Source organism: Cibotium barometz, chromosome 1 (assembly GCF_041138505.1).
Source record: "Cibotium barometz isolate CiBa-2024 chromosome 1, ASM4113850v1, whole genome shotgun sequence".
Classification (NCBI taxonomy): Eukaryota; Viridiplantae; Streptophyta; class Polypodiopsida; order Cyatheales; family Cibotiaceae; genus Cibotium; species Cibotium barometz.
The window spans coordinates 18,554,847-18,835,142 of record NC_141046.1 but is presented as its reverse complement, the minus strand read 5'-3'; the positions used below and the strand labels follow the sequence as shown (position 1 = coordinate 18,835,142).

Genomic DNA, 280,296 nt, shown 5'->3' with positions numbered 1-280,296 from the left:
TGTGCTATCTGGGTCTTGGTTTTCTATATTGCAACCACCATGGGTGCGTGTGGTATATTTTTAGCACAGATGTGTTGTTTGATAATGCAAATTTCACATTGTGAAGTTTTCGGTCCAAGTTGCACCCAGTTGATATTATGTTAATTCTTTCTATCTTTAGTGGTGCATATGCCCTACCAACTATCTTTTTGTTGTAATAATTCTTTCTATTTGTTATGATCCTTGGTGCTAGTCTGCCCTGTATCTCCAAAGCTTTGACAGAAACTCAATACATAGACCTTTGTATGAATATATGCTGTGCGTGCGTGGGGGTGTGTGTGTGTGGGAGCATATATCGATACCAAGTTCTATACCCACTATTGGGCACCGATGACGTTAGTGGGGATGCCATAGTATCTAGTACATACTATGCATGATGGAGTTGATGGTTTATTGACTTTTGGATGACTATCATGAGGTTATAAATTGCACTTTCTTATAAGGTGAATTTGGGCATGTTCTTAGATAGATAGATATATATATATATATATATATATATATATATATATATATATATATATATATATATATATATATATATATATATATATATAGACTGGAGTGATAGACCAATTAGTAAGCTTTTGTATTGAGCTTTTTGTTCTTGGTTTAGTGATTCTTTTGGATATGCAATGGTCTAAGAAGCTGTTCTAATGAAGTGCTAGCATTACAAAAAGCCTCTTACATATGAGCAACTTGAAACTTCAAAGGCTCGTAACTTGCTAGCAATGAGGAAAACCATGAACACAGATGAAACAGGGGTGAGTTATGTCACTCCATAGAGGATTCAAAAGTTGCCTAAGGCTAAGAGGAGATAGCTTTCCAAACATATTTAGAAGAATAGATAGGACAAGAAGTAGTAGTGTCTTAGCATCACGTAGTGCGTACTACATCTGGGATGAAGAGTCGGTTCCACATGTCTTGAATTCAACTTGCTTTTAATGAAGAGTTTTTGAGAGAAGGGAAGGCCCTTAGAAAAGGGACTTTGTTTTGCTAGTTCTGATCTTTTTGTCTGGTTGCCATTTTCAATCTTGGAGGAAAGCCTAGGCTCCACAGTTTGAAATGGACAAGGTTCCTTTAAGGTTGAAGGTACACAGGTAAACTAATTCTGTATTTGATGTCCCTCCACGTTAGTAAAACACCTTAATTAGCACACTCCTTATTTAGATAGATCAAACATTTTGGTGCATAGAAAGAGCTAGTTTGCCAATAACCTTATCCAAGGGAGTATCAAGGACCCTTGTCCAAAAAATAAGTTCCCCCCCCAAAGAGTTTCATCTATATCCTAACTTGCCTTGCCACTTAATGCCTTGTAAAGAAATCTTCCGATTAATCAAGAGATTCTGAGCAAAAGGGCATCCCTTGATTTTTAAGGGAGTGTAAGACAGTCTTATCCCACCAAGGGATGCCATACCAGAGCTCCTTGAATTGAAGAAGAGAATCCTCAACCAAATTTCGTTGTTTAGAATGCAAGACCGTTGATGTGTAAAGATATTTCATTAGCAAGTAAGCCTTCCTAGCCACCACATCATTCTTGAAGTCTAGCAAGCATAGACACCCAACTTGCTAGGCAAAGTAATCCAATCCCTGTGATCATAGGAAAGGGTTTTTGATTAGCTTTACTCTTTCACATAAATTTTCTCACCAAATTCATCAAAACTTAAATTTCCCACCAAAACATCGAATTTATGCGGTCTATTATTATCCCAATAGGGTGATGGGTTATGTTGGTTCCAAATAGACTCAATGCAGGACTGTAGTGGACATGTACTGACATATCATACGACTGTCCCTATATTCAAATTATTAATTGGAGATCTACCTTCACTACTCTCAGTGCCCTTCTTTCAAAGTGCATAAAACCTCCGTCTTAGTGTCTTTCCAGATCGTCATCTAAGCTCCCTCATAGGTATGTACTGTAAGAAATGGCAACTTGTGCATCAACACAAATAGAACAAACTTTACAGAGATCAAGATCTAGCAAGAGAGATGGAAAATAAATTTGAATTATCATTGCAAACCAAGATTTTAACTAAGGGTAATCCCCTTCCACTTGTATACAAATCACCATGCCCAAGTATACCACTAATTTTTCTAACAAAGGCCACACATAGGGTGACATGTTCAAGTCAAGAGCTTAGCTTAGCCTCACTGAAGCTTGTGTCGTTGGGTCTTGCCTTTGAGCTGCAAATGCGACTTTCTATTGTGGTTGCGCTAGCTCGTTCATCATGTCCTCACTTTGTTGTTAGATAGGAATGTTCCTTGCCAAAGGGTGAAGGGAGAGCTCTCAATGCTTAGATGGAGGCAAGAAGAGATGGTCCTTCGCGATGGTTCTCTCTTACATAGGCAAGGGAAGAAGAAGAAGCTCTAGTGAGAAGAAAACCTACAGTCAAACCTATCTAGCATGTATCCATTAAGTAATCAAGATTCAAAAGCATACAAGCAAGCTAAGTAAGAAGAGGGAAGAGGGAGAGCTCATAAGTAAAGTATTGCAAGGGAATGATTGTGTCTTGATTATTGTAAAAAATGGCTTATATACTATTGACTAATTTTCAAACTAGGCCAACCAAACTTAAAAATGCTCTGGTCTCTATTACTAGTCTTAAGTAAGTATGTACACTAAGGCCGTAGACTTTCTTTATTTGACATTAATGCTTTATATGTTCTAGTGTTGTCTTACAAAAGTTAAGTACCTGTTCTCGTGTGGGTGAGATGACAAAGCGACTTACAGTAGGTCAGGTGGGCGAAACTATGTCGACATACAGAGTGGTTGACATACTCTCCTTCCTAATGGTGACTACGTCCTCGCATCACCCAAGTCGATGGTGAAGTTGTTGCTGGAAAGTGGATGGTGTAGATGGTCCAAGATACATAAAAACGGAGTAGTTGGCCGAGGTTAAGTGGTTAATTCAAGACCGATCCATAGCCAGATGTAGGGCAAAGTGATGGGGAGCTTTGGGCAGCCTTGATGTGGCAGGTCGCTTGTCGAGGTGCGGCATAGAAAGGGACATGTGATGTAGAGGTGTTGCATGTCAGACCTCTGTTGGTTGTGAATGCGGTGTGGACCCTTCAACATGAGGCACTTGGTAGAAGTAGTTCGACCTTGTGAGACTGGTGGAATGAGTGTCAAGATACCATGGAATGATTGGCATGGATGGATCGAGAGGCAGGATGTCTTGGCGCCACACGATATTATGCTAGGATCTCATAGCATGATGCTTAGAGATTTGGCTTCTTTGTGACAAATATGTCGGTCAAGGCGAGATGTAGTTGGTGTGAATTGGAGCCGAAGCAAATGTTATATACATTGAAGCGCGAAGGAGGTATGCAAAGTCGAGGGTTCTCTAGACAATGGGTTGTACCATGGGCCAGGCTTGCACTCACCATGGTCCCTCTATCCTAAGATTTACCTAGAGGGTTGTCATTGACGATGTTAGTTGCAAGTGCAAGTGTATGTGCATGCCATGAGATACGAGAAGTGAAAAAACAATGATGCCCATAGTGAAATATGTAAGAGATGAATAGGCAATGGGTGGAAGGTGTGCCCATGTGGGTGTACTCCTCCAACACAAAGAATTCTCTAGCACAACTTCATTCTTTCACTCTTTTTGCTGCTTTCTTTGACATTTACTTGACAGTCCTTTTCTGAGGAAGTTAAAATGTTTGAGACATGGTAGCGGATTTACGCATGGCTATGTCCACAATTGCAAGGGGCCTGGGCAGCCTTTGTGGCTCAAAGGATTTGGCATTGTTGAGCACTTGGAATAGAGGTGGTGTGGGTCAAATGAGTGGTGTGGTTGAAGACGAGGCGATGATAGGTTCATGTTGATTACGTGTAGAGTTCATGGATATTACAGGTGACGTGCATGGGCATTGGACAAAAGTTGGGCTTGTGTAGAAGCTTCTTCTTGTAAAAACTCCACCAACACTTCTTTCTTCGACACTTATTGACATGCTTTCTTTGACACTTACACATGGTTTGATATAGGAAACTGGTAGTTGATGTGTAATGAGATTGGCCAATAAGGCGGGTGAGAATGAGTTTGGGGTTTTCATGAGAATCAAAGGACAACTAGGATAGTTGGAACATTGATAAACCACACACTATGGGTGGATTTCGGGACCTGGGTGGATTTCGGGACCTAGTCGAATGCATCCACACACTTTTTGAGCCTATTTTTGAAGTGTTGGTGGCTCTTCGGAGTGCTTACACGAAGCTTAATGATAACAGGGGAAAGAAGTGAAGCATTACAGAGCTATCGCGGCTTGGGGGTGAAATGCCGGGAAACGGTGACCTATAGCATGCAATGTTGCTTTGACCTTTTGGGTATCTTGGCTTCGTTTGATTCGCATGGATGTAGGCTAGTTTTGTGCCTTGGGAAGAGATGCAGAGCATGGGTAATTGAAGCACCACGTTGTGTGAAGAACTCTATTTGGGTGCAAGGATCTGACGGCTCCATAGGGCATGATTGGGATGCCCATTGAATTAGGTGAGATGGAGGATTCTCCAGTGACTGTGTCTTTGCAAAGTCCAGGTATGCCACGCATGGATGGAAGGCTAGTAGCCCTTTGTGAGGGTGTAGATGCCATAATGGTGAGTCATGGATGGGAGGGCTGGATTAAGCAAGAACGAGACTCAATGCAAAAGTCAAGACAACAAGATCAAAGAAGGCAACCATGCAAAGTGTTGGCATGGATGTTGCATGCAAGAATGTGATTCATGTTACCATATTATAGTAGTGATGTGTGTGAACACACTTAGGATCGCCGGGGCACTTTTTCCCTCACTAGGAGGTTTTTTCCCCCGTGCATTGTATATACGCCCATTATCTTCTAGGGCTTGTTATCTTTCATTTTTGGCACTCATAATACACAACTGTGTTGTGCTCAAGCTTCCTCATCTTCTTGAAGTTGTGTGTGCATTCCTGCAACCCTAATTCCAACAATTGGTATCAGAGCAGGCTTCCACCTCCCGGGCAGCATCACCGGCACCTGCCGCTTCATCTCCTCCGATTGCGACGAGATTTCACGAGCGTCTGCAGGTTAGTATATGCCGTTTTGATCTGAAGTCATTTCGCCCTCCGATTTTGCATTCCAAGTACTGCGCAGGCAAAATCGTCCTACTGTGCAGATTTTCTGTCAAGATTAAAATCTGCAGGACAGGTGCCCATTCGTCTGTTTTGGGCTGTGCTACATAGCACAGGTCGATTTTATACAGGTTTACCTCTTACAGACAGCATTTACATCTAGTAGTTCAGTCATTGGCCATGGCTGACAACAATGATGTATTCCGCATGTTGGCTGCTGAGGATAAGTTGGATGGCACCAACTATCCATTGTGGGCATATATGATGCGACATGTATTGGTAGCAAAGGGGTTATGGAACATTGTGCAGGGTATTGATGCACGTCCTATTGTGGCTGGGAATGCTGCAAACACATCAGAAACAGGTACTGTTGATGATGGTGCAGGCACAAATGCTGTAGCAGCTGTTCGAGAACCACCACTTTCAGCAGAGCAGATTCGTTGGGATGGTAGAGATGCGCAGGCTCATGCCTTGATTGCGCTGTCTGTCAAACGTACCATTATCCCACATATTCGCTCCTGCAGGACTTCTAAGGATGCTTGGGATGTACTTGCCACATTGTATCAGGCAAGAAATGAGGCTCGTGTTGCTTATCTCCGAAAACAGTTGGAGAGTGAGCATATGAACGAAGGTGATTCTATGGATAGCTTTTTGACAAAGATCAAGGATTTCAAAGAGCAGCTCATTTCTGCAGATGAAATCCTGTCAGACAGTTCACTTGTGCAGACTGTTTTGAATGGTCTACCAGATTCTTATCAGGGTTTTGCTTCCACTCTTCGCTTGATGATGAAAGGCAATCCCAATGCCTTATCATTTGAGGAGTTAGTTTCTGTTTTGCTGCAAGAAGACCAGTCAAGGCAAAACAGGAATATTATGCGTGTCGCAGATCAAGCTTTCGTTGCTAGTCAGAGAAGCGGGAAAGGTAAAGCTGGCTTTTCTTCTAGTAAGCAGAAATCTGCAAATGCTGCGCAACCAAAGAAGGAAGACAAAGATGAGAAGAAGGGTGACAAACAGAAGACATTTTGCAAGTACTGTAAGGGAAATGATCATGTCATCAAAGCGTGTCCTAAGCTGGCTGCGAAAGAGGCTAAGAAGAAAGAGGCTGGTATGGCTGTTGCAGATGCCTCTCCTTCTAACAATGAATCTGCTAATGTTGTGCTAGATACAGAATGGGCATTCAATGCGCAGTGCAGTTATGACCCATCTTTGCATGACACATGTATGTCTGCAGTAGATTCAGATGTATGGTACTTTGACAGTGGTGCCACTAAGCATATCACCTCGCAGCGCAGTTTATTCACTTTCCTTGAGTCTGCTCCCACAGGGAATACTGTCACTTGTGCCAATAACTCCTCTTATCCCGTTGAAGGAGTTGGACAGATTGTGCTGAATGTTGCAAATGGCAACACCTTTACACTTTTTGATGCATTGTATGTGCCAGGGATCAAAAAGAATCTGCTGTCAGTCTCCGCATTTGCCAAAACAGGTTTGGTTGTAAAATTTGTGGATGACAGATGTACTGTTCATGATCTCTCTTGTGGTGACATCATTGTAGCATCTGGTTCACTATGTCGAGGGCTGTATAAGCTCAATATGGATGGCAAATGTGTAGAGGATTCAACATGTGCTATTATGGATACGCAGGCTATTTCAGATGCAAAACTGTGGCATGCACGTTTTGGTCATCTGAATTTTGCAAGTTTGCTGCGCCTGCAGAAATCTGAAATGGTGTCTTCTTTGCCTAAGCTTGAGGCACCTGTCAAGCATGTTTGTGAGGGCTGCATATTGGGTAAAATGCAGCGTGCTTCCTTTCCCAAAGATGGATCAGTGAGAGCTGAACGCAGATTGCAGCTTGTTCACAGTGATGTTTGTGGTCCCATGCAAACTCCATCATTTGGAAACTACCTTTACTTCGTGACTTTCATTGATGATTTTACCAGGCATGCATGGGTATATCCTTTGAAGGCAAAGTCCGAAGTGTTTTTGTGCTTCAAACAGTTTTTGGTTATGGCTGAAAATGTGTCAGAAAGTAAGATGGGCACCCTCCGTTCAGATCGAGGGGGGGAGTATATGTCTTCAGAATTTAATGCATTTCTGGCTGAGCGTGGGATAAAACACCAATGTACAGTGCCGTATACACCACAGCAAAATGGTGTGGCTGAGAGAAAAAACAGGTCTCTCATGGAAATGGCAAGATGTATGGTTAAGAGTCAAAGTCTACCACATGGTTTTTGGCTTGAGGCTGTCATGTGTGCCACTTATGTACTAAACAGGTGTCCCACCAAAGCATTACAGGTTGTCACTCCATATGAGGCTTGGCATAACCGCAAGCCATCTGTTGGCCATTTACGTGTTTTTGGTTGCCTGGCATATGCATTAGTGCCTGTGCAACATCGCAGAAAATTGGATGACAAAGCTGTCAAATGTATTTTTGTTGGATATAGTGCTGAGAGCAAAGGCTATCGTTTGTATCATCCACAGACAAAGCGCATTTTGGTTAGCCGTGATGTTGTATTTGTGGAAGATGCAGTTCAGCCCTTGGTTTCATGTACTAAGGAGACAGATATCAGCTCACGTGATGTCTATGATACATTGTTGCCTCTTTTCAGTGGTGCACAGTCAAGTGCAATACCTCATGAGGCAGTTTTTCAGCCTATGCAGGTTTTAAATGATGGCACAGATCAGCCTATATCTGATGCAGATGTGCATGATGCACTTGAGGATGAGAGACAAGAGATTGAGGGCTCTAGGAATATGCCTAGATGGCTGGTGCAGACTTTGCGTGACAGCAAGTTGGATGCCCCTTTGTCTAGTCGCACTCGTTCTGGCTCTCATGGTGCCTCTTATGCATCAGATTGTTATGCATTGGCTGTTTCTAGTATGTGCGATGAAAGTGAGCCTGTTTCATTTGATGAGGCACAAAGTTCAGAAAATTGGATGGCTGCTATGCAAGCAGAATACGATGCTATTATGAAGAATGGTACATGGTCTTTATGTGACTTGCCCCCTGGCAAGAAGGCCATTGGCACTAAGTGGGTATACAAATTGAAGCGTAAGCCTGATGGCACAGTGGATCGCCATAAGGCTAGGCTTGTTGCAAAAGGTTATGCTCAAGAGAAGGGCATTGATTTTGATGAGACCTTTGCTCCCACTTGTCGTATGACTACCATTCGTAGCATTTGTGCATTGGCAGCTCATAATGGTTGGAATGTACATCAGTTGGACATAAAGACTGCGTTCTTAAATGGAGATTTGCATGAGGAGGTGTATGTATCGCAGCCTCGTGGTTTTGTTCAAAGAGGGCAGGAAAACAAAGTGTGCAGGTTGAAAAAGGCTTTATATGGTTTAAAGCAAGCTCCACGAGCTTGGTATGAAAAGATACATGCATATTTGACTGCACATGGGTTTCAGAATAGTCCAACAGAAAGCACTTTGTATGTTAAACGTGTGGATGGTGTACATCTAATCATTGCTCTCTATGTCGATGACATGCTGCTCACAGGACCAAATGAGAGTCATATTGCTGATTTTAAGGCTGATTTGAATGCCTCTTTTGAGATGTCAGATTTGGGGCATTTGCATCATTATTTGGGAATACAATTTAAGCAGTGTGATGGAGGTATTGCTTTGTGTCAGACAAAGTATATTGAGACATTGTTGCGGAGATTTGGCCTTGAAGACTGCAAACCTATTGCTACTCCAATGGAGACAGGTTTGAAGTTGAGTCTTCATGATGCTGGAGATCACTTTGATGTCACACTCTATCAGACAGCTGTTGGTTGCCTCATTTATGTATGCATTACGAGGCCAGACATTCAGTTTGCAGTCTCACAGGTGAGCAGATTTATGCATAGCCCAGGCATTAAGCATTGGCAGGCAGTGAAGCGTATCTTTCGCTATTTGAGTGGTACTCGGCATCTTGGGTTGTTTTATCCCAAGGGGGGATCATTGCCGCCAGATTTACATGCTTTTTCAGATTCTGACTGGGCTGGTTGTTATGACACACGCGTGTCCACGAGTGGTTTTTGCTTCATGCTTGGAAGCTCATGCATATCATGGTTGAGCAAGAAGCAGCCTACTGTGGCCACTTCTAGTTGTGAAGCTGAGTACAGGGCAGCTTTCACAGCTACGGTTGAGTGTGTGTGGCTCAGACGCCTTATGGCTGATTTGGGTGTTGGGCAGCCATCTGCCACCACCATCTTCACTGACAGTCAGAGCGCATTGGCAGTTGCGCGGAACCCAGTGTTCCATGCTCGTACGAAGCACATTGAGGTGCACTACCATTATGTCAGGGAGAGACTCTCTGCAGGAGAGATCAGTTTGGCTTATGTGCCAACACAGGATAACCTTGCAGACCTTTTCACAAAGGCTCTGCCTCGTGAGAAGTTCGAAGCTTTTCGCAAAGCTTTGGGCTTACTCCCTTTTGTGGATTCGTCCACATAGCTAGACACTTCCCTATACATGAGTGCTAGCTCTTGTTCACCGCATCACTCCAGGGGGGATTTGTTACCATATTATAGTAGTGATGTGTGTGAACACACTTAGGATCGCCGGGGCACTTTTTCCCTCACTAGGAGGTTTTTTCCCCCGTGCATTGTATATACGCCCATTATCTTCTAGGGCTTGTTATCTTTCATTTTTGGCACTCATAATACACAACTGTGTTGTGCTCAAGCTTTCTCATCTTCTTGAAGTTGTGTGTGCATTCCTGCAACCCTAATTCCAACAATTCAGTGTGGGAGGGCATTGATAAGGTCTAGTTAAGACCATTGGGTGTGTGTGATCATCGGTGAAAAGCATGAGTGCATGGATGGACGAAAGGACGGTCTGGTTCTATGTGCCAAAGTGCCAATGGCAAACATATGTGAGTGAAGAGGATTGATTGCACACTGAAAACTTGCAAGGGTCTAGCTGTAAGTATAAGCTGATTTGGGTTTGGTCTTAGCGAGATTTTATGTTAGACTTGTGGGTTATTTGGTAATTGGGAAATCCGAGCAATGTACTTGTAAGCAGTTTTAGTTATACCAACTCTACCATCCATGAGGAGCATTGTACCCACTCAGTGGTGGGAAGCCAAAGCAAGCAGTAAAAGGAGGCTGAAGAGTGTACCCACTCAGTGGTGGGAAGCCAAAGCAAGCATTGTACCCACTCAGTGGTGGGAAGCCAAAGCAAGCAAGCAGTAAAAGGAGGCTGAAGAGTGTACCCGCACTTACCGATTTGTTGGGAAAGAAGGAGAGGTCGGTGTTGCATTGATTGTTGCTTTTGTTGGATTGCTAGTTGTGGCCCGATGAAGTCTTCTTCTCTCGTTGGTTGCTTCTTTTGCCGACGACAGTTTTACCTTATTGTCGATGTTGATGTGGGTGTGCTCATCTGTAGTGGTTGCACGGTTGCAGCTTCAAGGTTGGCTTGTTGGCATTGTGGTCTTCTTACCGGGGGCATGTAGCTTTGCCGATGGCCTTGGTGGTTGTGTTGATCGTGGGTGTATTGGTGCCTTGAACATGAAGGGGTTGGGGTTTATGTTGGTGAAGAGTCCAAGGTGGTCAGCATCTTTCTGGTCCTGCAAAAAGCTTGAGCCCTCCCTACTACACAATGACTATTATATCATGAATGTGGCTTCATTAAACATGATTGTTACATAGCGTTAGGTACGGTGCACACAGTCTCTCTCCCTCTCTTTGACTCTCATGCTCACAATGCCTATCTCTTACATCACATCATTCGTATATGTGCATGTGCATGTACATAAAATAAGATAAGCATGCAAACCACACTAGGGATGCCATTTAATGGGTTAATGCATTAGAAGGACGCTCTCTCTTGACACACATACCCTGCATTGGGGGGTGTGCCTTGGTACACATGGGTATGTGTGCAGTAGTGTAAATGGGAGCGCGCGTCACGTGTAGGGTCTAGGGCATGGAAATGGATGGGGTGCACGCGGGGACATGAAGTGTGTGTGTGACTGGGTGTGTACACACGAGTGGGTGTATGTGCGCGTGTGGGTCTAAGCGCATATGTAAAGGTGTGCATGATGTGTGTGCACATGCTTGTGTAAAGGTGTGATGCGTGGGTGCGTGGGTGAATGTGTGCGTGTAAGGGTGTGTGCACACATGCACAACATGTGTGCACGTGGTGCTGTGCAAGGGTGCGTATACACACATGCAAATGGGCTTATGGGGTGAAAATGTGTGCACCTATGTGTGCAAAAGTTTGTGGAATGCACATGTAGGTTCAAGGCTATGTGCAAACATGCGTGTAAAGGTGTGTAGATGTGCAAATGGGTGTGGGGTGCACGTGTAGGTGTAAGTGTGGTGGCCTGCACGGGGTGTGTGTGCATGTAAATATGTGAATATGTGTGCAGTGGGTGCGTGTGCATTTTTTTAGTTGTTATTTTTTATGTTTTTAGGTTTTTGTGTTTTTTTTATCATTCTCGCGAAGGTCGTGACTTTACACTTGGGGGTATAGGGGGAAAGTGTTTTGTTACATATGTACACATGAGCTAGGTTTTGAAGCTTACCATTTGCGTGCTTAAGCGCGGGCGAGGGTGGAGAATCGTTTGCCCATCCACGTTTAAGTTGCCACTGTGGCTAGCTTTGTTGGTGTGCTTGATTGAGCTGTGTCTTTCTAGTTCTAGCTTACGAGTTGGTATTGTGGTGTGGAGCACATAGGTGTTGTGGGGTCCTAGAGTGATCTTTTTGAGCCTTGGGGTTGCTTGGAAGTGCCACTAAAGTGTGTGCACTATTCTCTTTGGGATTTGGCACCATGGGTGGCTCTTCTTTGATGAGAATAAGGAGGACCAGTGCACATGGGCAATGTGTTGCCTCTTGCTACTTTTGGAGTCCATGGGCTCTTCCAACTTTTGAAGGTGGTGTCGGCACACAAGAGTTGAGGTGGAAGTCACTACTCCCTATTCTTGTTTAATCTTTGGAGTTGGCATCGCGGGAGGCATGGCTTTGGGTCTCCATGTCCAACCACTTGGATTTGACATTTGAGAGTGAGTTTGTGAGGGTCCGAGATACATGTTTTTTTAATTTTTACACCCAGATGTGGGGGTTTCCTTCGTAGAATCCTTGTGCTTCTAGCCATTTTATCAAGATCTAACAAAGTGTAGATTTTTGGAATGGTTTTGGGTACTAAGGTTGTCGGCAAATTCCAAATGAGATCTTAGTGGGATCATCAATCCTTTCTATGGCCTCGCAAATTTGATTGAACTTCTCTAGGTAGTGAATGGGATTTCCAGTTCCATTAAACTTGGTCATCATCCTTGAGATCTAGATTGGCTTGGTCTTGCCTAACTCTGAGCTGCTAGGTGCTATGTTATTTACAATCCCTTTGGTTCATGGTTTGGGATTCCTTGCCCTATGGGGTTAGTCTATGCAGTTTCAAATGGCACTTATTCTCCATTAGCCTGGCCATGAGGCTATAGGCTTGTTGTGGAAAGCAACAACCGAGGACACTCTTTGGCCTTGAGGTTATAGGCTTGCTATGGGAAGCGACAACTGAGGACACATTTTGTGAATGCCCTTATGGATCCCTTTGTGATGAGGTAGTCCCTGACATTAGTTCCATACCCCTCCCTGTGTTCCCTCTTCCTTGTCCAAATGGAGAAGAATTGGAACTGGGTTCTATTAGTAAAGGCACTTCTAGAATGGGATTTTGTAAAGAGCGGGACTCCTACTTGCGTTGTGTGTGCTTGCTATTGAGTGTATTGTGGAATACTTATTCTTGGTGCTACAACAAAAGAGAAATGTCCCATTTGCCATAAATTACGATTATTGGTGGTTGTTTGATGGTCATGGTCTGATTGGGATAAAGCCAGCTTAGGATCGACACCAAATGTTTGAAACATTATGGCCGACATGGTTTGACCACGTGAACTTTGAGGTTCCTCGCCCTGCTCCTTTTCTCCTTCACTGGAACTACGCCCAAAAATAGGACGGTTGAATGCCTTCTTCATAAAATTTTGAGGTTTTGTTTATAGATCTAATTAGTGAATCTATAGTTCGAAGGATTATGATGGCTCTTGTTTCTAGGTGTTCCATTGTTCCTTCACTTATATCTATCTTTCGTTCTCCTCGCTTCCTCCCAAAGCTCCTCGCTCTTCTTGAGGTGGATCAGAAGGAGTACTCTGTAGAGTGCTAATCATTTTCTAGGAGATGGAAGACTTTGGTGGGTTTTAGAAGGTGTGGTTTGATGCCCTACAATTGACTATATTGTCATTTCCAAAATAATTAGTCCAACTTGTGTTCATCTCTGGTGTTTCTAGATCAGGTATGAGAATGGTTTCAAATAGTTTTTTCAAAAAGTTTTTTTTTAGAGCTACTAGGTTCATGCCTCTATGCTCACGTTTGTAGGTTCACGTATTTAGGCTCACATATCCAAGTTCATGTCTCTAGGCTCACGTATACAAGTTCACATGTCCAGGTTCCACGTCTCTAGGCTCATGTATTAGTCTCACATTTTTAGGTGCACATGTCTGGGCTCATGTCTTAGCTCGCATATGTAGGTTTATGTATGTAGGCTTACACCTGTTTTTATATGAACTCCACTCACGTTCTTGTATAAAAGATTCCTATTACAAATCTAGAAACTGGGCCTATGATAAGGTTGATGTACAATTATTAGAAGTGTATTTGGATCGCTAATAATTGTGGAGGAAAATAGTTTTTCTTAGAAGTTATGGCTAGAATAGATTGTATGATAAGAAAATCTTCTAATTAAGGACATGGGTAGGTGTGCCCATACGGGTCTTTATAGTTTTAATAATTGATCCGTACTATATTAGGAATAACTATCTCCAAGCTTATACCTGTTTGTAGGTTTATGTGTTTAGGCTCACGGCTCACATCTACAAGCTCATGTTTGCAGGCTCACGTGTCCATATTCACATCTTTTTTGTGTGGTTCTATGAGCTCACATCCCCTATCCACCACAAAGCTAATTTGGCCTAGTTTTTGGTGATTTTTATTATTTTTTAGACTTGATGGTGGTGTGATTCATGTTTCTAATCCTAATTAATGATTGTACTATAGCTAATTATATATTTTTTGATGATATAGTATGCTTCTACTCTATTAATTTCATAATGCATGACTAAATTATTAAAATTAAATAAAATGCATAAATAAAAATTGATAATAATTTCACTCTAATTCAATCTGATGGAGCTTAATGCTCATGTTTTCAGAGTGGCGTCCTAGGGTTTTCTAGAGATAAAAAGAAGAGTGCAGCGAAATCACACATATAGCACTCATAAGAGTCCTAAACTATTGCTTTGTATTATGTACAAGAAAGAAGGAATACAATTATATTTCAAGGGGAAAGAAGAGCTGATTCTTCAAGATGTTTCTCTCTCACATAGGTGGGGGAAGAAGAAGAAGCTATTGTAAGAATGTACACTATGTCCATAGAATTTCCCTATTAAGCTCATGGTAAAGCTTCTTTATACGTTCGAGTACCATTTTACAAAAGTTAAGTTCCCGTTTTCATGCGGGTAGGATGACAAATTTCCTTATGGTAGGTTCGACATGCAAAACACGGAGTGGTTAAGACATGTCCACCACTTCTTCCCACATATTATCTTAAAGAAATTCCTAAAGAAATATCAAGTGCTTTTAATACACACACACACACACACACACACACACACACACACACACACACACACACACATTTATATAGTCCTTCATGGTTATCATTTAGGCATTTTAAATATAGGTACACACGCACACGCACACGCACATGCACATGCACACGCACATGCACACGCACACGTACACGTACACGCACACGCACACACATATACGGAGAGAGACATGAACTAAAATAACTTTTTTATACACATTCCTAAAGATAAGATTTTTATGTTTTTAAAGTAAATAAGGACTGTACATTTACATGTTTTTGATTTTAGGTAGATACATGCTAACAAAAAATTCTCAAGAGTTTCATGGAGTTCTAACTTGATTTGCCTTATCATTCTTTAAAATTTTAAAAATCATCTTATGCAACTTTGGTGGCTCAATTGTAGGACTAATGATACATAAATGGACCTAAAAGGAAAAGAGACCTAGAGCCCTCTCCTTAGACCAATGTGCCTGAGAGAAAACCCAATTGATTGCTAGGGATGTAGAGCATCATGGGGATACTCTTTAACGAAAATACAACATAGGGAAACTCTTTAGCATCCTGGGAGACTATTTAGTGAAAATATAATAGTTAATCTTCATAAGCTTCTTCTTACACCAAGAGACATTGATACATTTAACCCTATGGACCAAAGTGTCACCAAAAAAGCTTGCCTTAAGTCTTTTGACCTAGTTTTTTGGTAGGTCGTGTGAGTCTAAAGATATCCTCCTTTGTTTTTTCATATTTGAACACAAGTCAAAGTTTTTTTAATCTCTCTTATGAAAACCAACTCGTTCCTTTCATGTCATTTGACATTTCCCTAGAGCTCATTGCTAACACATGTGCTACATGCAAGAGGGGTATCCAAGAATCCAAGAACACACACATCCTTATATATAGTAAAATTTTTTATTTAACCCACATTCCTATATATAGTAAAGATTCTTATTTGACTCATGTTGTTATAAAAAGAGAAGTAAAGCCTAAAAAAGTAAAGATTTTAAAAAAAATAGGATTTAATATATTTTTCATGGTGTATCTATAAGATTTTCTCAGTGCACTATTCTTGAAGAGTGCAATGTTAGAAAAAAAGAAGTGAAGCCAAAAAATTAAAGATTTCGTTTTTGGTTTTCATGATATAAATAGAGGTCTGACAAGTGTATCTTTTTTTATTTATACTAGGGTTTTGCATCTAGGGTTGATGATATAAATATAGGTATGACAAATGTATCTATTTCTATTCATACTAGGGTTTTGCATCCACACTTCAACTCATGAGAAAAGTTAACCCCAATGCCCTTTACGCTTTGATGAGTTGGCTACAATGCCCTTGCAAGAACAGTAATCTTGGCAAAACCAGACCGTCATGAGTGTGGGAGATCAAGAATGCATTCCTAGTCAAAAAGGTAAAGGCAAAGCCTTCTCTTAAGGTGACTACAAACCAAAGGCAAAATCAGCATAGTCTTCTGGGTAAAACTAAGAACAAAGGCAAATGCAACTATTTTTGAAAGACAAACCATTATATCAATATGAATGTAGAAAAAGGAGAAGAAGAAAGAGTTAGGCATGGTTGTGATGCATTAGCTACACCAAGTGTTGAAAAGAAGTAGTTAACAAACTATACATATGATCATTAGGCATCCATTGTTTATTACAGTTATGACCCTTCTATCCATGATGTGTGCCAGTCAATATATCTGGTATTTTGATAGTGGTGCTAGCAAGCACATTACTTCTTGGAATTTTTCTCCCTTAAGTATACTCCTCAAGGAGGCACAGTCGTATGTGCAAACAACTCCTTATATTTAGTGAAAAGAGTTGGTAAGGTTGTGCTCACATTAACTGCTGTGTAAATGGTAGGAAAATCACTCTCTTAGAAGTCTTATTTATGCTAAGCATTAAAATTACTTGTTGTTAGTCTTTGCTAGTCTTTGCCATTCCTAGGTTAGGCATACTATTCAAATTTATTGATGACACGTGTACAGTTCATGATTGGAGTGATGGAGACATCACTGTGGTATTTAATACTCTAAGCCATGGGATTTATAAGTTGGACATGTATGAGGGATTGGCACATAATGCTTGTTCAGTAACCACACGTGCTATGAGTGACATGAAGCTATGGCATGCCTGCTTTGGTCACTTGAATTTTGACAATTTGCTACGCCTTAAAAGGAAAGAGAGTTACCATAGCATGAGGTCATTATTAAACATGTAAGTGAGCATGAAAGAGAAAATTGAAGTGTTTATTCACTTTTAGAATTTCAAAATGTTGGCTGGAAAGCAAACAGGTTTGTAAGTTAAGTGCCTAAGGTCAGATTGAGTACTTCCCTAATGAGGTACACTCTATAGTAAACTGGTGTTGCTGAGAGGAAGAATAGGCATATTGTAAATATTTCTCGTGCATTGATGGGATGACAAGAGCATGCCTCACCACTATTGGGTTGAAGTAATTGCAACGACAATTTATATTATAAACAAGACCCCATAGTGGCAGTGCATGGTGTGACTCCAGAGGAGAAATATACTGGCAAAAAAAATAGATTTATCACACTTGAAAGTGTTTGGATGTATTACATATGTCCACATTCCTAATGAGCTACGTAGTAAGTTGGATCCAAAGGCTGAAAAATGTGTTCATTGGTTACTCCCTTGAGCAAAAGGGGTACATATTTTATAATCTTATCACATGTGGTATGAGGGTGAGTAGTAGGGATGTTTTCTTTCATGAGATTAGCTGGTATGCTGCTGTAAAAGGAGTAGATGTTTGCATAGAATACAAGTCAGCAATCATAGTTATTGAGTGGATAGAGAGGGTCCTCTAGTAATGGGTTTGTTAACAAACCATGGAGTGGTAGGCTGCGTTAGAAAATGAGTCATGTAGGTTCAGCAAGTGTATCACATAAAATTAAAGAGAAGGTTGATAAGTCTCTTGATATGGCTAACATTTCAGTAGGACATTCATATGTTGATGGAGAGTCTAGTGGCTCAGAGCAGAGCCTTGATGAGGAGTTTGGGATTCCATGTATCAGGACACTTGGTGCAAGGAAGGCTAAGGTAGTTGCAAGGACACCGATAATAGATCTAAGACCAAGTAGGTCGAGTAGGGTCAAAAACCTTGTTATGCATACATGGCAAAGGTTGTGTAGGAGGTTGAACCCACATGTTTTGAGGATGTTGTTGGGCATGAACATTGGGAGAAAGCCATGGATAAAGAAATGGTTGCATTAGAATAAGACATGCAAATTAGTGCTTTTGCTTGAGGGTAAAAAGGCTATTGGATGTAAGTGGGTCCACAAAGTGAAGCACAAATCAAATAGCACAAATCAAATGGAAGCATTAGTAGGTACAATGCAAGATTGGTTACCAAAGGTTACCTACTACAACATTGATTATGAGAAGACATTCAGCCTCGTTTCCACAAGACGACAAACTGTCAGAGCTCTTATTACAGTGGGCTACATCAAAAGATTGGGTTTTGAATCAGATGGATATAAAGAATGTATTCTTGCATGGTGAGTTACAAGAATAAGTATATTTGGAACAACTCGCTGGTTATGAGGATTTGAGTCACCTAGCTTATGTGTCCAGGCTACGTAAAGCCTTGAATGGCTTGAAGCACACACATCCAGAGGATGCCATGATAAGGTCACATAGTATCTTATCACCGTTGGCTTTCATATGGCATATGCTAATCATTCACTATAAAGAGTGATAAGGGGTTTATGGTCATCACCATCTATGTCGATGACTTGATTGTTGGGGGTGACAATGAAGAGGAAGTTGAGAATGCAAAGGGTATTCTCTCAAGAAGAAGTTTGACATGAAGGATTTGGGTGAGTTGCTGAGATACTTTCTTGGCATTGAGGTCATTAGGACACCTGAGGACATATAGCTATCATAGAGATAATATGCATTAGACATCTTGTTTAAATATAGTATGGTTATGAACCCATTTCTATAATACCGTTGAATTAGAATGACAAGATGAGTGTAAACATAGCTTGATCTACATGACGATCACGAGGCTAAACATAATGATCACTAGGCCAAACATGAACTACATAGTTGGTGGGAGAGCCAATTTATGTAAGTTCCTCGGAAGTCGTATTTAGATAGTGTGAGGTGCACACTACGCTACGTGAGTTCCACAGTGGATTATGGACTCTTCTATGAGGCTAGTATATAGTTACATGTGTATGGATATATTGATATAGATTAGGTTGGTAGCATCTTAGACAGAAGGTCTACTAGTAGTAGGTTTATGTTTTCCTTCAGGAGCGGTGGTGTTACATGGAGAAATAAGAAGTAGCCTACATTTGCATTATCGAGTTTAGAGGTAGAGTATAGGGGTGCTACTATAGCATGTGAGGTAGCTTGCTTATGCAAGCTACTTGGAGATTTGGGGCTACATTTGGACAAGCAGGTTGTCATCCATTTACAACAACCTTAGTAGCATATAGTTGGCCCAGGAACCTAGTGTTTCATACACATACCAAACACATAGAGGTCTATTATCACTTCATTAAAGAGAAGGTCTTAGAAAGAGATGTTAATCTCATGTACGTCAACACAGAAGAGGAGTAGGTAGTTGACATTTCACCAAGGCATTGGAAGCAGAGAAGCTTCACAGATTTTACACTATGCTTGGAGTCTTGAATATGGATTTAAGCTTACATGGGAGTGTTAAGATATAAATCTCAATACCAACTGACACTCATGACATGCTTGGGTGATCGTTCCACCTTTATACCACAAGCGCATTTTGGTAATTGATATGATGAATCTTTACCAGTGATTCTACAACTGGACTATACCTACCTAGTCTTCTATGGCATACTTATCTTGCCAGCTCATCACCAACTTAGTGTGTTCACATTATGGACTGCTTGTACATAGTACTCTAGTACTTATGTTGGCTTTCACTTATCTTTTATAGACCTCTTTTAAGAGCAACAAGAAGAACAAGATTTCAACCTTCCATCTCTAGGTGTGTCTTATCCATTGTTTTGAGAGTGTGTGTGTGCTTGTAAGAGCTCAAGCTCTCTCTCCTCCCCCAATCTTTTCATAGGAGTAGAGGTAGAAGCCATCACTCCTAGTATTCTGTATAAAGAAAGATTACACTTTATGTGCTATTTCTGCTAAAAGAATCTAAGCTTTGATACCATATAACAATATAGCACAACAGAAAGATAAATAGAAAAATAAAGTGCAATAGACAATGTGATAAATAGAGAATATAAAATTTTGAGATAGGTATTACAAAGTGATGGTGCTTTCCACTTGTATGCTCTCAAGTAGAGCTTAGATGTTGATCTAGACAGAATATGGATGGAAGATGTAATAAGTGATGGTGCTTTCCACTTGTGTGTGCTCTCAATTAGAGCTTAGATGTTGATCTAGACAGAATTTGGATGGAAGATGTACTAAGTGTAGAGGGTGTGGATACTTATAAAAGCATTGGATACCTTAGCATATGTGATAACTATGTCCATATATAGTGCTATAAGTGGTGTGGTAGACATGTATACAATGCAGATGGTTACGCAATAGCAGACACGATTACACTACCCTTAAAACGTGGCCAACCGACCATCGCCCGCCCACTAATAATAAACCCATATGATTGGTCAAGGACTCTTGCCCCTGGGATCCCAAAGCAAGGATGAAGGTCATTCTTCAACTAAATCTTCCGTGACTTGGTGTTAGTTTCATACAACTTTACCAAGGTGTCTTGAGCTTGCCTCTTTGGGTGACTTAGCATCCTGTAATGCCCAATCATAGTGTCCTGTATGCTAATAGAAAGCCAATACATGACTTTCCTTGCTCCTTGATTCCAATCCTTGTATTCTTTTACATTTGCAGCAGTTGTATTAATCTTTGGTATATTTGGTGCCTCCTTATGTTCACCTTCAATGTAGTCCTAATAGCCCTTTTCCATTAGAAAGTTTGTCAATCTAGACCTCCAAGCATGGAAGTTGTTCTTGTCAAGTTTCTCTACAACAATCTGGTTAATTCCATCATTTGACATCTTGTCTGCAACACAAACTCACCAAAAACAACACTCTTATTTGACCTGCATAAACTATTGTATTCTTTGCAGTATTACTATGCTACACCCAAGCTGTCACAACAACCAGTGACCTCAACTTGCATACATACACCCAATAGGACATGTAAGACCTCTTTACTGTACACACAGTGTCTACACAACCAATCGCCCTTCCTGTAGCGTTAAAAATAGAATTTTGCAGAGAATCAAAACTTACCCCACAGTGCCCATGAACTTACCCCACAGTGCCCGTGATGCCCGTGAACTGAAAAATAGAGGTCCAGACGTGCCCGAAATGCATTTTAGGCCGTAAAATTATGTCCAAAGGATTTTATAGTTTCCCTATAGCTCCACTCCCACGAAGACAGCTCCTCAATTGAAGTTTGTTTGCCGGTGCCTCCCAAGAGCTCTTGACAAGGGTGTAGTAGTAGCCAATACATAGCGGGAAGAGTAGGTGAAGCTCTTACCCTCGTACCGCTTCCTTACACAACACTGAACACTTTTACCAATTTGGTTTAGCACCAAAGTGACAAGGTTAGGGTTTTATCTAGAATAACAAGAACCTAAGGTTTGTGACTTTCCATAAAATTTTAGCTCGTTTTGGAAGTCAACATCTATATTGGTTATATGAATCTATCACTTTCTTTTGATAAATTTATCACCCCCATTTGACACAAGGTCAAGTGGGCATGAAGGGTCCACCCCTGAGTGCTCCGTCTAAGTACATAACCCAAGAGATTCGTCTGATCTCTCTGGATCAGTGCTCACTCTTCATCTCATAGAAACCTCGACTAATCACTCTAGATTAGTACACCTTTCTAAAACGAGGAAGGCGATGATTGCTGGAAAGTGTGTGCGTATACAACAATACCATGCCAAAGTGCATGCGCATACAGCAACGAGGAAGGCGATGATTGTGCTGGAAAGTGCATGTGCATACAACAAACGAGGAAGGCAATAATTGTTGGAAAGTACACGTGCATACAATAATACCATGCCAAAGTATAAAAAATGATCAAGGTAACTACTGGGCATTCCATACTAGCATCAAGATCAAGATTTGTGTAATCACTCCGGATTAATGTCAAATCTACACTCCAAGATTAATGTCAAATCTAGTGTGGTTTACCTCTAATCTCTCCAGATTAGTTTCAAACCTTGAGTTTACTTCTGAACCGCTAGAATTATTTCTAACAAACACAATCATGGTTTATAAAACTATGTTGGATCCAATGACTAAATAACCATGCTTGTCTAGAGTGAAGTACTTCTCACTTTAACCTAGTAGTAACCCCATCACATACTCGCAATGATCCACTCATTTCTCAATGCCTTGCAATTGGTCGGTTCTACAAGGACATGAACTTTGCAATGCTAAATAGCCCAAGTAAACTAAGAATTTACTTTTTTTTATTTATGAAAGTCTGACTTCCATACTTCCATAATTTGTATGATAGCTGCCAAACATGATAGAGCTACCAAACATGATAGCTGCCAAACATGTGCTAAAAAATGAACATTGGTGTTGGATATAGAAAGATTACATTCCCTAAATATTGTAGGTTGTCCCCCACATATTAAATCCATCCAACAATACTAATCTCCCTCCTTAATAATGGTTCTATAGCACTCACAAACTAGAAACCGCTCTGTTCCAGCACTAGTATTTAATCATGGCTATGCTACACAGGTTCTCCGAACTCTGTCTCATTGGATTTCTTCCCAACAAAAGGCTATAAGTGAGTCTCAAACTCAATCTTGTCCAATTACTTGATCACTATGGAGCAAGCGTATAAGCAACCAAAGGGTCAACCTATGTGTATAAGCCTTGGTATCCCATACCACCATGACCTTCATGAACATTTGATGTCCCATACCATCAAATGAGCATGAAGCTCACCATGACACACAAGCAGACTCTTTTCCTCTCCTTGAGAAACAAAATCTCAAGCATATGGATGATTATGCACCCATGAGTGTTTGCACTAGACGAACCATGCACAAGCTGTTCCAAAGTTCATCAACATGGCTATAATTTTAAGGAGTTATAAAGAAGCTCCATAGCCTCCAATACTCAATCTAGAGTATTTTTAAAAGTAATCTCTTAAGACATTAAAGAATAGCCAAACAAGCTAGCTTTACAACAAGGCCTATTAGGGATACTCTCATTTCAAACAAAAGGAGGAATGACATGCTTCACCATAAGTAGGTTAAGTAGCTTCGTACTTTCTAGAAGTCATGTTGAACCACAGTTCAAGTCATCAACACCCAGGTTTCTCTATGTTGGGTAAACTCCAAACTCAAGGATCACTATGGACCTCACTCTAAGATTACTACGAATCTTAGAATCAGTTGATCTCTACAGACCTTATTCTAAGATTATCCAAACCTTAGAAAGGACATGAAAGAGGATCTTCAAGAAATGAAACTAATTGCTTTCCTCTCTTGTAAAACCTAAAGCAATTCAATGAATTAAAATCGGACTAGTACATCTTGTCTCTACGGACAAGACTAGCCCCAGTCAATCAAACAACACTATGTGTTGGTCAATCACAATCTTTAATTGTGATAATGTAGGTCTCTATCTTCTCATTTTATTAATTCATAATAGTGAACAATAAACACTCGCAATCCCATGCGAGTTGGACTAGAGTTTGGGTCAAAATCCATGTGAAGAACCCACTTAATTAAGGCACCACATACCCAACCAAATAGGCACTTCCAATAGCCAACTTGAAAAAGAAAAAAAAAGTTTAAAATTCAAAAAACAAGAATTAGAAACCTACGTGCTATGAGTTGAACATGACCACGCCACTCGCAGGGAACCATTGTGTGTGCAATCAGGGAGATTTCACCCCCTATTAGAATACTACATCTCCAAGAAAAAAATAAGATAACCTGCAAAAACAAGGAACAATCCAACCTGGTAGCTCCTGGTTTGCTTTTGGAGTATACTTGCCCATCATTGAGCCACAATAACTCCGCATTGTGCTACTTCACCCACGTATCCATGTTACAATGTCATCCATCTCTTCCTTTCGTGTCAAGTGGTGTAGTAGATAGCTCATCATATAACCTCCACGAGTGAGATCCTGATTGGATTGTCCAAGAATGCCATATGTGGAAGTAACTAAGTAGATGATCACCTCCTTACATGCTCATGTGAACACATGTTTGCAATCTGGAACTTGGGGGGGAAGGTGGCTTTGTTGTGGACTGATTGCAACCCTCTTTGTAGTATGGCTACAGACCCCCAAAGCGCACACAAGGGAGGCAGCAAAACATAAATATTGCCGACCCCAAGTAGGTGGGTTGAGTTGACATGGTAGGCGAGCAAATTACCATATTAGATTTGGACATCACACACGCTAGCTTGGGTAGCATAGGGAAAGAGGAGGGAAGCGTTACAGGCATCCACTTCTTGTCCATTGCCACCACGACAGCCAAGATTTGTGATGATAGCTCACTATCCCACCACTTACAAAAGCAACCATGGCATGAGGAAGCCGAGTAGCACTTCCCCTCACCACTACTCTTGTGTATGGTCTATACTACCCCCATTATCATCCAGTGCTGCGGTGAGGATGAGCTCGAAGAAAGATGCACCATACTTACAAAGGGGCCCTCTTGCATCACCGCACGTGCACCTCTAGGCACACATACTGCGTTCTTGCTGCTTCTACATGTCTCGGGGTCCACCTAAAAATATGTAAGTATACCACGTGAGTTCAAATGAAGGGGTTTTATAATTCAAAATTTTTAAGGTAAATTTACCAAAATACATTTATAGAAAGATATTTTTAAATTGATTTTAGAAAAAATCATGTAAATCTATAAGAAAAAGGAATCAATTTATTCTTGAAAAATTCAGAGGTAAGGGGTTTTTTAAATATCCCTTGACCGCACGTGATACATAGGGTTTTTTAGTAGTGCACCCCCTGAGCTACATATAGGGAAGGTTGCACGTGAGAAAGGTGTGTTGATCCACAGACCCCCAATGTCTACAAAAAAAACCGGGAAGAAGGAGAGATGTATTTTCAACCCTTCAAAATAAAAATAAAAAAATCTTATCTCTTCAAGGACCGTTTCACGTGTGATAGAGAGAGAGGCAGCGTCCGATCCGGAATTGGGCTTTGATACGAATGTTACATGGCGATAGTTTCTCTACCATATCAAGGAGGGCTCCAAGCTCTTGTCACCACCCAACCATAGAGGAATGTGGATAAGTATCCACATTGTTGGGCTTATATAGTGGCTTGCCTGCCCACACTAGTGCAGTTGCCCACGGTCCTCCAACTCGGGTGCCTCACCCTTGAATCTTGGAAACTCTTGCCACATGCGCTCTGACATGTGGACTCTGAAAGAACACACAAAGTGAGAGGCTGAAAATTCTTCTTCTTCTTCACACACAACAAAAGAGGTCTACAAAAGAAGATAAAGTGACTAACACACATAATAGAGTATAAACAAGTGGTCCATAATGTGAACACGCTAAGAGGAGTGGGTAGATGTGGACTAGTCAGTGTAGTCCCAGCTGTCGAATCTCTGGCAAAGATATGTTGGTTCCAGCTACCAAACCCGCCAGTGATGTAAATGTCGAATGGTCATGCAGGCGCCTCATGAATGTCAGCTCATGTTGAGCTTGACATCTCAACAATCCCTCTCAAGCTCAACTCCAGCTCATGAACTCCAAGCATATCTCAAAATCTGTGGAGCTTCTTAGCTCCCAAGGCCTTCGTGAGAAGATGTCCGCGACCTGATCCTGTGTGCTGACGTAGGCCAGTTGATGTCGCCTGCCAAGACTCTCTCCCCTGATGAAGTGGTTATGTACCTCAATGTGTTTCATCCGCGCATGGAAAACTGGGTTCTTGGGGCCAATTGTATACTGCTAAGATTGTCACAATATATGACAACCTTTCTCTCCACATGTAACCCCAAATTAGCAAGTAGCTTGTGTAACCAAGCTACCTCACATGCTGCCACTGTAGCTCCTCTATACTCTGAATCTGTACTCGATAAGGCAACTATGGACCGCTTCTTGCTACTCCATGTCACAGCAACACTCTCTGATCAAAACATAAATCCAATGGTAGATCTCCTATATCGGAGATGCTACTTGCCCAATCTGCATCTGTGTACCCATATAGCTCCAATGGTACACTTGCTACATAAAACAATGCATAATCAATAGTGACCCTCAAATACTAAAGTGTGCATTGCACACTATCAAGATGTGGTTTGCACGGAACCTGCATAAACTAGCTCTCTAAGCTAACACTGTAACGCAAATCTGGCATGCTGATTTTGTGACATAGATCAAACTCCCCACAATCTCCTTGTACATAGTGGGATCCTCTAACACATACCTGCACCCGCACTAAGCTTGCCATTTTGATCTAATGGTACGAAGATTGGCTTACAATCAGCCATCCCATACTTGGACAACATGTCCAATACATACTGTCTCTGTGACAACCAAATACCCTCAGGTGTGGGAATGACCTCAACTCCCAAAAACTAGTGTAGATCTCTTAAATCCTTCATCTCAAACTTCCTTTTGAGAAGACATTTCACATGATCAATCTCATCCAAGTTGTCACCCCCAACAATAAGATCATCTACATATATGGTGATGATCACAATACCCTTATCACTCTTGCGCACATACAAAAGTGATATGATACTTAGAAATCTTATCATGCTATACTCGTGGAGCTTTCTTCAACCCATACAAGGCCTCACGAAGCTTACATACATACTTTGGGTGACCTGTATCCTCAAAACCTGGTGTGGCTGATCCATATACACCTCTTCTTGCAAGTCACCATGCAAGAACATATTTTTTACATCCATCTGATCTAAAAACTAGCCTTTAGTTGCAGCTCTCGCAATCATAGCTCTCATAGTTGCCATCTTTGCAACCAGGGAAAATGTCTCCTCATAATCAATCCCATGTGTCTACGCATATCCTTTGGCTACCAATCTAGCCTTGTACCTACTTATGCTGCCATCACTGTTATGTTTTACCTTATACACCCACTTACAGCCAATACCTTTCTTGCCTTCAGGTAATGGCACCAAATCCCAAGTCTCATTTCCATACAATGCATCCATCTCCTCATCCATAGCTTTCTCCCAACACACATTTCCAATAGCCTCATCAAAACATGTGGGTTCTACAACTTGCACAACTTTTGTCATATAAGCATAGTGATGTGCCACATAACCATCATAAGTCAACCTTTGCAGAGAGGGTTTTTTACTCTTCCAAATCTTCGTAGTTTTGCATTCATGGCTTCCATAGCCTTCTTCACACCAGGTGTCCTCATTGTTGGAATCCCAAGCTCCTCATCAAGGCTCATCTTCGAGCCACTAGAAACTCCATCAAACAAGAGAATGCCCTGCAAAAATATTAGGCATACTAAGGGGCTCAACCACTTTCTCTTTGCCTTTAGGTGATGTACCAACTACATTTCTAGGACTGGTATTATGATATAGCATGCCACTCCATGGTTTATCAACAGAATCGTTGGATGAGGACTCTCCTGGTCCACTCAATGACTGTGATTGATGACTTGCATTCTATGCAAGTGACATTTCCACTTACATGAGCCCCAACAACATCTTTTTCAGCAGCATCCTAGCTACTCATCTTATCAAATACAACATCCTTGCTTACCCTCAATTCATGTGTAGCAAGATTATAACATCTATATTCCTTTTGCTCAAGGGAATACCCAATAAACACATATTTTCTGCTTTTGGATCCAGTTTAGTATGCAACTCATCTAGCACATACACATACTGTTTAGTACGCAACTCATCTCGCACATGCACATACCTGTTTAGTACGTAACTCATCTGGCACATGCAAATATGCAATACATCCAAAAACTTTGAAGTGAGACAAATTAAGTTTCTTGCTAGTAAACTTCTCCTCTGGTGTTACATCATGTATGGTTGTAGTAGGGATCCTATTCATGATATAAACTGATGTAGACATAGCCTTAGCCCAATAGTAATGCAGCATATTCTTCTCTCCCATCAATGCTCGCGCTATCTCTGCTGAGCAATGTGCGTGTTTTTCCGCTCAGCAACTCCATTTTGTTGCAGAGTGTATCTATCTACATGTAAGAATTCAGAGAACTCATTGGATTTAAATGCCATTCTTTTGCAAGAATTCAGAGAACTCACTGGATAAGTATTCTCTCCCTCCATTTGACCTTAGGTACTTCACATGCTTTCATGTCTATTTTTCAGCCATCACTCTGAAATTCTAAAAATGTGTGAACACTTAACACTTCTCCTTCATGAAGCACACCCACACTTTCCTCATGTGGTCATCAGTGAATGTTACGTAGTACCTACAACCACCCATAAAAAAAGTCTTCGCAGGACCCCATAGACATAGTCTTTAATCACATGACCCCATACATCTGAAAGCACAACATCTAGTACATTCTGCTCACATTTCTATCATATGGAAATACTTGTTTTGTTTGCTTTCCAAATTGACATGCTTCACAAAATTTTTGCATACCTTCAACTTTAAACTTAGGCAACCCTATCACAATTTCTTTAGTCTGCATAGACTTCATCCTTTGCACATTTACATGCCCAATTCTCTTATTCCAAATGTATGTATCTGTAACAACTTCTAAACCATTTGCAAACATTACAACACTCACTTCAGGCATATTTACATTCAATGTAAACATTCTACCCACCCTGTTGCCTTTTGCAACCAACCTGCACTTATCTTTAAAGTCTTTTACATAACATGCATCAAGGTTAAACCGGACTTGCAAACCTTGCTCAACCGGACCTACAAACTCTGCTCAATCATCTGGCCACCAACAGAAACCGGATTCTTTGTAATGTTTGGAACATGAAGTACATTTGCAAGGTACTTCACCTTACCATCCTGCATAGACAATGGCACATCTCTAACATGGGCAATCGGATGAGCAGTGTCATCCCTTGTTTCAACAAAACTTGGTCTTTCAAGACTCTTCATTTCCTTGAACCACCACCATGACTTGTCATGTGGTTTGAAGCACCTGAATCAACATATCATACATCATCTTTACATGCTGCTATATCATTTCCAGATGCAGCACTAACCACATGTTGCATAACAAACAACCTCTCATTATCCTCATTATTTCTGCTAGAGGATGCATAGTTGTTTTGTTGCACTTTTCCATTTCGCATGTCACTCTGCTTCTTATAGTAATCTGCCCACACATGTCTAGGTTTACCACAATAAAAATAGTCTCATGTATCATTATGCTACCTTTGCTAAGCTCCAAACATATAAACTGGTTGTCAGTAGACTCAAACCAATAGTCCAAAACCCTTTCAAGTGTCCCTTCTCTTTTAAACTTGTCTTCAACCAGTTGCCATTTGACATACTCTCAATCTATAAACCGGTTGTTAACCAGTGGTGGTTATAAGCCCTTCCAGTGGTGGTTATAAGCCCTTCCAACCCATAAACCGTTTCAAAGGGTTTGGAAAACAAGGCTTAAAAACCATTATAGCCCAATTTATAATTTGGTTTTAAACCAGTTTTTAAGTTAACTACCGATGTCTATATACTTGCACAATTTCATATGGTAGATTGTGATGCAAGTGACCAAGAGATAGTGCCATGGTGACGTTATAAGTATGTGACACACCAGCTCCAGAGTGGGGCAATCCAGGAAGTTGCAACTCGTGGACAAAAATACACCACGTTGCCACTTCATAGCCACATTTAGGGAGTAGATCTACCCCTATATACGGCACAGTCATTGTGCCAAGTGGCAAGATCGTCAGTTCTGAGCATGCCTGGCAGAGTTTCCTATTTGTGTGGTCGTCTTTGTGGTTGATTTTGCAAAGAACTACACCTTCATACCTTTTCATTGTTGACCATAATTCTGATTACTTGTTCAGCCCACCACCACCTTGGCCATGTCCACGACCTCTACCTCTTTCTCTACCTGGACTTTTGTAGAAGGCCTATTGCTCTGAACTATTTTTATTTTGTGAAGACTTTTGATCTTCACCCAAGTTCTTCTCAGCATTGACACCAAATCTGTGAAGTTGAGAATGTTCTTCTGAGTCTGAATAGACGTCTTGAATGCCTTGTATTGTGGCTCGAGACCACGTAGACACACTTCCACCTTATCATCACATCAATAGAAACACCAATTGATGCAAGGGATTCCACAATGCCCTTGATCTTCAAGGCATAATCATTCACATACATATTTTTCTTCTCCACAGTATGAAGCTCATTCTTCAACTGAATATTTCGTGCCTTGGTGTTGGTTTCATATAGCTTCACTAAGGTGTCCCATGCCTCCTTAGGTGACTTGGCATTTTGTATATTCCCAATCATGGTGTCCTGTTGTATACTAATAGAAAGCCAATACATGAATTTCCTTGCTCCTTGATTCCAATCCTTGAATTATTTGACATCTGTAGAAGTTGGATTAATCTCCGGCATCTCTGGTGCCTCCTCATGTTCACCTTCAATGTAGTCCTAGTATCCTTTTTCCATCAGGAATTTTATCAATCTAAACCTCTAATCATGGAATTTGTTCTTGTCAAGCTTCTCTGCAACAATCTGGTTTATTCCATCATTTGACATCTTTTCTGCAACACAAATTTACCAAAAACAGCACTCTTGTTTGACTTGCATAAACTGTTGTATTCTCTGCAACAATACTATACTGCACCCAAATTGTAATAACTAGTGACCCTACTTTGCGTACATACACCCAATGGCAACTTTAAGACCTCTTTGTAGCACACATAGTGTCTGCACAACCAATCACCCTTCCTCGAGTTCCAAAAATAGAGTTTTGCAGAGAATCGAAACTTACCCGCAGTGCCTGTGAAACTGAAAAACGGAGGTCCAGACATGCTAGAAATGCGTTTTTGGCCCGAAAAATATTGTCCAATAGACCAACGGACATAGTTTCCCTATAGCTCTCCTCCCGTGAAGAAAGCTCCTCAATCATAGTTCGTTTACCGGTGCCTCCCAAAGAGCTCTCGACAAGGGTGTAGTAGCCAACACAAAGGGGGAAGAGTAGATGAAGCTCTTACCCTCATACCACTTCATGTGCTTCTCTTGCTTATCGCTCAGCCCTTAGCATGAACCAAGCTCTGATACCATGAAAAGATGCAGGGGAGAAGAGAGCTTGAGCTCTTGCAAGCACACACACACTCACATAAACCCTAGAAGAGAACACACAAAGTGAGAGGCTGAAAATTCTTCTTCTTCTTCACACAATAAAAGAGGTCTACAAAGAAGATAAAGTGACTAACACACATAATAGAGTATATACAAGTGGTCCATAATGTGAACATGCTAAGAGGAGTGGGTAGATGTGGACTAGTCGGTGTAGTCCAGCTGTAGAATCTCTAGTGAAGATATGTCGGTTCTAGTTACCAAACCCGCCAGTGATGTAAATGTCGAACAGTCATGCAGGCACCTCGTGAGTGTTATCTCATGTTGAGCTTAACATCTCAACAGTCTCCATGTTCGGTCGAGCTCCATCGTCGCTACTACGGGTGACTCACGCATACCATTACAAGCTACGTAACAAGTAATGTGCTTGCTAATGCAACTATCAAAGTACCAAACATGTTGATCTATCACTAACATGCATACATCATGGATAGAAGGATCATAACAACAGTGCACAATGAATGCACAATTATCTTGTGCATAGGGTTACTGAGAGAAGCTATGGGAAAATTGAAACTTATGACCTTTGTTTATGATCCTCAGGGAGAGGGAGGCTCTATTGAGTTGCACAGTTTTTCATACCATCAGGATTTGTCTTGTTGATGCTTGGTGCATGTTTTTGTTTTGTTTGTAAAAAAAATGTTTCTTTTATTTATAGTGTTAGCCTGTACAATAGTATACCGCACAGGTGTAGGTGTAATGCCATGTGATTGTCTCACTAGGGACTTTACATGAAGTCATTCCTTCGATACCCAGATTTCTCTCGAGTTGAATGTGGATTGTTCCAATGTGAGTAGATCCCTTGATATTTTTTATAGTAGCGGGATTGAGTAAATCTCTCGTTGGTATTGTAAAGTGGGGTGAGTAGACCCTCCATCGTGGCGGTGATAGGATTAAGTAGATCTCTCAGGTGTCATTGATTTTGGCCCAATCTAAGGGCTCATAGTCCCATATGTCATGGAGACTGGGACCTATGAGAACTTAGTGGAAGATGATTATATCTTTTGTAAAGGTCTACTTTTTACGAATGATTATGATTTTTCCAGTGTAAAATTGAATTGTGTAAAGCATATTGAGCGAAAGCTAAAAGGAAAATTCCAATTATGGGTATGTGCATCAATCATCAAATCCAGAGAATAAGTGGTTGGGTGGAGGCTAACCCATTGGGTCAGATGAGGTTAGGTTTGGCCCCAACAGATTTAATAAGTGTTGAACGAATAAACACTGGAAAGTGGATGGCAGGGTGGCCTACAAAATATGGGTACTTTACAAACGTCAAGACCAAAAGTTATTTTTAAATAAGAAAATGGAAAAAATGGAATATACTTTAAATTGTAGAATCCAAAGGTGATTTTTAAACAAGAAAATGGAAAAAAATCTAGGAATCCACTTTAAATTGTAGAATCTTCTAAGGAATTAAGGTAGAATTGTTCCCTTCATAATCGAGGAGTAAGACATTATGCTGAGCGCATTGGAGCCATCAATGCCCCTTATTTGTGAGAATTATGAAGAGGGCACTTTTTACTTGGAGGAATCATACTCAAATCCTACTGTAAGGTCTATTCTAGTCTAGTTGTGTTGAGAAATCTGTTGGATTATTGAACGGTAAGATATTAATGTATGGAGGCAAGTGAGTTCACTTTACCCTTAGTTTAGTTTTCCGTTATGGTTTCTCTTTTAGTACAAGATAGAGGTATCATAGGAGGGTTGAAAAAACTCTCCAGTGGGGGGTAAAGTGTGTGGGAGAGTGGATAGAGAGAGGTATGTACATGTGTGTGTGTGTGTGTGTGTGTGTGTGTGTGGGTGTGTGTATGCAAATGCACATGTATGTGTGTTTGCATGTGTGCATGTATGCAAATGTGTGTAGAGAGTGTGCATATGCTTGTGTGTGTGTTTTGCTCACGTGTGGGTAGCAGGTACACATGTGCGGGTTTTTATATTTTTAAGGAGTGTGCACATGTGGGACTATGTTTTGTGTGTGCACATGCATGCAAATGTGTGTATAGAGTGTGCATGTACACATGTGTGTGTTGTGTGCACTTTGTGGGCAGAGGGTGCACATGTGTGAGTTTTTATATTTTAGGGAGTGTGCATGTGCATTTTATAGAGAGTGTGCATGTGCACATGTACTTGTGGGTAGGGGGTGTGCATGTATGGGTTTTTTAATCTTAAGGAGTGTGCACATGTGTTTTGTGTGTGTACACATGCATGTTGTGTGTGTTTATACAAACATGTGTGTAGATAAAGGAGAGTGTGTACACATGCACATGGTTTTATGTGTATTGTGTGTGTGCGCATGTGATTAATTTATTAATTTATTGTTTTATTTTATTCTTTGAGTTTTTAGCCCTTTTTAAGGATATATGTGTCTTTACAATTGATAGGGGTGCTACATTACGTATGTACAATGATGATTTTAAGATTTTCAGCTTACCATGTGGGCTTAGTAAGTGAAGGTAGAGAATCCCTTGCCCATCCATGACAAAAGCTTTGACACCACTACCATTGGCTTCACTAATGCATTTTGTTGATCTTTGTCCTTCCAATTTCAAGTGGCAAGTTGATGTTTTTTATGGTGTGGCGCACTCAATTGTTGTGGGACCACAGTGATCCCTTTGAGCCTTGGGGGCACTAGGCAGTGCCACAGTGCATCTCTCTTTGGGATTTGGCACTTCTTAGAACTAGGTAAGACTACTGTACATGGGCTTGGTATGGCCTCTTTCTTATTCATATCCACAAACTCTTCTAACTCCTTTGAAGGTAGTGTCCGCACGTGAAATAATGTGGTAGCCATTGCTCTCCATTCATGCTTAAGCATTGTGGTTGGCGTCAAATTTTTTTTGGATTACTTTGGTTAACTCATATGATCTTGTTTACCTTGGTACTTTGTTAACTCATCTGACCTTGTTTGCCTTTAAACTTAAACGTTTCCTTTCCTTTAACAGTGTTCACCATTGGATAGGGCAGCATGCATGTGCATGCACGCATACACACAAACACACACATAGGATATTAAAGTGAGGACTATTTTTGGACAGACTAGACCATTTTGTAGCTTTTATTTTCCTTAGAAAAGTGAAAAAAGTGTGCATGCACACGTGTGTGTGTGTGTGTGTGTGTGTGTGTGTGTGTGTGTGTGTGTGTTGTTTCTATGGAACCGCCTTATGATATACCAATCACAATGAGTTGTGAACGAATGTTTTAAATCTCTCCAACTCCTATGTCTCCTTATCATAATTATCACGACTATCTATAGTAGCCTATATGCTCTTTACTAGTTTATAAAAGGATATAAGAATATCCTTGTTTGGTTACACTACTATATCATAAAGCAACTATGCTACTATCTTGTGTTAACTACATAAATGGTGCATTACCAATTTTTAATGGAAATTGGCTACTTTCGATGACAAATGGGTACTTTGGATGGTAAATGGCTACTCAAATCTAGCAGCAAAGCATAGTAAGCACTCTTTCAAAGTCTAGTTACCTCTAAATACTAAACATAAACCAAGCTCACTTTTTTTCTTTTAGCAATGGTTTGCCAAGTGCTTCGTGCCTTCATACAACCATAGAATTAGCATAATCATGCTTGGGGTTATAAGGTAATTTTGTATTATTTTACTCATCTTGTAATAGTATAAAACCCATATGTATACTGGGTTGAGTTATTTGTATGGCTCATATGGTGGCTTAAAGGTATCATGAATCTTATGTTTTTACCTTAAAGGGTATTTAACCTTAAAGACAATCCTAGGAAAGATTTGAATGCACTAACATCCTTAAGGATTGTTAACCTAATATTACTACTATTTTCTTTGGATCTATCTTTACTATTTGCCCCTAGTTCTCTCCTCTCAACCTCTATCTCTACCTAAATCTCTCTCTCTCTCTCTCTCTCTCTCTCTCTCTCTCACACACACACACACACACACACACACACACACATGTATGTGCACACAAAAACACAAACAAATACACACTTCGTTATATTTAAGATTTATTGTTTTGATCCATTTTAAACTCAAAACCTTACCTACCTCCTCTAACCTTGTTATATGGGATTTGATGATTTAAGCATTAACCTAGTTGTTCATGTATCTTGTGTTAGAAATCCTCACATATGATCCTTTGGAACTGGCAATGAGGGAACAAATTACACATGGAAATGTTGAATTCATTTGACCTAGTTTGACTACATTTAGTAAGTCCCCTTTTTTGTTTTCTCCTTATTTGGTCGTCTAGTAAGTCCCCTTTTTATCTTTTTACATTTAGTAAGTCCCCTTTTTTGTTTTCTCCTTATTTGGTCGTCTAGTAAGTCCCCTTTTTATCTTTTTACATTTAGTAAATCCCCTTTTTACCTTTCTTCTGAGTTATATGACTGGTTTTTTCCTTACTCCTTGTGCTTCTTGCCCTATTACCATGCCGTCACTGATACGCATATTCCCTTTCATTGATGCCAAGTCACTGATACGCATATTCCCTTTCACTTTACATTAATGTCAAGTGATGGCATAAGAGCAGTAATAGACAGTGTGTCAAATGCATGTGTCTATTGTTGCTAGCATAAGAGCAACAATAGACATAGTGTCAAATATAGGTGGTGTGGGCTACGTTGCAAGCCTCCTCAAGTTTGTAATGGACCTATTCAAGTCTATAAGATAGTTTCAAGCTTTCTACCTTTGGCCTACACTATAAAAGCATAGCCCTCGAACATCTCAATCACATTTAATAATGAGTGGGTATGAAATCTCTTTCCCTTTGTAAACCATTAAGTTATAAATCAAGTTAGAACTAATTTTGCTTACTCATCCTATACTCGGCATGTATGCTATTGCATGCTTATATAGGCTGGTCTTCAAGTACATTCAAGTACATAATGGTTTTTTCTTGACGCATCATGTTTACCTAAAACTGGATCCTTATTTATAGATGTTGCCTTAAGTTTTTATGTGTTTAATACTACGTGGTCTCAATTTGAAATATAGAAGCATCGAGAAGATCATCTTCCACTTTTAGAGGGGTTTCTCTATTTGGAATTCTTGAGAGGTGATCGGTGTGAACATGCATGGATCCCTTTCTCAGTGTGGTGTTAAAGTTGAATTTTAAAAAAGAATAAGCAACCAAGTTGCACCCTATGGTGGTGCAAGGCTTAGTAAAGCAAGGCTTGATAGTCGATAAACAAAACACATTTTGTATAGCGAAGAGATAATGTATCTAATTCCAAGATCACGTATATCTTATTTTCATATTTAGAGATCATACCAGTCTCGGAAGTAATGTGCCCAAAGATGACTTTGCATATTTCACCCAAAAAATGGCACTTTAGAGTGGGTTTAATGAGATGTAGAGTTTGTCTCTCTTAAAAATGACCTTAGATAAGGAAGATGATCTATCACTTCAGGTGCCCTCAGTGTATGAGGGGATATGTATGAGGGGATAGTGATCATGGACTATAGTAGTAGCATTAACCTTTTTAAGGTTAGCACACACTCTAAGATTTATGTTCTTTTTGGGAATGGTCACTATTGGTGGTGACCTCGATGTGGTTAATTTCATATGTAAGCCTCTATTATTACAACAACTCTCTCCTACATATAGTTAGTGTATGAGTGGATAGTGATCGTGGATTGTAGTAGTGGCATTAACCTTTTTGAGGTTAGCACACACACTAAGCTTTATGTTAATTTTTGGAATGATCACTATTGATGACCTCAGTGTGGTCAATCTCATGCATAAATCCCACATCAATAAGTTTCTCTAGCTCTTCTTTGGCCATTTATCTGTACATGGGATTCATATGGTAGGCTCTCTGCTTTAATGGTTTTGTACCTTCATCTCAATGAGAGACATGGTGTGTTTCGTCACTTCCAAAGGAATTCACTTCATGTCAGTGTACATTTCCATGCAAAAACATCTTGGAAGTGTTTCACCACTTCTTAAGGAATTCCCTTCATGTTAGTGTACATCCATGCAAAAATATCTTGGAACTCTTTGAGCAAGGCTCTTTGGTAGTGAATACTATCTTAGGTTCTTTAGCTTAGCTTCTTTAGCTAAGGTTCTTCACTTGGGCTAGTAAAGTTGTTTCTCACTAATTTCCCTATCAGTGGAATGGAAAGACAACAATCTGGTGTGACAGACTAGTCATGCAATGTTGTGGGAGACTTGAAGACTCTTGCCAAGAGGTTCTGGGTTCAAACACCAACTCTCAAGTGGTTGTGGGGGAAAGTATCGAACTTCTCTCTTGTGGGAAAGCTTAAGCATAGTGTATCCACCTCACTCTCTTCCTTACTCACCTCTTACATAGAATGTACACATGAGCAGAAACACATGTACATTCACTACAAAGTAACATATGACACAGAAGGGAAGAGTAAGAGCAAGTAGTGTGCCTTTTGATCCATTCCAGAAGCATTACAAAGTAACACAGAAGAGACACCCAATACAATTACCAGTTTCTAGACTCTGACATATTAACAAAGCTCCATGACATGCTAGTCGATTAACATTGTGAGCTTACAAGACTACATTGCAGTACACAGACCGCATGTTATCACACACACCCCCCAACACTCTCTCCTTATCCATCTCTCTCTTTTGTAGCAATTAAGTGCTCTTTTAAGTTATTCCTTCTTGATCTTGGCAAACGGCTCATGGTAGTTGTAGATTGCCGCCTTTACTACACGTGTGAAACCGAGGTGGTGCTCACATCATGCGTTGTGGGTTGACTACTCCGCCAATTGCCACTGACCCTTCCGCTACCATTGCTTCGATAGGTGCAACACTTGGCATGCCGCCCAGTGATAGAGCTTCTGCTTTTGGACCAGTTCCCTTGAATTTAAAGAACATCTCTGAGGGAGCATGATCCGGAATGTAAACTTCGTCGGAGTAGGTGGCACTTGACAAATCTTTGCTTCTTGAATTTAAAGAACATCTCTGGGAAGAGCATGATCCGAAATGTAAACTTCGTCAGAGTAGGTGGCACTTTTTGTATTTTCTTCATCCTTTCTGCACGTTCTTCTAAACAACCTAGAGCCATGTTGGCTGCATGTGATCTCTTTTGATCAAAGAGTCTCACCCCACTGGTCTGAGTGGAGTTTTCCCCATAATCTTTTTTTCTGCCGTTGGTATGGGTCTCCATTTAACCTGGGTGGCCTCCTCATACTCTTCTAGGTTATCTAATGATGGGATTTTTACCTTTTATGCAAAATTGCTTCTCCGGTGCCCCATTCCCATGTGTTGATATTTACGGGTGGTTGCATTCTGGGTGGAAGCATTCTCTTTCCCTCTGGTGTCTAACGAGAACAAAAATTGAGAGTACGGGTGTTCTAGGGGAAGAGGTTTCTAGGTGAGTGTAGACTTTATTCTTTCTAGGAGAGTACGGGTGTTCTAGGGGAAGAAGTTTCTAGGTGAGTGTAGACTTTATTCTTTCTGCATTTCTAAAGTACTGCCACAATTCCATATTCGCCTTTATCAATTCAAAAAACATTACATGACATGCTTCAAAGAATGGGTTATCTATACTGACCCATGGAGCTGAAGAACTGTTGACCAGACGGTTCTTTAGGCATTCATTTTCTTTGAGCAAAGCTTGGTTGGCATCCTGCAGCTTCCGAACCTCAACCAACAGTTCACCTCTTTCCTTTCTGGGTACACCGGATGATAACCTCTGTGTATTTTCAGTGCTCTCAGCTCTGCATTTGCTTTTACTTTTGCAATCTCTGCTTGGAGTTTGGAGATTTCTTCCTTCGCTTTACTCATCTATAATTTCCATTGTAATCTTGTTTTTTTGGGTCTACTGCACCCTTTTAGCTACTTGCCATGCTTCTTCTATTTGTACCTCAAGGGCAGCTTTGTAATTCTCCCAGTCTCTGGGTCCTTCCTTTTTGAGCTGGCTTTCATCCTCCATGCACTGCTGCAATTCTAGTTTTAGTGCATTCAGCTCCTTTGATGGCATCCATTTCAAATTTTGTACTTCTTTCAAACTTTTTCTTGTACTCCTCTACTTGGTCTTTTGCCATGTCCCTTTCATGAAGTGCATCTCTTAATATGTCTGCATATTCCTTGTAGGAGTGGCTTCCTACAACTATTTTGCAATAACTTGTTCTTTTCCACCAACTTCTTTGCTTTCTTCTCCCAATGTTCCGCCTTCCACATGTGGTGGCCTTCAGTACTTGCATTAGACTCAGATCTTCATCTTCTTTTTGTTTTTCTTTTCCAGAGGTACCAGTGCTAGAATACTCATGGCCTACTGGCTGTTGTTGTTGTTGTTGTTGTTGACGTTGGTGGTGTTGCTGATGTTGTTGTTGTTGTTGTTGTTGATGTTGGTGGTGTTGTTGACGTTGGTGGTGTTGCTGATGTTGTTGATGTGGCTGTTGTTGCTCCCCATCATTATCCTTGTCGCATGACATTTTCTCATGGATCTCCACCAAAGCTTGCAGCGCTTGATCCCATACCTTGCTTAGTCTGACCTTCGCTGTGCTAATCATGACTACTTTGGTGTTCAGTGGAAGACACAAAAATTCTTCTTCTTTCTCCAGGTTCTTTAGGGCTTGTGCTTTTGACTGTGCTACGGCCAACACTGTCTAGCACTTCATTCTTCAGACCTTGAATTGTGTTGGCGCCCAGACTTTGGCTGGAGTCCTGGCGTCTTCTTCCAACTCCACTTTCAACCTTCTTATCTGTGCTTTGAGTAATTGTATGTCACTAATGAGGGATTTGATTTTTCCTTCACTTAGCTCCTTTTGGTCTACCAGTGACCTTTCCACCATGGCTATCTTCTTTTGCAGCTCCTGATTTTGTTGCGTCATTGACTATAACTTGTGCTCTAGCTCCTTGGTTCTGCTTGTGGCACTCATTAACGTACCATGCTACTTTTGTGATTAAGTGCACTCAGCTAGGTGATTGTACTTCAGGCCTTTGTTTCATATTCCTTTACTGTAGAGAGAGTGTGTGAGAGAATCTTATGGGCCATGGATAGTAGCCCTTTGTCCATGTGAAGTTGTTGGCTAGGGAGTTCTGCCTCCGAATTTTTGGGCAATTTGCCCTAGTGACTCGGCCCTTCTTGTGCCTTCTGTGCTAGTGCTACTACCCACGGTTGCAGTTGCATTGGTATAATGAGCTCTTTCCTGGCAGGCATCTTCTCATTTTGGGCTGCTTCTTTCCTCTTTTTCTAATGTTCCTCTTGTCTCCTCTTCTTCTCTACTTCCTCCTTCCTTTTTATTTCTTCTTCCTCCTGTCTTTTCTCTGCTTCTTCAACTTTTCTTTTGGCTTCAGCAGCAGCTTCCTATTTCTTCTTCTCCTCTAGTTCCTTTTTCATTTCTTCTTCTTCTGCCTTCTGTTTCTTGACCTCTTCCGGGTCAAGCAGCAGTTCTTCATCAACTCTATTCTTCCTCTTTTTGCTCACTTTTTGGGAAATCTTTTGCCACTCCTCCTCATCGTCCACATCGTGTCCTCGAACAAGCTAAAAGTTACCTTGGGGGATTTTGAAGATCTTGCGGCTTCTTTGTGCTTCTGCTTGTCGGAGACGTCCTCCCGTCCGGCGGTCTACAGATCTCGCCTCTTGGGCGATTGCCCTTAGGTGTACATGCACTATAGTGGTTGTTTCTCCTTTGCCCAGGTGGCTGCTCTCTTCGCCAGATTCTCCTTATAAATTGTCACCTAATTTATCTTTTTTCCCGCTTCCGCTTCTCTGAGCAATCTGTAATTCTTGTTGGACATGTCCTCTAGCTTCCCCATAAACATGATGTTTTGTAAGAAGAAGATAAACTTATCCCGCTGGGTCTCGTTTGCTACATCCTTCACCTGGTGCATGTTACCTATCTTAGGAATATCTTCTTCTACCCTTGGCTTCATGCTGGTGTCTAGAGCGCAATCCATAGGTAGACCCAACGCATGGTGCACTACATTTTCTGATATTTTTATTGGCTCCTTCCCCTCCACATGCACAATGTTTTTTTCCAGAAATTGATTAATGAGTTTTCCTCCATCTTCTAGGTTATGCAGCTCCTCCCATTGTCGATCTAGAAGTTTTTCGAATCTGCACCTTTTTGCCCATTCTTGATGCTCCTACTTCCTCATGTCTAGTATGAACATGGGCATGCATAGGCCCTTCTTTGGTTTTTTGTCGGACCTGAGCATCTTGTTGATTTTTGGCATGGTGCTATTGTCTAAAAGAATGTTGCAGATGGGTGAGATTGTTTCAAGCGAGAGCGCAGAATGAGAACGCAAGTGTTTGTGCTCTTTTTGCCGATGTTTCCTCTTCTTGGCTTGCTTTTTTGGGGTGTTGTTGTTTTTGGCTTCCCTATTTTTGATGTGATGTGACCTTTGATTTACATCATGGCTACCACCTTGGTTTAATGGAATTAAGGCGTTTTCGCCATTTTCCCACCTTACTTTGTGAGTGGAGATTTAATGATGCTATGACACTTGTTCTTCATGCAATTATCCATGTGGCTCGGGCTGGCGCATGTTTGGTCACTTGCTCTTTTGTCGTTTAGGTTGTGATTTGCTGGCCACTCTTTTGCAGTCTTGCAATTTGTGGGATCTTCCACATTGACCTCTACAAGTGAAATCATGCTGCAATATATGCTCCTGATTGTCTCTTGATCTTCCGCTTCTTCTTTTCCGGTAGAATCTCCATCAGATGGCCTTTGTATTTTCTCATTCTTCTGAAGCCATTGACCATTTTTGGGAAGGGTGAACCATCCAAGTTCTCTAGGGAAAAAGCATTTTGGCTAACCATGTCTTTTACTATGAATGGTCCTAACCACGTGATCTTGAATTTCCTTGGATGGGGTCCTAGTTTGGCATTGTAAACTAACACATGGTCAACTTTTTCAAAAATTATATGCTTGAGATGTCTTTATGTCCAAGCCTTCCTTCTTCGTTGCACTATTTCTGCTTTCATAGAGATGATTTGTCTTTCTTCTTCTAAGGCTAGAAGTTCTTGTATTCTATGCTCCTAGGATTCTTCCATCGGAAGCTTCTCTTGGATGGCTACTCTTAGACTCGGCACCACATACTCCATTGGCATGACTGCTTCCAAACCATAAACCAGTTTGAATGGTGTTTTCCCAGTCGCAACCTTAAATGATGTCCGGAATGCCCATAGGGAAGCAGCTAACTTCTAGTCTCAATCATTTTTGTTTACATTTATGATTTTATTCAAAATCTTGGTAAGCACCTTGTTGGTAGACTCTGCCTAGCCGTTAACCTGTGGATAGTAAGGTGAGGACTTCTTGTGCTTGATCAAGTATTTCTCCATTAATCCCTTCATTACCTTGTTCATGAAATGAAACCATTGATTATTGACTATTTCTACTGGCAACCCGTGCCTTGTAATAATGTCTTTGAAAAGGAACTTCATCACCACTTCTATAGAATTGCTTTTCACAGCCTTGGCTTTTGGCTACTTGGTGAAGTACTCTGTTGTTACAATGTTGTACTCACATCTTCTTCCTTTTGTGGGTGGTTTGAAAGGTCCAACAAAATCCATTCCCCACTTCATGAATGGTGCTAGCGGTAGTATGGGTGTGATGGGCAATCTATCATAATTATTTACTTCCATGTTGGCATCTCTCATGACAGTTGGCCACCACCATAAGCCTGCTTGTAAAATTTTCTCGGCTGTTATTTCACCACCCATGTGTCCTTCGATAATGCCATGGTGTGCTTCCCTTTTAGCACCGATGGTCTGGAACACATCTTCAAAGAATCTAATCTATGCTTCTTTTGTAGAGTTTCTCGGCAATCATGGTGAAATTTTAGCTTCTCATGGTGATTTTCTTCTTCTTGTCAGCAGTATACCCCTTCGGAAAAGACCCATCTTCCAAAAACTGCATCATGTCATAATTCCAGTGTTCTTCTACTTTGGATGCTGCAACTATGAACAAGTTGGCATCTGAAAGTTGATCTTCTGCACCCTCCAAAGCAAGTTCTCCAGAATCTAGCCTGGACAAAAAGTGTGCCACTGCATTTTCTTTTACAGGTGTGTGTTGAATGGTGAACTCAAATTAATAAAGGCCTTTGTTCACTAGATAGATGAGAGCTTGATGATCCACATGGAAAATGAATTTGTTTCCCAAAAGGTAGTGCCGGAACTTGTTCACAGCGAAGATCATGGAGAGGGCTTATCGCTCTGTTACACTGTAGTTTCTTTTCACTCTTGTGAGAGCCTTGCTAGCGTAATGTATAGGTTGCATGTACCCTTTCTATTTCTCCTGCATGAGTGCACTGCTTACTGCTTTATCTGAAGCATCTACATAAATATGAAATATCAGATTCCATTCAGAATTGATCATTACCGGTGTAGATGACACCATGCACTTTAGCCAGTGGAATGCCTTTTGACATTCCAGGCTCCATTCATATTTAGCATCCTTTTTTGTAAGCGCATATGGATATGCTACATGGGCCAAATATTTCAGAAACCTTGTATGCCACTTCACTTTGCCAAGAAATCTTTGAAGTTGCTTTATGTTTTGGGGAGCGAACATTTTGGATATGGCCTTTGCCTTAGCCGGATCTATGGCCAATCCTTGGGCTGACACAATGTGTCCTAATAGTGTTCCAGATTTTACTGCAAATGCACATTTGGCCGGATTCAACTTCATCCTTGTATCTCTACATCTCTGCCAACATAACCTTAAGTGATAGATGTGTTTAGCCTTATCCCCAGACACACTGAAATCATCCACAAAAGCTTTCATGAAATCTATCAGATAGTCATAGAAGATTTCCTGCACCATTCTCTGGAAAGTTGTTGGTGCATTCTTCAAGCAAACATCATGATAGTTGCCACAAAGACCCCCCATTCGATGATGAAATCAGTCTTTTCCCAATCTTCCGAAGCTATATTCACTTTGTTTTCCACTGAAACCATCTAAGAAGGAATACATCTCTTTTCCAGCTACCTCATCTAGCAAGGAATCTGTGAAAGGGAGCGGAAAAGGATCTGAATTGGTTATTGCATTCATTTTGTGATAATCCACACATATTTTGATCTTCGTGTTCTTTTTGGGAACTCCTACAATAGGAGATATTCATGCAGCTTTTTCTACTGGTACAATGAAACCTACCCTCAATGATCTATCAATTTCTTCTTTTACTTATTGTTTGGCATAATTTGGATTCATTCTGTAACTCCGTTGCCTGACAGCTCCTTTTAAATTGATGCTATGCTGGAAGAACTTAGGGTCAATGCCCTCCATGTCTTCATATGACCAAGCAAAGACATCTTGGTATTCCTTTAGCAGTGATACTAGGTCCTATTTGAATTCATCTTCCAGTTCTAGGCTAATCTTTACATTTCTTTCTTCTTTTCTATCCCCTAGATTTACTTCTTGTAGATTTAGCTGCATTGTTTTCCTAGTTCTCTTTTTGCTTTTTCACCCAATCTCGGATCTCTCGGATCTCTTCTTCTTGCTCCAAATTCCAAGCCCACTTAATTTCTTCCATTGCTTTCTCTTGCAAGGCTTTGCTTAGCTTTGAGCATTCTGCTTTCCCAAAATGTGCTTCTGATTTCTTTGATTGATCATTAACTACCTCTGCGTTTCGGACTTTGTTTTTGTGTGTTGCCTTATTGCCTCATCCACATTTACCATGTACAACGGTATCAAGTTTGGGTGCTCGCAGATTATTTTAGTTTCTTCATCATCATCAAAACCTTCTGACATGTTGTGTGTAATAAAAGAGGACCCTCGCACTACCTTTCTGCCACCCACAAGTGGGGCAGATTGGCTAGTGCAAAGGCCCTTATAAAGGCCATGATCCACCCGAGTTCAAGTCCCACCGTTGGTCGTATATGCCCTCGTGTTGCATTCTACTGATGTTAATACCTCCTCTCTCCCATGGTGTGTGTGTGTGTGTGTGTGTGTAATAAAAGAGGACCCTTGCACTACCTTTCTGCCACCCACAAGTGGGGCAGATTGGCTAGTGCGAAGGCCCTTATAAAGGCCATGATCCACCCGAGTTCAAGTCCCACCGTTGGTCGTATATGCCCTCGTGTTGCATTCTACCAACATTAATACCTCCTCTCTCCCATAGTATGTGTGTGTGTAATAAAAGAGGACCCTCGCACTACCTTTCTGCCACCCACAAGTGAGGCAGATTGGCTAGTGCGAAGGCCCTTATAAAGGCCATGATCAACCCGAGTTCAAGTCCCACCGTTGGTCATATATGCCCTCGTGTTGCATTCTACCGACATTAATGCCTCCTCTCTCCCATAGTGTGTGTGTGTGTGTGTAATAAAAGAGGACCCTCGCACTACCTTTCTGCCACCCACAAGTGGGGCAGATTGGCTAGTGTGAAGGCCCTTATAAAGGCCATGATCCACCCGAGTTCAAGTCCTACTGTTGGTTGTATATGCCCTCGTGTTGCATTCTACCGACGTTAATACCTCCTCTCTCCCATAGTGTGTGTGTGTGTGTGTGTGTGTGTGTGTGTGTAATAAAAGAGGACCCTCGCACTACCTTTGCCACCCACAAGTGGAGCAGATTGGCTAGTGCGAAGGCCCTTATAAAGGCCATGATCCACCTGAGTTCACGTTGGTCGTATATACCCTCGTGTTGCATTCTACCGACGTTAATACCTCCTCTCTCTCTCTCTCTCTCTCTCTCTCTCTCTCTCTCTCTCTCTCTTCGTAATAGAAGATATATTACCAAAAAATACTTTAAAAATGGCCACATGGCCACCATGTGATGTCTTTCACTCTCACTAATTACTTCGGAGACCACAGTTGTAGCTCGGAGTACCCTCATCCAATATAAAGCCGTGTCATTCTCCACCAAAAGAGCTGACCGCAAGGAAGAGACTTGCCAATAGTAGCCCTTTTATATGACCTATGTGAGCTGTAATACCAGCTTTTATATCAAATATGAATGCATTCCTAGTTAACGAGATATGCAACAAACCTGTCCACCTAAAAAAATGAAAGAAAACTAAATGTTCTAGGTTATTCAGCCCATTCAGAATCTTCCCAAAAGTCTTTAACCTTTATGGACCTATCTATCAACATTGGAATCCATACGCGAGAAAGGAAATCCAACACCTTCTTTGCCATCGGACATGAAATGAAAAGATGCAAGCATGTTTCCAAGCATGTAGTACAAAACACATAATTACCATAAGCAATCCGTTGCTTTTGCAACTCTCTCTCTCTCTCTCTCTCAAGAAGATAAGAGCAAGTAGACATACATAAATCAATTGGCACAAAGGAGGATTGTGTCTTTTTCATTATGAGAAATTCACTTATATACAACTAGCCCTTATTCACACTTGGTTGCCCAAACTTAACCCTAATCTACTAAGCTTGGTCATTTACCAACTTTTCTCGTGATATATATAACTTTTTGAGTGCCGTTTATATAACACTTATTGGGCTACTCCCATGTGTAGTAGGGAGGGTCTTTGTTAAGCCTAAAATGAGGTTAGCATCCCCCTACGTAATGTTTGTTCCATCCTCAAAACATTCAAGGCCTAACTCCCAACTTAAATCTATAATGATTTCTCCTTGACCGCATCTTACAGAGAGTTCTGGTGTCTAGAAAGATGTATCTATCATGTCTTCAAAAGTGACATACATGTATCTCAGCACAATAGAGACGATAATAGTAATACATAATGTCGTGTTCTTTAAGTCCCCTATTCATGTCAAAGCATAGTACTTCTTTATCAAAATTTTCTTTTGTCTCATGCTTTTGATCTAACAAACCAGGTATGAGGATGATACGCCTCCATGCTCTAATCCAAAACAATAGCCCTTTTCTCTATCTCTCTATGCTATCAAAAGTGGCCAAGTCCAAGGATGATCTTTGATCACAATAGCCCTTTCTTTGTCTCTCTGTCAAAGTGGTAGGCTCAAAAATTATAACAAACATGAGAATCCCTTTTCTATTTTGCTACAAAGGTAGATGGGGGGCGAACAACCTCTTGATTGGCATGTACAGTGGTGGGTGCATCGAATGCTTTCATACTCAGGAATGAGGATTTATTTCCTCCATTCTAGTTGGATCCCAAAATCTTCTATCTTTGGCTTAGCTTCATCTATATCTATCCTTGAGTATCCACTATTACATGTATCTACTAGGTGCTCCTTCTTCCACCTATGATAATTGTAAACGATAATTATACACTATCATGTAGAGAAAATCTTACAATTGTGGGCTAGCAAGCTTGGTGGAGACTACCAAATTCTCCCATAGAGTACCCTCCTAGAGTACCCTCCCGTGCCCATTGGCATTAATTCTTCTCATTATGGTATGGGTGCTCTAATTGGAAAGGGAGCATATGGCAGGCTATTAGAAGCAGTACTATAGGCCTTTAAAAAAATCCTTGTTGTTGGGTTGAATGGAGTCACCTATATGAGCACCTTTAAGAACAGCTTTGTGTCCTGAGTATTAGGTTTCCAACTCTGATCAATTCTTCATAATTTGTATTTAACAGCTGCACCAAAACATCTTCATTAGGATACTTAGCATGCAACAATATAGATCTATCAAGAGCACTGTAATGGCTTCTTCTCTCATGGCCCATGCCTATAAAACAACTTGTCATACTTGGTTGCAGCTTCTTGAGATGTTTGTACATGTGCTTCCAACTGTATTAATTCCTAGTGCAAGTTCCTCCTCCTCGGTTTGTGATTTTACCTTTGAGTCTTGGAGAGAGGTGTGATGAGGTGTGCTACCACTTGTTAGTGGTTTATCAATTACTGACAAGCTACTCTTTGCTCTCTTTTAGTTTCGTGTTGTGGGCTTTGCAAGTGCAAGTTGCATATTCAACTCCTCCCACTCCTTCTCAAGATACTCAATCCTCTGCTTTTTTACCTCTTCATCTTTGTGTAATTCCAAGATCCTTTCCTCTATCGGCTTCTTGCTTGTGCCTTGAAGTCCCTTTGTATTTATTGTAGCTTTTCTTAAAACTCTCCAGTCTTGATTATCTCCTGGCTCACATTTTGTTCTCACTTTGTACTTGTTGTAGCTTGTCTTGAAACTCTTAGGTCTTGATTTACTGGGTGATGATATAGCTGGTCTCATCATGTGGCAAATCAGACACCATCTTCATAAATATCGAACATTGGATGTCCTCCTTCGGTGTTATCACCATAGCCAACTCCGCTAGGAACCACAAGATATAAGCAAGATGTAAGGGAGAGTAAAACAAAAGGCGCATGGTTGGAGGAGATTAACATAAAGCACGGCCAAGGTTGTGTATGTTAAATGTGGGAACACACATCATAAAACATGGCAAAGATTGCAAACTCTTTATCAAGATGAGGAGATGACCCCTACCTTGACCTGTGGAGGAGGAGCTATGATGTAGGCGACAGACAACCAAGGTGAGAGCAACAGCCATGGAGGACAGTGATGGAGGAGCAATCTAGAGCAAGAAGAGAATCAAGAAAATTTGAAAACGATAGCCAAAAAGAGAGGACAAGTAGTTTTAAATACAAAAAGAGAGGACAAGTAGTTTTAAATACAAACCATGATTGCCAAGTATGGGCAATTGAGTCATTACTAGGGCCCAGTGACACCTGTAAGTGTACGAGTGTCAAGCTTTCCCACATGAAAAATGTTTTTCACGATCATGAAAAACTAGGTTTCTCATAAATGTAAAAAAGTGAGATTTTCACCCTTTAAAAATCATCTTATTTTATTTTTGAAGTGATGCAAAGCTTCCCTACACCCTCTAAAATACTTTTGTCACCTTAGATCAATATTTTAATGTATTTTTTTGGGCGTGGAAAACTCAAGTACTCACACCTAAGTATCTACTAATTTTTCACGTCAAAAAATCTTTTTGTTTTTTTCAAGCTGAATGAGCTTTTGCCTTCTCGTGTAACTTTTTGTGCAATTTTTGTTGCTTGTAAACCAATTTGTTTGGGCATGAAAAACTCAATTACTCATGGTTGTGAGTATCTTACTAGTTTTTCAGGTTGAAAATCTTCTAAGCTTTTGTTTTTTGAAGTGATTCCCTATGTCTTGGGATCCTGCTGACTAGTTGGGTATGTTTTGCTTGCTTAGCTAATGTATTTTTGGGTGTGAAAAACTCGAGTTACTCACGGCTGTAAGTATATCTCGGTTTTTCATGTCAACTATTTTCATGATTTTATACCCAAGACTTCATAGATTGATCACCTTGACCTAGTTACATTTAGCATGAGTTTGCTCCACCTTAAAAACTACCTTATGCTTGGCACAACTTGACTTAATCAATCTTCCTCCTTTTTTAGTAATTATCTTTAGTTCTGAGTTCCTCCCCCCTCAGTCTACTATGGCAGCCTTTCCTTACCTAGTTGGGAAAGGATATTGTTGTTAAAGATCGTCCAGTTCCCTTTTTGAGTTACACATTTCCTTATCTAGTTGGGAAAGGATATTGTTGCTAGAGAGCTTCCGGTTCCCTTTTTGAGTTGCACATTTCCTCTTCCAACCACTAAATATTATTGCTGGAGATCTTCCAGTTCCCTTTTTGAGTTGCACATTTCCTCTCCAACCACATTAGATAAAACTGATTGTTGGATTAGTGTAGCTTCCTCCTCAACTTTGCACTTGTCCTTGTCATTGATGTTACTTCCCTTTACTAGTTCTGATTCAGCACTGGTTCTTTCAGCTTGCTCATCAATGGGATGTGGTCGTACTTGTAGTTTTCATTTCCACACCATTGCTTATTTGCCTTTAGTGGTGGCTTCTCTCCCTTTATTACCAATGACGTGTGCATTCCATTGTTGCTTGAATACTGGTGCTTCAGTGGTGCCTTAACCTTATGAACCCTTTTTGGTATCCAAATTTTTGTGGCACCTTGGTAGTACCTTTGCAAGGTTAGCATTATCGTTGGCACCCAATAGATTTACTTGGTTTAGCCTTCTTATGTTCTTTCTCTGAAGCTGTTTGGTGGCATCGCTCTTTCTAATTTTGTGGTAGAGGCTTGTCTACCTTCTGCTTCTTCGGTATCCAAACCTATTTATTTCCTTCATAGTAATCTTGCGCCTTCATAAGGTTGACCAAAACCCAGTCCTCTGTTTTGTGCTGATGTGAAAATATGTTGTTTTGGGAACTATCAAAATTCTTGCCTTAACTTGTCTTTCCCTGGTGTCGATCTCTTGGCTCATCAGATCATCCTTGGAGCTTGAACTACCCTGAGGTATTGTTAAGTCAGATCATGTTTTGGAATTAGGGATCAAAAGGGTACCTTCTTTCTGTTGGCCCAGGTCTTGTCATAGATTAGGGTCAGGGTTTCACAAAGACACACACAAAATCAGCAGACAGGCAACAAGCAAGTACACATAGGATAGTGATTGATGCTCACACAATAGATTGCATTGGAATTTGTGGAGTTGGAGAGTCAACTCTATAATATCAAAATACAATAAAAGTGGCAGTTTCCTTTCACACCAGATATCCAAGGGGAAAAACCCATGGGATAAAAGTGTCCTTGGTTAGCCCATGTTCACATGTGATACTACTCATAGCATATATGATGCCAATAAATCCCCCCTATAGTGACAATGTGAACCTATACAAGGTCGGAAACATATCATTCTCTGTAGAAGAGTAAGCCTAAAGCTTTGCAGAAAGCTATAAACTTCTCTCGAGGCAACGCCTTCTTGAAGAGATCTGCAACATTGTCCTATGTAGAGCAGTAAGATAATGAGATCATCCTTGCATGTATCCTCTCCCTGACATAATGATAATGAATCTCTATGTGCTTAGTACGTGCATGAAGCACTCGGTTTCATGCCATGGCTATAGCACTCTGGCCTATCAGTGAGAGTATGGTGGTGGATATCTGTTGACACTCACGAAAATCAGCCCCATCAATCTCCTAAGCCATACACAATCTACTATGTTGTAAGGGCTACCCTGTACTCAGCCTCACAAGTAGCAACAATGGGTTTCTTTTTTCTCAACCACGATATGCATGAATGCCCCAAAAAGAAACAATTCCCACTGGTGGATTGCCATATATCGTAGTCACCCACCACCTAGTTCGAATCACTGTAAGCATGTAATTGCAAGTTGTCACCCCTGGGATATACCAAAGCAAGATCTAGGGAGCCCTGAAGATAGCGAAAGATCCGCTTTACTACTTGCCAATGCTTTGTACCTAGGTTGTGCATAAATTTGCAACACTGGGAAACCCCAAATTGAATATCCGGGCATATGTTGCATAAGTATATGAGGCAGCCCATTTCTTGGTTGTAAACACTCATATTGAAAGGCTCTCCAACATCATACATGCTCAATTTGAGCCCTGGCTCCATCGGAGTTTAGATATGCTTACAATCTTGAAACCCAAATTTGTGCAACAGCTTTTGAATGTACTTTGATTGATGTACATAAATCCCAACATCTGTCTACACAAACTGTATGCGCAAATAATAATGCAAAAATCCCAAATCTATCATCTCAAATGACGTTTGCAATTCAGCTTTGAATGCTGAAAATTTTCCATATCATTCCCAGTTAGCAACATGTCATCCACATAAAGAATGAACATAATCAAAGTTCCATGATCCTCTTTCACATAGAGGGTGCTCTTTGTTGGACTATTGTGAAAACCTTGCCTGGTCAAATAAGTATGTATCTTCTCATACCAAGCTCGGGGAGCTTGCTGCAGACCATAAAGTGCTTTTCGAAGCTTGCATACTTTGTTTTCATGACCATGCATCACAAAGCCAATGGGATGATTTACATAAACTTCTTCCTGCAAATCCCCATTGAGAAAAGCTGATTTTATGTCCAACTGATGCACTTTCCACCCATGATGGGCAACCAATGCAACAACACATCTAATTGTGGCCATACGAGAAGCAGGTGTGAAAGTCTCATCATAATCAATGCCTTTTTTCTCGGCATATCCTTTGGCCACTAGCCTGGCCTTGTACCAATGCAACAACACATCTAATTGTGGCCATACGAGAAGCAGGTGTGAAAGTCTCATCATAATCAATGCCTTTTTTCTCGGCATATCCTTTGGCCACTAGCCTGGCCTTGTACCTATCAATGGTACCATCAAACTTTATTTTCAACTTGTATACCTACTTTGTGGCAATAGGCATCCTACCACCAGCAGACAAGTCTACCAAATCCCATGTGTGGTTTTTATGGATAGAATCCATCTCATTTTGCATGGCTTTTACCCAATGCTCATCCTTATGAGCCTCTTCAAATGAATCTGCCTCATATGCATCACAAAGTGTACTAATGCAAGCAACATCTACATGTTCTCTTGCATTACGTGAATCAGCCCATGTCCTGCTACCAAGTGGAGCTAAAAGTTTGCTCTCTTGTAAAGCATGAATCAGCCAACACATCAGGTGAAGATGTACACCCTATTGACATAGCATCTAACACACCTGGTCATGGTGCTCAACAAGCTGCAGTACCATGACTAGGTGTGTTAGATGCTATGTCAGTAGGGTGTACATCTTCACCTGATACATAACCCTATAAGCCTTTGGCCACAAGAAGATTTCGGACCATGAAACTCTAGAAGGAGTAGTTACTACCATCTAATTTGTCCTCTTGGGATAAATCCTTGAATATATCGATTGTATTTCCAGCCATAATGCTGAAATCTCTTTACCACGAGATATGCAAACACGTGCAACCAAATATGATGTAAAAAGAGATATGCAAACACATGCAACCAAATATGATGTAAAAAGCACCTGCAAGCAACCAAATATGCAAACACATGCAACCAAATATGCTATAAAAAGCACCTGCAAGCAAAACCCAATGCACCGGAGTGCTATGCCAGGCAATGGACAAATCCTTGAGCAATCTTTTTGCCTCAATACATTAAGGTTGCAATAATTGTTTGGAGTGTCGTCACAACACAAGTAATGCAAATCTCTACACAATCAATGCATAAATATCCAATCAAGGCATGTAAAATGGAAATATTCAAATTTTTGTGTGCTAGAGAGCTGAATGATGTGCCAATTGCACACAAATGCGAAAAGGTCCAAATTTTAATGCATTGTTGGGCTCAATTTTGTGCCAATTGCACATACATTGCAAAAGCCCCCAATCTCTGTGTAACCTGTAGCTGCAATTGTGCAATTAAGCACAAATTTTTTAAAAATCCCATATTTTTTGAACCCTACACCAAATCTTGCCCTATTTTTTTTTGCAATGAAGCAAGTAATTCACAAAAGCCCCATGAAATGAACCCAAAATTATGGCTGGAACCAGATCTGCGTTTGCAGAGGTGTTGAGAGGGGCTATAGGCAGGCTGCCACTGTCGGTCCTGGGGTGGCCGGTCACCTGGTCACAAACGGACGAGGGACTCACCTGGTCACGAACGAGCGGGCAGGAGAATGGAGGCGCGGCGGCGTGGAACTACAATGTCGGGCAGGCAGGCGACTGGAGGCTGCAGCGTTGTGACGGCGGCGTGGAACTGTAACGTGGGGTGAGCAGGCGACTACAGCATTGACGGCGGCGGCGGCGTGGAACTGCAACGTCGAACTACAACGACGTCGACGACAACAGGGAGCTCTGTCAGACCGCCTGGACGGAGGTCTGCCACCGGCGGACGGGACTGTGCCGGAGCATCGAAGTCTATCAGACAGCTTGGAAATTCACATAAGGCACAAAGTTGGCGGAGGGCTGCCCACTATTCTGCGAGCACCTGCCGGCTATGCTGGGCCCACTATGTTTTACTAGCACCGCTGCTTGTGGAGGCGAAAACGGGCGGGAGCAACCATGATGCGCCAAGGATGGCGGCGGACATGAGGTGCAAAAATCATCGGCAAAGCAGAGCAGAACCGTCAGACGGAACGTCGTGCCTGATAGTCACCGGACACAACCTGACAGTCGTTGGACGGAACCCAACAGTCGTCGTCGGACGGACAGTGGTGGCGTGCGTGGTAGGGAGAAGTGGCTCTGATACCACTGTTGGCCCAGGGCTTGTTGCACATATTAGGGTTAGGGTTTCAAATAGACACACACACACATAGAATCAGCAGTAGCAAAAGCAAATACACCGAGGATAGTGATTGATTCTCACGCAGTGGAATTGGAGTCATCTATTGCATTGGAATGAGTGGAATTGGAGAGTCAACTCCATAATATCAAAACACAATAAAAGTGGCAGAGGATAGTGATTGATTCTCACACAATAGATTGCATTGGAATGAGTGGAATTGGAGAGTCCACTCCATAATATCAAAAAACACAATAAAAGTGGTAGTGTAAGTGGCAGAGGATAGTGATTGATTCTCACACAATAGATTGCATTGGAATGAGTGGAATTGGAGAGTCCACTCCATAATATCAAAAAACACAATAAAAGTGGTAGTGTCTTTTCACACCAGATATCCAAGAGGAAAACCCAAAGGGAGAAAAGTGCCCTTGGTTAGCCCGTGTTCACTACTCATAGCATAGCATATATGCCAATACTTTCTGCCATCTTTTGTTTGCACTTGGATGGTCCATTCTCTCCATTCTATGGAACAATCCAATGTAGCAATACATGCTCTTCCTAGCAATACCTACTCTTCCATCACACTTTAGGCCCGACATATGCCTTTCTGACCCACAAGCTTATTGCTAGCAAGAATTTGTACATTTAGACATCCTTCAACCTTAGATATGCTATCATAGAAACTTTGGGTCTTAACATTGGTCATTTTAACTTAGGTTTTCCCAAGGATTCCCATGTTTCATATGACATCAAGTTGTGACTAGCTCGTGTTAAGTAGAGCTATTCTTTTTTTAGTGTTTCCAGCCACCACAGACACTCGAATACTAACCCTTGCAGGATTGATATCAAGGTCATCATTTTCCATGGATGATAGTGTAGCCATGTTTATTGATAAGGTTTTACGCATTCTCTATTTTGCTTTATTTATCTTGGCTATGGCCTCCTCCTTGGGCAAGTCTTTTCATTGTGCCTTGTTCCTTCTCTTCCTCCCTCTTTTATGTATTTGGGCCAACATATCTTGTGTCAAGGGTCCATACCATCCAAGGTCTTAATTCTGACCGATCCTTATGGAGTAATCTCAATAACCCGGAACAGTCCCAATCCCCTGAGTTTTAACTTTTTTTAAAATTACTTCAATAGTGCTAGGTTACTCTCCTTAAGTTCCTTGTCCTTGACATTTTGGTCAAACCATTTTTTATATTGGAGCTTTTCTACCATCAACCCATGTATCGTGATAAGTCTAGTTTATTTCAACTTTTCTACATCACTGAGCCATTCAGCCATTGCATTCTCCATCAATCTCTCACTGATAGCGAATCTCAAATTGGAAACTCGGGGCATCACTATGTCAAACCTATAAGTTAACCAAAATGGGGTGCTACCTTGTATGAAGTTCGATAAGCCCATAGAGCAATGGTAAGCTTGTTCTCCCAATCCATCCCACTTACCTGAACAATTTTTGTTAAATTTCCACATACTATCTTGTTTAAGTCCTGGCCATTAGCTTGTGGAGGGTGAAGACTTCATGTGTGCACTATCATAGAGCCTTTCATGAGGTGATCGATCACTTGGTTTTTGATGAAGTGTGATCCTTGGTCACTTACAATCTCCAAAGGGCATCTAAATCTAGAAATGACTTGCTCATAGTGCAAGCCTTCCTAATAGCCCTAGCTTCTACCCGCTTTGTGCAGTAGTCTGTGGCTACTATGATGTAACGAGCTTGGGTCCTTTATGTAGTAGGACTAATGAGTCCTAAAAAATCGATTTCATATTTTTCAAGGGCTGCTTGACTATTACTAGGGTAAGGGGCATTTTGTCCCTCTACTATGGTACAATGAACCCATCGCAACCTTTGACAAAGTTGCCTCATCACCAAACAACGTTGGGGAGCACCATAAGCTTTCTTGGAGAACCTTTTGTCACTTCCCCAGTGAAATGTCCTCCCGTAATTCTAGAGTTGCACAAATTCATCTTCTCGCACACACCTCCATAGAAAATCATCCTTACCCATCTTATATAGTTGTCTAGCTATTAGTTTAATATGATGCAACTATTATATAGTTGTCTAGCCATTGTATCTTATCTTCATTCAACGCTCAATCATGTGGAAAACCATTAGCAAGGTATTTTATTACTCCACTCAAGTACCATGTTGATCTTAAATAAGCAAGTATCTGAGAGATCGTCTCATCGACCCCTGTGCCGGTTCACCATTAGGAATCTGTGATAAATGATCAGCTATAGTACATGTTATGTACTCTCGGGGGGTTCACTCTATGAAAATTTACTATATCACGTGCGTTCAAGACCTATTTTTAAAATCCCTAATCTATGAATTTTTGAATGAATATAATGTATCCTTTTCTATTCAAATCTGTAAAAAACAAATCAAAATATAATAAATAAATCCCCTCTTTAAATAAATTTCTGTAAGTTTCAAGTATTTAAAATTTCCTTCTGTTGAACTCTCGTGATAGGCACATTTTTTGTAAGTGACCCCCCCGAGTATGTACTCTTTCCAGTGGCAATGACTGTAAGGTCAAACTCCAAGAGTAAGAGCAATTGTCTTGTAATCCTTCTGGTAGTGTAGGGCTTATTATTAAGATATAACAAGGCGTGATGATCCCCGAAGGATACAAAATTTTTAGCCAAAAGATAATGTATGTACTTTTTCATGGCATAAACCATGGCAAACCCTTCTTTAGTCTGTGGTAGTGTAATTTATTTCCACCTCATTGAGTTGCCTACTAGTGAAACAAATAGGGTAGTTTAATTTGTGCTCCCCTGGTTGGCACCATGATCCTTCATCGATGCCCTACATTGACTAATGAGCTCGTTGAATAGCACCAAAAATTTTATGAAAAGGACATTGAACCATCCCATCTTTGGCTGAAGCTCTTGTAAGAAAGGGGAGACCAAGACGAGGACTATCAAGGTTCGCTCCAACCAAAAGAGCTTAAACCATGTCAAATGCCACACTTTTTCCAACTGGTAAACCCCAAGTTGGGAATGCCCCTAATAGCCCCATCATTCCTCTTGTAATTGGGACACATGCTTTTATAACACCATCAGGGTAGGAAGCCCATAGGGAAATCCAAAAAATGATCTACAAGCACACATAGTGCAAGCAAGAGTACTACTTGCTAAAGAAGCCCACTTTAAAAGCTTTTTCACCAGGAAACCAAGTTCCATCAGTTCCTCTTTGTTTGTATAAGGAATCGAGAATACAAATAAAGATAAAGGACTAGATTATAAGGACTACTCCTAACCTAGCATTAGGGCAATCTCTTAATTTGTCCTCATCCACCATCGTAAGTTTGCAAGCTCATCAGAGCCATGTAAGCATAGGACCAGTGTTATTAGAAACCACAGAGCCCAATCCCATGGGGTATGAAAATTCAAACCTAGAGACATAGGGTTTTACATAACCTTTGGTTTATAATGGAAATACGGTCTCACCACAAACTTAAGACGATGGTGGTGGTGCTAACATAATAACCATAAACTTGGAAATACGATCTCACCACAAACTTGGACAGTGGTATTAGTATTAACATAATCACCAATAATTGTTTGGAGGTGTGGAGAAGCCCATCACTCCTAGGCACAAGCCTTGCCAAAGCATGTGTCATTGAGCCTTGCCTTAGAATTGTAACATCTCGATGTAGTTTCACTAGCTCATCCGTCGTGTGCTCACTCTGTTGTCACATCGAAAATGCTCCTTGCCAATGGGATTCAATAACATAAGCGTAGAGAAGAACGAGAGCGAACAAGCAACAAGATTCAATAGCATATAAAAGCAAGCAAGAGTAGAGAAGTAGAGCTCACAAGTATTCTATTGTTGCAAGGGAATGATTGTATATTGCTTCAAATGATTAGTTTTCACACACTAAGCCAACCAAACTTAAAAATGGTATGGCCTCTATTACTAGGCTTAAGCAAGTATATATACGAAATTCTTAAACTTTATGTATTTGACATTAAGCTCAAGGTAAGATCATTTTATATGTTCCAACTCCGTCTTACAAAAGATATGTGCTTGTCCGAATGAGTAAGGTGACAAAGCACCTTATGATAGGTTGGGCAGATAAAACCATGTTAACTTATGGAGTGGTTAACATTGAGACAAAATGCTCACACTAGATTGAAACTACAAAAAAAATAGAAGTGTAACACAAAGTCTAGAATGACCACATTACCTCATATGGGGGCGATACAAATTTAAAAAATACCTTAAGCTAGAGTGTCTACACTAAAGCCAGAGAGAGAAAATTTCCATAAAATAGAAGCACTAGAAGATCATCTCTCTCTTATGTATCACTTTTGTGGTGTGTTGTATTTCTGCAGTTATATTTTTTACTTCCTAGGATCAGCAATTGAACCCAATAGAAAGAGGAAAATAAGTTAGATATCATCACTCCTCAACTGTTCATGATCTAAAAAGATCAAAGTGAAGTAGCCTCAACTGGTCATGATTTAAAAAGAGCAAAGTGAAGTAGCTATCTCATGTAAAAACTGTTCTTCAGCAACTATGCCGGAAGTATTCTAATGATGGACCCTACACCTTTGCTTCCGCACAAACTTGGTGGCGACTAACAACGAAAATACCTCCCGATTCAAAACATGTTAGGTGAACGGACGGACAAGGGAGAAGAATTCACCACAGGCAATTTGAAAGCCGAATCACGTGTTCACAATCAGCCTGACAAAATTTTCATTAGACGAACTTCCGGCCCGGCCCGCCCCTTTCCTTTTGATCTGCTGGGAAATAAAGGCACCTATAGCTGTCAACTGGAAGAAATGAAGCACAAATCCAATTAAAAAAGCTGAATGAAAAGTCTGCAATCTTCTAGCTTGTTATGTACAATGAAAATGTACATCACCACCATCATTTATTGGGTTGTTTTAAGACAAAAGGCAGGTAGGTGCCTGATAAAAATTGTGCAGATATTTCTTTTCGCCTTCTGCAACTAGTGCACTGCCGCAGAGATGCAGACAATACACAATTAGGTGCTATTTGATATTCACCACATTATATGTTTATGTACAACCTTTTGTTGCCAGATTGGGCAATGCGTACAGTTGGTAAATTCGAATCTCCTGTACCCAGACTTTAGGGGCGAGAGCACTACCGTTTGGTGGTCTAGGGACCGCTGGCAGTTCATGTACCACTACAACTTAAATTATTATTCGGTGTAGCTTAAGAACGCGCTTTTGACATAATCTCTCTCCACTGTGAAACTTTAACAGTTCAAGCCTTTGTCCTCCTCCATTGGAGAGTCCAAATCTGCCTGGACCCCCTAATTTGCATTTCATTTGAGCAGCTCTATCTTGCAAAGGGCATAGCTCTATCTTGCAGAGGGCATTGATGCCAGGTTTGATGTTTGGAAACGCACTTGGTATTAAAACGGAAGAGACACTTCTGCCAAAGCATTCCCCTTATATAAGCCTTCTGTCACACGCTCTGCTGGTCTATTTTAGATGACTCTATAAGAAACTTCTAGTTAGTAGTCATCCCAACTATGAGAATTAGATATGTGGTCTATGTTGCAACCAAAAGAAAGATGAAGACACTGTCAGAGAGGATTTTTTGAACCAAAGCAGCGGAGCAATGCATTTGTATGCTTGTAGGAGGGCCTCCGTAATATACTCCTGTTTCGTTCCAGATGGTTTGATTCCTGTATTGCTTCTAGCACTTCCACCACTTTTGAAAATTCTGGTCTCTTGTCTGGCTCAGTAGACCAGCACTGATGCATCAAATTTCCCAGGGCATTTGGGCAGGTCAGTGGAAGGGGAGGGCGTGCATGCTGCACAAATGAAAATAAGTTTAATGACTCCATCCGCACACACAAACCATTTATGATAACCCAGAGTGCCTTCATTATTCTTTGCAAACGTTAAGCAATCCATACCTTGTGTACAACAGCGAAGGCGGCCTGGACAGGTGATAAATCCTCGAAAGGAACATGCCCAGTCAGAAGTTCCCATAACACAATCCCAAAACTATAAACGTCTGCTTTTCTAGAAAAGTGCTTGCTGCTGATCATCTCGGGTGCCATCCATCGGTAAGTCCCAACATCATCAGTCATGACAGACGCTTCTGACTCAAAACAGGCAACACCAAAGTCTGTAACTTTGACACAAAAGTCATCTGCTATGACCAGATTTTCTGACTTGAGGTCCCGATGTATCACACCTTGAGAATGCAGATATTCCATGCCTCGTGCAATGTCAAGGGCCATGTCAATCACTAACTTCAAGGACAAAGGAAATGGTTGCTGATTGTGCAGATAACTTCTCACAGAACCAAGCACAAGATACTCTGTGATTATACAAAATACTGGTGGTTTTTTGCATGCCCCAACAAACTGCAGAGACAGAAGAATGACATCAAAATCATACACTGCAGCATTTGCAACAAAATCAAAGAGATTGAATGATTGGACAACGTAAATGGTGACCACTTTAACTGCACCAAAAATCATAGATTTTATATGAAACTCCACTTCTGATCCTAGCAATAATCTCGCTAGAAAAAGGTGACTTTAAGCTGTGACAACATGACAATTCTTCCTTGCCAAATAAGTCCACTGCCTTCACTATAAGATATCATGAGTCATCCAAGGAAAGTGTTACATGCGGAAGCTTAGACAAACCTTTTACTTGATAATACAGAGATCTTCAAAACTGAATTTGCAAGAAGGGAGATAGAGGTGGAGAAGAGAAAAAAAGAAAGGTTTACAAAACACGTGAAGGGCCTATGAGACCATGAATAGTACAATGATACCATTGGTATACAGTGCCATGGAAAAACTAAAGAATGTGAAAACTTAATACTCAAAACATGACTCAATGAGCCTCCTGATGGGAGATGTGGCTATGATGAGGGCATGTCATGTCGTCAGAGAATGTCGTGGGTTTGTCTCTGTGTGGTAGAGATCCTCGATGCTTTGGGTCGAGGGTGCACCTACTAGCAAGTAGGATGGAGTAAGCTTGTGTTATGTTTAGGAGAGGTGCACACTAGCGCGGGGTCAAGCTGGAGGCCAGACATGGTGCTGAATATTTGCAGTTTTTCTCTAAGAGTTGGAAGGCTTGGTCATTGGGGAAGATTAGTACCCCTTGACAAGTATATATTGGCTTCTACATACATCCTTTATATGTTCATGGATTCTTGGGCATGAGACAGATAGCCCTATTGTCACATTTGTTTATGGTTATGTACATGGATAATCCGGCAAGAACCCCTGTTATGGGTGAGCCCTCAAAGCTTGTACAGATTTCAAATACTTCTTGGTAATAAAAATATCCAAAAGGGGGGTCGGCCCATTCTGGCTCGAGTGCAGCGCCATATGTGCAAACATCTATATCTATTTTCACCTTTCCAGTTTCTATGTTTTATGCAAAATGACTGGAAATATGTCAAGGCTGTGGCCATTTTTCATGTTTAAATGTGCATTTGATGGTATCTAAAAGTGTGCCAAAGTCAGTCCCTCTCGGGCAAGTGAGCTACATTGGTATCAGAGCATAGGCTTTCTCGGAAGCAGAGGCTTTCTTTCATCAATGAGGAAGAGAGAAAAGATCTCAAGTGAGGACCACATTTACCATCATTCCTATTAGCCATGGCCAACCTATTCACTTATGGAAGCAATCATATGTCAAGAGCATAAGTAGTAGACAGCTTCGTCTAAGGCATAGTTGTCACGGTACGAAAATATGATACCATACGGAAATTTTTGGTACGATATGAAATTTTTGGATCCCGTACGATAAATTACGGTTTTTTTTTAACATTTACAAACTATGGAGCTTCAAGCTTGAATGTGAGGGAAGGTTGGGGGGGGGAGGGGGAGGGGGAAGTCTACAGTGCTTGAGGAACCAAAACATGGAGATGTGTCTCTTCAAGTTGGATCTCCCAAATGTGTCTCGAGATGTGTCTCTCCAAGTTGGATCTCTCAAGATGTGTCTCTCCAAGTTGGATCTCCCAATTGTCTCCAAAAAAGAACCTGCATGGGTAATGCAATACCAAACGTCTCCCAGTGTAGCGTTTATGACTAAGGGACCGTCCTCGCACAAATATGGGCAGTGCAACTAGGGTGATAGGTTTAGGGACTCCTCTCTAGATCAAAATGGCCATGTACAAATCTTCTCCCTCGTACATAACTTGAGGATCTAACGATCTAGCCTACCTATACTAGGGATCTCCAAGTGATGTAGCAAGATTCTCTCATCCTACCAATCAAATGTACACTACGAGTCTACCTTGCCAGATTTTTTAGTCTACCTTGCTAGATTCTTTTGGTCTCTTAGCAACCCCATATGAAATACTAAGTGGACACGAAAGTTGCGGAGTATTGTGGGCATTTGGGATCTTTGTTAAGTAGGATTTCTATAATTTTTTTTAGCATTTGGAATTTTTCTCCAAAAAAAAAAAAACTCGTACAATACGATATCGTGCGATACCGTACAAACCGTATGGTACGAATGGGTTCGTACCGGTACTACGAGAAAGAGAAACAACTATGGTCCAAGGATTTATGGATTCACAAAATTTATCTTGTAAGTAGGAAGTTGACTTTATGTGCCCATACTCTTTCCATATGGATACTATGGATTATATAATCAAGCTTACAAGCAAGCTATATGGAGACGTATCTCGGGATATCTAATGGATGTCCTGCAACAAGAATGGAACTCATGTTGTCACTATATATAGGTATTGGATCTTTCAACATTGCCTCCAAATCTACTAAGACCATGCATCTTCACATGCTGCTTGTGCTGAAGATCTATATTTTGTTTTTGTAGTACTCAAGGCTATTATAGTTTTGGCTTCATGACGAACCTGGCAAAGAAAAGCTAAGTATACTTTGAGCTTTTCAAAGGTGGTGCTTTTTGCAATTTATTGTAAGTGTTTTTGGACACTTAACCCTTGTACGCCCACACAAGGAGAATTGTGTGTTGTTTGGCTTGAATTGTTTCAGGTAAACACTGTCAGTGGTAGCTGAAAAGCTTGGTTTATATGGTTTTCATAGGGATATGTCCAAGGACTATGGACTATATTTATGGCACATCCTTTGCTCGAGGATTTATACATATATGATGGTTTGGCGCATCTATATGGTTATCATTGGCCAAGTGCTTCTCAGGCTTTATGCTTTAATGGGCATATATATTACCAATTCTATGGCTCCTTTTATTGAGATATGATGGATTTATGAAACATATATTTTATGGATCAAAGATTTTCTCTAGAGTTATCTCACTAGCCAAAATGCCTATAAACTGTGTGGCAAAAATGCTTATGTAGCACGAGGCTATCTATGCCTCCGATGATTGTTTTATCTTATTACTTGAGCCCACCTCTCCTCCAATGTGTGTGGTCAAAGTACCAACACGGGGTGCATGTGGTAGCGTGCCATGGCCAGATTACCAACACGCGGTGCATGTGGTAGAGTGGACATGGCACTCTGTTAGCAGGGGACTTTGGTCCATGCTGAGGGTCATGAGGATTGGCACCTGTTTGTGTGCCTTGAGCATGTTTGTGCTCGTAGTTGTTCGTGTGCCTTGAGCCTTTTGGCTCCGGGGATTGGCACCTATTTGTGTGCCTTGAGCTTTCTGGCTCTGGACTGGCACCTGTCTGTGTCCCTCTTGAGAGAGCCAGGCGCTAGTATGGGAGCGCCAGTGTTGTGTGTGGTCCTAGAATGCTCCCATCGAGAGAAAATTTTGGATATTTGTATTATGGAACTGTTTTTTCTCGCCCATTTATTTGGGATATGATTATGACATCTAGACTTATCGGACTATTTTGTCTCGCCCATTTATTTGGAACATGGTTATGATATCTGGACTTATGGGAGTGATTTGTCTTGCCCATTTATTTGGGACATACCGGCTGTACCGGCTGCAGTGAAGATTGCATCGATTGTATCCACCCATATGATTCTATTGTGGTAGAGACAGAGAGTTATTTATGGTGCTGAATATCTGTAGTTTTTCTCTAAGAGTTGGAAGGCTTGGTCATTGGGGAAGATTAGTATAAGTACCCCTTGATAGGTATATTGGCTTCTACATACATACTTCATATGTTCATGGATTCTTAGGCATGAGAGTCCCAGCCCTATTGTAAATTTGTTTATGGTTATGTACATGGATAATCTAGCAAGAACCCCTATTATGGGTGAGCCATAAAAGCTTGTACAGATTTCAAATACTCGGTAATAAAATTATCCAAGGGGGGGTTAGCCCATTCCGGCCCCAATGCAACATCATATGTGTAAGCGCCTATTTTCAGCTTTCAATGGATGTTTCCAATTTCTCTGTCTTATGCAAAGTGATTATGGAACTATGTCAAGGTTGTGGCCATGTTTCATGTTTAAATGTTAAGTAAGCACTTGATGGTATCTAAAAGAGTGTCAAAGTCCTTCGTGCCCCACGCAAGCGAGCTACAAGTGCAAGTCTCAACTTGGGGATGAGTTGCATTAAAAAGATTAACGGGGAGGTGTGGAGTTTAAAAAACAAAAAAGCATGGCTAGCTTTTTCTTCTGCTAAAAGTTGGGGGGAGGGGGGGTGGTTATTTTAAGCCTTAGTTTTTTTGGGAAAGCACAAAACTACATCAAGCAAGCTTTTTAGATCTCTTCCCCTAAAAATTCAGCCTTACCCTTACTTATATAGTGATAACTACGCCATAAATACCTAACTTGCTACAAAAGGCCATTAATCTTGTTTTATCAATCCAGGAACCCTACCAAGTATCAACCTATTAATCCCTAATCTTGCCCCCCTCCCCCAACCCCACCGGATCAGTCCCTAATCCATAGATTAGTGTCTAGGTACATAACACTCTCCGCCCATTACTATCTCATATAGTGACATCACAGCCCAAATTGCATCATGTGGTAGCTGGAGCTCCTGCAAGCATCCAATGAGCCACGATCGAGGGACCGAATCAAAAGCTTTGTGGAAATCCACAAAGCAACAATACACATGCTTCTGTCTCGTGATCGTTCTTCCTCTATGTGAGCCCGTAGAGTGAATACATGGTCCAATGTGAAGAAATTTCTCTTGAAACCTGCATGACCAAGAGCCTTGTAACCCATATACTCGACCTGCGTGACCAACTACCACAGAGCTGATTATGCCCTCAAGCACCACCCCATAGATCTTGGCCAACTATGACCGATCACAATAGTCTTGTAGTTATCTGTGGGAGCCTTCACATATTGCTCTGTTAAATAAGGTTGGCAAGAATGGGGGCTAAAACATGGTTCCATGTGCAAATTGCTCCACTCGTAAATCCTCGTGGTCTCTTAGGGGCCCTGGTGACATTCGTAGTTCAAAAGATGGGATGATGTGGGCCTAAGGATGTGTACGATTCTATGCCTATCACCACTATAAATTTCTCTTCATCCTTGTCCCACTGATGACCCCACATGAATAGGAATTGATAAGGTTGCCTGAAGTAATATTCTCTACAAGTGAGATAAAATATGGCAATCATTACTTTATCATTAGCCAAATGCTCAAATGCAACTTAGATGGCTTGTCGTTCCAAGGTAAAAGACAAGTTTTGGGGGATATTGCAACGTCATTACTCAAAAGGATAAGATTTTTGCAAACAAGAGACAAAACAATATATTTTATTCCATAAGTTTTATTTGAGTACAATAAAAGAGGCTATCTGGTTATCGATGATCAAATCTCACTCTCATGGAGCGGTGATACATACGAATCAACATGCCATAATAAACACGATCACAGGCTCAGCAGCAGTCAAGATCCAATGCAAGGAATATAGTTCCCAAGAGTTCTATACATCAAATGATGGACTCTGAAATCATGCCAAAGTAGTCTATAGAGACCTATCCCTCTCATGATGTCTAGCAGAATGAGAATCATCGTGAGGGAAATGTTCTGTGTCATCCTCTCATCCAGGCTGATCCAGCACATCATATAGCTGCCTCAGATATGCCTCCCACGTGACAGGGTTTGTGATGGGGTGGGGGTTTTCTTCTCATCCAAAATGTGCCAAGCCTACGAATTGTCTTCACTCAGGAAGAGTTGATACAATTCCGTTCCCGTATGACAAGGAAAGCCTTCTTGCATCAGGTGAATCAGCCAAAGCTCGGTTGCATCTCTCGTATTGTGGTATGTCCAAGTTTCCTCTCATGTCAGAGGTGCAATCTGGTGCTCCGCCGACACTCATCATGTCCCCCTGGGCCCCTGCATATGGGAAGGATGTAAATCTGCCTGCTGACTATGGCCATCTTGTCATCCCGTTGTATATAACCAGTTCTTGCATCCCCCTATCTCTAGGAAGTGCCTACCCTAAGCTGTGACACCCCTTCATCTTTGTTCTCGGACTTCAAGGAGCCTTGGAGCAAGTGTGTGCATGGCATTGCTTCAGAGTACACCACTCGGGATCGATGGTTGTACTATAAGGATCGAATTTGTGTCGTCAAGGGCACTGATTTCCGCCGAGTGCTTTTGTATGAAGCACATGATGTTCCCGTTTCAAGACACTATACTGAGGGCCTAACACTGGAGAAGTTATCTCGTCTTTTCTTTTGGCCTTGCCTGAAGAAAAATGTGCGTCACTATGTACGTTCTGCCAGGTTTGTCAAAAGTCAAAGCTCGACACCAGGAAAGTTGCCAGCAAGCTTCACCCATTGCACGTTCCAGAGTTACCATGGGACTCGGGAGGACATTCTATGGACTCTATGGTTGGATTGCTAAAGAGTCGAAGGTTCCAAAATGATTGTATCCTTACCGTAGTTGATCGATTGAGTAAGCAGACCCACGTTATTCCTTTTTGGAGGGCCTTGTTCTATGGTTTATGGATGAAGTTACAATTCAATACGGCGTGCCATCTCCAAACGGGCGGCCAAACCGAGAGCATGAACAAGACTATGATCACAATGCTACGGTGTTATTGTCAAGAGCATCAGACTCTTTGGGAGGCATTTTTACACATTGGTGGTGTTATGTGTAAGACATGCACTAGCATATCTCACAGCTGGTCCTGAAGAGGCAACAAGATAAAGAACCAGATAGGAGCAGATTTTGGAGCATGAATTGCTAGATTTGGCAAGCGATTGACTAGTGGTGGACAAGGGACTCCTGTTGGCTGCAGCAAGACTTTGGCTTTTGTCTAGGAGCTGGCCAACTGCTGGTCGGCCAGTTCACTACGTCACTCCCAAGGCCTATAAAAAGGCACAAGTGCTCATCGTTTAGACTATTCAGTCCTCCATGGGCTGGATGATAGATTAGGCTTCTAAAATAGGGTTTATACCTTTTCAAGGGGGCAGCCTATGGGTGCAAGAACAGTTGTACCTTTTTGTATCCTCTGCTCTCCTCTTTTATTATCAAAACCCTAGCACATAGGCACAAGAGCTCTACAAAAAGTGTGACTTGCAACTCCCCCTTTGTTCAAATTCCTGAGCTCCCATTCTGGTAGCAGCATTGACAGCCGTCTTGTATTACTTGGGCTTGAACACTTACTCCATGAAAATCTTTAGTACCTCAATACATCAAACAACTTATTGACCTGTCTAACTCATTGCACAGCTGCATGTCAATCTCTGCCTTGCTGCTCGTAATGATTAAGCTCATTCTTAATCTTTTGTTGCAATCTGAGCATTGGCAAAAAAGATTAAGCTCATTCATATCATAGAAGGCCATTACAATGTGGCATAAACGTTCTGCCCTTGCATAATCATAAACCATCTCAAAAAATCAACACCAAGATCCAACCTTGGACCTTTGTGATGCCGTTGAAAGAGAGAAGCTGCTAGGCCCCTGCCTTGCTTTACAGATCCCCATTTTCTACTAGGGCACTACACCATATATATAGACAAGGCATAATGGTGCAGTATTAGTTTTTAAAAAAGGCCTCCTACTGCCCCCACCCAGCCGTGTAGCCGAGTGGGTAAGGAATTGGAGTCCCAAGCATGAGGTTCCCCATTCAATTCCTGCTCGCTGCAGCTGGTGGATTTGCTTGATGTAACATGAAATTAGAAACTTATATACGTATGTCTATATATATATACATATATATGTGTACATATATACATATATATGTGTATATGTATATGTAGATATATATCTGTAGATATATACATATATATATCTCTACATATATATGTATATATAATGTATATATATCTACATATATATGTCTATATACATATATAGAAAGCCTTGTAGTATGCTCACAAGGATCAACGGTGCACCTTTTGAATAATCCATTTCTGCTACCAAACCTATATTTAAAAAGAAACGAAGACCTGTGCATATTAAAGAAGAGAGAGAACAACAATTTGAACAAAACTAGAGAAGACCCTGTATAAATTGGAGTGATAAAATGCAGAAAAATGAGCACCTTTACAACATTCCGGTGATGAACGCGAGAGAGTGTGTTAACTTCACATCTGAACTGCCGCTCCAGCCTTCTTGAAATTTCGTCATTATCATCAGGTTTTCTCAGGATTTTGACTGCCACAGCAGAGTCCTTGTACTTGCCAAGGTAAAGTCGACTGTGAGCTCCAGAAGCAAACTTTTGCCCCAAAAACAGCTCAGACAAGTCCACCATCCACCCTTCCACTTCCTCAACTGCAGACTCATTCCCCGATGTCACAAAGTACTCAGACCATGAGGCAGCCCTTGCCACATCTGACTGGCCACCACCATCACAACTGTCTTTAGAATACTTATCACTAGAGTAGTGATCCTTTTCATCGTCGGAATCATGCTCACTGCGCTTGGATGGGAGCGAGAGGAAGCGGTGGAGATGGCAGCTTGCTTTGTGCCAGATTTTTTCTGGTGAGGCTTCTGCAGAGTTGGAAGCATAGAGGGGCTGGGTATTTTCTGTAGAGGCGGAGGCAAACATGGCTTCGCTACTTTGCCCTGAAAAATTTGACCTTCCGAGGGTTCCATCTGAGATTGATTCTTGTGAGGAGGACTGGCTGTTGGGGAATCCTTGCATTTTCACAAAACCCTTTGGGCCGGAGTCTTTCAGAGGGGGCAAAGACAGGTTGAGAAGAACGCTGCTGTTGAGGGGGTTGGAGTCTTTCAGAGTGGGCAAAGACAGGTTGGGAAGAACACTGTTGTTGATGCGGTAGCAGATGGACCTTGAAAAGTGTGTGCGGCCGACCCAAGTTAATTCACCGCTACTGCAGCCGCTGCTCTCTCTGCTCTGATTCTCCAATGAAGGTGCCATGGCACTTTGCCTGCTTTGGCTTTTCTTGCTTTCGAAGCAAATTTCAGCTTCTGAAACAGAAAATCGGACTTGAGTGCTTCCTCCCAGTTCAGGGAAGATGAAGAGGTGCGAAATGGAAAGCCTGCACTGGCGGTCCTCTCAATAAATGTATGAAAATTTTATGCTTTTTCTGCTAAGGCGTTCTGCAAGGGCAACCAGAAATAGCAGAAACTCATGCATTCAGATGCGGGCCCTGCCGTCTACAATAGCTAGGGTTCTGGAAGAGAGCAGATTTGTTTCAGAAATGATCATGCTAGGGATTTGAACACAGAAAATCTGCATATACTCAGCAATCCCTGCTTATGCTAGTGTTTTGAACACAGAGAAGCCTTCTTATGCTAGGGTTTTTAACTTAGAGAACCTGCTTATGCTAGGGTTTTAAGAAAAAGAACTGCTTATGCTGGGGTTTTTGGACACACAGAAACTGCTCCTGCTGAGTCTCTGAACAGAGAAAAGATTGGCAAAAAAAAACATGCTTCCGCTCAGACAGAAAACAGCATGCTTATGCTACGGTTTTGAACGGCGAAAGTCTTCGTAAGCGAGGGTTCAGGGCAGAGACAGGATACTGATCATGCCAGATTTTCAAAAAACAGATTATGCTAAAGAAGCGCTAACGCTAATGAGTCACAGAGATTATCTGCGCTGCAGTTCACCGACCAAGTTAGGGTTTCAAGCAGGGATTTCTCTGCAGAAAGCGAGCAATGGTTTTTTCCAGGATGCGAAGAAAACCAGTTCAGCAGGAATTCAAACAGAAAAGTGTGCAGATTCTTACGACAATTCAGAGGTGGTGCTGCATTAGGTTGCAGGCGTGTCGTGGTTTCCATTGGATCTGGTGAGGGCGAATTTGCGGAGGAGAGGAGACCCGAGCGCCATAGCCAGTAGCGAGCTGATGCAAGAGGTGCCCCAGCTGTGTTTTTTCAAAGTTTCCAATTAAGTTATTAATATTTTCTTTAAAACATGAACGTTGAAATTGGTTATTTAAATAATTAATGGAGAATATTCGAGCTTTGAAAATCGATTTGGTACATACGTGCCCTTCTGCTCTATTTTTTTATCCCTCATGCAAAAAAAAAAAAAACATTGTATATATGTGCAACACAAAAAATGTCACTCGCTATGATATTAAGGTCAAAAGGGGCACACATACACATGTATCATTGTATGTGTGTGCATATATATATAATGAATACATACACACGTATGCATTATACATGTTTGACATATATAATGCATTATACATGTTTGTCTGCTCATCTTCTCACATCACTATCTATGATATTAAGGTCAAAAGGGGCTGATGTTCCCACGCACATACACATGTATGTGTGTGCATGTATGCATTATGCATGTTTGGTATATATATAATGCATACATACACACGTATGTGTGTATCTGTATGCATTATACATGTTTGACATATATAATGCATACATAAACGTGTATGTGTATGTGTATGCATTATACATGTATGAAGGAACATGCGTGTTATGTATGTATGTGTATATGTTTGTACTATGTGTGTGAGAGAAAATGGTTGTGACGCCAAATGTTTATTCATACAAAGAAAAGATTATGCACTCAACTTCATTAGTTGACGAATGCAATTTCATGTGGAATACACTTTGGTGTTAGAATTCAACTTCATTAGTCGACGAATGCAATTTCATGTGGAATACACTTTGGTGTTAGAATTCAATTTCATGTGGAATGATGTGCTTTGTTAACACCAGATTTCCATGTCCCTATGGAAAGAAATTGTTGGTGGCTAACCTTGAAAGTAATATGCAAGAGTGTGTTAGTAACCATAAAATTGGCAAACATTTCAACGAAAGGGTTCGTAAAGACTTCAACCATCCATTTTTTAATATGAGTTGCCTTGGACAACATTACAAAAACCGGGTGTGTGTAGGGTGTGGTGTTTGTAAAAGGGCGTGTGGGGCCCTGAGAGGAGTCCTCTCATCAACTAGGAATTAGTTGCGCAAATTTTAAAAAATAATATGAGTTGCCTTGTAAGTAATATGTAACAGTGTTAGTAGCCATCAAACTGGCAAACATTTCAAAGGAAAGGGTGTGAAGAGTAAAAACTTCAACCATCCATTTTTTAATACAATACGAGTGTTAATAGCCATAAATTTGGCAAACATTTCAAGGACAAGGTGTGAAGAAGTAAAGACTTCAACCATCCAATTTTTAATACAATTTGCCTGTAAGTAATATGTAATAGCCATAAAATGCATTTCAAGGAAAGGGGGTGTGAAGAAGTTGTCTTTCCTTAAAATGTTTTACGCTCATTAGACATAATCATAAACACATGCATAACCCACGCCATGCCACACACACACACACAAAGGTCTTTAAGGGGACGGGGTTTTAGCTTGTAAGTCCACGTGCATGGTGGTAGAGGGAGGGAGGTAATCACTTTCCGGGATCAGGTGGATCCCAATGGAGATGGATAGAAGTCATGTGGATGCCACATGGCTCCTAAGCCTCCCTTGGAAGCATAGCTTGCCAATGTCACCATCGTTAACAATTAGCTCAAAGCTTGGTAAATCAAGGGCGGCACCAAAGGCTACTTACCATTGTCTTTAAGAAAGAACATTTGGAGCCAAGGAGAGCATTGCAAAAGGAAATGCTAAAGAAGAGCACACCCCAAGGTCTAAAGTCAAGGATTCAAGCTCCTCACATTTGATGAGAATGATCACGGTGGTGGGTGAAGCAACTACACCTAAAGAGTAGGGATGCATTACATCTACCAAATTGTAAATATGCAACATGTGGCATGAGAAATCATATGTATATACGTGCACTAGAATTTCACATGCTTTGTTTGGTACCCAAACAAAGTGAAAAGCACAAAAAAATAGGGGAGAGAGAGAGAGAGAGAGAGAGAGAGAGAGAGAGAGAGAGAGAGAGAGAGAGATGATACTTGCAATGAGATAATAAGAATATGTAGTTCCACCTAGGACTTCCATCCATCATCTCATTTCATAAATATAAGAGAGGTGTTTATCCTTTGGACAAGTACTTTCATATGTTATTTCAATTTGTTGCCTCATCTTTTTGGGGCCCCCCTTTGAATAATGCAAATCTCTTCGTATAGATTTGAAATAATGGTGTGACACCCTTAGTGCTTCTCATCTTACATCATTGTCAAGATTATCATGGACAATTCGTAAAAAAGGGTGTGTACTTCTTATGTCACACAATTTCAACCTTTTTACTAGTCTTATTTCTTACACCCCAACTATATATAGTCTTACAACTAATTTGCACAAATCCGAAGATATTGTAGAGGCAAATTTATCCTTGCTTGCACATCATTGACTACAAAAGGGTCAGTATTTTCTAATGGGAGATTCAAGGCAGGTTACCCCACATGGTTCAAGGAAGTATCAGTTGAAAACCAAAGTAAAGAATCTTCAACTTCTCAAGTTTCCTACTTATTGAATCTAAAACCCTAGACCATGTTATGCCTAACAATTTGCTAGACCTCCCCACTTTTGAAGTACTATAAGGGAGCCTCTACTTGTTTTTCATGCACCCTTAGGCCTTCTCTTAAACCCTTATCCATTTTGTACAAAGGGCAAAACCTAGCTTTAAAAAACACTAGGTATGTACTCATCATAAGGGCATTGAGTCCCCCCTTTTTTCTACCTTCTCCACCAATTCCTCCCTTTCTGCATTATTACACCCACTTGTCTTTTTCCCGTCTAGTGAGGGATTCCTTATGTCTCTATCATTATTGTAATAATGAATCTTATGTTCCCCTATTGGTTTCCATGTGCGTGTCCCTTTCTTCTTTGCTTACAAGTTTGAGAAAGCAATCATCTAGTAACCTCATACATTTATGAGTGTTTAAGATACTCTAGAAAATTTTAAAAAGTTATATGTGATATGAAAACCAAATCATTGAAATGTTCCTCATTTTATATGTATGTAACTTTCATATCCCATCATAAACATGTGATGTCTTGATTTTCCTCCTCGTACTTTTCAATTTCCTCCACCCAAAAAACTCCCCAATCTTCACCTTCTTTGTCTTTACAAATTTTCACATACTCGTCCCTTCAATATTTTCTTTTAGTTTGAAAGGAAAAAGAAGCCAAAAGGGGTTACTTACACATGTCCATTGTGAGGATCCTATTAAAACTCTAGTATCATAAGAAAAGTTATGCTTTTTCACAAGAATATATAATACTTTTTTAAATTCTAAAATATAATCTCAAACGATAGGTCATGGGGAAAGTAGCATGATCTTTGCTGAAGTTGACTTTTGAAAGCCTTGTCAAACTTTAGAATAAATGCATTTGTAGAAGGTAGTAAATATAACATAAGAGTTGAGATCAACTATAGATATCAACAAAGTATAGTGTCTCCCATTCAAAGTTAAGGTAGCTTCAATAGCTCTTTAAGGACTAGTAAAATTTGAGAAGTAGAAAATTGTTCATGTGGCTATCATCTCTCTATTTTTCTTTAGGGGGGAAGGGGGGGGCATGTAGCTATCTCTAAAACATCTATGGAAGAGTTACTATTTAAAAAAATGGGTTGGAAAGTTATTTGTAAAAATAATAACATCATAATAATTTTGATATTGGGCAAGCCACTCAAAAGAAAGTGGTGGGTGATTAGTAAAAAAGAATTAAAACAAAATAGAATTAAGGACTTAAGAGAAGTCCTTATTTATGAGAAGTTAAGTAGCATAAGTCTTCCATGTAGTTGAAAAATCCAAAAATCAATATAGGTCCAAAGGTAATATCAAATGATCATTGTGAGTTCTCACTTTGATCCTCTCTATGTGTAGAGAAATTTTCCATAGCTTCTTGTATATTCTCTAGTCTATAAATTGAGCCTTTTGATTATGACCACATGAGCCCCTTCATTGATTTGCAATACCCACAACATTAGGAATTGCCATAGTGTGTGATAAATCTATTAGAGGACCAAGCTCCTGCCTTCATGAGGATTTGACTTGTGAGTTTGGATTTTCCTAATGACTTTTTCTCACAAAAGGCTAAACATCTTTGGTGTCGTTCAACTTTGCTAATTGTAGTTTTCATTTCTTTGTGTGTTGAGTCTCCCATAGCCATGCCTAACACACCAAAAGGCACCCGTAATTTGTGTATGATTGTGTTATGTCCTTGGTTGATTTTGTGTCTTTTTTTGTGTAACCATTCAAAGCAAAAGTCTTGGATGAGGGAAGCACAAGTACAAGGCTATAGCTTGAGGAAACAAAATTTAAGTATAGATTTTTACCCTCTTTTTGTTTTCTTTGTTTTTGATTTAGATTCCATTTCCTCAATTAATCTTAGATTCATGGGTAATTTTTGCAATAGTTAGATCATTAGATAGCTATGGGTAGATTTTTGCATTAACTAGATCATTAGATAGCTACAAGTGCTCAAAAATAGAATAAGGTTAGAAAACGCTCAAAGATTAGGAAAATAATTCCTAATTTAGGTCTAAAATTATAAAACTACAAAATTGTGGAACTACAAATCATGTAGTTCCATAGTTGGTGCATTGCCATCATGTGGACTTGTGTGTTGCCATGTGATAGCTGCATTGATGAATGGGTTGCACATAGCCCATGAATACCCAATAAGGTGTTGTATAGAGTATTATTTTGATTGGTAGTGTACCACATTTTTGGTTTTCATATTATTATTTCACCCATTTTAATTGGTTGGGGTTTCATATTATTATTTCACCCATTTTAATTGGTTGGGATGTTTAATTATAAGTTTACATGCTTAGTTATTTATCTTATGCAGAAACCCTATATGCGTGGACATATGATTATTTTTGTAAAGGGAAGCCCAATTTTAATAAGGAAAGCTACAATTTTTAATACCCACGTGAGATCCTCCTTCTCTCAATAAACTATTTGCAGCCTACGAGACCTTGATGTAAAGGGGGGGAAACTTTTTAGGCGAGGTTTTCGGCCATAAAATCTCCAAAAATCTCACCTAGATTTCTCCAAAGCTCACCTAAATGTTTGTAGACTTTCCAAAAAGTTCACCTAACATTTCTAGGAAGCTCTGTTGTTGGCGCTGGCCTCTCTCTCTCTCTCTCTCTCTCTCTCTCTCTCTCTCTCTCTCTCTCTCTCTCTCTCTCTCTTCGTGATAGAAGATATATTAACAAAATTACTTTACAAATGGCCACATGGCCAATTACTCTGAACCACAAGTGTAGCTTGGAATACCCTCATCCAATATATAGCCGTGCCATTCTCCACCAAATGAGCTAACCGCAAAGGAAGAGACTTGCCACAATAGTAGCCTTTTATACAACCTATGTGAGCTGTAATACCAACTTTTGTATCGAATATGATAGCATTCCTAGTTAACCAGATATGCCACAAACCTATCCACCTGAAAAAATGAAAGAAAATTGAATGTTCTGGGTTATCTGGCCCATTCAGAATCTTGCCAAAAATCTAGTCTTTAACCTTTACGGGCCTATCTGTACGAAGTCCATATGCGAGAAAGGAAATCCCACACCTTCTTTGCCATTAGACATGAAATGAAAAGATGTGGGCATGTTTCCAAGCATGTATTACAAAGCACACAATTACCAGAAGCAATCCGCCGCTTTCGCAAACTGGTCCCCCAATGGTAGGCCTCCAACTAGCATATGCCATAGGAACACCTTCCCTTGATATGGAATCTTAGACCACCATCCCTATAAGATTACTTCCTTCCACTAGGACCTACTCTTCCTGATGTTCCATACTCTATTAGCCTTCTCAGTGATCCAGCGCTTATCTTCTACCATCATATGGTGCACTTGATTTGTTGTACGCTGGACAATGTCCTGAGGATTTCTAACCCAATCTAACTAAGGGTGCTGAGAGGAATATCACCAAACGGTGTAAGTGCTGCCCTCACCTTCTCCCATAACTGTACATATCCACGTGGAACCCGAAAACATTGACGGATTTTTTGAAAAGATAATAAGTAGCCTCTACATGGTGGCAGCAAAGCATCCGAAATTCTCACTAGTCCCATCGAGCCATTCTATTGAATTTTGGCCGCTCAACAAGTTTTTCAGGTCACTCCAAAAGTTGTGAAGTAGCCAACACCTCACTTGCCATAGAATTCAACAATAATCATTAATCTGAAGGCTTCCATTTGGTGTGTGCCAACACCTCCTTCCATGAGATAATCAAATGAGAAAGGAGAGGTGAAGCCACCACTCGAACCTGTTGGGAACCATTCACTACATCCCACCATGTACCATCAATCCTAGTATTACCATGCACAAGTGCGACCTCCTCTATGAGGGCCTTAGCCATTAGCGCCCATGGCTTTTGATGAGATACACACATATCTTGCAATAAAGGCCAGCGAGCATATGTAATCTGATATCTAATAGGGCTGCCCCTCCACTTCTCTTCGGAGTAGTAACATGTTCCCAAGAAATCCACGTCTGCCATGGCTTACTTCCTGCTCTTTTCCATAGCATTAATCAAATTGGATGTTGTATCTGATGCAAAGCTTTGCCCATCCATGGCAATAAAGGCAAGAAAAAAGATATCATGCTAATCATAATGGATTATGCCACTTTGAGCTGAACATGCATAGGCCAACCCTGAGATTTCCAATACACAAACTTATCATTTATCCAAGCAGAAATCCATGCCAACAAAGCCTGTGAATCAACATCAACTCTAATCAGATAACTCAAGTGGCATGTGATTTATCCCCTTTGTAGTATGACCTACCCATTCCATCCTAAACCAACCAAATCGCTCTCAGTATAGCTTATTAGAGTAGATTTCTTCATATTAATGCATAACCTTGAAGCAAGACCAAAAGTATCCCAAACAACCACCATAGCCTTCTGAACATTATCTCTTTGAGCCTTAAGGAACATGAAAGAATCATCTACTAATGCATGGCTGACCATTTGCTCTCCACTTGGAAGTGTAAGCCCTACAACTTCACTGTCCTTCACTAGCTTATCCAGTAAAGATAAGATTGGATGTGTAACAATTGCAAACAAGAGAGGGCTAAGTGGGCATCCTTACCTGACCGATCTCGTCAAATGAATGGGCTTAGCCACCCCGCCATTAATCATAAGCCTAGCCACTGCATGTTGGCTAATAGTATAAATCAAAGAAGACATGCAAGGGCCAAATCCCATAGCCTACATAAGCTGTTATGAAAGAAAAGACCAACTAACGTGATTATAAGCCTTTTCAATATCTAGTTGAATCATAACCACCTCTTGCCTCAGAGCCCTTGCATAATTCCAATTTAGTATATTATGCAAAATATTTCGACCTTTAATAAATCCATATTGCCTTGGATGAATCAAAGTAGGAAGAAAATATTGCAACCTATTGGTCAAGACCTTTGCAAATATCTTATACATGGCCTCCATCAATGTGATTGGTCTCCATTGACGTAGATTAATTGGGGATGGAACTTTAGGCAGTAAACGTACAAGCCCAATCTTCCAACTCATAGGCATGATACTTGTATTCCACACCCCATGAAAAATAGAATCAAGAGGGGCCTTCAACTCATCAACATACTTCGTGAAAAGCTCATTCGGGAGCCCATCCCATCTTGGACTTTTCCCTTTAGGTAAATACTTCAACACAATTTCCACCTCGTTCTCAGAAATATCTCTTTCCAATTCATTTACAGAAACATCTAATACCTAGATGAACAAAGAACCACGCTGATGAGGCTAGTGGACATAAAATACTTTTCAGATGAACCTCCTAACATATCGAAAGTTTATGTTGACTATCTAAGCTCAATCCCTAGAAGTGAATATCATTTGGGACAACAAAGACCAATGATGTGGGACACATAATAATTGACTACTACCTTAATGTAAATAGCATTAGGAGCCTATAAAGACCATGGGTCATTAATGGCACGAGGAGAGGCCCTCTTGCTTGTTTTAGATGTCGAGGTCCCCCACACAGAGTGGCTAAATGCCCCATAAAGGCAAATCCAAAAGTAGTAACAAAAAATCCACCACCCTTAGATAGATGGTGCATTAGGTGTGGCATAGATCACTTAATCAGTGATTGCCCACATAAGCCTACAACTTTAAATCCATCTACCATCGCACGGAAACCTCCACCACCAGTAAGCTTTGGGATAATCAGTGCCATAAGCCGACCTTTTTCGGAGGAAGAACCGAAAGTACTAGATGAGGATTGTGATTAGGATTAGGCTCAACAAAAGAAAAGTCAAGCTTGTCCTCAGTCTACAATGGAAGCTTTGGGATAGTCAATGCCATAAGCTAACCTTTTTCATAGGAAGGACCGAAAGCACCAAGCGAGGATTGTGACTAGGATGTAGGCTCAACAAAAGCAAAATCAGGCTTGTCCTCAGTCTACAACGCAAGCTTTGGGATAGTTAGTGCTATAAGCCAACCTTTTTCAGAGGATGAACTGGAAGCACCCAGGTGAGGATTGTGACTATAGGATGTAGGCTCAACAAAAGCAAAATGAGGCTTATCCTTAGTCTACAATGCAAGCACCAAAAACTTCCAAAAGTAGGACCATAGCAAGGGAAAAGCTATGTCACCTTCCTTAGAGATAAATCAACCAAGGACCTCAAGCAGTCCTAATGGGATAAGGATACAAGGGTAAGAAACCTAAAGAACCATCCAAGAGATGAGATCGAAGATGCAAATAACCTTGGATGAAGAGAAGGGGTTAAATAATCATGACAGACCCGTGCTAATAGAGAGAACCCCAAAACTTTGAGAGAAAGCAGAAAGAGCTTTGCAAGCCCATAGATAAGAACAAACAACCCCGAATTGATGATCCTAGTTATCTAAAAATAGAAATCATCCCAAAATTGCCAATTTAAATCACACCAATAAGGAACATGGCAAAGAAAGTGAAGATGGCGATCATAATGGACCGAAAGATGAGCGTCTTAAAATGGCCGTAAGGGAAATACAAATTCAAAGGATTAAAAGTGTGAGAAAGAAGAGATGAGAGAAGAGACAATGTACTCATGAAGAAGTAGAAGACATAGCAACATATGCAGTCTTGGCGGTACCGTCTTCCGTCTTGTCGTCGTTTTTGTCGTGAGAAGATGTTGATGTAGAAGAACCCTTAGATTTGGATTCAAGTTCAACTTTTACCTTCTTGGATGCCGCCTTCTTAGCAAAACAACAAACTCCTTGGAAGAATCCTTTGATTTGTCCTTGTCGCCTTTGGTTGAAGAATCTTTAGCATTGGAATTAGAGCCTTTGTCTTTGCCTTTGCCCTTGCCTTGGCTTACAAAAGCCAAGTCCTTTTTGTTTTGCTTGCGAGTAAGGCACTTATCATGAAGAAGATCCATAGTCTCTTCAAAGGAAGGGAAAGGAACTCGAAGAAAGATGTTATCTTTGAACGATTCAAAAGAAGAAGGCAATTTACCAAGTAGCTTGTGGACTGGATTGCTTACCAATGTACCAAACTCTTCAAGTTGCTGCTTGATTCGATTGAATTCTCCAAGCTTCTCCACTATGTTGTCAGATTCGGAGATAGAAAGCTTATCCAAATCTTCTTCCAACTTAGCCATCTTAACCGTTGAAAGTCTTCCATATTGCATTTGTATAGCGTGCCATAATTGTTGAGCCGTACTCCTTGTAGAGAGAAATTGAGACAAGCAAACGTTGTCCTTGAAGACTTTTCACTTATGGCTATTTGTAGCTACAATCCTGACCAGGATTCATGTCTCAATGCAACTGTCGCACATTTGGTTTTGGATAGTGGTGCCTCTAAGCACATTACTTCTCAAAGAAGTTTGTGGAGTCTGTGCAAGTTGGTCACACAGTTAATAATGTCTCTTATCTTGTGAAATGTATTGGTGAGATTTGCCTTACTACTGCTAGTGGTGAGGATCTTTGCTTTCAAAATGTACTTTTTGTTCTTTTTATCTGACACTAAATGGAAGGATTCAATTAGCGTGGATGTATCAGAATATCTCACGGTGGATAACAATAAATCTTCGGAAGGACGAGGGTGCTTCTTGAAGCACAAAATTGACAAAGGCAACTATATATATATCCCTTCCCATACGAATTATTTTTAGAAATAGGTGCTACCTATTTTGAAGGTTGACCTTCGTACTTATGGAATAGTGTACCCATTTTGTAATACCCTTTGGGCTCTTAGCCTCCCAGAGCGTTGTCACACCGCCGTGTTGCACTACGTGTACTCATCCCTCCTCTAACCTCACTTCACTCACCCACACATTTTAGCATGGATTAGAGAGAAATTATCAAGAGGATTAGCAAGAGCAAGACTCTATTGCACAATGGGAGAGTTCTGTATATAATGAGAGATTTTCATCTATATACATGGCCATAAGTGTTTACACTCACTTAAATTGTGGCGGTCGGGCACTTTAGGCTCATAAGAGGCCTATTGCTATTACAATGACTACTCTCATAATATATCCGTGAAGTACATCACTTAGGACTTCATCCTAACTTTCTACCACACACTCTTGAAGCAGAAATCGCCATAATTATTTCGTCGGATCCTTATGGGTGCCTGTCCAAGTTGTAGATATAGACACCATTGCTTTAAATCTTGAATGTATAACCTTTTGGTGTGTCTATCTTGACTCCTTGGTGTATCTATCTTGACTCCTTGATGTAAGATAATGGCAGTAGCTCTTGTTAACCCTAAAAATGGGTTAACAGATGTAGAATTACCTTTGAGCCACATGCTACGGTTACCATAGTTGCCAACACCACTTCACACATGGAGCCTCGTGTGCCTAGCATATCCAAGTACTTGGCTAGGGTTATAATGGTTGGGGCTGAGAGGATTGCTCTTGAGGATCCCATTTGTCTTTTCAATACAAGCCTTAAAGATGGAAAGTTTGCAATTGTCATCAAATCCTTGTCCATACACATGCAAGAGAATACAATAGATAATGAGCTAGTTCGATTTGCATGCACCCATGCCCATTATTCTAAAGGTAGTCGCTTGGTGTATCCTCCCACCATTAGGGATTCTTCGAGGGCATATTGCCTCTCTTGGTTAAGGCTATTGCGAGTGATCTACAATAGTGGACCTTTTGTAACTCGTCTCCCCAATCGTCTAAAAACTTTCCATGTAAGTCAACCGCACCCATGTTCTGGAGCCATTGCCATGGTAGTGGTTCTTTCTTGCAACCTTTTATGATGATTCACTGCATAGCATTTGCATCTCCACCATCTTCGGAGATGCTCCTTTTGGCACCTTGATGAAATTCATCCCTTTCCTCAAATTGGGAATCCATATCAGATTTGGAGCTACTCCTTGAGGATGTTGTGAGCTTTATTTTTCTTGTGTGGTGACTGAGGAGTTGGTGTCGCTTTCAATCTCTGTTTCAGACCCCTTATCACTATTTGTGCTTGAGCTTAAGTCATCCCATGTGGACTCAAGTTCAATATAACCTATCCCCTCGATATCAGAAGATAGAGCACAAATCATTTGTAGAGGCACAACCTTAGGGAGCTCCTCACCACCATCACGTGTAACCCATGTAGATCCTCTAGCTCCCCAGCTCTATCAATTGTAGCCATCATATGTATACAGTTTAGATCATCTTCTTTGAGCTCAATAGCTTGTTTTTTAGCATCCTTGTGGGTTGGATCCTTTCTTGCCCCAGTCTCTTCTCTACACAAGTATAGCAATATTGCAATGGGGCTGAATCAGTGGTGGTGTCGGAACAATTTTCAAAAAGTCCTCCACTACCCATAGGATGTATGCGGACAGTCATCACACAAGATTAACCTTGATGATGGAATCATCAAAATGGAGGTAGACATGGTTCTTAGACTAGTCAAGTACCATCTTTACTTCTCTCATGAATGGGCATCCTAAGATCATTTCATATGATTCTTGTTATTTGGAAAAGTCCATAACAATGAAGGTATGTTTAACGCAATGTTTGAGAACCTTGATCTTTAAATCTCGTAGCATCCTAATAGGTCCTGTCAACCATCTTGACAATGATGTGTGAGACTTCTAGACGTGGTTTGGCCATATTCTCCCAGCATTCCTTATGCTCACTCCCGTGCCACCATCTAGGACTTCCATTATTGTGATGCCCTTAGATGTAATTGGTAGTACTGCGTTAGACTCATCACCTTCAAAATATTATCCCAGTTTGTTGAGTGGAATTTTAACCATAGATTTGGTATTTTCTTCTTCCACTGGGACTATTGATTCGGGTGCAATTCGAGTGTCCCCATTGTATATTGGGGACGTGTCTTATGCATAATCCAACATTGATTCTCCATTAAGGAGAGCTCTCATCGCTTCAAACAATTCAGGATCTCCACTCAATCGGGCTGTTATAGTTGTACTGGTTTTTTATGCCATAAAGTCTAACAATTTGGGGATATTTAGAGGTATGTTCATGACCTCCTTTCCATGAGTAGGTACCGATGAGACTGGAAAATCCATTTCCGAGATGGGCTTAGGGTTTTCGTATGGTAGTTGTCCCTTGAACCAATCAGGGATCAAACTATGAAAGGTGGTGGAGGCCTCAGTCTCTTCCATGATGACACTCGGCATATCTAGAGTTTTACAAATCTTAGTAGTAGGCATTAAGGTACTAGGGTGTACAGTATCTAAGACTCTCACTTGCTTGGGTTTTGGTTCAAGCTCCTCTTGGGTTTTTGTATAACACGTGGTACTACTTGAGGATGCATTAGTCTAAACCCCGGTGGGGGTAGATGTGCGACATACGGCATGTGTCCTACTGGCGTCCTAATAGGTCTCGTAGTAGCAGGAGTTGGTAGCACACTCACTCTAGGGAGAGGATGTTTCATGGGTGCACTAGAATAAGATGTGAACCCTCTAAAAATGGTAATACTAGATATACTAGGCCGCATGGGGCTCCATTTATATGAAGTGGTTTTGGCTACTATGGCATGTGGCTCAAAGGCAATTCTGCATCAATCATAGGTGCCATAGTTTATGCGATGCCATCCACTAAAGGAGGCAATGTACTAGTATTATCTTGAGCGAGGGAAGCCCTAGGATCTAAGAAAGTGAAGCTCATGCTAGTTTGCCCTTGAGTCCCTATAGAATGGCCTTGTGGGTAAGAGGATGTGAATTGGTCCATGGTATAGCTGGGTGATACTACAAAAGTAGGATCTGCTAGGCTCACAGGAGGTGTTACCATTTCGCTCATTCTAGGCATTCTTGCTTTGGATGTCCCAACTTGCGCCCATGGGTCTTTGGATCCTTTCATGTTCAATAACCCTATATATACAATCGCAGATAACCTGTAAAATCGTTCCTCCTCTGTTGTGGCCCCGGATATGAACTCTTCTATACTCCCCCCCCTTGGACCCTTTTCACGCCGTGAAAGTCAGGGAACTTTCACGTCGTGAAATGGATCCATGCGTAAAAAATTTTATTTTTTATTTTATTTTATTTTTACTTCACGGACCTATCTCACGCCATGAAACAGAGGGTATCTCATGCCGTGAAATGCATCTAACACATGAAAGGTATTTCACGATTGATTTTTTTTCACAGACCCATGAAACAACAGAGGGCATCTCATGTCATGAAATGCATCTCACATGTGAAAAGTATTTTATAAAAAAAATTTAGGCCACGGGAAACTTTCACAATGTGAGTGCACATTGTGAAAGTTGGTTCACGATGTGAAAGTGGGCATTTCACGAATTTTTTTATTTTATTTTTTATTTAATGAAGTCTAGAGGGAAATTCGAGTTTCCTTGTGTGGATGGAATATTTTTTGAATTTTCAATTGGGGAGATGGGCATTTTTCCAAAAAGGTAAGTGGAAATAAAAAAGTCAACACTTTTATGACACCCCCTTACATCCTTCACATAAATGACTTTGCACCCAGCACCCAAGCATTACAAGTTATACACCATAGGGGAATGCAAGTTAGTGTTTGATAATGCCAAATGTAACCCCACAAATGAAAGTGGAGGAGTCTATGATGACTGGCCTACAGAGGTCAAGGAAGTACACTTGGGTGAACCAGGGGAAGATCCTAAGCCTATCTACATAGCCAAGGACTTAAATAAGGTCGAAGAGACTGAACTTATAGCTCTCCTCAAGGAGTATAGGTATTGCTTTATGTTGACATACCATGATATGAAGGAAATTCTTTGAGAAGTGGTTCAACACACCATCCCCATGGTACCTAAAGTTAAACCAATCCAACATTGGCCCTATCCAATGAATCCCAAATATGCAAAAGCATTGTTTAAGGAAGAGATCGATAAACTCATTGAGTGTGGATTCATCTATGAGATTGAACACTCACAATGGGTCTCACCCATTGTGATTGTTCCCAAGAAGAATGGAAAACTTAGAGTGTGTGTTGATCTCAAGAAAGTGAATGCTGTCACAACACCTGCATATCAAAAGAACGAACATATTTGACAAGCTACAAAGTGGCAACCCAAATCTACCTGGAAATGGGTTCCAAAGATTTCTCAATCCATACCACCTCAACCAAGCAAGGAAGGATGACCTCAACACAAGAATCGACGCAGGAATTCCAAATTAAAAGTTACCCCAAAATGGATCCCCAAACGCTTATTAAAAGCTCAAGGTTACTAGGAGGGTAACCATTGTATTTGGATACCAAAACATAAAAGTATACCACTAGTCTCACTACTACTGCCACTTACCAATTCCCAAATCTCCTCATCAATGATGGATAAAGGATTGAAAACCTCAAATGCAAAGGAAAAGCTATTCCCCCTTTCCAGACCCACTCACGCAATTTTTATACACCACTAGGGAAGAGATGTTGTGGAGCCACCTTTGTGGACTTGTTCTACCTGCAATTCCATCCCCTTACACCATGCATTACTTGTAGGCATTGCATGTTGCATGCAACATCCTACTTATGTTGGCAGTGTAGAACTTATTTTAGGCGCCATGGGACAAGACTATTGTAGTCATGGTAGGAGAGACACCATAATGACATGATCACGAGAGTGTACATTACCCAATGGGAGAACCCTAGCAAGATAGAACTACATAGGAACAGCTTGTAGAGCAATGGAGGAAGGTGAGAACTTATGGACTTACACCATTAGTTATGGCATATATGTTTCCACTTCCTTGTTCCTTCTCTGGTATAGTGGGTGATTTCCTAGATACCTTAGCTCTCACAATAGCTACTTAGCTAACTTACCTATAGTACCCATGCCATATCACAGTGAGGATGCACTCAGACCATTACTAGTAGACCAAAGAATGGATATATATATGGAGCACACCCAAGTGAGAGGGGAAATCAACCTAATGAGATGAAGAATCGGAGCATGCTTTACAAACTATGGTTATCTAATGATGTGCTTGCTCTTTACTATGTGTTCAGTGCTTGTTTGCATTGTTAGGTATCTGGTCTATCAATTTTCAAGTTATTACATGGGTATTCAATCTTCATTGAGATCGACCTTAGAGTATGCCAAGTAATCCACCTTCCTTAGTATGCCCTCTTTAGTTAGAATAGAGCCTCCTAGGTGAATTTTGAAAGTGCAACTAGTTTATTAAATAAAAATAAAAATATTTTTAAAAAACCCCACAAGAAGATAACCATCGCCATGTGTGATCTAGGTAGTAGGACTTTTGGCTCTTAGTGATTGAGCCTTGGGACCGTAACCTTGATCTCCATGGGATGGAACCTTGTAGCTACAAATCTATCAATAAAGGGCTTTAAAAAAAAACATTGCTGTGGAGGTACTTAGCGATCCTTAGACTTGTATGAGGTCTCTAAACCATTGCTTGGGTCTCTATAGGGTGGTGCCCTACTTTTCTATTTTTAGAATCAAAACAAAACCTTATAATAATCACTTAGAAGTTCATTTAAGAAGCTAGATAATAGCTAGAGATGGTTTCACCAAAAGAAAATGTGTCAAGACTAAGGTCATAACCCGAGGCATGCTTTTTTCTCCTTCTTAGTTTAGCTCAAATTTGGGCCAATCTTAATATTACCCTTTGTCTTAATTAAAAAATTCGACCAATCATAAATTTCAATTCTCACTGCTTGATTGGTGTTTGCATTATTATACTTAAATGCACCTTACTCGTCGTGGTACCATGCTGCCTTTGCATACCTTCCAGAACCTCCGAGATTTCATGCATCCAACACCATCCTCAAAAAATCTTCATCGACATATTCCGAGGACATAATCTACATCAGGAAGGGGGGCATGTTAACCCTCATCGACCTCATTGGACATCTCTCTAGCATCATTGTATATTTTACGTGTGCGATTGTTTTTTTTCTATGAAAGGCGTGCCACGAGATTAATTATGGAGATTGTATTCTTAGATTAAGTGTTTGCATAAGCCTAGGCAGTTGTGGATAGCCATGGACCTATTTCTCAAGAATGACCATCCAAGGTGTGAAGGCTAGGGACCAAGTTAAGGATCATTGTGTATTCTCACCATTCATTCTTTTAGGCGAATTCAATAGAGTGCTCTTCTTCTCTACTCTCCTATGCTATTACTTTCTTGCCTGCCTCTTGTTTGTTTGAGATCTTGTGTGCTTGCTTGCATGTGTGTGAGAGAGTGAGTGTGTGATTGAGTGAGAGAGGAGGGTCGAGCTTCCATTGGAGTGCAAAGGCGGTGTTGGAGTGGAGCTTGAAGTGAGGCTGCACGGCAACATCATCTCCTATGAGAATCAGAGCACAAGCAATCAACAAGGTGTGTGACACATCTTATGTATGCAATTTTGGGCCAGGTTATGGTAGAATAACCTCTTGGTTTGAGCTGTTTTATGTTCTCGAGTGTAGTGAGGCAAAGCCCCAACGACATTGTCTAGTTCTTGCACTCTTTCTATAGTGCAAGGGCTTCCCACCTGGTTTAGGCTTCCTTGGTGTTTCCTCCTCTAGTTCCCTACTCATCAAGACACTTCCCTCAAATGGTTCTTCTTTAACAAGCTCTAACGACATTGTAAATGGGGGTTTCTTAGTGGGAACAAGGGAATTGGTCCTACAGGCCCTTCTATCTCAAGCTGGGCCTGCTGCACTAATTCTTATGTGTCATTCAACCTCAAGATATCCTCTCTTGGGTTAGGGTAAGCTTGTAACATCTTGGTGAGTGGTTCTTTTTGTTGGATAGGTGTCATCTCCAGATGGTGTCACACTAGTGGTACACTCTTTAGCCTCTAGGCATTTTTGGGATTTATAGCATTCATTTCTATTTTTTCCTATTTACACACATTTTTGGGTGGAGGATAGGGTGGAGGAACTTTCCTATATATATGAGGCATTGTAGTTCATTTCTAATCAAGTTGGCTAGTGGTTCATTGATGAGTTCTTGAGTACATTGTCTCTTCTCTCATCTCTCTTCTTTCTCACATGGTATCAAAGCAAGGTGGTGGCGCACATAGAGCCTCCTTATCCTTCTTCCTCTCTACCTCTAGTCCTCTTCAACAACCCCGCTTTCAATTGCGTTTTTTCATTCTTTGATTTTCTGCTAAACGAATGCGTTTTCGAGGATTGTGCTTGAGAGACCTACTGGAATCATCGTGGTTTACAACTTTGCAGAAGAAAGTTTTCGCAAATTCTTCACTGTTTTTGAGTTATTCTTCGCAGACTGCCTGCATGCAGAATTTTTGCTTGCATTTTTTGCAGAAGCCCTTACTCATCATCCTTGCACTCATTCAATGATGTAAGAGGATTCAAACCATCCCCTACAAGTGTGTTTTTAAAGCACTTCAATCCGAGTCCTACAACTCTACTTGCAGTGAAAACATTACCAACTAGTTTTCCCTACATGCGGTAGCGTTTTTTTGGAGGCTTCTTGTGGAGAGATTTCTTGGCTGCGTTTTCATCATCAACTTCAGCCCTCTTCATGGTATTTTGAGGTACATATTCATCCTCTTTTCTACACCTTTCTATCGGCTGAAAATTCCGCTTTGCTACACACTTTGTGTTTGCGTTTTTGTGGACAATCAACTCCTCCATACTCCTTCTACCTAAGGCTACATTCTCAGCCCTCTTTTGGTGGTTTCTACGGAGTCTATTGGTTCATATATCGGCTGCGTTTTGTGGCTGTGTTTTTGCACTATCTTTGTGCATATTTTGGAGATACTTCCTTGGTGGACAGCCCATCTATTGGCTGCGTTTTTGGAGGTACGACACTTCTTCCCTTGTGTTTTCCCACCCTCCTCTCCCTATGGGATCTCGGAAGTCCTCTACTCCAAAAGACAAAGGCAAACTTGAAGATACTATGGATCCTACATCTCCTACGACGGTTGGACCGACAACTACTACAATGGAAGTTGGTGCAATTCCTTCTTCGGTGGTAGGTGCTTCTACTTTCTCTTTTCCGTCATATCCATTACCTTCTACGGATCCTTTCTCTCTTTCTTCTTTGTCCTTTATGCCTTCCTATCCACATACTTCTATGCCCTCTATGGTATATCCCCCTACATCATCTATGCCTTTTATGGCAACTTCATCTACTATGATTCCTCCTTCTACTACTCCTCTCCCCACTCAATCATAGCAGCCCTTTAACCCATTCACTCAATCTTTAAGCCTTCCAAGTCTTTCCGATTCACAAAAGCTTACCCCAAACAACTACCACACTTGGTCCTTGTTTATGCAACTTCTTTTGGAAAGCGTCGGGATGTGGTCTATAATCACTTCTCCTCATATGGTGCCTTCTCAATATCAAACCTATATGGATGCACGGGCCAAAGCTTTACTTGTGCATGGCATGTCTACATCGGTGGTGGAATTGCTTCTCAAGGAGTTGTGGAGCTTGGAGACCTCAAGGGTTATGAGCTCGGCCAATGGAAAGATCCCTATGATAGTTGTGGTTTGCCAGGTAATCTTCTTGTTGGATGTGTTTCAACGAGGGTTTGGGTGAGTCATAACATTTTTGGTGCTGTTGGGGGGAGCTATCCCTTGGCTTTTTCCACTATTTGCTCTCTAATCTATGCATATCCATTGCCCATTGTATTGATTAGTGGTTTCCCATGAAAAGGATGTGGGTTTGATAGAGATTTATGTGTGTGATTTTGTGAGAAATAGCTCTCTTGTGAAAGAATGATTTTTTGGCTTAAATGTGTTGTTTTGTTAGTTTTAATCTAGTCTTTAGTGTTTGTTAAGTATGCACATAGAATGTGTTAGGTTTAGTTTGCATCCATTGATCCATTGCATCAAACAATGCAATGGATTGCAATTTTATGATTTTTTGCTCTCTTTAGATTAAACAAAGAGCTAAAATCATTAATTTTTGCTTGATTTGTGTGGTTTTTTGTTTGATTTGTATGCATTAGATTGTTAGAAAATATTAGGGGTAGCTTAATCATTTAAAAATTTTCTTAAAAACATTAAAAAACTCTTGAAATCGACTAATCTACCTTAATTGACTAGTTTTTATCATTAAGGGGTGATTAATCCAGTTCAAGAGGTTAAAAAAAACTAGAAAATATGTTTTTTGGGATCAAAATTAATCATGTAAGAGGTGAAATTAGTGTTTTGACTGTTTTGAGAGTATCTAGATGCATCAAAACACCTAATTACATCAATTTCTTCATCAATTGAGGAATTTTGCTCTCTTTTGCTTAATTTTGCATAAAGAGAAGAGAAATTAAGAGTTTAATTAATCTCTAATTATGAACTAATTTACACATTAGTTGATACACATAGCTTAGCAATTTCATCCCTATCCAATGATGTGCTCAATGGTATAAATTAATTAGTTATTAGTGGTTAATTAGGACTCCTAATTAGTCCAAAAGAGGGAGAAAGATTAGTGGAAGAATTAATCTTTGATTAATTCTTAAGTACTTTTTCCATAACTCATTAAGGCTGATGAGCATTAAATGAAAATGGCCACTCAGGCTCATTTTCCTTCCCTTCGTCAAGCTGCTTTAGCTGCAGCCTTAGCCTCTCATTCCTTCTATGCGAGTTCACGATTTTGTTTCCTTGTAGTGGAGAGACTTGGTTTTGGTTCATGAGAGGCTTCCACCTTAGCTATGTCAATTGGGGGTAGTTTATAATACTAAAACTTTTGTAACCCTTTTTCCCAATCGTCTATAAACTTTCGATGATGTAAGTCAACTGCACCCATGTATTGGAGCTATTAGGCGATATTGGTTCTTTCTTGCAGCCTTTCGTGATGATCCATTGCATAATGTTTACGTCTTTGCCATCTTTAGAAATGCTCCTTGGCATCTTGAGTGATGAACTTCATCCCTTTCCTCAAATTGGGAATCCATATCAAATTTGGAGTTACTCCTTGAAGTTTCTTTGGATGTTGTGGTCTCTGTTTTTCTCATGGTGATTGAGTTCGTGTCACTTTTAGTCTCTATTTCAGACCTCTATCACTATTGGTGCTTGATCTTGAGTCATCCCATATGGACTCAAGTTCACTATAACCTATCCCCTCGGTATCGGAAGGTAGAAAACATTCATTCGTAAGGGCATGACCTTAGGGATCTCCTCACCATCAGGTGTAACCATGTAGATCCTCTAGCTCCCCAGCTATCAATTGTAGCCATCATATGTATCCCATTAAGATCATCTCAGGCTTAATAGCTTGTTTGTCCGCATCCTTGTGGGCTAGATCCTTTCCTGCCTCAGTCTCTTCTCTACTACAAGTATAGCAATATTACAATGGGATTGAATGAGTGGTGGTGTCTAAAAGGTTTTCAAAAAGTCCTCCACTAACCATAGGATGTATGCGGCTAGTCACATCACAAGATCAACCTTGATGAATGGAATCATCGAATTGGAGGTACACATGGTTCTTAGACTAGTCATGTACCATCTTTGCTTCTCTCATGAACGAACGTCCTAAGATCATTTCATATGATTCTTGTTGTTTAGAAAAGTCCATAACAATGAAGGTATGTTTAACCCGATGTTTAAGAACCTTGATCTTTTAATCTCATTAGCATCCCAATAGGTTTGGTGATAGTCCCGTCAGCCATCTTGACAATGATGTTTGAGACTTCTAGACGTGGCTTAGCCATCTTCTCCTAGCATTTCTTGGTGATTATGCTCACTCCCACACCACCATCTAGGACTCCCATCACTGTGATGCCCTTGGCCATAATTGGTAGTAGTGCGTTAGACTCATCACCTTCAAAATATTGTCTCATTTTGTTACGTGGAATTTTACCATAGATTTGGCATTTTCTTCTTCCATTGGGACTATTGATTTGGGTACAACTCGAGGTGTCTCCATTGTATATTGCGGATGTGTCTTATGCATGTCAGCAAAATGGTGGTAATCCGACATTGAGTTTCCCATTAAGGAAAGCACTCATCGCTTCGAACAATCTAGGACCTCTACTCAATCGGACGGTTATAGTTGTACTCATTTGTGAGGCCATAAAGTCTAACAATTTGGGGATATTTAGTGGTGCATTCATGACATCCTTTCCATAATTAGGTGCCTGTGAGATTATAAAATCCATTTTCAAGATGGGCTCAGGGTTTCCATATGGTAGTTGTCCCTTGAACCAATAAGGGATCAAACTATGAGAGGTAGAGGCCTCAGTCTCTTCCATGATGATAGGCATTAAGGTACTAGGGTGTGCAGTATCTAAGACTCACTTGCTTGGATTTTGGTTCAAGCTCCTCTTGGATTTTCATATAACTAAATCACCAAATTATTGGAGTTCCTCAATTTCCTTCTGAGGGTTAGGATAAGAGCCAAGTTTTGTCATGTGTGATCTAGTTTCAGGAATCGCATGTTGTGGTGGAGTCTCCTTCCCTATGCTCTTGGTTTTGAAGGGTATTTCCCTACCCTATTCAGAATCAGCTCTTGTGTACAAGGATTTCGAGTCCTCATCTAGATCCCTAATGAAGACTGACACTTGAGGCGTCCCAAGATTTATATTTTTGGTTTCCTTTATTTTCCCATTCTTAACCGACTTTTTTCTTATGTTTTTCTTCTTCTTCTTGGATTCTGCTACCGAGGCCACATATCGTTGCTCAAGAACATGTTGGTTTTGGTCTTGTAGCCAAGTGATAGCATTCAATGGTGTGTGATCTAATTTTTAAGGATCTACCTTCGAGTTTGATTGCTTACCCCCCCAATCATGTTTAGGGGTGTGATGATGGGTCTTGTTTGTGGGCTTGTCACCACAACCTTGTTGGGAAAGTCCTTAATCCAATGATCTATGCCACAACATTACAATTAGCCGGTGGCACGTTTGAGGACACCGCTTGGTTGAGATGAGGAAACTTTAAAGGGCATTCTAAAACTCAATGGGGACCTTGACAGTGGTAGCATTGAAGAGGCATTCTTCTAGTTTTGGCATTAATGTCCCAGCCCTTGCCCATCACCAGCAAGTTGGTAAACTGGCTTTACTCTCCCTTTGCCATCCACTTCATGTTAGAATGAAGCTTTGTGGGGTCCTCAAAGAGGTGGGGGGTGGTTTCGACATGAACCTCATATTCTTGGTAATCAATAGGCTCCTCAAAGCTTCCTTGATTAAGAGGTGTGATCCTTGGGGGTGGAGGTTTAGGTCCTAAAATTGGTGGAAGTACTGACACATTTTGTGCATTGGAAATCCCCCTTGCAATGGGTTGTTGTGTCTTTTGATCTGCATTGGGTTGAGATGTTGCAGGCATTATGGCTCATGGCTGTGATGGGGCTAGTAAAGCCAACTCTTGAGGCCTAGAGACATTAGCAAGGGTTTGCAAATGCGTGCGGCACTGTGAAGCCTCATGACCATAACGTCCACAAAAAGTACAATTACCATTATAACGTGCCCTTAGGAGTGGACACTCAGTGGTTGAATATCCTTGCCACACGACAGATTGAGCAGCATTGAAGCTCTATCCTTGGGTACATATGTACATTTTGGGGGTCTTATTGGCCTTCGTTCCCTCTTGGAGTGCTTTCATGAAATCTGTGAAGTTCATCTCCACTAAAGTGTTGCCTTTAGCAAGGGGTTTAATTATAGAAGTGCTTTGTCCTATAACTTTGGAGGCAATAGATTTAGAATCTAATGCTTTTTCTCCTTTGACCATGAGATTATCCTCTAGTTGGATGGCATTCGTCCCATGTAGTGATTCCTCTAATAACTAAGCCATTATAGATTGCTTCATGGTTAAGCCCGAGGATGAATCTATCCAACAATTGATTGTTTGAATAGCATTCATGTGGAAGCTAACGAGAGTTCAAATGCTTGAGACGGCTTCAAGAACAGTCTCCTAAGAGCAGTGAAGTTCAAGTGTTCCTCAACCACCCTGAGAGTTCTATACCAATCCCCAACCTTACCGTCTAAAGTTAGACTAAAGGCATTAGTCTTGGAAACCTCATTTCTTTGTCTTAGGGCCTCACACACTTGATCAAATACTTCCAAATGTCTCTTAGGATCATCATCTCTAGTGAACTTATAAGTTAGCTTGGCTATCTGGGTAGCCTTTCCATGGCTCTGTCGACCACCATCTCTCACAACAGGTGCTATGCTTTTCACTAAGCTTGGGATGAAATCCATCAATGGATGAAAGAAAAGCTCAAATCAATTGGGAAAATTGAGGAGATAAACCAAGCTAAAATAGATAACCCATGACTGCTTTTACAAAGGGGGAGGCTTCTATTTATAGGAAAAAGTGAGCCTCTAACCAAGCAAACTGATTCTAGAATTTTCCAAATCAGTTTGGTCAATTTTTGACTATTTTTGGGTCAGTTAAGCTTACTTTTTGGATCTAGTTTTGAAACAAGAGAGAGGAGAGATGAAAATATCTCATTTTATTGATTAAAAATTGGGGTTAATGATGAGAAAAAGGCACCTACTTCATGAGGGGAGATCCCCACTCTGAGGTGTCAAAATTCAATTTTTTTAATTCTTTTCTTTGGTCCTTAGTCCACTCTTCATCTTATGTGAGCATTTGCTCATTTTTGGGGGGTTTTTCTTTTATTCTTCAATTTATCTCTTTCCTACATTTGGATTAATCTTATTCGTCCATAGGAACCTTAATTGGACCATAATCCAAAATTTTTAAAAAATCTTGACCCTTAGGCTAAGGTTTTTGTGCACATTATAATTTATTTCTAAAGCACCTTAGGAATTTCTTTTTAAACTTTTGTTTTGGGAGAATTTATTTTAATAAGAAGGGATATTTTTCCATCCAAAGATATCTAAAAACTGGAATACCTCTCTCTAGAACATTTTCTCTCTCTGGGATAGAAACAAGATCTTTTATTATTCTGAAAAGGGGATTGGTTATAGGGGAAGAAACTAGACATCTTGAGGGGCTGGGGAGGAATCTTACAGGCAACAAACACATCTTGGAATTCCTTTAAAAGATCTATAAGAGACCTCTCCTCCTCTTATGTTAGGTCAGTTTTTTGCAATGTATATTGGCTTAGGGTCTTCACCCCAGGTTTAGTAAGATTAACTTGTTTGACCTCCTTACCCACTGTAAACAATGTGTTAACCTATGTTATAGTTTCTAAAATACTTAGAGATTTTGGATACATCTTCCCTCGAGTTGTTCCTCTTCTTGAGTATTCTTTTTTGCTTCTTTCTCAACCTTTTTCAAAATCTTATTCTTGTTCTTTTTGGCACTTTGAGTCATGTTTTCAGAGGAAACCTCATCTAGAATTATATTTATTGGTCTAACTCAAGGGTTTGAATATGAGTGATTCGATTTAAATCTTCTCCTAGGGTTTGAACTAGCTTGTCATAGGATTGTACAGCTCCCACATATTGTAAGAAATGATTTTCACTTTCAAGATCTAGATAGGGGCTTGACCTAATCCTCAAAGGTTTGTTCTTGGTTTTATCCAACTTTTTTTTTGCTTTTCTTATTTTTTTTATAAAGGATATCATAGCAGTCGCTTCCACTTGAAGCATCATAAACTCAAAGAGCTCTCAAGCCTCAAGAGGAGGATCTAAGGTAAGTGCTTGAGTAATTTAAGTCCTACAACATTTGGGATAAAGTTACAAGAAGCCTAGATGGAGTGTCGCATGTCTCTCATGAAGCCCCATTAGGATCAGGGAAGAAAATCTTTGTTGCACCTGGTGTTGTAATAGAAGTGGAAAGGTCAGTGGCAGTTAACGGAGTAGTCACCACATCAGTGTCACACATGTAAAGGCAGCGGTCTGCAACCACCATGGAGCCGTTTCCAAGATCAAGAAGAAGGCACAACTTAAAAGAGCAATCAACTACTGCAGAGGAGAGAGATGGATAGGGAGAGAGTGCTGGGGTATGTGTGTGATAACCAGCAGTCCGTGTACTGCAACGTGACTCACAATGTTAATTTACTAGCATGTCATGGAGCTTGTTAATATGTCAGAGTCTGGCAACTGATAATTGTATTGGGTGTCTCTTCTGTGTCACTTTGTCATGCTTTTGGAATGGATCAAAAGGTATGCTTGTTGTTACTCGGCCCTTCTGTGTTATCTGTTTTTCTCTCTAGTGTGAATGAACATGTTGTGTTTCTACTCATGTGTACATTCTATGTGAGAGGTGAGTGAGGAAGTGAGTGAGGTGGATCCACTGTGCTTAAGCTTTCCCACAAGAGAGAATTCCAATACTTTCCCCACTACCACTTGAGAGTTGGTGTTTGAACTCAGAACCTCTGGCGGGAGTCTTCACGTCTCCGACAACATTGCCTGACTATTTGTCACACCAGACTACTGTCTTGCCATTCCGTTGATAGGAAAATTAACAAGAAACACCTGGCGATCCTGCTGGGGATTTACCGGAGAGTCTGGGGAGTACAACAATCATTTGGATCAAACACATGGTGAAAGTGCAATATGGAAGGATTTTTTTGGAAAACTTAATAGGAAGAGTTGCTCACCGCACAACCCAACCACATTCAAGCATACTGCTCTTATATGCAAGAAACTAGAAGAGGTGAAAAGTAATGCCTCCCAAGAGACCCTCTAAGAAGCTCGCACAGCTGGGAGTACTTCGAATCATCAAGAAGACAGTGTGAAAATATCTGCTAACCCACACGAGCAAGAGGAGGCTTCAGAACTTAAATACAAATCGGACCAAGAAAACGAGTGCCAAGAAAGAGAAGCAGCACACAATCCAGGTCTAGAAAATCTAGGAGGGGTGAAGCAGCCAAACCAAGAAGGACAACCACAAGTAAACCCTCGGAGAAGGTTCAAGGGAGCCATGGCATCACTGGCCAAAAGTTTCCCGGTGTTCTCAGGCAATAAAGGGGAAGATGCAGACCTGCATGTAAGGAGGTTTGAGCAATACTAGAAAGTGGCTAGACCTTGGGATTTAGAAGAACCATAGCTGAGTGAAATTTACAGAGATGCCTTCATGAATACCTTCAAGGACAAAGCAACAAAGTGGGTGTCAAGATATCATGACAACCACTTCCAAACCTATAAATAAGTCATGATCGCCTTTTTGGGAAGATTTCGCAAGATCAAATCTGTAACTTAACTCTGTGATCAAATGAGAGAGCTCTATCAAGAAGAGGACATGGATGTGGAAGCTTATGCAACAAAGCTATTAAGCTTATGTAACTTAACTCTGTGATCAAATAATGAGAGAGCTCTATCAAGAAGAGGACATGGATGTGGAAGCTTATGCAACAGAGCTATTAAGCTTGAGGCAGAGAGTGGCAAAGCAAACTCAACTCTCGATGTAAATTTTTGTTGACTAGTTTGTCCAAGGGCTTAAGCCGGGGACATTCATGCAATGGTCAGCACGAAGCAAGCAAAAACGGAAGAAGAGTTTGGAGAATTGGTGGAATTAGCCAAAAGGGCAGAGAAAAGAAGTCGAGAAAGGAGACAAAAGAGGAAGGCAAGGAAGAGTGTCACCACCAAAGAGGACAATTTAAGAGCGACACTCTGGTGGCAGTGGCAAAAAAAAGGAAAAAAAGAAGAAGTCCGAAAAGGTACAAGCAAGTTCCGGAGAATTGATGCAGCAGGTAAAGGAGCTAGTACAAGAAATGAAAAAGGAAAAAGGAGCAAATTTTTGAAAAAATGTGTTCTGCTCACAATGCAAACAAGAAGGCCACCTCAAAGAGGAACTTGTTCAATTTGTAACATGTACAACTACAATACATGGAATTGCAGGTACAACATGAAAAATAGAGCTCCTATGGTGAACAACATAGAGGGAGTGGAAAGAAGATCTAGATTGGGAATGTTACATATCCGTAACGCCGCCACGGGCGTCACCACGAGAGGGGACGGCCTCTGGCTCACCACCCAGCCATAGAGGAAGAATGAGGATTGCCCCTCATCCCCCAGGCTATATAGTGTGTGGCCTGCTGTCCACACTAGCCTGGCCGCCCATGACTCTGCATGGGTGTCCTCTCCCACTGAACCCCGGACATGGCCATCCGGTCTGCCCGTCGGTCACAAGCATTACAGCCTACGTGACATTACCCCCCCTTAAGAAGAGTTTTCGTCCTCGAAAACAAACTGGGGAAACCTTTTGGAAATTGCACTACGACGTTCCCAGGTAGCTACCTCCTCATCCCTATCTGTCCATTTAACAAGTACCTCCTGGTACACTTTATGTCGGGTTTGTCTGTCACGATACTATAGAATCTTTTCAAATTCATGTGGTATCTTTGGTGGCTCTATCAAGTCCACCAAAATCTCTGGAGAAACTGCGTTCTCTAACCCGTGAACTGATTTCTTTAGTTTACTAACATGGAAGACAGGATGAACTTGAGAACTCTCCGGTAACTCAAGTTTGTACGCTACGTCCCCAATATTCTTAAGGACCTTGAAAGGACCGCAATATCTAGGAGAAAGTTTATCACACTCTCCCGTTTTCATGGTTGCTGACTGCACAGGAACCTTTAAAAATACAAAGTCACCTTCTGCAAAGGTCACTTGTCTGCGTCCTTTATCGGCAAATGTTTTAGCGCGATCCTGTACGCTACGAATGCTCTCGCGTGCAGCTTTGAGCATATCATTCATATCTTCAAGGAAATCCTTGACAGATTGAATCTTCTCCTTTTCTAGGCCTACAGCTATCGGAGATCTCGGCTGGAATCCATACATTAACATGAATGGTGTAAATCCAGTCGTCTCGCTGAATGCTTGGAGTTGTTATAAGCAAACTCCAATATGGGCAAATATTCTTCCCAATTTGATTGCTTCTTACTTACATAAGAACGCAACATATCCTCGAGTATTTGGTTAACTTTTTCAGTTTGACCATCAGACTCCGCATGATCTACCATATTCATACTCAGAGTAGTATCCAACTTTTTGAAGACTTCCCTCCAAAAATGACTGTTAAACTTTCTATCTCTATCCGACACTATATCTGCGGCGGGCAGGCCATATAGCTTGTAGAGATGTTCAATAAAGAGTTTTGCCAACTTTGGCGTTTTAACAATTTTCTTCGTGGCAATAAACTTTGCCATTTTAGTTGTCCACTACTACCCACACCGAGTCATTCCCTCGACTCGTCTTGGGTAAACCGGTAATGAAATCCATGGAAATGCTTTCCCATTTCCCTTGAGGAATCTCCAGCGGATGGAGTAGTCCTCCAACCTTAAGACGTTCATGTTTATTGACCTGGCACTTATTGCATTTTAGCACATAAGTCTGGACGTTCTTAAACAAACTAGGCCAATAAAATCGTCTTTTTACTAGTGCATAGGTCTTCTGAATCCCAGGATGACCCGCACTTGGACTATCAAAACTATACCCCGAAGACTCGGCTAGCCTCTCCGGACTAACTCTCGCCTCGCTACCCGTCGCACCTACGGCCAGTCTCTCCGGACTAGCATTACGTACCGGCGAAGAAGGTGGGCGAGGCTATGACAAAGTGCATACGCGTACAGCGCGCCAGACCTCTGTAAAGACAGGATCATGCTCACAGAAGCCATGATCATGCTCACACAAGCCATGATTTGGTATTTCAACCAAAACCTTAAGGCAAATTTCATGCCTTGATTTTGCATCATGTCATTAGCACAGAAGCTAATGTACTAGAGAGCACTCTAGTAGCGCAAGTTCTTAGACCATGCTACTAGATATTTGTAGACTACGCTACCATGTTGCATCACCAACTTGTTAAAATTTCTCCTTGGAAAGCTCTACGGCCATAGGAGAAATAAACTAGAGCCAATCTAATCATGCATCACAAGGATTAGTTCCAAAGTTGAGAGATACTTCTCTCTCAGAGTAACATCTTTGCACAAGCATATGCTCTAGAATCTTGTTGAGTTTCTAACTACCATCAATCTACGGATGGTTAAACTCCACTCTAACTCAGAGTAAATGTAACTTTTGAAGATTTCCCTTCAAATATAACAATCAAACTTCTTATCTCTTATGCCATACTATATCTGCTGCTGTGCGGGCAGACCATATAGTATGTGGAGATGTTTGATAAAGATTCTTGCACCACTACGGGTGTCTGGAGTTACATCCAATCACTTACAACTCTTTGTTGCTATTACCAGACACATCTTTTCAAGTATTGTCTGGACTCACACAACTATTCCAGTTTATGTGATATTTGAGGATATTTCTCCTTTCCCTTAAGAAAGGTTTTTGTCCTCAAAAACTCTACTCTCAAGCGGACTACGCGCTAGTGTCATAGGTCCAAGAACAAATCTAGACCGTGTTTAATATCATATGTTATATTCTTGAGTCCTTCCAAGAAACTTTTAAACATCTTGCAACGAAGATGTGGTATAGTGTCTACGCACATATGGTGGTACTATTGATAAACTGCTTTGCAACAGATCAGTGGTTTCACACTTGTAACAAAGTGCTTCATCGTTGCATATTATTACCCTTCATAAGCGGGTACACACTTATGAATTATTTGGGTGGGTTGTACCATCTATCAAGAAAAATTCCAAACTACTAATAACCACATTATCAATCCACAGATAATGACTAAGCTTGCTGCGAAGCCATAGGTTACTAGATAATTGATGGTAATTACACAAGCCCAATGTCCCATTCCATCGTACATTCAATATAAATGCAAACATCACAGTACTTCGTGATGATGAACTTAGGAATTTCATCCTATCCCTGTTTGGTGTTGGTATGAAGTATAACTATGAGAACATTATTTGCTGCCTCCTCATTATAGCGGCAAAGCTACCTACCCATCATCACAGGTGGCAATCTCTACCAAGCTATAATCAATGACAAGCAAATAAACGAGTACTCTTGTAAGAACTTCATAACCATATCTCACACCAAACTCATAATCACTACGGATTAAATGCCACCAGGGCTTGCAAAATTGAATGTTATCTGATAGGTAGAGGGGATCATCAAACTACGGATGACCTTGACAACTCACTAGGACTAGTGATGTGTAACTTTTTAAGTTACTCCACTCTCCTTGATTATTCCATACCATCGAACAAATCGGTCCCTCGATTTGAGCAACGTCAACATATTTATGAGTACCTCGATACTCATGTATTGTGGTTCGGTAATTTAAAATGTTGATCTAGAGTATCTTTCACTCGAGGATTTAATTTTATTAGCAGCTATGTATTAGTAGTGAGTAACTACGTACCCACTATCATCACACTAGTGAGTAACTACGTACCCACTATCATCACACTAGTAGCTCCATACTAGTCTGTGAGTAACTCCGTACCCAATGGCGTACCTCCCCCGAGTGGGAGTACCATATACAGCCATCTATAACAAGATGCTTAAGTCACTTGCTGCTAAGAAGTGACTACACAAATTGACATACTAGTCTGTGAGTAACTCCGTACCCAATGGCGTACCTCCCCCAAGTGGGAGTACCATATACAACCATCTATAACAAGATGCTTAAGTCACTTGCTGCTAAGAAGTGACTACACAACTTGACCCCTCCATTGCACATTGCAGTACAATTTTTGGTATTACAACACGAATTTTTGGACGTCCTTATCATAGAGGTCAACTTAAAAACTAGTGCATAGGTCTTGTGGAGTCTCCGCTGACCTAACCACACCACTGGTGACTTCCTACAAAAAATGTGGCGCCGAAGTCACCACCCATGTACTTTAACTCCGTAAAGTACATGGTCTTCATCTATCATCTATGGAAAGTTGTAAAACATTCCTGCGATGGATTTTTATCACCCTAAAATTATTGTGCACTATTTTAGTGTGAAGAGCTTTTTTCCTGGGTACCATGGTTCACCCCAAGCTCATCTTTTGCTAAATTCTCCGATTTAACAAAAGATATGTCTGCCTCCGAACACTCCAGTTCAGCCCCAGACTTTGAGTTTACTTCTTAACACTCCGGTTAAGTCAAAACTCACCAGATACAGTAGGATTTACCACTAAGCTCTCCATCTTAGCCTTCTATCCTAACTCAGCCCGAGTTTATGTACACTTCATATGTCGGATCCGATTAACAACAACCAGGCTCATCTGGAGTGAGATACTACTCACTATTGCCACGTAAAACCTTATTAAATCCTAGAAATGCTCCACTCATTTCCCAGGGGTCATACGACTTATAGGGTTTACACGCACATGAACTTTGTAAGCAAAATAGCGGGTCATGCAATATTACAATTGCTTATGTAGGAAAGTAATATATTTCCCAAATTCATATGGTAGCAACTAAAATGTGCTCACAATCGCACACTTATGTTGAACATAGGCAAGACTACGCTTGCAAAATGCTATAGGGCATCCCCCATGCATGAAACTGTCCAACCAAACTAGTCTTACTGCTAACCTCTAGATTTAGATCACTCCGGAACTAAATCACTTTGTTAGCACTAGTACACCATCATGGTCTTGCTACCTAGAGCTTCTCCTAACTCTGTAAAACTGGGTTTTATCCCAACTTATGGCTATATTTGTAATTGTCAAAGTTAAAATTTTATCTTGCACATTTTATCACTACAGACAAGTGTACATACAACCTGCCAAAGAGTCAAGTTACATGCACAAGCCTTGGCGTCCCATTCCACCAAGACTACAATCGTCGATTCCGTGAGAATTTGATGTCCCATACCATCAAATTACTGCCAAACCAATTGATGTGACATATAAAAAGGCTCTTTCCCCCCTCGAAAGATCACCACAAACTCTCGAGCAGTGGGATGTCGACGCATGGCAATAAAAAGAAGAGAAAACCATGCTAGTAAGTTTAAGAACAGTTCTCTTCGTCGATCAACTTCTATATGGGCATTGAGCATTACATCTCAAGATTATACCCCTTCAGATTTATTCCTAAATCTGCTATTATTATCTAGGCGTCTGCTAATCCCTCAGATTAGTACTCCTAGATAAACCATTCAATTGAGTACTGCTAGCAGCACTACTAGCCCCTTTATCCCAAGGAATACACACCTTAGGGATTACTTTGACCAGGCAATCACGTGACTAAATCAAACTAGTCACTAATCTCTAGGCCCAAGTAGTGACACTATTTTGTTACTACCAACAAGGGCCAACTTGCCTTTATGGGCCAAAGCTCTCTTGTTGCTACAAACAGTAAGCAACTTGTTTGGACACAAGGCATAACCACATCAAGACTACGCTTGTACATGGTTCTCATTTGCCAAAGTTTATCACAATCTTCTAGCATCTGTTAAAAGATTGTGAAGGGTTATGAGCACTACGGCTCAATTAGGCTTATCTTGATTTTTCGTGATAAGCACTTCGTCTAATTTGGGCACAACTGACGCCATTACCGGTCCTCTTAGCCCAAGTAAAACACATTGTAGTTTTAGATTTACACTACAGCCAAACTACGTGACTTTTATGGTCAATACTAAATCTATGCTCAGCTTAAATTTAGTCTCTCTGAACCAAATGTGTGATCTCTACATGTGCTACTCTCGAGGCGTTATGGCCATAGAAGTGTTCACTAGGCACAACGGCCATAGAACGGCTCTCTCTCGAAGGACTCGGCACTACGGCCGTGGGATTTGTCTCTCTCTTAGCACGCGGCGCTAACGGCCGTGTGCAGTGGGTCTCTTTCGTGGAAAACGGGCACTACGGCCACACGGCACGAAGGCCGTGTTGGGTTTGTTTCGTGGGGTGTACCGTTGTTTTGTGTGTTTTGTTTTTTTTTTCAAAAAAATAAGTAAAAAAAATAACGGGCCGGGCCGGCCCTCGCTGCTTCGGGCGTGGCCGCCCGCCCGTGGTGGGGAGTGTCCTTAGGGCCGAGTCTGGCCGCCGTCTCGCTGGGGCTGGCCGCTTCTGCTGGGCTGGCCGCCCGCTTCATTTTTAATTAAAAATAAACAATTAAAATATATGTTTTTTTTCTTTTCGTGCGCTGGTCGGCTGCCTGATGGTCTGTTGGCCGCCTGGCCGCCTACCTGGCTGGCCGCCTGCCTAGCCGGCCGCCTGCCTGGCCGGCGCCTAAGGCTGGCCGCCCGCCTGCCTGGCCGACTGGCCGCCCGAGCTGGCCGCCTAGCTGGCCTGGCTGCAGCGCTTTCTCGTTTGCAAGGTTTCGCCCTCCTTAACGCAAGGGTCTTCGCCCTCTCAACGCACGCGGCCGCCTAAGGTTGGCCACGCAGCCATTGCATTCAACAGCCGCTTTGGAAAGGCAAGCCCATCCCCTTCGCACAACAACCCTCACCGTAGACAGTGAGTCCGTGGGCTGCTGTTCTCTTCGGCGACCGTGCCTCGGGTGTCATTGTGGGCGCTTTCTGCCGGACGACGCTGGACAACGCGCCCACCTTAAAACACAGTGTTTTCTGGCCATTGCCGTGGGGCTGGTGCCGCCCCCTTCAAACGTGGTCTTCGCCGCCTTCAGCAGCATTCGTTTAGCTTTCAGCTACTACGTTTTAGCATTTCGCGCCCACCTTAAAACACAGTGTTTTCTGGCCATTGCCGTGGGGCTGGTGTCGCCCCCTTCAAACGTGGTCTTCGCCGCCTTCAGCAGCATTCGTTTAGCTTTCAGCTACTACGTTTTAGCATTTCGCCCCCCACCCCCACACACAGTCGAGAGAAAGGCGACTTCTTTCTTTTAACAAATTCAACGATTCCTTCGCAACGCAGAGAAAAAAACAAAACAAAACGAAAATTGCTTTGCTTACCTGCGATGCTGCTTGCTGTGTGTGACGGGAAGAGAGAGAGAGAGAGAGAGAGAGAGAGAGAGAGTTCTTCCCTTCCATTCTTCCATGGCCGCCTCCTCCACACCCTCCATTCGAGATACTCGAATGGTCGAAAACCATTGAGTGGGCTTCGGTCCCCCGGTCACGCGCGGGCTCTGACAATCCCATCGAACCACGCTCTGATACCAGTGTTACATATCCGTAACGCCGCTCTACGGGCGTTACCACAAGAGGGGACGGCCTCTGGCTCACCACCCAGCCATAGAGGAAGAATGAGGATTGCCCCTCATCCCCCAGGCTATATAGTGTGTGGCCTGCCGTCCACACTAGCCTGGCCACCCATGACTCCGCACGGGCGTCCTCCCCACTGAACCCCGGACATGGCCATCCGGTCTGCCGCCGCCGTCGGTCACAGGCATTACAGCCTACGTGACAGGGAAGGTTTGGGAATAGAGGTCATGGAATTTTTTCTACAAGAAGAGGCCAAGGATGTTCCGGAGGAACCACTAACTTCACATGTTGTTATTGCAATAGCCCAGACATACCAAAGTGGAATGTGCCATGAAGAAAAAGCATGATGAAGAAAGGCAAGCAGAATTGATGCAGCTCAAGGAGAATCCACCAAGTGCCAACATGATGTAGACAAAAGACATGCAAATGGAGGTTCATGACATCCTAGCAGTTAACACGGGCTAAGGCAAGCAAATCTAAGGTAGAGATAACCCTAATTGGTGGTCAAGACTCACCCAAAAGCCACAAAAAGGCAGTTGTGGATTGGGAACAGCAGGAAAAGGTGAGAATCCAAACCGCAAAGGAAATAGAAAGAAGACAAGGCGAGCAAAAGGATGATGACTCAAGAGAAATCCCTGTGCAGATATTCCAAAAGCAAGTGGAAGGAAGCCTACGGAGCACTTCAACAAGGAATGCTTGGAAGAAAACCAAAAAGATGCTGGCTGGTTGCAATCAAATGTGATGTCATTTCTGCTAGTGGATAGATAGGTTTGGCTAAAACAAGTACTAGATTTATGCCCAAGGTTCAAGGCCAAAATCTTGTTATAGCAGGCATTAAAGGAATTAGCAAAGAATCAAAGCACACAGTGAAGGAAGAGACCCCAGAATGTAGCAATATGCAAGTAGAAGAACCACCAATATCCAGAGATGATGAAGTGGCTAAAGTCACGATTCAACTCAACAATTTTCTTATTAATGATGCAGTACTAGATGGAGGATCTGGAGTGAATGTGGTCACATAAGAAACCACATTAGATTTAGGACTCAAGTGGGAGCCCATTCAGTTCAACATAAGAATGGCTGACAAAAGAACACTGGTGCCAAAGGGAATTATCAAAAATGTCTCAAATGAGAATCAAACAGGTTGACTTCAAGGTCAATCTAGTGGTTATCACTACATAAAATCACACCGGGTCCTACCAAGCATTACTAAGAAGACCCCGGCGGGGCTGAGACATGGTAAAGTAAAATAGGAATGGGGTAGAGACATAATTACCATTAGAAAGGGTAAGCAGAAGGTGTATGTGGATCTCACGAATACTAAGAAACCACTAAAATCTGCTCAAAGGCCAGTCCATGCCGAAACATACTTATCCTAATCCTTACACTCTACTCCCAATGTAATCTATGAGGAAGGACATAAAAGGTCTTGGGTTAACTTATCCTAATCCTTATTTTATTATAATACTATGCAACAAAAGAATTCATAGAATTTAGTAAGGTATCCACAAGGTTATGCATATATTTTGATTTTCCTAAAGTTATAAGGTCAATTTTAGACCTTAGAGTACTCTATTCTTGAGGTTGTGTAGAAGTGAAAAATACATTAAATTTATTTAATCTAAAACTCAAATTATTATGGAATAGATAAATAAAATACAAGAAAATGAAAGAAATGATAATTTTCAATAAAGGTCTATTTGTACCTTGATAATTAGCTTGTATGGAGATGTAGTACCCTGTATTAAAGCTTCCTCCTCCACAAAAGCCCACGAGTTTTCTAGAGGATCCCAAGGGATTTGTACAATTCCTAACTATCACTGATTGAGTGCATCACTGAAATCTATGAAAAAAGTACTCTCCTCATTTAAGAGCGAAATTCATGGATTTCTCATGAGCAAGGATATAGTTGAAAATAACGGCTGGCTACTCAACATACCTCACCTAGTTAACTCAAAGTTGGTAGCACGCAATATCCCATGCAACTTAACCTTAGACTTCATGTATCCTCTTATTTTCATGCACTCAACCACTTCCGCATACATTTACTCATACATCAAGTTAACTCCTACATTTATGCATAGCTAGAGTTATATGTTAGTTTGCATGCTTACCTCCACATTTAATATTTATTTTACTCCCCAAAAGTCCCTAATAATTTATGCACATGGAAACATGACCATTGATCTTAAATTTTATTTTTTAATTTTTATTTTCTTTGACTCCTAAGTTTATCCCATTAAAATGCACAACTTTTTTAAAATTTCACATTCTCTGACTAGAAAGTGCAATTTAGATAAATATTATCTTAGTTAAAATTAAGACATAGGAAGAGGGATCTCTGAGATGTCCTCATCTCACAAATTCAAGTAGCATCCTTAGCCGGGCAAAACTTCCACTTGATTAAATAATATTTTAAGATCCTATTTTTAGGAGGCTTTTCTCTCACGTCTAAAACTGCTTCTAGTTCTAATATTTAATTATTTTATGAACAGTCTTAGGTTATAATTCCTAGAGAGAAAAATACGCCTAGGTGCACTAATATGCATAAATGAGGTGTATCCAATAATAAATATTGGATTAGTATTTGAAAGGTTGAATTTAATAGGAAGATTAAATACAAATTATGAATTAGGGAGGCACCATATGTAGAGAGAGAAGGAGAAATTAATGATGTACAGAGGGAAGTAGTAAAGAGATGGGCATCACCCAAACTTATTGGAATATTTCAATTGTTAGATTTGTAAATTTAGAACCTCTTAAGAAACTTTAAGGTGCAATTTACAGAGTGAGGTTAGAATTCTAGAGAGAGAATATTTTAAAAGTGTAATAGAGGGAGAGACTACGTGTCTTCATGCATTCGATGTGTATGAATGAATTAGAGGTAATGTTAATAAAAACACTAGGATTAAAATCAAAAGATTAAAAGTCAACATGTGGGGAGTAAGATAGAATTGGATAAATCTCTTCAAAGACAATATACTTTTAGAGATGAAAGTCCTAGTTACTCCGTAAAATTAAGGGTTTAGAAGCACATTATCTACCTAAATAAGTGCAAATCATATTTGGCATAGATTATAATATTAAGACCAAGTATAGATAAGAGTAAGGACTAGGAATGTAAGAGACATGATCCTTAAGCTTATGGAAGAATTGTCAGCTTAATGGATAGAAAGGAATGAATCCAATCAAGAGAGAGAACCCAAAGTTGGGATTGGTCGAGATACTCTTGACAATTCTAAGAAAAGAAGAAGACCCTAATTCTAAGAAAAGAAAAAGACCCTAATTCTATGTGCATAAGTATGCATTGAAGAATGATCATAAGACTCTTAAAGATTTTCAATATCAAGAAAGAAAAAAACCTAGATAAGAGACTTAAATAGATAACCTTAGAAAGATGCTCTTTATACGTGAAGGACTCTTTATACATGAAGGACTCTACTTGAAGTTGAGTTGAATGAATTAGGAGTTGTAATCTCCTAAAAGAACTTGGAAAGTGACCCCAAGGAAGTTAGGAAAGGAATGTCTTGAGAAGACCTCACTGGAATTTATGCAACTTAAAGAAATTCGACTTGCTCATATTTTAAATGTGGAGAACTGTGATGTCTCGTCAAGCTTGCGATGGTTTACTCTGCCTCGATTATGTGTATGATGATGTTTGCTAAAATCATGTCTTGAAACAATTGTTTAGATATTGTATTCATGGGACGCATATGTGCTGTTTGTTTATGCAAGCTTGTGAAGATACCACAAAAGTTTATGGATTGCCATGTTGGTGGTGTTCCAACCAACACTCCTCCTTATAAACCTCTGCCACCTTACCATGCATCCGTCTCTCTCTCTCTCTCTCTCTCACCTTTTTAAGGTCCCATGTCTATGTTTTTCAATCTTTAGCTTACATATGGAATATATGTAACACTTTTAGTCTCATAGACCCATTGAATCTTTAGTAGACATTACTAAAATCTCTCTCTCTCTCTCTCTCTCTCTTAGTGAATGAGACACCATCTTTAAGGCTACTCAAAAAAATGAATGAAAGTTTACATGATACAATTTCTATATATTTGAAATCCCTATCTCTAGCCTAATAACAACTCACATTATATATGACCATGATGTAACAAATGCCCAACCATTAGGCTTGTATGTATTAGTGGAGATAGGCTACGGGCACCCACTTGAATTGGGTAGATGAGCAAAGCCACTTGTATATATATAACTTTTGATAATGTGAGGGAGAGAACAACTATTTCTCTTGTGTAAATCTTTCTTTTTCTCTTGATCTCTTACCCTCTTGCTTGCGTCTGGTATGCATGCCTGTGTGAGTGCTTGTGGTGTGTTGAGTGTGCTTAATTAAACTAGAGTGGAGTGGAGTGGAGAATGGTTCAAGCTTTCTAGCTTAACCTTTGCCATTGAAAGTGTTGCCATGGAGGATTAAGAGTAGAGAAAGTTTTCTACTAAGACAGATTGACACTCCTTTTGGCCTCTTTTGCCTCTCCTATTAAGAGTGGAGAAAGTTTTCTACTAAGACAGATTGACACTCCTCTTGGCCTCTTTTGCCTCTCCTATTAAGACTTCCACGATCCAAGATGAGTAGTTTTTCACTATCCTATAATTCCTTGCATGAGGGCAAGAAGGTTCTTTGACATGAAGAAATAGTGCTACCGCCAAGGAAGGACTAATCTTGGATGAGAGAATGAACTAGAACCATCGTCTTCTAGAAAATCCTCAATGCAAATCCTTGGTTAATGTTGGGAAAATAATATGTTTGAAAGTAGGATATTAAGTGGATCAAAGTGTTAATGTGTGATTTAAAAAGGAACTAAACATAACCGTTTTGTTATTTTTTGTTGCTAACTTGATCCATTTTGTCTCAAGGGAGTGATGGAACAAAGAGCAAGCTCTCCCAAGAGCGATTGAGGTAGGTTAACACTCCATTTGGTTGCTTTCATCACAAGCATTGATCTTAGGTCAATTAGGTAATTAGTGTACATTTGTATTTTTTATATTTTTTTGGTCGAGCATAGCTTAATCTAGCTATTAATATTTATAGTTACTTTTTAAAGAAGCATTAAGTGTAAAGTCATGGCATTAAGGTGTTACTAAGCATTGCCACTATATTAGAAAACCCAAAAATATCCATAAAAACCTTGAAAAAGCCAAAATATTAAAAAAAACCATGTATTTTTGCTCTCTAGATTTTTTGTATTGTTGACTAAATTTTGGTTTGTCTAGCATTTGACTCATCGATCCGAGGTTTAGATCATTTGTGACTAGAATTGAAAGTTACTATTCTAGGACAATTAGTGGTAAATGACATTCATTTCCAATTTCCACACACATGAGCTAAAAGAAGGGGAAGGTTGAAGTTTATTTCCACACGTCTGAGCTTAAAAAAAGGGGACTATCAATGATACAAATCAAATATTCTCTTGTAAGAGAGGATAAAGTGGTGTAAAGATCCCTATTGTACTTGGTAAAGTACAATAGGAACCTTTAAACCTATTGTACTTGAAAAAGTACATTGAACATTGCAAATATGAATATAATATGTCTGTGTGTTTATGCTTTCTAAAAGTCCAATCGAATCAGCGATCTAGATCTGGGATTTTTAACGATCAACGATCCGGTACACAAACAATCTGGATCTCGAATCAACGATCCGGTACACAAACAATCTAAAATTTGGAACGATCCTAAACTTCCAAAATAATCATGGATTTACACACTTCCAAATTTGACAATCTGGTATTGGGATCGACAGTCAGAACTTGTGATGTGGGATCAATGATTAATACGAATAGAGATAGTAGTTGGTGCCATGCACATTTTTATTCATTTATCTGTTTGTTTACTGTGAAAAGATCTTGGAAAAAAATAATAATTTAAAACCATAAAAAACCCATAAAACTTTAAGGAAAAAAACTTAAAAAAGAGAGCCTCAATAAACGATTCAGGCGTTGGATTAGGTGCTTCTACATTTGCAGTTAGGCCGAGTCAATGTGCAGTTCTCATTGCTTAGTCTTATTCTAACCTGACCTTCAAATACAAGACTTCGTCTCACACTCCGGCTTTAGAGAGTGGTACTGAACAACACACAGAGTTAACCTCCCTGATTATGCCAGCCACGAACACTAGCTCAAAAGCAGACCAAGAGTCCTCCACAACAGAAGAGACTAGATCACTACTGCAGGTTATAAACTCTATAGAGCTTTTGTTAGTAGGAATGGACTCTAATGAGCACAATGAATTGTCAAGAAGGGCTGAAAGGGCTCAAGTAGCTCATGAAACTGGAGAGACACATGAGAACGAGGGGGAACAAGCACAAACTTGATCAGTTAGTGAAACCTATGTGCTACATGGTTATGTCAAGGCTACACAAGTTCCAATCTCTATTGACCATAATGGGGTGCTCTTGGAGAGCAATGGTCTCACTTCCGGCATTGCCAAGTCATCGTGAACCAGAGATCCTAGACAACCCAAAAGTCATCGTTGCTAAGCGTGATGGACACATTCTATGTAGATATGGAAGGAAACATGTATATCCCCACGCAAAACACCTCCAATATTAGGTCGTTTGGTGTGCCAACTGGAGCACAAGGACCTCATAGAGTCCACCAAACCTCAAGAGCCTCACACAGAGGAGCCTGTCAAGGCTCAGCCTCTAAATGTAGTGGATAGATTCTTTCTGAGGAGAGTTTGATCCAATCAAGGTGACATAGGCATATATGAGGATGCTCTTGGTAACCTCTACACCATCACCATAGTACAGAGGGATCTGGTTGGAAACCATAAGTTTCTAGATGCACCCTCAGTCAGCAGGTGTGTTATCATCCAACTAGTGATCAAACTACATACACGGATGAGGACGGTAACACGTACATCCCAAGAACAGTTGAAGAAGTAAGAGGCATGGAAAGGTCTCGGCAAGAGGGAGTCATCCCATCCAATACAAATATAGAGCATAGAACTTTGAGGCCAAGAGAAGTAAGGACTTCTCTTGAGGAAATTACTTCAAGACTAGGAAGCTCTACAGGAAGAGGGGAATTTTCATTCTATTCCACAAAGGAAACTATCCACAAACCTGAAGCTGAAGTCACACTTCATTCTATTCCATGAAGGAAACTACCCGCAAACCTGAAGCCGAGGTCACGCTTCCCTCTACATTAGACCCTATAAGGGAGGAGCATCTAGCTTTTGTAGTAGGCGAGAAACTACACCTTTAGAAAGAGCTAGATTGGTAAACCAAGTTGTTGAACTTGTAGTACCAATCCATTTAGGACAGGAAACTGTAAGAGTTAAGAGCCAAGAATATAGAGCCTTAAACTCCTGGAGTACTAGTAACTCCTAGGGTACCAGTATATGGATACCCTATGACATATTCAGGCTTTGTACCTCTTGAGCGACCAAGAGAAGCATCTTTGGGGCACCAGTCTATGCTTATACGAGACCATCCTATACTTAGGTACATCCCAGAGTTGAACCCAAGCACATGGCTGATATTTGGCCCTGAGCCAATAGCAAAATCGATTGAAATAAGTGCCAAAGCTCATGTAGCCCATGGAATGAGAAGAACTATAGACAAATCGTTCCGGTAGTAGTTAGACCCACAAAGGGGATGAGAGAGGTAAAGTCATCCCAGGATAAACCCTCTCTCATAGCCAAGCTAGTTTACAAGTTCAACGGAATATAACCATTTAGCTCTTTTAAGCAGATCTGTATAACAGAAAGGGTTTGATCGATCCTTGAATGAAGATAGACTCTTTTAGCTTGACCCTGGAAAGTAATAATTTTCTTTGGTTTCAAATACTCGAAGATTCACAAAAAGAAACCATGGAAGAATTGGAGGAAGTGTTTACGATGGGTTTTTCCAAGGCAGGTGTGTTAACCATAGCTCTGTAACACAATTATATCAATTCAACCAGCTTGAACACAAAACTGTGAGAGACTGCATCCATCGTCTCAAGAACTTGAACAACAGAGGAGAAACTCAGCCAAACTAGGGTAATCTCTTTGTTCCTAGAAGGATTGAGAAGCATGCAAATGATACGCTATATGCCAAGAGGCATTGACAAATGCTAGTGGAGTGTTGCTTGGATGCCATAGACTTTGACGATAACTTTATGGGCATCCCATCTATAGATAGCCTAAGGTTAAACTAGTTGGTCAAACCAAGCATAGTACCAAAAGCTAGGATTCAAAGAAGGCTGAAGAGCCCAAGAGTGCGGAAGACATAACAAATGTTGTGATCAAAGGACTCCAAGGAGTAATCAAAGTAGCACCAAGAAAGGCTGGCCATCCTCATTTGGCTCCTAGAAGAGAAATGATGTGGCGTGTTGTTTGTAGAAGCAACCACACGGCACATGGATGTCTAGTTCTAAGATCAAGAGAAAATCAGTGGTGTGGATACTGCAGAAGATATGTGATGAATCATCTAACTGCTAGCATGCCCAAAGAATGATGAGACTACCGGGAGTGCCACCATTACCAGTGCCTCCCCAACCATTAGCCTTGCTAGCACCACCTGCTAGTGGTACTAATGCCACCTATGGCAATAGGAACCCAATTCTCGTTAGGAATACTTACAGGGACATGGAGATTCCACCTCCCCACCTTCAATATTACCACTCAATCAACCTTGCCAGGAACAACTCCTATGAGACTTGTTGGGACTGATTCTATACCTCCTAACCCATCGAATTTCCAGGTGGAATACCCCACCCAAGGAGTGAGTGCCACATGGCCCAACCAGGACATTTGATACTAGACACACACCAAATGACAACATTAATGCAAATAACATCAGGAGCTTACCAAGCAAGGGATGTCAATGCACCAAGGCGAGCTCCCTTGGCATGCTTTGTAAGGCCCTTACAAAGTGGCCGACTGCCCAATGAGAGCCATCCTAGAAGCTGTTCTGTTCACGACAACTTCTACATCAGAATCCCCTAAGAGTAAAAAAGGAAAAAGAAGGAACAGAGACAGTAACAAAGGAAAGGCAACGGCATTGCCAAGCAAGCCTCAAATTGAACAAACCAATCAGACCAAGGACTCCCAGGTCCTAAGGGAGTAAAAGAAACAAAAGAGAAGGATCCAAAGGACCTTCCATGGTATTTTGAGATTGAGGGTGTTCTAGATCACCATAGAAGAAGAATGGGGAGTAGAAAACCTACACGGGCCAGTTCCTAACTGACAAATCTTAAGGACTAAGGGAGAAATCCCAAAAAGCATCACAAGCTCATAGAGATAATAAGTACAGACAAACCAAGGATCCAAGGGATGATCCGAGCTACATGAAATTGAAGATGTTTTGGGACCTCTGATTCAAATAACTCTGGATGAGGGATCGAAAGTAGTGATACAATGCAATTGGAAACAACCAATCTGAATGCATGCCTGCAGGCTTTATGTGCAAATTTTGGCAGAGTTCCTATTATGGGGCTGACCCCATGTCAATTCTGTGAGATGCTTTCAAGCATACGTGTCCTGCACCAACCTAGGAATCAAGGCATACTCTTCCTCCATGTTACCCATGGAAGCTATGCTAAATTCTGCTGCAAGAGCAATTACCTTTTGTTTGGAAGTATCCCACCTTGTCTGTGGTGTAAATCTGGTATGGGATGTAAGGAGGTACTGGCTCCTTGGTCACTGGTTCCTTTGTCTTGCCAGTCTTTCGAGACCTGACAGTGCTTCCCACCACAGATATGACTGCCCGGTGTGCTATGAGCTTGGCCATCCTATCCATCAGGATTGATTGAATGAATGCATACAGTTGAGGGCTATGCTTGAGTAAGAACATAGAAAATTGCATTGAAGGGTTGCCAGACAGCCATGCGCCTGTAGCCAAGCTCATAGAACACTGAGCAGTCATGTTTGTGTGGCAGGAAGCACTGTCGGGTCTCGAAAGACCGGCAAGACAAAGGAACCAGTGACCAAGGAGCCAGTACCTCCTTACATTCCTGTACCAGATTATCACCGCAGATAAGGTGGGATGCTTCCAAACAGATGGCTGGAGAAAGTGGGAGGCTTTGTGCTCAGATTCCATATTAAAGATGGCCATTACAACAAAGCACTAGTATGCCATGATCCCATCTCCTGAATGTCACCACTTTGTTGCTGGATGATGCAAAAGCCAGTCAGCTGCTCTAGAAAGTGGGGGATGGACTATCTCTGCTGCTTCCAGGCCATGGATTCATATGACAGGACCACCAAAGCTGTCCAGGTTGATTCAGTTTCTAGGGCTAGCATGGACAACGAATCATTCTCAATAGTCACAAGAAACGGCCGTTTCAATCCCTAGAAACGCGTTTCTCCATTTCAGGACCCCATTTGTTTCCATGGCTGTTTCTCATTTCCCAAGTGATATTGTCACAATGGCCGTTTCCACCCCTAAAAACTCATTCCCCACACCCCCAAAGAAGAGTGGAAGAGACCCCGCATACCACCACAGCAGGGCTCTCGCTGGAGCCAAGATCCGAAAGAAAAGGTTTGTGCTCAGAGGAGTAGATCTTATCATGGTCTCAGAGTCAGGTATCGGAGAGAACCCTCTCTTGGGACCCGCCACAAAAGGGGAAGGGCAAGGAGGAAGCACAAATAGAGAAAACAGTTAAGATTGGCAGCAGCAGCAGCCAACATGAGAAAGAGGCAGTTTGTGCAGAGAAAGAAATGCCTAAGGGCATCATGTGTAAGGGCATCATGTGTATGCGGTCTGACCCGCTACACCCTATCCCTCAAGTTACATAGATGGTGGTACCATTGTCCCCAAATGCCAAGAAAACCGCCGAATGGACCCTTATGAAAGCCAATGGCTAATTGCTCAAGGACAACCGAACATCTAGGCAGGATGTATCGAGTTGATCCAACATCATGCGGTACAGTCATCTCAAATGCATATCATACAGGCCTAAATGTCTACAGAGAATGCCCAACAAGTGCCAATACTGCAAGAGAAGAAACTGGAGGCTTAGAAATATGAGCTCATGGGGACGAGGGATGCTTTGTTGGCAACCATCCGTGAGATGGAAAGATCCCAATCAGAAGCAAATGCCCAACATGTGGCTAAACCTAGATAGGCTCTCTTCCTAGCTCCTAGCTCATAAATCCTTACTCACGAAAGGAGGACAAAGCCATAGGCAATCCACAAAAGAAGCGAGATTCAGCCAATGAGGTGATAGCTCAAGTGGTGAAGGTGTTTGCCTATGACCGAGAGGTCCTAGGTTCAAAACCCCCCCCTGGTGCTTCCTCGGCGGCATCGCCTACGGGCGGTGGAAAATCAGTAACTATGGGAGGATCTTGGGCCTAAGGTCAGTCGGGGAGGGGGGGGGGAAGGAGATAGATTCGGTGTGAGTAACAAAAAGAAGTCATAAGACTTACAACAGTGGCCAGAGACACGAATGCCTTGCATGTAGCAGAGCATAGAAGAAAGTGTGCACTGATGTGCAGAGGCAACATATTGCTGAATGCCGAGCAGTTTGCAGAAATAATGGACCATGCCATGCAATGGATTCATGGAGAAGGCCTCGGCACTAATGTGGGCCACACACAAAGCAATGCAGGTGGGTCCCTTGCCTGCCACCTATAGCCCAATCGATGTAGTAGTTCTCTACCACCGTATTGTGGCCCAAATCGAAGTGCAAAAGGAAGTTGATGCCTTCTTTTTCACCACTGCCCATGTGGCATATCCCTCCTTTGACATGATGAAAGAAGATGAGGCCTTGGACTTCATTGACAATCTTGATAAGAAAGAATACTTAAACAAATTCCACAAGTCAGGAGGCTAAGACCCAAAAGATGCAGAGAAAGACACAGAAGAAGGGGACAAGGAGCTACCCTCCGACAAAGTGATTGAAGAACCACCTAAAGGGCGCTCAGTCATCCCACCTGGCTGATAAGGAACAAGAAGAGGGGCCCCAAGACGTTGATTTCCTTGACCTCAACAATGATCCATTGACGAGCCACAATAGCCGAGAGAAGCCCAGAAGCCAATGGAAGAAGGTGAAGTTCTGCCAACGCTACATCAGAGAACCATGTCTCAATGGGTACAGGGTTCCCTCCCAGGTACATCCAAACCACCTAACCTCTTCTTTGAAGCCGAAAAAAGACCACTAGGGGAACTCACATGGCACCTCTTGCACCTACCAGCCATCCGCAATTGCGATGACATTATTTAAAAGTTTGATAAGTCCCTTCCTTGTAGAGAGCCCATCCATACAATTCACAGGCTGGACCTGCTGCCGATGATGTGTAAGCTCTACCTAGAAAAGCCTTTCAAGGAATGGCTGTAGCAAACTCCAATACAAGAAAGAGGAGGATACACCAGGCCTGCCAATGACAGCATTCAACAATGCAGAAATGAAGAATAAACCAAATGGTGGCTCCGTTACCTGAAGAACCAGGATTTTTGGGCCACATATTATGCTGCGCTAATACATGGCCCAACGGCCCCATGTATATGCCACAATGCAGGCGCATGTGTTGGAAATAGAATGAAACCAAAAAGAAGATCAACCTGCTGCTTCTTAACTTTTTGGAGTTTGAATCACCGTCCTTCGGCATGATCCCAACAGAAGACTAGATGTGCAAGCTAATTACTCAGTTTATCAACTCCTATCAGGGGAGGTTCCCGACATCGCAATCCAAGCATCATCAAATTCTTGGATACCATTCAAATATTCCTCCAAGATCCTAAAGAGGAGAAGACATGCATGCAATGGTACAAATACGATGAATCCCACGTACAAGGCCTTGCCTTCGACCTCAACATAGAGCCCACTCTCTTGTTAGATCTATGGGCTGTTCACACGCGTCTAATTCGTAGAAACCTACAGGATGTGAGCCTTCAAAGAGATGTTTTACTCCGAGTTCATCCTCTTTGGCTATAACTTTGTGTTCACCAAAAACAGTAGCAAGCCATGTCAACGTTTAAAGTCAGTGCAACACTTTCACATGCAGAGATCTTTACAAAGATGAAAGTTAAAGATGGAAGCAGGACCAGGCATGGGGGATTATTCACACTTTCTGTACATTTTAAATCCTCGCCTCTAGCCTAATAGCAATTCACATTATGTAGGGCCCAATGATGTAACTAATGCCTAGCCATAAGACTTCTATGTATTAGTAGAGATAGGCCATGGGCACCCACTTGAGTTGGGCGGCAAAGCCCCTTGTACATATACAACTTTTGATAATGTGAAAGGGGAGAATAACTATTCCTCTTCTGCAAAGAGTTCTTCTTCTCTTGAGCTCTTACTCTCTTGTTTGCTTGTGGTATGCATGCTTGTGTGAGTGCTTGTGGTGTGTTGAGTGTGCATGCTAGATAACTTGAGTGAGAGAGTGATTGAGCTAGAGTAGAGTAGAGAGTGGTTCAGGCTTTCCACCTTAACCTTCGCCATTGGAAGGGTTGCCATGGAGGATTGAGAGTAGAGGAAGGATTCGAACAAAAGGGATTGACACTCTTGGCTTCTTTTGCCTCTCAAATTGGGACTTCCATGATCCAAGACAAGTGGTTTTCCACTATTCTATGATTCCTTGCATGAGAGCAAGAAGGTTCTTTGACATGAACATTGAGACCATACAAAGCATCAATATAAAACGTTAGAATCATGCACTGGTTACTCTCCCAACGAGACCGTCTCAACAACAAAAAAACATAAGGGCATGTCTTTATGGGTAATTGATAGCTTACATTAACAACTTGATCAAAAGGAACATAATTAAAAAAAAGTCCAAGCAACCCACAAGTCAAAGAAGTGGGCAATCTATCAAGAAGGAAGGGTAATCATTCATGAGCTCCAGATCCTCAACCCAAGAAAAAGACCATGAACAACCTTTCATGTAAGATTCCAACCCTTTTAAAGGATACATTGTATTAGCTTTCTTTTTGTTCTACGATTTGAAACCACCATTGGTAATCATTGTGTTCTGGTCCCATGGGTCATATTTGGCTCACATGGATGTTTATCTCTTTTCTCTCTCTCTCTCTTGAAATGCCCAACCTATGCTACCATTTGCACATGTTTTCCTCACTTATTTGAGGAAGAACGCAAAATTCACACCCTCCCTCTCATAGAAGGAAAAAAGCATTGCTTAGTCCGCCTCTCCCACCACTGAGATACTTTCTTGCTAACTCTCCTTTGTATATGCATGACATGCCTTTGTATGGGTCTCATAGGCCGCATTCAGCCTTAGCAGACGGTAACATGATACCTCTCTCTCTCTCTCTCCATTGTGGAGGCACTACTATGGTTCACATATCCTAGACTTCACCATTCGACTAGCGAGGGGGCTTGCCTCTCTAGCATGTTTGGAGAGAGAATGTTTTTAGGAACATTTACAAGAGCCCCGTAGTAAGTGTTGGCTCTTTAACACTTTAGTACAACCTGCAGATATGTATGGTGTATCCTTTTGGGGGCCAGGCTGAGGGAAGGATGAGTGGAGGAACATTCAGGGGCTCCAAGTGATGATGTTGTCACCAATGATCAGGGGTAAGCCATCACTACCACATGCACAGAGTTTGGGGTGGCCCCAGTGGCTACAGATGCCCTCTTTCAGACTGTCAGTTACAACATTCAGAATGTATACACTCTTGACAAAGACCGCCTCCCGTGCCTAGCAATGCAGTCCTCTATGCAGTTACATCAAGAGAGGAATAGCAAGTGAGATGGGCTGCATGGACCGTCTCCCCCCATTTCAGTACAGCCCAGATCCCCCCCTACCTGGACCTCTCATGTCAAGAGATCAACCAGATCATCCGATTAAATCTACTTGGACTACACATACATCAGACATGGGTATCCCTGTCAAAGATTGGTAAGAAATGTAAGTTCTATAGAGATCACTTCTTGAGATTCTCTGAGGATGGATTCTTTGAGATCCCGAGATACATACAGATACACATGGTGTATCATGATTGCCCAGCTCAAGATATCCTCCCACCACCTAAAGGTAGAGATTGGCCGAGCCAAGGATATCTCAGAGTCACATGATGAGAGGATATGCAAAGTATGTACCACGGGAGAGGTAGAAGAAGAGGCACACTATATGTTTAGCTGCTCGGCGAGATGGGGGGGGGTTGGGGGGAATTCCACTGCCTTTTCCGAGAAGGATATCTCACATGATGAGAGGATATGCAAAGTACGTACCATGGGAGAGGTAGAAGAAGAGGCACACTATATGTTTACCTGATCAGCTTACCGTAAGATAAGGGGGGGATTCCACTGCCTTTTCCGAGAAGGATTCGGTACTGAAGCAATCTCAAGAGGACACCTCTCACGGAGCCATCACAGATTCCTTCACAGTACAAGCATCCACATTAGAGTCCACCACCCATATCAATACCTTTGCTCCAACAACAGGGATGACCACCCATACCCATGCTTCAGCTCCATGCCCTGGAGAAGTTCTCAGTAAACGAGCCCGATCTATCCTACAGGCTAGACGCCCTCAATTTAGAGCACCACGACCCTCCATTTGATAGAGGCAGATCCAAGAGATTCTCCGCCAATATGACGTGCTCCTCTCAGAGATGGATCAAGGGAGTTTCATGCATGTATCGTGATGCCCATAGTAGAGTTCTTGCTTGCGGTGATAGAGGAGAGCGGTTTCAGATTTCTCGCTCAGTACGACAGGGCTGCCCCCCTTTATTATATATCATAGTTGTAGAGGCCATGAGCATCTTTCTCCGCTCCACTGCTGGTATTTCAAGATTGAGGTTGCCTCTTCGTAGTCATGAGGAGTTGGTTGACTCTCAGTTAGCTGATGACACAGCCCTGTTTTTGGAGGCTTCACATATATGCTTTTGTTCCTTCCGGGTAGCACTAGAGGAGTTCAGTTTGGCAGTAGGGGCACTCATTAATTGGCACAAATCTGTTGGTTTTTGGGTTAGTGATTCACCGAGAGTTGATTGGGGTGCAGAGCTTGGTTTTACTTGGATCAGCAGAGGATGTATTGCTAGATATTTAGGATGCCATGTTGGGATTGATATTTCTCCTGCATAGCAGTTTGCTCCGGTACTTATGAGTATCCGGAAGAAGCTCCTCCATTGGAGCTCCAGGAGATTAGATTTAGCCTCCAGAGCTATGGTGGCTAATCAGGTTTTGCTTGCCTCAGCTTGGTTTATTGCCTCTTGTTGGTGCTTCTCTCGTGCGTGCATCGGCCAATTGCGGAGATTGATCCGCAATTTTCTCTGGTCAGGCTTGGATGGCACCTCAGACACTTGTGCCAGGGTAGCTTGGCTCACAGTTATTCAGCCCAAAAGAGAGGGGGGCTTGAATATTATCGATCCGGATGTTCAATGCAGGGCGTTGCTTTGCAGAGGTTTCCTACCACGCACTGAGCCGCCTTGGAAGGAATTTTTCTTGTCTCAGATTTCCAGATGTACACCCAGGGTCGGGAGAGACTGGATGCCCAACACACGTTTTTTGTTCACAGAGGCTGATATTAGGGCACCATCTTCCCCTCTTATTGCAGCCATTGTCAGAGCATGGAGAAGCATGAGATATTTTTTGCGACAAAGGCTTCCTAGGTCTTTGGACAAGGCTGACCGACAACCTATTATGTGGAACGAGTTCATTAGGGATGAGGCTGGTCGGCCACTTGGTGCATCTCATTATATGCAATGGTCAGGATGGGAGAGATGCGCATACACAGTTCTTGCTTGGAAGACCTTTAAGAGTCTTCCGGAGGATCGGAGAGTTGCATCCACTTAGCATCTTAGGGGCTCTCGCATTTGTATTGATTAGATTGATGCAGCTATTCCACATGAGTGGCTTTCTGGGACCTTCACGGAGACTATCATCCGAGTTGGCTGGGAGTTTTTTCGTGGATAGGCATACCTCTGCACGTTATTGCTCTGCCAGGCCAGGAGGATATAGATTTCCTCATGTAGTCTCATGCCTGGTGGGAGATTGAGGAGATGTAGTATAGAGGAGATCATACCAAACACTAGGCTTAGTCCAGTGAGGATTGTTGGTCGCTCGGGGAAGCACTGGTTCATTGACCCTTCTCCTCAGATAGTGACTCATGGCTCTTGGTGTTTGTGGCTATATGGTGGCAGTCCTATTAGATATCTTCAGTGGGATCCAGGAGAGTGGGAGTGGATTGATGCCTTCGATCCTTTGAAAAGCCTTCCTTTTTTCAGTTTCACTGTTCGGAATGCCAGGCTTCTCCTCACTCGACAGATGCATAGGATCCCTACTCTCAGGTCTCATTGGGAGAGCTATGATATTTCTCCAGTGATACAGCGCAGATATTGGCAGACTTTGGCACTCATACAGAAGGAGTCAGATCTGTCATTTCTTTTGGTTATTCTTACATGGTGGTCTCCCCACCAATTAGTGGAGATCAGTTTTCGGTGTAGCACCTTCCTGTCCTAGATGTGCGGCAGATTCTGAGTCCGTACAACATTGTCTATGGGGGTGCAGCATTGCACAGCAGATTTGGGGTCCTGTAGCCCAACTTATGGGCAAATTGAGTGGCCGAGCCATGCATGTGACTTGGGGAGCAGTTGCTTCGCTCTCCCAGTCCGGTCCGCAACTTTTTTATGAGGGCAGTGGTACAAATTCTGTTTTTTTCATTCGTAGAGGTATTGCCCAGCATGGTTTATTGCAGGATGTTCCTCACTCTGATTATACACCCCCTAGACAGAGGATTGACACCAGTTGGGAGATTATTACAGCATGGCAGATCTGGAGAGCTAGATGCACGGAGGCTATTGAGGGTGTCCAGATTTTTGGGTCTCAGTGCATTAGTACTATATGGGGTGATATCATTCACACTCTTATGGCTACTTGGGCTCGCATCAGGGGCCCTCTCGTTCTGCACAGGCGAAGCGTGTGATATTTATGCGGGAATGGGACCATGGCATCTTCTTTTCCTCTAGTACCACAGGTCTTACATGGCATCATGATGCTCCTCTCAGTGGTTGAAATCACCTTACATATTGGGGTGACTCTATTCTCTTCCGGCTTATAGCTGTGATTGTTGTATGTTTTTCTCATACTTAATAGAAGTCTCTTTCTGAAAAAAAAATAAAAATAAAAAAAATGACGTGCTCCCACCATAGAGGCCTGATATACCTCTCCGCCATGAGATTAGTTCTAGCCAAGGCGGGTAGCATTGGCATTAGCTGATCACGACATATCTCACTCTACATAGGATCACCTAATGATTACATGCACATACACTTGTGCTAGATGTTTTTTCTTTCAATTTCCCATGGCTAGGTACATCCATGGTACCCATTGTATCACCTTTGGTCAAACAGACCCTTGAACTCTCACCCACAATATTGAGTGGTTTTTCTTCTTTTTTGTGTGTATGTGACAAAAGAACATAGTACATAACACATGGCATAAGAAACATAACACATGATATGAGTCTCCACATACACAACACATGAGAAGATTGAGAAATAATAAATGATAAATTACACTTGATTTCAAAATGAAATAAATCACTGACATATAGAGATGTTGTGGACCATAGACATACTTGGCTACTATCTAATGAATCTTTGCTGTCAAAAGATTTATCAACTAGCATAGTTTTGTTTAGCAAGAGAGATGGACGAAGTAATGCGATTTCTGGAATTTTTATGATGCTAACACATGGAATTCTTGAAAAAGCATGTACATGATCCATAATTTTGTTTAAAGCATCATCATTTATTCTCGATTATATGTTATATTGCTGTACACCAAAAAACCCCATTCAAGAGGAGCTTTTGCTATGTGATGTGTGTGGTGTTTTCAGCACATAATCAGCACGTTCCAAATGCCCTTTGACAATGTATGCACACATGCTCACGGTGGCTAGACAATGTGGACCAGCTAAAACATGTACGACCATATGGTCCTCGAAAGATTTTCTTGTCAAGGAGCCTCAGCCTTCTGTACAAAAAGTCGATCTCCACAATCTCATATTTTTATTTGTAAAGTGCAATGATTTGATGGCTTACTTAAGCATTGATGATGAGACCTTATTGATGGAAGACAATTGCTTTGTTAATTGCTCTATGGTCTTTATTTCAGCATCAACTTGTCTCGGTCTTGAGGAGAAAAATACATGAACCTGAAAACTTGAATCTCAGCCTGCTAATAGACTCCTCTCTCTCTCTCTCTCTCTCTCTCTCTCTCTCTCTCTATCTATCTATCTATCTATCTATATATATATATATATAATATCTTCTGTAGCCAAAGGTGGCCTATGAGACCTACTCATGTCTATACAAGAAAATAAAAAAAGGTAATTCAAAAGGTCCTAGCATTATGTGTGGATTTGTGTGTGTGTGAGAGAGAGAGAGAACCTTTGTATCATCACTAAGATATTTGGAGGGTTTGTCTAGTTCCGATCTCGAGGAAAGTGAAAACAACTTGCCATCTACAAATGCAGTGTTGAACCAGAAGTAAAAAATTGGCTGCATCAAGGGGGAAACCCGGCTTAGCTTGAAAATAATGATGCACGACTTTATCATACCCTTGCATGGAACTCTCTCTCTCTCTCTCTCACACACACACACACACACACACACAAACACACACACATGTCCGTTGCCACCCGCCGAGGTCTTGATATGACTCTATAACCCTATCAGGCTTCAATATTCTATCCATATATTATTCATATACATTATGCTTTGTTTAGATGCCCTTTCCAGTTGTTGTATCGTGCACTCAGCACCATCTGATACTCAGAGATACCACATACATTGTACATGGCTTTGTCTCATAGGCCAGTCCTCTTTGGCCTGAGAGAGACGTTAATACAATCTTTCTTTCTTTCTTTCTCACACACACACACACTTTTTTTGTTGGTAATATCCAGTGCAGTATATTTATATGCTCATGAATTTACATGATGGGAGGTCTCCGAAATGGAGAGTATCCCAAAGATCAGAAACATAAAAAGAAAAGCTCTATGCAAGAAGCATCCATATCACCCTCATGGCAGGCATCATATAAGGATTGCCGCAATGAGGCTCGGAAAGATTCATATGACTTGTGAATCTGCCGACCCAAGTATGCCAAATTATGCTCACTCCAGATTGTCCAAAGAGCCCAATATCTCACCCAAGAGAGAAATAGTGAGTATTGAGACAAAGACCTCATAAATCTGCCAAAGAGCCAGAAATGTTTCCCAAATCTGTGACTCGGGAAACGGAGCCGAAGATAATCTGAAATTCTCCTGAGGAGGATCCTAGAACACGGGCAGTGCCAAAGCAAATGAAGAACAGTCTCTGAAGGAGCCTGACATCTTGTGGATGATGCAATGCGACGTTTAGCAAGTGTGACCCCCACTGACAATGTGCCTGTAATACATCTCCAAAGAAAAAGTCTTTGTTTCAATGGCATTTTACACTTCCATAACATCCCGAGATTCTTCCGCCACCATGAGAGGGGCTTCCTTATATGCCACAGAGAATTAGCATGTTGCTGAATCCATGGAGCAGGCTGAAGAAGCCTGTAAGCTTTGATGGAGGTTAAGGCAGGAAGAGGAACAGGATGAGTGCATTGTTGGAAATAAGTGCACACTAGGTGTACTATTTCTCTAGTCTAGTTTCAGTTGAGTCTTTGTGTCTTGAGTCTAGTGCCATGTGGCACCTCTATAATTGTCCCATAAGTCAGTCTACTCTATCTTGTACTTCTCACCTATATATTGTGGGTGTCACATCAATGAAAGTATCAATCTTGTGTCTTGTCTACACTCATCTCAAGGTAACTCTTTGTCTTTCATTTGTGTTCTTGTTTCATTTCTAGTCTGCTCTTGCTTTCATATTTTCTACATGGTATCAGAGCAGGTTTATCCTGGCTCCCCTCATCTTTGCCCCTGTTTCCTGTGAGCGACTGCCCCTCTTCTTGCTGCAGTCACTTGGTTCAGAACAGGCCGCCGCCTAGCTGGGTGCTGCCCCTGCTCTTGGTAGTCAACCTGCTGCTGTAGCAGCCCAACAACTAGCTTCTGTCCTCTAGTATTGCACGTGCAGCTCGTCATATTAGTAAGCAACCCGCCGGCCTGAATTTTCTGTCCGCCCATTTTCTTGCTGTCCACCCTGTTCAGGCTCATACAGCCCGCCGTACTGTTGCTGCTCTCTTGGCTGCCTTCTTCATCGACTCAAGGGTGCGCATCATCTAGAAGCAGCTGCAGATCGACTTTCCTCCTAACGAGCTATTTGCTGCATTCAGTTCTGCCATCGCTTTCTCTTGAAGAGTCTACAAGGTACTGTGCATTGTCTCCTTCAGTTTGCTGGTCAGTCCTTTTCTTATCCTCATATCTGCAAACTGCTAGTTCCTCATGCTTCGATGGGCTGTCACATGCTATGGCCTTGACAAGTGGTGAGAGAGCCGGCTTCTAAAAACAGTTTGGATCTCTTCTTTCATTCATTTCTGCAATCTTGTAAGGGAATAGACACTGCCCTTGCATTTTAGCAAGAGGTAAGACCTTCCCACATGGCCTCTTCTACTCATTCTCTCATGTCTATCGACAAATTCAATGGGTCCAACTTTCATACTTGGCAAATCAAAATCAAGTGCCATCTTATGAAAGAAAGTCTTTGGGACGTTGTTCACCATGCTGCTTCCGAAGATTCCGACATTGAGCAAGTTATCACTTATGCTCCCACTGCCGAGAATGACAAAGCCTATGCTATCATCTTGCTCGGTCTTGGAGATGATTACATTCATCACATCTCCGACATACAGTCTGCTTCTCGAGCATTGATCACTTTGGATACCCTTTTTGGACCCCACTCTAAAAACTCTAAGATTGCACTTATGATCTCATTCTTTGATCTATATATGCAGGAGGGAGCTACTATAGCCTCTCATGTCAATTATTTTTGCAGTCTTTATGGTTCAGCTTGCATCAGTGAAGTCCCCCATCTCCGAAGATATTGCTATTGCTGTGCTTCTCAAAAGCTTACCTGACACCTATGCTACTCTTGTCACTACCTTCAAGTATCACAATAATCCTACTCTTGAAGGTATCATCAATGCTCTCCAAGAAGAGGAAAGAACAAAACAACAAAAGGTAATTGACACTGCATTTTTAGCAAAGAAAGGAGGTTCTAAGGTAAGAAAGCCTTGCACCCATTGTGGAAAAACTAATCATATGGAGAAGGACTGCTTCAAGGCTCATCCATGCACCATTTGTGGCCGTGATAATCACCGGGAGAAGGACTGCTACTCTAAAACCTCTACATCAGCCCCTGCATCTACCTCAGCCCATGTTGTTGTAGCATCTTCATCAGCAGATCTTGCTGTTCATTCCTCACATGATGAGGAGTGGGCTTTCTGATTACTTCACCTTTCTTGTCTACCACTTTGACCACCGATGATGTAGGTCAAGGGGTTCTAGTGTCTTACTCATTATGCTTTTTGACCTCTCTCTTGTCCCTACCCAAGAGGCAGAGATTGCCCTTGAGGAGGGGATGTCTTCAAGGTCCATCTGTTTGTCTACAGTCAGGTCTACAGTCAATCTTCTGTCTATCTAGTCTTGTCTGTCTGTCTATTTGTCTATCAATCTGACTGTGTCTTGTTTTAGATCCATCTTGTCCCTATCCTTGTGAACCTATATGAGGATATCACTTGAGGAGGGGTGTCTCAGGATCTTTGTCTGTCATGTCTTCTGTCTTGTCTCTCAGTCTATCAGTCTTTATGTCTGTCTTCTAGTCTTGTCCATCTTGTCTTCTAGCTTGTCTCTCAATCCTTGTCTAATTTCTTTGTCTTGTTCTTATCTTTTGTCATGTCATAGTCTTGTCTTTTTGTCTTCCTCCTAGTGTCCACTTAAGGAGGGTGTTGGAAATAAGTGCACACTAGGTGTACTATTTCTCTAGTCTAGTTTCAGTTGAGTCTTGGTGTCTTGAGTCTAGTGCCATGTGGCACCTCTATAATTGTCCCATAAGTCAGTCTACTCTATCTTGTACTTCTCACCTATATATTGTGGGTGTCACATCAATGAAAGTATCAATCTTGTGTCTTGTCTACACTCATCTCAAGGTAACTCTTTTGTCTTTCATTTGTGTTCTTGTTTCATTTCTAGTCTGCTCTTGCTTTCATATTTTCTACATGCATGTAGCAGAGGGTTGCAATTGCCAATCCGTAAGCCTGTCTGTGTCAGCCACAGGAGGAACAGGTAGAAAAGGATGTAATAAATCAGCAATTTTCTTCCATATAGACCTATGATGCATTCCCAATGCATAGGAAGTAGTGGCCTGAGGAAAAGATAAGACATAGCCCTGATCATCTACCACATAATGTATGTATCTAATTCCCAATTTCATGAGATTGTATGCCCGAACAGGTTCCTATAAAGCGAGTGGAATGTCAAAGATGGCACTCCAATGAATACTTTCTTTCCTCATTTGTCCCCGAGCAATTATCAGGAGCCCATTTGACCTTAGAAAGTACTTGTTTCCAGTCAAGTATCAGAGCAGTAGAGAAAGGACAGCCAGGTATCTTCCCTACACATCTCCCAATGACTACCTCCCAATGATCAGTAATCCAATGACCATAAGCACAAGTTCTCATGTTGACACACATGGATGCTAGCATACAAGTCCATGGCTGTTGTTGGCGGAAAAAAGTATGCAGCATAGTCGCCTTCCTTGCAAGTACATGATATCTTATATTGAGGACATTAAGTCCACCATGCATCCTAGGAGAGCACACCATTTCCATCTTCATCAGTCTCAATGCTTTCACAGCAGCTTTTGTCCTCCATAACATCTCCATAGCTTGAGACATAAAGGCTGAAATATCCCTGGAGCACCAATGCAACAAAGGCAAATAGAACTGGACATATGACATTACAATGGACTGTACTATTCTGAGCCTGACATGAAGAGGCCAAGTAGAAATCTTCCAGTATTCCAGTTTATGTTGAAGTCTTTGGAAGATCCATTTTAGCTGCTGCTTCCTGGTGATATGCCATCCTATGGGATATCCCAAATGCCTGACTACATCTTTGGAATGCACCACTTGACCCGGCCGAAGAATAGAATGCCAGTCACATTGTTTCAAGGGAAGTAATTTAGATTTGTCAAAATTGACATGCAATCCCGCTGCCAAGCCATACAATGAAAGAGTGGTCATAAGCATTTGAACTTCCCGGGAAGAATTCTGTGGCATAAAGAAGGAATCATCAGCATATGCTTGTGCCAAAAAAGATGCAGCTCCAGGGATTTTAAGACCAGTCATCTCTCCTGTGTTTGTAAGATGATCAAGATACATTAAAAGGGGATGGGTCGCAATGGCATATAAGAGAGCACTAAGAGGACAGCCCTGTCTAACTGATCGACCCAATGTCCATGACCAAGACAGATGACCCCCAAGAATGCACTGAGAAGTAGAGCCAGAATAAAGCTAGTAAACTGCATTTGCCATCTTGGGACCAAAGCCCAACTTGGTCATGATTTGAGAGATAAAATCCCATTGAACAGTGTCAAATGCCTTAGCAATATCCACCTGCAATATAAGCACATCTTGATGCGAATACTTAGCATATTCAATTGCAGTCAAGGCATTGGATATATTGTCATGGATTTGTCTTCGCGGCACAAACCCATACTGATGAGGATGAAGTCCCGCATCCAGTATCCTGTGAAGCCTATGCACAATCATTTTAGTAATGAGTTTGTAAACTACAGGCATCAAAGTAATAGGCCTCCAATCTGACATATGGTCACATAGATGTTTTTTGGGCACAAGTTTGACTATGCCATGCTTCCAAGAGTGCGGCAACTGATTTTCTTGCCAGGCAACATTGATCATTTGCAAGAGGACTTCTTTCAAATCATCCCAAAAAGAAATATAAAATTCCACCGTAAGGCCATCCCAGCCAGGGGACTTGTATTTGCTGAGGTGGAACAATGCATTATCAAGTTCTGTGTTAGTAAAAGGTCTCTCCAAGGTAAGAGCTTCATCCATTTCCACTATTCCAGAAACATATTGGAGAAATTCAGTCCTAGCCTCAGTCATTTGATTTGATGGGGAACCAGGAGCGGAGAATAATTTCTGGAAATAATTCTGGCATTCATCTTGGAGATCAGAGAAAGAGTGCGTCCAAGAGTCATCTAGCTTCCTTACCCTTAGGCATGAGTTATTCTTTCGAGTAGCATGCAAGCCCTGAAAAAAGGCTTTTGATAAGCAACCCTTATCCATGAGGGGCTTCACAACCAGGGATTTTACCTTGAAATTTGCCAAGTACTACTTCCGATGGATCAACTAGCCAATGTCCATAAGCATTTGTGCGCATCTGACCACACAAAATTGCCAACATGATAGACCAAGGCTGCTCTTGTTGAAAAAAGGTTTTGAGCATAGTGATCTTTCTTGCCAACACATGAAATTTGATGTTTATAATATTCAAATCACCATGCATTCTTGGTGAGCAAAGCAAGTCCATTTTGAGCAACCTTAAAGCTTTTTTATGAAGCTTAGTTTTCCAAAAAATCTCCATGGCTTGAGACATAAAAGAAGAAAGATCTCGAGATGACCAATGTAATAGAGGAAGGTAGAACTGGACATAAGCTAGAACAATGGACTGAACAATTCGAAGCCGTACGTGCAATGGCCAAGTGGAGATCTTCCAATATTCTAATTTGTCCTGAATTTTGTTTAATACCCAAGATATTTGTTGCTTATTTCTGATTTTCCAGCCAATGGGATAACCCAAATGTCTTACTATGTTTTCCGGATAAATAATCTGGCCGGGCCACAGGATAGCATGCCAGTCACAATGCTTGAGAGGTAAGAGTTTTGATTTCTAAAAATTGATTTTTAGACCAGCTGCCAACCCGAAATCTGAAAGAGTATTCCATCAATAGGCGAAGCTCCAGAGGACTGTTCTTTGGCATGAAGAATGAATCATCTGCATAAGCCTGTGCAATGAAAGGCCGTGAACCAGAAATCTGAAGCCCTTCTAACTGTCTAGTATCAACCAGATGATCCACATAAAGAAGCAAAGGATGTGAAGCAATAGCATAGAACAAAGCACTCAGAGGGCATCCCTGTCGAACTGATCGTTCTAGAGTCCAAGACTCAGACAAATGATTCCCTATAAAGCATTGAGCAGTGGAATCTGAGTAAAGCCAATATATGACATTAACTAGCTTTGGCCCAAAACCAAGTTTAGACATGATTTGAGAGACATAATCCCACTGTACCGTATCAAATGCCTTTGCCACATCCACCTACATGACCAAGACATCTTGAGCAGAATATTTTGCATATTCCATTGCGATGAGTGTATTGGAGATATTATCATGTATATGCCTTCTTGGAACGAAACCATATTGCCTGGGATGAAGTCTATCATGAAGGATATCCTTTATCCGATGTACCAACATTTTAGCAATAAGTTTATATATAACAGGCATCAAAGTGATAGGCCTCCAGTCATCCATTGTCTCACATAGAGGTTTTTTGGGCACAAGCTTAACCAGACCATGCTTCCAAGCTGAGGGAAGATGTTGATGCTGCCAGGCTACATTAATGAGCTTCAAGATTGGACCCTTCAATTCAGCCCAGAAGGCTACAAAAAATTCAACCGTCAAACCATCCTAGCCAGGGGATTTATGTTTACCCAAATGCTTGAGGGCTTCATCCAATTCAATATCTGAAAAGGACATTTCCAGCATTGAAGCTTTTTGCAAAGAAACAATAGGAGAAACAAGCTCAATAAATCTGCTCTGAGCCAATGCAACCTGAGGTGTAGAAGAAGATGGTTGAGAAAAAAGAAGCTGAAAATGATCCAGACATTGTTTTTCTAGCTGAGATAAAGTCTGGGTCCAAAGACCATCGGGTTTCTTGACTGTCATGATAGATTGACTTTGTCTATACGCATGTAAATTTCGAAAGAAAGATTTCGAGGAACAACCCTTATCTAGCATAGGTTTAACTCTAGCCCTTGTCTGCCATTTGGAAAGCTTGCGTTTATCATTAGCATCAATTATGGAAGAAGCACAAGACAATGAATTCTGCTCAGAAGCAGAAAGAGACCTTTGATGGCTAATCTGTACCAAGGACTGCTTGTATGATTTTGCCCACTGGATATGCTGTTTGGTTTCTGCCATGTACCATCTTCCATATTCCTTGATGACATTTTGAATACAATGTACAAAAGAGTTCCAAGCAAAATCCAGATCCTCTTGAGCATGGGATAACAATGGCCTGCAAGCCAATCTGATCATTTGCTGGAATTTTTCATGAGAAAGATATAATTGATTGACCTGCAAGTGTCTGACTAAAGAGAGCTGCATATCATCCAGAGGCATACCAAATGAAAGGTTGAGCCAAAGTGGAGTGTGATCAGATAGTTGTTGAGAATAATCAGTCCACATTTGACATGTATAATCATCATATTGCTGAGCATGAATAAGATACCATCTATCAAGCCTGGCCCAATATTCTGTAAAAGCATTATGATGATATGTAAATCCCAAAACTGAAGGGTGAGTTGCTGTCCATAAATCTGCAGTATGAAGTGATGAAGTCATATGTTCCCATTGCTGGATTTCAGAGGGCAGCATATGGGATTTATGTGTGGTATTGTCCTTCCAGTGAGGAGAATTATTGAAGTCACCACAAAGTAGAGCATTTGAGGACCAAGGATATTGCTTTATGGAGTCCCATATTTGAGCTCTGGAAGCTGAAATTTGAGAGGCATACAAGGAGCCTATTTCAAAAATCTCTCCATTGATCATACATTGGATAATCATCCATCGGCCACAAAGATCATTATATGCTACGCAGGGCTGCAGATCATGTCTGGCTAAAATGCACAGCCCAGAGAATTGTTCAGATCCTGCAGTTGGTTACAGAGTGTACCTTTCAGAGGATACGGGTAGTGGCCGCCGCTTCTCGGAAGTGGCATATTGACCCAGACCCTGCAGATGTGCTCTCGGATTGGCGCATATGGGCATATGCAGCGCGTCCCTTGGCCCGGCTACAGTGGGACCCTGGTGAGATCTCTGAAGATCTTGTTGCGTATTCTTGGGCATAAAAAAAGAATCATCAGCATAAGCCTGAGCCAGGAAAGTACGCCCAGCAGGAAGCTGTAAGCCATGCAATTCATCAGTGGCTTGCAAAAAATCCAAGTAGCAAAGAAAAGGATGCGTGGCAATAGCAAACAACAAGGAACTAAGCGGACAACCCTGGCGAACTGAACGTCCCAATTTCCAAGAATCCGAAAGAGAAGAGCTCAAAATCAAAGAAGCATCACTGTCATTATAGAGCCAATACACAAATTTTGCCACTTCGCACCGAAACCAAGATAACTCATAGTCATAGCTATATAGTCCCAATGCACGGAATCAAAAGCTTTCTCGATATCAACCTGCAAAATGAGTACATCCTGCTTAGTGTATTTGGCATATTCAATGGCAATATAAGCATTAGCCAAATTATCATTGATTTGCCTCCGAGGCACAAAACCATATTGCGCAGGATGCAAACCATCATGTAAAAATTAATAGGATTTGCCAACATCTTAGTCAGAAGCTTATAGATGACCGGCATAAGAGTAATGGGCCTCCAATCAGAAAAAGCTTCACAAAGATCCCGTTTAGGGAAAGCTTAACCAATCCTTCTTTCCAAGAAGATGGTAGTACATCATTTGCCCAAGCTTCATTGATCATATACAGTAATGATTGTTCCAGCTGAGGCCAAAAAGCATGGAAAAATTTCGCTGTCAATCCATCCCATCCGGGAGATTTCCATCGACCCATTGAACGTAAAGCATCTTTAAGTTCAATATCAGTGAACGGAGATTCTAATTCCAAAGCATCCTGTGGAGAAATAATGGGCCGAACATGATGCAATAAAGCATAACGAGCATTAAATATGTCAGGTGAAGTAGTTGGCGGTTTAGCAAAAAGAGCTGCAAAATGCTGACTAGCAATATACGAGAGCTCCGACAAAGAATGAGTCCATTGACCATCAGATTTTTTCACCGTTCTGATGCATTTCCTTTTGTGTTGAAGCATGTAGATTTTTGAAAAAATCTTTGGAAGAGCAACCCTTATCTATGATAGCTCGATGTCGCAAACGTGTCAACCATTTTTGCAATTTTCTCTGATCATTTAGCATGAGGAAATGCTTAGCCTGCATTAAAGATTCTACACACACACATACACACACACACATACACACACACACACACACACTTTTTTTGGTGAAAGCACTGTTCTGTTTATTAATTAAACACACACACACACACACACACACACACACACACACATTTTTTTTTGTGAAAGGCTATGATCTATTGCTTCACTATACAAAGATAGAAATCCTCAAAAAAGAGGCAAACTTCTTAAAGAGCAGTCACAGAAGCTAAAAGCACTGAAAAAAAAGAAAAAAAGCCAACTGGCCATCATGAATCTGATCCAGGTGGATGGAACAAAGATTGATGCAACAATTGATGAAAGTAGGGATATTGCGCAATCCTTACGGAGTGAAAAACCAACTGATTTCTTGCATGCCATATTGTCCATAAATCCGATATCTAGTCCACATTAGAAAGAGCCGTGCATGATGCAATGTAGAAGGCCACCTGCCAAAGAGCCAAACAAATCTGGAGAAGGAATACCCTAGAAATGAGTCAAAGAAAATGCAAAATTTGGCAAAGGAAACTTTTGGTCTACAGACAAGACCAAAGAAGATGCATCATAGTCCTCTCTTCTTTCACCATCCGGAACAATCATAAGAGGAGTAAAAGGCTGCAACATCCATCATAAAGATGTGTAGTGCATACTCAACTACCAACATCTTGGCAAACCTCTGTGCCTTTTGTAGAAAGAAAGTAAGCTCACTGGGGGGAAGAGAGAGCCAAAGGAGTAGGAAATGCATGGCTCCAAAAGATATTTTCTTGTCTCAATCTCAGGAGGTCTACCTAACCACTGAATATATTGCAAAACAAGCTTCTAGTTTGCAAGGAGATGAGAGACATAAGGGCATCGAGCAATCTTACCCTCCACAGCCAAATAAAAGTTTCCGGTGATATGCTGCCATTTGCCAAATGCATCTGTATTCACATCAAAGCAAAGAGCTGCAATCATAAGCATCCAAGGTTGTTGTTGCGCAATAAAAGTTGGAAGCAGAGTGATTGAAACAGGTCTTCGTAAGGGCTGTGGCACGGGTACTTAGCTTATCTTCAAGAAAACAATAATTTCACGCGTAAAACCTTGAGAAAATCTGAAAATAAACAAAAGAGAGAGAGTAGAGAGAGAAGACGCACACTAGGGGTCGAAATAGCCTTGGGCCGACCCCCCTCCCCCCTTGAAGTTATATTAGATAAAACTCCTTGGAGGAGTCTTGAGTACAAGTTCTTAGAGCTAGAGAGCTCTCGTCTTTTTACATGTCTCAACAATGAAAGAATAGTTGGATTTATAGTTCTTGCCCAAAAGCACTTGAGAAAAGTGCTTTGAAACTCACTTATAGTCCAAAAAGCTCTTTTAAATAATAAACGCTCTTCTCTTTTTAGTTTTTAAAAAAGCTTTTAATCTTTTGCTCTCCAAAAGCTAGTCACATCATTCCAAGCCTATAAGGTGACCTTGCGCTGCTTTCCTACCATGTGTCAATGCCACACCACTTTTTTTTTTTCAAAACTTGGAAAAAAGAAAAACTTTATTTTTTGGGAAATTTTTTGCGTGTTGTGTTTTTGCATACGAGCAACCTATATTTTGATGCTTCAGTGACATCCCCCTAACTTATTAAATTGTTGCCCTCAACTGTTAGGTCTTGCTTTTCTCTGCTTTTTTGTGGACTTAGCTCTTCTCTCTCTGGCTCTTGAGACATGGTTCTTCATGTGGAATGTCCTCCTCTTCTCTTGTGCTTGGCTTTGGGAGTATCTTGCCCTCACAGTTTTCACCCTTCACATAGAGTGACCTTGGGTTTGACCTCTTTGGCAGATACTCCCACCCCTTGTATCTAAAGAGTATCCCTCAAGTAGGAGTTTCCCAGCATGATTCTCTTCTTGTCAAGATCAACACGCACCCATTTTATGTTAGAAGACACAAACACATGCACACATGCTCGTCCTTGGGTTTAACTAGGCGTCCCTGACCCTTGGCACACACACAAATATGCTCACAAGCATAAATCAAATAAAAAAATGAATGCACAAACAGTTCCTTGGTTTTGACACCCATTTCTTGGTTTTTACACCAGTTCCTACTGTGGTCTAACTACCCATGTTAGTGTTTGACTATGGTAGACTAACAATATTCATATCCATGTACTCAGTTCTCATTTTCTTCACTGATAAATAGCGCCTCCATGAGATGGCTAGTCCCATGACTCTTGTACAAAACATTTAGTGTTGTTCAATCTCAAAGTTTCTCCTTTTAGATACAACTTAGACAAAACCCCTTCGAGTTCTAGAATACTCAATTCCCTATAGTGGAATATAAACCTTGAGCACTCTCCTTTGTTCTTGGTTCCTTGGATGTCAAAATACAAAGGCCGGTGACATCCCCTCGGCTTCTAATCACTTGTCGTCAACTCAAAAGCTTCCTGATATACAGGTAAAACATGTGGATACTCCGCAAAGAGGTTCTCATCCACCCACTTAGCATCCATAGCCGAATAATTCTTGAACTTGACAAGGTACTTTCTAGTAACCTTGCCATGCGATCCCCTTCTTTCCTTATGAAAGACAATTTGCTCTGGTTGAAGACCGTCCTCTAGCTCTTCAACTTCTATGGATCCTCGTTCATTGGTTCCAAAGGTTTGGGATAGCTCTTAGGAGACTCACATGAAAAGCATGGTGAATCCTCCAATGATCGGGTAACGCTAGTCTGAAAGCCACATCATTGATCTTTTCCAATATTTGGAAAGGTCCATAGTACCTGTTGGACAACTGAGGATAAACTTCTCTTTGCCCTTCTGGATCCTCCATAGCCAATGTCCCATAGGCCGCCTAGCGCTAATCGGTGGCCTTGCCATCGATGATGACACGACCATCGCGATAGAATGCTCTCTTGCCCTCTTTCCGGGCCTGTAGGACTCTCGGCATGCATGTTTTCCTATGTTCTATCTGCATCCTTGTAAGGTCGTCATCCAAATAGATGGGATCTCCCTGTAATCCTCGTAAAATCACCCTCTTTCTCATGAAGGTGACCCTCTCCGTCTCTCTTGCAAACTGTAGGTTGACCCGTGTGAAAAAATCCAAAGGAGCCGCTTTTGATAGCCATACCACTTCCAGAAGCATGAATACTCCAAGCATCGACATCAAGAGCTACATACGACTGACACGTATGTCCAAGAAACCAGACCTCCCTTGCCCGATACAAATTGGAGTCGCTTCCTATCCCTCACACCAATTGTGTCAGGAGCACACCTGTGCTTAACCGAGATGGATCAATGGTCTCACGCTGACCGTCTTCGTGACGCAGCTCACCACACAGATGACATCCGCACAGCATAGCACGAGCCTGTGTGGTACCTTCACACACTTCCACAAAAGCAATATCCTAAATGAATACAATATCAAACACTATAAGACGTGATCGAGACAATCATGCATCCCACATGCAACTGAGACTGTGTAAACCATTGCAAGTTCGACGAGACATTCTATGTTCTCTAGTCGTAACTTCGATTAAAAATCCTCTAGCCACATGATTTTGGCAAGGTCTTCACAATACCACGAGATAATTCTAAATCTTGAGACCCAACTTTATCAATCCTTCATCTAACCTTGGACTTCTAGTGTATGGCTGCTAAGGTTCTCACTTTACTTGAGTGAATATCCTTCGTTTATTCTAAATCTTTCTAAGGTCTTGATAAAATTAAGGATCTAAGTCAATAACTAAACTAAAGTTCAAACGGTTTCTCATACCTCTATATTGTATAAGGGTATAAGATTTTGCATATCTAATCATTTGCCTTAGATTCTTACTAAAGTCATTCCAAGGTGTTACACGCATCTTCAATAATTGATTCTTATGTCTTCTAGAAAGAGAACATTCTCCATATTTCACACAACTTTCTCAATTATATTTTATGAAGTTCAAAATAAAATTTGTACCTTTATTTACTGAATTTCACACCTTAGGAATCTAGAGAGAGTGAGATTCTCATCTTTCTCTCTCTAAAACTATACTTGTAAACTTATTGAATTTATTCTTTTCAAGGTTCTCTAAACTTATTTCAAAGATTTGACCTTGCCTTTAAAACAAGTTACTCTAAATCTCTTGATTAGAGATTAACCATGACTTTCTCTCTCTAAAATTATGTCTTCCTTGAGAGAATTTGAGGTTAACCTAACCATAATTGAATCAATCTTAATAATTTAAAATCAAATTTACAAATTTTACTTATCCTCGATCTTAATTCTACTTGTTTATCTCCCAATCCGGTCCGCAACTTTTCTATGAGGGCAGTGGTACAGATTCTGCTATCTTCATTCGTAGAGGTATTGCCCAGCATGGTTTATTGCAGGATGTTCCTCACTCTGATTATACACTCCCCCAAACAGAGGATTGACACCAGTTGGGAGATTGTTGCCAGTATTATAGCATGGCAGATCTGGAGAGCTAGAAGCACGGAGACTATTGAGGGTGTCCAGATTTTTGGGTCTTAGTGCATTAGTACTATATGGGGTGATATCATCCATACTCTTATGGCTACTTGGGCTCGCATTTAGGGGCCCTCTCGTTCTGCGCAGCCAAAGCGCGTGATATTTATGCGGGAGTGGGACCATGGCATCTTCTTTTCCTCTAGTACCACAGGTCTTACATGGCATCATGATGCTCCTCAGTGGTTGAAATCACCTTACATATTGGGGTGATTCTGTTCTTTTCCGGCTTATAGCTATAATTGTTGTATGTTTTTTTCATACTTAATAGAGATCTCTTTCTGAAAAAAAAAATCTACTTGTTTAGAAGGTCATTTCTCTCTCTCTCTCTCTCTAGAATTCTTCTTATTTCTTTCTTCTCTCTCTAGAATTGTAACATACCCATCTCCACTAGTAAAGAAATGTCCATGTAATAGATAAATTTATGAGTTTTTATGGTATAAAAATCAATGATTTTATTATTTGAGTCATTTCTACTTAGAATCTTCAAATTCTGAGCCCAAATTTGGAATTTGCGCGCGATTCTACCCTAATATAGGATTTTACAGCATCCAAAACGGACACCGAATCAAGCTTATACGCAAATTTCAGTCATTTGAGTTAAAAAACGACGACCTTTAAACCTTAATAAATGCATGACCGGGCGTCCGATTGACAAACGGTCTGAACCCCAACGACCAGGAGAACCTCCCGGACAAAAAAAAAAAATCGCTCCCGGGGTGGTCCGGGACGCAAATCGAGACAGGCGTCCCAAATTTAGGGACCCCGCTCCAAAATTTGGACCGTACACACTTACCAGGGTGCCCGTACGATGGCCGCACAAGAACCAAAGGATGGCCGCCCACTGTGTGGTTCACACGTACAGCTACGTGGACACCCATGCTACCCCAGACCAGATAAGGTACATGCGTACCACTCCTTTCCGTGATAACCGACACCGTACCTTTCCCCTAGACCCATGCAGGCCACTGATCCATAGCCTTTGATGGTACACCGTCCTTCCGTCCTTGCTTTGCGTAGTGCCCGTACCCGTTCCCCACAGCTATATAAACCCTCGGTTTGCTCCATAGGCAACACGCATTTCTGCGCAGCGTATGCCCTGTTGTACCGCCGTCCGTCCCTGTGCAGTGTACTTACTGTAGTACAGCCGCCCCTTGCAGCCACCCCTCTCACACCCCCTCATTTGCCTCTTTTCAAATAAGGCAATTTTCCTCCATCCCCCTCTTGCTAGGAGGCAGTGTCCTTAACTCTTCTCCCCCCTCACCCCGTGTGAATAGACTTACAGCAGCCCTCAGCCCTTCTCCCCTTTTGCAACAAAACGTTTTTGTCTTAAGGACATCTCACAATCCCCCCCCCCCCCCCCCCCCCCCCTCCCTTTGCGTAGACTTTAATAAGAGGTTTTTGCCTTAAGAAAGGGTTCATGCGCTATAGTCTTTTGCTCATATGGTGAGCAAATGATCTTAGAATTGAGATCCGACTGAAGCGTTTCGACCGCGACAGCGAGCCCTACAAGTCGATGTCCAAGATGGCCCCATCCCGGAAATGTCAGAATATTGCCTCAAGAGGAGCGCGCAACAACGAGATTAGGGAAGATGCTCCCGATGCGGCTCCAACCTTCCCTTTTCAAGCTCCTCAAGGAAATGGTGGCCAGGTTAGCTTGGTTATATTTTAAAGAAGAGTTATTTTTTATATTAGTGCTAATAAATGTGTATCTTTTCCTTTTTGAAATAATGACATAAAATTGTATGAAGTTACGAATTGTGTGATGCTGTATTCAATAAATTGCATTGAAATTGCTATCTTTAAAGAGTGCAAGTTTTTCCTGGCTTCAACGCTAACTCCGTTCCGTGCTTGTGTAGCCGGGCGGCGTCGTTAGCAAAGCCCGGGAATGGCCCAAGGTATCCCTCATACCATTGGGAGAATAAGGTTCACCGATTGAGGCGAGAGGTTATGATGCTGCCTAGTTCTGAGGGCCCAGGCTAGTGCCGTAAATAAGCCCACCCTAGTGTGCAGACATCTCTCTGAGAGGCGGGAGGATCGAGCGATGGAGCCTGGAGGGCGACAGGCCGGCTTGAGTCCTTGCCAGCGGCCGACGATGAGGTGTATGGTCTCGTAGGGTTTTTGGGAATCACGGGATGGTATAGGATTTTTATCAAAGATTATGCCTTGGTAGCTGCACCTTTAACGGATCTTCTTAAGAAGGATTGCAAAATAGTGTGGCGGCCAATCCATCAAAACAGTTTTGATCAGCTCAAGGTCATTATTACTTCTGCCCCAGTCCTGAAACTTCCTGATTTCGCCAAGGAATTTGAAGTGATTACTGATGCTAGTAGTCCAGCACTTGGTGGTGTAGGAAGACCAGTCGCTTATACTTCCCGTAAGCTGAAGCAATATGAAGCAAATTATGCCACCCATGATTTGGAGCTCTTAGCAGTTGTTCATTGCCTCAAATTATGGAGACATTATCTCTTGGGGGGCAAATTCCAGCTTGTAACTGACCACAAAAGTCTAAAGTGGATCTTCACCCAGCCTAACCTCAACATGCGGCAAAGGAGATGGATTAATATTTTCTACAAGAATATGACTTCGACATCAAATTCCGCCTTGGGAAAGATAATGTGGTAGCAGATGCACTTAGCCGCAAATCTTTCTTGAGTGCAATTTCAATGCCAAATAATCCCATACTGGTCAAGGTGGAAGAAGTCTCATCTCATGATCTAGATTATCAAAGGATGATGAAGTTAGTAGAAGAAGGGAAAAATTTAGAGAAAGAGAAGAATCTAATCAAGGGATACTCCACTCATGAAGGAAGCCTCTACTTCAATCATAGGCTATGTATCCCTAAGGATCCTGCTTTAAAGAAACTAATCCTCCATGAAGCTCATGATAGTCCTGCTCCTGCTGCAGGACACCCAGGCTATGCAAAAACATTAAATGCCGTAAGAAGAAGCTTTCATTGGGCAGGCTTGAAAAATGATGTCCTTTGGTACTTGAAGCAATGTCTCTCATGCCAAAGGATTAAAGCTGAAAGGGTCAAGATGCCTGGAAAACTTCAACACTTGGATATTCCCCAAATGAAGTGGGAGTGCATTAGTATGGATTTTGTCACAAGTCTCCCCACTGTTTATCTTGTCTTTGGCATGATTGTATTGTGTAAAAATGCTGTTTTAACAAACCTTGTAAAAAGGGTCTTAATTAAGGAGCATGTTTATTTATGTCAAACAGTGTCGTAGGATTAATTAGAAAACAAATTGATGCGTGAGTAGGGTGGAAAGTGGGAGGATGGAATGCCCCAATGGCACCATCCTACGGACGGGTGGACCCGATTAGTCGGGTAGCTTTCCAACAGATTAAGTGACAGCTCTACGCTAGATAATTAGGTTGTTGGAACTCTATTCTAGAAGACTAGGTTAGCCGCTGTGCCTTGCATGGATGAGGAAAAAAGCGTTGCCTCTAGAAATCAACTCTAGTAGTTGCCCAATTTATGATAAATTACCCTATGGGTGATTTGACTTTTAGAAGATCACGCTTCCCCTGTGGGATAGGACTAGGTCTTACCTATGAATCGTATCCTTAAATCTCTACATGGTCAAGGTGTCGATAAATAGGAAATTTTTCTCCAAGTTAAGACTTAGTGGACTATCTTAAGTGTTTCTCCTATTTTAGAAGGGGGGAACCTTACAAGAATCATTTACACTAAGTTCTCAACAGAATTATAAATAATCATCTAGTAATTTCTAATTGATCAGAATAATTTTCTACAACATATAAACTATTTTCTCTCTCTACAACTCTAATTTTTATTTTCTCTTTTTAGACTTAGGATTAACCTTAAATTCATAATTAATTTATAAACCTTATAATTCACCGTTTTTACTCATAAATTAACCTAAGGGCATTTCTAGACTAGGGCTTATATAAAAAATAATGCTTTTAGGCTAATTTTCTCTCTCTAGAAATAAAGTTAGCCTAAGGCTGTCCTCATAATTTGATAAATTAATTATCCTAAGGATGGGATTTGAGTATCCGCATTTACTCTTTAAGGTTCAAAACAAATTAATAATAAAAAAGTTGTTCTAAGGTCTGTGCATTAAATTAATGCAAGAATGAATAAAAGCTAGACTTTAATGGTCTCTTGACTAGGAATTTTGCAGAAAATTTTAAATTACATTGCTAATTTAATTTAGATTTAAATTGTCAAGTTTTAATGAGAAATAACAAAGAAATGGTAAATTATGAGTATTTAACCAATATACCTTAAATAAATAGGCTTGGGGACGCACTACAGTGACCAATGGACAATAGATGAAGTCTCCTCCTCCTTAAGAAATCCACAAATTTTCCCAGTAGACTCCAAGGAAGTAAAATCACACTTTTCCAATCCTTACACTAGAAAATGACTACTCTAGCTTGAAGTAATGAGGCCTAAGACTAATTTTGTAGGTACTGCACTAGTTTATGAGCAAAGTACAATCAGCTATCCTTTTAAAAAAGAACTCATAGAATTCTCCTAAGTGGAGGAGGGTACTTAAATTTGAATTGAGTGATTATGAGCCTTTACATGTGCATTAGGACAATGGGTGGTTGTGATTGCATTCCTTTTTTGAATTTCATGCAAACCATAGATTTTTCGGGGCTAAAGCTCACTTTCAATTCTTATGCATGCACTTCATCTTTTTTGAACTAAAATAGAGAGTACGACTACTATTTTTCATGAGCCATCAACCATATACCACAAATCAAATACCATGGGTCATTTGAATACCACTTACCAATCAAAACCCCTTGTTTTTCATTAAATCATGGTTTCTAAACCTTAGGGATTCAACCCTTTCACGAGCCATCAACCATACACCACAAATCAAATACCATGGGTCATTTGAATACCACTTACCAATCAAAACCCCTTGTTTTTCATTAAATCATGGTTTCTGAATCTTAGGGATTCAACCCTTTGGCTAAATAAATTAATTTTTATGTCTACACACACATCTCTAGCGTTCTTGTATCACCCATGATGGACATCCTAGACGGGCCGTTGCCTAGCATACATGGTTGATTGACTGTTTTTATTCAGCTCTCCCATATCCCATCACTTATTGTACCCTATACCTGGTATAGTAGGATCTAGATTTTTCATCTTGTATAATCTCAGAGTCTAAGATCTTAGCTTTAGTCTTTGGGTCTAGCATACAGGTTGATTGACTGTTTTTAGTCAGCTCTCCCATATCCCTACCTATACCTGGCATAGAAGGACCTAGATTTTTCATCTTGTATAATCTCAGAGTCTGAGATCTTAGCTTTAGTCTTTGGGTCTTTTGCAGACGTTTAACTTTCTTTCTTTCCCTCTCTGGTTGAGGAGATGGACATCATCACAACTCTGTTTCTTGTTCTTGGAGGAGGTTTACAAGATTCTTATCCTATATGTATACAGTGGCACCTTGCCACATGGCTACGTGTGTTATCACACATGTACTTTTGTATTGGTAGCTAGTTTCTTTTCAGTTTTTTAGTCCTTTTCTTTTCATGGATTAGTATCTCATAGAACCATTTTTGGCCTCAGACCCTTCGGGTCTTTCGAGGACGTTAATCTCTCTCTCTCTCTCTCTCTCTCTCTCTCTCTCTCTCTATCTTTGGCACCATCAACCGACATTGACTCATTTCAATCTTGAGAGGGGAGATCAACGATCCTAATTTCTTTGGCCTTAGTCACAAACCGGTTTCCGCCAGACTTGTAGGGGACGAGAGGGGTGGCCCTCCCTCCAAGGTCTTTAGTAGACGTTTCTTTCTCTCTCTTAGCCACAGATCACCAGCTTCTTCATGCCTATCAGCGAGCCACATCCCCCTCCCCATATAGCATCTACCTCTCGACGAGGGCTCACACTACAGAGAGCCTTGGAGATCAGAGCTGCCAGGAGACTGTGACTACCCGGACTCAGACCACCAATCCATCAGGCCTAGTCTGCCTAGATCTAGGCATGATACCACAGCGCTATGGAGGAGGGAGTCTAGAGGCTACACCAGGGCATAGTAGATGTGAGAGTCCTCACCCCATGCCCCATGTATGATGTACTACACCCCACCATCTCCACTGGGTGGAATTAGTGGTATATGATGTACTACACCCCACCATCTCCACTGGGTGGAATTAGTGGTATACCACTTATCACGATTGTACGTCTATAGCATGCTAGACAGTGACTACATAGTGAGCTGCATATAACTAGGATTAGCTTTTCATTTCAGTTTTTCTTTCCATGATACTCAGGACATGGACTTGTTGTATACAAATTTGTCTCATAAGCCAATCTGGCCTTCCATAGATGTTAATATATCTTTTCTTTCTTTCTTTCTCTCTCATGATGCAGTGCCCTATGTGGGATATTTTAGGGTGATGTGAGAGCTTGACGCTCTTTGTATTGGGATCAGTTTTAGTATCTCAGCTCCTTTCTTTTATTTTTAGTACCCATGATGATGTATTCCATGGACATGATGTAATCTTTTGGTCTCATAGGTCATTTTGGCCTTTTGTAGACGTTAATATAACTTTCTCTCTTTCTCTCTCTCTCTCTCTCTCTCTCTCTCTCTCTCTCTCTCACCACCATTGAGGAGGAGAAGATGAGGCATGCTCGCCGCCTCAACATTCGAGTCACAGGTATAGCCGAGACACCCGACTCCACTCCCGAGAAAGATGGACAGCTTCTATGCATGAAGCTCGGCTACAAGGAAGAGCACCCTCTCCCCTTCACCAAAGCATGGAGAGACGGGAAAGACTCAACACGCAAGCGAGCCCTCATCCTATAGTTTGCAGGAGAGACGGAGAGGGTCACCTTCATGAGGAAGAGGGTCATACTACGGGGTTTAGAGGGAGCTCCCATTTTCTTGGATGATGATCTCACGAGGATGCAGCTTGAGCATAGGAGAACTTGCATGCCACGAGTCTTACACGCGAGGAGAGAAGGCAAGAAGGCCTTCTATCGAGATGGTCGGGTCATCATTGATGGCCGGCCCATGGATTAGCGGTTTGGGGCCTATGGGACACAGACCAGGCCACTGACAGAGATACACATAGCAGTGTGGAACTGTAATGGTTCACTATGGGTGCAGCCTGGACGACTGGAGCATGTTATGGTGGGGAGAGACATCATACTTTTGACAGAGACACATCAGAGCCCAGAGAGAGGGCTACCTCGAGTAGAGGGATTCCAGTGGGAGTCAGCATACAGGAGGACCACACGCCAGGGTACCTCGAGAGGGTCAGGGGGAGTAGCAGTCCTATTCAGACGGGAGCTACAGGGGAGACTGAGAGTGGTAGCACAGGATCCAGAGGCCAGATACATGTGGATCAGCTTACAGCTCTCACAGGACAGGGTTATATACATAGCTCTATGTTACTTTTCTCCATCAGGATTCTCCTATGTCATTACAGAGGACATGCCACAGGAGGAGGAGACAGGAGCCTCGCCATACACTTGTCTGTCAGAGGAGATTATGCATTATTCTACACTAGGGGAAGTATTTCATTTCTTCATGAGCAGAGATAGCCCTGTCTCATGGCGGCACTTCAGAGAGCCCCGGACCCCGACACCTATTGCAGACCCACAGACATGGCACACATATGCAGAGGGTCTATACCATGCCCCACAGCAGCCACCTATACCTCAGCCACACAGGAGCCTCGACCTACCACAGCTAGCTTCTTTACCCACTCGATGGTACAGGAAGCTATCCGCCGCCTACAGCATGGATGGGCAGCCGACCATATGGGCCTGCAAGGTGAGCATCTCATATATGCAGTAGATTCTTTAGCTCCTTTTCTTGCACACCTGTTTAACAGGGCACTAGCAGAGGGTTTGCCTGCGGAGTGGACGACGCACACCATTGTGCCGATTCACAAAACAGGGGATATGCTCGATCCGAGCAACTACAGGACGGTTATGGTAGGCCACGTGCTGGCCAAACTCTATGGTGCAGTGCTGGAGCAAGAGCTTAGCTTATATGCTGAGCGAGCAGGTTTACGCTCCTCAGGGCAGGCAGGCTTCAGGAGAGCTTTCTCTACCACTGACCATGTATTCACTTTGAGATGTATGATTGATCAGGCCAGAGTGAGGAAGAGGAAGCTCTATTGCTGCTTTGTGGATTTCCGCAAGGCATTTGACACAATACCACGAGAGAGGCTCTTTCAGCGCCTGCGGTCTCTTGGCATACCAGCAGATATGACATGGGGCATCTATGCATTATATGAGCAGGTTTTTGGGCGAGTCAGATGTCCAGGAGGTATGTCCGAGACTATTGCTAGCACCATTGGTGTGAAGCAAGGATGCCCACTTTCCCCCACGCTATTTGGGTTATACATTGATGAGGTGGCTGACTTCATTACACGGGGAGGCAGAGATGGAGTTGATTTAGCAGGTACCTCAGTACATATTATGCTCTATGCTGATGATATTGTATTAGTGTCTGAGTCCCCAGGTGGTCTACAGCAGCATCTACATGCACTCGATGATTTCTGCACACAGAGGGGTCTTACTGTGAACCTTGGGAAAACCAAGGTTATGGTCTTTCATACATGAAGACAGGGCAGGAGTCAGCTGACATTCAGTCTCGCAGGATGCCCGGTGGAGGTGGTGACATCATACGTGTACCTAGGGGTTACCTTCTCTGCAGCAGCCACACGCTTTACCATGGGTTCAGCAGCCAGAGCTAGATTGACACGGGGATATGCAGCATTGGCTATGCTAGAGAGACAGTGCCACCAGGTGCATTTTCAGGAGCCCCGGACGAAGGGGTGGCTATTTGACACATTAGTCACACCGGCATTGATGTATGGAGCAGCAGTATGGGCGCCAGGCCTTGCTACCCATTGGTGGACACAGATAGAGAGACCACAGGTCCTCATGATGGCACGCATGATACGTAGCAAACCGTCAGTACCTCATGACATTATCCGAGCAGAGTTTGCTGCGCCTCCTATGATGGTAGAGGCCATCTTTCAGACTATATGCCTGCTAGACAGATTCAGAGAGATGCCATAGGACAGATTATCATACAGAGCTTTTCAGGCATCTAGACAGTTGGCTGAGGCAGGAGACAGAGGATCATGGTATGCACAGGTCACACATTGGTTCTCACAGCATGGCCTAGACATGGATCATCTACCACCATTCCAGTATGACAGGGATGCACCACATATCCGTCTCTCTCATAGTGAGAGGAACAGAGTATTGAGACAGGATCTATGGCAACTCTATACACGAGAGACATGGATATCGCCTGCACAGCCTCTTCTACCGAAGATGCTATACTACAGAGATCACTTCATGAGTATCACTGATGATGGATTCATAGAGAGGCCTAGATACATGGAGGGCTTTTTACCACACGGCTCCCGAGTGGCTATTGGTCAGCTCAGAGTTTCATCACACCGATTGGAGATTGAGACTGGCAGAGCAGCACGGATCCCCCGAGAGGAGAGGGTATGCAGATTGTGCAGAGAGGAGGTGGAGAGTGAGGAGCATTATGTATGCAGATGCAGAGCATATACAGCCATCAGAGAGAGATATCCCATTTTATTCAGAGAGCCACATTCCCTACGCCAGATCTTTGAGGCTGCAGACCAGCGCATACTGGGGAGATACATTCTAGACATACAGCGCCACAGAGAGACATTATTACAGGCTCAGACAGCTCCAGAGGGGGGGCGACAGACACAGATTACTACATTTTTTCAGAGATCCACACCCCTCCCAGCCCCTACACGGCAGGGAATTACTCTCCAGAGAGCAGAGACACTTAGAGCCCGCAGGAGACAGAGGACACCTGGCTTTCGGACACCACGCCTATACCAGAGAGAGATGACAGAGATCAGAGCTCAGTTTCACAGAGAGGGTGCGGAGCGACTGGCTCGCTTCAGAGCACACCCAGGCATGTTCTTCAGGGAGCTGTGGACACCCCCTTCACTGATGTATACCATTTTATATCCCCAGTATGGTACAGGATGGAGCTAGCTAGGTTGCATATCATGATTGTATACTCCATGCATATAGCTTTGCATTCTCCTAGTAGTAGAGTTCCATCCCCTGCACACCCAGATTCAGCTTTTTTATTCATTACTTTTTCATTTTGTTGGGATGACAGAGGATACCCCATACAGGTACTCCGATTTGTCTCATAGGCCGAGTTCGGTCTTTTGGAAGACGTTAATAAAATCTTTCTTTCTTTCTTTCTTTCTCTCTCTCTCTCCCCTTATATGCAAAAGAAAGATGTCACATGTATAGGAGAAGGTAAGGACCTTTTCTGAGGAACGTGCATTGTAAACAGTTACTTTGACGTCTCCCAAAATTCGGACTTCAGAGAAGAAGAAAGTCGTGTAGTTGCCTTCTCGGACAAGATTTGTCACAGAGCTTGCATGCTGAAAAGCTATCCAAAAACTGAATAAAAGAGGCTTAAAAGAAAATAGAGTAATCTCAATGACTAATGCCAAAGATCAAAAACATTATGGTCAAGAAAGCATCAGACAATCATCATACATGTTACTGATGCAAGAAGAATACGCTATCATATGTAGGATTTTTTTCACATAACAAACATGTTGAAGGGCAATCAAGGAGGTCGGTGTCAGGCAGTTCTCGCTGGCACTTATCTCACATGCCTTGACAAGGCAGGCCAGAATTAAGTCACAATTACTGCCCCAGTTGCCTCATCAAGCACATGATCCCTACATCATGTTTTCTGGAGTAATAGGAAAGCTAATAAAGAACCAATCTTATTTGATTAGAGCACATTCATCTTCATCAAACTTTACCAACTCCCCATGTTCTGAATTCGGGTAAGGTTCCTATGGAGCAGGGACAGTTCAGGGAATTGTTCAAGGGCTCATTGGCCTTTAGTTCTTATGTGACCCCTCTATTGCTACAATCACCTTTGACAGTCTTGGGGCTGCCCTATCGTACAGCATGACACGAGAAACCTCTAGCTAATGACATTAGGCTTGATGTTCTCGCTTCAATCCAGGCATCTGCATGCAGCACAAGAAATTGTAACAAATAATTGGCAGGACAGCTTTACCTTTGATTTAACCGCGTGTGACTGACATGGTGCGGCCTTATTTAGCATTGAGATTGCGCATCTCCAAACCTTGCCATATTTAGGCTTCATTTCATTTATTATGTTCTAGGACAGCATTACTTTCATACATAGTCATCTACCCCTCTAGACCCAGAAAAGGGGGCAACTTCTTGGACAGGATTATTAGTGCATGAAGGCTTGCCCCATGCCATTTCTCTACCTTACTGTGAACTGAAACACACATGTACATGGAAAAATTCGATGTGTCAACACATTTTGATTTCTTTCGTTCCTTACTGCAAACCCACACACTTAGTGTTGTCCCATCAAAATGCTTACTTCTGATTCCAAGATGGGGTTTAACTTAAAGCTACCATTGCCACCATTGCAAGCTATACAGACTTGAATATCTACAACCAGCTAAGAAAAAAATATTTTAGTAACAAAGGTATCAGGAAGACCCTCGAAAATAAAGAAGAAAAAAGGTCTTTGAGGCATACCGCATTTGAATGAAATACTTGAGTAGAAACTTATTTTTGATATCACCAAGGGTACTAAATTCCGAGGCCCGTGCTTCCATAGATCGTAAAAGTAAAAAAGGTAACGCCTTTGACTAGGTATGGTCACACCCTGAAATTTTATTTTTAAAAATTGCTGGATATGGTAACATGTGCCATCCAAAATACAATCTCTCTCTCTCTCTCTCTCTCTCTCTCTCTCTACAGCACACTCCATGTCCACGGGCCCGAGGTCTATGACAGCCCTCCACCCGGAAGCTCTAGATTGTGGAGATTCTCCAGCGATATAGAGACAGACACCTCCCCATTGTGGGTGGACTTTCTGATTCTCTTAGTAGTCATAGACTCACCTATGCTGGATAATCTAGATGGGCGAGGATGATCATCACAGCCATCTCACATGTATCGACTTGGAGATGTATCTTTGACATGCATTCACAAGCTCACCATAGTGCAGACCATGCTGATAATGATGATGATGATGATGATATGGACATACAATAATCTATCCTTTTGTATAAGTTTTCTTCAGTTTTGTTAGTCATTTTCTCATAGACTCATCAGGTCTTTTGAAGACGTTTAATAAAGCTGAAGAAAACTTATACAAAAGGATAGCTATGTTTATGTTTTCTTTCTGTTTTATTTTCCATTCCATGATGAGATATGCCATGGACATTATTGTATCACTTTGGTCTCATAGGCCCATTGGGTCTTTAGTAGACGCTTAATATATCTTTCTTTCTTTCTTTCTCTAACCCTTGATACCACTTCACCAGGGAGACGGCATCTGGCTACGCCAACCACTTGTACATTGCTCTCCAGGACATGGACCCACATTGTCCCACAAAAAGGCTAGTACGATGATGAATGCCAGGAAACCCATACCTGCCTCATCCGAGAGGAAGCACAGGGGATCTGTACACATCGCTAGGCACGTGTGATCTTTCGCCACCTCGTATGGAGGAAGAAGCGAGCCTACCCGGCGAAGTTGGACCATGAGTTGTACCATCTTTTCTTGGGACAGGACACCAAGGAAGCGTGGCGAGTTTTCCAAACACCCAGAGCCTAGACACCTATTACATCACCGGAGACATGGCATGCTTATGCTACCTCGCTCTACCAAATACCCGGACAGCCACCTGTCCCCCGACCACTAGAGAGCCAAGTCACCTCCTCCACCTTCTTCTCCGTCGGCATGATCCGTGCCGCCATTGATAGGTTGCAGAATGGCCGAGCCCAAGATCATGATGGATAAGTGGCAGAGCACCTGTCGCATGCGAGGGATGTGCTCGCGCCACTCTTCGCCCACCTCTTCAATCGGGCCGTTTGCAAAGGTTTCCCTGCCAGTTGGTCAGCGAATACTATAGTGCTGATCCTGAAAGCGGGTGATCCTACGGTTCCGAGTAACTATAGGACCATCATGGTTGGCCACGTGCTAGCCAAGCTCTATGGATCGGTACTAGAGCATGAGTTGAACAAATGGGTAGAGACACATCAGCATCGAGCACATGGACATGCGGGGTTCAGGAGGGGATACTCTACCCTGGATCACATCTTCACGCTTTGGGCCATCATCGAGGAGGGCAGAGCTCATGGGAGGAGAGTATATTGTTGCTTTGTGGATTTCCGCAAGGCCTTTGACACAGTACCACGAGGGAGGCTGATGCAGAGGCTACAGGACATGGGGGTGCCCGCTGAGATGAGATGGGGAGTCTTAGCATTGTATGAGTTAGCCAGAGGCTGGGTCCGGGCTCCGGGAGGGATGTCAGAGGAGATCACCAGCACTATTGGGGTGAAGCAGGGTTGCCCGCTATCACCCACACTCTTCGGGCTATACATTGATGAGATCTCCGACTCCATTGACAGCAGACTAGGAGGACCTAGAGCTAGCTTGGGAGGAGTGTTGATCCCTTTGTTGCTCTATGCCGGCGACATTGTACTTATCTCAAATACACCAGAGGGGCTGCAGAAACACTTGGATGCATTATGGACCTTTTGCCAAGATAGGGACCTACAGTGAACCTTGGGAAGACCAAGGTAATGGTGTTTAACACCTCTCAGCAGTGGGCTGACCGGTTCCTTGAGTTCACCTATGGTGGGGAGACAATACAGAGAGTCAGGAGATACGTCTACCTGGGGGTCACTTTTGTTGGACCACGCTTTACCACGAGGAGGGCGGCAGAGGACAGATTGACTAGAGGATATGCTGCACTTGGAGCCCTGGAGAGCAAGTGTGCACACATCCAGTTTCATGAGCCTTGGACGAAGCTCTCGTTAGTTGACGCGTTGGTTACACCAGCGCTTTTGTACGACGCTCCCATCTGGGGGCCGAGTCTCTATCACAGGCGGAGGAGTGGATCTACAGCAGGGCAGGCAGCCTCGAGTGGAGGGGAGTTTTATGATGGGTGGGAGCAGATGGAGAGACCACTAGTGATGATGATCTCCCGCATGATTAGGAGTAAATCATGAGTACCACATGAGATAGTATGAGCAGAGATGGGAGCCCCACCGATCGTAGCTGAGGCCCTCTTTCAGACGGTCACTTTCACACATAGGCTATGGAGCCTCTCTAGGCACAGATACTCTAGACTCGCTCTAGAGTCGTCCAGATAGCTTGCATCACAGGGTGACACGGAGTGCTGGTATGCCCAGACTAGCACATGATTACAACTACATGGTATGCATATGGACCGCCTTCCAACTTTACAGTACAGCCTCGACTCCCCCTTCCTGGAGTTGAGCTGGAATGAGCTCAACAAGATCATTAGGATGGATATCATTTAGCTACACATAGCACGCACATGGATCACACCGGCCGACGAGCCACTAGGGACGAAGATGGCTTTCTACCAAGATCATCTTCCCACTTATCCTCAGATGGTTTTGTTGTCCGCCCGAGGTACATGGACATTTACCTCTCTCATGGAGTCAAATGTGCTATTGGCCACATCCGCACGTCTTCACATCAGCTGAGGATAGAGACCGGTCGATATGGGGCCGTCTCCCTTGCCCCTAAGGAATGGATTTGCCAGCTAGAGCCAGAGACTGAGGAGCACTACATATGTGGGTGCCCAGTGTACTATGAGATCCGGGGCGCTTTCATTGCCTCTTCCGAGATGGATTTGGGCCATTGTCCAGAGTGATGGACTACTCAGACCAGCATTGCCTTGGGCTTTTTCTCCTCGAGCTGCGCAAACACCGAGACCACATCCTACGCTCCAGACAGGGGGGACATGTCTGAGACACAGGCCAGCGTACCCTTACCGACTTCTTCAGAGCAGCAGCGACCCCGCGCACCGTTGACCATGAGTCGACTCGGCCCACATAGCCACCTTGAGGAGTCACCCTAGATAGAGCTGGAGAGCTATGTAGAGCACGGCGTCTAGGACCCGCTAGGCCGTGGCCCCAGCCGAGACATTATCAGAGGATACAGGTGATATTGGCACGACGTCGTGCGGTACGACCTCGGCGCTTCAGCATGTCTATGCCAGATCAACCTATGCGAGACATTATGGGACGAGTCTATCTCAGATGCTTCCCATAGCCTACCATTTTTCCAGTTCCACACTTTTATCAGATATGCCTTTTTCTGGTAGTTGTATCAGGCCACTAGTTCCTCTTTGGCCACATGTTATAGCTAGTTGTTTTTCAGTTTATGCTTTTCATTTTCTACTCGGGACATTTAGTTTCCTTGAGCTTTGGATGTATTGGTACTTTTGTCTCATAGGCCACCTTGGCCTCTTGTAGATGTTAATATATCTTTCTTTCTTTCTTTCTCTCTCTCTCTCTCTATGCTCTCTGATGTAGCCTGTGAACCTCTGTCAGCGCTGCCCACCTGCACGCCTCTGTCTTTGCGCCTTTGCCTGCTCTATGCGGCGCCTCTGTCTGCGCGCCTCTGTCTACACACCCCTCTGTCTGCGCTGCCCATGATGTAGCTCTGCCTGTGCTGCCCACTTGCCTGCTCTATGTTCGCGCCTCTACCTGAGCTGTGCGGAGGTAGGGCAGTCGCCTGTCTGCCTCTGCCCGCCTCTTTGCTCTGCTCTGTGCGTATGTAGGGAGTCGCCATCCTTTTCCCACCCACCCTTGCTCAGGCCCGCAAGGCAGCAACTAGGGGGAAACATGTCTCAATCCCAGGAGGGAGAACAGGATGGTGAAACAATCTTTCACACCCCCATGAAGGCACCAAATGCCTACCGCAGAAGATTGAGGGAAGGGATCGTGTCCCCTGGCTCACGAAGGCTTGCGAAGATGGCCCGACGAGATGAGGCACTTTATGAGGAGATATAGCTGCACATTAGGACAGAGATGAGGACCATGCGACAGGAGCTTGAAAAGGAATGGATTAGGCAGATGCATGCCCAAAAGAAAGTGATATACGAAACGCTGAAGGAAGAGATATATGCCCAATTGAAGGGAGAAATGCAAGCCCAAGTACGGGTTGAGATGGAATTAGCCCAAGCCTTGATGCACACGGAAATGAAAAAAGAGATGCAGAAATGGAAGGATGACATGCTCTGGGAGATTGGCACAACGGTTGCATCGGACGAAGGAACCTTGAAGACATGTATGGCTGACCGCCGTGAAAAAGACATCACACAAATGCAAAACACTTTGGAATCATGTAAGGCAAAAGTGGCTGCGGGTGAGAAGGAAATGCATTCATGGGCTGAAATTGCCAGTGCCACAAAGAAACAAATTGAGGAAGTCAACCCATGGATTGAAGTAGTAAAAAAGCAGAAGGATACACCAGTCAATAAAGTAGAGGTGATGAATGCTACATTTGAAGAGGAAGCCAAGAGACGGGCACGTGTCTTACATATACGCGTAGTTGGTTGGGAAGATAAGGGAAATCCCCAAGAGGATGCAAAAGCTCTTGCAACAAAAATTGGAGCCACTAATGTACCCATTATTGGAGCATGGCGAGTAGGCAGAGATGAAACTAGGGCGAAGGTATTGATCATCAGGTTTGGTGACTTGGAGAAGAAGAAGGCCTTCCTCTCCAAAAGGATGGCCCTTAAGGGGGAAAAGATTTATTTGGATGAGGACCTTACACTAGCAGAAGATAGCACACCGGAAGGAACACAAGCCACGTGTGCTTGAGGCAAGGAAAGAGGGGAAATGGGCGGTATACAAAGATGGCCGAGTAATCATTACAGAGAGGAGGCCCACCTGACGATGTGTGGCCTATGAGACCTTGCGATTCACGGTGTGGAATTGCAATGGAGCCCTTAGAACACATGCAGGATACTTTGAGGATACTTTCAGACATAGTGATATTGCTATGTATACGGAGACCCATCAGTGCACAAACAAGAGGCTTCTTGATGTGCGGGGTTATAGATGGGAATCAGTGTTCCGCCCTCAGCCACGCACAGTGGGAGGCACTAGAGGATCTGGAGAAGTGGCAATACTTTTCAGGGAGGAGCTTCATAACAAAATACATGTGGTACATAGAGATGTAGATGCAAGGTACATGTGGGTCCAAATATGCAGAGAGGGGCTCCGCGAGCTATATGTGGCGGTATGCTACTTTCCCCCAGCCCACTCCAGGTTTGCACCATCAGGAGAGTCGCCATGTACGCCACTATATGATGATATCATGAGGTTTGCTAGCATGAGAGACATATTACTATTGGGAGACTCTAATGCACGTACAACCACATAGCAGATAGAGCTGAATGATACTCTGGAGGCTTTGTACCGGGAAGTCACAGCAGAGGATGTAGGGTTGCAAAGATCATCACAGGATGAGGCAGGCATTTTCTCACACTCGGGAGTGCACATGGGTTGGTCATATACAATGGCCTATCGAGATGGCAAGGATCAGATGCTCTCACACACTGGAACTCTAAAGGGGGAGTGAGCACAGTGGACTACTTGATGGGATCTCCTTCATTGATACCTGATGTGCGGGGTTTCAGATTTCCAGTCAGCCCATTGGCATAGCAGCCGATCATGCATACCTGAGTTTCACACTAGTGGGTAGATCCCCGAGAGATGGGCCAGCCACTCATCTACCTAGGTAACCGAGATATCAGTTTACACGTGAGACAGTTGGGGTTTACCGAGATGCAGTATCAATATCAATCTTTATTCTCTAGCTCATCGAGCCTAGAGTTTAGATTTGAAATAAGAGACTATCATTGAGAAGCATCTATTTCCAAAAGATATAGCCATAAAGATGACTATTATTTTTAAGACAGAGACAGAGAGAATTACTTTAAAGAAAGCATTCCATTTAAGGATAAAGATTAACTTAATCTTAGCTAGACATTAAGTATCTTAAGGAAAGCTTGATTTAAATAAAAACAATCATTTTGAAAGTTTCTCAAGCTTGAGAGGGTTTGAGAAGAAGAAAGTCATTGAGATGATTGAAAAAAACTACATAAATTAATTTTACCTCCAAGTTTGGCTTGATTCTTAGTTAGCAGTGAAGCCCCTAACCAATCAATTGGTCCACCAAGAGGAGAAGATCAAACTTCAAGAGTTGTTGGAGAGAGAGAGAGAAGCTCCAAGCTCCCAAGAGAGAGGAAAATTCAAGGGATAATAGAAATATGATTATTTTAAGATAATACTAGCATGGTATAGCTCCCATATGAAAATACAAAGAAATGAGCGTCTATTTATAGGTGAGGGAGGCCACTAACCAAGTCCAACTAGGTTTCTAGAATTTTCTAGCTTCAGTTTGACTCAATTTGGAGGACAAGATTTGGACCAGTTTGGCTCCCTATTTGATCTAGTTTGTTCCAAGGGAGAGAGGAGAGATAAAAATATCACATTTTTTTGAATCAAAAAACCCAACCACACATGTGAAAAAGGCTCCTGCCTCAAAGGTCCCCCTCTCCTTACCAAGGTGTCAAAAATGGATTATTTCTCCAAAATATCTCATTTTTTTAACTAATATCTCTTAATTTTTAACTAATAAATCTTGTACTCAGTCAACTCTTCATCTTATGTGAGCATATATTATTTGCTTTAGACCCGCATAGCTGTCTGGACGAGATTACGAGAGGATTGGCAGGTGTACTACATGCATCCGCCTCATATGCGTTTCCCTGCACTATGATCCCTTCCACCTCCCCCCCCCAAACAGTTGGTATGATGATAAGTGTCGTGAGACACGGGCAAAGCTACAGCGTGAGATTGCCATTGGGACTCACACGCATAGACCGGCTAGCAGCACCTTTTTTACGATGGGGATGGTGCTAGATGCGATAGACAGGTTACAGAATGGAAAGGCACAGGATCATGATGGGCTAGTTGGAGAGCACTTCTCATATGTGCACGACACTTTGGCTCTGCTGATTGTACATGTGTTTAATCGTTTCATTTGTGAGGGTTTCTCAGCAAACTGGACAGAGCATATCATTGTACCACTCTTTAAGAGTGGGGACCCCATGGTACCAACCAACTACAGGACGATCATGATTGGTCGTTACTTGGCCAAACTATATGGCTCTATATTGGAGTCAGCAGAGCTCAGCCGCCGCTGGGCAGAGAGACATGGTCATCGAGCATAGGGACAGGCCGGCTTCAGGAGAGGATTTACTAGCTTGGATCACATACTGACAGTTCGGGCACTTATTGAAGAGGGCAAGGCACAGAAGAGAAGGATAATACTGCTGCTTTGTGGACTTCCACAAAGCCTTCAATACCGTACCACGTTCCAGGCTTATGCACAGATTGCATGACATTGAGGTACCTGAGGATATGCAATGAGGGATATATGCTTTGTATAAAATTGTGACAGGCAGAGTCCGAGCTCCAGGCGGACTATCTGATATGGTGACCAGAACGATAGGGGTGAAGCAGGGATGCCCGCTATTGCCCACCCTCTTTGGATTGTACATTGTTGTGGTCTCCAATTATGTAGACAGATTGGGAAGCCCAAGGGCATGCTTGGCAGGGGTGTTGATACCCATCTTGTTATATACTGATGATATTGTTCTAATCTCAGACTCTCCGGAGGGATTACAGAGACATCTAGATGCATTACGGGCATTTTGTGCGCATAGAGATCTGACAGTGAACCTTGGGAAAACCAAGGTTATGGTGTTTAACACCACACAGGCATGGATGACGAGATCAGAGCCTCAGTTCACTTTCTGAGGGGAGCCGGTTGAGTACGTCAAGTCATATGTCTACTTGGGAGTTACTTTCACAGGACCGCGCTTCTCCCTAAAGGAGGCAGCAGCAGCTAGATTAGCTCGAGGGCATGTAGCCTTGGGGGCACTTGAGAGGCATTGTGCACACATACAGTTTCAAGAGCCGCGCACCAAATTGTGGCTATTTGATACACTTGCAACACCGACCCTCCTGTACGGAGCTCCAATTTGGGGGCCCCGCATACATCACAGATCTCAGAGACGGACGGATGAGGGATGGTGGAGGCAAATGGAGAGACCACTAATTATGATGATTGCCCGCATGATTCGGAGCAAATCACCGGTACCACATGAGATTGTTCGGGCTGACCGAGGCCCTATTCCAGGCAGTTACCTTTTTACAGCGGCTATGGGAGTCACCTTTTTACAGCGGCTATGGGAGCTCCCTCAGCAGAGGTACCCCGGATTGGCATTGACCTCATCCATACAGTTGACAAAGGATGGAGATACTCATTGCTGGTATGCTTAGATGAGATCATGGTTTGACCTACATGGTTTGCAGATAGAGGCACTACCACCCTTTTAATACAACCTAGATTGTCCATTTTTGGATCTCACCTACTCAGAGCAGAACCACATGATTAGGATGGATATCGTTAGAGTGGACACAGAGAGGACATGGACTAGTCCCCTTGAGCCCTTCAGCATGAAAATGGCTCATTACAAGAGCCATTTTCTACACCTCTCACCAGATGATTTTACATCGACAGCTCTCTGAGGGGAGAAGATATAGCTAGGGGATGATCTTACCCAAACCCAGGTAGAGCATAGACAGGCAAACATGCCCAAGGTGCACGAGGCCTGCAAAGTGGAGAAGTGGGCAGTATACAGGGACGGGTGAGTCATCATCACAGAGTGGCGTCCCAAATAGGGACGCGGGGTTTGTGGGACCATACACCTGGAGCTGGTAGTTTGGAATTGCAATGGGACACTATGGTCGGGCATTGGGGGACTTAGGGAAGTTTTCACAGAGAGGGACATTATCTTCTTCATAGAGACCCACTAGAGCCCGGAGAGAGGGCTACCACACATTCTAGGCTGAGTGGGCATCTGTCTACCAAGAGGAGACATGCACATGTGGTGGGGTACGCGGGTTTAACAGAGTGGCGGTACTATTCAGGACACATCTACAACCCATGATCACCATAGTCCCCAGGGACACAGAGGCACGCTTTATGTCAGTGAGGTTGCAGGTCACACTTGAGAGATGTATACACATTGCAGTATGTTAGTTCCCTATGTCATCAGATCCTCAGGAAGGCCTCTCGGTGCTTCCGCATGTGGTCGCAGCCACCTTGAAGCTGCCCCCATTGACCACAAAGGGTATGAATGATGTTGAGCCTAATGCTCTGGATAGAATCCCCTGGCAGGCTGAGGGTGCCTTCGATGGCTTCCCTGCATCGAACTCTCCATATATGCCATACCGCTATACTGCTGCAAATCTCCAATCTCTGGCTAGAACTACGAGTCCAACAACTTGTATAGGAAGAGTTGGAACTAACACTATATAAATACGAAGGTGAGAGACATGAAGGGCTAGTCCCTCACCTTCCTCCTCATATGGAATGACGATCGCAACCTCATTAGCCTAAGCAACCGTGCCCCACGTAACAATACGGGCGGGGGCCCGATCCATAGTGAAAATGCATAGGATCCTCTACCACCAAACTTGTTGAGCCTTCGGGCAATCCCAAAGACAATGATGCTTGGACTTGTGGGGATGGCCACACCTCTGAAGGAATTCTGGTCTACCCCCACCAAGTGCCAACTGCCAAGCTCCTATGTGCCAACTGCCACATGAAAAGAGTGATCTTCCTTGGGGCTTTCACTCTCGTCCGGTGACGAACTCATAGAGGGCGATGATGCTCCAAACCATGTCAAATGGGACAGAACCTTTCCGACGGTGAGGACCGCCTAGCTCCCCGAACCCTGACCTGCGCCCCTCCGCCTCTGTGGCTGCTTCGCCCTCTCCTTCCTCCGCCTCCCTTCCTTCCTCCATCGCTGCGCCCCTCCGCCTCTGTGCCTGCTTCACCCCTATCCACACTCCGCCTCCCATCCTTCCTCCATCGCCATTTGCCCCTGCCTCTGCCCGCCCTTCTTCGCCTCATCCTTCCCCACTGTTCGCCCCTGCCTCTGCCCCCGTCGTTCTTCACCCTCCAGTTTGCATTGTTTTGCCTCCCCTCCTCTCCCCGCCTCCCCTCCTTCCTCCGCTTCTTCCCTCCGCGCAGCCCTGTTGTGCTGCCCTTCCCCCGCCCTTCTTCGTGTTTGCGTCCAGTCATCTCCCCCTTGCTTCCCTTTCCTTTTTGCTTTTCCCTTTTCCACCCTCCCTTCCTTTCCTCCGCCTCCTTGCCTACCTCTTCCCCTTGGTTCGGATTGCTCCTCATCCGGGTTCAAGTCGGCCTTTTTCTTCGATTAGCATCATGGCTAATCATTCTCCCTCGGCCGGGCGAACCATTGTTTTTTCCGAAGCCGAGCTTGCGGTCCTCTACGCCGAAATAGAGAAAGACTCCAAAACGACCCTCATTGCCAGAATCTTTGGATCTCACCCGTCCCATCTCCAGGCTCGGGATTGGGTCCTGGCGGCTCTGCCCTCCGACCTCGCTCTACACTTTCTTGGTTGCTTGGAAGAGGTTTCTTTCAAGTGGATTTTGATTCTGAGGACACAGTCTCAGAGGTTTTGAAGGGCAGCCCTTTGCCATTGGGCCCGAGGAAGATATTCTTTCTTCCCTACTCCAGCTATTTTGACCCTGTTGAGGAAGACTGGAACTGTTTCCTGATTACTCTCAGATTTCCAGGTCTTCCTCGCGCATATTGGCCTATGTTAGAGGCAATCGGGTCTGCCTTTGGGTTGGTTCTTCAAGTGCCCCCACTTCACGCCTTGCCAACATCTTCTGCCCAGGTGGTCACTGCCTCGGCGGATGCTGTCCCCAGGGGCATGGTTCTTGCCCGTGACATTAAACTCTTTGAGGACTATGTTTTGCTTCCGGGACCTTGTGGCCCTTTGAAGCAACGTATGGAGATTGCAGGTAAACCCGATCAATGCCGGGTTTGTCACCAACAGGGTCACTTTGCTCGAGATTGTCCTCGGGCTCAAGGCCGCAGGAGGCCTCGTAAGCGTGCTTCTCAGGCGCCACCTCCCTTGGTTCCTTCCTGTCCTTCAGTCCGCAAGATGTGGCGAGCTGTCTCTCACGCCCGCCCCCCTGGTGCGATTGATGGGAAGGCCTCCTCGGATCATGTATAGATAGATGATGTTTCTGGTCAGAGGGATGTGTCAGTGATGCATCTTTGCAGAGAGATGATATCTCGGATCAGGATGATTTTGTTGAGTCCTCTCTACTTGGAGGGGGCGATATGTAGGATGTTCAGCACAGTGGGGATCGTGTATTGCAGGATTTTCAGCATGATGCCATTGCCCTTGATGCCCCACAAGGCGAACAGGTTTCTTGTACATATGCAGGTACTGTGCAAGGCCTCAGACAAGGGCACGTCAGTGGACTTTGCCCCATGGATTATCCCGTCCTCCAGCATTATGAGAGACGTCCTTAGGCCTCCCACCCGTGGTTGCAGGAACACAAATTGGATAGATCTCAGTGTGGCAAAACTGGTAAGATGCTTTCTGGCCACACCTTCTGGTCCTCGGCAGTTGGGACTAGAGGGGGTGTTTGCATTTCAGTGGCAGCATCTATTATACCTCATGTTATTGGGCACGGTGTTATCATCCTTGCTAGAACGCAGTGGATCATAATCATGCATGAGGATCAGAAATTGGGAATCTTGAATATCTATGCACCTAACGTGAGAGGTGAAAGGGTGGCCTTTTGGGACACCATTACAAATGTCATTCCCCAGGTTGATCATTGGATAGTCGGAGGAGATTTTAATATAGTTGAGCAACCTTCTGACAAGAAGGGTGGACGCGAAGGGGGTTTACACCCTTTGGAGCGAACCTCATGGGAGAGGTTCATGCTTTCCTTTTTTGGCAGGGATTGCTGGACTGAGGATGATTTCCAGAGAAGGCCAAATTCCTTATCTTTCTCTTGGCATAACCGCAGAAGCGGGGATGAGAGCATCTTTGAACGTCTGGACAGGTTTTATGTGGATGATTGGTCCTTGGACAGAGGAGGCACCATTGCTATTATGCCTAGCACCACCAAATCCGATCATTGCCCCGTCATTTTGTGTCTCAGGGAGCCTGGGGCTCGCTCGGCCTCTCCCCGTGTCCGTATCCCTGACTCTCTTTATCTTGATGCTGACGTTTCCCTTGAGAGATATGGAGATCTTGTGACGGTCCTTATCCTCGTCATAATATTGCACTAGCTCTTGAGAGGACCAGCCATCATTATCATAGCACTACCTTGTGTAAGAAGGAGGAGGCTCTGGACAAGGAGAGAGCTATTAGGCGTAGGATTGCTGCTGTTCAGAGAGAACATGAAAAGCATCCACATGCGACTTGGATTACAGACCTCTTGACCACAGTTAGAGCAGAGCTACAGTTAGCCATGGACAGGAGGGCTGAGTTCGCCTTTCATGCAAACGAGGCCTTTTGGACTGAGATGTGTGGCAGATGCAACAAAGAGTTTTTTTTAGCACACAGGCCTTCCCATAGCAGGCATTCTGTGAGGTACTTGCAAGACTCAGAGGGTGAGGTTCAGATTGAGCCTGATAAGGTGAGGAGTATTGCTTCAGAATTTTATCGGTCTTTGTTGACTGCAGAGGTGCCCTCTCCTCAGAGAGATGTGGCATGGCAGAAAGTTTGGGAGTGCATGCCCAGGCTCATTACAAATGCTATGTGTTCTTCCTTGGATGCCCCTTTCTCGAAGGATGAATTCCTTCATGCACTGCATGCTCTTTCCAGTGGTCCATGCCCAGGGGATGATGGTCTTTCTCCCGCCTTCTTTATTCTTTTTTGGGATCATATTGGAGATGCTATCACTGTTGCCCTTCAGGAAATGTGGTTGTTGGGTATGATGCCTCCATACCTCACAGAGGGGCTGATTCACCTTATCCCGAAGAGTGGGGACAAGACTGACATCAAGCAATGGAGGCCCATCACCCTCCTTGGATCTGCATATAAAATCTTAGCTAAAGCCTTGAGTATAAGGTTGCAGCCGATTCTCCAAAGGACTATCCATGATACCCAGAATGGTTTCCTCCAAGGAAGGAGTATATTTGATAACATTTTTTCTTTCTGGGAAGCTGTCGAGTGGGTAAAGTCTAGTCAGCAGCCTCTTGCCATTCTTTTGCTTGGTTTTGAAAAAGCTTATGACAGAGTGGATTGGGATTTTTTGGAGGGCACTATGGCACACGTGGGGTTTTCCCAAAACTGGATCAGAGGGGTGTCTTGCCTATACAGGGAGGCTCATAGCACTGTTTTAGCCTGTGGGGCGCGGTGAGCGTTTTCGGATTTCCCGTTCAATGAGGCAGGGTTGTCCCCTCGCCCCTTTACTGTACCTCATTGAGCAGGTTTCTTCGGGCTGCCCCCCCTGCCTTTAGCTCTGAGTTAGCAGATGATACGACGTTGTTCCTTGAGGCTTCACATGCTTGTTTATGTTCTTTTTCCGGACAGCCTTGGAGACTTTTTGTTTGGCAGCAGGAGCTACTATCAATTGGCATAAGTCAGTTGGTTTTTGGATCAGTGATTATCCTCTTGCAGATTGGGGTACAGATGCTGGTTTTACTTGGATTGAGAGAGGATGCTCTGCCAGATACGTTGGTTGTCAGGTGGGCGTTCACATCTCCCATGTGTAGGAAATATGAAAGCAAGAACAAACTGAAATGAAACAAGAACACAAATGAAAGACAAAGAGTTACCTTGAGATGAGTGTAGACAGATTGATTCTTTCATTGATGTGACACCTACAATATATAGGTGAGAAGTACAAGATTGAGTAGACTGACTTATGGGATAAATGTAGAGGTGCCACATGGCACTAGACTCAAGACACAAAGACTCAACTGAAACTAGACTAGAGAAATAGTACACCTAGTGTGCACTTATTTCCAACACCCTCCTTAAGTGGACACTAGGAGGAAGACAAAAAGACAAGACTATGACAAAAGATAAGTCCAAGATAGAGAGACTAGACAAGGATTGAGAGACAAGCTAGAAGACAAGATGGACAAGACTAGAAGACGGACATAAAGACTGATAGACTGAGAGACAAAAGATCCTGAGACACCCCTCCTCAAGTGATATCCTCATATGGGTCCACAAGGGTAGGGACAAGATGGATCTAAAACAAGACACAGTCAGATTGATAGACAGATAGACAGACAATAGATAGACAGACAGACAAGACTAGATAGACAGAAGACTGACTGTAGACAAATAGATGGACCTTGAAGACATCCCCTCCTCAAGGGCAATCTCTGCCTCTTGGGTAGGGACAAGAGAGAGGTCAAAAAGCATAATGAGTAAGACACTAGAACCCCTTGACCTACATCATCGCTGGTCAAAGTGGTAGACAAGAAAGGTGAAGTAATCAGAAAGCCCATTCCTCATCATGTGAGGAATGAACAGCAAGATCCGCTGATGTAGATGCTGCAGCAACATGGGCTGAGGTAGATGCAGGGGCTGATGTAGAGGTTTTAGAGTAGCAGTCCTTCTCCCGGTGATTATCACGGCCACAAATGGTGCATGGATGAGCCTTGTAGCAGTCCTTCTCCATATGATTAGTTTTTCCACAATGGGTGCAAGGCTTTCTTACCTTAGAACCTCCTTTCTTTGCTAAAAATGCAGTGTCAGTTACCTTTTGTTGTTTTGTTCTTTCCTCTTCTTGGAGAGCATTGATGATACCTTCAAGAGTAGGATTATTGTGATACTTGAAGGTAGTGACAAGAGTAGCATAGGTGTCAGGTAAGCTTTTGAGAAGCACAGCAATAGCAATATCTTCGGAGATGGGGGACTTCACTGATGCAAGCTGAACCATAAGACTGCGAAAATAATTGACATGAGAGGCTATAGTAGCTCCCTCCTGCATATATAGATCAAAGAATGAGATCATAAGTGCAATCTTAGAGTTTTTAGAGCGGGGTCCAAAAAGGGTATCCAAAGTGATCCATGCTCGAGAAGCAGACTGTATGTCGGAGATGTGATGAATGTAATCATCTCCAAGACCGAGCAAGATGATAGCATAGGCTTTGTCATTCTTGGCAGTAGGAGCATAAGTGATAACTTGCTCAATGTCCGAATCTTCGGGAGCAGCATGGTGAACAACATCCCACAGGCCTTCTTTCATAAGATGGCACTTGATTTTGATTTGCCAAGTATGAAAGTTGGACCCATTGAATTTGTCGATAGACATGAGAGAATGAGTAGAAGAGGCCATGTGGGAAGGTCTTACCTCTTGCTAAAATGCAAGGGCAGTGTCTATTCCCTTACAAGATTGCAGAAATGAATGAGAGAAGAGATCCAAACTGTTTTTAGAAGCCGGCTCTCTCACCACTTGTCAGGGCCATAGCATGTGACAGCCCATCGAAGCATGAGGAACTAGCAGTTTACAGATATGAGGATAAGAAAAGGATTGACCAGCGAACTGAAGGAGACAATGCACAGTACCTTGTAGACTCTTCAAGAGGAAGCGATGGCAGAACTGAATGCAGCAAATAGCTTGTTGGAGGAAAGTCGATCTGCAGCTTCTTCTAGATGATGCGCACCCTTGAGTCGATGAAGAAGGCAGCCAAAGGAGAACAGTATGGCGGGCTGTATGAGTCTGAACAGGGTGGACAGCAGGAAAGTGGGCGGACAGAAAAATTCAGGCCGGCGGGTTGCTTACTTGATATGACGAGCTGCATGTGCAATACTAGAGGACAGAAGCTAAAGCGAACAACATGCAATACTAGAGGACAGAAGCTGAAGCGAACATATAGAAATGGTGAAATAAAAAAAAACGTGAGGCAGCTCCCAGCTAGGCGGCGGCCAGCAACAAAGGCGGCGGCCAACAGTCAAGGCGGCGGCCTGTTCTGAACCAAATGATTGCAGCAAGAAGAGGGGCAGTCGCTCACAGGAAACAAGGGCAAAGATGAGGGGAGCCAGGATAAACCTGCTCTGATACCATGTAGGAAATATGAAAGCAAGAACAAACTGAAATGAAACAAGAACACAAATGAAAGACAAAGAGTTACCTTGAGATGAGTGTAGACAAGACACAAGATTGATTCTTTCATTGATGTGACACCTACAATATATAGGTGAGAAGTACAAGATTGAGTAGACTGACTTATGGGATAAATGTAGAGGTGCCACATGGCACTAGACTCAAGACACAAAGACTCAACTGAAACTAGACTAGAGAAATAGTACACCTAGTGTGCACTTATTTCCAACACCATGCACAACAGTTTGCTCCAGTGCTCTTAAGCATTGAAAGCAAACTTCATCACTGGAGTAGGAGGAAGCTCGACTTGGCCTCTAGAGCTTTGGTGGTTAACAAGGTTTTGTTAGCCATGACTTGGTTTATCGCTTCGTGCTGGATTTTTCATAAGGGCTGCATTGGCCAGCTTCGTCGCCTTATTCGAAACTTTCTTTGGTCAGGGCTTGATGGAAATGCACACACCAGGGCTAAAGGTACTTGGGAAACCATTATTAGGCCTAAGTAGGAAGGGGGATTGAATATCATTGACCCTGAGGTGCAATGTAAGGCTTTGCTTTGTAAGCTGGTTGTTAGGGGCTTTCTTCCAGGCACTGAGCCGTGGAAGGACTTTCTCATGCAGCAGATCACGAAGTGTGTCCTTGTTCACGGAGGTGACTGGACTCTCAGCTCACGCTTTATTTTTTCAGATGCAGTTCACCGCTCCCCTTCATCTCCCCTGGTTAGGTCCCTCCTACGGGCCTGGGACTGCCTGAGGAGTTTTTTGGTACACATCCCCCCGCGTTCAGCGGAGGAAGTTAACCGGCAGCCCATTCTGTGGAATGATTTGATCTTAGATGTGCATGGTAGGCCTCTTGGGGCAGCTATGCATACTCTTTGGGCTGGCTGGGAGACCCTATGTCCCACAGTGCTGGCTTGGAAGAGGTTTCAGAGCCTCACCGAGGTACAAAGATTGGATTTCACGTAGCGTTTGAGAGGCTCTAGTTGCAGGATTGCACATATTGATGCAGCCATTCCCAACCACTGGGTTACTGGATCTTTCTTGGAAGGCCATCATCATTCTTGGTTTGGGGTTTTTTCTGGGACAGGTGTTCCTCTTCAGGTTATGGGTCTCCCCTTGCCTAGGGAGGATGATGTACCGGTCTTTTTTTCTATACAGGATGGATGGCAGCTGCAGAGATGTGACGTGCAGGACCTTATTGAGGGCCCCCAGATTCGTCCAGTTAGAGTTGTTGGCAGGTTAGGGAAGCACGTCTTTGTTGACCGCCCCGACCCCCCCCCCCCCCCCCCCCCCCCCCCCAAGGGATGATCACAGAGAGTGTTAGCCTTTGGTTGTATGGTGGCTGCCCTATCAGACATTTGCATTGGGACCCCGGTGACTGGGAGTGGAAGGATGCTTTTAACCCTTTGAAAAGCATGCCTTTTTTCAGTTATACGGTGCGGAATGCGAGACATCTTATCTTGGGACACATTCAGAGTGTCACTACTCTTAGACCCCATTGGGAATCTTACAGCATTTCGACTGACATTCAGAGGGTTTTTTTGGCGGAGATTGTGGCATTCTTATAGGAAGCCACAGATTTCCTCCTTTATCTGGGTTTCTCTTCATGGTGGTCTGGCCACCAATCAGTGGAGATTGTGGCATTCTTATAGGAAGCCACAGATTTCCTCCTTTATCTGGGTTTCTCTTCATGGTGGTCTGGCCACCAATCAGTGGAGGTCTGTTACTGGTGCTTGCCCAGCATACCCTAGATGTGCAGGAGTTTCGGAGTCAGTTTACCATTGTTTATGGGAATGCAGGGAAGCACAGAGGGTTTGGTCTGCGATTGCACAACTCTTTGGTAGGATTAAGAGGGATGCTATCATTTCTTTTGGTTCTCTCATTTGGTTGACACAGTCTGGGCCTCAGCTAAGAATCGAGGGGACTGACAAGAGCTTGGCCATTATGGTTAGGCAAGGAGTTGCTCGGCAGTGTTGTCTTCAGGATTTGCCACTTTCACACTTTGTCCCCCAGGCACAGAGGTTAGACAGCTCTTGGGAGATTATTGCTAGCATCTCAGCCTGGAATATCTGGAAGGCTAGATGCACCGAGGCCATTGAGGGTACTCCCGTTCTTGTTTCTCAGTGTCTTGCAGGATTTGGAGTGATATTATTCACACCATCATGGCTTCTTGGGCTAGAATGCAGGGATCTTCGAGGGCTGCGGAGAGGAAGCGTCGCCAGTTTATGAGAGAGTGGGACATTGGTATCTTTTTCACGTCCTCTCATTCGGGACCCTATTGGCAGCACAGGGCTCCTGATTGGTTGAGATCTCCACCTTACTTGGTGTGAAGTTTCCATTTTGTAAATTTTTTTCATACATAATAGAAGTCTCCTTTCTGAAAAAAAAAAAAAGAGTGATCTTCGCTGGAGGGGAAAAGCGAATGACCGTGTAAGCTCCCCGAACCCTGCCTACACCTGTGTCGCCTCTATGCCCCTTCCTTCCTCCGCCTCCCTCTGTCCTTCTCCGCCTCTATGCTTGCATCACCCATTCCTTCCCCCGCCTTCCTTCTGTCCTTTCGCCCCTGCCTCTGCCCGCCTTCATTCCTCCGCCTCTTCCCTCTGCGCAGCGAACGTCTCCTCCGCCTCCCATCATTCCTCCTCCACTAGTCGCCCCTGCCTCTTCCTCCCCTTGATTCCTCTGCCTCATCCCTCTGCGCAGCTCATCCCTTCGCCTGTGTGTCCAGCTTCTCGTTTTTTCTTTTTTTATTTTTTTCTGTTTTTTTTTTCTTTTTTTTCACTCCCTCCCTTTCTTTCGCCTTCTTGCCTACCTCTTCCCCTTGGTTCTGATTGCTCCTCATCCGGGTTCAAGTCGGCCTTCTTTTTCCATTAGCATCATGGCTAATCATTCTCCCTCGGCGGTTGCTGATTTGACTCGCCTGCGAGCTCCGCCCTCCCCCCCCCCCGCTGCTTCTCGCCATCGCGCCTCACACTCCCCCCCCGCCAGCCCTCCGCGGTCTCCTCCGCCCTCTCCCCCGCCTTTTCATCTCGCCCCTCTACGCCACCTCCCCACCGCCTTCTGCCTCGCGTTCTCCCCCGCCTTCACCCCCCCGCCTCCACTCCCCCGCCTCCCTCCTCTTCTCCGCTTTCTTCCCCCCCCGCCTTCTCTTCCTTCGCCTCCTTCCTCGCTGCATTCCCCGCCTCTCCCCCCGCCGTTTACTTCCTTCCCCCATCCTTTTTCCTCCGCCTCTCTAACCTCCTTCGCCTCCCCCTCTCTTCTCTCCCCCGCCACCTCTCCCCCCTCCGCCTTCTCTCTCCTCCCTTCCGTCCCGCCCCTCCGCCCACCGCTAACTCCTCCCCGCCTCAGCTCCCCCCCCCCCCCCCCCGCCCCGCCCCCGCTATCCTGTAGCCCTCCGCTTCTCTTTTTTCCTCGCAGGGCTGTGTCCCTCCCGTTGGTGACCCCGGTTTCTGGCTTTTTCCCTCTGGAGGACTCCATGGAAGCCGCTCCGACTAACCCTGCCGATTCCGGTCTCCGTCTGGAGTTCACAGCTGAAGATCTTCACTTGTTTGTTTCCACAGTTTCCGCTCTTGAGGCCTCCTCCTTGGTCTGCAAGATAGTGGGTAGCCGTCCGATGCGGAGAGAGCTTCGCGACCTTCTGCAAGGCAGCCTTGTTGGCGTGCCCGCCAAGATCGTCAGCGTGGATTTTTTGGGACGAGGCTACTATCAGGTGGATTTCGAGTCCCCACAGGCAGCTCAGATGGTGCTGGCTCGGAGCCCCATTGCCCTCCGCTCTTCCCGGGCGTTCCTGGCGCGATGGACTCATGGTTTCGACCCCGCTTCTGACCCGCTAGCAGGCGCGACAGGTTTCCCCGTCACTATCTGTTTTCCTGGACTCCGTAGGGAGTACTTGCCCCTCTTGTCATCCATTGGCAAGGCGTTCGGGCAGGTGGTGGAGACGCCTCAGACAGCGGCTTCAGTGATTGCTCGGGCAGCAGGACTCCCGGCCATTCGGGTTGTGGTTCCGTCACCGGAGTCCCTCCCGAAGACGATCCTTCTTCCTTGTCTTTCTGGAGGACATATGATACAGCGCGTGGAGTATTCGGGCCTCCCCGGCCATATGTCGGGAGATGGGCCATCTCGCACGCGCCTGTCCCCGCAAGGGGGCTCATCCTTCACGTTATGCCGCCTCCGGACCCCCAGCAGGAGACCCGAGGGGTGGCCATCCACTTCAGAGACCGGACATCCCTGGCTCGTCGCAGCAGGCGCCATCATCTGACGAGCAGGCCCCGGCGGAGGATGCCGCGCAGTCCCAGGAGGCTGGCGGATGGCAGGAGGTTCGCCGGCGGAAACGCCCGGCCCGCAGGGACCGTCGTCTCGCAGACGCCAGCAGGCAGCACAGGCTGGCGGACAGGCTGGCGGACAGGCGACTCCGGCTGGCGTACAGGCACCTATCCGCACTTATGCTCCTGTCAGGGATAGGCGGCCAGCAGGTCCCACCCCGATGGACGAGGATTCAGACTCAGTGCCCGTTGAGGCCGTTGGTGGAGCCTCCCACGTGGAGACCCCGCTCCCGCCTCCCCCCGCGGGGGGCCCCCCCCCCCCTCCTTGGAGCAGATTCCTGAGGATCCTGGGCCGCCCTCTTCGACCCCCGGCTCCCCTTCCCCTCACCCGGAGAGCACTCCTTCCACCCTCCCTTCTCCCCCCCCAGCCCCCCCCCTCCCGCCTCCCCCGACGGCCCCCCCTGACACCTATCCTCTGGCAGATGCCTCTCCATCCTCTCCTCGCTCTCCCCCCTCCTCGCCACGAGCCCCCATCCCTCCCTCGGCCTCTCCAGGATACTTCGCCAGACCACCCACTGCCCCGGGGCAGCGCAGCTGGGTAGGCCAGAGCTCAGTCCAGCGGGCGGCTGTTCCACCGCCACTCCGGGCCGGTGGAGATGGCGATCCTCGCCTCGCCCGCCACAGAGTTCTCTCCAGCCTCCCCTGGGGGGCCCCCGCGAGTGATGGGACTACCAGTGGATTACGGTTTTTTCAGGTGCCTCCAGCTGGATGCTGGCCCGTTCGAGACACTGGTCGCGCCCTTGCGAGTTTGCGTTGTGTGCCATCCCTCTCGTTCTCCCTCTGTGGTGAGCAGCATGGTGGCTTTCTCCTTTCCTCTCAGTGTTGCCCCAGACACAGCATGGGATTGCAACTCTGTAGAGGAAGTTTTGCGTGATCAGATACTGGAGTTTTCTCACCACTTCAGTGACTTGGGGCTCACGGACCTATTGCAGACCCGATTACACTCAGCCCGCATGAGCCTGTTTGGTATAGGAGACTGGCGGGCGGATCCGGTCCACACCTCAGTTGAGGCGGTGCTTCTGATTCTCCTCCATGCCGCCCCGAGGGTGCAGCCTACCTTTAGATACATATATGCAGAGGATTGGTCTCACGCCTATGCCCTGGACAAGGCGAAGGCGGAGTGGGGCTGGACACAGAGACAGGTCACCATCTTTTTGGAGAGACTCCGCACCCGGACAGACAGTGATTATTCTCCCTCCAAGCCGGCGCCCAAGACTCATAGAGTGGAGGGCAGATCATCCGGGCCGGCTGAGAGGGGTGAGCCAGTGGAGGCTGCTTCACTTGCCATAGCTCATCCATGAGGATCCTCTCATGGAACATCCAGGGTCTCGGTGGACATCGCTGCTACATTGGCAGGGGCAGACTTCGCCAGGAGATCCAGAGGGCTCTCGTTGGAGGACCCATCGATATCCTTTTCATCCAGGAGCACCACCTTTCTGCCGGGCGTACCCGCACCTGCGGGAAGATCTTGCCAGGCAGGAGTCACACTTTTTGGTCACCGGCATATGGCTCCCAGGGGAACCAGGGTGGAGTATGCATCTCAGTCAGCGAGCAGCTTCTATCTGAAGTTGTGGACTCTGGCATTCTGGTCCAGGGTCGTGCGCAGTGGATCATCCTTCGGGTTGGGGAAGACCGCATTGGCTTCCTCAACTTCTACGCCCCTAATGGGGCGACCGGGAGAGCCGAGTTCTGGAGCACCATTAGGCAGTCCCTCCCCTTGGCAGACCACTGGTGCCTTGGAGGGGATTGCAACATGCTGGAGGATGCAGAGGACAGGATGGGGGGCAGCCAGGAGACCATTCATGGGCCGGAGCTAGCTGCCTGGGAGGAACTAGTGCTTCAGGTGAGAGGCCAGGATCCGTGGACTCTCCCGGAGTTTGGCAGGTTGCAGGGGAGCCTATCTTTCTCGCGCTCGGATAGACGGGCCACAGGGGTTAACCTATCCCGCATCGACAGGTTTTACATTGATGAGTGGGCCTGTGATAGAGGTGGCACAGTGGGCATACTTGCAGGCTCCTCGTTTTCAGACCACTATCCAGTGCTTCTCCAGATCGAGGACCCCACGAGAGGAGAGCAGGGCCAGAGCGTCCGGATTCCAGATTGTCTCATAGAGGAGCCCGAGATTGCGATCAGAGTTGAGCAGGTCTGGCAGGAGCTGCAGTTCAGGAGAGGATCTGCAGCCAGCGATCTTGCCAGTGGCTTGCAGGAGATCAGCCAGATGCTCAGACAGGCTGCCTTGGACCGGCTGGAGGCCTTCAGAGAGCAGGAGAGGAGCCTACGGAGGAGTCTAGCGTCCCTCCAGAGACTCCAGGAGAGGGATCCTACGAGCCCTTGGATCTCAGAGCAGATGGAGTCAGCTCGCACGGAGATCAGATCCATCGAGGAGAGGAGGGTGGAGTTCCGATTCCATGCTCGGGCTTCCTTTTGGACACAGGCTGGGGACAGAGTGACTCGAGATTTCTTTGAGGCGACAGGGCCTCGCTTCAGACGAGAGGGTCTCAGGCGTCTCCGGCAGGCTGATGGCCAGGTTGTGGTGGATCCCCCCAGGGTTCGGGCTATAGCCACAGATTTTTACAGGGACCTTCTCTCTGCTGAGCCAGCAGATGACAGGGTGAGAGAGGCTCGGGAGGCAGTCTGGAGCTTCACGAGACCGGTTGTGCCGGCCCATTTACAGCACTCCCTTCTCTCCCCCTTCTCGGATACGGAACTGGAGGAGGCTCTTCAGGCATTACCTCGAGGCAAATGCCCAGGAGAGGACGGTCTTTCGGTGGCTTTCTTCCAGAGGTACTGGGGCCTCTTACACAGGGGCTTCAGATTGGCATTCCAGGAGATTATGGAGTCAGGAGTCATGCCGGACAGCATGGCTGAGGGGTTGATCCACTTGATCCCCAAAGAGGGAGGAGACAGACTGGAGATTAGACAGTGGAGACCGATCACCTTGCTAGGCACGGCCTACAAGGTCCTAGCTAAGGCGATCAGCAGGCGGCTTCAGCCTCACCTTCCGGACATCATCCACTCCACGCAGACTGGCTTCATCCAGGATAGGAGCATTCTGGATAACATTTTCTCCTTCTGGGAGGCTACGGCTCTGGCTAGATTTCGACAGGAGGATCTGGCAGTGCTCCTTCTCGACTTCGAGAAGGCATATGATCGGGTGGACTGGGCCTTCTTGGAAGGCACTATGGAGAGGATGGGCTTCCCCCCTCAGTGGATCCGTGGGGTCTCTGCACTCTACTCATCGGCTCATAGCCAGGTGCTGATACAGGGCGTGCGCGGAGAGAGGTTCCAGCTCTCGCGCTCGGTGCGACAGGGGTGTCCCTTAGCGCCCTTTCTTTTTCTTTTTGTGGCGGAGGCCATGAGCACTTTTTTGACGGCACAGGATACAGGTTTGCGGGGCCTCTAGCTTCCCATCCGTACCTCGGAGGAGCTCCTAGACTCGGAGTTTGCGGATCACACTACTGTCTATCTTCAGGGAGGTGAGGAGAACCTCCGCCGCTTCGCCTTAGCCATGGACAGGTTTTGCAGAGCTTCGGGCGCTTTGATCAACTGGCACAAGTCGTGTGGGCTGTGGGTCAGCTCTATGCCCCCCCCCGACTTGGAGGCCAGTTGACGGTTTTCAGTGGCTGCCCCCCGGCACTACAGTGCGTTATTTGGGATGTTATGTGGGCATTGACATATCTCCGGAGCAGCAGATAGCCCCCCTTCTTCTGAGCATTCGGAAGAAGCTTCTGTATTGGAGTACCGCTCGTTTATCTCTGGCTAGCCGAGTAGTTGTGGCCAACCAGGTTCTGCTTGCTACTATGTGGTACATCACTTCCTGCTGGGCCTTCTCTCGGGCATGCATTGGCCAGGTGCAGCGGCTCATCAGGAACTTTCTTTGGTCCGGTGGTGACGGGCGGCCCGCCAGGGCCAAGGTGGCTTGGGCGGTGATCACTCAGCCGAGGGAGAGAGGCGGCCTGGGCATTGTTGATCCTATTTGCCAAAGCCGAGCATTGCTTGGCAAGTTGGTAGTTCGTGGCCTCCTGCCAGGCGCTGAGCCGTGGAAGGAGTTTCTTGTTTCCAGGATGCTCAGCCGCACCCCTTCTCTTAGCGGCCCCTGGACCCCCAGCATTAGGTGGATCTTTACAGAGCAGCGATCCAGAGGAGTGGGCCTTGGCTTCGAGGAGCGTTTTGCAGCTAGCCTTCTGAGGGCCTGGTCGCATCTGAGGCCATCACTCTTCCAGACTCCTCCGGGCACCGATGAGGAGCGCCTGAGGCAGCCATTGATCTGGAACCCCTTGATTCGCCTTCCCAGTGGCCATATGGTTGGATCGCGGTCTCACGTGTCGTGGGGCCCGTTGAGCTCCGGCCCAGCCCAGTCCCTAGACGACTGGATATGTTTTCAGCAGCTGCCTCTAGAGGCTCAGGAGAGGAGACTCAGTGGGATGAGGGGCAGAGAGTTGATGAGACAGGACCTTGAGGCGGCCATCCCCCGGGAGTGGCGGACCCCAGTACTGGACCCTCCACCTCCACAGTGGATGGGTGTCTTTACTCGGCATGAGATCCTTCTAGCGGTCTGCGGCACAGCGGAGAGAGTCGCCCCACTCACTTTCGAGGTGGGAGAGGGTGGCCAGCTTCAGAGGACACGACTAGATTTGGATGGGCTCCAGGGTTGTATTCTTCAGAGGGTGCGGGTGGTCGGCTTTCATCAGAGACAGTGGCATGTAGACCCCTCACCGGCCTCGATAGGGGAGGACTGTTCTTGGAGATTATGGGCTTGGGACAGCAGGCCTCTTATTCGCCTTCAGTGGGATCCAGGTGAGTGGTTTTGGCGAGATCCCTACTTGGCCCCTACCAGCCCAGGCATCCCCTTTTTTCAGTACACAGCGAGGCTGGGGCGGCGGATTCAGAGGCACAGGATAGCGAGCACCCCGGCGGCGGCCGAGCATTGGCGGCGACAGGGGCTCTCCCCTGCCTTTCTCAGGGACTTCTGGCAGCGCCTTTGGGCCAGCTTCCGGCCCCGGAAGGTGACGCTTTTTCTCTGGCTCACAGCGCATAGAGGACTGGCTGTGGGGGCTTGGCTAGCTTTTGGCAGACACCCAGCGTCCTGCCCTCGGTGCGGCCATGCACAGGAGTCGCAGCGGCACTGCTTATGGGATTGCCCACAGGCACAGCAGGTCTGGCAGCGCGCTCTCAGGATGGTTTTTGCAGGCTCACCAGGTGAGATGCTGGTGACGTGGGGTGCGGTGGCGTGGGCCACGGACAGCGGCCCGGCCCTTGGATATGAGGACGTCCCTGGCAGCGCGACCATCCAGGTCTCTGACAGGGCGATGGCGGTGGTTCCGACGCCAGACTTCTCTTCGGCAGCCCCTCAGGAGGGGGGCAGGCACAGATGGGAGATGATCAGCAGCATGACGGCTTGGCACATATGGAGAGCCCGATGCAGGGAGGCCATTGACCGCCAGGCGACTCCACCGGCGGAGGTCATACAGGCCCTCTGGGTGGACATCATTCACACCTTGAGCGGACACTGGGGGGAAACTCCAGGGCGACTCGGATCGCATGAGAGGGCGCCGCAAGGCTTTCCTCCGCACTTGGCACCCTGGCCCTTTCCTCACCGCGAGGGGCGAGGATGTCACTTGGCACTACAGGCCTCCAGTCTGGCTTTTCTCACCTCCCATATGTACTACTAGGTAGCCCCCCCCAGAGAGCGGCCAGCCACGGGGGTGGAGCTCAGGAGTTCACTGTGTTTTATCCCTCCTTGCGAGGTGAGCTTTGTAGCCTTATGGCGTTTTCTCATTAACTAATAGAAGGATCTTTTTCCCGGAAAAAAAAAAAAAATCATTCTCCCTCGGCCGGGCGAACCATTGTTTTTTCCGAAGACGAGTTCGTGGTCCTCTTCGCCGAAATTGAGAAAGACTCCAAAATGACCCTCATTGCCAGAATCTTTGGATCTCACCCTTCCCATCTCCAGGCTCGGGATTGGGTCTTGGCGGCTATGCCTTCCGACGTCGCTCCACACTTTTGAGATGTCAGGTTGCTTGGAAGAGGTTTCTTCCAGGTGGATTTTGATTCTGAGGACGCAGCCTCAGAGGTTTTGAAGGGAAGCCCTTTGCCATTGGGCCCGAGGAAGATTTTTTTTCTTCCCTACTCGAGCTATTTTGACCTTGTTGAGGAAGACCAGAACCGTTTCCCGATTACTCTCAGATTCCCAGATCTTCCTCGCGCATATTGGCCTATGCTAGAGGCCATCGGGTCCGCCTTTGGGCTGGTTCTTCAAGTATCCCCCCTCCACGCTTTGCCGGCATCTTCTTCCTAGGTGGTTACTGCCTCGGCGGATGCTATCCCCAGGGTCATGGTTCTTGCCCGTGACTATGAGCTTTTTGAGGACTATGTTTTGCTTCCGGGTGTCCTAGTGGTCTTTTGAAGCAATGTATGGAGATTGCAGGTAAACCCGATCAGTGCCGGGTTTGTCACCAACAGGGTCACTTTGCTCGAGATTGCCCTTAGGATCGGGGTCACAGAAGGCCTCGCAAGCGTGCTTCTCAAGAGCCACCTCCCTTGGATCCTTCCCGTCCCTACAGTCCGCCAGGTGTGGTGAGCTGTCTCTCACGCCCGCCCCCTTGGTGCGATTGATGGGAAGACCTCCTCAGATCTTGCACCTCAGATAGATGATGTTTCTGGGCAGAGGGATGTATCAGCTCATGCTTCTTTGCAGGGAGATGATATATCAGATCAGAATGATTTTGTTGAGTCCTCTCTACTTGGAGGGGGCAATATGCAGGATGCTCAGCGCAGTGGGGATCATGTATTGCAGAATTTTCAGCATGATGCCATTGCCCTTGATGCCCTGCAGGGCGCACAGGTTTCTCGTACATATGTAGGTACTGTGCAGGGCCTTGGTCAAGGGCATGTCAGTGGACTTTGCCCCGTGAATTATCCTGTCCTCCAGCATTATGAGAGGCGTCCTCAGGCTGCCCATCGTCTTCTTAGATCGGGGGTCAAACCCTCTTCTCTTCCATGAGAATCGTCTCATGGAATGTTCAGGGCCTTGGAGGGCTTCCCACCCGTGGTAGGAAGCGCCTTTTGAAGGGCCAGCTTCACCTTGCTGTTACAGGAGGGTCTATGGATATACTTTTGTTGCAGGAACACAAATTGGATAGATCTCAGTGTGGCAAAACTGGTAAGATGCTTTCTGGCCACACCTTCCGGTCATCGGCTATTGGGACTAGAGGGGGTGTTTGCATTTCAGTGGTAGCATCTGTTATGCCTCATGTTATTGGGCATGGTGTTATCATCCCTGCTAGAGCGCAGTGGATCTTGATCATGCATAAGGGTCAGAAATTGGGAACCTTAAATATTTATGCACCTAACGTGAGAGGTGAAAGGGTGGCCTTTTGGGACACCATTACAAATGTCATTCCCCAGGTTGATCATTGGATAGTGGGAGGAGACTTCAATATGGTTGAGCAACCTTCTGACAAGAAGGGTGGATGTGAAGGGGGTTTACACCCTTTGGAGCGAGCCTCATGGGAGAGGTTCACGCTCTCTTTCTTTGGTAGGGATTGCTGGACTGAGGATGACTTCCAGAGAAGGCCAAATTCCTTATCTTTCTCTTGGCATAACCGCCGCAGGAGCGGGGTTGAGAGCATCTTTGCACGTCTGGACAGATTTTATGTGGATGATTGGTCCCTGGACAGAGGAGGCACCATTGCTATTATGCCTGGCACCACCAAATCCGATCATTGCCTCGTCGTTTTGTCTCAGGGAGCCTGGGGCTCGCTTGGCCTCTCCCCGTGTCCGTATCCCTAACTCTCTTTATCTAGATGCTGACATCTCCCTTGAGATCAGAGAGAGATGGAGATCTTGTGATGGTCTTGATCCTCGTCATAATATTGCGCTGGCTCTTGAGAGGACCAGCCATCATTATCATAGCGCTGCCTTGTCCAAGAAGAAGGAGGCTCTAGACAAGGAGAGAGCTATTAGGCGTAGGATTGCTGCTGTTCAGAGGGAACATGAAAAGCATCCACATGCGTCTTGGATTACAGACCTCTTGACCACAGTTAGAGCAGAGATGCAGTCGGCCATGGATAGGAGGGCTGAGTTCGCGTTTCATGCGAATGAGGCTTTTTGGACTAAGATGGGTGGCAGATGCAACAAAGAGGTTTTTTCAGCGCACAGGCCTTTCCATAGCAGGGATTTTGTGAGGTATTTGCAGGATTCACAGGGTGAGGTTCAGATTGAACCTGACAAGGTAAGGGGTATTACTTCAGATTCTCTGGGCTGGCTGGGAGACCCTATGCCCCACAGTGCTGGCTTGGAAGAGGTTTCAGAGCCTTACCGAGGTGCAGAGATTGGATATCACGCAGCATTTGAGAGGTTCTAGCTGGAGGATTGCACAGATTGATGCAGCCATTCCCAACCACTGGATTATTGGATCTTTTTTGGAAGGTCGTCATCATTCTTGGTTTGAGGTTTTCTCTGGGACAATTGTTCCTCTTCAGGTTATGGGTATCTCCTTGCCTAGGGAGGATGATGTACCGGTCTTTTTTTCTGTACAGACTGGATGGCAACTAGAGAGATGTGATGTGTAGGACCTTATTGAGGGCCCCCAGATTCGTCCGGTGAGAGTTGATGGCAGGTTAGGGAAGCACGTCTTTGTTGACACCCCCCCTCTCCCCCCATCCCCCAGGGATGATCACAAAGAGTGTTAGCCTGTGGTTGTATGGTGGCTGCCCTATCTGACATTTGCCTTGGGACCCGGTGAGTGGGAGTGAAAGGATGCTTGTAATCCTTTGAAAAGCATTGCTTTTTTCAATTATACGGTGCGGAATGCTAGACATCTTATCTTGGGACACATTCAGAGTGTCCCTACTCTTAGACCCCATTGGGAATCTTACGGCATTTCGATTGACATTCAGAGGGCATTTTGGCAGAGATTGTGGCACTCTTATAGGAAGCCACAGATTTCCTCCTTTATATGGGTTTCCCTTCATGGTGGTCTAGCCACCAATCAGTGGAGGTCTGTTACTGGTGCTTGCCTAGCATGCCCTAGATGTGCAAGAGTTTTGGAGTCAATTTGCCATTGTTTATGGGAATGCAGGGAAGCACAGAGGGTTTGGTTCTACGATTGCACACCTCTTTGGTAGGATTAAGAGGGATGCTATCATTTCTTTTGGTTCTATCATTTGGTTGACACAGTCTGGGCCTCAACTGAGGTTCGAGGGGACTGACAGGGGCTTGGCCATTATGGTTAGGCAAGGAGTTGCTCAGCAGTGTTGTCTTCAGGATTTGCCACTTTCACACTTTGTCCCTCCGGCACGAAGGTTAGACAGTTCTTGGGAGATTATTGCTAGCATCTCAGCCTGGAATATCTGGAAGGCTAGATGCACTGAGGCCATTGAGGGTACTCCCATTCTTGTTTCTCAGTGTCTTTGCAGGATTTGGAGTGATACCTCCAAGGGTCATCCAAGGAGAATAATCGGTGCATGATCGGAGAGAAAGCAGTGCTAGCCAAAATACCAATCATGCCACCGCGACCACAATGACAATGGTACCTGAGTTGATCACACTACTGGCAATAGCTACTCATTGACGGAAATGCATACTCCACCCTGTGTCCCAGACGGGCCAAAAGAGTGGGACCAAAAGGTGTGACTCCTCCCCTGCAAGATCTTCCCACATCCCTCTGAAAGATGGTGTGCTTGAATAATGAAGAGAATGTCAATGGTTCCACCAATCGTTGCTCTATGGAGCTCCTCTAAGGACACGACGCCTTTGAAAGCACTGTGGGCCCCCCAACCCGTGGATGTTCCATGAGACAATCCGCATAACTAAAAGCGGTGGGAAGCAGAACTGTTTGAATTGCCCTCCACTCAAAGAGTCTTGGGCATGGGTTTTGATGGAGAGTAATCACTGTTGGTCTTGGGACGAAGCCACACAAGATGGGAACGAATCTTGGCCTCCATGTGCAACCACTCTTTTCGAGCTCTAGAGTATGCATACTTTGGACTCCACCTATCACAGTGCAGGTATCTATATAAGGGGGAAGTGGCACTACCACTGAAACATTAAGAAACACAAAACGCACACCTCCAGGATGAAGGATACCATCTCCCCTGCCTGGTCCACTTACACCATGCTCCAGTCCGTCCCTTGTGCTGCACTCAGTGGGAAGGAGAAGATCATCGTGCCACTCTCTGGGGTGGACAGTCTGGAGTGATATAGCACCATAGATATGCAAATGGGAGCCACGGTCTCCTTGAACATGCCAGTGCCTTCGACGGGGAGGCATCGGAAGAAACTGTAATCAATTGGCTGCCCCAGCACCGGGGGGGGGAGGGCTGGGAACTCGGAAGTGAAAGCCCGCACCGGAGAGGCAACGATGGTCATCTCTACCAGCTCTGAAAAATGATGGATCAAATGGCAAACTAAGCTGGCCAGCTATCTCCCCTTTGGGTCTGGCGCAACTCGGGGCGGCAGGAGTACTCTGGAGAGGCAAAAGGGAGGGGAGGAGGGGGTTCCGATACAGCCTGAGCCGAGGGAGCTGTAGGGGAGAGAGTTAGAGCAAAAGGAAGGTTAGGGGGGAGGGTGGTGGGATGGAGGGTGAGGGATGGGCAAGGGCTGTGAAGGGGGGATAGGGGGAGAAGGGTTCACTTGGGGGCGGGGGGGGGGGGTGCAAGGGGGGGTTCCTTGAAAGTACAGAGGGGGCACATCACCGTCGGGGGGTTGCTGAGGTAAATGCTTGAAATGGTTCTCTGACACAACCGTATCCTCCTGGATCTTGCTAACCTGGAGGCTGGCACACTTGTTGACACTATTCTGCTCAGGAAAATGGCCGGTGGTTCCGCCTCGGGCCGGCGGTCTGCCCCTCTCCTGTGCTGGTCTCAACCAAGGTCGCGTCTTGGTGCTCTGGTACCTCGGGCCTCAGTCCTGCCCGCCCCGCTAGGGAAGGTCTGAACTGGGACCGAGGGGGGGCTACTGGAGACGGCCACCTGGACTGCCGACGCCGGCACATGAAACATTGTCCTGGGAGGCCGGAGTACTCAACTCTCTGCAAAATAGGGTTCCCCCATAGACTAGGGAGTGAAATGGTGTGAGGTACTAACTCCGGGGAGGCAATGCAGATACGAAGGGATGGAATCCCAACCGTCCGTGCTAGAACGGAAGCGGCGGTTTTTTTTTTTTTTGGGGGGGGGGGAGGGGGGGGGGGGAGGTTCCATCACTCTTCTGATAGCACCAGCTATCACGAGGAGGGGAGGAAGGTATTCCTTCCTAAGACCTGGAAAGCAGACTGTCACAGGAAAGCCTGAGACGCCAGCCAAAGGATCGGATGTTGAGGTCAAAGCCGTGCTGCCACCTAGCAAAGGAGGCTTGGGCCGTACACAGTGCGACAAGTCTTAGCTGCATGACTCTGTCTTTGACTACAGGCGAATCAAACTCAACCTGATAGTAGCCATGCCCCAAGGGATGAATGTCAATGATTTTTCCAGATGCGTCAAGAAGGTTTTCATATAAAACAGATTCCTGAACTGTCTACGCGTCGGGAGGCTACCCACAATCTTGCATACCAAGATGGAGGGCTCCAAAGAAGTGACCGTCATTTAGCAAGGAGATGAGATCCTCTTTTGAAAAGGAGAGGCAAGTGAGGGCGGCCTCAGTCGGGGATGACGGATCGGCTGACATGGAGTCTTCCTGGGGGATGTTGAAACTTGCCACAGAAAAAAACCCCGAGAGCTATAAGCACTTGACCAGGACGACAAGAGAGAGGGTAAAAGGGGGGGGGGGGGGGGGGGAGGGGGGCAGCTAAACGGGAGAAAGAAAGAAAGGAAGATATATTAAGCGTCTACTAAAGACCCAATGGGCCTATGAGACCAAAGTGATACAATAATGTCCATGGCATATCTCATCATGGAATGGAAAATAAAACAGAAAGAAAACTTAAACATAGCTATCTCACCGGGTGGTTACAAAACTAACCATGGAAACTCATCATGGAATACTAAGAACATAGAAACATGAGAGCACCATCAGCTCCGAGTAGATGGTTTACCACTCTCCAAAATATCAAGCATGGGGCTAATGAGTATGGTCGAGAGAGAGGCAGAGCCAAATGTGAGGAGGGAGGGGGTGGGGGGGCGCAGGCGGGTAGCGAAGGAGGAGGCCGGTTGCCAGGAGGAGAGGCGAGAGGGGGGGGGCACGAAGGAAGGGGTGGTGGCATAAGCGAAGAACTGGGGGGAGTTGAGCAAGGGCAATGAAGGGGGGAGGGGGGCTGCACACAGGCGATGCACCGGGCGGGGGGGGGGGGGGGGGGTGTTGCTGAGGGGGGCCCATCACCGTCGGGGGGTTGCTGAGGTAAATGCTTGAAATGGTTCTCTGACACAACTGTATCCTCCTGGGATCCTGCTAGCCTAGAGGTTGGCACGCCTGTTGACGCTATTCTGCTCAGGAAGTTGGCCGGTGGTTCCGCCTCGGGCCGGCGGTCTGCCCCTATCCTGTGCTGGTCTCAACCAAGGTCACGTCCTGGTACTCTGGTACCTCGGGCCTCAGTCCTGCCCGCCCCCCTAGGGAAGGTCTGATCTGGGGCCGAGGGGGGGCTACTTGAGACGGCCACCTGGACTACCGATGCCGGCACATGAAACATTGCCCTGGGAAGCCACATTACTCAACTCTTTGCAAAATAGGGTTCCCCCATAGACTAGGGAGCGAAATGGTGTGAGGTACTAACTTCGAGGAGGCAATGTAGATACGAAGGGATGGAATCCCAGCCGTCCGTGCTAGAACGGAAGCGGCGGTTTTTTTTTTTTTTTTTTTTTTTGGGGGGGGGGGGGGGGGGGGGGGGGTGGTTCCATCACTCTTCTGATAGCACCAGCTATCACGAGGAGGGGAGGAAGGTATTTCTTCCTAAGACCTGGAAAGCAGACTGTCACAAGAAAGCCTGAGACGCCAACCAAAGGATCGGATGTTTGGGTCAAAGCCGTGCTACCACCTAGCAAAGGAGGCTTGGGCCGTACACAGTGCGACAAGGCTTAGCTGCATGACTCTGTCTTAGACTACAGGCGAATCAAACTCAACCTGATAGTAGCCATGCCCCAAGGGATGAATGTCAATGATTTTTCCAGATGCGTCAAGAAGGTTTGCCTATAAAACAGATCCCTGAACTGCCCGCGTGTTGGGAGGCTACCCACAATCTTGCATACCAAGGTGGAGGCCTCCAAAGAAGTGACCGTCATTTAGCAAGGAGATGAGATCCTCTTTTGAAAAGGAGAGGCAAGTGAGGGCGGCCTCAGTCGGGGATGACGGATCGGCTGACATGGAGTCCTCTTGGGGGATGCTGAAACTTGCCACAGAAAAAAAACCCCGAGAGCTATAAGCACCTGACTAGGACGACAAGAGACAGGGTAAGAGGGGGGGGGGGGGGGGGGGGAGCTAAACGGGAGAAAGAAAGGAAGGAAGATATATTAAGCGTCTACTAAAGACCCAATGGGCCTATGAGACCAAAGTGATACAATAATGTCCATGGCATATCTCATCATGGAATGGAAAAAAAAACAGAAAGAAAACTTAAACATAGCTCTCTCACTGGGGTGATACAAAACTGACCATGGAAACTCATCATAGAATACTAAGAACATAGAAACATGAGAGCAGAATCAGCTCCGAGTAGATAGTATACCACTCTCCAAAATATCAAGCATGGGCTAATGAGTATGGTCGAGAGAGAGGCAGAGTCAAATGTGAGGAGGGAGGGGGTGGGGGGGCGCAGGCGGGTAGTGAAGGAGGAGGCCGGTGGCCAGGAGGAGAGGCGAGAGGGGGGGCGTGAAGGAAGGGGTGGTGGCACAAGCAAAGAACTGGGGGGAGTAGAGCAAGGGCAATGAAGGGGGAGGGGGGCTGCACACAGGTGATGCACCGGGGGGGGGGGGGGGGGGGGGGGGGGGGGGGGAGCGGGGGAGGTGGAGTGTGCAGCTAGGCGGTGGGAAATGCAGGTGCACAGGGGAAAGCACACTCACTCGAAGGGATGCGTTCTGTGTGCATGTATTATACGAGTACATTGGATTCTCTACTCTTGTCCTCAAAATTTTAGATATGAATCCGTCAGAACTTTGCTGTGAAAGTTAATAACAAAGTACATGTCCTAACTTTGCCAACAAAAATAAACTATCATGCATATTTTTTGCCACTGGAAGCTACCTATCACCACATGGATGCAGAAGCAGACCTTCCCATTTTTTGTTCTCTTCTCGCCATAATGTTGAATGGCTGTAACTGGATCTGAACATTCTCGACTATACAATAAATACGCACAGATCATCAATCCAGTCCTACCCTGTAGGAACATGCAAGTGTTACAAACCACTATCAACATTTAACCACATTTTATGAAACACTAAAAGAATCTTACAAATTGAAGGTTTCACCAAATGTACATTTGGAATATACATACATGCGTGTGCACACACATACATACATGTACATAAATAAAAATATGTGTTTGTGTGTGTGTTTCGTACATTCATATGAATACACATATATGCACACACTTTTTTTTAAAGTTAAAATAAATCTTCTATTATGGAAAATATTACAAGGAGTTAAACCCAAGGTGGGATTAACTCAGAAACAACTCAAACTGGCAAGAGAAATCTGCTCCATTCTCGAAGGCTGTCATGGAGTGACTGTCTAAGATGCACTTTGAAAAAGGGATAAGGATCAAAGTCTGACTGATTGAACATGGTAGCATTGCACATTTTCCATAGTGCCCAAAATCTAACCCGAGAAAAGAATGTAGAGTTATCCTGGAATCCCGGATTGCCCACACCAAAAAGCCAAAAGTTCTTGGAGCATCTTCTACGAGGGAAACGAGCAGCCAGATCATCAGCTAGACGTGCCAAGAACTGTCATATATGAACACACACACATACAAACATACATACACATAAATGCATGAGTACACTTGCATGCATGTGTGCTTGTTCGTGCACCCGCCTGTAGAACCTTAGTTTATTTTCCACAAATTCACGAGTTGACCAAATCTGCCTTGCCTAATCTTCCTTATCCTTTCAGAAAGACTACAACTTGCATGAATCATTACAAGAATGATTATTTATTGGATGCACAAAAATGATTGCAGCAAATTCTCTGTGTTTTAGAAAGTCTTTAACAGCCTCTTGTGCAAACACTTGCCTTCCCTGCTTTGCAATGCACAACTATGACATTATTTGGGTCTGCCACAAGCCAATCGTACTGCAAAAAAAAAGACGGTCATTCGCATGATTGCAATCATAGCCTAGAATCTGCTTCTATAACACATTCACGCAGTTATCTTCTTAATCCACTAAGATTTTATTTATTTATTTTTTGCAAAAAAGAGACTACTATTATCTATTAAGTAAGAAAGAACAAACACAAAATCATGGCTAATCCAATAAAATTTGGGCATAGAATCTGAGGGAAAAACCTCTCACAAGATGGAAGGGTGGGATCAAGCCTCAAGGTCTAAGCCTAGCCGTATACATGTGGTGAAAATCTCCACTTTTACATGTCAAATCTCCACATCCATGTATATTTAATCCTAGCCCTCCATGCATGTAAAATATCAACCATTCACAACCTCCACCCTTGTTCTTTTTAAAACCTCTTCCCTCCATGTCACATTAATCCTAGCCCTCTAATCATTTTAATCTTAGCCCTATACTTGTATACACTCTTCACCTTACATGTGGGAAAGACAGTCACAAGGAATGGGCATTTTTAGACTTGGGAATGATGGGGATGGCAGCATCTTCCCATTCCCATTTCCGTCCCATGTCACTCTATAGTCACAGGGAATGGCCATTCTCAATCTTTTCCATCCCCGTTCCCTGTCCCCATTTCGTGTCCCATGTGACTATAGGGAAAGATCCTCACCCATGTCAATAAATGGCGCATTTGGTTCAGACCCAAAACTGAGCAGTACAATCAAAGCATGCCAAGTGTCAGGCTAAAATCTGAGAGGGTTTTTTGGTCAATGTACATATGGTGCGTGTGGTGTGTGAATAAATTTTGCCCTGAATGCCCTGGCAAGTGTACAGGCCGAGTGGTTTGGTTGAAAGCTGGTATATGCACGTGTTACTTCCGGAGAAAATGCTGGTGATCTGGAGTTTTTATGGCAATAATGTGGTGTGCCGGTGGTTGCTAAATGGAGAGCATCGAGATTAGAAATTGATGGGCTTGATGTGAATGATGTTGATGATGAGGATGCGAGCAGCTCTGGTTTTGGAAGGTTCGGCGCGGTGGTATTTTCTGGAAAAGTATAAGGGGAAGGGGCTCTTGTAATAGTAGTGGTGGCCATTACCTTGTGGGTTTAAGGCTTTTTGGAAAATAAAATAAAATATATATAACTATGGCCAATTTAGAAGGCCAAGTGGAGCTTGGGGTGGCGGCCAGCTTTGCTTCGAGAAGGGGTGAGGAGGCCCTACGTAAAAAGGGAGCAGAGGTGTGCAGAAAAAAGACGCCAGACAGGAAGGCGGCCGTTTTTGAGGAGCCGGGTGCAGTGAGAAGTGGGAGTCGCCTTGCGAGTGGGCTGCAACGCCAGAGAGAGCCGACTGGCTGCCGTGTGTCTTGCTGGGGGGCTGCTGCAGCGAGAAGAGGTGAGGCTGGCTACAGGCGAAGAAGAGGCACTGTACAGAGGAGAGTCGTCACCTTTTGCTTGGGGCTGCCCTGAAGAACTGGAGGGACCTTCGCTCAGAACGCAGTGAGAGAGAAAGAGAGAGAGAGAGAGAGAGAGCCATGTGTTCTTTTGTGTGGTGCTGAAACAGCTGGTGGCTGGCAAAAGTCTGGAGGGAGCGCAGCAAAGAAGTGAGGAGAACCGGGGGGGCTCGTAGTATGGTATGTGTAAGGAGGGCCTGGTGTGATAGCAAAAGAGAGAAGGTCACCGTGTGCTGCAGGTTGGAGAGCAGAGGCTGGTTGGCGCAGCCGCAAGCACAAGAAGGGTTGCCGTCTGTGGGTCTGAAAAGAGAAGAGTGGGTGTACGAGCCTTGGCACTTGTGGTCTACAACAGGCTGGCGATAGAGAGGTTAATGAAATGCAGCTGGTAGGCGGGTATCATTACTACAGAGGTGGTGGTCGCCTAGTGTGAGGCCGCTGGACAGTGACAGGCATAGAGAGTGTGAGAGGCTGATTTGGTAGCTATAAAAAGCCAGAGGCAAAGAGAGAGAGAGCCTGATGATTGGAGCAGCAGAGAGGGCTGCTGTGAGGAAGGGTACATGAGATGTGGCTTGGGCTAGATATCTGAGGATGCTGCGGCGGTGAGCAGTGGGTTCGTGGTGAAGAGGTTTTGCAGAGGCTCTGGTGGTTGGTGAAACTGCTGGTCACGACATACAGAGAGTGGGAGCTGCTGAGTGAAGGTTAGCTGGTGTGGGCGCCTTCTGGTGAGAGTAGCTGGTCTTGTGTGGGCGGTGATTGCAGGCAGTGTGTGGATGCTGACCAGAGAGGGAGCCTTGGGTTTTTGTGTGTGTTAAGTGCAGAAGTGGTGCTGATGTGTGGGCTGGAGACAGTGGGGCTCGCCTACGACAATTGGCAGGTTGCAGCTGGAGACAGAGAGTAGCCAGGCTACAGAGAAAGTGAAGAAGGGTTGCTGGTGTGGGCGCCCTCTGGAGGTTACAGGGACTGGGAAACAGAGGCTCGGTTGTCAGACGCAAGGGTGTGATTCCCTTGGCAGTAAATCCTGGCCAGAGTCCTGGTCTTTGGTGTATTTGCTGTGTTTATACAGTGTGTATGGTGTTGTGTGTTTGCTGAATATATCATCTGTCCTTCATGGTTCTGAGCTGTCTTATGGTGTGGGTGGGTGGCGAATGTTGAGAGAGTGTTCCAGCCGGTGGCTGGTGGTGCCCCGTTCGTGGTAGTTTTTCCAAGTTTGGGAGGTGGAAGAGCTATAGAGGCAGGTTCTTTCTTATTTTTTTCACCTCACACCAAGCACAACATGGTATAGTGCAGCTAACTGCTGCCTTTGAACTACGTGAACCAAGTGGTTTTCATCTTTCATCATCCTGCAACTAGGCCACATTAACCTAGTAAAAGGAAGTATAGCTTTATACATATAGGGAAGTTTGGGTTAAAAGCCAGAGAAAAAATAAATGGACGGATTCCCAATAGCTCCCCTTTGACAAGATAACACCACTTCATCAGAAACAAGAAAGAATACTTCGGCACATGGACTGCTAGATATGTAAAATTACTATTTTTCCAAATATACAAGCTGCAAACATTATTATTTAAAATGTAGACCTTAATTTGGTTATAATGGGTTCATTTCATCTAGATCATTAGTGGCATAGGACCAGACAGATGGCATGAGCTGCAGCAGTGAGATGCTCAACTGCTCATAAGGACATTACCGCACGCTCGCAGAAATAGAACATTATTTCTGTAGGAGCAGGATTGTGATCTGAAAATGGTATCCACTCCACTGCAGAAATAAAAGAAAAAACCACATTCAGCATAAAATTACCTTTTTACTCTTCCTCCAAACACTACACAAATAAATTTCAGAAAAAGAATCAAGGAAAGTCATATAAATGTGTACGCATGCACACGCACGCGAGAGAGAGAGAGAGAGAGAGAGAGAGAGAGAGAGAGAGAGAAAGAAAGAAAGATTTTATTAACGTCTTCCAAAAGACCGAACTCGGCCTATGAGACAAATCAGTGTACCTGTGTGGGGTATCCTCTGTCATCCCAACAAAATGAAAAAGTACTGAACTAAAAAGCTGAATCTGGGTGTGCAATAAGTACAATGAGTGGGGAAGGGGATGGAGCTCTACTACTAGGAGAATGCAAAGCTATATGCATGGAGTATACAATCATGATATGCAACCTAGCTAGCTCCATCCTATACCATACTGGAGGTATAAAATGGTATACATCAATGAAGGGGGTGTCCACAGCTCCCTGAAGAACATGCCTGGGTCTGCTCTGAAGCGAGCCAGTCCCTCCGCACCCTCTCTGTGAAACTGAGCTCTGATCTCTGTCATCTCTCTCTGGTATAGGCATGGTGTCCAAAAGCCAGGTGTCCTCTGTCTCCTGCGGGCTCTGAGTGTCTCTGCTCTCTGGAGAGTAATTCGTTGCTGTAAATTGTCTGTCGTCCCCCCTCTCGAGCTGTGTGAGCCTATAATAATGTATCTCTATGACGCTGTATGTCTAGAATGAATCTCCCCAGTATGCGCTGGTCTGCTACCTCAAAGATCTGGCATAGGGAATGTGGCTCTCTGAATAAAATGGGATATCTCTCTGATGGCTGTATATGCTCTACATCTGCATACATAATGCTCCTCACTCTCCACCTCCTCTCTGCACAATCTGCATACCCTCTCCTCTCGGGGGATCCATGCTGCTTTGCCAGTCTCGATCTCCAATCGATGTGATGAGACTCTAAGCTGACCAATAGCTACTCGGGAGCCGTGTGGTAAAAAGCCCTCCATGTATCTAGGCCTCTCTATAAATCCATCATCAGTGGTGCTCATGAAGTGATCTCTGTAGTACAGCATCTTCGGTGGAAGAGGCTATGTAGGCGATATCCATGTCTCTCATGTATAGAGCTGCCATAGGTCCTGTCTCAATACTCTTTCCTCTCACTATGAGAGAGACGGATATGTGGTGCATGCTTGTCATACTGGAATGGTGGTAGATGATCCATGTCTAGGCCATGCTGTGAGAACCAATGTGTGACCTGTGCATACCATGATCCTCAGGCTCTTGCCTCAGCCAGCTATCTAGATGCCTCAAAAGCTCTGTATGACAATCTGTCCTGTGGCATCTCTCTGAATCTGTCTAGCAGGCATATAGTCTGGAATATGGCCTCTACCATCATAGGAGGTGCAGGAAACTCTGCTTGGATAATGTCATGAGGTACTGACGGTTTGCTGCGTATCATGCGTGCCATCATGAGGACCTGTGGTCTCTCTATCTGTGTCACCAATGGGTAGCAAGGCCTGGCGCCCATACCGCTGCTCCATACATCAGTGCCGGTGTGACTAATGTGTCAAATAGCCACCCCTTCGTCCGGGGCTCCTGAAAATGCACTTGGTGGCACTGTCTCTCTAGCATAGCCAATGCTGCATATCCCCGTGTCAATCTAGCTCTGGCTGCTGAACCCAGGGTGAAGCACGTGGCTGCTGTAGAGATGGTAACCCCTAGGTACACGTATGATGTCACCACCTCCACCTGGCGTCCTGCGATTTTGAATGTCACTTGACTCCTGCCCTGTCTCGATGTATGAAAGACCATAACCTTGGTTCTCCCAAGGTTCACAGTAAGACCCCTTTGTGTGCAGAAATCATCAAGTGCATGTAGATGCTGTTGTAGACCTCCTGGAGACTCAGACACTAATACAATATCATCAGCATAAAGCATAATATGTACTGAGGTACCTGCCAGATCAACTCCATCTCCGCCTCCCTGTGTAATGAAGTCAGCCACCTCATCGATGTATAACCCAAATAGTGTGGGGGAAAGTGGGCATCCTTGCTTCACACCAATGGTGCTAGCAATAGTCTCGGACATACCTCCTGGGCATCTGACTAGCCCAAAAACCTACTCATATAATGCATAGATGCCCCATGTCATATCTCCTGGAATGCCAAGAGACTACAGGCATTGAAAGAGCCTCTATCGTGGTACTGTGTCAAATGCCTTGCAGAAATCCACAAAGCAGCAATAGAGCTTTCTCTTCCTCACTCTGGCCTGATCAATCATACATCTCAAAGTGAATACATGGTCAGTGGTAGAGAAAGCTCTCCTGAAGCCTGCCTGCCCTGATGAGCGTAAACCTGCTCGCTCAGCATATAAGCTAAGCTCTTGCTCCAACACTGCACCATAGAGTTTCAACACGTGGGCAACCATAACTGTCCTGTAGTTGCTTGGATCAAGCATATCCCTTGTTTTGTGGATCGGCACAATGGTGTGCATCGTCCACCCCGCAGGTAAACCCTCTGCTAGTGCCCTATTAAACAGGTGTGCAATAAAAGGAGCCAAAGAATCTACTGCATATATGAGATGCTCACCCTGTAGGCCCATATGGTCGGCGGCCCGTCCATGCTGTAGGCGACGGATAGCTTCCTTTACCATCGAGTGGGTAAAGAAGCTAGCTGTGGTAGGTTGAGGCTCCTGTGGCTGAGGTATAGGTGGCTGCTGTGAGGGTATCCATAGGTGCCAGGGGATCCATGAGTAGGAGCCCATCCTCTACTCTGCCAGTGTATATGTCTGCCATGTCATGTGTGAAGTAGATGGTAGTGTGTGGCGTCGGTATGTGGGGGGCTGGTGATACTGGTGATCCGGCTAGTGAAAATGCCATGTATGATCTGCCCCAATAGGACGAGGTGGGATGGAGAATGAGGTGACAAGCTGTGATGCCTCCAAAGACCCCATAATGTAGTCTACCACCGTGCCTCTGGTCCGTGTATGACCCCCATGTGGGAAGCATGTCAGCCCTCCTGATCCCGGCCACTGTAGCATCCCGTTATAAATAGCGAGACGATGCCTAGCTCCCAACTCTAGTAAGTGGTCCCCATAATGTCCTCTGTTTGGTCCAGTGTCCTCTAATGCCCGACTAGCCCCTATCTCCTCTGGATCCACAGGGTGGAGGATCTACATGTCATCATAGTTATACACCTCACACTGTCTGCTCTGTGTGTGGGCATTGAAGTCACCCGTAAGAAATACTTCCCCTAGTGTAGAATAAATAATGCATAATCTCCTCTGACAAACAAGTGTATGGCGAGGCTCCTATCACCTCCTCCTCTGGCATGTCCTCTGTAATGACATAGGAGGATCCTGATGGAGGAAAGTAACATAAGGCTATGTATATAACCCTGTCCTGTGAGTGACAGCTATAAGCTGATCCACATGTATCTGGCCTCTGGATCCTGTGCTACCACTCTCAGTCTCCCCTGTGACAGCTATAAGCTGATCCACATGTATCTGGCCTCTGGATCCTGTGCTACCACTCTCAGTCTCCCCTGTAGCTCCCGTCTGAATAGAACTGCTACTCCCCCCCGACCCTCTCGAGGTTGGCATCTTCCTGTATGCTGACTCCCACTAGAATCCCTCTACTCGAGGTAGCCCTCTCTCTGGGCTCTGATGTGTCTCTGTCACAAGTATGATGTCTCTCCCCACCATAACATGCTCCAGTCGTCCAGGCTGCACCCATAGTGAACCATTACAGTTCCATACTGCCATGTGTATCTCTGTCAGAGAGAGAGAGAGTTATATTCATGTTTGTGGAAGACCCCAAAGGTCTCTGAGACCAGAAGTAATACAATGGTACCATGGATATACTGAACCATGGAGGAACTGAAAAGGAAAAAACCAATGTGTGTATACATCCAGATAGTAGATGATTATCCTATGATTCCTCCTCAGCCAGTACCAATATCAGCGCAGAAAGAGGGTCAGCAGGCCTCTGTGATGAGAGCATGTTATGTCAGTGGAGAACCTCCCGGATCCATCTCTGTGTGGTGGAGGGTCCTGATGCTCTGGGTCGGGGGCGTTTGGCTCCTAGAATGGATCGAGCTCAAGGGTCTATGAGACCAAAGTAATACAATGAACCTTGAGAGCATTGAGTCATGGAAAAAAACTGAAAAAAGGAAACTAGCTAACAATGTTGTGGGAAGCCAGATGGCTGATACAAAATGTGTGACCGTATGGAATGAATCTCAGGTAATGATGCCATCATCCTCAACACGGATCAGAGCTCTTCATGCCGACAGAGAATATCCTGGTCCCCGGATGGGTAAAAGGTTTGGGTGCTCAGGGGGTTGGGGCCATCTAGCCCTCAGAATGGATCTGGCTCTCTTTCTAGTGACCCCCTACAAAATGTGTCACCATATGCCATGAATATCAGCTAATGATGCCATCGTCCATCAACACGGATCGGATAGCTGTAGTGATATCTCTTGCCTGGGATGGGAGCACTTCATGCCAACAGAGAATATCCCGGATGGGTAAAAAGGTCGGGGTGCTCGGGGTCGGGGGCGTCTAGCCCTTAGAATGGATCTGGCTCTCTTTCTAGTGACCCCCTGAGTGCGAGGGGCCCAAACGGTCACATACCTGTGTGGCAGCCTCTGAAGTGAACAGATGTGCAATCTGTAATGGAGGTCTGAGCAGTGTCTTGCTGGCTCTATCTCTGGAAGTGCTGCCTCAGCATGACCTCTCTGTGATGGTGAAGCTCTTGTATTTACATGCCTAAACATCTCTGGTCCTCATACTGCATGACATGTGAGAGGGGACAGAATCCATCCCAAAAGAGAGAAATCTTCCTCGGATCTCATGGTAGGGTGGGCAACTGAAAAAATAGTGCTCCTTGTCCTCCGATGCATGCTGTACATATATGTGCATCTCATGAGACGCCCTCAGCTCTGCTAGAATCAACCCTAAGGTGATGAGAAGATACTCTCAATTGGCCAATCGCTATCTACATAGCATGTGACGTGCATCTGTAAGTACCCTCGGCCCCTCAATGAACCCATGTCTCAAAAACGTCTCTCCATAAAACTCAAGTTTTGTGGTGAGTGCTGGTGGGGACACCCATGACTAACTTGTGTTGAGCCCTAGGCATCCAACTGAAGGAGATGGTTGATCTTTTGCCATGAGAGATTCAAAAGCGGAGGACCCACGCTTTACTCGATGGGAGGAGAAAGAAAGAAAGAAAGTAATATTAACATCTTCAAAAAGGCCAAAATGACCTACGAGACCAAAATGTTACATCATGTTGGAATTAGGGTTGCAGGAATGCACACACAACTTCAAGAAGATGAGGAAGCTTGAGCACAACACAGTAGTGTATTATGAGTGCCAAAAATGAAAGATTACAAGCCCTAGAAGATAATGGGCGTATATACAATGCACGGGGGAAAAAACCTCCTAGTGAGGGAAAAAGTGCCCCGGCGGTCCTAAGTGTGTTCACACACATCACTACTATAATATGATAACAAATCCCCCCTGGAGTGATGCGGTGAACAAGAGCTAGCACTCATGTATAGGGAAGTGTCTAGCTATGTGGACAAATCCACAAAAGGGAGTAAGCCCAAAGCTTTGCGAAAAGCTTCGAACTTCTCACGAGGCAGAGCCTTTGTGAAAAGGTCTGCAAGGTTATCCTGTGTTGGCACATAAGCCAAACTGATCTCTCCTGCAGAGAGTCTCTCCCTGACATAATGGTAGTGCACCTCAATGTGCTTCGTACGAGCATGGAACACTGGGTTCCGCGCAACTGCCAATGCGCTCTGACTGTCAGTGAAGATGGTGGTGGCAGATGGCTGCCCAACACCCAAATCAGCCATAAGGCGTCTGAGCCACACACACTCAACCGTAGCTGTGAAAGCTGCCCTGTACTCAGCTTCACAACTAGAAGTGGCCACAGTAGGCTGCTTCTTGCTCAACCATGATATGCATGAGCTTCCAAGCATGAAGCAAAAACCACTCGTGGACACGCGTGTGTCATAACAACCAGCCCAGTCAGAATCTGAAAAAGCATGTAAATCTGGCGGCAATGATCCCCCCTTGGGATAAAACAACCCAAGATGCCGAGTACCACTCAAATAGCGAAAGATACGCTTCACTGCCTGCCAATGCTTAATGCCTGGGCTATGCATAAATCTGCTCACCTGTGAGACTGCAAACTGAATGTCTGGCCTCGTAATGCATACATAAATGAGGCAACCAACAGCTGTCTGATAGAGTGTGACATCAAAGTGATCTCCAGCATCATGAAGACTCAACTTCAAACCTGTCTCCATTGGAGTAGCAATAGGCTTGCAGTCTTCAAGGCCAAATCTCCGCAACAATGTTTCAATATACTTTGTCTGACACAAAGCAATACCTCCATCACACTGCTTAAATTGTATCCCCAAATAATGATGCAAATGCCCCAAATCTGACATCTCAAAAGAGGCATTCAAATCAGCCTTAAAATCAGCAATATGACTCTCATTTGGTCCTGTGAGCAGCATGTCATCGACATAGAGAGCAATGATTAGATGTACACCATCCACACGTTTAGCATACAAAGTGCTTTCTGTTGGACTATTCTGAAACCCATGTGCAGTCAAATATGCATGTATTTTTTCATACCAAGCTCGTGGAGCTTGCTTTAAACCATATAAAGCCTTTTTTAACCTGCACACTTTGTTTTCCTGCCCTCTTTGAACAAAACCACGAGGCTGCGATACATACACCTCCTCATGCAAATCTCCATTTAAGAACGCAGTCTTTATGTCCAGCTGATGTACATTCCAACCATTATGAGCTGCTAATGCACAGATGCTACGAACAGTGGTCATACGACATGTGGGAGCAAAAGTCTCATCAAAATCAATGCCCTTCTCTTGAGCATAACCTTTTGCAACAAGCCTAGCCTTATGGCGATCCACTGTGCCATCAGGCTTACGCTTCAATTTGTATACCCACTTAGTGCCAATGGCCTTCTTGCCAGGAGGCAAGTCACATAAAGACCATGTACCATTCTTCATAATAGCATCGTATTCTGCTTGCATAGCAGCCATCCAATTTTCTGAACTTTGTGCCTCATCAAATGAAACAGGCTCACTTTCATCGCACATACTAGAAACAGCCAATGCATAACAATCTGACGCATAAGAGGCACCATGAGAGCCAGAACGAGTGCGACTAGACAAAGGGGCATCCAACTTGCTGTCACGCAAAGTCTGCACCAGCCATCTAGGCATATTCCTAGAGCCCTCAATCTCTTGTCTCTCATCCTCAAGTGCATCATGCACATCTGCATCAGATATAGGCTGATCTGTGCCATCATTTAAAACCTGCATAGGCTGAAAAACTGCCTCATGAGGTATTGCACTTGACTGTGCACCACTGAAAAGAGGCAACAATGTATCATAGACATCACGTGAGCTGATATCTGTCTCCTTAGTACATGAAACCAAGGGCTGAACTGCATCTTCCGCAAATACAACATCACGGCTAACCAAAATGCGCTTTGTCTGTGGATGATACAAACGATAGCCTTTGCTCTCAGCACTATATCCAACAAAAATACATTTGACAGCTTTGTCATCCAATTTTCTGCGATGTTGCACAGGCACTAATGCATATGCCAGGCAACCAAAAACACGTAAATGGCCAACAGATGGCTTGCGGCCATGCCAAGCCTCATATGGAGTGACAACCTGTAATGCTTTGGTGGGACACCTGTTTAGTACATAAGTGGCACACATGACAGCCTCAAGCCAAAAACCATGTGGTAGACTTTGACTCTTAACCATACATCTTGCCATTTCCATGAGAGACCTGTTTTTTCTCTCAGCCACACCATTTTGCTGTGGTGTATACGGCACTGTACATTGGTGTTTTATCCCACGCTCAGCCAGAAATGCATTAAATTCTGAAGACATATACTCCCCCCCTCGATCTGAACGGAGGGTGCCCATCTTACTTTCTGACACATTTTCAGCCATAACCAAAAACTGTTTGAAGCACAAAAACACTTCGGACTTTGCCTTCAAAGGATATACCCATGCATGCCTGGTAAAATCATCAATGAAAGTCACGAAGTAAAGGTAGTTTCCAAATGATGGAGTTTGCATGGGACCACAAACATCACTGTGAACAAGCTGCAATCTGCGTTCAGCTCTCACTGATCCATCTTTGGGAAAGGAAGCACGCTGCATTTTACCCAATATGCAGCCCTCACAAACATGCTTGACAGGTGCCTCAAGCTTAGGCAAAGAAGACACCATTTCAGATTTCTGCAGGCGCAGCAAACTTGCAAAATTCAGATGACCAAAACGTGCATGCCACAGTTTTGCATTTGAAATAGCCTGCGTATCCATAATAGCACATGCTGAATCCTCTACACATTTGCCATCCATATTGAGCTTATACAGCCCTCGACATAGTGAACCTGATGCTACAATGATGTCACCACAAGAGAGATCATGAACAGTACATCTGTCATCCACAAATTTTACAACCAAACCTGTTTTGGCAAATGCGGAGACTGACAGCAGATTCTTTTTGATCCCTGGCACATACAATGCATCAAAAAGTGTAAAGGTGTTGCCATTTGCAACATTCAGCACAATCTGTCCAACTCCTTCAACGGGATAAGAGGAGTTATTGGCACAAGTGACAGTATTCCCTGTGGGAGCAGACTCAAGGAAAGTGAATAAACTGCGCTGCGAGGTGATATGCTTAGTGGCACCACTGTCAAAGTACCATACATCTGAATCCACTGCAGACATACATGTGTCATGCAAAGATGGGTCATAACTGCACTGCGCATTGAATGCCCATTCTGTATCTAGCACAACATTAGCAAATTCATTGTTAGAAGGAGAGGCATCTGCAACAGCCATACCAGCCTCTTTCTTCTTAGCCTCTTTCGCAGCCAGCTTAGGACACGCTTTGATGACATGATCATTTCCCTTACAGTACTTGCAAAATGTCTTCTGTTTGTCACCCTTCTTCTCATCTTTGTCTTCCTTCTTTGGTTGCGCAGCATTTGCAGATTTCTGCTTACTAGAAGAAAAGCCAGCTTTACCTTTCCCGCTTCTCTGACTAGCAACGAAAGCTTGATCTGCGACACGCATAATATTCCTGTTTTGCCTTGACTGGTCTTCTTGCAGCAAAACAGAAACTAACTCCTCAAATGATAAGGCATTGGGATTGCCTTTCATCATCAAGCGAAGAGTGGAAGCAAAACCCTGATAAGAATCTGGTAGACCATTCAAAACAGTCTGCACAAGTGAACTGTCTGACAGGATTTCATCTGCAGAAATGAGCTGCTCTTTGAAATCCTTGATCTTTGTCAAAAAGCTATCCATAGAATCACCTTCGTTCATATGCTCACTCTCCAACTGTTTTCGGAGGTAAGCAACACGAGCCTCATTTCTTGCCTGATACAATGTGGCAAGTACATCCCAAGCATCCTTAGAAGTCCTGCAGGAGCGAATATGTGGGATAATGGTACGTTTGACAGACAGCGCAATCAAGGCATGAGCCTGTGCATCTCTACCATCCCAACGAATCTGCTCTGCTGAAAGTGGTGGTTCTCGAACAGCTGCTACAGCACTTGTGCCTGCACCATCATCAACAGTACCTGTTTCTGATGTGTTTGCAGCATTCCCAGCCACAATAGGACGTGCATCAATACCCTGCACAATGTTCCATAACCCCTTTGCTACCAATACATGTCGCATCATATATGCCCACAATGGATAGTTGGTGCCATCCAACTTATCCTCAGCAGCCAACATGCGGAATACATCATTGTTGTCAGCCATGGCCAATGACTGTACTACTAGATGTAAATGCTGTCTGTAAGAGGTAAACCTGTATAAAATCGACCTGTGCTATGTAGCACAGCCCAAAACAGACGAATGGGCACCTGTCCTGCAGATTTTAATCTTGACAGAAAATCTGCACAGTAGGACGATTTTGCCTGCGCAGTACTTGGAATGCAAAAACGGAGGGCGAAATGACCTCAGATCAAAATTCTGAAATGACCGAGCCCTACGGGCTCGCCCACGGCATATACTAACCTGCAGTCGCTCGTGAAACCTCGTCGCAATCGGAGGAGATGAAGCGGCAGGTGCCGGTGATGCTGCCCGGGAGGAGGAAGCCTGCTCTGATACCAATTGTTGGAATTAGGATTGCAGGAATGCACACACAACTTCAAGAAGATGAGGAAGCTTGAGCACAACACAGTAGTGTATTATGAGTGCCAAAAATGAAAGATTACAAGCCCTAGAAGATAATGGGCGTATATACAATGCACGGGGAAAAAAACCTCCTAGTGAGGGAAAAAGTGCCCCGGCGGTCCTAAGTGTGTTCACACACATCACTACTATAATATGATAACACATCATTGGTCCAACTGAATGAGACGGTTGATCTTTTGCCATGAGAGATTCAAAAGCGGAGGACCCACACTTTACTCGATGGGAGGAGAGAAAGAGAGAAAGAAAGAAAGTTATATTATTGTCTTCAAAAGGACAAAATGACATATGAGACCAAAATGTTACATCATGTCCATGGAATATATCATCATGGTACTGAAAATTCTAGTAACATCTACAAAAGACTAAAGGGTCTATGAGACCATAAGTGTAGAGAGAAAGAGAGAAAGAAAGAAAGAAAGTTATATTAAACATCTCCTAAAGACCAAATGGGTCTACGAGACCAAAGAGCTACAATGCTATCCATGGTATGTCTCATCATGGAAAAGAAAAACAAAACAAGTACAAATAACATAGCTCTCTGAAAGTAGAGGCTGATAAAATGATCATCATGGGGAAGTACATGGGGTATAAGCACAGGTACAAGAGGAGTACATGAAAATATGAAGCATGTGAGCACATCGGGTACACCTCTCTCAAGTATGTTGGGGTTATTGACTATGGCCGAGAGGTCCCTTTTTGTCACGATACGTGGGAAGAAGAGAGAGAAAAGAAAGTTATATTAACGTCTTTAAAAGATCGAAAGGGTCTATGAGACCAAAATGATATATACACTGTCCATGAAATCTCATCATGGATGAAATAAGGAAAAGCGACAGTAAACTAAAACTGAAAACTGAAAACTAAGATCTCAGACTCTGAGATTATACAAGATTAAAAATCCAAATCCTACTATGCCAAGTATAGGGTACAATAAGTGATGGGATATGGGAGAGCTGAATAAAAATAGTCAATCAACCTTGTATGCTCGGCAAGGGCCTATCCTGGATGTCCATCATGAGAGAGAGAAATTAACGTCTTCAAAAGACTATTCATAAATCTACTCAATACTAAGACCCCATACTAAATGTCAAGCCTGGTATTACATAAGAAGATAAGACATCCAACAGCTTCTTGATACAGGCCAACATCAAAAGGGTCACCTGCATCTTCAAGACTAAGTCATAAACCAGGTTCCATAGGTGTAGCAATAGGTTTGCGATCTCTAAGATTGAATCTCTTCAACAATGCCTCTATGTATAGTGTCTGCAACATAACAATGCCATTATTGCGCTGCCGAAACTGAATGCCCAAATAATAGTGTAATGGGCCAAGATCTGACATTTTAAAAGACCTCTGTAAATCAGCTATAAAAGTCGAAATATGATCATTATCAAGACCTGTGAGCAACTTGTTATCAACGTATAGCACGATGACCAAAAATTTACCTTTAGTTCTCTTAATGTAGAGGGTACTATCAATAGAACTGTTGCAAAAACCTTGTGCAACCAAGTATGCATGCATCTTCTATTACCATGCTCTGGGAGCTTGCCATACAAAGCTTTTTTTAATATGCATACTTTTGATTCCTTACCTTTTTGAACAAAACCACGAGGCTGAGATACATAGACCTCCTCATGCCAATGTCCATTCAAAAAAGTAGTTTTGATGTCCAATTGACATACATTCCACCTTTATGTGCTGCTAATGCAATGATACTCCACATGCTAGTCATACGACATGTGGGTGCATCTCACCATAGTCAATGTCTTTTTCTTAAGCATAACTCTTTACAAACAAGCCTTGCTTTGTATCACTCAACACTACCGTCAGCTTTACGTTTACGTTTAAGCTTGTAAACCCATTTCGTGCCAATGGCCTTCTTGCCATGAGGCAAATCAAACAACTCCCAAGTATCATTTTTGAGTAAAGCATCATATTCAAATTGCATAGTACTCATCCATTGTTATGATTCCTCTGCTTCATCAAAGGAGATTAGAGTCCTTTTCATTGCATAAACTAGCGATAAGAGCATGACCTGTGTCAACATAAGATGTGTGATGAGAACTTGCACGTGTTCTACTAGGCAAAGGAGTAGCCAATTTGTTGTCACGTAGTGTTTGCACCAGTCATTTTGGCATACTTTTTGAATCCTTAATTTCTCTTCTTTCCTCATCAACTGCATCATTCACGTCAATAGGCTAATCTTTGGGCTGAAAGATATGCTGATTTTTAACCTGTGTGGGTTGATTTTCAGCATTCCTTGGAGTAGCCAAATGCTCTACATCAACGTGTCTTGCATGCAAAAATACATTTTGCTGTTTTTTACACGAAAGCAAGGGCTGAATTGCATCTTCCACAAATACAACCATGAGGTGATTCCTAACTCTTGACCATACAACATGCCTTCTCCACGAGAGACCTTTTTTTGCATTAGTTACACCATTTTGCTGAGGTGTATAGGGCATAGTACATTGGTGTTTTATCCTATGATCAGCCATGTATGCATGAAACTTCTTCGACATATACTCCCCTCCTCGATCACTATGCAGGATACCAATCTTACATATAGAAACATTTTCAACCATAGCAACAAAGTGCTTAAAGTACGTAAAAACCCTTGATTTCTACTTCAATGGATATACCTAGGTATATCTAGAATAAACAAATGTGATAAAATAGAGGTAGCCCCTAATAGATAGTGTCCTCATAGGACCACATACATCATTGTGTAATTTTTGGACAACTCTAGAGCCCTCACAAACATGTTTGATAGGGGCTTCAAGATGTGGTAGCTGAGACACCATGTCATGCTTATGCAAACAAAGTAAACTGCCAAAGTTTAAGTGACCAAAGCGTGCATGCCATAGCTTAGCATCACCCATTGCCTTTGTGGAAGAAACTGTATATACATCATGCTTTTGTCTTTCATATGCATCTAGCCTGTAAAGGCCATGAGACAAAGTATGAGAAGTAACAATTGCACTGCCATCGCTGCGATCATGAACAATATATCTGTCGTCCACAAACTGAACCTCTAAGCCAGCCTTAGTAATGGCACAGACAGATAACAAGTTCTTCTTGATCTCTGGTATATATAATACATCTAAGAGCGTGATTATTCCACCATTTGCAGTATTGAGAACAATTTTACCAACTCCTTTTACATGAGTTGTTTGCATATGTAACAGTGTTTCCTTGTGGAGCAAATTCAAGTGATGAGAACAAACTGCCATGAGAAGTAATGTGCTTACTAGCACCATTGTCAAAATACAAGACATCTAGATTTGTAACAACCATGCATACATCCTTATGCGAAGAGTCAAAACTACATTGCACAATGAAAGCCCAATCATCACGTGCAGAGTTTGTAGATTCGTTGTTTTTTGCATTAGGTGTTGATGCATCAGCTACTATGACCATACCTAAGTCTTTCTTTTTCTCCTTCTCCAGCCACTTCCTGCACTCATTAATGAAGTGATCAGGTTTCTTGTAATAGTTGCATTTTCCCTTTTTCTTTGGCTTGTCGCCTTCCTTGTCTGCATGCTTGCTCGATAACTCTGATTTTGACTTGTAACTACCCTGAGGAAAGGATTTACCTTTGCCTCTTTGTTGACTAGTAGCAAAAGCTTGATCTCCTGTATGCATGACAGATCTGTTTTGCCTGGATTGCTCTTCTTGCAAAAGCATATAAACCAACTCTTCAAACTTAAGGAATTTGGATTGCCTTTCATCTCATGAGTCTAATGGTAGAAGAAAAACTTTGATACAAGTCTGGCAACGCATTCAAGATCGTAGGCACCAATGAACTGTTAGGATATACTTCATCAACTCTGGCCAACCGCTCCTTAAAATCCATGATTTTTGAAAGAAAACTATCCATGGAGTCTGTCTCATTCATATACTCTGACTCTAATTGCTTGCGTAGATAAGCAACACATGCTTCATTACATACCTGGTACAATGATGCACGTGCATCCCAAGCATGTTTAGCAATCCTGCATGACCGAATGTGAGGAATGATACTCCTCTTGACTAACAAAGCAAGCAACGCATGTGCTTGTGCATCTCTATCATTCCACTTTGTTTGTTCCTGCATAGGAGGTATGCTATCCTGTGGTAACATAGAATGTTAAAAAGAGTCCGTGTCTATAGATGTGCCTTCTACACCTTGTTCATTAGAGAAACCAGGACGTTTAATCAATACCAACCACAACATTCCATAGCTCTTTGAATACCAATACATGCTGCATTATATAGGACCATAACGGGTAGTTGGTCCTGTCAAGCTTATCCTTAGCGGATAGCATCCAAAATATATCACTATCTGCCTTTTTTGATAATACTCAAGCAAGTAATCACACAACCTGCAAAGTGATCCTTTGATGCAACCAAGGTGGCTACTAATAAGGCCACTGACAATGGAGACCTGCAAGGTGTATGAAAGAAATGCAGAATAAAGTGAGTAGAAATTTTACTCGTAAGATGTAGAGATCGATGTCGCTTAAGTGTAGCTTGTACACAAGATCCGGTGTGGTGAGTGTCTAGTGATGCTTTCACGTGTACACCCGTCTCTAGTAGATCTAACAATACTACTCTAGAATCTAATGAAGAATAGTGGAAATCTGGTCCCCAAAGATGTCTGCAAAAAACTGAAAAATTGTGCGAACGGCCCCCAAAAACGTAGCGAATATTGAGTATATTCAGTCCTCCATGCATGTTGGGAGTGCGTACAAGTTCCTTTTTCAGCAATCTGACGGCCTTTCTATCTGTTTTTGTCTGCCATGAACATTCGAAAGCTTTGGACATGAAACTGTCAATATCCTTATTTGACCAAGGCACAAGAGGCAAGTGGAACTGAACATAGGACATGATGATGGATTGAACAATACGCAGTCGTACACGCAATGGCCATGTCGATAGTTTCCAATACTCGATCTTGTGATTCCGCTTATCCATAATCCATCGCCTTTCTTTCTTGAGAGACTTTCCATCCGATAGGATATCCAAGATGCCGTACTATCTGGTCTGGAGGCAATATGAATCCTCGCTAAAGAATGGAATACCAGTCACATTCTTTAAGAGGCAATAGCTTCAACTTAAATTAATGTTCGATCCAATAGCTAATCCATATACCTTCAACGCATCCATGATTGCATTGACATCATGTTGTGTGTTCATGTGAAAGAAGAAGGAATCATCTGCATACGCTGGACTAACACATTGACTAGCTCCTTTAATGTCAATACTGTGTAGCCTTCGTTCTACAATCAAATTGTCCATGTACAAGAGAAATGCGTGAGTAGCTATCGCATAAAGCAAGGCACTCAGTGTACATCCCTGTCTCATGGATCATCCAAGCTTCCATGGAGCAAAGAGTTCACTATACATTGGGTTGTCCCTTCCTCATAGAGCCAGTATATGATATTCCTCATTTTTGGACCAAAACCCATTTTGTCCACATCACTTGAGCTATGAATTGCCATTGAACTTTATCAAACGCCTCTATTTGCATTATGAGTACATCTTGATTTGTGTATTTAGCATGTTCAATGCCTATTATGTAGCCATTTGCAATGCTATACATGATTTGTCGCCTTGGCACAAAACCATATTGAGTAGGGTGCAGTCCATCATGAAGGACATCTTTCAATCTGTTGACCTCGAGGTTGGGTGGTTTAACTCTGGAATTCTTCTTGCACTTCTGGGATGACCTCAAACATGCGTTGCTTTTCATGACTAATGATGCTTGGCGTACTTGGGAAATGCTCAAATCATGGAAAGAAGGGCTTGTGAAACTTCTCCCAAAAAAGAGCCTATGTGAGACCTTCGTTGATTGGCGGCCAATAACCCTAATGCCTGTCGTATACAAATTGGTCACCAAAATTTTAGTCAACAGGGCAAAAGGGGTACTTTATGCAAGCTTACACGAGGAGCAATATGGTTTTGTCCCGCGCAGACATATAACGGATAACATTGCAAATGCCTATATTGGGGTTGAATATGCAAAGTATACAAAACAAGATGTGCTTATTTTGCAAGTGGACATAGAGAAGGCCTTTGACACAGTGTAATGGGATTTTATTGCAGAAACCATGCGCAAGATGGGGTTCGGAACTAAGATGTCTAATCTTGTGTTTTGGTTGTATCAAGGCAGTGAGGCATATGTATTCTTCATAGCGAACTCTCTGACTCGTGGTCTTTAGGTAAGTCGTGCATCAAGGATGCCCTTTGAGTGCCTTATTATATGCCATAGCAACTCATCCTCTGCTTCTATACATGATCAACTTACTTAGCAACGTGCACTTCGTGGTCTTCAATTGCCATCTGGCAAGCATTTTGTGGCACAGGCTTATGGAGATGATTCCTTCTTCATGCCAGGAGATGATCCTGGTGATCTCCACATTGTAATGGATGCCTTGGATATGTTTGGTATAGTTGGACTACGAATTAATTTCCGTAAATCCAAGCTTATCCCTCTCAAGCCACAAGCTTGGCACACTCTTGTGGAAAGGGGTTCTTGTTCCCTCCAATCAGCTAGTTAGACATTTGGGTTACCCACTTGCATGGCACATATCGTTCAAACTCTAGGCTGATTGGGTTCTGCAAAGAATAAATGCTAAATTGCAGTACTGGAAGCTGGCCACATGGCCTATACATGTTAGACTCCGTGTTGTGCAGTCCATTCTCATTGCATACATACAATTCTTCTTGCTTCTACTTGCTTGGCCAAAGAAGCACTTGGATGAGTACATGTCTGCTATACTAGAGATACTTTGGAAAACTACGCACAATACTAAAGGCCTCAGATTGCTGCAAAAGGACGAGCTATGTACACCAAGAAATCATGGGGGCATCAACATTCTCAACCTTTGTACTCATGTTATTGTGAGGGAAGCCACTTTGCTCGCTTATTTTGCGGCTCAAAAACAGCCATGTGTGCCACTTTGCAATCCGCCACATTTGGTGCATGGAACACAGATTACTGGGAGGTGGTTTTCGGGCACTTTAGAGGAAAAATTTCTCACACACACACACACACACACACACACATATATATAGATAGATAGAGAAAGAAAGAAAGAAAGATATATTAAGCGTCTACTAAAGACCCAATGGGCCTATGAGACCAAAGTGGTACAATAATGTCCATGGCATATCTCATCATGGAATGGAAAATAAAACAGAATGAAAACATAAATATAGCTATCTCACTGGGGTGATACAAAACTGTCCACGGAAACTCGTCATGGAACACTAAGAACATAAAAACATGGGAGCAACATCAGCTCCAAGTAGATGGTATACCACTCTCCAAAATGTCAAGCATGGGGTCGACGAGTATGGCCGAGAGAGAGAGAGAGAGAGAGAGAGAGAGAGAGAGAGAAAGAAAGAAAGAAAGAAAGATATATTAACGTCTGCAAAAGGCCAAAATTGGCCTATGAGACAAACAAGTAGTACAATGATGTTCCTCCAGTCATCAAGAGGAAAATGCAGAGTGAGAATAAAATGTACAAGTATGACAACACGACCATAGGGGACTCAATAGTGGTGTACAAACGAGAGGGTGTGGATGGAGTACTAGGGCTACTAATGCATCTCTATATGCTGAAGGGGTGATACAAGTATGATATGTTATCTACTCCTAACTCCATCCAGTCATAGTCTGGGTACAATATGTCATACATCCGATCTAAGGATGCCGTAAATGTCTGGAACATGCGTCCTGGATCAGAGCGAAAATGTGCCAGCTGCTCCTGGACCTCCTGCTGGTGTCGAAACCGGATGGCCGCAATCTCTCTGTGGTGTAGCCGTGGTGTCTGGTAGCCGGCTAGTCTGGGTCGTCGCCTAGCTCGAATCTCCTCCGCTCGCTGAGATGTCACTCCCAATGTGTGTGGCTGGGCTACTGGTGCCAATCTCTGGAAGAAGTCAGTCAATTGGGACTGTCTTCCTCCGCTATGATGTGCGGGTGTCTGAAGTAAGATCTCCCTGTGTCTCTGTAGTGCTAGTAGTAGTCTGCCTAGCTGTCTCTGGTCCGATCTCTCCCAGATCTGTCTAAGTGATGCACGGTGCGTGTGGCTTGTGTGCATGTGTCTGTGTAGATAAAGGTAAGGCAAACAATCAAGTAATAAAGATCAACATAACTTCAGACTTACCGATCGCACAAAAATATGATGTGTGATGTTTTGTCATCATGTTACAATAGATTGTGTATCATATGCTCAATATGCTTATACATTCAGATCAAGAAGTCTTTGAGCGTACCATTGCCACCGAGTTTAGCTGGATCATAAGTTCTTTCTGCGCATCTGCACCAAATAAGAAAGTCAAACCCTGATATATAAGAATCCAACATTAATAAAAAACAAAGCTATTTGTTTGACTCCCAAGTTAACCCTCTCTCGCCCTCGTCTCCTCTATTTTTCCATTGCAGATCCTTTTCACCAAAGCTTTTAGATATCAAATTTGAATAGCCAAAAAAGAATTTAACTCCCTTTGATAAAGGAAGACACTATGTATTGTGGTCGAGAGCTAGAGCCCAACACCCCCCCCCCCGCGTTCGTACACCTGTCCTCGCCATTGCTTCAGCGCCCCTCATCCCTTATGTGCAAGTCCCTCCTTTGCCTCCTGCCGTCACCGTCACTCCCGTGCCCGCCCACCACCCCACCCCCACCCCCCCCCCTTCCCGGCATCCGGCCCCGGTACACTGTTTGCAGCCCCCGCTCCTTCCCCGCTGCCTCTCCTCCTTCACCGCCTCTCCCACCTTCCCCGCTACCTCTCCCGCCTTCCCGTAACTTGGTTGAACGCACTGCTAATCAATACACTTAAATACACCAAGATTTAATGAACAACATGCTCAATACAAGAAGTAATTTGCTGAATTGACAAGAGACGCACAATGAGCCGGAACGGCCAGCCCCTCCCTCAAATAAAGTATATCGATCTTGGGAGAATCAAGTATAGAGTGTCATGGGCATTTTTGACCAGATTTACATACCAATGTATATGAATACAGTATTGCAAGCAATGTGGTTGTCGGTGTAGACTTGCAACTCACCCTACCCTCTCAAGTGCCCATGTTCCCTACCATTTTCTCTCTATTGTTCCACCAACACATGGTAACAACAATATGCAAGAGAGCGCGTAGGACAAGAGAACACTACACAGGGTATGTGATCTTGTAATCCGGTTCCTCCCTCCTGCTACTTGCTTCCATATTTAAGCATAAAAGCTTACCAATTGCAAGTAGAGTCAATGATAGCGGAAGTCTTCACGATGAAAGTGCTTGGAGTGTTGAAATCTTCGTTTTGTCGTAATCCTTCGTGATGACAAAAGTCTTCAAGAGGATGAAGTGAACCCTAGGAAAGCTTCCCCTATGGTTCAACTTGAGAAAGAAAGGTTGAAATTAGGGTTTTCAGCAAAAAGACCAAAAATAACAGCAAAAATGAGAGCTGTTTTGCTGAATTTCAGTCATTGGGAGTGTGTAGGAGAGTGTATAGCACCTAGAAACACTCTTGGAAGCTTGGAAAACACCCTAGCAAGCTTGGATATGGTTGGGAAGGAGAAAGTGCAGAAAATACAACCAAAGAGGCCTCATGAAGGAGGCGCCTACTTCTAGAGAGAGAGGGAAGAGTGAGGTGGTGAGTTGTCCACTCTAGGTGTCAGGTAAGTGCTTTGTGGTGCAAGCTAGAATGGACACATGGCTGGTTACTTCCTTTGTACAAAGGGGATAAGGTCTGGGTGGTGGGCATTGGGTTTTGTCTACCTCGGGACATCAGTGTGTGTGAATACCAAGCTGGTCATAATTTATAAGTGAGTTTTGGTCGCCCAAAACTTAATAAAGTGTGTACACACTCACTTATAAATTAGTGCTAATTCCTAAGGCTAGGTTTATGACCAATACTTACCACCTGTCACATGCCACATAACCATGTCAACAGATAGTTTCACACGCACGGTTTACGGGAGGACGTTCCCTAACCCGAAACTACACATTGGTCAAGCAAGCATGAAAACAGCATGCAATTTCAATTGCAAGCAAGCACATAAAGATGTTATGAAATGCAACATTGGTATGGACAATCCCTATTCATGAGACAATACCAAAATAGATGTGCTCCAGGCAAGTACACGAGGTACCAGACCCAATGGAACACCAATCCACCAGGCATTTCAAAGCATGTATACAGAGGTACAAGTTCCAACAGAAAGCCAATTCCATAGTATCACATGAGTGGCATCAATCCCCAGTATATACAACTGCCATGGACACCAGTCCAATGTATATACATGATGAGAAAGCACGGGTGGACCAATTGGGTGGCCAAATGGTGACACTTCTCCACCTTCACCGCCTCCTCTACTGCCTTCCCTCCTTCAACGCCTCCCTCCTTGTTGCCTCCGCCTTCCCCTATGGCGCACCGCCTGAGCTCGCCACCTCTCCTTTAGCTGCCATGGCCTCCGTACCCCCTTGTGGTGCCCCCCCTTTGCCGTCTGTCTGGCCTGCCCCTGCGCCTCTTCCTTATTCTTCCGAGCGCCACCTAACTTGCCTTCTCATCTCTCTCTCTCTCTCTCTTTCTCTTCCACCCATCATACCCAGACCACAAGCTAGTGCAGAAGCTCGGCCGAGAGGTGTGACACTGGACAAAGCCAGTGAGTTATGCAAAGCTTGACGCCCAAGACCCCATGGCCCTCGTCCACAGCCACACCACCACACAGGAGGATTCGGCCTTTCATGCCTCGTAGCACAAGGCGGGAACCCTCAACTCCTCTGTAGAATCACCAGCAGCTGTCACATCAGTGAGCGGCCACACCCTTCTCCATGCTGGCTCTCTACGCCCACACATGCTCTCATACACCTTCACCTCCCGTTTTTTCTCTCTCCCGAAGTCTCTGTCCAAGCGGCCACCGCCCTCCCTTCTTTCGCCAACCTTCATGAAGGTTGCGTTGGCGGACAAGCTGGCAGCCAAAAGAAGCGGCCAGCTGGCTTTCCTTTATCTGCCCACTTGGTGGTATTTTTATTACATATATATATATGTGTATATAAAAAATGTGATTCCCATACCACACTGCAATGCCTATCAAGGCCTTCATCAAAATCTTTTGAACACCGGAATCCACACCAATACCACTTCTCAACACCATGGCTATTATGCCCAAACCTTCTGCAATATGGAGATACACGGCCATTCCAAACCTGAAAGACCCTCCAAACTCAAGCACAAGAGCAATTTATATTCTGCTGGCGTCCCTTGTAGATTTCAACATTTACAGTCTAAAGTGGGCTCTCTCCACATAACTAGCATTTCTACCATGAGCTCATCAAAACTCTATCATTGACACCCTCACGCTCTTCCACCTCTTACTTGCACACATCCAAGACACCCTCTTGACAAATGGAAAGCTCATACAAATAAAAACTTCAAGTCTCCAGCAGCTGCTCCAAAGAAAAATGCATGCACTAACTCACTCCAAAACCATTCAGGCTGTACATTTGCCAGGGCATTCAGGGCAAAGTTTTATTGCACACCATGCATCCCATTTTCTTGTTGAACTTCTCCAACGTCCTTGCCTGCATATCTTCATAATGCTTCAAAGCATTATCCCTGTTTTTTTTCTTTTTTTTTCTTTTTCCGAGAAAAGATCCTTTCATTAGTTATATAAAAACGCCCGTAGGGCTACAAAAGATCTCTCCTGCTCATATGAGAGACAGAGCAGTGAATACAGCATGGCAACCTAGGAGACTCTCCCTAGATGCTGCAAAATACAAGCATCAGTACAAAGGACTGAGAGGCTAAATCATACAATAGGGGGGGGGGAAGAGCCAAACAGGTGGCCTGTAGTGCCAACGGGGGGATCCCGTGTGTAAGGTGGAGAAGGGGCCACAGCGCCAAGTGGTGTGAAAGGCCTGGCGCCGTAAGATCGCCTCATCCGAGTCTCCCCGGATACGGTCGTACTGTCCTCGCAGGGTGTGGATCAACTCCTGCCAAATCCCCCATACAGTCTCTGCTGGTGGCTCCAATCTCCCCTCAAAGGCCGTAAAGCACCGGGCCCTCCACGTGAACCAGATGGTGAGGCTGCTGAGGAGCTCCCATCGTAAATCCCTCTCCTGTGTCCAGCTGGCGGACGAGAAATCCGGTGCCGAAACCAGGCCAGGCTGGCCCCTAATAAATCTGATGGCCTGACTGCCCTGCTCCATCTCATAGCCCATAGCAGGCCCTGACGAAGTCGACCAAGCAGCGGCACCCCACGTAAACATACCCTCTGGAGAGAGGGGGGCCAGAATACGCAGCATCCGCAGCCAAATCTACTGCGCCGCCTGAGGGCAATCCCAAAGGCAATGTCTCTGTGTCTCCATAGGGTGACCGCATCGAACGCAGGCCGCCAGAAGACCGCTGTAAACAAGCCAAGTGCCAACTGCTGAGCCCCTGTGGGCGACCAGCCCCACTGAAAAGTCAAGATCCTGCGGGCCTGTCGACTAGCCCAGAGCCGAGCCCAAAAATCCTCCAGGAACTCCTGTGAGAGTCCCTGTAGCCGCCAATGCCCCGCTGCCGCTAGAGAGACCGTCCTCCTCGCCGTCAAAATATGCCGCCCCAGCCGAACAGTATACTGGAAAAAGGTAATCTCTGTGGCCTCAAGGGATGCATAAGGATCATGCCACTCGTACTCCCCGGGGTCCCACTGTAGCCGGGCCAAGGGGCGCGCTGTCGTGACGTGGGCGGTGTTGCTGGGAAAGCGCGGGACTTCTAGCTGTGAGAGTAACTTCCAAAATCCCAGCAAGGAAACAAAATAGATAGCTCCTCAAGGAGCATAAGACATCACCATTTTTGTTGACATGTACATGTGCCAAATCACTTCAATTTATTCCCACATTCAACTTGATGTTTGCACGTAAATTGTGTGTCAAGAGCATGTCCAGTTCTAAGCATTGAAATTAGTATCATTCTCCCTTTCTCTTCCTTGGTTACAAGTTCATCATCACACATACACTCCCAAAATCACACACACAATTACCATCATATTCATAACACACATACTAGCAGAGAACAACCGAGCTCCGGATCAAGAGGTAGAAATCAGCTCATCAACAAATGCACAGCCTATTGGAGCATACCCCAAAGAAACACCAACATACTAGATACTGGTAGCTCGAGGCTGGTCATGAGCACCAGCACGATTGGGAAGGCCACGACTCCTGGATCTTAAAGCTTCAATCACCATTAATATTTCGAGGATGCTTGAGCTCTTTGTACACTCTATAGGCTCACACCATAGCTTCTGAGACTCAGCCAACAGCAGCGCATTCTTTTGAGCTCCTTTTTAGTCCTTGGGCAATGAAGGCCTTATCACCAGAGTGTCCAACGAATCGCCCATCGCATGAATTCAACAGCAGTCACCTTCACTTGACGGAAGCTTCAGGAGGCGTATCAATAGAAGCAGCTTGATTTCCTCTGTAATTCGAAACCCTACATGGCATGAACAGAAGATATTCTCCACTTTTTAGAGTCTCTGGTTCATCTGCTCTCTGGTCTTGATTTTCTTTTACACTTCTCTCCGTTTTCTGCATAATCCCCTCCTCTGCGCCGTTTTCTGGTTTTTCCTCATTTCCCCCATTTCTTTCCCACCAGAAAATCGGGCTTGCTTCGCTTTCGCAGCCCAAAAATTGCATTTTCCCTATTTAAAAAATACGCTTGCCTCTCCTTATTATCCGAATATTCCCCTAGAAAAAAAAATCCATCGTCCACGTAAGCCGCCACCTTCTTTGCCAATAATTCTGCATTCTTTAAAGCCCGTCTTGAATCTTCATCCAGCAGCTTTGCACTCCATTCAACTACTTAGCTAGGCCATTCTTTGAAAGCTCAAGGGCCAAATCCACTGCAACATCACCATTCGGGTAATGCAGTGAGCCTATCAGATTACTGAACTTATCTGCCCCTTCCAAAACAATGCGCACATCTCTATGCAATGCTCGCACTTCAGTAAAATGCTTCGCCTCCCTTGCATAAGGGTCTGGAGGAACCTCCACACCAGCTGCTGATGTAGCCAACCTTTATGTAGTAGTCAACGTAGCTCCTGATGAGCTACTCAAACTACTACCATCTATAGGCTCTGCCTCACCCTGACGGTTATCGGTGAGGCGAACATCTCCTGCAACCTCTTGTGCTATGATGCCAGCAGCAGCCACCAGAGAGTCTGTTAATGTAGATTTACCGTGATCCACATGAGCAATCACAGACATATTTCTAATGTTATGCTTCTTGTCCATAATGTGCCTCAGCTCATCGATGGTAAACTTCACCATTTTCGCTAGCTTGATACGAACTCAAAAGGCTGATTAACAGAGCTTCACTTCCCCTGGATAGACACTGGAGAGGGGCGCCGCACCAGCAATGCAGCTTAAGAAAGAGGTACTAAGTTTGAACTCCCGCTGACTTGAAATCTTCTGGCATCAACCTTCCAGTAGCATCAGTTAAAAAAAATCCAAAGCATTTTGATTATATCAATTTTGAGCAGGCACAGAAATCATGGCATTCCAAGACACGATATCTCAAAAGGGCATTCTTTCAAAGCCAATCCTTACATCATACATACTCTCACATTTCCATACATGTTGAGAAGGGCGTTCCCTACTACAAGGTCTACCATAAGCATAAAACTCCATAATTCACACCACACTCATGTACAGAGGCTTCGAGACCTGGCTCAGCCTCAGCTCGTCTTATTGAACCTCATTTACAATATAAACATATGTACTCAGGCATCATATAATGACTCAAGTCATGGCACTTAATCCCATGCATCTGGATTTGCATTTGATGGCCTCATATGCATGGTTTCACACCATAGACGTGCCATGGCACGACATCCACCCCCTCTAAACCTGCACATCCTCTGGTATGTGCCAAATAATCATCAAGATCCACATATATCTGGATGTCGTCTTCATCTTCTACATTATCAGGGAAATCATCCTCTTCCTCTTCAGCCATATCCATGCTATCACTATCAAGCCTCTCATCCTGAGTCTCCTGTGAATCAAAAGGATCACTGTCAAGCCTTCTTTTAAACATCTTGATCCTTTTGCCTGCTACAAGATTCTTTATTTCTGTTCCATCAAGCTCACACAGGGTATACGTGGCATTTCCATGCACATGCTTGACAATGTAAGGGCCAAACCATCTTTTTGCAAATTTTCTTTGAACAGTGAACTGGTTGTCAAGGCTACTATCATACATTAGGACCCAATCACCTTCTTCAATAGGTTTTGGCCGGAGTCTGTGTCTTCTATCAAATCTTTCTTTATTTTTCAACCTTGCATCTTTCAAACGAGCTTTAGCAAGCTCTACATCTTCAGGCCTCCTCTCCAGCTGCCTTATTCGCAATACAAGGAGGTCTTTCCTGTTCAATCCTTCCACCCAGGGTAATACATTCCAAGTTGGAACTACTTCTTCAACTGGCATTACTGGCTTCTGACCATACATTAATTCTGCAGGCATGTATCCTGTCACTGAGCTATGAGTTGTACGGTCAGCCCACAAAGCATATGGTAGCAGCCTTGGCCACTCTCGCATTCTTTCTCTGCATGCCTTAGCCAAAGCTTTAATGATTGGAGGATGTCCTCGCTCACTTTTACCATTGCCCTCAAGGTTGTAAGCACATGTTAGGGCCAGTTTGATGCCAATTCTAGAGAAGAATTCCCTTGCTTCTTCAACATCTAGCTCACCCCTATCAGCTGTTATTTTCCCAACACAGCCATACCGGCAAATCACATCTTCCAAGAGAAATTTGCATACTGTTTCCATACTTTTTGTTCTAAGAGCACGTCCTTCCACCTGATTTGTCAAATCTTCTCTTGCAAGTGCTATGTACCGCATCTGCCAAATTCCCAAAGGCATTGTAACTAGATCCACTACCCATTTGTAGTGCATGGCAGGTGGGTAGGTTGGTTGCAAGCCATCACGATGTCGCACATTTGAGTACACTTGACATACCATGCATGTTTCCACATATTGGGATACATCCTTGTACATTCCTTTCCACCAATATCTTTCCTTTATTTTAGTAAAGGTGGCCCACACACTTCGATGTCCAGCCCAGAGACTCTCATGGAATTCTCTCACGAGCTTCCCTTGAGTCTCTTTATCACATATGACTCTCTGTGGCATAGCATTCCTCTGCTTAGGATGCTTCCACAGGTACCCATCCTTTATGAAATACCCATATGCTTTTCTGCGGATCCTCTTAAATTCTGAGTCAGACCAATTTTCCTGTCTTGTCAAAGTACTCAAGTATTGACCAATAAGCAACCAATCTCCTTCATACATTTCCTCACTAAAAGACTCAAGTGCATTTGATAAGCAAGTATGGTCCCCTTTTGCATATGCAGTAGTATAGAATCTTGTACCTACATCATCAATATCACTAATCATCCCTTCTTCATCCTCATACCTGGCTCTTGATAGCATATCTGCAAACTGGGTTATCTTTTCCTGCAATATGCTCAAACTCAGGATTTAGTGACTTGATATAGGCAATCCACCTAAGCATAGCAATATCTGGAGTGGTGCAGCTTGCAATCATCCCAAGGAGTGGCAAGCAATCAGTTTCCACAAGTACAGATGCCCCAATAAGATATTCTTTTTCACATTTTAGAGCAGTGACTATTTCCCATAACTCCCTCTTGATCTGCAGATATTTTCGCTGACGAATGCTTAATACCTTTGCTCCAAATCTGATTACATACCTGTGATCATCCTCATCATCTTGCCCTACTGCCCATCCTATCCCGGTAGGACTAGTATCAACTGTAACAATCACAGGCCTGCCACACTCATAATCTGCCTTCCTTAGAGTAGGTGATGATTGGAGCAAACATTTCAGCTTCCGCATAGCTTTAATATGTACTGCACTCCACAAAAATTTTTGATTTTTCCTCAAAAGTTGATAAAGAGGATCTGCTACATGTGCATAATGTGGGATCCAAATAACACCAAGAAATCTCCTCAGCTCTGTAACATTAATGCATATCTCTTTCATTCTTTGTATTGCATCTATCTTGGCTGGACAAGGTCGGCGTCCATTAGTACTACAAAGATGCCCCACTATTAGCACTTCACCAACCCCAAATACTGATTTCGATCCAGACAAAGTAAGATTCACCTCTTCAAGCCTGGATAGAATCATATCACAATCTTTTATATGATTCGCCACAAACTTGCGGCACCCTTTTGAATCCAAATCCTCATCTTTATTTTTCTCATCACAGCCCTTTATTGGCACATCATCCAGAAAAGGCATAGTTATTTGTGGTATGAAGTCTCGCAAGACTTTATTCATTCCATTCATCATATGTGCCACTGAGTTGGTGGCTCCCTGTGGTAAGGTACACATCCTTACCAATCCCAAAGGAGTTTTCATTGTGGTCAAGTCCCTGCTTTGTATATCCAGCTGGAACTGATCATATCCTGAATACAGATCACCCATAGAGTATATAGCTTTCCCTGCAAATGCTTCTGCAAACTCATCCACAATCGGACCTGCTCCTACATTCCTGATTGTGACTTTGTTTACAGGTTGCATGTCTTGAATGAAGCGCAATGTTCCATTTTTCTTTGGCACGGTAAACCATCTGTTGGAATATGGAGCGCATGATGGCTCCAAAATTCCCATCCTGATCTTTTCTTTTAGTAATTCCATCAGCTTTGGTAAGAGAGCCTTTGGTACTGGAATCGGCCGCAGGTTCCAGGGCACATGTGATACAGTGAAGATCACCATTGGCGCTGTTACACTTGGATCAACACAGCCTATCTCATGCGGTTGAAAAGCAAAGGCTTTCCCATGTTTTACAAGCATCTCCTCAAAGCATTCCCTTTCAACTGGCAACAGAAAATCCTTTTCACCAATCTTCAGCTCTTTTAGGGTTTCCTGTGTAAACTTATGCCCAATTTTCTTCGGATCTCTGAGATTCGGTTGCATAGAGGCTTCATCTAATTTTTCCTTGCTTCCTGGTGGCAAAGGCAAGGCAACTGGTTTCACCTTCTTTGCAACTGTTTTGTACTTTGTATCAACATGAGCATCCATCTCACAATTCATGTTTTTACATTCCATCCCCTCAAATTCTCGGATTATATCATACATCCCCACAGATGACACCTCTATCATCTCATTTCCACCCTGTAAGCATGCTCTTCCCATATCAAAAAGCACATCCATAGTATCCACAAATGACACCTCATCAAGCACCCCTGAAATAAACTCATTCTTCTCCAAAAGACCACACTGCTCAAGACTTTTTTGTTCATTTTGTACATGTCTACGCATACCACGCTTCAAATCCTTGCTTTTTACAAAGACCAGTGACCCATAGCTAGAAAATCCCTGAAAATTTGCTGAAAAGTTATTTACATTGATTGAGTCCTGCGAGAACTCATTTTCCCTTGTACCATTGGAATCCCGCTTTACAATGGCACCTGGCCAAAATCCCTCATCTCCCTGTAGTTCATGAATTCTCTATTTATCTTTGGGAGTGACTGTGCTCGAAGAGACTCACGGTTCCTTTCATGGTTAATGCAAACTGTCAAGAACTGAACAGCTTTCTTGCCATCTTTACTCCTTATTCTTGCATATGCCGAGCCATCATCCAAAACCTTTGTTTCCATCCTCACAGCTGTAATGTAGGGTTGCCCAAGGATAAGGGGATACGATGACATCTCCTGAACAAAGAAGTTTTGATCATCTTTCACATCCCCTATAGTTACCCTTACATTTGGACATGCTGCATAGAGCTCTCCAGATGAGTTATTAGCTGCTTTAATCATCCACCCATGATCTACATCCATTGGTCATTTACATTTGTTGTAGAGATTTTTAGCCATAAGATTTATTTCAGACCCATGATCAATTAGAGCGACATACGGCTCTCCCAAGTCACCTATCTTGACAAGGGTTTCAGTGGTTGCTCTTGCCCAATGGCTCCTGGAGTAATGACTCTTTGTAAGAACTTCTTTTTCGCCGGAGTGGGAGCACTACTGATCCAAAAGGCCACTGTCTTGCGCCAATTGATCAATGCTCCCGAAGCTGCACTAAAAACCTGGAGCGACTGCTCTGCCCGAAGAAGATTGACCTCTTGGCCATGCAAAAATAAGCCCATGTCGTCTGCAAACTCAGCATCAAGCAGGTCCTCCCCCCGGACTGGGAGCTGAAGTCCTCTCAACCCAACCTCCTCTGCCGTCAAATACACGCTCATAGCCTCCGCAAAGAAGAGAAAAAGAAAAGGGGCGAGGGGACACCCCTGACGGACTAATCTGGTCAGCTCAAAACTCGGCCCCCGTCCTCTTGCAATCAACACCTGGCTGCGAGCTGTGGAATACAGAGCCGCCACCCCTCTGATCCATCCTGGCTCAAAGCCCAGGCGAAGCATAGTGCCCTCTAAGAAACCCCAATCAACTCTATCGTATGCCTTCTCAAAATCGAGAAGCATCACGACCAAGTCCTCGCCAAGAAATCTAGCTCGGGCCGTCGACTCCCAGAAAGTAAAGATGTTGTCAAGGATACTGCGCTCCTTGACAAATCCTGTCTGAGTAGCATGAATCAACTCCCCCAGGAAGGGCTGGATCCTCAAACTCAAGGCCTTTGCTAAGACCTTGTAGACAGTATTGAGGATCGTAATAGGCCTCCAATGCCGAATATCATCTGATACTCCCTCCCCCTTGGGGATAAGATAGATCAAGCCCTCTGAAAAGCTCTGCGGCATCACCCCAGTGTCCAAAACATGCTGAAAGCCCCTGCGGAGGCCTGGCCCCAAAAGGTCCCAATAGCGCATAAAAAAGGCCGGCGTCAGTCCGTCCTCCCCTGGGCAACTATGTCGCGGCAGGACCCTCAAGGCCTCGGCAAGCTCAATCTCTGACAGAGACGCACCTAGAACTGTACGCATACGGTCTGTGATCCTCCTCTGCACATGGGCCCACACAGTCTGTCTGCAAACATCTCGATCCTCAGTGGCTAGCTCCGCTAAAAGTAGGTCTCTATAGAATGCAGTGGCAATCGCTCTGATCTCCCCGAGCTCAGTAGCTACCGATCCATCCGGTCTACCAAGCTGGCGGACTCCTGCTTGCGCATGACGGGGTCCAGTGATCTCAAAAAACTCTCCAGTCACTCTATCACCAAGCTGCGTCCACTGAGAGGCCTGACGACGTAGTAAAACTCATGTCTCTGCTCCTCTACCTCTCGAACCTCCTGGCGTGCCTGGCTCAGCTGGGACGCCACCCACTCACATGCAGGCTGCTGCTCCTAAAGGCGCTGTAGAAAGCGAAGCAAGGCTGCGTCTCAGCCAATGCTTCCGCTCGCGAATCTCTCCCAGCCGTGTCAAAGCTGCAGCGTGCAGAAAAGAGCTAAGATCGATGAGTCCCTGGGCACACTGGCCCGCTGCATCCTGGTCAGAGCACTGACTATCATGCCAGATCCTCTTAATGTCCTCGGCGAGACTGGGATCTGTAAGTACCCTCTCTGGGATGCTCAACTGCAAGCTGGGCTCCCGTGTCCTCTCCGAGAATGCCGACGGAGCCCCCTCGCTCCCCTAACCAGTCGCCCACATAAAAGCGATCAATCCGTGATAGATTAGTCCCTCCCTGCCGGCGATCCGATCGAGAGAAACTAAGACTGTCCTGAGACCGGGAGAAAGCCCCATGCTGCCATGCATCAGTGATCCTCAGTGACATGCAAAACCGGTCCCAAGCTGCAAGCTCCGTGCCGTGCACTGTAACATGACTGCCTCCCACCCTATCTGCCGGGTCCTCAAGCATGTTGAAGTCTCCCCCGACACACCAATGTGCGGCCTCTGGCAATGCATCCGTAACCTGGGTCCAGAACTCTGCTCTGGCACTAGCATGATTGGGCGCATAGACGAGCAGCACGCCCAATAGCTCATCATGCATCCTCAGAATGACATACTATGCTCTACCAGGCACAATGATCCCTCGATCCACAATGGCCTGCCGCCATACATCTGCAATGACCATGCATACTCCTCCCTGTCCACCCAAAGGACCAAACCCTGCAGACCAAAAAGTGTCCCATCTACCACGCATCACCGAACCATATCTCCGGATCCTGCTCTCACCCAACTGGTGCTCCTGCATCATCAAAATATCAATGCTGCCACCAACCAGGCATCTCTAAAGCTCCTGCCTCAAGCAACCACGATAGCGTATAAAATGTGCTCCGCCAAGGCCCTGTACATTCCATGAGATGATCCTCATGGATGCCCTGCTGAGGTGGATGCTGTCTCAGCCGTACAGCGGGCCTTCGCAAGCGGCTTGGATGGAGAGTAGTCCCCATCCGAGCGGCTGCGAATCTGCCCACCCGGTGTGCTGCAAGAATCCCGGATCAGGCGCCAGTGGCTGTGGCCCATGGCAACTGCCTCCCGCTCTGACAAAGCAACCTCGTGTATACACACATATCCAGGGTCGCGTGCTAAGTCTGCCACTATGCGAACGACCAAATGCCGAATCCCTGAGGTATCCACACTCCCGGGATCCAAGAAAAAATGAGCCAACTCCCAAAGTCGGCCTATCACATCTGTCACCTCCAGATCGCTCATGTGATGAGAAAACTCAACTGCCTGAGTCTTCAAAGTGCTGAGAGCGAGCTCTAGAGTCCACTCCCGGCCGCAAGGGCCACATAGAGGGAACGAGAAGGCCACCGCTGAGTCTAGTGTCTCCTCCCCGCGGGCCGGAGGTATCACTACATGAACTCGGATGGGTGCTGGCTCATGGGGGCCCTCTGCTCCAAAAAGCCGTGTGAAGGTATAATCAAAAGCCTCCGAGCGCTGTCTAATGCCAAGGCGACTCAGCCGACTGCGGATAGATGAAATCCGTGAAGCCCTAATCGGCATAGCAGAGTCTGAAGCTCGAAGGCGGGATCCTGCTAGAACTGAGTTGCACACAAAGAGGCGGAAGACGGAGCAAAAAGGAAAACCAAAACCCCCTGGGGGCGGAAGCAAGAAAAAGGAGGGGGGGGGGGGGGGGGGGAGAAGGCGAAGGAGAAACCCTAGGGGAGGGAGGGCGGGAGCTGCGCGCAAGAGGGAGGTGAGGAAAAATGAGCTGGCGGAGGGGGGGGGACCGGGGCGCTGCAGAGGGAAGGAGGGCGCGAAGAAAGGGGGGGGGGGGGGCGCGAAGGTGAGGAAGCGCGGCGAGCAGAGCAGGGTGGCGGCAACGAAGGCAGGCGGGAGGGAGCGCAGCAGCGAATGCAGGCGGGAGGGGCTAGTGGGTAGGCGGCGGGCAATGCAGGGCGCAGCAGCGAAGGCAGGCGGGGGACTAGGGGAGGCGCGAGGAGCGAGGAGCGAGGGAAGGCGAGGGGGCGAACAGGCAGGGAAGGCGCAGCTGTGCAGGCAACGCGAGCAGGGAGGGGGAGCGGGAGCTTCAGCGAGCACGTAAGATCTATTGATATATCAGCATTATCCCTGTTTAGCTGTGCTTCACCTCAATAGGCAATAAGGCTTCCTTCCCATAAACAAGATGAAATGGAGTGAAACCAGTACCAGTCTTAATTGCTGTCCTGTATGCCCACAAGGCAGCAGGCAGATCCCAATTCTTGCCTTGTCGCTCTGTCACCTTAGATAAAATCTTGATCACTTCACCATTGAAACGCTCATTTAGGCCATTACACTGTGGATAGTAAGGTGTGGTAAAACTGCGACTGATCTTCATCTTTGTACACAAATAGTCCATAAGCTCTCCTCTGAAACCTGGACCCTGATCAGAAAGCAATTCCAATGGCACACCAAACTTACAACAGATATCCTGATATACAAACTTTGCCACTTCCTTAGCAGTAATTTGTTTCACTGCCTTTGCTTCCGCCCATCTAGAAAGGTAATCAACTGCAGTTAAGATGTAGCACTTCCCTCGGCTGGTAATAGGCAATGGTCCCACAGCATCAATTCCCCATTTTTCAAAAACATCATAAGCAAGAATTGTCTTCCTCATTTCAGGCTTTAATATCCGTCTACTATGAGCTTGGCATTGTTTGCATGACCTGCACCAATGATTAACATCCTTATGTACACTTGGCCATACATAACCTTCTTGCAATACCTTATGCAAGGTAATCTTTGAGGCAAAATGTCCACCGCATGCTCCTTCATGGTTTTCCTTAAGAATTTTGTAGATTTCTTCCTTCCAAGGTACCCATCGCATTATCAAGTCAATTCCCTTCAAATACAAAGCATCACCAACCATCACATACCTTGCAGCTTTCCTGATGAAACCATATTTTTTTGATCTTTCAATATCATTAGGAATCATCCCTGTTAACAAAAACTCCTCAACATCCTGTAAATTCTCCCTGCCACAATAAAATGATGCATGAGCTTTAAGAACAAAAACTTCACCAATCATTCCCTGGGTTGCTTCATGAGCCTCCTCATTATGGCCTCGATCCACATGCTTAAGACTCCAAGCTTCAAATTCCTTCAACAAACCTTTAATCTTGAAACACATTTCTTTGAGTAACATATTCTTTGACTTCCAAACTCCCAATACCTGTTTTACCACAAGCAATGCATCTCCTCGAATGCGAATCCTGTGTACACCATGCTTCAAGCATATTTGCAATCCAACTTCCAAAGTCAGATACTCTGCTTCATTGTTGCTATGTGCATCCACCTTAACACCCTTCTTAAAAACAAGGCAACCCTGTGGATCATAAAGCACCAAACCTCCTGAGGCTGCATCATGGCTTTTCCTGTAAGAACCATCAAAATATAATAAGTGTGCATTCACCAACTCAGTCGCATCCTCAATTGGCTTCTTGATTGTCTCCTCCTTTATAAGAAGAGGACTCTCCTTATAGGTCAGTAGATCAGCTAAGGTAGCCCTGGTACTGTCTTCCACCAAGAATGAGAAAGTAAATTCCTGCAACTCAATCACCCACTTCATCATAGCCTTAGATAAATTTGTGCCATTTATCAACTGAGGCAAAAAAGTGTAGCTCGTCAATAACACAAAGGGGCGAGGCAACAAGTAATGGCGGAACCGCCTACATGCATACATCACACTAACCATAACAAGTTCCACCTCTGATAACAACCTTTCTCTAGCAAGTTTTACTCTGCTAGCACAGTAGACTGGTTGCATATAATGTGATTCTTTCCCCTTCTGTAATAACATAGCTCCAATTGCATCTTCACCTACTGAAGGGTTGACATAAAATACCTGTTCCCAGTTAGGCGCCTACATTGTAGGAATAGCACCCAACACCTCTTTCACTTTTTGGAAAACTACCTCACACTCCTCCGTCCAATGCAAAGGATCATGCTTTGCTGCTTGCTGCAAAGGATATAACAACTGTGAAGATAGAGAGATGAATCGAGCCATATACTTCACCTTTTGCACAAAAGTGGCCAGTTGCCTTGTATTCTTTGGTGTAGGAAGAAGAAGAAGAGACTTGACTTTATCAGGATCTGGATCAATACCATTCTCTGAAACAACATGGCCCAAGAGCTTCACCCTCGGTTGAGCCAAAAAACACTTTTTTGGATTTAATTGACCACCACACTCATCATAACGCTGAAAAACGGTAGCCAGCCTATCACAATGCTCTTGCCTGGAGCTGTATATACAAAAATCATCAATAAAATCCTTGACAAACTTGTTCAAAAAAGGAGATAATACCCAATTTTTCCTTTTCTGATAGTAGGCTGGCCCATTCATCAATCCAAAAGGAAGAACTTTGTAGCAGAAACACCCCCACGGTGTAATGAAAGTCGTCTTGCGCTGATCTTCTTCTGCAATCTTTAACTGGAAATAACCTGAAAACCCATCACAAACATTATACCTTTCATATCCAGCTACAGTATCCCAGATCTCATCCAAAAAAGGTAGGGGGTAAGAATCCTTTTCTGTAGCAGCATTCAAAGGCTTCAAATCCACACATATACGCCACCTGCCATCCTTCTTTGGACTCACCACCGTAGGACTTACCCACTCAGCTGTGTCCACTTGTGTAATGAAACCTGCACTCAACAGCTTATCAACTTCCTCTCTCAGGGCCTGCATTTGTTCTCGTCCCATCCTGCGAAGCTTCTGCCTAACTGTTTTTACACCTTCTTTCAATTCAATCCTCAAGCCTGGCCCTTTAAATCCTCGGATCTCCTTATAAGAGGTGATAAACAATTCTGGAAAATGAGACAGCATATTAACATATCTAACCTTTTCTCCACTCGAGAGATCCGGACTCAGCATTCCTTCAATCAGCTCCTGCTTCTTCTTCACTTCTATCTTTGGCTGCAGTAATTCCTCGATCACTTCATACGACCCCAAGGTATCTTCTCCCTCAGCACCCACTTCATGCACTTTTTTATCTTCATTACCTTGTTGCTCTGATATTAGGAAAGCCACATCTGCCTCTTCTTTACTAGAAGCAGTAGTCGATGAATCCATCTCCGATTCAGAAGTACTGGTGGTAGTTTCCTCTTTACTCGAATCCTGTGGCCTCTCCCACACATCATTCAAAGATCTCTTACTATGCATCTCAAAAGATTTTTTATTACCCCGCTTATTATGCAAAGAAATGGTCCCATACCTCCAGTCTTGCACTGCACCCACCACTCGCAACCAGGGTCGTCCAAGAATAATTGGAAAAGCACCAAGACCCGCAGGCATCACATGAAAATCTATAGTAGCTTTGACATTAAAAGCTTCAATTTCCAACTTCTTTACCATACCAAGACATTTTACCTTTTGATGATTAGCCATCCTGATTCGAAAACCAGAAACCCCAGACACCCTCAAGCCTGACTGCTCCACACATGATTGGGTAATCACACAGATTTGAGCTCCTCCATCTATATAGGCTTGACCAAGGTTCCTACCTTTACTCCACACCTCCACAATAGGGCAAATATCTGGAAGCTCTTCTAAAGATAGTACTTTGACTGACCTCTTCTCTGACTCCTTTTCCATTGGATTCACAAGTCCCTTCCATTGCCTTCTCAATTTTGGCACCATCTCCACCAACTGCCCAAAGGTGATGTTGGCCTTCCTGTTCACCAAATCAGATTTCAAGTCATAGCTGGTTTGCCCATCCCCCAGTGGGAAGTCTGACACCTGGAACCTTCTATGAGGCTTCCGTTTCCTTTTAGCTTTCACATCTTCTCCTTCCTGCTGCTTCCCCTTCTTACGGCTGGGTCCAACCACCCCTTTTCCTTCTCTTTCATCCGTTGTGCGCTTGCCAACGGGCATCACATTCCCTTCTTCTCTCACCTGAACATTCTCCAGAGTAACAACATTCACGACCTTTGCCTTCCCCTTCTCCTCAGCTGTGATTCCACTGGGGTCTGCTTGATCAATACCATAATCATTTGACCTGTCAGGTAACTGTGAAGGTAGTGGGTACATATCACCACCCATTCGCTGAGGCTTATCACAATCTGTACTCAGATGACCAAGCTCACCACAGTTCCAGCATGTAGGGATGAAACGACGGCCCCTACCACGACCACGTCCATACCCTGCTTGTCCATCTCGCCCTTCATGATTATTGCCTCTACCTCTACCACGTCCACCACCTGTACTTCCCATTAAATTTAAGCTCAAATTCTTCATAAGATCAACCATCTGTTTCATATCCTGTCGCAATCCCTCATCAGAACCTACAGGAACCATGGGTACTCCTTGACTAGCTTGTGGCACCATCTGCATAGCCTGGGCTTCAGTGGGCTTCATCCTCTCAATCACTGCATTCATGGGTGTAGCCTCCACTCTACGAATCTCCGGCTATGCTACAACTGGAATCATCCCCAGCTGATTCATCCGTTGCAACTTCCAATCCTTTGATTTGGCAATTTCCACCGCATCATTATAAGACCTGGGCTTCTTCAATTCCACTTTCCAGCGAATACTCCTCTTAAGCCCGGCTACAAACTTGTTTTTCTTTATCATGTCAGGAGGTACCTGGTCTTCCCCTAAAGCCCTGCATAAAGTCTCCCACAGCAAAGAGAATTTCTTCACATAATCATCAATTGATTCCAACTCACCTTGTGTCAGAGCTTGCACCTCATGCCAAACCTTGTCGGGGTCTTCTACCTTCTTGAACCTGTTGCTAAGTGCTGTCTTTAATCCATTCTCAGTCATATCAATACGTGGAACAGCAACCCTCAATGACTCCTCATAAGCTCTGTACCAGGTCCTTGCATCCCCTTTCAAGCAAATGCTCAGTAGCCGCAACACCTGTACCGACTCATTGATGTGGTTGCTTATGCATGCAACCTCCATCCTTTCCAGGAAATCTGCCACATCCTCATTAGGACCACCATAAAACTCTGGATAAGACATCATTTTAATTCCCAAACTTCACCTCGAAACCCAAGAAAAACACCTTCCCTGAAACTCTCAACTCCTAGGGCATACACCCTGGTAAACTGAAGAAAATAGCAGAGCTATCCTCAGTGGGGGCACCAAAAAACTGTCGGGAGGCTGGGAAAAGAAGAAATGCCTCTACAGCTACCTACCCAGCAGCCTTGGAAGACACAACAAACACAAGGGGCACCACCAGCACAATGCTGGAAACAGAAATTTCTCAAAACACCACACGGATTCAAGCCAGAATATACACCAGCATCTTCAATTCAAAACCTTTAGATTTACTTTCTTTCTCAACTCACTCAACTCACCACGACTGGCTATTCTTTATTTCGTTGCCCACATACCCATTGCTCACAACACTTACACTAAGAACCATTTCCCCGCTCTCTTAACACCATATACACACACCCAAAGCTTGTACAGTGGAAAGAAAGGTTGCTTAAGACTTATTGCATAACACTAGTTACAAGGCCCTCTTCAGAGACAAATCCCAACACACATGTCCTTAATCAGATGGCAGGCCAAGACTTTTATTTGCACAAGTCTCCAAAGAAAAACTTTCTTCTCCACAGCCGGCGTCAACACCTTCGCTCCTGGCTCCCCTTTAAACCCAAAGCGGCTGCCACCCCTTGAGCCTGCAGACTCACCTCTCCTTGCTTCTGCTCTTCACCTGCGCCTACAGCTGCCTCCACGCTGCTATGATCACCACCAAGGCTTGTACGCTGGTGTCTCAGTCGCCCCACCAGCTGTCTCGGCCAGTCACACAAACGTCAACCTCTTAGCGGCTCTTCACCAAGCGGCCTCCAGCACCCGTAGGCTACCCTCTCGTCCACAAGGCGGCTAACCTTCTCTCTTATCTGCTCTTTCCACACTGTGGTCTCCAGAGTCTCACTGGCCAGCTCCCTCAGCTTGGTGAGCAACTCTTCAGCGCTCTCCGCCAGGTTGCTCTCCACGAGCCCTCTCTCTACTACAGCGCGATCACTTCTACCCGGCCCTCTAGAGGCGGCTCCCTGCTGCTATGATCACCCACGAACCCTCACACCAGGTGTCTTCTCGCCTCTGGTTCCGCACAGCATCTCCAGCAGCCTTTCATGCCTCGTAGCACAAGGCGGGAACCCTCAACTCCTCTGTAGAATCACCAGCAGCTGTCACATCAATGAGCGGCCACACCCTTCTCCATGCTGGCTCTCTACGCCCACACATGCTCTCATACACCTTCACCTCCCGTTTTTTCTCTCTCCCGAAGTCTCTGTCCAAGCGGCCACCGCCCTCCCTTCTTTCGCCAACCTTCATGAAGGTTGCGTTGGCGGACAAGCTGGCAGCCAAAAGAAGCGGCCAGCTGGCTTTCCTTTATCTGCCCACTTGGTGGTATTTTTATTACATATATATATGTGTATATAAAAAATGTGATTCCCATACCACACTGCAATGCCTATCAAGGCCTTCATCAAAATCTTTTGAACACCGGAATCCACACCAATACCACTTCTCAACACCATGGCTATTATGCCCAAACCTTCTGCAATATGGAGATACACGGCCATTCCAAACCTGAAAGACCCTCCAAACTCAAGCACAAGAGCAATTTATATTCTGCTGGCGTCCCTTGTAGATTTCAACATTTACAGTCTAAATTGGGCTCTCTCCACATAACTAGCATATGTACATCCATTTCTACCATGAGCTCATCAAAACTCTATCATTGACACCCTCACGCTCTTCCACCTCTTACTTGCACACATCCAAGACACCCTCTTGACAAATGGAAAGCTCATACAAATAAAAACTTCAAGTCTCCAGCAGCTGCTCCAAAGAAAAATGCATGCACTAACTCACTCCAAAACCATTCAGTCTGTACATTTGCCAGGGCATTCAGGGCAAAGTTTTATTGCACACCATGCATCCCATATGTACACGGACTCAAAACACCTTTACAGAATTTTGCCTGACACCAGGCATCGTCTCGTTATTTATAACGGGATGCTACAGTGGCCGAGATCAGGAGGGCGGACATGCATCCCACACAGGGGTCATACACAGACCGAAGGCACGGTGGTAGGCTATATTATGGGGTCTCTGGAGGCATCACAGCTTGTCACCTCATTCTCCATCCCACCTTTTCCTATTGGGGCAGATCATACATACTTGGCATTTTCACTAGCCGGATCACCAGTATCACCAGCCCCCCACATACCGACGCCACACACTACCATCTACTTCACACATGACATGGCAGACATATACACTGGCAGAGTAGAGAATGGACTCCTACTCATGGATCCCCTGGCACCTATGGATACCATTACAGCCCAACTGGCATCACTCCTACACACGGCTGCATTACAGAGCTTCCCACATCGTGTCCACTCAGGAGAGCCTGCGAGATCTAGGACTATGCCCCAGAACAGATGGTATGATGACGAGTGCAGAGCCCTATACTCACGGCTCCGCATACAGAGAGCCTTGGGAGCCATCACAGAGCAGGAGTTGAGGAGAGAGATGAGGGGACTTACTCGCCGCAAAAGGCGGGCCTTCGTAGAGATACAGGAGCTAGAGATCTTCCATTTCTTCATGAGTAGAGATAGCCCTATCTCATGGCGGCACGTCAGAGAGCCCCACACCGACACCCATTGCAGACCCACAGACATGACACACATATGCAGAGGACCTATACCACGCTCCACAGCAGCCACCTATACCTCAGCCACAAGAGCCTCGACCTACCACAGCTAGCTTCTTTACCCACTCGATGGTAAAGGAAGCTATCCACCGCCTACAGCATGGACGGCGGGCCGCCGACCAGATGGGCCTACAGGGTGAGCATCTCATATATGCAGTAGATTCTTTGGCTCCTTTTCTTGCACACCTGTTTAATAGGGCACTAGCAGAGGGTTTTGCCTGCGAAGTGGACGATGCACACCATTGTGCCGTGTCATGTGCACAGTGGGTATCTACCGTGTGCTATACGCATGCAAGACTAGTTTCGAGGCTTGGGGAAGCTTGGAACTAGGCAGGCTGATTGACGAGCTGAGTTAGGGAAATACTAACGGGCGGGCACCCAAGTATGGACGGGCGAACGGCCAAGTGTGGACGCCCGATGACCGGCCACGAGCCTATAAAAGGGTGGCCAAGGTTAGTTATTGTATTATAGAGAGTCTCGCGAGTTTGTGAGAGCTCTATGGTCTTGGAGCCTGGATCTAGTGCAGACGTGCACCTACTTTGTGAAGCCGAGGCCGGCAGCAGTCTCGAGGCCCGTGAGGGGAGCTTCGTGGCGGTATGGGACGTCGCGAGGAGGAGATTGGTCTGTACGTCAACCTAGTTAGCTCAGCTCGTGGCTCGGTGGGGACAGCCAAGACTGTGGGCTTGCCCACGGCTGTCATGGTTGGGAGGTGAGTCAGGCCTGCACCCCTTGTTGTTTGTTTGTTCGTTTGTTTGCAGGATTCGAGTTTCGAACCAAGATCGATCACGAGGGGATCCGTGGGGATTTGACAGTGGTATCAGAGCATACCTCGTGAACGAGCAAGTCGGTATGTAGAGAAGAAGAGGTCGAAGTACGGTATGTGTTAAAAAGCTTGCTGTTTTTTCTGTGCATACTGCAATTTCAGAAATAGTATGTTTTTTTTTCTTCATCTAAGACACCCATGTTGATGGGAGATGGTAGTGTAGTAAGGGTTGATTGCTTTGCAAAGAAGAGGAGTCGTGTTGGTGCAGTCGCATGAGAGAAAACAAAAAAAAAGGAGAAAAAGCACGTTTGCTTTTCTGGTTCGAACAAGAGAGAGAGATCGCTTTTGAGATGAGGCGCTGCAGGCTGGGACAGGCGTTGCTGGCGTTGGGCTACAGGCGGCTAAAGGCACCTTAGGCCTGCCAAGCCAGGCGGCCATGCAGCCAAGCTACGTAGGCGCCTAGGCTACGCCAGGCGGGCTGGTGCCCAGGCCAGGCGGGCAGCGCCCAGGCCTACGCAGGCGCCCAGCCAGGCCCTGTAGGCGGCCCAGCGCAGGTATCGCATCCAGCTGGCACAAGCGCACACAAGGCTGGTGCGAAGGTTCTGGTGCCGGCAGCAGTGATCACAGCAGCGACGGCCGGGTTAACGGCAGCACTCCACGTCAGCAGATAGCGTCGGGCTAATCCAGGAGGGAAGCGAAAAAACAAAAACGCTTAGTGCTTTCGTTTTTTGTTTTTTTGGGGAGTTTAAAATTTTTAAATTTTAAAAGAACCCTCCAAGGTTTCAAAGGTTTCAAGATGTTTTTTTTTTTTTAAAGACAATAGAATATATATATCCATATATATATATATATATTCATATATATATATATATTTATTTAAGAAAAAAAAACACAAAAGCTAAAGCAAAAGCTAAGCTTAGCTTTTGGGGATTTTTTGGCTTTTGGGAAACCTTTATAAACCCCCCTCAAGTGGGCTTCTTGCCACACATCTCTCAAGTTCTCAAGTTTTCAAGCTCTCAAGCTCTCAAGTTCGCTGGCACTTTTGTTGTGCAAAGATCGAATTCTCTCTCCACGTACCCTCTTCACGATGTCGACCCAAGAATCAGAGTTGGAGCCCCTTGTGGAATGCGAAGGCTTGCCGGCTACGGAAGGAACCGATGCCGATCTTTTTGACGATTTTGTGTCAAAATCAGATTTCCAAGAGTTCAAAGTAGCTCTCGAAGCTTCTTCGACGGAACGTCAGGCACAAATCGCAGCCCAGATGCAAGCTTTGCAGAACTCCATCGCTCTATTGACCACTACCCTCTCTACTTTCTCGGGTATGGATACCTTGGCTTCTGCTTTAGGCCCCAATATTACTCCGGAACCGTTCGGGGGCGAGCAAAAGCAGCGAACCAAGGAGATCGTGGACACGTGGCTACACAAGTGGCAAGTTCACTTTCAGTTTCATCCATATGATGATGGAAAGAAGATCCAGTTAGCAGCAGGTTTCTTGTCCGGCAAAGCTTTGCTTTGGTGGAAGGAACTCAACCCTAAGCCAATGACTTGGGCACAATTTGAAGATATCTTCGAGAAAGAATTCCTTAAGAAAGAGGATGATTACGATGTTGTTGCCCGGTTTTCAGCTTTGACCATGACCTCGCAGCACCTCACTTATGAGGTCTACCTCCAGAAGTTTCGTGACTTGCAGATGAAAGCTACAAAGATGGATCCCACTACTCTTTTGGGGTTTTTCGTAGCTGGTTTACCCAACTCGTACCGATTACAGGTTAAAAATAACAAATGTAAAACATTGGACGAGGCCATTCATTCAGCTCGTATCTATGATGATACGATGGTCTCTTCCAAGTCGAAACCCGTAACCGATCAGAGGAACAAGCATAAAAGAAAGTTCTTCGCACCTATGGCTAACACGACTGAAGGCAAGTCTTCGGACCAACCTTCGAAGAATTCAAATTCGACACCAGCGAAGACGAAACGACTCCTTAGGGCTTTGAAGCTCAAGAAGGAAGGACGTTGTTTTATCCGCGAAGAAAAAGGACACATGCGTAACGAGTGCCCAAAGCAAAAGGATACCAAGTCAAACGCAGGACCCAAGCCAAAGGCAGCTAACCAGTTGTCTTTGACAAGTAAGTCAATTACTGTACTTTCTCGCCCTAGTACTTGTTCTGATTGTCTGTTCAATTCTAAGGTATTTGGCATGCATGATCTTCTCCGAGTTTATGGAGAAGTGAATGGCCATAAGGTTCACATTCTTTTAGACCCTGGCAGTTCACATAATTTTGTTAACTACAAACTTGTGCAGAAATTGAGTCTTGAAACGACACTTAGCGACCATACCTATGAGGTACGTCTACCTGCGGAAAGACAAGTTTGGGATCGCAAGGTGGAGATGCTTCCAATCCAGATTCAGGACTACAAAGACACTCTGGAATGCCATTGCCGGTTGGACTGTTGACTGGCTCGCTGAAGCTCCCGCCCCCCTCCCTACTCGCGCTGCCTGCACACCTGCGCCCCCCCTCTTTCCTCGCGCCTCCCCTTGTCCCCCCCGCCTGCCTTCGCTACTGCGCCTCCTTTTGCCCCCCCCCCCCCCCCCCCCCCTGCCGTCGCTGCTGCGCCCCCCCCCCCCCCCCTTGCTGCATTGCCCGCCGCCCCTCCTCGCCTTCGCCCCCCCCCCCTCTTCCGCGCCCACCTTCACTCTGCAGCGCCCCGCCCCCCCCCCTCCGCCAGCTCTTTCTCCACCCCTCTCCTCTTGCGCGCAGCTCTCGTCCCCCCCCTAGGGTTTTTCCTTAACCGCTTCACCCCCCCCCCTCCTTTTTCTTGCTGACTTCCGCCCCCAGGGGGGTTTTTTCCTTTTTCTCCAGCCTTCGTCTTCCGCCATTCTGTGTGCAGCTCGGTTCTTGCAGGATCTCCGCTTTCGCCTCGCCTTCGCCATAGCTTCAGACTCTGATGGAGGCTCCTCCCGCCCCGCCTCAGAGGGACTCATCCGCAGCCCCCTCGCCCGCCCCTGAGGACACCCCCATCAGGCTTTCTCTTTCGCCAGAAGAGGAAGCGAGCCTCACCGCAGAGGTGGAACGCCTCCAGGCTCATTCCACCATCTGCCGTATAGTTGGCACTCGCCCCAGCAGAGGGGAGATCCGGGATCTTCTCCAGGCCCGCCTTCTTGCAGATGTGGGCAAGATCCTGGACGTACAGCTACTGGGCCGTGGACATTACCAGATCGAGTTCGAGACCGCCCAGAGCGTGGCCAAGGTCCTTGCCATGAGTCCCCTTGACATCAGGGGTGCTCGGGCTTTCTTCAGACCTTGGCAGCATGGCTTTGACCCAGCAGCGGCGGCTGAGCAGGGAGAGCGCCTTTTTCATGTTACAGTTTGCTTCCCTGGACTCCGCCGGGAGTATCTTCCGCTCCTCTCTAGGCTAGGAGCATTGGTGGGCTCGGTACTAGAGACTGGCCCCACATCAGCTTCAGTGGTGGCCAAAGCAGCTGGGCTACCTTCGGTCAGAGTTTTGGTGTCTGACATCTCCTCCCTTCCTAAGGTCATTCAGCTACCTAGGATAGGGGGGGGATGGATTGATCAGAGAGTGGAGTTCTCGGGGCTCTCGAACCAGTGCTTCATTTGCAGGCAGGTCGGTCATCTGGTCGAGGCCTGCCCTCCCAGGAGACCCCGACCCTCACCACAGCAGCAGGCCCCAGATGGCCCGCCTACAGATGCGGCTCGGCAGGCTGCCTCCGGGACACCTGCTCAGGCCACAGAGACCTCGGAGTGCCAGCCTGGACAGGGGCACCGCCGAGGGAGACAGCCGTAGCAGCACGCTCAGAGACCGCTGCAGCAGCAGCCACAGTCTCAGCCTCACTGGGTTCCTATGAGGAACAGCTTTGCTCCTCTCCAGGAAGAGACCCCTGCGGCAACGACTGAGGACCAGGAGATGCCAGCACCCCCTCCTTCACCCCCCCCCACCCCCGTCCCCTCCCACCGCCTCGCTTCCACCTTCGCCTCCTCCCGCCCCGCTCCGGTTTCGGCAGCGGCTCCCTCTCCACCCCCCTCGCCCCCCCCCTCCTCCCCCCCCGCCCGCCTCACCTTCCCGGGAGGCCTTGGTAGTCCCCTGGCGTTCACCTGCAGTCCGGAGGGCGCTGAGCACCGACCTCGCTCGAGCACCACAGAGGAGACCTACCATGCCGATTCGGGCTTCACGGATATCATCTATCCGCAGTCAGCTGAGTCGCCTCGGCATTAGACAGCGCTCGGAGGCTTTTGATTACGCCTTCACACGGCTTTTTGGAGCAGAGGGCCCCCATGAGCCAGCACCCATCCGAGTTCACGTAGTGATACCTCCGGCCCGCAGGGAGGAGGCACTTGATTCAGCGGTGGCCTTCTCGTTCCCTCTATGTGGCCCTTGCGACCGGGAGTGGACTCTAGAGCTCACTCTTAGCACTTTGAAGACTCAGGTGAGCGATCTAGAGGTGACAAATGTGATAGGCCGACTATGGGAGTTGGCTCATTTTTTCTTGGATCCCGGGAGTGTGGATGCCTCAGGGATTCGTCATTTGGTCGTTCGCATAGTGGCAAACTTAGCACGCGACCCTGGATATGTATGTATACACGAGGTTGCTCTGTCAGAGCGGGAGGCAGTCGCCATGGGCCACAGCCACTGGCGCCTGATCCGTGATTCTTGTAGTACACCGGGTGGGCAGATTCGCAGCCGCTCGGATGGGGATAATTCTAAATCCAAGCCGCTTGCGAAGGCCCGCCCTACAGCTGAGACAGCATCCACCTCAGCAGGTCATCCATGAGGATAATCTCATGGAATGTACAGGGCCTTGGCGGAGCACATTTTATACGCTATCGTGGTTGCTTGAGGCAGGAGCTTCAGAGATGCCTGGTTGGTGGCAGCATTGATATTTTGATGATGCAGGAGCACCACTTGGGTGAGAGCAGGATCCGGAGATATGGTTCGGTGATGCCTGGTAGATGGGACACCTTTTGGTCTGCAGGGTTTGGTCCTTTGGGTGGACAGGGAGGAGTATGCATGGTCATTGCAGATGTATGGCGGCAGGCCGTTGTGGATCGAGGGATCATTGTGCCTAGTAGAGCACAGTATGTCATTCTGAGGATGCATGATGAGCTATTGGGCGTGCTCAACGTCTATGCGCCCAATCATGCTAGTGCCAGAGCAGAGTTTTGGACCCAGGTTACGGATGCATTGCCAGAGGCCGCACATTGGTGTGTCGGGGGAGACTTCAACATGCTTGAGGACCCGGCCGATAGGGTGGGAGGCAGTCATGTTACAGTGCACGGCACGGAGCTTGCAACTTGGGACCAGTTTTGCATGTCACTGAGGATCACTGATGCATGGCAGCATGGGGCCTTCTCCCGCTCTCAGGACAGTCTTAGTTTCTCTCGGTCGGATCGCCGGCAGGGAGGGACTAATCTATCACAGATTGATCGCTTTTATGTGGGCGACTGGTTAGGGGAGCGAGGGGGCTCCGTCGGCATTCTCGCTGGCACTTCATTTTCAGATCATTCGCCAGTTATCTTGACATTGGAGGAGAGGACACAGGAGCCCAGCTTGCAGTTGAGGATCCCAGAGAGGGTACTTACAGATCCCAGTCTCTCGCTGAGGACATTGAGAGGATCTGGCATGATAGTCAGTGCTCTGACCAGGATGCAGCAGGCCAGTGTGCCCAGGGACTCATTGAGCTTAGCTCTTTTTTGCACGCTGCAGCTTTGACACGGCTGGGAGAGATTCGCGAGCGGGAGCATCGGCTGAGACGCAGCCTTGCTTCGCTACAGCGCCTTCAGGAGCAGCAGCCTGCATGTGAGTGGGTGGCGTCAGAGCTGAGCCAGGCACGCCAGGAGGTTAGAGAGGCAGAGGAGCAGAGACATGAGTTTTACTATCGTCGTCAGGCCTCTCAGTGGACGCAGCTTGGTGATAGAGTGACTGGGGAGTTTTTTGAGATCACTGGACCCCGCCATGCTCGAGCAGGAGTCCGTCAGCTTGGTAGACCGGATGGATCGGTAGCTACTGAGCCCGGGGAGATCAGAGCCATTGCCACTACATTCTATAGAGACCTGCTTTCAGCGCAGCCAGCCACTGAGGATCGAGATGCTTGCAGACAGACTGTGTGGGCCCATGTGCAGAGGAGGGTCACAGATCGTATGCGTACAGTTCTTGGTGCGCCTCTTTCAGAGATTGAGCTTGCCGAGGCCTTGAGGGTCCTGCCGCGACATAGTTGCCCAGGGGAGGACGGACTGACGCCGGCCTTTTTTATGCGCTATTGGGACCTTTTGGGGCCAGGCCTCCGCAGGGGCTTTCAGTATGTTTTGGACACTGGGGTGATGCCACAGAGCTTTTCAGAGGGCTTGATTTTTCTTATCCCCAAGGGGGAGGGAGTATCAGATGATATTCGGCATTGAAGGCCTATTACGATCCTCAATACTGTCTACAAGGTCTTAGCAAAGGCCTTGAGTTTGAGGATCCAGCCCTTCCTGGGGGAGTTGATTCATGCTACCCAGACAGGATTCGTCAAGGAGCACAGTATCCTTGACAACATCTTTACTTTCTGGGAGGCGACGGCCCGAGCTAGATTTCTTGGCGAGGACTTGGTCGTGATGCTTCTCGATTCTCAATGCTGAGTTTGCAGACGACACGGGCTTATTTCTGCATGGCCAAGAGGCCAATCTTCTTCGGGCAGAGCAGTCGCTCCAGGTAGCTTCGGGAGCATTGATCAATTGGCGCAAGACAGTGGCCTTTTGGATCAGTAGTGCTCCCACTCCGGCATGGAGCCCGGACCCCAGTTTTAGATGGATTCCTCCTGGCACAGCAGTGCGGTATTTGGGATGCCAGATTGGACTAGATTTGTCACCTGAGCAACAGATTGCCCCGCTTCTTCTGAGCATTCGGAAGAAGCTTTTGTATTGGAGTACAGCTCGACTATCCTTGGCGGGGAGGGTGGTGGTGGCAAATCAGGTGCTGCTACCGACCATGTGGTACATTACGTCTTGCTGGATCTTCTTGAGCTCTTGCATCAACCAGGTACAGAGGCTAATCAGGAACTTTCTTTGGTCTGGGTGGGACGGTCAGCCAGCCCGGGCGAAGGTTGCATGGGCAGTTATTACACTTCCGCTGGCTCAGGGAGGCTTAGGCATTATAGATCCTGTCGATCAGAGTAGAGCCTTATTGGGGAAGCTTATTGTTCGGGGGCTGCTTCCAGGCGCTGAGCCTTGGAAAGAGCTTCTCTAGCAGCGGCGGCTGCAGGCTCGGGCTCCCCCAGCAGGGGGCACTTGGGCACCAGAGATGCGCTGGATCTTCATAGAGATGAGGAGGACAGGCCTCAGTAGAGGATGGGAGGACAGATTTGCTTTGAGCATCCTGAGAGCTTGGGAGCTGCTGAGACCGGGGCTCTCTCAGCGACCTCCTCCTTGTGTTGAGGAGCGGGCCAGACAGCCGCTCATCTGGAGCCCAGCGGTTCGCACAGAGCAGGGTCATATGCTGGGTTCTCGGCCTCGTCTAGCCTGGGGACCTTTAGCGGCAGGCCCAGCACGTAGTTTTGGAGACTGGCAGGCCTTCTGCAGTCTCCCAGAGGAGATCCACGTGGAGAGGCTGAGTCACTTCAGAGGGGGGTTGATTATGAGGGATGATATTCAGGAGGCACTCACAAAGGAGTGGTTCACGCCTTTCGAGCTAGTGGCCCCACGGTGGATGGGAGCCTTTACACAGTTGGAGATCCTGATTGCTGTCAGAGCTTGCACTGAGGATGGCAAATGCCTCTACTATGAGATTCAGGATGAGGGCAGACTTCAGAGAGTGGAGGTGGAGTCGCCTTTGGTTGCAGAGTGCACCTTTCAGAGGATACGGGTGGTGGCCGCCGCTTCTCGGAAGTGGCATATTGACCCCGACCCTGCAGATGTGCTCCCGGATTGGCGTATATGGGCATATGCAGCGCGCCCCTTGGCCCGGCTACAGTGGGACCCTGGGGAGTACGAGTGGCATGATCTTTATGCATCCCTTGAGGCCACAGAGATCACTTTTTTCCAGTATACAGTTCGGCTGGGACGGCATATTTTGACGGCGAGGAGGATGGTCTCTCCAGCTGCAGCAGCGGGGCATTGGCGGCTACAGGGACTCTCATTCACAGGAGTTCCTGGAGGATTTTTGGGCTCAGCTCTGGGCTAGTCGACAGGCCCGCAGGATCTCGACTTTCCAGTGGCTGGTCGCCCACAGGGGCTCAGCAGTTGGCACCTGGCTTGTTTACAGCGGTCTTCCGACAGCCTGCGTCCGATGCGGCCACCCTATGGAGACACAGAGACATTGCCTTTGGGATTGCCCTCAGGCGCAGCAGATTTGGCTGCGGATGCTGCGTATTCTGGTCCCCCTCTCTCCACAGGGTATGTTTACGTGGGGTGCCGCTGCTTGGTCGACTTCGTCAAGGCCTGCTATGGGCTATGAGATGGAGCAGGACAGTCAGGCCATCAGATTCATTAGGGGCCAGCCTCGCCTGGTTTCAGCACCGGATTTCTCGTCCGCCAGCTGGACACAGGAGAGGGATTTACGATGGGAGCTCCTCAGCAGCCTCACCATCTGGTTCACCTGGAGGGCCCGGTGTTTCACCGCCTTTGAGGGGAGACTGGAGCCCCCAGCAGAGACTGTATGGGGGATTTGGCAGGAGTTGATCCACACCATGCGAGGACAGTATGACCGCATCCGGAGCGACTCGGATGAGGCGATCTTGCGGCGACAGGCCTTCACACCACCTGGCGCAGCGGCCCCTTCTATACCTTACACACAGGATCCCCCCGTTGGCATTACAGGCCACCTGTTTGGCTTTCCCCCCCCCTATCGTATGATTTAGCCCCTCAGTCCTTTGTACTGATGCTTGTATTTTGCAGCACCTAGGGAGTCTCCCGGGCTGCTTTGCTGTATTCACTGCTCTACTTCTCTTATGAGCAGGAGTGATCTTTTGTAGCCCTACGGGCGTTTTTATATAACTAATGAAAGGATCTTTTCTCGGAAAAAAAAAAAGACACTCTGGAATGCTATGTCATGCATCTGGAAAATGTAGACTTGTTATTAGGGATTGAGTGGTTTAAGACTCTTGACGTCCAGATAGGTTGGTCTAGTCATATTTTTTCTTTTCAGCATAGGGACACCAAGTATAGTATTTTAGGTGATTGTATCCATCCCTCTCAGGGACCTCTTGTAAATACAATTGATTTTGGAAATATAATGGATTCTTCTTTGTATACCGCTTTCCATTGTGTATTGATTCCACTTTCTTCTTTTCTCATCCCTTCCATGGATGTGAATGAATTAAGTGTGTTTGAAAGCAAAGAATTACAGAAGATACTTGATTCATTTCAAGATGTATTTCCTAAGGAACTGCCATCGGGTTTACCACCTGAACGGGCAGTAGATCATCGTATTGACTTGATCCCTGGTGCTCATCCTGTGAGTATTCCACCTTATAGGATGAGCCAAGCTGAGGAAGATGAGTTGGCTAAACAACTCGAAGATTATTTGAGGATGGGCCAGATCCGTCCAAGTAAATCACCTTGGGGTGCACCTATGTTGCTTAGGAGAAAGAAGGACAATACCTGGAGAATGTGTATAGATTACAAGAGATTAAACAAGCTGACTAATAAGAACCGTTATCCTCTCCCTAGATCAGATGACCTGATTGACCGGTTAGCAGGAGCGAAATATTTCACGAAGATAAAATTACGTACTGGCTATCACTAGATACGTATTCATGAAAGGCATGTCGAAAGAACCGCCTTTCGGACTAGGTATGGCCATTACGAGTTTCTCGTATTATCTTTTGGGTTAACCAATGCTCCAGCCACTTTCAAGCAAATGATGAACGATCTTTTTCGTGAACATTTGGGAAAATTTGTGGTGGTGTTTCTGGATGATATTTTGATATATAGCCGTACTCTTAAGGAACATGTCAGACACCTCACGATTGTCTTATCTATTTTGAGACAGAATCGACTATATGCTAAGTTGAGTAAATGTGAGTTCTTTATGACCGACATCATTTACTTGGGACACAAGATCACTAGAGATGGATTGAGCATTGACTATGACCGAGTTCAGAAGGTTCTGGACTAGCCTATACCACGAACAGTGAAACAACTTCGTTCTTTTCTCGGTTTTGTTGTTTTTCTTCGGAAATCTGGGAGTACTCTCAGCTCACACTACTGATGACCGACTTATTGAAAGATCGTGGACGTAAGTCAAATCAGTCTACACTTGGAATAACGATTTGGATATGGCCTTCAGACTTTTGAAAGATAAAGTCAAGGAAGCACCTATCTTAGCATGCCTGATCCTAGTCGGCCTTATGTTCTTGAAACTGATGCCAGTGACTGCTATCGGGGCTGCTTTATTTCAAGATGGTAGACCGGTTGCTTTTGAAAGTAAAAAGCTAGACGACACTCAATCTCGTTGGCCAACCCTTGAGAAGGAGCTTTATGCTGTGAATCATGCTCTCAAGCTTTGGAGACATTATTTATATGGCTCCAAGTTTGTGATATTGACTGATCATCAGTCAATCAAGTATGTGTGTGATGCGGATGATTTGAGAGGAAGGAAAGCTCGTTGGGCAGAGTTAATGCAAGATTTTAATTTTGAGATCCGTTATCGGAAAGGGTCCATGAATAGTATTGCAGATGCGCTTAGTCGGATTAGAGAGGTGAATACTTTGTCGTTCACCGAGATTTCTACCGACTTATTTCAGTCATTGAGAGGGCTTTGCAGGACTGATAGTTATTTTGGTCCATTTTGGCAAAAGATCCAGGACGGGAGCTCATTGATTGACCAAGACTCGATGACTGAGCAGTCTACCATTTAGGCTGCAGGAGGCCAGTGGATGATTCGGAATGGTTTACTGTTCCGTAATGACAAAATTTGTGTACCACAGATCTCGGACATTAGGTCCAAGATTCTGAAGGAGTGTCACAACGCCCCTTCTGTTGGACACCCTGGGGTACACAGGACACTATCATTAGTGAAACACACTTTTTATTGGCCGAAGATGAAAGGGTATGTAGAAGATTATGTTCTCAAGTGTCAGATTTGTCAGGCAAATAAAGCTGAACGCTTTAGACAGGCTGGGTTGTTGCATCCTTTGCAAATCCCAGGTAATAAATGGGAAAGTATTTCCATGGATTTTATTACCGGATTGCCAAGAACACATCAAGGCCACGATTCTATTTAGGTTGTGGTAGATCGCTTGACAAAAATGGCTAGATTTTTACCGACCCGGAAGACTATTACAGCTACGCAATTAGCTCGGCAGTTTATCGAGCAATTGTTTAGACTGTACGGGTTACCGCAGGACATAGTCAATGATAGGGACTCTAAGTTTACGAGTGATTTTTGGAAACTTGTTTTTGAGAAGTTGGAAACAACTTTGAATTTGAGTTCCTCTTATCATCCTCAATCTGATGGCCAGACTGAAAGAGTGAATCAGATTTTGGAGGATATGCTTCGAGCATATGTATCCAAAAGACAGAGTTCATGGGAGGATTATCTTCCTATGTTAGAATTTGCATATAACAGTACTAAGCATACGAGTACAGGGTTTAGTCCTTTCATGCTTATGTATGGTTTTTAACCAAGATCACCTGTTACAGTGGGATTCTCAGGACTTCAGCATGATGCAGCACGTAATTTTTTGCAAGATATGCAGGAAATGTATTGCGAAGGAATCTATTAGAAGTGCTCAAGACCGAGACAGGTTTTATTCTAATAGACATCGTTCACCTGGAGAGTTCTCTGAAGGAACGATGGTGTATTTGCGAGTTCCAAAAGATTCCGAGACTTTACGGACAGGTAGATCTCCGAAATTATCCCCTAGATATTGTGGACCATTTCGTGTTACACGACGGATTGGTTCAGTTGCATATGAATTGGATTTGCCTTCTCATGTGAAAGTTCATCCTGTATTTCATGTCAGTAGACTTAAGGAAGTACTAGGTGGAGCAGATCAATTAGTTACTCCTCAAGAAATCATAGATGTCCACGACATGACATTTGTTCTGCACGAACCTGAAAAGATTCTTGGATTTCGTGAACGAAGATTGCGTCATACGCTTATCACGGAATACAAGATCAAGTGGAAGGATCGTGTTGAGGAGGACACTACATGGGAGACATTGACTTCTCTTCAGAGAGATTACCCTGGCTTTTTAGTGAGCTCAGGAGTGAGCTCTTAGAGGAAGGGGAGCATGTCATGTGCACAGTGGGTATCTACCGTGTGCTATACCATGGTTAGTTAGTACGAAAGGTACGGTACGGTACGGTACGATAAAATACGGTACTAATTGGTACCTTAAAATTTTTTGAGGTGCGGTACGATATTAGTACGTTTTTTTTTTTTTTAAATACTTCCTAAACTTAAAAATTGTAGACAAGAAGTTACAAAATAGTAGAACCATGAACATAATGTCATCATGCCATTAGAGTACAAAATTGCTACAAAAGGATAGGCCAAAAACTCATGGCATGGGCGACCGCCAACATGCGTACATACATGATATTACATACTACAATACATCATCGATGGGCTAGAAGGAGATAGATGCCCAATGCCTAGAGAGCTATAACATATCAAAAGTCTACATCATCACCAACATCTGCATGATCATCAACATGATCACTACTAGAGTGTCCATCAAGAGAGTTCTCTGAAGAGGACTCTTCGAAGGTGGACGAGACACTCTGGGGATCATTCTCGCTAAGTAGGTTGCCATCATCATCAAACAAGGGCTCTCTAGGCAGTGGGGTATCATCATGAGGGGGCAATGGAATATCATCATGAAGGCGGGGATTGGAGCTCGAGGATCCCCGCCTTACATATGTGCGAAGGCGGAGGCCTATGAACTCCAACTGCTCGGGCCCCCGTCCATGCTGACTCCTGGTGCTGCGAGTATCTGCTGCCACAAGCTCACTATAGAGCTCCATGAAGATTGCCTCGTCCTCCTCATCAGGCAATATGATCGCTTGCCTAATATGGCAATGGCAAGTGCACACGCTGACAAACAGCTCCCTATAGGCTGCAAATGGCGATGAATGGCTCTCTAGAAGACTGAAATTGCTCCACGCAACAGCAACAACAACAACAACAACAACGACGACGACGACCAAAAAAAAAAAAATCGTACAGTATCGTACAAATCCGTACGGTACCGTACAGCAAGTACGTACGATTTCAGTCGTACGACGTACGGAACTAAGCCTGTGCTATACGGATGCAAGACTAGTTTCGAGGCTTGGGGAAGCTTGGAACTAGGCAGGCTGATTGACGAGCTGAGTTAGGGAAATACTAACGGGCGGGCACCCAAGTATGGACGGGCGGGCGGCCAAGTGTGGACGCCCGATGACCGGCCACGAGCCTATAAAAGGGTGGCCAAGGTTATTTATTGTATTATAGAGAGTCTCGCGAGTTTGTGAGAGCTCTATGGTCTTGGAGCCTGGATCTAGTGCAGACGTGCACCTACTTTGTGCAGCCGAGGCCGGCAGCAGTCTCGAGGCCCGTGAGGGCAGCTTCGTGGCGGTATGGGACGTCGCGAGGAGGAGATTGGTCGGTACGTCAACCTAGTTAGCTCAGCTCGTGGCTCGGTGGGGACAGCCAAGACTGTGGGCTTGCCCACGGCTGTCATGGTTGGGAGGTGAGTCAGGCCTGCACCCCCCCTTGTTGTTTGTTTGTTCGTTTGTTTGCAGGATTCGAGTTTCGAACCAAGATCGATCACGAGGGGATCCGTGGGGATTTGACATGCTGATCCACAAAACAAGGGATATGCTCGATCCGAGCAACTACAGGACGATTATGGTTGGCCACGTGTTGGCCAAACTCTATGGTGCAGTGTTGGAGCAAGACCTTAGCTTATATGCTGAGCGAGCAGGTTTACGCTCGTCAGGGCAGGCAAGCTTCAGGAGAGCTTTCTCTACCACTAACCATGTATTCACTTTGAGATGTATGATTGATCAGGCCAGAGTGAGGAAGAGAAAGCTCTATTGCTGCTTTGTGGATTTCCGCAAGGCATTTGACACAGTACCACGAGAGGCTCTTTCAGCGCCTGCAGTCTCTTGGCATACCAGCAGATATGACATGGGGCATCTATGCATTATATGAGCAGGTTTTTGGGCGAGTCAGATGTCCAGGAGGTATGTCCGAGACTATTGCTAGCACCATTGGTGTGAAGCAAGGATGCCCACTTTCCCCCACGCTATTTGGGTTATACATTGATGAGGTGGCTGACTTCATTACACGGGGAGGCGGAGATGGAGTTGATCTAGCAGGTACCTCAGTACATATTATGCTTTATGTTTGGGTTATACATTGATGAGGTGGCTGACTTCATTACACGGGGAGGCGGAGATGGAGTTGATCTAGCAGGTACCTCAGTACATATTATGCTTTATGCTGATGATATTGTATTAGTGTCTGAGTCTCCAGGAGGTCTACAGCAGCATCTACACGCACTCCATGATTTCTACACACAGAGGGTTCTTACTGTGAACCTTGGGAAAACCAAGGTTATGGTCTTTCATACATCGAGACAGGGTAGGAGTCAGCTGACATTCACTCTCGCAGGACGCCAGGTAGAGGTGGTGACATCATACGTGTACCTAGGGGTTACCTTCTCTGCAGCAGCCAAGCGCTTCACCATGGGTTCAGCAACCAGAGCTAGATTGACATGGGGATATGCAGCATTGGCTACGCTAGAGAGACAGTGCCACCAGGCGCATTTTCAGGAGCCCCGGACGAAGGGGTGGCTATTTGACACATTAGTCACACCGGCACTTATGTATGGAGCAGCGGTATGGGCGCCAAGCCTTGCTACCCATTGGTGGACACAGATAGAGAGACCACAAGCCCTCATGATGGCACGCATGATACGCAGCAAACCGTCAGTACCTCATGACATTATCCGAGCAGAGTTTGCTGCGCCTCCTATGATGGTAGAGGCCATATTCCAGACTATATGCCTGCTAGACAAATTCAGAGAGATGCCACAGGACAGATTGTCATACAGAGCTTTTGAGGCATCTAGACAGCTGGCTGAGGCAGGAGATAGAGGATCATGGTATGCACAGGTCACACATTGGTTCTCACAGCATGGCCTAGACATGGATCATCTACCACCATTCCAGTATGATAGGGATGCACCACATATCCGTCTCTCTCATAGTGAGAGGAACAGAGTATTGAGACAGGACCTATGGCAGCTCTATACATGAGAGACATGGATATCGCCTACATAGCCTCTTCCACCGAAGATGCTCTACTACAGAGATCACTTCATGAGTATCACTGATGATGGATTTATAGACAGGCCTAGATACATGGAGGGCTTTTTACCACACGGCTCCCGAGTGGCTATTGGTCAGCTTAGAGTTTCATCACATCGATTGGAGATCGAGACTGGCAGAGCAGCATAGATCCCCCGAGAGGAGAGGGTATGCACATTGTGCAGAGAGGAGGTGGAGAGTGAGGAGCATTATGTATGCAAATGCAGAGCATATACAGCCATCAGAGAGAGATATCCCATTTTATTCAGAGAGCCACATTCCCTACGCCAGATCTTTGAGGCAGCAGACCAACGCATACTGGGGAGATTCATTCTAGACATACAGCGTCACAGAGAGACATCATTACAGGCTTAGACAGCTCCAGAGGGGGGACGACAGACACAGTTTACTACATTTTTTCAGAGATCCATCCCACTTCCAGCCCCTACACAGCAGGGAATTACTCTCCAGAGAGCAAAGACACTCAGAGCCCGCAGGAGGAGACAGAGGACACTGGCTTTCGGACACCATGCCTATGCCAGAGAGTGATGACAGAGATCAGAGCTCAGTTTCAAAGAGAGGGTGCAGAGCGACTGGCTCGCTTTAGAGCAGACCCAGGCATGTTCTTCAGGGAGTCAGGGAGCTGTGGACACCCCCTTCATTGATGTATACCATTTTATACCCCCAGTATGGTACAGGATGGAGCTAGCTAGGTTGCATATCATGATTGTATACTCCATGCATATAGCTTTGCATTCTCCTAGTAGGAGCTCCATCCCCTCCCCCACTCGTTGTACTTATTGCACACCCAGATTCAGTTTTTTAGTTCAATACTTTTTCATTTTGTTGGGATGACAGAGGATACCCCACATAGGTACACTGATTTGTCTCATAGGCCGAGTTCGTTCTTCCACCACCAGAGAGACCTCTTCCATCTATTCTGATCATGTCTACCGCATCCTCTCCGACCTCGACTCCCACATCCCACTTGATGAGCTTACTACACACGTCTCAACCACTCTCCATACGTCCGCTGCAGCCGCCTTCCCACACTCCAGAGCCACCCCTACATCACCAGGAGGGACTGTCCCACAGAATAGCTGGTACGACGAGGAATGTCGTGATACCCGAGCCCGTCTACATCAGGAGATGGCACTAGGATCCACCACTCAGCAGGCACGACCGATCTTTCGACATCTCACACGGAGAAAGAAGAGAGCCTACCTACCCAAGCTTGAGCAGGAGCTATACCAGCTATTTCTTGGAAGGGACTGTAAGGAGGCCTAGAGGATCTTCAGGGATCATCGCCTTCCAACTCCGATTACTTCACCCAGCACCTAGCACCTAGCACCTGGCACACCTATGCCACCTCTCTCTACCATGTCCCCGAGCAGCCACCTCTCCCCCATCCACCCGAACCTCGTCCCCCCCAATCTTCCTTCTTTCACCTCAGCATGGTGAGAGAAGCTATTGACAGGATGCAGACTGGGAGAGCACAAGATCATGATGGACTCCTCACCGAGCATTTCTCCCATGCTAGGGACACGCTAGCCCCTTTACTGGTTCACATGTTTAACAGGGCTTTATGTGAGGGCTTCCCCGTGAGCTGGTCATCGAATACTATTGTACCTATCTTGAAAGCAGGTGACCCCATGGACCCCAACAACTATAGGACTATCATGATTGGGCACACCTTGGCCAAGATTTATGGTTCGATTTTGGAGCATGAGCTTAGTAGATGGTCCGAGGAGCAGAGACTCAGAGCACTGGGGCAGGCAAGCTTCAGGAGAGGGCACTCCACACTAGATCATATCTTTACACTACGGGGGATCATTGAGGAGGGGAGAGCTCACGGGCAATGGATATACTGCTGCTTTGTGGATTTCCGCAAAGCTTTTGATACTGTCCCACGGGCCAGACTGATCAAGAGACTGCAGGATATGGGAGTGCCAGCAGAGATGCTATGGGGGATCATTACACTCTATGAGTCAGTCATCACAGGCAAAGTACGGGATCCAGGAGGTGACTGAGAGATCATACACAGCACTATCGGGGTGAAGCAGGGCTGCCCCTCGTCTCCTACTCTATTTGGTCTATACATTGACGAGATCTCGGATTACATAGATAGACACGGAGGACCAGGAGCACATTTGGCAGGAGTCTTGATACCGATCCTCTTGTATGCAGATGATATTGTTCTTATTTCTGATTCACCAGAGGGGCTGCAGAGGCATTTGGATGCATTACGGGCCTTTTGCGAGGACCGGGACCTTACTATGAACCTTGGAGAGACCAAGGTCATGATCTTTAACACCTCCTCACAGTGGATAACTAGATCTGCAGTACAGTTTACATACAGTGGAGAGCCTGTGAAGTATGTTACCTCATATGTATACCTTGGGATCACTTTTGCTGGACCTCAGTTCTCGATGCGGAAGGCGGCCGATGCTAGATTGACGAGGGGATATGCAGCCCTTGGCTCGCTAGAGAAGCAATGCTCACAGATACAGTTTCAGGAGCCGAGGACGAAGCTTTGGCTATTTGATACTCTAGTTACACCTGCACTACTGTATGGTGCCCCCATCTGGGGTCCTAGCTTATACCACAAGAGGAGACAAAGGAGAGAGCCGGCCGAGACAGATACAGAGGAGGTATATGATGGGTGGAAGTCGATGGAGAGGCCCCTAGTGGCGATGATCCTACGCATGATTAGGAGTAAACCATCAGTGCCACATGAGATTGTGCGGGCAGAGATGGGCGCCGCACCGATAGTGACAAAGGCTCTATTCCAGACAGTGACATACTGGCATAGGCTATGGGAGCTTCCACTTGATAGATACCCCTGGCTAGCCCTGGAGTCCTCGAGACAGTTGACACTTGAGGGAGATACAGAGTGCTGGTATGCACAGGTAGGCACTTGGTTTGGCATGCACGGTATGCAGATGGAGGCACTCCCCCCCTTCCAGTACAGCATAGAGGCCCCCTCATTTGCTCTCAGCTGCACAGAGCGGAACAGGGTTATCAGGAAGGACATTGTCAGACTGGATACTCAGAGGACATGGAGTTCACCTAGTCGTCCACTGGGGACAAAGATGGCCTTCTACAGAGATCACTTCCTATGCCTGACAGAGGATGGGTTCATCATCCGTCCACGCTACATGGACATACACCTATCCTTTGGGGTGAGATGTGCGATCGGGCAGATCCGCACCTCGTCCCACGAGCTGAGAGTGGAGACTGCCAGATATGGGCCTAGGGCGGCCGCACCAGAGGATAGGATATGCCAGCTCTGGTCACACAGAGCCCGAGACAGAGGACCATTACATATGCCAATGCCCCGTGTACTATGAGATTCGGGGGAGGTTCCACTGCCTCTTCCAAGCTGGGTTTGGACCACTTTCCAGGATCATGGACTTCCCGGATCAAAGATGCTTGGGACTTTTTCTTCTTGAGCTCCGTAGACACAGGGAGTCCTTAGTGAGATCCAGATCAACTGTACTTGCTCGAGGACCAGCACAGAGAGCTCTCACTGACTTCTTCCATACCAGCACTCCGAGGGCCGATCCACCCATCATACCCAAACCACATGCTAGTGTAGGAGCTCGGCCAAGAGGTGTGACACTCCACAGAGCCAATGAGCTATGCACATCTCGACGCCCCAGACCCCATGGCCCTCGCCCATGGCCACGCCACCACAGGAAGATCCAGGCCATCATCTCCCATCATTGCAAGACCTTCTCGCGCCAGCTCAGTTTTACCACCTTGAGCACCATGTCACAGCGGCCCATGAGGGATGTATTAGGGGTGATATGAGAGCTCTCTGCTCATGTACCTAGATCAGATTTTAAAGTTCTAGATTTTTGTTATCTTTCTTTATTACTATTTTGTACCCAGGATTATGTACCTCATGGATATGATGTAGCCTTTTGGTCTCATAGGTCATTTTGGCCTTTTGAAGATACAACTCTCTCTCTCTCTCTCTCTCTCTCTCTCTCTCTCTCTCTCTCTCTGGCTATTCGTGTTGCTGTTTGCTTCTCGCCCACCCTCCTCGCCCTCCCCTGTATATAGAGATGGGCAAGTGTTCATCCAGGAGCGCCGGTCATCCTGACGGGGCGCGGCTGATGGGACCTTGAAGTTATCAGTGTGGAACTGCAATGGAGCCCTACGGGTAGATGCAGGGTACTTCGAGGACACTTTCAAAGGCCGGGATATTGCCATGTATACAGAGACACACCAATGTGCAGGGAGTAAATTACCGGAGGTTCCTGGGTATAGATGGGAATCAGTATGTCGACCCATAGCAGGGGGGGACTAGAGGAAGTGGGGTGGTAGCAGTACTGTTAAGGGAGGACTTACGGGAGGCAGTACATGTGATGCATAGAGGTGCAGACGCACGCTACATGTGGATCAAAGTGAGCACAAACAGACCTCGGGACATTTACATTGCAGTATGCTACTTCCCACCGGCACATTCCAGATACGCTACGCTGGGAGAATCACCATATATGCCGCTGTACGAGGACATCATGAGATTTGCGAGCTTGGGAGATGTACTACTAACGGGGGACTTCAATGCACGTACAGGCCGGGAAAAATCAGCTCTCTATGCTACGGATGAGCCCATGTACCGCGAGCTAGCAGCGGATGAGACAGGGATGCAGAGATCTGCCTAGGACACAAGAGAGGTGACAGAATATGGGAGACACTTCCTAGCTTTGGGGAGTGCACATGGGCTAGTTATCTATAATGGCCTATCCCATTAGCCAGGTTCGGATGCTGTCACATGCTGGAACAAAAAGGAAGGAGCTAGTACAGTGGATTACCTAATGGGCTCACCTACCTTGATACATGATATACAGGATCTCTCCGTTTCGGGCAGACCCATTGGGATAGCAACAGACCATGCATATTTGACATTTTCTGTGACTTGTGGATATGTTAGAGGCACAGCACCCTCTAGTCATACCAGATACCCAAGATATAGAGACACATCTATCAGTTGTTTTTGAGTCAGGATTCTGGGGAGGCCTAGAGATTGCTTCGAGAGCACCCCCCGCCTCCGGCCATTACCTCTCCAGATACATGGGGCGAGTATGCAGCCTCCCTCTACACAGTACCATGGTAGCCACCACTACCGAACCCTCCAGAGCCTTGTCCACCCACTTCTACCTTCTTCACAGCAGAGATGGTGAGGAGGGCCATCAACAGATTGCATACAGGGAGGGCACGGGATCATGAGGGCATTGTAGCCGAGCATTTCATACATGCTAGAGATATGATTGTAGACTTGCTAGCTCTCATGTTTAATAGAGCCATGTGTGGGGTTTCCTGGGACTTGGAGTACTTCCACGATTGTGCCAGTACTCAAGTCTGGAGATCCGAGCCTGCCGAATAACTACCGCACCATTATGATTGGTCACTTGCTGGCCAAGCTATATGCCTCTATTCTTGAGCAGGAGTTGAGCAGATGGGCAGAGAGACAAGGGGTCCGAGCTCAGGGACAAGCCGGTTTCAGGAGGAGATTCTCTACTTTGGATCATATCTTTACCCTCAGGGCTATCATTGAGGAGGGAAGAGCACATGGGAGGAGGATCTATTGTGGCTTTGTGGATTTCCGCAAGGCCTTTGACACAGTGCCCAGAGCTAGACTGATGCGCAGGCTACAAGACTTGGGGGTTCCATGTGAGCTCATTTGGGGTATTATGGCACTTTATGAGACAGTAGTTGGGCAGGTGCGGACTCTCCCAGCCAGTACACTCCACTATAGGGGTGAAACAGGGCTGCCCGCTCTCTCCGACTCTATTTGGACTATACATTGATGAGATCTCTGATTATATTGGGACACGAGGGGACAGAGGAGCCCAGTTGGCTGGCACCTGGATACCCCTGCTCTTATATGCTGATGATATTGTGCTTATAGCAGACTCACCAGAGGGTATGCAGAGGCACTTGGATACTTTACATGCTTATGCACAGGACAGTGGGCTCTCAGTTAACCTTGGTAAGACCAAGGTTATGGTGTTTAACACTACAGCTCAGTGGGTTTGGAGATCAGCGCCTATTTTCACATATGGGCAGGAGACAGTGGAGTATGTTGACTCATACACATATCTTGGAGTGGTGTTCACTGGGCCCACATTTTCCATGAGGGGGGCAGCAGAGGCCAGATTGACTAGAGGATATGCAGCACTAGGAGGTCTAGAGAGGATGTGCTCACAGGTACAGTTTCAGGAGCCACGCACTAAGCTGTGGCTTTTTGACATGCTGGTCACATCAGCTATGCTATATGGAGTACAGATCTGGGGGCCTAGCCTAGATCGTCACAGTCGATCAGGACGCACATACGATGGATGGAGATCGATGGAGAGACCACTTGTGTCCATGATCTCCAGGATGATTCGGACTAAGGCCTCGGTACCCCATGAGATTATTAGAGCCGAGATGGGAGCACCACCGATCGTAGTCGAGGCTCTTGCCAGATCAGTGTCCTTCATTCATAGCACCTGGGAGCTTCCCCGACACCTGTATGCAAGACTTGCTTTAGAGTCCTCTCATCAGCTAGCCATGGAGGGAGACACTTCATGTTGGTATGCGCAGATAGCATCCTGGTTTGACCTCCACGGGTTCAATTTAGACAGACTTCCACCCTTCCAGTACTCTCTGGAGGCACCCTCTCTCACCTTGACACATTCTGAGATTAGTAGTCATCAGACAAGACCTCATTCAGTTGGACACTAGGAGGACATGGCTAGAGCCCTCACAGGAGTTGGGGACAAAGATGGCTTTCTATAGAGACCATCTTCTCCGCACCACTGAGGATGGCTTTATACTTAGACCGAGCTACATGGATACCCATCTGTCTCATGGATTGAGGTGCGCCATTGGGCAGATCCGCACCTCTTCACATCAGTTAGAGATAGAGACAGGCAAATTTAGAGAGGCATACCTCCAGGGGACAGGATTTGTCAGATTTGTTGGATAGAGCCAGAGACGGAGGAGCACTACATCTGTTGCTGCATAGCATATTATGAGATTCGAGGGCGCTACCATTGCCTTTTGAGAGAGGGATTTGGACCACTGGCTAGAGTCATGGACTATTGTGATCAGCGATGCTTGGGTTTTTATATCCTGGAGATCCGCAGGCTCAGAGAGTCCATTATCAGGAGCAGACGCCCGACTGGCAGGGAGTCCACACAGAGACAGATTACTGACTTCTTTAGAGGGACTACCCGGGAGGACACACAGCCGACAGCCCAGCAGTGGGCACCCCGTGGGACTCTAGTTGAGAGAGCTATCCAATTGGGCAGATCTAGACGCCCGAGGGTTCGCGGATCCTCACATCCCTTTCTCTTCGCCCGCCTGTACCTCTGCGGCCCCTGCGCCCCTTTCTCTTCGCTTCTCTCTTCCCACCCGCCTTCTCTCTCTTCGCCCCCTTTCTCTTCGCTTCTCTCTCTCTCTGCCTGCATTTCGCCCGCCTGTACCTTCGCGCGCTTTCCCCACCCACCCTTGCTCAAGCCTCCAAGGCAGCAACATAACTCTCCCCTGCACCTGCAGCAGCTGAGCATCTTATAGGTCGCATTTTCTGAGTCTCCCCCAAAGGGGAGAGGGTACCCTTGAGGGGGGACTCGTTCCACCAACAGCCCTCTCCTTTATCAGCAGCAACACATGGAAAGTAAGAAGTCTTTTGCCTCAGTCACCGCTTCACGATTACCGCCCATTCCTCCACCCGTGAGCAAGCCGACACCATGGAAAGCCTACCTCATGCAAGAACTGAAGAAACTCCAGGGAGAATTAGCAGCACTGAAACACGAGACTATCAAGAAAGATGAACAAATCAACGAACTGAAAGTGCAAGTGCAAGCCATGAAGACGAAGCAAGAGGAAGCACGAGAAGGACCCATACCTACAACACTACAAACAGAAACGACAAACCATGTTTCAAAGGTAAATTCAGTTAACTCACAAGATTTTGTTAACGAAGTCATATCAGCGGTCAAAGAAAAGGAACGAATGGAAAGTAACAAAAAGGTAATCAAAGTCGGCGGTCTTCCTCAAGGCTGGGATAGGGCAGACATAGCTCAAGAGCTTCGAGAAGACTACATATTAGATACAGATGTACTTACAGCACAACTGAGCAAAGTAGTCCCCTTCGTGGACTTAGGAGACCCTATCTCTATTATAGCAAAGGGTACACAGGCAAAAGTCTCCTATATGGACAACAATGAGAAAATAGCAGTGATGAAGCAAACAAGGTCTCTCCAAGGGACAAAGGTATGGATAGCTAATGAACTCACCCCGCTACAACTCAAGAACAAATCGGCAGAGCTGAATAAAGTTAAAGAAGCAAGAAAGAATGGCAAATGGGCAATATACAGAGGAGGACAAGCAATCATTAAAGAATTCCGTACCCCACCACCCTCAAGAGCAAATCCATCCATGGATGAAATATAGCTATTTTTATTTTGAACCTCAATTTCGAACTAGATGCAATAGAACCCATTGTAACTTAAACTCTTAAGAGTCTTAAGAGTTCATTTTGAGTTTTTTTTTTTCAGTTTTATCCCTCTTTGGCATCGATACCCAGAGTGGAATGTAAATGGATGTACCTAATCTGTCCCATAGGTCGGATTCGGCCTCCCGTGGACGTTAATATAACTTTCTTTCCTAATCTGTCCCATAGGTCGGATTCGGCCTCCCGTGGACGTTAATATAACTTTCTTTCTTTCTTTCTTCTCTCTCTCCCTCTCTCATGGAGCCAGAGTAGCCATTGGGCGACTAAGGGTCTCATCACACCAACTAGAGATCAAGACTGGGAGAGCAGCACGCATCCCTCGAGCAGAGTGCATTTGCAGATTATGTCAGACGGGGGTAGAGACAGAGGAGCATTTTGTTTGCCAGTGTGGTGCTTTGCAGGAGATCAAGGCATGCTATCCTGAGGTTTTTAGAGGGACCACATCACTTAGACAGATCTGGGAGAGATCGGACCAAAGACAACTAGGCAGACTACTACTAGCACTACAGAGACACAGGGAGATCTTACTTCAGACACCCGCACATCATAGCGGAGGAAGACAGTCCCAGTTGACTGACTTCTTCCAGAGATTGGCACCAGTAGCCCAGCCACATACATTGGGAGTGACATCTCAGCGAGCGGAGGAGATTCGAGCTAGGCGACGACCCAGACTAGCCGGCTACCAGACACCACGGCTACACCACAGAGAGATCGCGGCCATCCGGTCTCGACACCAGCAGGAGGTCGAGGAGCAGCTGGAACATTTTTGCTCTGATCCAGGACGCATGTTCCAGACATTTACGGCATCCTCAAATCGGATGTATGACATATTGTACCCAGACTATGGGACTGGATGGAGTTAGGAGTAGATAACATATCATACTTGTATCAGCCCTTCAGCATATAGAGATGCATTAGTAGCCCTAGTACTCCATCCACACCCTCTCGTTTGTACACCACCATTGAGTCCCCTATGGTCGTGTTGTCATACTTGTACATTTTATTCTCACTCCACATTTTCCTCTTGATGACTGGAGGAACATCATTGTACTACTTGTTTGTCTCATAGGCCAATTTTGGCCTTTTGCAGACGTTAATATATCTTTCTTTATTTCTTTCTTGTTGGGTATAAAGTCCCAGTTTCGCCTCCGGACCTTGATCATCACGTAGCTCTTTTCGAGAGCTTCGCGGCCATATATTTACTTGTACATTTGGCCCCCATTTGGGCCTTGTAACGGCATTCTTTGTATTTGGTCCGCCGGGCGTCCCATAAGTTGGGCGCCCGCCCATATTGGACCTAACCCTAACTTTACCCTTGTATCACTATAAATACGAGGTCTCCCTTGAGCCTCATCAAGACAATCAAGATATTCTTGAGCATTGTGTGAGTTCTCTCTCTCTCTCTCACTCTTCTCTATCTCCTCTGCACTCCCTTGGCTGCAAGCTCTTGTGTTTGAGTCATTCTCTTCCAACAACTGGTATCAGAGCTATGGAGGGAAGCTGTATGCAGAAGCTATGGAGTTAGAGGTGTCTTCCACCACTTGACTACGGGATCGTCTGCGTTTTTCGCGTCAAACACCTCCCTTCTATCACCAATCTGGTGCGTTTTTTTTAGAGTGCTGCTCTGTTTTTTTTTAAACGCAGGAGCCTGTTTTGAGTTTTTTCTTGCTCTTCCCCTCTCCTGCGTTTTCTGCTCCACTCTACGCTGCCCTTCTGCTGCGTTTTACTCATCCCTGCTGCCCCCTTTGCTGCGTTTCTGCTGCTGTGCTGCTGCAATCTGTTTGCTGTTTTGTCCTCTCCCTTCTGTACGGCTGCCATCAGGGGTGCTATTCTCAATGAAGATATCCGGAGGAAGACCTCAGAGACTAGCGGTTCTGCAAATGTCTCACGAGGGAGGACGACCAAGCGGGGAAATACTACTACCAATTCAAAGGGTAGAAGCAAGAGCAAGGGCCAGCAGTCTGATGTTACATGCTACCAGTGTGGTCGTAAAGGCCACAAGAAGCCAGATTGCAAGTTTTACAAGATGGAGCAAGACCGGAAGAAGAAATCCAGTCATTCAAATGACAAAAAGAAGGAAAAAGAGAGTAATTCCAGCAAAGCAGAAGAGTTCGAAAAGGACAAGAGCAAGGCCAATGTGGCCTCTGGTGTTGTCATAGAAGAACTGTCTGACTCAGATGATGTGCTATGTGTTTTTTCTGCTAATGCTCGTGATGTTCATAACTTGCATGTCTCAGAACCAGATGTTATTCACGCCTTGATGTATGAATCTGATGTGCTTTCACAGACTTGGATTATTGACACGGGTGCCTCTTTTCATGTAACTCTTATCAAGGAGTGTTTTGCAACTTTCACTGCAGGTTCCCGAGGAAAGGTGTTCTTGGGGAATGATCATGCTTGCAATATTGAAGGCATGGGCACCGTGAATTTGACTTTGCAAGATGGTAGTGAGTTTGTGCTGCCAAATGTGAGGTATGTGCCTGGTTTGAAAACCAGTCTCCTGTCTGTGGGCCAGCTTGATGCCTTGGGATACACGGCCATATTTGGAAATGGCACATGGAAATTGACCAAAGGCACAAGGCTGATTTCAAAAGGATGCAAGAAAGGAACATTATATAGCCTTCATGGTCAGGCTTTGTCTGGTAAGTTTATTGCTTTTGCAGAGGTACGCTCCCACATGGAGCTTTGGCATAAGAGACTTGGCCACATGAGCCAAAAGTGTCTCTCCATTTTGTCCTCCTTGAACAAGTTTGATGCAAAAGGAAGCAAGCTTGATTTTTGTAATGATTGCTTGTATGGGAAACAGAATAGGAGTTCTTACTCCTCTCGTGCCTCTCGCAAGGCTGAAAAGTTGGCCTTGGTCCACTCTGACGTATGCAGCATGCCCATTAAATCTAAAGGTGGTTCAAAGTACTTTGTGTCTTTTGTGGATGATCAATCACGAAAAGTATGGATCACTTTGTTGAAATCTAAGGATGATGCTTTTGCTGCATTTCAAAAGTTTTATGCATTTGTTCATACTCAAACTGGAGTGAAGATTAAATGCTTACGCACTGACAATGGGGGTGAGTTTGTTAGTACTAAATTTCAGAAATTTTGTGATGATAATGGCATTAAGAGGGAACTTACACCCCCCTATAGCCCCTCTTCAAATGGTGTGGCTGAAAGGTATAATCGTACACTGTGTGAAAGAGTTCGATGCATGCTGTCCACAGCTAATCTCTCTCAGGATTTTTGGGGAGAAGCCTTGAAAACTGCAGTTCATGTTTGCAATCGATCTCCACACACAGCTTTGAAAGGTGGAATCCCTGAGGAGGTTTGGTCTGGCAAACCGTCCTCATATGACCACTTACGCATCTTTGGTTGTGATGCATATGTGCATATCCGCAAGGAAGACCGGAACAAGCTTGATGCTAAGTCCGAGAAGGGCACCTTCGTTGGCTACGGTGATGAAGGTGAGATGGGCTACCGTGTGTGGTTGCCATCAACCAACAAAGTGGTTCGCAGCCGGGATGTTGTATTTTATGAGGCAAAGCTGCTCCGTAATGTTTGTGCCTCTCATGGTGATCAGAAAAAGGTCAAATTTCAGCAAGGGCAGCCACCCATTGATGCTGAAAATGAGCCCCAGGATGCTTCACAAAGGACTGAACATAATGAGTCCGTGATATTTGAGCCAGAAGAGGTTGGACAGCCGCTTCATGCTCCTGGAGATGTAGGGCAGCAACCCCTATATGCTGAAAATCAGGCTGTTCGTGAAAACCCGCAGCCTTTTGATGCTGAAATTATGATTCCTCCCGATATTGACCCCCAACCAGCCAATGATCATTGGGTACGGAGGTCTACTCGTTTTTGGAGGGAACCTCAGCGTTTTGATCCCTCTTTGCAACATGTTTTGCTTACAGATGAGGGTGAGCCTCTTACTTTCAAAGAGGCTAAGTCTTGTGAACTCCGAAACAAGTGGGAGCATGCTATGCAGGAGGAGATTAAGTCTTTACATGCAAATGACACTTGGGACTTGGTTGAGTTGCCCAAAGGAAGGAAGGCTATTCCTAACAAGTGGGTGTACAAAGTCAAGACAGTTGACGGCCAGCCTAAGTATAAAGCCCGCCTTGTTGCTAAGGGCTATGCTCAGAAGGAAGGGATTGATTTTCAGGAGGTCTTCTCTCCTGTGGTCAAAATGACCACCCTTCGTGTTTTGTTTGCTCTCACTGCTGTTTTGGATTTAGAACTGTATCAGATGGATGTAAAGACAGCTTTCTTACATGGTGATTTAGATGAAGAGCTGTATATGAAGCAGCCTGAAGGCTTTGTCATTCCTGGCAAAGAACATCTGGTTTGTAAGCTGAAGCGTAGTCTCTATGGGCTGAAACAAGCCCCGAGGCAGTGGTACAAAAAGTTTGATGCTTTCATGCTTAACCAGAAGTTTAATCGTAGCCATGCAGATCATTGCTTGTATACTAAAACTGATGCAGATGGCAGCCCAGTGATACTTGTGCTGTATGTTGATGACATGCTTCTTGCCGGGAAGAATAAGAGCGTTTTGGAAGCTCTTAAGGACCAGCTGAAGTCAGCTTTTGCTATGAAGGACTTGGGTTCAGCTGAACATATTTTGGGTCTTCGGATTAGACGGGACAGAGCACAGAAGTTGCTTTTCCTCTCGCAGGAGAAGTATATCCAGAAAGTCCTTGATAGATTTAACATGGCTGATTCTAAGCCTTTGGGTGCTCCATTGCAGCCCTATGTTAAACTATCCAAGGATGATTGCCCAAAAGATGATGATGCAGCCAGTACTATGCGTGGGATCCCTTATGCTTCTGCTTGTGGATCTCTTATGTATGCTATGGTTGCTACACGGCCAGACATTGCTCATTCAGTGGGAGTAGTCAGTCGTTTTATGTCCAACCCGGGCAAAGCACATTGGGATGCTATAAAGTCTATTTTGAGGTACTTGAAGGGGACACAGAAGAAATGCCTTATGTATGGTAAAGGTCCACTTGAGGTGCAGGGTTATTGTGATTCAGACATGGCAGGTGATTCTGATACCCGCAAGTCTACTAGTGGGTACATCTATACTCTTGCAGGTGGTGCTGTTTCTTGGTGCTCTAGACTCCAGAGGATAGTAGCACTTTCTACTACTGAGGCCGAGTACATCTCCGTCACAGAGGCTTCTAAGGAGGCCATTTGGTTAGCACGCCTTGTCACAGAGTTTGGATTGCCAGAGAGGGCTCCGGTCCTTGGTTGTGATAGCCAGAGTGCCATATACCTGGCTAAGAATGCCATGTTTCATGCTCGTACCAAACACATTGATGTACGGTACCACTTCATCAGACAGGTGCTAGATGATGGTTTGGTCAGTTTGGTCAAGATTGGCACTCATGAGAACCCTGCAGATGCTCTCACCAAAAGTTTGCCAAAAGCACAGCTTGATATGTGTCTACAGCGGGTGGGAGTTACATAGCTTCACTTAGAGGAGCTTCACTGGCCCTTTAAGTGGGAGGTTGTTGGGTATAAAGTCCCAGTTTCGCCTCCGGACCTTGATCATCACGTAGCTCTTTTCGAGAGCTTCGCGGCCATATATTTACTTGTACATTTGGCCCCCATTTGGGCCTTGTAACGGCATTCTTTGTATTTGGTCCGCCGGGCGCCCCATAAGTTGGGCGCCCGCCCATATTAGACCTAACCCTAACTTTACCCTTGTATCACTATAAATACGAGGTCTCCCTTGAGCCTCATCAAGACAATCAAGATATTCTTGAGCATTGTGTGAGTTCTCTCTCTCTCTCTCTCACTCTTCTCTATCTCCTCTGCACTCCCTTGGCTGCAAGCTCTTGTGTTTGAGTCATTCTCTTCCAACATTTCTTTCTCTCTCTCTCTCACCCACACTTTTCGGCCTCTACATTGATGAGATCTAAAGCTTCATTGATGGATTAGGCGGGGCTGGTCCCACACTAGCAGGCATATTGATCCCCGCACTAGTTTATGCAAATGACATCCTCCTCCTTTCAGACTCAGCCGAAGGGCTTCAGAGAGACAGTTGGATGCCTTACATGACTTTTGCACTCAGCGGGACCTCTCTATTAACCTTGGTAAGACCAAGGTAATGGTCTTCAATACCTCTCGCCCCGTCACATCCAGATTGAGCTTCACATATAGAGGGGATCCTGTGGAGATTGTCTCATCCTATGTCTACCTTGGTGTCACTTTCAGTGGCCCACGCTTTACCATGCTTCCCGCAGCACATGCCAGAGTGATGCGGGGATATGCAACCTTGAGCTTACTTGAGCGGCAGTGCTTCCAGGCACATTTCCAGGAGCTCAAGACAAAGGGCTGGCTTTTTGACACCCTCGTCACACTAGCCTTGATGTATGGAGCAGCTTTCTGGGGGGCAGATTTATCCGATGAGGATTGGCAACGAGTTGAGAGGCCCCAGGTCATGATGTTCTCCCGTATGATCCTTTGGACCGAGCCTCCGCACTCCAGCGTGCCCGACGCCCTCGACCCCCCCGTCGGCCGCGATCACCTCATCAGCTCTAGATCCAGGACATGCTCCACCGCCATCGAGCTACCTTTCCACATGATATAGCTGAGGGAGACCTCTCGGCCATACTCGTCAGCCCCATGCTTGACATTTTGGAGAGTGGTATACCATCTACTCGGAGCTGATGTTGCTCCCATGTTTTTATGTTCTTAGTATTCCATGGACAGTTTTGTATCACCCCAGTGAGATAGCTATATTTATGTTTTCTTTCTGTTTTATTTTCCATTCCATGATGAGATATGCCATGGAAATTATTGTATCACTTTGGTCTCATAGGCCCATTGGGTCTTTAGTAGACGCTTTATATATCTTTCTTTCTTTCTTTCTCTCTCTCTCTCACATACACACGCATGTGCATGCATGCGCATTGAAAGCACCCACTTCGGACTTGCAATAAAAATGCGGCTACAAATCAACAAAACAAAAGTAGTTTTATGTATTCCATATGAATGTTAAAGCATGTGGAAAGTATTGACTCCAACATTGCTTATTCACATCAACATTGTTTTTCAATCAACACAACACAACACAAAGACTAAAATGTAGACCTTACAGGTTGAAAACTTTGTAGTGGTTTTTGTGAAACATGTTTAGGAAGGCCAAGACTTCAGACATTGCATTTCGATAAATGCCTTCTGCACCTTCGGAAGGAAAACCCATTGCTATGATCCGAGGAGTTATGTCTGATCCACATGTAAGCATGAGAACCCAAGAGGTGTTAGACAGCTTTATCATTCTGGTGTTGATAAAGCTTAATAAAAATAAAATCCTGTTATTCTAATAATATTTTGCACAATTGGTTAAATAAATATCCAAATACCGTTATTCCCACAACCCTTATCCTTTAAGAAGTGAAAAGAGCATGACGGATCAGTTATTTTCATTGAAAATTTGTAATATTGCATGGTACCATGAGAGTTGGCTGAGAGAGAGAGAGAGAGAGAAAGAAAGAAAGAAAGAAAGATTGTATTAACGTCTCTCTCAAGCCAAAGAGAATTGGCCTATGAGACAAAACCATGTACAATGTATGTGGTATCTCTGAGTATCAGATGGTGCTCAGTGCACAATACAACAACTGGATGAGTGACACACACACACTAGATGAGTGACACATGGCACACTTATCCTATCCACACCTAAGGGTGGGTTCACACACACACACACACACACACACACACACACTAGATGAGTGACACATGGCACACCTATCCTATCCACACCTAAGTGTGGGTTCACACACACACACACACACACACACATAGGGAGTATTCACACACATAAGGCTCCCAATCCCAACAAGCCCCCCTACGGAGCAAAGGTGGAGATGCTTGAGAAAACCTTCAATAGTCTTAATTCTTTGGACTCTAGACTACAGCACATGCTCAAAGGAGACACAATGGCACCAACACTTGAACTCTCATGTCAGGCCTGATATAAGAGCTTGACCATCTAACGACAACCTACATCAGCTTTCTACGACTCCGCCCCCCCAACCCCCTCCTCTAAGCAAGGATACCAAATGGGAACGAAGCCTTTTGTAACATTAAGGCATTACAAAATGAAAACACACATAAAATTTATTTAATTTAGTTTTTGGGGGACTTCCCAGGCAGAGAACCCTTGACTCACACATGAAGAAAATCAGAATGCCCAATTAAATTCTCCCTCATCATTGAGAAATGAAATGAAATGAAATGTTATATTAACGTCTTCAAAAGGCCAAAGTGACCTATGAGACCAAAGTTACAACCATGTGACATCTGATACACTGTCTGGAAAAGAAAAGAAAGAACTGAAGGTAAGTATCTAGCTCTACAATACATCAGTAGGGAGCATCCGAAAGCAGCAACTAGGGAGAGTGGGAAGCTAATGCTACTAGTCAAAATGGGGTACATGAGTACATGGATACATGAATATGGGGGAGTACAAAAGTGACAGTGAGTACAACAGTATATGGCTGGAGTGGTAATCATCCTAGGAGCTCTAGCATGGGTCTCTGCCTGATGGCCTGGATATCTGCCATAGTGAGATGCCTGGTCGGACGAGCCTGATGCCTCGCAATGATGCTCTAAATCCTCCGGTGTAGGCGCCGTCTCTTATGTGAGGATCCGCGAACACTTGGGTGTCTGGATCTGCCAAACTGGATAGCTCTCTCAACTAGAGTCCCACGGGGTGCCTGCTGCTGGGCTGTCGGCTGTGTGTCCTCCCGAGTAGTCCCTCTAAAGAAGTCAGTAATCTGTCTCTGTGTAGACTCCCTGCCAGTCGGGTGTCTGCTCCTGATAATGGACTCTCTGAGCCTGCGGATCTCCAAGAGATAAAAACCCAAGCATCGCTGATCACAATAGTCCATGACTCTAGCCAGTGGTCCAAATCCCTCTCTCAAAAGGCAATGGTAGCGCCCTCGAATCTCATAATATGCTGTGCAACGACAGATGATGTGCTGCTCCATCTCTGGCTCTATCCAACAAATCTGACAAATCCTGTCCCCTGGAGGTATGCCTCTAAATATGCCTGTCTCTATCTCTAACTGATGTGAAGAGGTGCGGATCTGCCCAATGGCGCACCTCAATCCATGAGACAGATGGGTATCCATGTAGCTCAATCTAAGTATAAAGCCATCCTCAGTGGTGCGGAGAAGATGGTCTCTATAGAAAGCCATCTTCGTCCCCAACTCCTGTGAGGGCTCTAGCCATGTCCTCCTAGTGTCCAACTAAATGAGGTCCTGTCTGATGACTCTTACTAATCTCAGAATGTGTCAAGGTAAGAGAGGGTGCCTCCAGAGAGTACTGGAAGGGTGGAAGTCTGTCTAAACTGAACCCATGGAGCTCAAACAAGGATGCTATCTGCGCATACCAACATGAAGTGTCTCCCTCCATGGCTAGCTGATGAGAGGACTCTAAAGCAAGGTGAGAGAGAGTTCCTCCATAGGTGGTATAATTGTCACTACATCGGCTTATTCTCCTACCTCATGATCATCTTCTTCTTTTTCTTCTTCACTGCCACTAACCATATTCCAAACTCCATTTCTCATCAAAATGAGATGTTTTCATCTGCCAAGTTGGGAAGTTGGTCCTGCTGAATTTCTCCATCCCGAAGCTATATTTGTTCATCTCCATAGCATTAATGCTTGCAGCTAACAGGTAGGCCAGTATGGCAGGTACAACTGGCAGGTACAGCTGGTACAGCAGCAGATGGAGACGGTCGGCAATGAACAGTGGCGGTGGTGGCGATGGCGACAGAAGCTGAAGCAAGCCAAGGTGCTGGCATTGTGTGAAAGAGCATAGAGATGGAGATGATGAAAGAGGCTGGGGATGAGCTGATCGCTGATGGTGGGGGCAGCAGTGTAGTTGTGCACGCAGGGGTGGCAGTGGTAGAGGGGCAACAATCTGCAACTGACAGTGAGCAGCGGCAAGGTGATGGCAACAGTGAATAAGTGGTGGAAGCAGAGACGACGACAGCGAGCGGGATACTCTGACGCTGATTGGGCAAGTGATCAAGATACCAAGCATTCCACTTCTGGTTACTGCTTCACTTTAGGTTCCGGCCTCATTTCTTGGAGATCTTCTCTTTTTTCCACTAAGGCCAAGTACCGTGCTTATTTGGATACTCGCTGCGAGCTATTATGGTTGATGCAGATGTTGAGTAATGTTGACGGTCTTTTCTTACAGACAACCAGAGTGCCTTGGCATTGGAACGTCCTTCATCTTTTAATGGCAAGACCAAGAACATTGAGGTTCATTTTCACTTTGTTCGTGAGTTGCTTCGCTAATCGCATGATTTCTTTGGAGTATTGTCGCTCTCAGCTGATCTCTTCACAAAACCTCTTTCTAGAGATACTATTGATCAACTTCTTACCCATATGGAAGTCGGACCACTGTGCTAGAGCTGAGAGGTGTTGGAATGATCATCTCCAGCCCCGTTTGATCCTTTTATGTCCCCTTTTATTCAGCATTATTATGTGATATTTTTGGGTATTTTTCCCACCTTTTACTAGGCATTTTTCCTAGTCATGGACTTTGTCCTCAGTCATGGGTTTTTATGCTGGCTGACCAGCCCCTTCATGATGTATATAAAAACATGTTTTTTGCCATATAATTCATTCATCATTTTGCTCAAGTGTTGGATCATTGCAGGCTGCTCCAAGTCTCTCCTTTGCTTGCCCTTCCTGCCTTCAATCACTCTCTCAATAACCCGGTTGGTGTCCTCGTGAGAGAGCCAGAGAAAAGGGGAGTCCAAACTGTACTGAAGGGGTGGTAGGCGGTCCATGCAGAGCCCATATATTGAGAGAGAGAAAGAGAGAAATGAAATGAAATGAAATGAAATGATATATTAACATCCTCAAAAGGCCAAAATGACCTATGAGACCAAAAAGGTTACAACAATTGGTGGATCTGATACAATGTCTATGTAAGAAAAGCTAAAACAACTAAACAACTAACTGAAACTGAAACAACAACTATGAGGAAAAGTAAGGTACTAGGAGCTCCTAATTGATAACATCTGGGAAGGAAAACTCCAGCAACAAAGGTAAGCATCATATACATCACTATCCAAAGATGTCTCTCATCGGTCGATGGCGGATATCCCTGAAGACAACACTGCCGAGCAACTCCTTGCCTAACCATAATGGCCAAGCTCTTGTCAGTCCCCTCGAATCTCAGCTGTGGCCCAGACTGTGTCAACCAAATGATAGAACCAAAAGAAATGATAGCATCCCTCTTAATCATACCAAAGAGGTGTGCAATCGCAACCAAATCCTCTGTGCTTCCCTGCATTCCCATAAACAATGGTAAACTGACTCCGAAAGTTCTCCTGCACATCTAGGGCATGCTGGGCAAGCACCAGTAACAGACCTCCACTGATTGGTGGCCAGACCACCATGATGAAGAGAAACCCAAATAAAGGAGGAAATCTGTGGCTTCCTATAAGAATGCCACAATCTCCGCCAAAATACCCTCTGAATGTCAGTCGAAATGCCGTAAGATTCCCAATGGGGTCTAAGAGCAGGGACACTCTAAATGTGTCCCAAGATAAGATGTCTGGCATTCCGCACTGTATAACTAAAAAAAGGCATGCTTTTCAAGGGGTTACAAGCATCCTTCCACACCCGCTCGCCTCTCCCAACAACAACACACCTCTTCTCACCTCTCAATCTAGCTCACCCTTATGCTACTTTTCTCCTACTTTGTTTTCTCTCTCTCTCTCTCTCTCTCTCTCTCTCTCTCTCTCTCTCTACCACTGCCTGTTCCGTGAAGGCTTTGGACCTTTGCGTGGGATCATGGACTTTGACGACCAAAGGTGCTTAGGGCTCTTCATACTTGAGCTTAGACGCCACAGAGAGAGCCTATTGAGGGACAAGAGGGCAATGGGACCAAAGCCGCCTAGACAGAAAGCCCTCACAAATTTTTTCAGAGCCAGCACTGTAACCCCACGAGCCTCTACTCCCCCATCTACAGGCCTACCTGGCAGACCACCCTCCAGAGGAGTCACCCTGGACAAAGCCATTGCCATCTGTAGAGTGAGACGCCCATGACCACGAGGACTGCGTCCACGACTCCCTCACCATCGGCAAATTCGAGCCACCATTGCCCGCCACCAGAGGAGTTTACCGCGAAGATTTAGCGGTTCAGCTTTCAGCTTTTAGCTCTCTTAGGATGTTACTATTTTCATTGTTTCTTTCAGATTTGTTATGATGAGACATCATCATCATCAGTTGTACCTTGTTTTGGTCTCATGGGCCATTTCGGCCTTTAGGAGACGTTAATATATCTTTCTTTCTTTCAACCAACTAGGCAGTGCACATGGACAATACTAGAGCCACCCCGGTCCCTCTGTCTTTCCGGTGCCGCTCTAGAGAGCACTTAGTTGCAGTGAGCTTGAGGGCACAAGCCTACTAGGCCAAGGTGACCCTCCACACAACAACTCCAAATCTCTCTCTCTCTCTCTCTCTCTCTCTCTCAACAAACTAGGCAGTGCACATAGACAGTACCAGAGCCACCTCGGTCACTCCGTCCGTGGTGTGCCACTCTAGAGAGAGCACTCAGTTGCTGCAAGCTCGAGGGCTGATGCCTACTAGGCCAAGGCGACCCTCAACAATGCAACTCGAAATCGGCAATATACTCCATAGGCTCCACCACAAACGGTGGATGTAAAGACCTTTAATGAGGTTCTTACACATTGACGGCTCCTCCCCTCTTAAGACAAAAGACGTGTGCCCGGGAGCTTTTTTTTTCCCCAGGTCTGTAATACCCCCACACATGATGGTTTGATATGTATAGGTAGGTAGGCAGTTTGCTTTCTTTTTTCCGAGATACGCTACTTCATGGATTCATTGCGACACTTTGTCTCAGAGGCCTTATGGTGTTTTGTAGACGTTGCTATAACTCCCCCTCTGGTGTTGTGTGTGTGTGTTTTAGGGAGAGGCAGGGATTTTGGACTTCGTCTCAAAATTATGAAAAACCGTTACTTTTTCTGGGGCGCTTGATTGTGCAAATACATACAGCTGAGGTCGAGGTTGAATCCATGCTGCTTGTAGCGGCGCTTCTTCTTGGAGACGATTTTCCTGGCGATGGACTTCACGCTTTCCAGGGGCGACATCTCCAGCCACGGGGAAGCTATTTGCTCTTTCTTTTGATCTGGGAGGGATCACGCAGAAGCAAGTTGATGATCGATCGCAACAAATACATCACCGCAATTTATCTTGGCATCTCGGAAGCACGCATCCATCATTCACCATCCATGTACCATATATCATTAACGTCCTTCAATGTTTACATAATGTGTGTCTGTGTATGTGAGAGTGTGTGTGTGTGTGTGTGTGAGAGAGAGAGAGAGAGAGGGAGAGTTGTGTTTGTGTGTGTGTGTGTGTGTGAGAGAGAGTGAGTGTGTTGTGTTGTGTTTGTGTGTGTGTGTGTGTGTGTGTGTGTGTGTGTGTGTGAGAGAGAGAGAGAGAGTGAGTGTGTTGTGTTTTCATGTTTCATCCTATAAATCATCACCGTTTTACTACCACTGATTTGAACAAGCACGTGAATAAATCAAATAAATTCAATGATTCAAGAACAAATTACGATGACTTCAAGCCAGAAATTCGTCAAAGATAATTATTCCATGGTAGTATCCACCATGAAGCCTCACAAAGGACATCATGAGGTATGAGATGAAGTGATTATTCATGCCACAAGTATCGAAGCTATATCCCACCAACAATCATCATAAACTTCATAAATCTTAAGAGGAAGGACTCCTACCCACAAAATGTCACATCTACAAATCCATATGAGTCGAAAATTTTTTATAGATAGTTGGTATATCCAATTGGTAATTAAAGGCCCTCACAGTGATAGTGACTACACACAATCATATGCAAAAGTCTCAGTGACCATACAAATGACAACATCATGTCTTTGTAGTATCGAGGAGGCTAGATAAGACCTTTAACAACCTCATTATTAAAAGAAAACATAATAACGGAAGAAGAATCTTCACAATACAAAGCATTGAATTACAGAAAGAAGTAGAGAGTAAACAATATTACTACTTGCAAACTTTGATTTTGGTTGTCTACCCACCCATGTGCTCTCGGTAAGGAGCTTTGATAGTGATCTTGAAAAACTCTAGACGGAGGATGTCTTGCTTACAAGAGCACTTGAACACAATGAACTTGATGACGAACAAAGGCTGCTATCCCTCTTAATCCTACCAAAGAGGTGTGCAATCGTAGACCAAACCCTCTGTGCTTCCCTACATTCCCATAAACAATGGTAAACTGACTTTGAAACTCCTGCATATCTAGGGCGTGCTGGGCAAGCACTAGTAACAGACCTCCACTGATTGGTGGCCAGACCACCATGAAGAGAAACCCAAAAAAAGGAGGAAATCTGTGGCTTCCTATAAGAATGCCACAATCTCCGCCAAAATACCCTCTAAATGTCAATTGAAATGCCGTAAGATTTCCAATGGGGTCTAAGAGTAGGGACACTCTGAATGTGTCCATAGATAAGATGTCTGGCATTCCGCACGGTATAACTGAAAAAAGGCATGCTTTTCAAAGGGTTACAAGCATCCTTCCACTCCCACTCACCGGGGTCCCAATGCAAATGTCTGATAGGGCAGCCACCGTACAACCAAAGGCTAACACTCTTTGTGATCATTCCTGGGGGGGGTCATCAAAGACATGCTTCCCTAACCTGCCAACAACTTTGACTGGACGAATCTGGGGGCCCTCAATAAGGTCTTGCATGTCACATCTCTCCAGCTGCCATCCATCCTGTGTACAGAAAAAAAAAACCGGTACATCATCCTCCCTAGGCAAGGGGAGACCCATAACCTGAAGAGGAACACCTGTCCTCCCTAGGCAAGGGGAGACCCATAACCTGAAGAGGAACACCTGTCCTAGAAAAAACCCCAAACCAAGAATGATGATGGCCTTCCAAGAAAAGATCCAGTAATCCACCAGTGGTGGTTGGGAATGGCTGCATCAATCTGTGCAATCCTCCGGCTAGAGCCTCTTAAATCCTGCATGAAATCCAATCTCTACACCTCAGTGAGGCTCTGAAGCCTCTTCCAAGCCAGCACTGTGGGGCATAGGGTCTCCCAACCAGCCCAAAGAATATTCATAGTTGCCCCAAGAGGCCTACCATGCACATCTAAGATCAAATTATTCCACAGAATGGGCTCGGTTAGCTTCCTCCACTGAATGCGTTCTCGGCCTCAGCCAAAATGAGAATATGTTTATTCATCAACCAATATTGACTGAAAGGGATGTCGTTAAGGCTCTGAATAGACACAAGACATACCTGGAGTTGGCCTAGAGTGTAAGCTAGTACAAACATTTGTATTAGGCTGACCTTTTTTTGGTTTTTTGAACTTGGCTTGTGAACAATACGGATGCAAAGGGATTCCAAAACTTCAATGGCTAATGTCCTTGTCCACTTAGGGCATGAAGACCTTCTTTTGTATGTAATGACATGACTTTTTATTAATATGGATGGAAGGGGTTGCAACACTTTAAACATTATGTGTGATTAATGGATGGAATAGAATGCTACACTTTCTCCACTAATTTATTTGTCCATTTGTCCACTTTTTTGTTGCAAGGATGTTGTACTAACATTATGTTCTAAGGGTGTGGAAGAATAAGTGAGGGGGAGAGAGAGGTGGTGTATAGGGAGATGTTGGAAAGAGGGGGAGAGGGAGAGTGTAAATTAGGAGGTGAGAGAGAGATAGAGTGGGACAATAGAGAGAGAGGGAGTGTAGGTATTGGGTATGGAGAGAATGTGAGTGAGGGAGAGAGAATGTGAGTGAGGGAGAGAGATGCATACTACAAAGAGAGTAGAGAATGTGAATGAGGGAGAGAGATGCATACTACAAAGAGAGAGAGAGAGAGAGAGAGAGAGAGAGAGAGAGAGAGAGAGAGGAAAAAAGCGCTTGCTCGCTTGTTAAAAATTGCTCGCCAAAAAAACGTGTTCTGCCTGCTCCATGCCTTGAATATTTCCTTAGGATGGTCATCTAGACCCATGCCTATTCCATGCCCTAAGTATCCCCCTTTCTTGTAGAGTAAAAGAGAGAGGAGAGGGAGAGATGCCATTCACTGTATAGTACTGTATTTAATATACACTTCAAAAATGGCGGGCCATGCTCACAATTATATTTATAGAGAGTTAAATGAGAAAAAGAGAGCAACAGAGAGAAGGAGTAAAAGAGAGAGGAGAGGGAGAGATGCCATTCACTGTATAGTACTGTATTTAATATACACTTCAAAAATGGCGGGCCATGCTCACAATTATATTTATAGAGAGTTAAATGAGAAAAAGAGAGCAACAGAGAGAAGGAGTAAAAGAGAGAGGAGAGTGAGAGAGAAAGCACAAGAGAGAAGAAAAAAGGTAATAGCATTATTACTAGGGTTTATCTCTTCTCCACCCTAAGCTTCTAGGAAAAGTTTCAGCATTTGTGAATGTTATTCGCATTTCTAGATAGGTATCACATCTCTGTGAAAGATTTTTGCATTTTTGAGGCTGCATGAACTCAAGACAGGAAACTCCATGCCTCGTTAAGCTCAAGCTTTAGAGCTATGCCAAGATTGATGCAAGGAGACATGTTGACATGCCCATCTTTTACCTCTTTGTTGACTATCTCATTAAGGTCCTCATATGTGTCGTAGAGCTTGGCCTCGCATGGTTTTTTAGGGCACTTTCAACATATTAAGATTAAGGACTTGGGAGGGTGTGCCGATATGCCCCCCATTCTCTTTGCTCAATGCACGCCCTAATTGGGTCAAATTTGATTGAGTCAAATATATTTGTTCTTTTTACTTTGCCAAAGTGTTTAATATAAGGTTATTGTAAGGCTTATAATGCCATAAAGTGAATTTTTCATATGTATGGAGTGTTGGATCCCATATTGGTTTTGGGCCATGTAAACTAAGATTGGAGAAAAAAATTTGGTAAACTGTGTCAAGATTCGTGTTCTCCTCTTAGCATACTTTACCTCTTTTTGGCTATCCATGAAAAGCCTTCTTATCAAGAATGGTATTCATTTAAGGTTGACACATAAGATGAAGAGTTGACTGAGCATAAGGTTTATTAGTTAAAAACTATGAGATATTACCAAAAAAATGAGATATTTTAGAATAATGATACATTTTTTACACCTTGGTAAGGAGGGGGGAGACTTTGAGGTAGGCATCTATTTCACACATATGGATGAGTTTTTAATTCAAAAAAATTATGATATTTTTATCCCTCCTCTCTCCTGGATCAAACCAAATCAAAAGGGAGGCAAACTAGGTCTAAATCTTGTCCAAATTCAGCCAAACTGAACTTGGAAGGCTTTTTATACTTTTATGCTTCTAAAATTATAATAATCTTATGATTTAAATCCATAAATTGGATTTAAGTTTAGAAGATAGTTATACTATCATAATTATATTACTAAGTTTATTCTTTTCAAAAATATTAAAAATTATCAGTAAAAGCAGCAGCGGAGCTATGGCAAAATTTTTAAGAAACTGATACATAATTCATTTTTATGCATAACGTGAAAAGAGGACTTCCTACCATATTCTAGGATTGGTCATCCTATGCTAAAAGAATTATTTTCATCACATTCAATGGAAAACTAATTTGTAAGGTTTATGCATAATTAAATAATTAAGAAAAGAGAAAATTATGATAATTATATTTAAATGATAAAAGAGGAATTCCCATGACATTTGGAATTCAATCATTTAAATGGGAAAAGTGGAATTCTTAGCATATTAAATTAATGGTTATTTTTATTAAAATTCAAAGAGGAATTTTAGATAAATTTATTTTATGCATGAGAAATATTTAAATGATAAAAGAGGAATTCCCATGACATTTGGAATTCAATCATTTAAATAGTAAAAGTAAAATTCTTGGCATATTGAATTAATGGATATTTTTATTAAAGAAAATAGAAATTTTAGATAAATTTATTTGATGATAAAAGAGGAATTCCCATGACATTTAGAATTCAATCAATTAAATGTAAAAAGAGGAATTCCCATGATATTTGAGATCCAAGAAATTAAATGGAAAAAAGAGAAATTTTTAGCATAATTCAAATTATGAGTATTTATCAAAAGTGAAATTTTGAGCATTATTGGGAAGTCTTTTCTTTGATCTGACCATGTGACTTACGGGTTCAGTCGGATCAATTCGGTTAGTTAAGGTTCTTGACTACGTTAGAATAAAAATATCCTGGAGGAATTGCCTGTGCTTTCTGGGTGAGGGAAGTTTTTTTGGGTTCGATTTTGGAAGAATCGAGGGATTAGTCTCTTGTCTGGATATCCGTGGGCAAGGCCCCGAGTGAGAGGCTCTGCCATGTGCAAGAAGTGCTACTTCCACTGCTAGCACCCCCGAATTCATTGCGCGGAGGGGGCATGGATCTTTCATCATTAAATTTTTTGGGCTGAAAATGAATGTGGGGGACTCTCTTCCCACTCACTTGAATTAAATAAAGAGAACCCAACTTGCAGGAATCAAAAAGAACATTGAAGATGGTGAAGCTATTGTGGTGCTTCTAAAAAGTCTACCTCAAGAGGATTATGATAACATAATTACCACTCTCACCAACTTACCATCTCCTGAACTGGTAGATGTATAGGCCTCTCTACTTGAAGAAGAAAGGAAGATCAAGCAAAGTCAAGGACACTACTTCAAAGAGGAGACCTACTTCGGCAAAAGTGGATTCAAGAAGAAGGGACCCAACAAGGACTATCCAAATAAGTCTTGAGATTTTTGTGGTAAACTCGGTCATGTAAGTTTGTTTTTTAAGGAGAAAATCTCAAAGGTATATCTTGCAAATGTTGACTCAAGTGAAGAAGAAGAGAAGCAAGAAGAAGACAAAGAGTGTGGACAAAAAGATTACCAAGAAGGCATCCTCTCACTCAAGGCCCCATCTCTTGCATATGGAGATGAACCACCAGATGTGGTTATCCACATCTTCAATCGAAGGACCTTTGAAGGTTGGGAGCTTGACGTTGACTCAGCCTAGCATCGTGGAAAGGGGTTTTGCACCACCAGGAAGATTGGCTTGACCTCCAACATTGTTATTGAGAGTGGGATCACCAATGTTAGCTGCTATAGGGAAAGGTGGAAGGGGATCCATAAGTGGTATGTAATTAAACCTCTTCCAATGACTGTAGCAACATATTGAGAGAGGACTTTTGGATGGGCTGACCAGACTACCATGTGATTGTGTGTATTAGGCACACAGAGAGGACACAGAGATAAGGGTGAGCTAACAAGACTCCACATTTTGAGAGTCCCATCGGGCATGCCAAATTTTAGTGTACCTATAGCAGGTTTGGTTGCCTGACACACTAAGTGGTGGCTCTTCTCTTGACAGTATGTCCCGAGTCCCAAATTCTCATAGTGCAGCACACAGCACATGTTAGGTTTCATGGTGGATCATAGATGAAGATTAGCATGCTGGAATAAGCATAATCATACACATGAAAATGGGATTAAGACTTATAAAGTTTAATTAGCATAATCGCAACATTAGTGTGCCTCTTTAAATAGGCAAGTACAAAGAGTGATTACAATGAGCTAATTGAGATTAGTAGTCTAATCATATCCACAATTCTCTCCCATTGATCCCTCCTTGAATATCTCCACACTACACTATTCTCTCCCCATGATTCTAGCTCCCCTAGGTAACAAGGTGGGATGATTGGCATCTTGTTGACCACTTGCAAAAGTAGAGATTCCCCAATGAATAACATTCTACTGACCCAGTTATGCTTCGGTGAATACAAATAGCCTTTGATCAACTCAAGACCATATGCCCCTTTAACCCCTAAGGCTAAGTTCATGGATATTTAAATGGTTGATTATTCCAACACCCCCCCCTTAACCAAATATTCATAGAAATGATGATGTTATGATGGCTATATGCTAGCTCCAATCAGGTCGTCCCAGTTATGGTTTACAATGCTAGTGCTCTTTTGGTCTTACCTAGTTATGGTGACCAATGCTAGTGCCCATGTAGGATACTAGTCATGCTTACAATGCATACATTTATGCTTAGAATATGGGAGGGGCTGGCCTTTGTTGATCTAGAAGGCAAAACTTCATACATTTGTAGATATCTTACATGGGGGAGAGGCAAAACTTCATTTCTTTGCAAGCAAATACACACACATAAGAGAGAGCAAGACACAAGAGAGAGATGGATGGTTTATTTGTCTAATATCTTCTTCTCTTCTCTACAACCATATAATTAAAAACATAAGAGTAAATACTGTAAGGGAAAGTACTCTCTTACAATGACATACTATAACTAAAAAGATAAGAGTACATACTATAAGGGAAAGTACTCTCTTATAATAACATACAGTGGTCATATCAACCATAATCTCACCAACCATGCCAGTGGTATAAGTGCGAAAGCTATCACCCAGCGGGTTATCAATGTCCGCAATGCTAGTTAAGCTCGATATCTTAACACTCCCTCTCAAGCTTTGCATACACTTGGATCACTGTCGGCGGGTGTCCTCAAAACAGCCCTAGTTCTCCTTACACCAGGAGTAACCACAAAAGGAATGCCAAGCTCCTCATCAAGGCTACGCTCAGAGCCACTAGAGTCGCCATCCACATATGAGTGACATGCTGACAAATGAGGCACAAAAGATTGATCTACCTTTTCCTTCCCTTTGCGTGATACATGTGTACCTACATCTGTCCTCAACCTGCTTGACCATGGACTAACACTGGGTCCACTACTATAGGAATCTCCAAGTTCACTAAGCACATGTGAGATTGCTGATCTACATGTGGTGTAGCATCAACACTTCTTACATCTGCATCTTTTGTTGCCTTCATTACTGGTGCATACCAGCTACTCATCTCATCAAAGACAATGTTTCTGGTTACTTGCATCTCACAAGTGGTAGGGTTATAACATCTCTATAACCTTTTTGCTCAAAATCATATGCATTTCTCTGCCTTTGGATCCAACTTTGGTCTCATTTCATCATGAACATGCACATATGCAATACACCCAAACACTTTCAAGTTAGACAGATCCGGTTTTATGCTTGTAAACTTTTGTTTAGGCATCATACCATGAACAGCTATAGTGGGGGTCCTATTCATAATGTACATAGCACAGTTGCTACTGCTTGTGTTCAAAAATAATGTACATAGCACAGTTGCTACTGCTTGTGTTCAAAAATAATGTACATAGCACAGTTGCTACTGCTTGTGTTCAAAAATAATGTACACTGCACAGTTGCTACTGCTTGTGTTCAAAAATAATGTGGCATATTCTTTTCACACATTAAGGCATGTGCCACTTCAGTAGCTATGGGAGCTACACATCTCCGATTGAGGAGTTGACTTCATGGGAGAGCGGAGTTACAGGGAAGGTATATTGTTACAATGTGCCTATTTTTTATTTATGCAACACCATTATATTGTAGAGTGTACCTACATGTAAACTATCTCTTGATTCCTTGCTTTCTCAAGAAATCATTGAACTTATTGGACAAATACTCTCCCCCACCATCTGATCTTAGGAATTTTCTTTGTATCCCTTTTTCCTTCTTGAGCAAGACTTTAAATCTCTAAAAGTGAGTAAACACCTCACTTTTCTCCTTCATAAAATAAACCCGCACTTTCCTAGTGTCATCATCGAAATGAATGTAACATAATACTTGCAACCTGTAATTATTGCAGTCTTGGTCAGTCCCCATACATCTGAATGTATAACATCTAATAGATTTGCACTGGTATGCCTTTCATGTGGGTAAAGCATGTTTGGCCTACTTACCAAGCTGCATCACATACTTTATGCATTGCATCAACCTTAAACTTTGGCAAACCTACAATGGCAAACCTGCAACAATATTTTGGCTTGCATAGATTTCAGTTCGTTGTATATTCACATAACTAATGCGTTTATTACATATGTCAATATTTAGAATGACACCTGTTTCATGCGAAAACATGGATGCCTTTACCTCAACCATGTTCACATCGAAAGTAAACATCCTACCATTTCTATTACCCTTGCAACAACCAAGCGACACTAATGTTTGAAGTCTAAACATCCTTGAGGATTAAACATCACTTGGTTGCAGACCCTGCTCAACCATTTATCCAATCGAAACTAGGTCCTTTATAATATTGGAAACATTAAATACATCTGCCAAAATGTACTTTATTTTTTCATCTTGTATAGACAATGGCACTTTACCAACACGCGCAATGGGATGCGCAGTACATAACTTGGTTTTTTCATTTTCTACATGTCTCTAAACCATTCACCATGATTGGTCATGTGGTTAGAGGTTCCAGAATCCACATACCATATATCTTTAGATCCTAACACATCTCTTGTTGTAGAACTGAGCATGTGTTGCATCACAAACATCTACTCACTTCTACCATCGCCACCTATGTATTAGATGATGCATAGTTGCCTTGTGTTGCAACTTTCCACTTTTTAATGTCATTCTGCTTTTGCCATGTGCCTTGGTTTCCAACAATAATAACAATCTATGCTATTTGCACTCTAATTTCGTTGCCAACCACCTCGGCCACTCAGGCTCCCCTTGCCTCTAGACTATCCTCTTCCACTTGTGTATGATTGCTGCTATTGTTGTGAATCATTGGACTGTTGTTGTCCATAATTTTGGCCTCCATGTCAGCTTCCCATCCCACCACCTTGTCCTTGACCACGACCTCTAAATTTTCCTCTACCTCATCTGGAGTAAAAGGCATGGTTTGATGTGTTCTTGCTTTATAAAGAAAAGTCCTCACCAAGAGTGTTTTCTTCTATGATCAGCATAGACACTAAGTCTTGAAAGTTGGGAACATTCTCCTTGACTGCAGTGGAGGTCTTGAATGGCTTGTACTCTTTTCCAATTCCATTTAGACAGATGCTCATCACTAAATCATCATCTTTCACCGATACATTAATAGACCCAAGGGATTCAACAATGTCCTTGATCTTTAAGGGATACTCATTAATAATGTTTTTCTTCTCCATAGTATGCTGCTCTTGTTCTACAATTTCCTTGCCTTTGTGCTGGTTTGGAATATCTACACTAGGTTCTGCTATGCAACTATTGGAGTATTTGTATCTTGTATGTGTCCTATCATCGTGTCCATGACATTGATTAAAAGCCAATACATGACTTTCCTTGCACCCTGGTTCTAGTCCTTGAATGCCTTTATATGTGCTGGAGTGGCATTCTCTTCAGACAACTCTGAAGGCTCCTCATTGTCTCCTTCGACATAGTCCTAAAATCCCGGTTACCCATCAGGAAATTAGTCATTTTGAACTTCCAGGCATGGAAGTCATTCTTGTCCAGTTTCTTTAACAATTTGATTGAGTCCATCAGACATGTTTCCTTGCAAACAACCAAAAAGCTACAAATAGATAATTTTTGTATGCAACCTATAACACAGTAGTATCTTCTGTGAACCTGCTACAATAGTACTTTAACACAGCCTATATGTCACCAGATGTGACCAGAGTACATGTACATACACCCAAGTTTAGCAATACATGTGCAAACACTGTCTACACTCCCAAAATATACTGCTGCACTGCAGTAACCAGATTTTGACCAGAGACAGCATAACTTCTCAAAACTAAACTACCAACAAAAACACCTTGCACTGACCAAATGAAGATAAAAATGCGCCTAAAAACGCGATTCTAGTTGCAAAACATCAATACAAAGTACTATGCACCTTACATACACCTCCAAGTCTGCAAAGATAGCTCCTCAATCGAAGATGGGTAGCTCCCATAGCTACCCAAGGGGTGTCGTACATAAACAAGAAGGGGAAGAGATGATGATGCTCTGACCCGTATACAACTTCCTTGCTTGCTTTATTCTTGTCTCTTGCTGACCTCCTTAGCTCTCACACAAACCAGAGCTTTGATAACATAAAGAGAATATGTGGGAGAGGGAGAGCTTGAGTTCTTTACAAGAAAACACACACACACACACAAGAGAGACCAGGACACAAGAGAGAGGTGGATGGCTGATTTTTCTTCTATCTTCTTCTCTTCTCTACAACCATATAACTAAAAAGATAAGAGTACATACTATAAGGGAATGTACTCTCCTACAACAACATCCAATGGTCAGTCTATAGTGTGAACTTGACGATATGAGCTGGCTCTATAACTATGCAATAACTCTAGTACTCCAAAGTGGCTGTCACACAGCGTGTCATCCACTGGTGGCATATCAACCACAATCTCGCTAACCATGCCAGTGGCATAAGTGTGGAAGCTATCACCCAGGCGGATCATCAATGTTCGCAGTGCTAGTTGAGCTCAATATCTTAACATACTCCTTCTACACCAGCCACCATGGTAGCAGCCCCCACATGAACCGTGTAGACTTGCCCTCCCCAACCTCGTAATCGCTCCATCTTATACTACAGATGTCAGGAGTATGGTCATTACCAGAGTCAATGACCCTTCTTGAAGGTTCTCTACCCTGTAGGAATTATCCAAATCTAAGGATCATTATATTGTGATTTCCCTAAGCAATAGGCATCCACTTGCTTCGACTTCACATTTCCAATCCCGACCACCCACTTATTCTTAGTAGGACATCCACCATCCACGTGCTCCCTTCCTCTCCCACCCTTGGTGTTTATGTCACACCCACCCAACCATTCATGACGATCCACCATCCACCATAATGGTCACTTGATCACAAAGGAAGGCCATGCCTAGAGAGAAAAGGGGAGAAAAGCCTAATGATAACAATCCTCCACTCCCTCGCACAGTCATAGACCAGTCCTTCTTCAAGGACCTCCACAATAACCCCTCTATGTCAGACAAACCACCTAACCCCTCCCTCCCACATTCCAAACCATAGCTTACACCATTCTATGTGAAGGATCTACTTAGGGCAAATACAATGATAGTGAGCCTCCTTGCTCTTCTCTAGATTAGCTCCTGTGTCCGACAATGTCTTAGTGTACCACTAGAGCAACTCAATGGTATGCCACCCAACTCTAGTGGTGGGCAGTATGGTGGGCCGTGTGGTGGGGTTTTCTCCCTAGAGGGTTAGGTGTTGTTAAGTTCCCTCCTTTATAGACTACTAGAGCCCCCACCTCTTTGTAGAGATTCATGGTACCCCACTTTTCGGGGCAATTGTTGATGGTGGTTCTGGAGTAAACCTCATGCTAGGATGCAGTGGGTCTCAAGATAACATGACTAGCCCACAACTTTTGTGTTTAGATGGCCGACCAACGAGAGGTGACCCCATCGGCCTGGCCTGGTAGAAGGTGTTACTGTAGTTATCTAGGGGATCCCATTCCTACTTGACTTTGTGGTGATTCAGCTTCCTAAAGTCAAAGGGGGGCCTACTCATTACTCATTGGTCAACCATGGCTTAGAAGTATATATGTCCTGCATGACTAGGGTTTCGAGTGTGCATTCCTCGAGCATGATCCACATGAGCTAAAATTTGAGGAAGGTCTGGACCAAGGGATCCATGGTGCCATGGTATCCCACTTCATCTTCCAACTCTCAGAAGACCACCTCTTGGCCTATATAGGAAGAAGGTCTTATTCCCCATGGTGAGTTGGAACTACTTGATTGGCTCTAAATAGTGGAAAGGCCTGACATCCTACATGGTGGACATCACACATGTACGAAGGGACTCCACCAACCCTTCCTCATGGGTCACCACAAAGGATGCAAGATAGTTAAATCCCTTTCCCTCAAGGCCGAGAAGCACAACCAATTTCCCATTGCCCCAGTAGAGAGAACTACCATAGGTGTCTATGGAAGCACCAACTTTTCCCGTGGGGGAATGTCCTAAGTCTTGGACGGAAGACCATTATGGCACCTTCCCAATTTACCACCAGCCGGCTCACAAGCCCACCCTCCTCTCCAAAGTAGCTAAGATAGGGAACCCCTTAGCCTTCCCTCTTGTCACAAGATCTCGTCCATGAATTCAATCTTAGCACTATGGAGGAGCCTCATCCCGTCGTCTTGTTAGCCTCTTGGCTATGGGATCACCCTACCCCACTTGAGCAAGCTACTACCTTCTTCAAATCTTATAAGGATGTTTTCGCCTAGACATACAAGGACTTAGAAGGTGTTCTAGTTGACATTGGTGTTCACACCATACCCCTCTAGGAAGAAACTTGACCCATTCATGGGTGGGCCTACAAGCTCAACCCGAAGTATGCAAAGGCTGTCAAGGTGGAGCTAGAAATGATGGATGTCCAAATACTCTCCCTAGTGGAACACTGCGGATGGCTTTCCCCCATGGTCATCTCTCCCAAGAAGAAGACCAGCAAGATCCATGTTTGTGTGGACTTCCAGTCCCTCAACAAAGTAGCACAATCAAGGATGGAATTCCACTCCCATTCATAGATTGGGTTTTATAGGATGTTGTTTGGCATGCCATGTACAGCTTCATGGGTACAACCAGGTTGCCATCCACCGAGATGACCACCCCAAGACAGCTTTTGTCACCCAATGGGGTACCTAATCCTACAGCAGCAAGATGCCCTTTAGGCTATGTAATGCTTCCACCACCGGATTGTCACCAATATCTTCAGGGAGTATCTCCTCAGCTTTCTAACTTCACAGGCACTCACCTTGTCTCTTGGATAGAGGCCTTCAAGGAACATCTTTCTCAGTTAGCTCTAGTTTTCACCAAGTGTTGCTCCTCCTAGATATACCTCCATCCCTTTGTCATTTCTTGGGTGTCTCGAGACCTCAGGCTTAGGGGTAGTTCAAGACACTGAACCTACAGTTGGGTGGTGAGTCACTAACCACAATCTACCATGATGATCACACGATGA

At 44.4% G+C, this 280,296-nt stretch overlaps 2 protein-coding genes across 6 annotated transcripts; both read right to left on the bottom strand.

Annotated features, from left to right (window-relative positions):
* Positions 1–58,801: 58,801 nt before the first annotated feature.
* On the bottom strand, positions 58,802–70,150 carry LOC147641684 (serine/threonine/tyrosine-protein kinase HT1-like). 5 transcript variants are annotated; one of them, XM_086798261.1, is made up of 5 exons: positions 69,994–70,149; positions 68,346–69,232; positions 60,165–60,336; positions 59,881–60,068; positions 58,802–59,775 (listed from the first exon to the last, which is right to left on the bottom strand). In XM_086798261.1, exons 1-5 carry the CDS (start codon positions 70,043–70,045, stop codon positions 59,545–59,547), a joined length of 1,530 nt encoding a protein of 509 aa, XP_086654387.1. In that variant the 5' UTR covers positions 70,046–70,149; the 3' UTR covers positions 58,802–59,544. The 5 variants fall into 5 exon arrangements, with proteins under 5 accessions (XP_086654387.1, XP_086654395.1, XP_086654380.1 ...); XM_086798269.1 differs by having other exon boundaries at positions 59,881–60,065; XM_086798254.1 differs by having other exon boundaries at positions 59,881–60,336; positions 69,994–70,150.
* A 53,194-nt stretch (positions 70,151–123,344) lies between these two features.
* LOC147641683 (uncharacterized) lies at positions 123,345–266,766 on the bottom strand. Its single transcript, XM_086812171.1, has 12 exons — positions 266,476–266,766; positions 260,529–260,658; positions 207,089–207,132; positions 188,477–188,547; positions 185,286–185,345; positions 184,321–184,428; positions 149,531–149,660; positions 149,370–149,440; positions 148,255–148,374; positions 134,355–134,408; positions 123,697–123,807; positions 123,345–123,461 (listed from the first exon to the last, which is right to left on the bottom strand). Exons 1-12 carry the CDS (start codon positions 266,570–266,572, stop codon positions 123,345–123,347), a joined length of 1,113 nt encoding a protein of 370 aa, XP_086668297.1. The 5' UTR covers positions 266,573–266,766.
* Positions 266,767–280,296: the final 13,530 nt, after the last annotated feature.

Bases quoted from the DNA above. Each gene is read 5' to 3' on its own strand.
- LOC147641684 (XM_086798254.1), bottom strand. From the start codon at position 70,045: ATGGAAACCACGACACGCCTGCAACCTAATGCAGCACCACCTCTGAAT. The intron at 69,233-69,993 runs GTAAGAATCTGC...TTTCTGTTTCAG, and splicing joins AGCACCACCTCTGAATTGTC to AAGCTGAAATTTGCTTCGAA. The intron at 60,337-68,345 runs GTGCTCATTTTT...CTGTCTCTGCAG, and splicing joins ATCACCGGAATGTTGTAAAG to TTTGTTGGGGCATGCAAAAA.
- LOC147641683 (XM_086812171.1), bottom strand. From the start codon at position 266,572: ATGTCGCCCCTGGAAAGCGTGAAGTCCATCGCCAGGAAAATCGTCTCC. The intron at 184,429-185,285 runs GCAAGTGTTTGC...ATGTTCCTACAG, and splicing joins TGCATTGCAAAGCAGGGAAG to GGTAGGACTGGATTGATGAT. The intron at 123,462-123,696 runs GTTCTCTCTCTC...TCAAGTTTTCAG, and splicing joins ATCTTAGTGATGATACAAAG to GTTCATGTATTTTTCTCCTC.